The sequence below is a fragment of the Perca fluviatilis genome, chromosome 3, assembly GCF_010015445.1.
Source record: "Perca fluviatilis chromosome 3, GENO_Pfluv_1.0, whole genome shotgun sequence".
NCBI lineage: Eukaryota > Metazoa > Chordata > Actinopteri > Perciformes > Percidae > Perca > Perca fluviatilis.
In genome coordinates, this window is record NC_053114.1 from 33,149,839 (window position 1) to 33,438,196 (window position 288,358).

General features: G+C 39.8%; 14 protein-coding genes and 3 non-coding genes across 27 annotated transcripts in view; 7 read left to right on the plus strand and 10 right to left on the minus strand.

Moving 5' to 3' along the window:
- The first annotated feature begins 50,784 nt into the window (after positions 1 to 50,784).
- On the plus strand, positions 50,785 to 59,323 carry LOC120556192 (proline-serine-threonine phosphatase-interacting protein 1-like). 3 transcript variants are annotated; one of them, XM_039795626.1, is made up of 15 exons: positions 50,808 to 51,123; positions 51,795 to 51,895; positions 52,261 to 52,335; positions 53,264 to 53,298; positions 53,419 to 53,525; positions 53,962 to 54,024; positions 54,189 to 54,281; positions 54,652 to 54,727; positions 54,931 to 55,010; positions 55,553 to 55,651; positions 56,304 to 56,400; positions 56,618 to 56,711; positions 57,249 to 57,337; positions 57,678 to 57,793; positions 58,016 to 59,323. In XM_039795626.1, exons 1-15 carry the CDS (start codon positions 51,091 to 51,093, stop codon positions 58,145 to 58,147), a joined length of 1,290 nt encoding a protein of 429 aa, XP_039651560.1. In that variant the 5' UTR covers positions 50,808 to 51,090; the 3' UTR covers positions 58,148 to 59,323. The 3 variants fall into 3 exon arrangements, with proteins under 3 accessions (XP_039651562.1, XP_039651560.1, XP_039651561.1); XM_039795627.1 differs by having other exon boundaries at positions 50,809 to 51,123; positions 54,682 to 54,727; XM_039795628.1 differs by lacking the exon at positions 58,016 to 59,323 and having other exon boundaries at positions 50,785 to 51,123; positions 57,249 to 57,341; positions 57,678 to 57,766.
- On the minus strand, positions 59,306 to 64,861 carry tspan3b (tetraspanin 3b). 2 transcript variants are annotated; one of them, XM_039795629.1, is made up of 7 exons: positions 64,668 to 64,859; positions 62,844 to 63,035; positions 62,536 to 62,610; positions 62,001 to 62,102; positions 61,624 to 61,776; positions 61,415 to 61,498; positions 59,306 to 60,471 (listed from the first exon to the last, which is right to left on the minus strand). In XM_039795629.1, exons 1-7 carry the CDS (start codon positions 64,728 to 64,730, stop codon positions 60,379 to 60,381), a joined length of 762 nt encoding a protein of 253 aa, XP_039651563.1. In that variant the 5' UTR covers positions 64,731 to 64,859; the 3' UTR covers positions 59,306 to 60,378. The 2 variants fall into 2 exon arrangements, with proteins under 2 accessions (XP_039651563.1, XP_039651564.1); XM_039795630.1 differs by lacking the exon at positions 59,306 to 60,471 and adding an exon at positions 60,478 to 60,835 and having other exon boundaries at positions 64,668 to 64,861.
- A 4,294-nt stretch (positions 64,862 to 69,155) lies between these two features.
- nmbb (neuromedin Bb) lies at positions 69,156 to 70,018 on the minus strand. Its single transcript, XM_039795499.1, has 3 exons — positions 69,806 to 70,018; positions 69,392 to 69,573; positions 69,156 to 69,289 (listed from the first exon to the last, which is right to left on the minus strand). Exons 1-3 carry the CDS (start codon positions 69,969 to 69,971, stop codon positions 69,236 to 69,238), a joined length of 402 nt encoding a protein of 133 aa, XP_039651433.1. The 5' UTR covers positions 69,972 to 70,018; the 3' UTR covers positions 69,156 to 69,235.
- A 2,453-nt stretch (positions 70,019 to 72,471) lies between these two features.
- On the minus strand, positions 72,472 to 81,145 carry sec11a (SEC11 homolog A, signal peptidase complex subunit). Its single transcript, XM_039795878.1, has 6 exons — positions 80,957 to 81,145; positions 80,347 to 80,456; positions 77,123 to 77,272; positions 76,522 to 76,641; positions 73,243 to 73,300; positions 72,472 to 73,131 (listed from the first exon to the last, which is right to left on the minus strand). The coding sequence occupies exons 1-6, from the start codon at positions 81,005 to 81,007 to the stop codon at positions 73,081 to 73,083; spliced, it is 540 nt and encodes a 179-aa protein (XP_039651812.1). The 5' UTR covers positions 81,008 to 81,145; the 3' UTR covers positions 72,472 to 73,080.
- Positions 81,146 to 87,455: 6,310 nt separating this feature from the next.
- alpk3b (alpha-kinase 3b) lies at positions 87,456 to 100,768 on the minus strand. The gene is made up of 15 exons (XM_039795953.1): positions 100,708 to 100,768; positions 100,076 to 100,189; positions 99,620 to 99,827; positions 97,248 to 97,369; positions 96,850 to 96,967; positions 95,236 to 96,481; positions 91,432 to 93,502; positions 90,688 to 90,835; positions 90,459 to 90,586; positions 90,307 to 90,342; positions 89,937 to 90,211; positions 89,629 to 89,717; positions 89,302 to 89,519; positions 88,736 to 88,784; positions 87,456 to 88,619 (listed from the first exon to the last, which is right to left on the minus strand). The coding sequence occupies exons 3-15, from the start codon at positions 99,745 to 99,747 to the stop codon at positions 88,292 to 88,294; spliced, it is 4,956 nt and encodes a 1,651-aa protein (XP_039651887.1). The 5' UTR covers positions 99,748 to 99,827; positions 100,076 to 100,189; positions 100,708 to 100,768; the 3' UTR covers positions 87,456 to 88,291.
- A 4,022-nt stretch (positions 100,769 to 104,790) lies between these two features.
- Positions 104,791 to 113,095, minus strand: cry5 (cryptochrome circadian regulator 5). 2 transcript variants are annotated; one of them, XM_039795559.1, is made up of 11 exons: positions 112,992 to 113,095; positions 110,409 to 110,634; positions 110,115 to 110,309; positions 109,822 to 109,940; positions 109,474 to 109,634; positions 108,677 to 108,817; positions 107,542 to 107,709; positions 107,251 to 107,391; positions 106,153 to 106,304; positions 105,835 to 106,064; positions 104,791 to 105,304 (listed from the first exon to the last, which is right to left on the minus strand). In XM_039795559.1, the coding sequence occupies exons 2-11, from the start codon at positions 110,621 to 110,623 to the stop codon at positions 105,243 to 105,245; spliced, it is 1,584 nt and encodes a 527-aa protein (XP_039651493.1). In that variant the 5' UTR covers positions 110,624 to 110,634; positions 112,992 to 113,095; the 3' UTR covers positions 104,791 to 105,242. The 2 variants fall into 2 exon arrangements, with proteins under 2 accessions (XP_039651493.1, XP_039651492.1); XM_039795558.1 differs by lacking the exon at positions 112,992 to 113,095 and adding an exon at positions 112,615 to 112,743.
- Positions 113,068 to 113,139, plus strand: trnah-gug. Its single transcript has one exon. It is a non-coding gene; the product is annotated as a tRNA-His (tRNA).
- Positions 113,140 to 113,254: 115 nt separating this feature from the next.
- trnah-gug lies at positions 113,255 to 113,326 on the plus strand. Its single transcript has one exon. It is a non-coding gene; the product is annotated as a tRNA-His (tRNA).
- Positions 113,327 to 113,441: 115 nt separating this feature from the next.
- On the plus strand, positions 113,442 to 113,513 carry trnah-gug. The gene has a single exon. It is a non-coding gene; the product is annotated as a tRNA-His (tRNA).
- Positions 113,514 to 114,240: 727 nt separating this feature from the next.
- Positions 114,241 to 193,687, plus strand: LOC120556148 (FERM domain-containing protein 5-like). 2 transcript variants are annotated; one of them, XM_039795555.1, is made up of 15 exons: positions 114,241 to 115,844; positions 174,833 to 174,937; positions 175,162 to 175,170; positions 179,527 to 179,569; positions 179,744 to 179,822; positions 182,684 to 182,781; positions 185,308 to 185,431; positions 187,285 to 187,372; positions 187,599 to 187,687; positions 188,347 to 188,410; positions 188,791 to 188,882; positions 188,992 to 189,066; positions 189,262 to 189,330; positions 190,002 to 190,108; positions 192,689 to 193,687. In XM_039795555.1, exons 1-15 carry the CDS (start codon positions 115,743 to 115,745, stop codon positions 193,273 to 193,275), a joined length of 1,731 nt encoding a protein of 576 aa, XP_039651489.1. In that variant the 5' UTR covers positions 114,241 to 115,742; the 3' UTR covers positions 193,276 to 193,687. The 2 variants fall into 2 exon arrangements, with proteins under 2 accessions (XP_039651489.1, XP_039651490.1); XM_039795556.1 differs by lacking the exon at positions 175,162 to 175,170 and having other exon boundaries at positions 114,242 to 115,844.
- A 2,916-nt stretch (positions 193,688 to 196,603) lies between these two features.
- wdr76 (WD repeat domain 76) lies at positions 196,604 to 203,610 on the minus strand. The gene is made up of 14 exons (XM_039795560.1): positions 203,400 to 203,610; positions 202,454 to 202,552; positions 201,956 to 202,066; positions 201,677 to 201,769; positions 201,323 to 201,381; positions 200,813 to 200,915; positions 200,334 to 200,374; positions 200,012 to 200,165; positions 199,470 to 199,628; positions 199,220 to 199,335; positions 197,721 to 197,822; positions 197,465 to 197,617; positions 197,318 to 197,371; positions 196,604 to 197,198 (listed from the first exon to the last, which is right to left on the minus strand). The coding sequence occupies exons 1-14, from the start codon at positions 203,436 to 203,438 to the stop codon at positions 196,943 to 196,945; spliced, it is 1,539 nt and encodes a 512-aa protein (XP_039651494.1). The 5' UTR covers positions 203,439 to 203,610; the 3' UTR covers positions 196,604 to 196,942.
- A 412-nt stretch (positions 203,611 to 204,022) lies between these two features.
- Positions 204,023 to 210,468, minus strand: LOC120556152 (pro-cathepsin H-like). The gene is made up of 12 exons (XM_039795564.1): positions 210,356 to 210,468; positions 209,652 to 209,683; positions 209,404 to 209,509; positions 209,190 to 209,260; positions 208,990 to 209,094; positions 207,641 to 207,727; positions 207,323 to 207,378; positions 207,102 to 207,183; positions 206,946 to 207,014; positions 206,492 to 206,598; positions 204,931 to 205,059; positions 204,023 to 204,839 (listed from the first exon to the last, which is right to left on the minus strand). Exons 1-12 carry the CDS (start codon positions 210,429 to 210,431, stop codon positions 204,764 to 204,766), a joined length of 996 nt encoding a protein of 331 aa, XP_039651498.1. The 5' UTR covers positions 210,432 to 210,468; the 3' UTR covers positions 204,023 to 204,763.
- Positions 210,469 to 212,973: 2,505 nt separating this feature from the next.
- LOC120556151 (ras-specific guanine nucleotide-releasing factor 1-like) lies at positions 212,974 to 240,473 on the minus strand. Of its 3 annotated transcripts, XM_039795561.1 has the most exons (27): positions 239,720 to 240,473; positions 233,531 to 233,637; positions 231,803 to 231,950; positions 230,867 to 230,959; positions 229,018 to 229,271; positions 228,809 to 228,888; positions 228,149 to 228,342; positions 227,103 to 227,212; positions 226,767 to 226,885; positions 225,895 to 226,055; positions 225,415 to 225,478; positions 224,311 to 224,453; positions 223,975 to 224,057; positions 223,224 to 223,472; positions 220,499 to 220,872; positions 219,875 to 219,991; positions 217,631 to 217,801; positions 216,879 to 216,985; positions 216,638 to 216,750; positions 216,000 to 216,060; positions 215,780 to 215,886; positions 215,548 to 215,632; positions 215,172 to 215,369; positions 214,161 to 214,240; positions 213,925 to 214,042; positions 213,767 to 213,835; positions 212,974 to 213,325 (listed from the first exon to the last, which is right to left on the minus strand). In XM_039795561.1, exons 1-27 carry the CDS (start codon positions 239,993 to 239,995, stop codon positions 213,233 to 213,235), a joined length of 3,774 nt encoding a protein of 1,257 aa, XP_039651495.1. In that variant the 5' UTR covers positions 239,996 to 240,473; the 3' UTR covers positions 212,974 to 213,232. The 3 variants fall into 3 exon arrangements, with proteins under 3 accessions (XP_039651495.1, XP_039651497.1, XP_039651496.1); XM_039795563.1 differs by lacking the exons at positions 233,531 to 233,637; positions 239,720 to 240,473 and adding an exon at positions 232,123 to 232,177 and having other exon boundaries at positions 212,976 to 213,325; XM_039795562.1 differs by lacking the exons at positions 233,531 to 233,637; positions 239,720 to 240,473 and adding an exon at positions 232,069 to 232,118 and having other exon boundaries at positions 212,977 to 213,325.
- A 22,353-nt stretch (positions 240,474 to 262,826) lies between these two features.
- On the minus strand, positions 262,827 to 269,065 carry si:ch211-107o10.3 (uncharacterized protein LOC407663 homolog). Its single transcript, XM_039795565.1, has 7 exons — positions 268,792 to 269,065; positions 268,076 to 268,216; positions 267,708 to 267,899; positions 265,540 to 265,701; positions 265,264 to 265,380; positions 264,052 to 264,256; positions 262,827 to 263,782 (listed from the first exon to the last, which is right to left on the minus strand). The coding sequence occupies exons 1-7, from the start codon at positions 268,865 to 268,867 to the stop codon at positions 263,686 to 263,688; spliced, it is 990 nt and encodes a 329-aa protein (XP_039651499.1). The 5' UTR covers positions 268,868 to 269,065; the 3' UTR covers positions 262,827 to 263,685.
- Positions 269,066 to 271,137: 2,072 nt separating this feature from the next.
- On the plus strand, positions 271,138 to 274,601 carry tmed3 (transmembrane p24 trafficking protein 3). Its single transcript, XM_039795646.1, has 3 exons — positions 271,138 to 271,539; positions 271,991 to 272,236; positions 273,518 to 274,601. The coding sequence occupies exons 1-3, from the start codon at positions 271,396 to 271,398 to the stop codon at positions 273,749 to 273,751; spliced, it is 624 nt and encodes a 207-aa protein (XP_039651580.1). The 5' UTR covers positions 271,138 to 271,395; the 3' UTR covers positions 273,752 to 274,601.
- A 2,234-nt stretch (positions 274,602 to 276,835) lies between these two features.
- On the plus strand, positions 276,836 to 283,364 carry LOC120556203 (isocitrate dehydrogenase [NADP], mitochondrial-like). Its single transcript, XM_039795645.1, has 11 exons — positions 276,836 to 277,066; positions 278,372 to 278,463; positions 278,927 to 279,092; positions 279,405 to 279,565; positions 279,664 to 279,807; positions 280,539 to 280,675; positions 280,881 to 281,032; positions 281,218 to 281,330; positions 282,448 to 282,545; positions 282,644 to 282,736; positions 282,852 to 283,364. The coding sequence occupies exons 1-11, from the start codon at positions 276,946 to 276,948 to the stop codon at positions 282,934 to 282,936; spliced, it is 1,362 nt and encodes a 453-aa protein (XP_039651579.1). The 5' UTR covers positions 276,836 to 276,945; the 3' UTR covers positions 282,937 to 283,364.
- Positions 283,365 to 286,972: 3,608 nt separating this feature from the next.
- Positions 286,973 to 288,358, minus strand: part of znf710b (zinc finger protein 710b) — a 34,525-nt gene continuing 33,139 nt past the window's right edge. For all 4 annotated transcript variants that reach the window (XM_039795198.1, XM_039795199.1, XM_039795196.1 and 1 more), the window contains exon 5: positions 286,973 to 288,358. This exon is cut by the window's right edge and continues 404 nt beyond it. The gene's annotated coding sequence lies outside the window, so the exon portion shown is untranslated.

Here is a 288,358-nt window from a genome sequence, read left to right on the forward strand (position 1 = left end):
GCACCAGCAGATAAACCGTTCAGTGAGATCCCTCTAACACCGAGCTAAAGAGGCTCTGTAGGCAAAAGGAAGATAAACTGGATCCAACAGATTCCAGGAGATTCTCTTAGTCGGTATGACTCATTTCCTTTATTGACAGATGGCAAAAAACAGATGGTTGAAGTTGGGGAAACAAAAAAAAACATTTCTGGGGTGACTCCTGCGACTAATCACAACACAGTTATCCACATAAAAGCGTATTACACATGTAGCCTCGCATTAACTGATGATTGTCAGAGATGATTACAATGTTCCTTGCATTTATTCTCATATCCTAAATGATCCTGCTGGTGCATAGTTATTTCAGGAAACTGCTTAAAAGTAACATACTTTAATGATGAATGGTCAGGATTTCAGTTTGATGCAAGCTGAAAATTCCTAAATTGTGCAATCTGAGATCTTAAATAAGAGTCAGCATTACCATAACAGATTATGTATACAATAGAAGTACAAGGAATTTTACTTTTGACGTGTACATTCTTTTCACACGATCAATAGGATAGATTTAGAGATATGTGGTAGTTTAAGGGTAAGAAAAAATGTCTAAAGAGGAGACCCCCTATTTTTTAAAGCAGGGATTTACATACAGCCACTGTGAAAGCAAATATCCACCCTCTGCAAAGCATTGTGGCAATTTTTCTCATTGTTGTTCTGTAGCTGACCGTGGATCTTGACCTCTCAAGCTAAACAGAAATCTTTCCCAAAAGGCTTTAAAATAGTATCATACAGAACGTGCATTCTACAACTGCTGTATAAACACATAGACATTTGACATTTTGTTAATTGCATAATTTTACAAGAAAACAGCGAACATAACTCCAACCAAGCCACAAAAGTAAACTGTATAGGCAGCTGCAAACAAATCATGAATTTTAAGCAGAGGACATCAATGCTTCTTCATAGTGTAAATCTGTGTTTGAATGGTCTGAAGATAAAAGGAATGGCACTAGACATGTTTCCAGAAGAGGAGAACACAGAGATTTCACTAACACTTCTTCAGATGTCCCATAGTGGTTGGGATGTTATCCCCCTAGTTCTAAACAGACGAGGGGTAATCAAAAACAAAGGAGCGCTAAAAACAACCAAAACATCTGTAGTGCAGCTAAGCCAAGGCCGAGGAGATATCAAGCACACCCAGATTCAGCCAAACAGATGGTGTGTCTCCACCATCACCCTCACACACACATATCCTGCTCAGACACACACACACAGACACACACACACACTTGCACCCACACATGAGATGCCTAGCCTATGAGTGTCCTGCTGCAGACTGGGAGGATGTGTCTTAGAGTGTGTGTTTGAAAAATCAAGATGAAATAAGATGGTTCAAACATTAAGTCCACATGATGTGCAATGTAACATGAACACACACCAAAGCTGTATATGAACATATATGCGCCAATAACACACATCCTTGCCCTTGCAATCTCATCCACCCTTTTTTATGTTTATTTTTGGGGCATTTTTAGGCCTTTATTGACAGGACAGCTGAGGAAATGAAAGGGGAGAGAGATAGGGAATGACATGCTGCAAAGGGATGCAGGTCAGAGTTGAACCTGGGCCTGCCACATCAAGGAGTAAACCTCTCTATATGGGGTGCCTGCTCTACCTACTGAGCTATCCGGGCACCCTCTTCCACCCATTTACAGTAAAGTGTCTTCAAGTCACTGTATTCACTATGGAATGGAGGGAAGGAAGGGCAGGGTGTTAATTACTGTAACTTGTACCAGACAAACAGACAGGATTGATTGCACACAGCAGGAGAGATATGCATTACGTAAAGACAGAAGGGGGTGTTTCCTGAATTTCTTCTTCTCTATCTCTGTCTTTTACTGGGACGTGCTTCAGTGTGAAGCAGACCTGTTCAGACAGCGAGGGCTGACTCCTGTTTAGACTGGGCAGGCGCCAGTCGTCCCCTCACTCCGCCTCAGCAGCGACAGGTGAGAGCCTTCAGCTGACTATCATCACACTCACCACTGACAACCCAGCGACACACCACAGCCAATCCATCACTCCTGTCACACAGAAAACTTGCATTTCTTACATAGTGTTAAAGAATTAAAGAATTAATTTAATCTCACTTGTTTTCTAACTTTTTGTTTTGTTTGTGTGAATTACAAGTGATTATACAAAGGATCAAGGGTTATGAAACCAGGACCACACAACTATTTAAAAAAAAAAAAGGAAAACAATGATTTAACTTTGTGAAGATTACTAATGTTTAAAAGAAACTCTGGTTTATAGGAACAGGAGTACTTAACAAGGTTTCAGCTCATGTCTCAGAACTTCTCTAAGACTTACTTAGGATACTGTGATATAGGATGTATTCAGTCTCATTCCACACCTGACGCTTATATATAATATATAATATGTTGACACAAAAAACATGCAAATGTGTTTTTAAGTCAGATGCCAAAGTTTCAAACAAAGCAGACTGCAATGCAACAGTATGGCAAAAGTTTCTGCCGTAATCGAATGTGACGTATCATAACAAATGTACTGATTTTCATCCAAATCGGGGCAAAAATGTATGAACCGCTCCTTTGTGTCATATGTAGGAATAAACTATTTATATCGTTGCATGTTTTATTATTATTATTATTATTATTATTATTATTATTATTATTATTATTATATACTGTATATTATTTTATTATTGTACAAAATGCCAACCAAAATTCATCAGACAATATTAAAATTATTTGTGAGCTATGTGTTTTATGTGTGCCAGCATATGTGCCAGATTTTAGCTTGGAGTGAAACCCTCGTTTGCATTAAGTTAGTACAGTTTTGCCTTATTTGCCTAAGTTTTGAGCAACATTTTTGTTCCAGGAGGCAAAAACCGAATCAGTAGGGATTTAAAATATCATGCCTTGGTTTTCAATATTATTGTAACTATTCCAGCTTCTCAAACCTGCCTGAAATTGGTAACCAAAGTTTCGGGCATGCCCAACCTGAACTGTTTGCCCCCTCATGAAGGTGAATATTACACCGTTTCTCCACGACAGCTTTACAATCCTCAAGGTCAAACGAGGACCAATTGCGAAGCAATATATTACATCTAGACTGGTCCCGGTTAAATGGGCTGACGGTTATAAATATTAGTAATCAGCCGGGATAAAGATGGGGAAAAAACAATGCTTCAAAGCTGAACTTATAATCAATTAATCAAAACTGTCCCTACATCCACCCCTCTGTGGGATTAATGTAGACAGCCCTTGTCGTAAAACGAAATCACTAAGGAATTCAGTTTTAGCGCTGCTTACCAGGAACAGACAGAGGACATATGTCTGTTTAAAAGGCATTGTGAGTGCATGCATTCAGTGCATTAAGTGTATGACCCAGTCATGCTATGAGGAATGTTAAATTTGTATGGTTTGTTTTCATGTGGAAATGAATGTGCAGGGGTATTGAATGAGCCTGCATTTAAAATGTAACTCAGCCACTATCGTGACTCCAGATGACAAAAGAGGCTATATATTATCGTCGATGATGATAAAACACCATGTTCCATGTAACGTCATTTGTTTTAACAATAGAGATGTATTGTAGACACAAGCTGAAAGTCAAGAGCGGAGACTCTTACTAGCCGGTTCTAAAGTTAGTGATAAAAATAAAGCATGAGACAAAAGGTCCCACTACGGGAACAGTGAGTGGTAACAAGAGGCATGTGGACACAGTCATAGGTTACATGGCATGCTCCATTTAAAAGGCTAATCCAGCCTCACCTATTCAGCAGCCCGGTCTCCCCAAGTCCCAGCTGTGTACTCTTCATACACACACACACACACACACACACACACACACACACACACACACACACACACACACACACACACACACACACACACACACACACACACACACACAGAACATGCTATATGCATACACATACACACAGAAACACTGAAATGTCCACTGTGACCCACCTCTCTTCTTCCATTCCCTGTTTACAGCCTCTAAAAGCCTTTTTCATTTAACAGTGGGCCTGGGGCTGTGAGTGACAGGGAACAGAATGGACCTTATGTTGTCACTTTCGCAGCACTGTGGCCTAGAGGGAGGCCTGGCACAGCAGTCTGCTCCTGGTGGCAGAGTGGGTGGTGGGAGGGGAGGACTGTGGAAGAGAGGAGGGGGCAGTCCACCACAGACCTGCAAGGGCACACACATAAATCGGCTACACTTTCAAATTTACTTAGAAAGTACTGTAGCCTGAAGGGAGATCTGGCACGGTTTCCTGTCCTTTTGTATTCAGGATGAATTGAAGTGAACAGAGCTGATTGACATTTGACCAGAAATAACGAGACGTTAATGGGAAACCAATGGTAGCCAACCTTAGTGCAATATTTTCCAGAGGTTGTTTGATTGATTCTTGGGTTCAGTAAGAAATAATGCTGTACAGTAACAACCTTTAGACCGTTGAAGAGTCTGAAAAGCAGAATACAGCAACATCATGCTGAAGTTACTTCTGAGCTCAGAGCTTGACCTAGAGTGGCTTTGAATGCCCAGCAGCAAGTCAGTTTCACATAAAAAGAAGACTTTCATAAACTATTTGCTACATTGACCCAATTGGGGTTAGTCCCAAATTCCATTTGTGAAATATTTACTTACTCTAAACATTGACGAATTTAAAATCTAAACCCAAACCTCTGCTTCACAATGTCTCAAAAGAGACAAAGAACACATGATTACTTTTGGCATTTTGCTTTGAAAGAGAGATGACACTTTTCGAAGGTCCTCCAAAGCGGGGGTATTGCAGTTATACAATATCCTTTGTAACCACTACTGTAGGTTACTGGACACCCCAAGACTTGTCAGTAATGCATCATGGTCATTTGATAAAGTTACTGTCCAAATAAATAAAGTCAAAATAAATTATTATAAAATAATAGTCAGTTTTCAGGATCGATAAAAGATGATCCTGAAAGATGAAAAGATGAAGATGAAAAAGATGTTTCGAATAGATACTTGTCCATTGTCTGGCCCCCATCTTTGACTGCCTTCACCTATTAACAAATATTAATCACTCATCCAGGGTTTGGTTACTGACTTCTTTTACTTTGGTTCTGTGCAACCAGCCAACATGGGCCCAACATTGGCTCAACATTCAGGTATGCGGCGAGAAAGGAGACATGTGACGTTGACAGATGGCTAGGTGTTGACAGTGAGTGGCAGGTAGACTACCTGTTCCACAGTTCACTTGGCGATTCATTAAGCATTTTGGACAGGCTCCTTTAGAAAGGCCTCGCTGTAGTGGAACCTGATCCCCGGCCTGAGGGATACTGTAATGTTTTTACAAGAATCGCCCCAAACTATGAGTGAGCGCAGGCCAGGGGAGAGAGGGAAGAACATGGACAGGGGGGGTGGATAGGAAGCTCGACATCCCTCTCTCCTTATTTCTTTTCTTCTCTCATGACAAATGGCTCATCCCACAACTCCCTTTCCATTCAAATCAGGTTCTCAACTTTTTTACATCTACCTTTCGTCCCCATGTTGTGACAGGCATCCAAATTGATTATGCTGTGCCCCAGGATCTGACACTACAGCGTGTTGCCTTCTATTTGTTGATTACTATTGATTTTCTTTGATACTTCATTTAAAAATCAATAGCCAGAGCAGGAGAAAAATAGGCACAGTTTACACATACTTTAACATACTATTGTGCAACAGAGAAAGGCCGCAGTTTTGGCAGTAGCCGTGACGGCAGCAGCCAATTACGAGGAAAGCTCTTAACAGGTGAAAGAGAGAGGCCCCAGATCGATTCTAAGCCTTCTTCTCCAATCACAGAAAGTGGCCATAAATTAAAGCGCATCTGTTTTGTTTTGAAGACAGCCATGAAGCATGGCTGCAACTTTTTTCTTTTTCTTTTTTTTCTTGGTATCCTTTATTCTTTATACAGCCCCCACTTTTGAAAGAACTGCTCCATCCTCCATCATTACATGACAGACAGAAAGGACAAGTGTCAAATAACAGGCAAACAGTGTGCCTACAGCATGATATATCAGTGGAATTTGACCTGTCTCACTACATTTGAATTTACAATGGAAGTGTGAAGTAATTTACAGTAAGTTATGTTATTCTACTCCTCAGATCAGCCACTCTAGTTGTATTGCTCCAGAGTCATTATGTATGAGGCTTATGTGATTTTCCATAAAATGAGAGTAGCAAGTTGCCCATAAGTCTTTACTGAAATTCACTGACATATTTTAGGATTGTTATTTTCATTAGTAGTAATAGTAAGATGTGTAGCTATATGTGCCATTTCAATTTTATTAAACAAAATAGAGGGGCAATAAAGCTGAAAGGGAGTGACGGATTGCAAGCAACAAAACTGAAATGCATTCAATTGTTGGACGCAGTTAAGGTTCACCTGACTTCTGCCTTCTGCAGTGATACACAAACTTGATCTATGCTAAGAGGCGGATGTCAATTATTCACTTTTCTCTCTGAGATGAAATATGACAGCTTCTTTATATCAGACATACTGGATCCTAACAGAAAAAACAAAAGAAAAAACAAACACATTGATTTGAAAAGTGCATTTATTCTGTACTATACAATACAGAAGAACAGAAGAACTGTTCCAAAAGATAATGCAATGCAAACATTTTGTTTAATTGAATAATATGTAGATTAAGTCCAGAGAAACAAACATCTTTTCTTTGCCTAAATCAACTAGTGTGTATGTTAATAGGACAGCAATTAAACTCTTGGCTGTTTCTTTTTGTTTTTTTTATTTAAAAAAATAAAACAAAACAGTTACTTAGTCTTTAACCCACTGAGGTCTAAGGGCATTTTTACACATCTTCTTAAATTCACCTTTATAGAGTATTTGCATTAAACCAATCCCCATATGTTTAACATCAAAATGTTCATAGCAAAGTCAGCTTTCCATATAGTGAGACCCAAATCTCTCCCAGAGCAATGTTCTTTCTAAAGCAATGTGTAAAGAGATATGTTGGCACTACAGCTGAAACGTTTGAAATTCCTCAAATCTCTTTTGAAAACAAACCTTAACTTATGATGTGTTGCACGAATTGTTTTGGTGCTTGTAATGAGTTTACCAAAGTCTTTAGGGTGACAATGTTGTGTAATGTATAATAAAAATAGTACATGAATGTAAAATCGCTTTTTGAGCAGGAGTTTTGTCAAACCCTGTTTGGACGTGCCGGTGCGTCTTACGTCATCAGTGTCCAAAGTTTAATAAGCAATCTGATCGTTTAATATTCACAACTATGAATCTTTTGTATGTATCTTTATTTGATAACTGACTAAAGCAATCATTTGGTAATCAATATTATAATCAGTCAAGTTGACTAATAAACAGTGTTTGGCTTTAAAATGTAATCAGTTACTCAAGTTATTCATCAGCAAAAGTGATTAGTTACATTACTCATTACTCTACTTTTGTTACTCTGTCAAAACGAGGTGTCTTTACTTTAAATGACAACAACAACAACAGCTGCCCGTCACATATATCTTATTGTATTTACTGTAACAGATGTATAAATAAAACAATGACACATGATTTAACATGCACCCAGTTTACGTTTCAATGGTATTCACTGACCATGAACAAATAGCTGTTGTATCTTCAGTGGCTGCACACACTCAACAGCATATACTATATACTGTGTCCTCACAGTAAATGCGGTGTTCACACTCCCTTGAACTCTGAACAAAATCCAGTCTATATCTGAATGTAGGCTTACCAGCGGTTAAAGTTAGAAACCAGCTTGCTAAGAATGCACAACATGTAACTCTGGAGATGGTGGAGGTACTCTCTATCTCTTTCAGTTTATAGCAGTGAATAGCTGTCATTTATTCTCAGTTGCACTAATCTTTTTCTCTCATTTCTCTCTCCTTCTCACCTATTCTCGCCCCCGTCCCACACACACACACACACACACACACACACACACACACCCAGGTCACCCCTTGCCCAAACTCAAGCATGCAGAACAGAGCAGGCCGGTCTTCTCTAGCAGACCAGAACGCTCTGTTCTCAGAGTTCTCACCTTTCACCTGGGGTGAACGTGAGGCGGCATCACTCGGGCCCCCCCGAGCCCTGCGGAAACCAGAACACAACACCAACCTGAGGAGTATGGCTGTATGGGGAGTCAGTGGCACGCTGAAAGACACAAGCTTGTAGAAAGAAACCAGGAAGGAAGAGCAAGTGACTGACATAATAAAAGAGACACAGAGATGACATGGAGACATCAGAAGCTGCTTTGAGTGTAAGGTTGTTGAGTTTAGGCCTCTTTTTCAGGCGGCAGGTGTCAATGTCATTGTGTGACATACAGATCCCTCTAGGTGTGGGGACAACCTGTCTATAAGGACCTACTATGTAAATGTGTGTGTGTGTGTGTGTGTGTGTTTGTGTGTGTGTGTGTGTGTGTGGGGGGGGACTGACTACATAATTTGTAGTCAGTCTGCAAAATCTCTTTTATTCCTAACCCTAACCTTTTGTACTTTGATCAAAATCTGCTTTGATATAGAAAGTAAATAAGTGAGTCGTCCCTGATATATATGTTCTTAAATGTGTTATAAGGGCCATTGCTGTCCAGTCATTGGAGGAGCAGAACCAAACATCACCTGTGATTTCTTATCAGAATCAGAAAACAATTAATTTCCAAGTAACACTTACAAGGAACTTGCCTTGGTTGTTGGTACATACATAAACATATTAAACATTATTATGAAATAAACAATCAATAAATACAGAAACAAATATGTCCATATAACTGTTTAACATTTAGAAAAAAGAGGCTGTGTGGATTAGTGCAGAATGTGCAAAAATACTGAGAAAATACTCAGCTCATCATAGTAACTTCTGAGACTCTAGTGAAATTCATTACATTATTAGATTGACATAATGAGTTTGTAAAATGTGTGTGTGCTGGCCCTGTATAGTGGTGTGAGCCATGTGTGTGTGTTCCAGCGGTAGCGACCTTGTCCCTGCCCCCTCCAGCAGGAGTGACAGATGCTCAGTAATCTGTGTGAAAGGCGATCCACCACTTAATGGGATTGTTTCTGTTACACCTTAAAGAAGAGGCAGCCAGCAGACCAGAGCTGAACAGTCATCCTTCATAACTGCTGTCCTGGGACCTCAGGTGGACACAGCGGGTGAAGAAACGCCACACGAGTGTCGGAGGGTTTCACACCTCTGAATCATAAAACAGTGCAGAGCTCCCCTCCCTGCAGAGTGCATTGTCTTAAAACAGATGGCTGACATATTGACAAGGAGCAGAGAGATGATATGGTTGAAAAGTGTGAAAACCCAACATATGGAAGCCTGATTGCCACAGTTAATGGATATGTTTTTGAGGTGCTGTCAACAGGTGTCTGTTAAGGATCCAAAATGTAAAAAAGTCAGTCTACCTAGAATCATTTATTTACAGCCAACTGAACACATTTGGTTCCTTGCCACACTAGTGTCTCCAAATTTCATTACAAATAAAAAGATATTAAAAAGTGTGTAAAAAAACTACTTTTTCTTTTGGTTGTTTGGTTGTTGACATACTGTACATAACCTCATTAAAGGATTTGGCAACATTTTGAGAAATGTGTTAACTAGATTTATTGCCGAGATTTAGATGAGTGGTATTCATCTTCTTATCTAACTCTGGACAAGAAAGCATACACTGTAGATATAAATAAGCTTATTTTCCAAAACGTTTAACTATTTCTTCAAAAGCTGTCCTCTCATCACCAAGCCACACAGCCTGGGACAGAGAGGGAGGCATGAGAGAGACAAGCCCACACAAAAAGACAGGGGAAGGCAAAGATACAGAAGAGACAGCTAGAAAAGGATGACATCATCTTTATCTCTCCCTGCTTACAGTAATATGAAAAGGAGTTTCCTTCCTTCCTTCCTTCCACCTATGGCAGCAGTAAAACTGTCTGTGTCATAACGCCCAGCATGCCAAAATGATGTGTTTGACCATCTCCTGCCTATTATCCAGGACAATAGTCCCCCTGGATGGATTTCCTCCCAGTGTGAAATGAAAGATTCTCCTTCTTTTTTGCCGAGTGCCCACTCGGCTCAGCGCTCCTCTTCAAAAGACCGTGACTATGTGTCACCTGTGTAGAATGTAAAGACACGTTGGATAGAGTTTCACAGCAGGCCTCTATTCATGCTTATGATTGCTTTGTTTGGCGGACAGATTTCAGTGTCCATAGGGGATGGGAAGGTGGGACCTCTGCTTTATAAATGAGCCGTTGCTTTGTCAACACAGGAGTGGGGTTATCTCAAGCAGCAGCTGAAAGATTGATGGAGTGAGATGTTTATCAGTGATACCACAGTATGGAGATCGAGCCACAGAGATACTGTACCTATGGAAGAAGAAATAAATTAAAAAATAGAGCAGATTAGGGCAATCACTTTCACAAGAAATCTAATTATGAAGAATGAAAACTAACACTAATTCGAACTAGAGCAGCAACAATTAGCAAACGAATAGATTAGTCGATCGGCGAAAAATGTATCTGCAACTATTTTGATTACCAAATTATTGTCTTTATACATTTTCCTTTTGATTGTTTCAGCTTCTAGAAATGTGAGGATGTGATGCTTTTCTTTGTCATACATGTGGTAAACTGAATGACTGGCTTAAAGTGTTGGTCAGATTATAGCAAGACATTTAAAGATGTCAGTTTGGACCTGTTCTGGGTTGGGTTGAAGGTGTGGGGGAGATTTGGGGGGAATTGACATACAGTTTCAATTCTGCTTTGTTCACCATTGTCTGTAGAATGTATGTCATTTATTTTGAAATTTAAATAAAAATAGTTGGGGAAAAAAAGAAAACATGTCAGCTTGGATTTTGGTAAATTATAACTGGTAGTTTTCACTATTTCCTTATATTTTATAGACAAAACGATTAACCGAATAATAAATCGTTAGTTGCACAACCCTGGCTCATTGAAATATACGTTGCAGGAATGGCGTTGTTCTGTTTATTGATGGTGCCTCTGCCACTTTAAAGCTCTTCAACAGCTCACTCTTAATCCTGATTCGAATTAGTTTGAGAAAATAAATTGTCTCTTTTCTTCTTGTTAGTTTCCTATCTGTTCCAAATTGGTCACAGACCAACAAAGACATAATATACAGTGAGCCACTGAGGCCACCTTCTCCATTCTTTACACCAGAAGAATGACAATAAAAGTAGCATATCTGAATACAGTGGCAGAACACACTTTAGCAGAATACTCCTGATACTTGTGAGTAATTATTAATTATTAACATTAATATTTGAAATCATATCTATATTTTGTCTTTACGGTGACAGACCGAGAGACAGATGCACAGTTGAATGAGTGAAGACCTAAGGGTCACAACGGATGGGGAGTAGGGCCACAGATCAGGGGTCCCGTTCCTTCTCCAGCCTTTTCAATTAAGCCCAAGCATACTGGTAACAATTTATGAACATGACCTTCCAACTCTCCAGCTCCCGCACTCAGCCCTGGGAGCCAACCTCTCCCACCCCCCAACTACATCAAACTAACCCCCAGTACCCCCCTGACCCTCTGACCCACAACGCATACCCCATCTTGACAAGACAAACGTAATGTCACACATGCAAAAGTATACGTGTATTATGTATGTACTCAAACAGGCGCAATTGCGCACATACACTCACACACAAGATCGGGTCCCCTGTGTTCACATTGAGGGGTCAGTGGTTATTCTTCAGCACTGGCTCAAAGGTGAGTAATAAAAAAATCTAATACAGTAAATGCACGGGGTCACCATGCATATCAATATATAATACAGAAAGGGGGACAGATGACAAGCCATAAGCCGATGGAAAGCGATTGAATTCTCTGTTTCTCCCTATCTCGCTATCTCTGGATGCATCAATCTGAAGCTGTTGATAATTGAATTAAGAAGGAGACGTGATTAACAAGTTCTTCAAAAAAGCTGGAATTGCCTGCAATCTGACGCCTGGAGACCTTGATGGGCTTCTTTGGAGGCGAAAACTATTTGTGACATCTCCACAGTTCAGCCAGCTGTCTTCATTTTAATTAAAAATCTTTCACGGGTGTAAGAGTTATGGAAGGTACAGCGAGGGCTTCTGGCAGGAGCCTGAATGAAATACCACATAACAAATTGTGTGCGCGAACAGAGTAAGCAACAGCTACATCAATCGGATGTGACGGAGGATGCGATTTCCCAAAAAGGGGGCATACCAAGGCAGCCAATGCAACTTTATTGAAACTATGAAACTTTATATGATATTATGGGGCCTGCTGTAATTAACCTGAGCTCACCGCATTACCCATAACTTTATTGCAGAGCTGTTTGACTTTGTAAGGACTATTATATATGTGTGTTTAATATCTTGTCAAACATCTATTAGATATATTACATCAAATAGAAACAGAACTTTGTTGCTGCCACTAAAAGGTTGTGAACGGTTTTATTATACTGCACTATATATATATATATATATATATATATATATATATATATCTTTTGTCTTTACATAGCTTTATATCTAAAAGCATTTCATTTCTCGTCTCTTTTTTCATCCTGCCATTTGAGAATGTGAGCTTCTATATATTGGTTTTGTACATAGAGAAGATATAAAGGTTGAAATTTCAATTACATTTTTTCCTTTTGGAAGCTTATTTTCTCCGTATTCACATATACCTGTAGGGGTCAGTATACAGGCAATTTATCTGATTAAGTTTGAGCCCTAAAGCTCTTGTTTTGGTCGGCTTCACAGGCCAAACAAGGGGCAATCCCTTTACTGTAATGCTGTGTGAGCTGACACTGTATAATGACGATTGTGTGTGCGTCCAAACATTTTCTGAACAACTGTACATTAACAAAAAACTTTGAATAAACAAAAAATGTTATAGCAATCTTCTGTTGTATCCAAAGAGAAATTTAAAAATGTATCTGGAGAATTCTTTTTTAAAATGGTAAAAATATAATTCTGTATTTGGGACTTATGCCTGGGTGCTCCTTTCTTTGTATTATATTTAAAGAAAAGCAGACACCAGACCAAGACAGATGAGCTCTGCTTACAAGCGTAATCATATGAATAACATTAACACTGGGCACAGTGAGCGTCAGACACATGAGGTTGTTCATCACAAAATTAATTGTCAAATTAGTTCTGATCTCATTGCTTATTATGTCATGTCTGTGTGTGCCAATGAATATAAAAAAAGACGATATGCTACATCTACAATATACGGGCCGTGGCGGTAATTCGAGGCACCTGTGTTTAATGACTATGTATGTGGGGGCCATATTTGCAAATCATTTTAAATACCAATGAATGAGACATAACGGACTGCCCTCGCAATAAGTCTGCTAACAATTACACCTTATCTTACCTCAGATAACATCACCTCCTTCAACAAGTAAGAGAGAGGAAAAACATATCTCAGAATATGTCTGCTCTGCATGAGAATACAGTATAAGAAAGTGATTTTTTATAGTGGGTTATTACCAGCTTTTTATTATGCAAAATAATTTTTACCATCCACAACCGAACTGTTGCAGTTTGTCATCTTTATTCAAGTTCACTCTCCCAAGACCTCCATCACACTCCCTGCTGCTCCTTAATAGACTGAGGTCCTCTCAGTGACACCATAACTCACTCACCCGTCTCTGCTGAGGCTATTGTTCTCTTTTGTTCTCTTTACCAAGAGTCTCCGCCTCACCGCTGTGGCGACGAGGAGTCAAACAATCTGCCATGTATGAGTTTAAGTTTTTTATTTAAGAGTCTTGATTCGCCTTCACTTTGACTCTGTGTCAGCTCAGGCTACCAACTCTAATGCACTTCCACATTTCTGCCTTCACACCAACAAGCAGACATCAGACAAAAGATGCACAAAAGATCAAACACAGGCCTCGGTCATTATAGGGTCCAGTGCAGTGCATGTCATTTATGTGACCCTGGCAGGGCAGTGGAAGGGGAAGTAATGAATTAGAGTGGAGCTTGGAAGGCATTAGAGATTAGGCAGAGGAAAGGGCTCCAGTGAGGAACGACTGGAAGGTCAAGGGTTAGGCATATACCACCAACAGTTGTCAGACAACCTCAGCATGTTTATCAAGCAGAGATCTGCTTATAGTGGAATAGAAAAGGGAAGGAATAGACTGGTTTCTAATGCAGAGTCAAAAGGTGGTCCGAGTATAAATTAAGTTTTTCCTCAAAAGATGCAAGTAATTTGCTTCAAGGTGGCATGCACAGCATGTTGCCAGGGGAAAATGTCTCGGTGAGTTAGCGGACACACAAAAGAAAATCATATAATATTAAGAGAGATTTAATGCTAGACTGGGTAAACCCAACCTGATCAACCAGCGATTTGATTTTGCCCTGCAGCTCAGGCTGGAAACCTGTACTTTTATTTATCCTGCTTCCATTACAAATTTGCGGGAACCAATCACAAACTGGCTTATCCACCTGGCGCGCTATTGGCGGGTTTAACACGATGACGATAGAGAAGCGACCAAGCAGCTTTTTGTTTACATTCAACAAGCCGGCCACCGAAGCGCAGCAACCCGTTGATGCTGCTGTCGCTGCTACGTCACCCGGATCGTTGGTCTGATTGGTTGAAGGACTATCCAATTGCGTACAGTCATTTGAACTATGCCCATTGATCACGCCTCTTGTGCAGAGAAAATACAGAGCAGACTCCCCAGACTAATGTTCAATCTTAAAAGATTGAGCTTGGTCTGGTGATAGCCAGACTAATTTAATGCCAGATGATGCAGATTTCGAAATAAATAGCTTGTCAAATTCCAAGTCACCCCGCTGAATAAAAGGTGACTCATGAATACTTGAAGTAAAACAACACAGACACAGAGTTTTGGAAATTAATTTCTCCTTTTTATAAGGGAAGAAATTACTGTCAGATAAAGTACATATGTCAAAAAGATGACAATAGAAAAAAGTCTGTCTTTGTTTTTACATAGCTCCTGCCAAGTAGAATTTTTGGGGGTAAGTAAATACAGATATAAATTACATTTTTTAAGTTAACATTTTGCACTAGGATTACAGTAACCAAATATACTACATTAAGTAACTTTGTAGTGCACCTAGTGACAGGCATTTTTTTCTCATGTGAAAATCCAGCTGTAACTAGCTCCTCCTTTCAAACTAAATAAATGCGAGATTCATTGCTTTGTGCATCTGATCCTTCCCCTTTTGCATGTAAAGAAGCACTCTCAGGATCCTGACGAGGTATAAATTGTGCAATACTCTGTGAGAAAGACCTCATTCTCCCTCCCTGCCTGCCCCCATAGGTGCGATAAGTAAAGCATCCCCGTAAATCTGGGATCATCAAAGAAGTTCTGCTTTCAGGCATCGTGACAACAGACTCTGATCTGAGAGACAGAGGGGTCAGGAGCGTGGGCCGTCCTGACTCACACAGCGGCCGTCAATAATAAGCAAACCGACCGTCCAGCACTGGGTTCTTCTGACACATCATCTTGTTATTCTTACAGTGAAACATTACACAGAGTACAGCCATCTGACAAAGTCGTAAATGAATGAACGGCCTCAGACGTGGGAATCTGAGTAACCTCCTGCTGCTATGACGATAACTGATGACATGTGTTTACTGTTAATCACTAGATATATCATTTTCTGACAGTTGTTTAGTGTTTTTTAAATAAAAAATCAAGTCCTGTGACTGTGAGATCACATACTGTGTGGTATACCTTGGTGTCTGTAATGACTGTGGAATGGAAACTTGAGCTCCTCTTGTTTTTCCCTCCACACACAACAAACCTTTAAAGGGGATATCGATGACACATGGAAACAGTTTTTTAAATAGTATTTTACTGTATAAATGCACTTAATAAGTTTGGAGCAGCTACAGGTTTCCTTGATGACATTTGAAGAACTGTACATTGGCAATGTCACATTTCTTCTGTTATCCAAATTATTATTTTTTTAAGGACATTTCTGAGGTATAAGAAAAGCAAGCGAGTCAGATGTTGGCTTTTCATTACATTTATAATTTAGCCTCCATGACAAATAACTTGTGACAAACGAAACAAAAATCAAAGTTTTCTAAACAGAGGAAGAAAGGCAGAAAAGATAACACCATGTATCACTGACCAATCTGATTATAATGCTAATTGACAATGGGTCTGAGCCAAGTCGGGCTTTGTGACTAAAACAACGAAAAAATATGAACACAGCCAGTGTAGATCTACCACAAGATGATACGACTTCTTGCTTGTACAAATAATAAAACGCTGGACATTTCTATTGATTGATTTTAAGATCAGCCTGTCTCAGTCCATGACAATTTTTGGAAAAACTGGTCCAAATTGTGGCCTGCATTGCGCGAGAGAAGCATGAATGGTGTCACTTCTCTCCAAAGCCCGGCTGTGCAGCAATGGCTAATGTCAATTAAACAGAGTGGCTTAGTGACTGTGACCTAAAGATGATCGCTGGTGTCAGCTGCTGGCCAAGGTCATGCCACAGTGTTAACACGATTTGATCCTCTGAGCTATCCCTTGCACTTTCCTCAAGGCCCCCTGTTTATTCTTTTTTTGTCCCGTCTCTCATAACAATATTTCACTGTCAGGTTTTTGTTGCTCTTGGTTTTTACTATATACTTTCTCTCTCCTCCTTGCCCTTTACATCCCTCTTTGTCTCCCCCTCTCCCGCCTCCGTCTACAGGATTGTTTTAATCAACAAGATGCCGGAAGATGACATTCATTGTCTCACCCGTTCCACTTTGTTCCGTTGCAGATAAATGTTCTGCATGTTCTGATTTGTGGCTTGCTGTCTCTCCTCTATAAGCACGGACATAAAAAGTTAATTTATCACCCCGGCCACTTCATGTTCAATGAATGTAGTTAAATACTCATTTAAATATGTTCTCTGGTATAACAAGAGTACAGGGACCAACCCCAATGTCAGTGTGTGTGCCAAAGAACAATGTTAACGTAACATCTCGCACTAATGTTTGATGGAAGATTAAATACAAGAAAATCTTTCAAGCGCCAAAAAAATGTGGCTAAATGCTTCTCTCGAGAAGGATTTAAAATCATAGTACACACCACTGTTTTATTATATGTGCTTGTGCGCTATTTGAACTACAAAGTTATGCTACAAAGCATTACAAAAGCATGTGAATACCTATCAACGGCAATTATTTTGAACAGAAATGAATATGTTTAACCTTATCAGTAAGGCTGTCAGTGTTTCAGTAAATCACAATAGACAGCACTGCACCTGCAGTCACTGATCCACCAGCACAAACCCATTGATTTTCATCAGTCGTACAAACAGCCATACATCCATCTCTGGTAAGTGATGCTTAGATCATCACTCAGGCTCAGTAAAAATGATTACTCAGCTCAATGAAGACATTTATGAGAAAATACAAACACATTTCCTAATAAAGCAGTGGTCTGACAAACAGGCAGGCATACATATGTGGAACCCCTTACAGACACACACACAAAAACACACACACACACACACACACACACACACACACACACACACACACACACACACACACACACACACACACACACACACACACACACTTTCATTACAAACAAACACATTCATTGTTGCAGCACTTTCACATACTGCATGTGCTCATACACACAAACACACTTTGCATTATAAACACAAACCAGTAAACAGAGAGGCAGTTAGACAAATGGACACATATGTCTACAAGCCCTTAAGGTTGAGTGACATGCACACACACACACACACACACACACACACACACACACACACACACACACACACACACACACACACACACACACACACACACACATATTCAGTATTATAAAGGCTCTTTGCCTCACAAATATACAGTATATACTAAAGCTTATAATAGAGTAATATACACACAGGAACATCAAACACACACATACGCCGTCTTTTGTTGGTCAGAGGGGGAAAGCAGCATCAGTATTATCTTCATCATCATCAGTAGCAGCAGCATTAGACGCATCGCCAGGCTGTGCAGGTGTCACTCAATCACTCACACACACACACACACACACACACACTTTCATTACAAACAAATATATTCAGTCACTTTCACATACTGCATGTGGCACATGCTCATACACACAAACACACTTTGCATTACAAACATAAACCAGTAAACAGAGAGGCAGTTAGTCAAATGGACACCTATGTCTACAAGCCCTTAAAGCTGAGTGACATGCAACACACACACACACACACACACACACACACACACACACACACACACACACACACACACACACACACACACACACACACACACACACACACACACATTGTATTAAGTATTATAAAGGCTCTTTGTCTCACAAAAATACAGTATATACTAAAACATTTTTTTTGATTGTTTAACCACATTAGGCACAACTGGAGCCCCATGTGTAACTACAGTCTGCATTATATATATATATATATATATATATATATATATATATATATATATATATATATATATATATATATATATATATATATATATATATAATATATAATATATATATATATTCTTTCAGTTGAAATTGCAATCAGCAGTGTTTGAAATGCCCCAGACTGAAATCCCTTCTGTTTTGAATGTGTGGTTAACAGTTTTGACAGCAGTGTGTTAGCATTTGAACAGTGCTGTGAATCCACAGTGTTGTGTAGGTTGTGGCCATAGACAGTAAACTAAATGGACAATGTGACGCCGTACATTTCCACGGAGACGAGTGAAGTCTGTTAGAAGCACTTTTCCTGTGAAGGCTGAGCGTTACTGCGCAGCCTCCAACTGAGCTTGAAGATGTAAATGTGACGTGAGCAACCTGTCTGAAAGTTGTAAGTCTACTGCAGAGAAACGGAGAGCATAGGTATATGTAAGGAGATAACATAGGCACAGGCTAATTATTGCTAACTATAATGCTAGTTAACATTAGTAATTAAACTTAAACAGCTAATGTAAGTCGAAACTGCCTGCGAGCTTCTCCTGTACTTTACGTTAATTCCTCTACTATGCGACAGTAAGTCACTTGGTTATGACACAATCGTTAGCCTATTTTTACAAAAATGTCTGCTACGGAGCCATAACTTGAGATAACAGGTAATGGAGCCTTTTATACATTGTCTTGTTTCTTTAGGAATAAACAATAGACAAATAGAGTCTTTACAGTTTTTTTCGATTGCTAAACGACAGTGGGCACAACTGGAGTCACACGTGCAAAACGCTAACTACAGTCTGCACAGCAGCAGTTCATGTGGACCAAACTCTAGTTCGTTTTTCATTGCTTGAAGACAGTTTTCAAAACTCTACACACTTATCCCATGCCTTTACCACAACGTGCACAACACTGTAGATTTACAGCACTTTGTTCAAATGCTAACACCCTGCTGTCAAAACTGTTAACCACACATTCAAAACAGAATAGATTTCATTCTGGTGCCTATCAAACACTGCTGATTTCAATTTTAGCTGAAAGCCTAAGCAGGTGTCTTGTTTTAGACTAGTTAGTGAACATATATGGTATTTATACAGAGAAAGCTCAGAAAGCCTTTTTTTGTATACAAACATCAAATAAGAATGAAACAAACACTGTACCGTTTGAGAGATACAAGTAAAAGAGCAGAGATACCAATATGTCCAGGTAAGATGTCTAAGGTTATGTACACAGCTATAAAAAAAGTGAAAAACACTATATCTTTACAATAGTAAAACTGCATTCTTACTGTTTTTCAGAAAGTAATGGAGGTGAAAGCAATAGAAACACCACATTCATTTTTATTTAGAGATGATGCAGACATCCAATGTGATGAAGAAAACTTGCCACATGATGCTGGAGAGAGGCAGGATTAGTCACACTATTCTTTGGTACTGTTACGTATGTACCTTTAGTTTTTTTTCCCCAGTAATTCCATAAATTACTAGAGACAAAATACTTTAATGAAGAAAACTGCTGATTTTCATTCCTTCTTGTTTACCTTATGTAAAAATCGGTAGGCTATACAATCTATATTTTTTTCCTTAAATAAACTGTTGAGTAGTGTCAAGTCACTCAAATTGTTCAAACTGTAAAGATGAAAAAGTTTGTAATTTCTGTATTGGTGTTTGACGCTAGTGTTTTTACCCTCAGTGTGTTCTGAGTGACAGTGTGTGTTATCTCAGTGAGGATTGTTCATAGTGTTTGGCTGCACTGAGCCTGTTTTCAGACGTGTGTTAAGAGTTGTGTTGCTTTGAATGAGTTTTGCAGGTGATGTGAACTGTTTAGCTCAGGTGACTCCTGGTAGTGCAGACTGTAGTTTGAGTTTTGCACATGTGACTCCAGTTGTTCCCACTGTCGTTTAGCAATCGGAAAAAACTGTAAACGCTTCAGATGTAAAGTTATTCGCTGTCAAAGTGGGGCCAAAATGAATGGCAGTCAATGGGATGCTAACGGCGGGTGATGGCTTGATAGCATCAAAATGGCTCCATAGGAGGTACGCTTTGTGGACGCTCGCTTACCCCCTTGGTTGTGGTTAAAGCCATGGGGTGTAGAGTTTTGAAAACTGTGTTCAAGCAATGAAGAATGTGCTAGAGTTTGGTTCACATGAACTGCTGCTGTACAGACCGTAGTCAGAGTTTTACACATGTAGCTCCAGTTGTCCCCATTGTCATCTAGCAATCGAAAAAAAACTTTAATACAATAATACACACAGGAACATCAAACACACACATATGCCGTCCTTTGTTGGTCAGAGGGGGGAAAGCAGCATCAGTATTATCTTCATCATCATCAGTAGCAGCAGCATTAGATGCATCACCAGGCTGTGCAGGTCTCACTCAGATGATGTGATTATCTGCTCCACTGGCTACTGTCTCTTGGCTGGTTGGCTGGCTGGAACACATTAGCGACCAGGATGTTTCTGCCTGGCAGAGCCACCACCCCTAGCCGTGTGTGTGTGTGTGTGTGTGTGTGTGTGTGTGTGTGTGTGTGTGTGTGTGTGTGTGTGTCTATAAATGGTTGCACTGGCTGGCTAAAACGCATTAACAACCTGGATTTTTCTGCCTGGCCGGGCCAGTGCTCAAGAGCGCTACATTTCTGCTGTGTGGAGGGAGAATATGTTACATAGCAGAGTGGAGTTTTGGATGTTAGGGTTGTCTGGGTAAGAAGATGACTTTAGGTCACAATTACATTTGGGCATGTCATGATGGGTTATGATGTAGTGAAAGAAAGAAATCAACTGAAGGTCCTCACGTGTCAGTACTATAAACACGCATGTTTATGCGTATGCATGTATACAATGCCTATGAGATGGCCCCCTGTGGACAAAGCAACTGCACCAATATTCTTTCAGTCAGTGAGGCAGTGAAATGATACAGAGATCAGTCAGACGTAATGGGCTGAGGCCTGCCGGAGCTCCCTGCTGGCCCAGCAGAGGCTCGCTCCCACATGCAGCAGCACTGTACAAACAGCCTTCAACACACCTGCATGCTTCACTGAAGCCACCATACGTGTGAATATCTCAGCCAAAGCTCACTAAACATGAATACCCTACTGAAATGATGATGAAGGCTGCATGGCCTAAGAGTCTAAGATTAGTGGTTCATGATGCAACCACTGATAGGCATGTCTGGAAAATCTTTGTGCTAAATTTGAAGTCGTGCACTTTTATTAATGTATCTGACAGTTGTTTCATTGGTCAGAAACCAATTAAAATAGTTATTGTAATGAGTTTGTATTGTAAATGTTTTGGATGCAATGGGAATATCTAATTTTTTATTGTGCATTTCATTACATATGTAAATAAAAGTCCTTTGTTAGTTGTATTTTAATGCCAATTGCCCAGTTTAACAAATGAAATACACTTGTGCAGTATTGCTTCTGATGTTTCTATAGTATTACATTAACTTTGTCAGGGATTACTTGACAGATTGTTTGCAATGTCAGACATTATAAATGAAGCACTTGTTTTCAGATATATTCAACAGAGCCTTGTTGGGCGTCCCCCGGCTACAGCCCCGAATGTTTTATGAATAACCCCGGATCTCTCGATCTCTCGATCTCTCGATCTCTCGATCTCTCGATCTCTTATTTAATTTTTAAATTTTTTTACAAAAACAAGTATAATATAAATTTTTAAAAAGCCCCAGAATGTCACATGCAAATTAAGAAAACAATAATTTTCCAAGGCACTCGCAGTTCTTAAATTTATTTTTTTGTAGAACTCATGGTAGAACTGTAACTTTGTCCAGTTTATTTTTCCGAGGAAAGCTGTGAAAGAGGAGGAATCCAGGAATCTACTTTCGGAGGAATCCTAGCCAAATCAGTCAAATACATTGATGCATTGATCAACACACTACTAATTATTTAGTTTGACGTTCCTTTGACGTGACGTTTCCAGTCTATGGTTCAGACTCAAACAAACGGAGCTCTGAAGCAGACCTGTGCGTCGCTTAGTGTCCACTCTTCTTGAAAATTGATTTAGTGTGCATGTGGGTAAGGGGCTTGGAAAGGATAGCAAGAAAGAGATTGAACGTGAGAGGGAAAGACAAAACAGCAAGAGAAAGCAAGTGGTGGGGATAAAGGATGAAAAGGAAGGCGTTAAAAGGTCGATATTGGTTGCTGCATATGTGAACCCAGCAGCCACGTTAGCCAACTCACTGTGAATGAGCGCTTTGTTAGCGTCTGCAGGCAATTTTATGCCAGTCAATGGGTTCTGGATGGCCGTCACTTAACCATTTTCACGCCTCTTACTGTGGCCGTTGCTCAGCTGCTGCTGATGCCAACACAGTCGTCACCTTTCTCTCTCCTCCCATCAACTGCTTCCACTCTACAGACCCCTAGACTGTTAAATGTATGGCATGGTCTCTCGCGGAGGCCTTGCACTGCCACGGGTCTGTCAACAGATTGCCAAGAAACCCGTTGCCTAAGGTGCAAAGTCCACACTCGTCTTTTTTTCTATTTAAGTTCCTTCACACAGCTCCTTGACTTTGCTAAATCGCCTCCAGCCTTTGGTATCCACAGCATAACCGCATGTAAGAGCATACACAGCATACACAGACCAACACACAAACGACACAATAGAGCCCTCTATTCCTGTCCTTCCAGTACATCTTCTTGCAGATACCAAACCACCCTGTACTCTGGGATCTAGAACGTGTCTGACAGCAGATGGTATAAATTATTTGCTGGAGTTTCATCCAACGCTTCTTGACATCTTTTTTTTTCAGCTTGAAATATTTATGGGGCCAGTGCAAGTCAGCACAGACGGGCACCTCTCTGTGCTGCTGTTGTGTATTTGTGAGGAAATGAAGGCAGACCACAAACACGAGGGAGTGGATCTCTCTGCTAGAGGAGTCCTGACTGCTCTCTCATGTGTTATCAGCACTGACGTGTCGGCTATGGTTATGTTAGGTGTCAGATAGGTTTAGATCAGGCCATGACGAGAAGCCCTCCACGCACACAAATGGTAAGAGATAGGCCGTGTCATTGTGCTGCAGTCTGCCAAGGCCCATATCATCTCTGCTGCAGGATGAAACCTTGTATCTCCGTTTCGTATCTCCAAAAGCGTGGTTTCAAAGAGATTAGAGCATTTTGACTTTCTTGCAAACTGCTTTGAATTTTAGTTTAGTTTTGAATTATGGCATTAGCTCTGTTGGAAACTGTATTTTATACAGTAGCCTATATTACTGCGGCAAAAAAATTATATTACACGCTGAAATTACAGCTATTAGTATTATTCAATGACACATTATCTCATGACATTTTGATATCACTTATATTAACTGTAAGTGATATCTGGGGATTCTTCTTTAATTATTATTATATAATAATATAAATTATTATATATTCTTATTCATATATTATTAATTCTTCATTAATGCTTCGAGGGTGGACAAGGCTTGAGTTATAGAACATATTGTGAATTGGAGAGCACATTTAATTGTAATCTAGTTCAAAGGTATTCATTAATCATTTAAAATGAACTGCCAAGTTAAAACCATGCTTCGCTATCATACCCATGTTTACACTAGTATTTGGATTTGACCATAATGTGTGTATATACTGTATATCCTCTCACTCCTCTGCTCAGATCTGTATATCCTCTCACTCCTCTGCTCAGATCTGTATATCCTCTCACTCCTCTGCTCAGATACTTGTCTTTCTGGCTACGGCCCTTGCAGCTCTTCACTCGGGCAATACATTTTCTGGCATTGTATCAATTTACAGGCCACTAATTTACCATTGTTACAGCTCATTAGCCTGAAATGTATCATTAACCTCAAACTAAAGATGCAGTAAAGAGCAATAAATACAGATAAGTGAGGAGAATTTGCAGTGAATAACTTGATTGTTGAAATTGCTCATTTGTTTCCCTGTCAAGAAACAGTGAGATAATACTGACTGGTAAAGCTTGATATCTATTTATAACAAGCTAATAATAAGGTTTTAAGTGCGTTTTTGTTTCATCAGCAACCTTTTAAACAATATTTGAGACAAGCATGTATATGTTAAAGGTGTTATGGAGGCTAGCTGTCTGAGCAGCGTGTGTTTAGTTTTGAAACACTTATCCTCCTGTTGACAGATGAGACTAGAGTTTTTCCATGACAACCCCAGACTCAGGCCACCTAACAATAGCTCCGCCAGGCCCATGTCTGCTAACGGGCTACAGCAGGACTTAATGAGGACAGGGAGAGACAGGGTTCCTTCAGCACCATGACTGTTGTCGCTATACAGGGAAAATCTACACTGAAATGGAATATTTTGTTTTGGTTTTCAGTAGTTGAACCTCCAGTTGTATACATGCACGGACCTCTAAAAAAAACTGTCCCTCTGTTTGCAGGACAAATGTGCGGTTAGTAGTGTGACAGTTTTTGACACCTGCTGAAATTCACTGTATGATTTTACAGCGCTATGTATATTCAGCACATGCTCACTTCCAACTCGTCACATACAGATGCTTGGCCAGGACTCCTTGGCGTCACGTTTTGAACTCTCTGGGTATCCCTTCGTCGTAGCCCGGTGCATCTCATTCAGACGCTAAAGGGTGCCTTGTGTGTCAGTATCAGACACTGAGGGCCACTGACCAAGCTGCCGTATTTGACAAGTTGGAAGTGTGAATGGGTTGGAATATCAATTGGAGATTTTTGCTAATTGTTATAAGTGGATTTTGTTTGGGTGGCAGTTTGAAGACCTACATTGGTGGGCTGCCCCCGTTGCCCTCTTTCCCGCTCAAACCCGCCAGCCTTGGTTTTTTATCCTTCCTAAAAAGGCCAACCTTTGTCCCACCTGGGAGCCAGACCCCTTATCAAGTGTTTCTTCTTAAAAACCATTTTTCTCATTACCAATGGGAGCCAGATCATACATCTCAATGTTGCTTGTTTTGTTTTAACCCTGTAGATTCTCCTCTGTCTGCCACAATGCTGCTTGTGTTACACCAGAGCATTTAGTTAAAAAAAGCAGTGGGTGTTCTCAACTCACTCATCCCAGAGGTGTAACAACCATTTATACTGATTCAGTTTTAAATGTATACATTGATATTACTTTCAACTGCATAGATAATAAAAAAAGAGCTAGAAGAAAACATACAAAAAAATTATTGACAATGTTAAAACTTATGATTCCGATTAATGTGACAGTGTAATGTTGTAGCTGATGTGATGTGATGTGAACCCACCCCAGTTGGATTACTAGCAAATAATTATCAAACTGTATCGTAACCCGTGTAACCTTTCAATTAAACGATTATATTAATGCTCCCACCCCTATATCACATGAGTCATTGTGTATGTGTTTGTAAAAGCTTTTAAATTAAATAATATTACCTTATTATACCGATAAAAGTCAGTTAAATTTCATACTCCTGGATGCCAGACCTTCCCACCAGAATTTAAATGCAGCATAAGAGTTGTGGCAAAATAAGGGTTGAAAAAGTTCCTATTTTTGGCTTTCTTGCCAAAGTAATCTCTACTGGCCAGGGTGAGCTTTAAAATTCTGTGGATATACTGCAGGATATTTGCCAAGAACATCTTTACTTAATAGAGTTCGTAATTGATATTTGTATTGTGTAATTTAGAAAAGTTGTCTTAAATAGACAGCAAATGAGCTGTTTTTTTTAAAACAGTGATGGGTCACAAAATGTTAGTATCTAGGATTATAAGGATGTCGAGCTCATGGATTAGAACTACACAGATTAAACATAAGCAATAACCGAATATGTAATTATGTTTGGGGCATTCAGTTATACTACATTTAATGACACGTGACTAACTTTAATGTTTATAGTATGTCAATGCAATCTTACCTAATTACTTACTGTATATATTTGCACTGACTTTGCTAGATTCGTCTTTGATATTTTCACTGAATAGCAGTTAATCTTAAATTAGTCTTTTACATTTCAATTCAACTGTCTCTTCCCTCATCCTTACTCTAATTACTGAGCAGGCGACCTCAATTTCCTGCCCTGAATGTTAGTGAAGATTCCCTATATTTCAAGTATTACACATAGAAACATGGTCATTGGAATTTTACCTGAGTGAACAAGGCAAAAAAGGCGGTTTATCACTAACATTACACAGTAGTTGCCATTGGGCTGCGTAGCCTTTGTTGTGAGTAAGAGAAAGATGGAGAGTGTAGTGGAGAGAATGACAGATGACAACAGTGAGAGAAAAAGAAAAAAGAGATAAGGATGGAGACAGAGGGAGGGTGAGAGCGAGAGTTGTAGAGAGCAGGCAGGTTGGAGTTGGAGTGGGCTGGCCGGGCCCCAGCAGAGCCATCGATCCAGGCTGGCGTTACATCAGAGACAGGAAACCTGAGCTGCATGCTTCATCACCTTCCCCACGGAGTCCTCCCTCTCTCCTCTCTTCTAAATCGTTCCCCACAACTATCTTCTCTCCTCAGCTCTCCTGCACAGTAGTATTCTCCTCTCCTCTGATCCAGGGCTTGCCAGCCTCTCCTACAAGGTTTTCTTCAATTTATCATTCTATGGCCGAGGCTGGCTGGCGCTAAGTGCACACAGCCGTCCATTCACAACCACTCATTCGTTATACCCGCTGTGCATGTGTGTGTGTGTGCACTTGTGGCTTTCAGTGTGTGAACATGTGTGCACATCAGTGTGTATATTATGCACTACCTGTCTTGGCTGTCCGTTTAAGCTATTGTTTTGAATGGGGGTGGGGGTGTGGGGGGGCATTATGGAGGCCAGTGCCATGCGACTTGGGGATAACAAGGTTAGGTTATCGAATTTGTTTAGGCGTCACAGTCTCCTGTGGGAGTCGGCTCAACCCCCACACACCACTACCTCAACCCTCATCTCTCACCCCGCTCAGGCTAAAATATCTCAGCAGGCCAGTGTTAGGGGTCTGCAGTGTAGCAGCTTGGGTGTTTGCTTATATATGTTTCATGACACTATAAGACTCCATTTACTATACAGTTTAAGAGATGTTATCATTTACGCTCTGTAATTAGCCACAGCAAACAGTTATGGACTAAAGCAGTCTGTGCCACTACAGAGTGTCTTAAGTTTCACTTCTGAGTCCATGAGTCTAGCAATAGTGACTGTTTTGAAGGTAATTTTAAAATCAGGTCTAAACATGACACTGTTAAAGTGCTTGGTAGTTCTTCCTGTTTTCCAGTGGCAGTAGCTCTTTATTTTCTGCTCTTTTAACAGTGGAGTTTGGATACAGCACTGCATCATTAAACAACATTAAATTAAACATTCAATTATGAGTGAAAATCCAGAAGAACTCATGTGAAGGAAATGGAAAGTCACTGTCTATAAGATTCGCAGTCCAAAAAATAATTTCAGTGAGTTTTATTGAAACGAATGCTTTAGAACTATTTTATCAATGAAATCAACCTTGTCAATTTTCAATAGCAAATACATTTTGAAGGAAACACAATGCTGCCCAAATGACCAGATTATCAATATAATGAGGACATGTTGTTATTTAACATCTGTCACAACATGTTCCTGATGATACTGAGCATACCTGTAAAATGTTCGCTCAATGGCGTTTTTAGCCCCCAACATCTCCTTCCAGGCAGCGCTGCAACTGTTGACTTCAAGGCACCTAACCCTAACCTTAACCCTAACTCTAACCTTTAACCCCCCCTGCATGCCTTCTTTTCCTTTCCTTGTTTTTATTTATTTTTTCTATTTTTATGACCTTTGTATTAATTTTAATTGTTAAAATATGTCTATATATGTCTTTTAGTATGCTTTTTAGATTATATTATTCCTTCCTCTTTTCCGGGGTTTAATTTTTACCTGCAGAGGGGGTTCTACCTAAGATTTTAAATGATTATTTTTCCCATTGTTTTAAATAAATATTTCAAGCCTTTGTTTTACCTTTTGTACATTTTTTTTCCTGCCTTATTTATATTTGAATAATTTTATTGTACTTTTATCTTCCTTGCTAAATATTTATTATGATTATACAACGGGAATTACTTACTTTGTTTATTAACAGTGTGATGTTATTCAATGATGTATTTTTAACTTTGCATGTTTATGGCACTTTTTACTTATGAAGCACTTTCTTTTAAAAACACTTACTTTTACTAATATTAAATGGTGTATGTTTATATATTCTTTTAAAACTCAAGGGTAAGTAATTCTGACAGTATTTTAGATCTTTTAAATGTGTTTAATTTAATTAAATCACTATCCTTTTACGTATTTATTTTGAAGCTGATTAATATAGATTCTTTTTAAATATTGGGACAGAATTTATTTTAGTATTATGATACCGGGCTACTTATTTAAATAATTCTATATATATATTTGATTTATTTTATAAATGCCTACGGGAGAGATGCCAGGGCTTGTGTGGAGGTAACCTTTTATTTAATTTGCTGCTGTCTGTCCTGTCCGGTGGTCCTTTTAACTGACTTTTAATTTCTGGTACTCTTTTAAACCATTTTTACTTAACCGAACATGTTTTTTTTTAAAGAGTTTCTTTAAGTGTTTTTATTTACACAATATATATCCCCTTGTGCCGGTGCCCCTCGTAACGCCTATCCCAGGCGTTACGTTTTAACCCAAAAACCTAACCATAACCATAACCATAACCATAACCATAACCATAACCATAACCATTGCCTAATCCTAGTGCCTTCCAGGCAGCGCTGCCTGGAAGGAGATGTTGGGGGCTTAAAACACCGATGAACTAAATGTTCACAGATGTGTTGAACCTGTTTTCCCTAAAATATGCGCTCCTAGTGACTTAAAGCTATAGTGTGTAGATTCTGTCGCCCCCATGAGGCATTCTAAGTAATGACAACAACAGTGTCGGCGCATCCACATGACGCAAGCCTTCAGTGATCATGCCACCCCCATCCCTCCTCCCCGCAGTTGCTAATAGCGTTTAACCGTCAAATCAAGGAGGACATAGAGGATAAAAAAAACAAAAAAAAAACATGATGGTCTCTTCAGAAGAGGTAATTATTTTGTAATTTGTATGTCCTCTTTGTCTCCAATGCTGAAGGCTGATGTTGTCCTTTCTCAGCGGTGACGTAAAACACATCACTCGAGCTTCGTCGCGTGAACGTCGCCGGACTACACCATTTTGTAAACATCCACTGAGAAATACAGAGAGAGTTTTGTCGAGCTGATAGCCTTAATTAGCTTTGTATCTACTAATGTAGCAATGGCTTGAATGTAGAGGACGTTCATTAATATAAAATAGTTGCACACTATAGCTTTAAGCATTATTCACCTTTTATGGCAATGTTTAGGCATCACAGCATTCCTGCGATTTGTATACGCCAGATGGTTTGCTAACACAGAAGCATCTAAGGAGCCATCATTGGAAAGTGTTTGGGAAAAGGCAGGCAATTTCAAAAACACCTGCCAGGTGATTGGATGAACCATCTGTCTATCACTTCTAAAAAAAAATCATTGTTTTGAAGAACAATCGCGGCTGTCACACACACCTAAACCACGCCCGTAGCTGCAAGTAGCTCCTCACAGGACGCTCATTGGTGCGAGAACATCGCGAGAATCCAACTACCGTGCAAGGTGATCTAGCGCCACCAGCAGATTTGTTTTTTCACTTATCCTGTGAAATGTCTGAACATCTGCTGGATGCATTGGCTCACAATTTGTTACAGATATACTATGTTACGATCTATGTTACTGGCATTGACTACGTTTACATGCAGCCAATAACCCGTTCAAAAACCGGAATATTAGCAATAACCCGGTCGCGCACAGCCATGTAAACACCGGCAAAAACCCGAATATGCTCATATTCCGGTTTTTAAAAACCCAAAAATGATCCCTGGGTTACCCCTTTTCTAACACGAAATTTTGGTCATGTAAACGCGTATCGGCCTATCCCCATCAAAAGGAACATTGATTTGTGTTCTGCGCATGTTCTATTTGCAAGGAATCTTGGTCTTTTGAGTAGAGGAACTTTTTGTATGTGCCAGAAAACCTGCGCGCAGTATACCAGAAGTAAACAAGAAGTAGAGGTAAACATGGCGAGACGCAGCACAGCACCACACTTTTGGAGCGAGGAGGAAACCAATTTCTTCATTAGTGTGGTGAAAACCATGAATATAATGTCTTTTGTTGACGGCAGAAAGTACCGACATAGTGAGATTTATAAGAAGGTGACCGAAAAGTTACGCAAAGCAGGGTTTGTCCGTACATCCAGACGCTAACCGTGCGTCGCCGTTTACATCGGGATATTGCCAATTGATTACAAATGCCATGTATACAGGAGTAACTCTCTCTGCTCACGCATGTAAACGGGTTATTCCGAATGTTTCAGAAACCTGAATAGTGACCTTAACCCGACCATAACCCGAAAATTGACAGCTTGTAAACGTAGTCACTGATAATCCCCTTGACTTTTCCTTCAGTGCCATAATGTGCTTGACATTTAGATTTTTTATTAAAATATCTAAACATTTGAATGGATTGTTGTTAAATCTGGTAGACAAATGTATGGTCCCAAGAAGGTGAATTGTAAGAAATTTGACCTCCTGACTTTTGATCTAGCGCCCATCATGTGTTCAAAATTTCATTTTGTCCAGTATGTTGGTTTATGACTAAATACCTACAAAACTCATGACATTCCTATCAGCCTCAGCTATACTTTGTGTTTCTGGCTAATTTGCAAACATTTGCATGCTAACATACTAAATTATAATGGTAATCATGGTAAACATCATCATCATTGTAAGTTAAAGTACAGCCTCACATAGCATGGCAGTAGACTCTTAGTATTGGTAATCTTTTTCAATCTCAGCCCTGATATACTGTAAATGTGTTGCATTAGTCTACAATGGAGCTAAATATAAGTTCTTCATTTAAATGTCCTGGGAAACCCCTACCCAGATTTGTTCTTGAGTCCCATACCATCTTTTAGACCACACATTCTGCACAACACACACTGTGTGATACTCTCAGCTTTCACTGGGAGACATGAGCCTAATGAACAACCCAAACAGGACAAACACACTTTTTCTCCTTTCTCATTCCATATTGATTTATTCTGTTGATATCATACTCCCTCTCTCTCTCTCTCTCTCTCTCTCTCTCTCTCTCTCTCTCTCTCTCACATGCAAACACACGCATGCACACACACACACACACACACACACCCACACACACTGCTTTATACTGTCCCTACTGACACATCAACCCCCATCAAGTCTATCTAAAAGTTTAACAGCATTAACTGAGACCAATCCTCCCTGCCTTCTTTTTCATATCCTCATCCCGTCCTGTTCGTCTGTCCAGATCAATGCTGATGGAATTCCCATGAGACTGGTGGAAGAAAAAAATATAACTTTTTCAATGAATAATACCTTCTCTAATACCTGCTCTGCAGATTGACGTCAGTGTGTCTGTGTTTGTCTGGGGGAGGGGGCATTAACCAAAGCCTCATTGTTTTTGTGTCATAATGGCAATTGCATTTTGATATTATAACCATGTAGTCTTGATTAGGTGTTATTTTTTCACTCAGGCCTGTTGCACTAAAATCTGCATAAATGCTTAATCAAGAATTGGAGGTAAACCAGAGTGAAGCAGCTACAATACAATACAGAGTGAGAATGTAATGGATTCATGGAGGCAGACTTCTGAGGGCAGTTGAGAGCAGAGCCTCAATGAAATCTTACCCAATAAGCCAGTTTGGCTGTTATCATGGCTAATTCGACTATTTTGAAAGGGCATTAGCCTGTCCTTTTTACATGCATGACTAGTTGGTGCATTTGGCCCCTCGAATGAATTTTTCAACATCAAAGGTAGATTCTGGAGCTCGCTAAAGAAAGAAAAAAATGCAGACACTAACAGAAAATGAAAGCCCAGGCTTTAGTGTCTGGGTAAACAGATTTCTGGGATATAAATAATGTAACAACCAGAATAGAAGAGATCCGTAAGTAGCTCTGAGAAGAAGAGGATACGGCTACATCTCCTGCTGATGGCAAGTAGTAGAAAATAAATTCTGTCCTGTTACATGGGCCATGGCACAAAGGGTCTCTTCTTTGCTACATCATCATTATTATTATCATCATAAATCATGAATGGCATGCAATTATTTTAAACGATAAGGTCCTGCATGGATAATATATATTTCTGTTATTGTCAACAAATTCAATTGAAAGACCAAAACCAGCAGTGTCCATCTCACAATACTTGCTATTAATTAATACTACGAGGTCCCCTGCATGTTGCCTTTCAAAACAAGTTATGAATATATACTTTCATTAAGAGGTTCCATCATTTTCCAAAACAGCTAGACACTGTAGTTTATAGCAAACTTTACCTTAACAGAAGAGAATAGTGCATTTGTTGAGGACTACATTCAGCCCCGAATTTGGTGCTCTAATTTGTGTTTATGGCATTAGCACTGTGTCACCCAGAGCAACAGTAGCCATATTTCCATAAACATATTTTTATGCGCATTGTGAAGCATTGCATTAGAAAGCTTTATGGAAAATGGCAATTCATTAAATCCTTAATTGTTGTACCCTCGCTTGTGTTGTTTTTTGTCTTTTTCGAAAAAGAGTTGATACGCGAAATGGGAAATGGGAACGCCTTAGCCGAAGTTCTGATTTAGCGTCGCTGTCTTCATGCATTAGAATCATTGCAATAATGTGTCTTTGTCTCCAGACAGCATTAAACATGGCCAATACTAGGTGAAATACTGTAAATATTAAAACTTTCTGAAGACCTCACTCTATTTTTCTCGTAGACGCATGGGTTGGATGGCCAAGGGAACTTGTTTTGTTACCAGTTCACAAACTCTTCTTCTTCTATTCTGTTTACTACTATCATATTACTGGCGGACATGCTTATAGCATAGCCTATAGCCTATATTTCATATACCGCCAACTTCTAACGAAAGTACGCTTTGCATAGCCCAGATTGTTCACTCCAAACCAATTGATGGAAATGCACCACATTTTTTTTTAATTTCTTTCTATTTATTTGATTGAAAACTGAATGGAAACACATGGCTCATTAATGTGTTTTTAATTGTTTTTGGACAACAATGGAACTCTATGGCACATCGAAATACGATGATTCAGGCTTTAGATACACAGACAGTACTTGTTAGTAGGATCAATTCTTTGCTGGTTTCGTTCTTTTCATGCGGGTTGTTGTAACTTAGAAAAATCTAATCCTTTAAAGAACACACATGCAGTTGGCATCTAACGACCCTAAAAGGCAGCGGTGTCATCTCTATCCAACTAAGAATCTACTTGGTAGGTCTTGCTTCGCCCCACACACAGCCACAGAGTGAGTAAATGGTCATCATGATCAATATCTATTTCCTGTGGTGTCAGGTTTCAGAATAATGTCCCTATTGAACCAATGTTTCAGCAGACTCCCACCACAGTTTTTCTCTCCCAGCCGTCCACCGTTTCCGTTGCTGAAGGAGAGAAAATCCCTACAAATCAGATTAAATGAATGATTTTCAGGCAAGCCATTGATCATCCATCTTGCTTCACTGGCCTAACTGGGAGATCCTAACAGCACAGAATGGGCATCTGAGAAGGGAATGTGCCTCTAATCTGGTTTGCAATTCCTGTTTATCCTGCACAGATCAGCAGTGTTAACTTAATAGGTGGAAACTCTTGATCTCACTGCTACTTTAAACTCGAGAAAATCCATCCTAAAACTAAATTCATATGTTGTGCTGAGGATAGAAGCTTTTGATTTATGAACACAACTCTCTAGAAACCAGTAACTGTAACCTGTGATCTCATTAAAACCAGCATACCACCTTGACATTTCTGTGGACACTAATTTAATTAAATTTACTGTAGGTCAGGTCACCGTTTTGCATTGCTGAGCACTGTAACTCAAAAAGAGGTTCATGATCTGGCTGATTTTGGCTACCTTGTTTCTAACTGTAGGAAAGGGTTAAGTTCACAACTCATGATTGACACCTGAGATCAAAGAAACAAAAGACATATATTTTGTTCAAAGGTGGATTTTCCCTTTGAAGGAAAGTTAAGAAGGAGATTTCAGTAGAAAGATTTCCTGAGAGGCAGCACTAGTAAAGTGTGATTTATGGTTCTGCTGAGGCTCCACACAGAGCTTTCGCCATAGCCTACGTAAGTGGTCTGAAGTTTATACTTGTGCGTTGGTGTGAGCGTCGAGCCAGTATGCGTGTGTGTGTGTGGGGAGTGTGTGGTAGAGCGAGGGAGAAGTGAGAGTGACTTTGGTGACAACTAGCTTTGGAGCGAATAGCGACTCTAGAGTCATAGTGGGAGAAACAAAGTGTCTCCTCTGTGCTTTCTGACCACGGTGGGAAATCCATAGCAGGAAAAGTTAACCCTCTCCTTGATTTCATGTTGTTTATGGAGAATGAGAACCAGGAAATGAGTAGGGGGAAATGCAACGTTGCCAAGACACAACGTGCGTATATGCTATATGCTGCAACATGTTGTTACATTTTTCGAGAGGTGCACGTCAGACTACGGCGTAGCTCCGGCGTAGGTACGTACATAGCCAAGAACAATGATAATAATACTAATAATAATGTATACTTTATTAATCCCGCAAGGGGAAATTACAATGTATAAATCACGCTTAACTGTGATGGTGAGTGGACCTCCCCGTTACTACCTCCACCCACTTGGAATCTTTGTAATAGTAAAATCCAGCTCATGTAAAATGCATTTCTACATCAGTAAACTGAGTTATTACCCATGGGAAACAAATAGGCTAGAAGCATTGCAAAGCGCTGGTTAACCAATCAATGTACAGTCTGTGCTAAAAGCACAAATCGGGGAAGGGGTACCTACTTATAAGCCTGCCCTTTTATGTCTTAATCAATTTATGGGTGTACTGGTCATTCTGTTTAAGCCAATAAACTGGTGGATTACCTTGAAATACTGTTTAGCCCATTGACAGCTATGTTTAAGATGCAAGTTATAGAGGCGTGTGTGTGTGTGTGTGTGTGTGTGTGTGTGTGTGTGTGTGTGTGTGTGTGTGTGTGTGTGTGTGTGTGTGTGTGTGTGTGTGTGTGTGTTTGTTTGTCAGATCGGTCAGATCAGTTAGGTCAAACTGAGGATATTTAGCTGGAAAGCAGGGTCAGCCCTTTAAATGCAAAAGTCTATCCTTGACATAGAAGGCATTCAAATCAGGAATCCGGTTTATGTGTACATATATTCATAAATGTGTGTGTGCTTTCATTATTTCGGTTCTTTTTTTAAATGTACCTTTTTTGCTCTTTCTACAAACAATCTAACACAGAAATGAACATGAACTCAGTTTTTATCTTAAATTTGACTCACATCATTACTATGGAACTATATGGTAAATCTGACGTCTTTTTAGTCTTTCACATATTGCAGCTCTAAAGCAGCCTCCTCATATTCAAACACTTGCTGCAAAGCAGGGCCAGCCCTATAAACTCAAACGTCTGTCTGATGGCCAAAATACAATTCTAAGACCCAGGTTGTAACAAACTTGAAGTAGCCTTTGGCCTCCACAGCACAACTTAGCTACTGATACTCAGATGGCACCGTTTTACTGCGTAAGCAACGAATGGCCTGAGACATTCTGCATTGGAGTTGGCTGTCATTTGTATGCAAATGCACTTCCTCATGACATGCACCCACTATTTCACTCACAGGTCCTGTGCCTCTGTCTAATTCTCCTTCGGTTTCAGTTTCTCACACTTTCCCTCTGCCCTCCTGTCCTCCCACTCCTCTCTCTTTCTCTCTCTCGTGCTCAGGCAGACAGGAAGTGTCAGGTCAGGATAGGTTATTTCAGGCCTAATTGGGAGATTGATGTTCCTCCAGAAACCTGGCACCTTGACATGTCTTTCATCCTTCCTCATGCACTTCCTCCCAAACGGCAAGAGCCAGACATGTTGACGGCTCGCTGAAACACAGACAACTGTCCTTTTTAGGACTTCTCTCAGCCAATCACAGGCAGGGATGAGACTGGAGTGATAAACAGAATCATTGGAGTGAAACGGGCAGGCAGGATGTGAAGAAATAACTGCTTGTGCTAACCACCTTTATCTCCCACGATTCCACAGCACTGGACTTACCTATTACTGAGGCTATAGAAATGCTGAAAGGAAGACAGTATCCTTGAATGGGCTGGAAGAATAGGGACATCAGTCCAAGCTAATGGGGCTATTTGTGGGGAATGTCTGGAGGGGAATAGTGGGAGCAGTGGCATCTACCGTGTCCCCTATCACCAAGCCACGTCGGAGGGGGCGTAACCTGAACCGCACATCCACCACTTCTACAACGCAAGCAACAAGCAGCTTGGGCAGACAAGAGCCAGTGGGGCATGTCCTGACCAGTGTTCTGTGTTTAAATAAGATGTGAATCCGAGGGGTCTGAACCACTTTTAGAGGGTTAGTTTACCCAATTTACAAAAAAACACATTTTCTCACTTAAGGGGTCAGTATGTTTCTACTGAATTTCTTGCCAGATGATCGAACAGCGTCTAAAGTTTATACACACCCATATCACCCCACTGATGTTAGAATTACGTACGGCTGTCCTCGATTAAAGAAATTCTTAGTCAACTAACAGTCATATGATTATGTTGAGTAATCGATTAGTTGATTTGACAGAACTGTAAAACTGAGTTTCTCCACAAAGAGTCATGGAAAAGCACCACTTTAAATCCTGTGTCTACCAGAGATGTACTCATACAGTAAGTTTCTTGGAAATAAGTTCTTCAGCATGAAAAAATGACTAATCGACTAGAAGAAATCTTAGTCCACTAAGACCCAAATGACGATTAGTCGTCTAAGAGGGTGCAGCGCTAAAATTACGTCTGACAATTTTCTGAACTGACAATCTGACGATTACACCCAAATAATGCAATGATTAGCCTGGTGCGCAGATGTGATAAAGTAAGACGATTTCTTAAGCTTCTTTCTCGCTCTCAGTTTTAAATTTTTTCACAACCATTTTTGTCCCGTTTAGTTAGTAACAAGTGCAACACCATGAATGCCTTTCAGTGCCCGGGCATGGTGCGCTAAACCATGCCTGGTCCCGCTTGAAAGAGCCAGTGTGATAGCTAAAGTGTGTTCCCTAAACGTGCCTGGGTCTGGTTCTTACCGTACAGATGAACAGGAATTGTAGTCTGCAAGTCCCGCAATGTAATGACGTAAGAGTGCCCTGGCCCTGATTGTTTTATTGCAATGGGAGTGCAGGCCAGCAGGGGAGGGGGGACAATCACGCTCAGGCGCGGTTATAGGCAACTGGGCTAAGTGTGAGTACGCCCTAAGTACTACTGCATCTCGCCACTCTTTCTGATGGCATCATTCGTGTCCTACCTACAAGGGTGGCCTTTCAGAACACTTACATATAAACACTTTTGCCCTTGGACATATTTGGACAACACAGTCTACTTTGTTTGGGCACAACTACTGTGAACAAAAGTCCATCTGAGGGGCTCCCATCTAGAAGACCAGCACCAGTGGCCACAGCTAGATGCCCATCCATGCGAGATGGGCAGCTGAAATTACCAATTAGTTTACTAATTGGCTGCAGCGGATTCGATTGGTTTGTAATTAATTCTAGTTACTGGCCCGTAGAGCAGGACGGATGGCGCCATGCCTTTGTCCTACTGACACACTATCCCACAGAGCTGTGCCTCGGGGGGGAAGCAGCGGACATCAATACAGGGCCCTCCAGCTACTGAGTCCTCCACCTCCTCCTACACACACACACACTCACACAGAAAACACAGACACAGCCTGCTCAGGCTCACACACACACTTAGACACACAATATCTTACCCACACTCACACTCTGATACACAAACGCACACAGACGGACCCCCCTTGCAGCGCTCGGCTGATTCCAGAGAAGGCGAAACCTCAACCGCCTGAGAAGGTGCTGACGACAAACAAAGACAACAGAAATGTTGTGCTTCGAGTTCCTGACCCTTAGCGTGTGTGTGTGTGTGTGTGTGTGTGTGTGTGTGTGTGTGTGTGTGTGTGTGTGTGTGTGTGTGTGTGTGCGTGCGTGTGTGTGGGAGGGTGTGTATGTGTGAAAAAGAAAAAGACAGCAATTCGAATCCGGTGTGGTCTGACAGTTGGAGTGGAGAGGGAACTTTACACCTTTAATTTAGACTTTCCTGCATTTTTTTCTTCTGTTTTTGTTATTCATGATTCACTGTGAACGTACATTTTTGCGTGTTCAAGCAGGTGTGTGTGACTCTGTGTGTAGTAGTGAGTGTGAGAGAATGGTGTAGCAGCAGTGGCCCAGTGCGGAGGTCACATGGCTCATTGATACCTCCCACACTGAAGGTCAAGGCTTCTGCACCCAGCAGCAGAGGAGGCGAGGTTGATACAGATCGATGATCCAGATAAAAATACACTGCACCTCAGCTAGTCTCCTTTATAAACACACAGACACAAGTTCACAAACATATTCACACACCCTCAACAACAGGACTTAAATGCCACTACAAATGATCCTGGCCTCCTTTTAATGAAAGCGATATCAAAGCGAGAGTCCGCCACAGTGACTGCTGGCTTTTAGGACAACAACACATTAATGGAAGACCATTAAAAGATCATAACAGTTAAATGATGAGGTCTCTATTGTTGCTCTGGCCTAAACCTCCTGCAATCCAACAACCGTTTGCACTCAATATGAAGCGGGACAGGTTGGGAGGTAAAGTTACTTCTTCTGATAATGGCAGTACACTGATATCTACAGAGCATTCTGGTCAAAAAATCCCTTGGGGCACAGAGAGAAAGTGCAGCGGGTGAGTGGACATCGGTGGGCTGCAGAGAGAGAGAAAATCAGACAAGAGTGCAGCTCATGAAAGACGACAATGTGTGATTTATGTGAGCGGCGAGAGGAGTGGTAATTGGGAGTAAAGCTCCGCAATGCTTTTAGTTAATGACAAGTCGACTAGTGAAAGATGTCTGCGCCACCACCGCTCCTGATTACGGATGCTGGTTAACAGTGGGAAGAGGGCCGTGCCAGTGAACACTCATCAGATGAAGAGCCATGCTGAGAAAGGATGGGGGCCGTGGCAGATACAGAGAGGAAGACAACCTAGTATGTGATTTCCTACTTAGGCAATGTTCCTTAATGGTCATCTGGCTGTGGCCAGTACATTAAAGGAGGCTGCCAAAAATTGTTTGACAATGTTGGCAGGTGAAAGTGTTTTAAATCAGAACAAACAAAAACACGTTTGAATGACAGCAATAGTTCTGCTCTCTGCTTTTGATCTGTTCAGCACAGTTCTCAACGACACTGCACAAAACTGTTGAAATTTCAATAATAATGTCCCATAAAACTGCTATACATAGAGGTACTAAAAAACAGACACAAGCATATCTGAGCTTATGCTGACATTGTTGCTGAGTTACGACTGTAAAACTGTAAAATCGGCTCACAATCTGTTATTTTGTATCATTAAGTTAATGATGTTATTGTAATAGAAATTGTGTGTGTCAAAAGCAAAAGAAATCAACTCAGTGTCACCATTTAAATTATTTTGAGTTATTCACAATAGCGGATGAACCAGCTCATGCTTTGTAACCTGTATTGCTGTAGCTTTTATCGACAGACCAGCAGAGTAGACCACCATATCAGTTTAGAATTGGGATCACTCATGGATTCTCTGTGGACATTACAGTAATGTTTGTCCAAACAAATGTGTGCATGCATGGTGCTTGTCCAATCAGTGGGCATGTTTTTATGTAAATTAAGTCCAGACTACCCTTTGGTTCAGCATCTGTATTCAAATTTGTATTTTAAAAAATCCTGCAAAAGTGTAATTACAATAACAAAACCACAATCAATAGTTCCAGTGTGTCATGACAAGAACTAAGCACAGTCAACGTTAACTACATCGCATCAAACAGTCGACTTGTTGTTGAATGAGATGTCCCCATTCCACCACGACTGTATCGAAACTGCTCAAGCATACAGAGAAAGAGGAGGGGTGCTCGGAGCATGCCTGTGGCAAACCTCCGTCAGATATTGTTTGTGTTTAGCGCTGGGTCCCATGAAGAATTGATGAAGCCCTCTGGATTGGTGCTATCATCAGGACAGGGAAGAATCAGAGCATGGCAAAAACCACACTTTGCGTCCCCTGTGCAAAGCTCCCGCCATTTATGAGAGCCATCCATTAGCTCCAGCCACGGGGCCCAACTCCTGCATGCATCCACGGTCACTGCGGTGAGAGGGGAGTGAGTGTGTGTGTGTGTGTGTGTGTGTGTGTGTGTGTGTGTGTGTGTGTATGTGCATGACAGGAGGAAAGTAAAAGAAATTGGCAAAACAAATAAAAAAGACAAACAAGAAGAAGAAAAAAAGAGGAGGAGATGAGTGGGACAACAAGATTAAGTATCATAAATTACAGTATATTTTACATCTGTGAAGACCATGGATGTATTAAGAGGGTGAAGACTCAGTCAGTCAAGCAGTAAGGTGATTGGTTGAAAATATTTTGCTGCATATTATTAAAAGTATGCGCTGTGGCAAACGTATACACTCACACGCAGTAGAGCCATTAGTACTGCTGGCTTGTTTGACGCCTAAGGCACATCCCAAATGCTCAATGGTGTGTGTGTGTGTGTGTGTGTGTGTGTGTGTGTGTGTGTGTGTGTGTGTGTGTGTGTGTGTGTGTGTGTGTGTGTGTGTGAGTGTGTGTGCTTGTAAATAGTGAGGAAGACAACAATTGAAGAAGAATGAGAAGAAAGAAAAATTAAGGCAGAAAGAGAAGGTAGAGAAGTAATAATCAAGATAGAAAAAATGTACAGAGATACAAAGCATGAAGAAAACACAAAGGGCACAGCCGTAGTCAAAGACAAACCCTGTACACACACAGACACACACACACACACACACACACACACACACACACACAGCTGATCTTCTTACACAGCCTTGGCTGTCTGTAGGCTAACCACAATCCTGCTCCCTGCAGTGCTGACCACAAAGCAGTCAACAGAGGCACACCGGGCCTTATCCTGCATGACACGCTGGTCGATAATCATGCACACCACCGCATAGCACAACACCACTGTAACTGCAATACCTGGGCCTGCCTGCCTGCATAAACAAACACGCCTGGATGGAGCCACGCTCACACTAACAGTAATTTATTGTCCAGAAATGAACTTATTCAATTAAATTATAAGGAATTATTAATCCTGTTGACTATCTGATTCCTTCTTACTTTTCTAAGAGAGATTACAGTAAAGCAGTTTGACGACAGACTGAGTTTGTGGATGAATAAAAGACAAGGCAGGACTAGAACCAGTTTGATAATCTCCCATACACTGACTTTAACATTGTAGTGAGCTGTGTGAGCTGTGAATAATTTGTTGGAATTTGAAGTGTATTTCAATTACTTACAGTAGTGCAACAGAAAATCAACAGTATAGATATTTAGATAACAATACATATATGATAATATTTGTTCCTTCCTCCTCATTAGCCTTTCCTTTGCGTTGATGAATTGTTGCAGATGTTGGACATGGAGTCTAAGCAATATACTGCTGCCTCATACAACCCCCTCTTTTAGAAAATCTGAAAAATCATTTTAAGTAAAGATATGGATAGTCATAATCAATATAGTCATTCTTTAGTTGATTTTGACTATGAGTGACTCTCTTTAATTTGCTATATCACGACAAAACATACATTAGTAAGTATACTATCACTGACACACATACACAAAGCATTCATTATTCATTAAATCTGCAGTGATATATTTTGCAAGTTTAACAAGCCGGATAAAGGAAGGCAATAAGCCTGTGACAGAGGTAAAGGAAAGAACAGCTAAATTACTCTGGGGCAACTCTAATACTGTAAAATGCAGCCTGTGCTGTCCTCAGTTTTACCATGGCAATAAAATGTCTGACGGATCACCAACAACCAACCTTGCACTGCACACAGCAACAGAACATCAAAGACAACCTGTCACATAAAACTGCTGATGCAACCCTTATAGAAGTCCTGTATCTGTACGCACCACCAAATTACTGTTGCACCATCAGCCCATTCTAGGCATGTAGTTTGTGAACTGAACTTCAACTTAGCTCTCTTTTTTCAGACATCAGCTGATGCAAGAAATAATCAAGTTAAAAAATGACCGAAACTATTGCCAGTTGTGACCGTTGCTCACATCTGCTAAAGGGTACTCTTTGAGACATTCTCTCATTGTTATGTACAGAAAACTGACTGAAATGCATGACACAAAGCCTAGTCTATATCCACGATGTTTCACTTCCAGGCATTCTGCCAGATTTTACTCTTTTCGGCTGGATGTCCGTTACCTTCCGCTTTCTTTGTGTTGGAATTTTAAACTCTGGTCGATTTATGAGGACTATGGTTAGCTGCTCCTCAGATCGCTGCAGGGTAAATCCAGACAGCTAGCTAGACTATCTGTCGAATCTGAGTTTTCTGTTGCTAAAACAACCTTTGAACATACATGTTCCACCAAAACAAGTTCCTTCCTGAGCCTATTTTGCAGAGGCACCGTGGCTCTGTCCGGTGCTTAGCGCCGCCCAAGACGATTGTGATTTGTTTAAAGAAATGCCAATCAACCAGAGTGCGTTTTTCTCCCATCCCGGAATGATGTGTGGACCAACCAGACCATCCCCCGCAGCGCTGTGGAGGAAGGTCTGGCAAAGCAAGACTACACAAAGCCAGAGCTTAGGAGGTCTCATAGTATTTATTTAAATAGTAATTAATATAGGATCGTAGAGTATTTAATGTCTAGGTGTATAGAAAAATGTTTGAAAGTTTGAAAGATGGTATGAAAGAATATCTACTGTTCATCATGCAGTGTGTGATTCTCATTTTTTTTAAATAGCATTTATATGTGGATTTTAAATTAGTATTCTACCTAATTGCATGTACAGCATTGACTGGCTTTGAATCGTATACAGTATGAATGTAATTTTATGTATATGAATGCAATTCATGTTCATCATGTAATGTGTTACGTATGATATGTCAGGTGTGGACACCAGGAAGATTAGCTGATTGTCACATCATCAGCTAATGGAGATCCTTTAAATAAACAAAAAATAAACAAAACAAATGTCCTAATGTGGTTCACAGACAACTTCCCCAAGGCTTTTGGTTAATTTTGCATAACGCTGTTGAAACCAGTAAAGAGTCAATCTTCCAGGTGCAACTGAAACAGTGATGCAGAGCTTTGCTGAGATCTGATTTAGATAATCAGTCAGATAAAGGTTAGAAAAAGTACTGTGTCCTTTTTTGTGTTTTTTTTCCACAGCTTTTTGACAACTCTGTCTGTGAGCAGTTTTGACTCTGGGTTATCAGGCTGCCCTGTATGTGGTGGACGAGCAGCGAAGCAGCCGGTGATCATTTTCTCAGAAGGCCTTACCATTCACTGTGAGACTGAACAGAAAACAAAAGGAATGTAGATGGACAAACTCATAAGGCACAACTACAAACAGCAAATTTAGAAACTCAACAGCCCCACCTGCTGTTTCATATGTGCATTGTCCTCGGGGTTCAAGTTTATTATCCATGCCACCCTCAAAGTATGCATGAAGAGTACAGCAGAGGGTGGCTTTAGAAAAAAGCGATAATAAAAATTGACAAAGTATTATGCAAAGTGTTCAAAGCAGGGAAGAACAAAAAAACAAGTTTATTCAAGTATATGGGCCACTCCACCATTTGAAAAGCGATGAAGTCAAGCTTAATCATCACGAGAAGTACTGTTCAACCTATGAATGCAGATTTATATTTTTTCTGTTTTTTTTTTCTGGCTCTGGAGGGAGCTTTCCAAAGTTTGAAAATACAACCCTGATGATGTCATCAGAGTTATCTCTGCTTGGGCTTGTGACTATTGTGGTATTTGAAAGAAATTAGCATTTAGAGGGCATGGAGGATCAAATGAAAGACAACATCAAGTTGCATTAAAGGAAATGTAGGATCCAGTGTTTTGCGTTGATTTTGAGCATTCTGTATTAAGTCTGTCTCTTGTTATTCCCTTAATTTAATGGAAGTTCAATACTAAATTGCTGGAGTACCCATTAATACTCAATCAAGTCGTGAAAATGAAGACTTGGCACAGATTTATGGATCCCATTGTCCTCAGGCACATTATTCAAAGTCCAGGAGCCTCTTGCTGCATGTTGGAGTAACCAGTTAAAATCTAAGCCAACAATCTTAGGCAAATAGTCACATCAGGTTGAAACATTCTAGATATAGATTGGTGGCAGACTGTTTTAAATGTGTAAGTAAAACCAGTAAAATTTAACATCAGTTCTGAACAATTGAGCAGGCAAAATCTCAACGTTTGTGTTATAGACCAAGAAAGTGGATCACATCACTCCAGTTCTGAAGTCTTTACACTGGCTTCCAGTGCCTCAAAGAATTTCAAAATATTTTTGCTGGTTTATAAATCACTAAACGGTTTAGGTACAAAATACATGTCTGATCTGCTACTACACTATGAACCACCCAGACCTCTCAGGTCTTCTGGGACAGGTCTGCTTGCTGTCCCCAGAGTCAGAACTAAACAGGTGGAAGCAGCGGTCAGTTTTTATGCTCCACATATCTGGAACAAACTCCCAGAAAACTGCACGTCTCGCAACTCTCAGTTCTTTTAAATCAAGGCTGAAGACCTTTCTTTTTTATGTTGCCTTTCTTTAAATACTTGTTCATGTCTTATACTGAAGTTGCATTGTTGAAAATGTATGAAAATCTATATAAGCATATAAAGATAAATTAAAAAGTAAGACCGGTGGGACCGGCCTGTTCTGGGAACGGCAAGGATTGCGGGTGGATTATGTGTATAGAGCAACGGCTTATACATTGTCCCATACTAGCACAATAAAATCTCTTATTTTATCTGCTTTTATATTTTTAACTGTTTTTAACTGCTCTTAAATGTTTAATTTCTTTTACTGCACTGTCACTTTTATTCTTGTATTTTAATTGTTTTTATGTAAAGCACTTTGAATTGCCCTGTTGCTGAAATGTGCTATACAAATAAAGCTGCCTTGCCTTGCCTTATAATCAAAAATACTTTAGCTGTATTTCAAATAAGTTGGAGCTGTCACTAACTTTTAAAATACAGAATGTCAGTAGAATAAACAAGTGTGGTAAAATTATCATGACTTATATTTTCAGTTCCTCTGTCAATTTTGAACAAATAATTAAACTTGAATTGATTATTATTTCTGGTGTGGTTTCAGTCAGACAATGGTAGTAATGTAAAACCTGAATCACTATTTAGTTTATTTGAAAAATCCTGAATCATCTCGTAGGGCAAGTTAAAACTTGAACATGTATGAACGAGATGGTGGCTGACACCTAAAGGTGGAACGAATACACAATCTGAATTAAAGAAAACAAACCTGATACCTGTTATCAGCGTATCAAATCACAGGCCACTTTCCACTATAGCGCTTTGAACCTAATACACAAACACACAAAGGTTAGTATGTGCAAGCACACACACATACACACACACACACAGACACACACACAATCCATTATCTTCCACTGAGCAAATGGAAACTAAACCTGCACACACCTTCATGCATGCCCACACGCATAGACACACAAAAAATCCATTTGTACTCTTTGAAGAGAAACTACAAAGCCAATAAGGGCACTGGTCCAGACGTAGCGGCCGCATGTGCTGGCCTGCATCTGGGCAGACTTTGACTCCCCTTGTGGCCTGGATCGGAGGAGTGAAGCCAAGCAGAATCGCTGTCCTCTGTCAGATGGATGAAACCACTTAGCAAATTAGCAGTCTTCCCTTTTTGGCTTTTTGACACACAATGCAAGCGCATACTGCAAAAGCACACATGCAGGTATATGCACACATCTGCACACATGCAACCAGCATAAGGCCAGGTCATGAGAGTCATGAGAAACATGTAGAAGCTTGAGAGAAGATGAGTGAGAGGAAAAGGGGGAGTGAGAAAGAAGAGAAGAGTATGAGGGAGGTGAGAGGAGGATGATGACACGGGGAGAGGGAAGTATTGAGGTGAAAAACTGAGAGGAGAGGAAGATGGTCAGGAGGTGTAAGGACGGAGAGCAAGGAAAAAGGGGAGGGTGTGGAGGCAGGTGAGGAGGACAGGGTGCGTCCCTGTGGAGAGAATGGCCGCTGGGCAAATGAGTGTAACACCAAAAGCCAGTCTGTTGAAGGGACCGTTAAGGGGAAGGAGAGAGGAGCAGGACGAAGGGGGAATTGCCTGCGGCACGCATCCCTTTTACAGGGGTCACCACCAGTACACATCAACTCAAATGTACAGACACACTTACATGGGCCTTCACACACAATCCTTTTTCCACATATCTTTTTTACTAACATAAGTGCACCTACATGCTACTATGGACATTTCAAGATCATCAAATAAACAGAAACATGGCCATGATCGTATTATGTGACATCAGTGCTGATTAAATATTTATACAAAGGACACACAAACATGCATACTAGAAGTGTGTGTGTGTGTGTGTGTGTGTGTGTGTGTGTGTGTGTGTGTGTGTGTGTGTGTGTGTGTGTGTCTGTGTGTGTGTGTGTGTGTGTGTGTGTGTGTGTGTGTGTGTGTGTGTGTGTGTGTGTGTGTGTGTGTGTGTGTGTGTGTGTGTGTGTCAATACGGCCTTCATCCCAGTGTCCAGAGAATCACATCAGGGAATAACGGACACATGAGGATCAAATTGATTAACATCGGAGTTCTTAGCAGTAATGCTGAGGATTAAGACAGCTAATAAATGTTTCATTCAAAGCCAGATGTAGATCAAACATGAGAAATGCCCCATGCTTGTTCTCTTGGGTTAGCGTGATTCTGCTCTTTCCTCTCCTCCTCCTCCTTCTTCTCCTTCTCCTTCTCCTCTTCCTCCCTCAGCTGTTGGTTTTCAGCTGTATTATGACAGCCACTACAGATCGTCTCACTAGCAACTACAGGCCCTGCCCTTGTGCCTACACATCATTAGCTCTCCATCTGTCAGCTTCCTAACAGGTTCCCACTAATGTGGCCAAGGACTCACTTCATTGCATTCCTATCCAACAGGCAGCAGCAGTAAGCTAAGGACCCAGCTCCATCCTGTTCAGTTCAGAGCCTCTCTTTTCTTTGACTTTTACTTCTCACTCCCTGATCCTGCATTCTCTTCTTACTTCATCACTCTCCTCTTGCATCCTCTTTGCCCATCCTCTCCGTCCTCATCCACGTTTAACCTTTCCACTCCACTCCACTCCTCTCATCCCCCCCATTTGTTCTTCTCCTCATAATTGTTCCTTAAAGTATCTGGCGAGATTTAGGGCTAGTGCCAATGGTCAACAGGGGATTAGCAAGTATGGAGGTTGGAATATGTGTGAAAAACAGTTAAGTCAGACACTCTGCAGGCCAGAGGCTCTCTCTCTCTCTCTCTCTCTCTCTCTCTCTCTCTCTCTCTCTCTCTCTCTCTCTCTCTCTCTCTCTCTCTCACACACACACACACACACACATGCAGATAATCCACACATGCAAAAACCCAAGCAACTGGACACAAGCTGCTTCTGGCATCATTTTTATCATTTAGCACACACACATGGTCCAGACCCCCACTACTGAGAGGAATAGGCAAACAATATAAATGGAAATGCTGTATGTTTTGCAGCTAAAGTGATCTACAGGCTTAAAATAAATAAAAAATAAGAAAGCACAGAAAGATGTAGTGGCTAATGGCAGCGCCGGTGACACTGGTCCTGGCAAATGGGCTCTGTGGCTGTGTGTGTAACTCTATCTGTGGAGGGGGAATACAGCAGTGGTTGGGTAATGGAAAGGTCATTTAGCCAATCCCCCAGGTAGGGGGGCTGGTCTGACACGGCTCGTTTGTCACAGTTCAATAACTGCCACTCTTGGGAGTGTGAGGGAGAGAGAGAAAACGAGGGAGACGTGTGTGTGTGTGTGTGTGTGTGTGTGTGTGTGTGTGTGTGTGTGTGTGTGTGTGTGTGTGTGTGTGTGTGTGTGTGTGTGTGTGTGTGTGTGTGTGTGTGTGTGTGTGTGTGTGCTGAAACCCTGGTGTGTGAACGTGTGCTCAAACCCTGGCAGCACAGCTGATTCCCAGAGCTTGTCCCTCCATTAGAGGCCTCAAACCGGGTCACAGAGAAGACCAAGCACCACGGACTCAGTCATCTCGACTTGCAAACTTGTAAGCCTTGGCCTGGGAGGATTATCTTGACTCTAACTGGTAAATGTTCGGTTTTCCAAGTGGGAAAACTGAATTGTAACACCCTTTTGAACCCAAAAATGGCTACTCCAGAAGGATGGCTAGCTGTTATGGCTTTTGATCAAGTAACAAATTGAGAAATATATATATAGCCTTGCATTTTTACCCAGTCAAATAGGTAGCAGACTACACATAGGTTGAAAGAATAGGCTATATATGGTTAAATGTATTTTCTGTAAATATTTAGAAGTTTAAACCACGAACGTATATGTTAGTTACGGCGAGTCCACACAGCATTCTGGAATAGGAGATTTATTGGCATTTCTTTAAACCAATCAAAATCGTCATGGGCGGCGCTAAGCGCTGCACAGAGCCCCGGTGCCGCTAGAAAAAAGCCTCGGGAAGGAACATGTTTTGGAGGAACTTGTACGTTCAAAAGTTGTTTTAGTCGTGCAACAGAAAACTCAGATTTGACAGTCTAGCTAGGCTGCCTGGATTTACCCTGCAGAGATCTGAGGAGCAGTTAACCATTAGCCTTCATAAATCCACCGGAGTTTAAAATTCTAACACAAAGGAAGCGTAAGGTAACGGTAATCTGGTCCAAAAAAAGGACATACGGCTGAAAATCCGGTGGCAACAGATCAATCCCGGAAGTGGAAGGTTGTGGATATAGACTATGGTTAAGGTAGCTAATACCGCTACTGAAGTAAAATGTATAATTGAATACATTAAATAGGTGCCTATCACACAAAAATCTGACATAGCCTATAAGATACCAAGGCAAATTACTTGTAAGTAAAAACTTACTTGGCATTAAATCTTATTCTGATACTCTTTATACAGATTAAGACTTGCTCCTTTAGGACTTCTTTGATTATGTTTCCCTTTATGGACTAAAAAAACCATCAGAACTAAATAAACCATTAAAAACCCCATTGGATTGTCTGAAAAAAATGATTGTCACCAAGTTTATGTTTTGGAAATAAATGTTTTTCAAAGGACAGCTATATAAACAAATATACTGTATCATATAATAATATATCAAATAAATTGAAGATTCACCCAAAATAAGATCCTTCTGTCCAATCAATCAATAAATCAAACCAGGCTGTCTGGCTGGTGCAATATAAGCAGAATTGCAGCTGAAAGAGCTTGATAATTAAAAAATGCACATGAATATAAAAATAAAAACTGTAAAAGACTACGCACCATTATTCTCAGCTGGCTGTATTGATTTGTACGGTGCATTTAACGTGTCGTTAGGTGTGTGACAGAATGATCCCCCAGCTTTGTGAAAGAGCCAAAGATTTTCACACATGTCACTGAGCGACTGGTGAGAGACACCACAGTTTGTCCTTCTCCTCACTTTGAAAATCAATAATAAGCTTCTATGTGCTCATTCACGTGTCGCATGTCTTCCCGGAGAGATGCCCGAGGCACAGATTTGTATTAATCTTAACAGGATTGGGAGATTTTGGCTTTTATGTCCGGCCGACCCCCCCCTGGAGACTTAAGAACTACTGACTCTGTATGGGTTTGATCCCATGTAATACTTAAATACTAGGGTTGTTTGATATTTCTTTAGAATGGTCTGTGTCTCCCCCTTGTGGTCATCACAGGGATGCATAAAACAAGAGTGGGATGAAAATGTTTTGAGCTTTTGGAGATATTTTGAAGGAAAAGAACAAAGCATGATTATCCAGATTTATTATCAGACATATTTGGAACAATATCATTCAATTTGCCTTATGCAACCAACATTGAGGTGCAGTAAGAATAAGAGGATAAAAAAAAAGAAGGAACAAGAGAAACAATCCAACCAAATAGTAAACACTGCATTTACATTATTATACATACTTTACTGATTGAATTCAAATATATTCATATTATCTTAACATATTGGCAAATCGTTATAATAATTCGAAAATTATAACAATGGTGTCATATTTATTATATAACACTGCATCTCTAGGTGCTTGCAAATGGTAAGTCAGTCTCGGCATTTCTCACATCAGCTGTGGCTGAAACCACACTGTATGACTGTGTGAGTTTGTCACCGTAAATGGTCAAACCAATAAAATGTTTACCTGCAGCTAACAGATAATAAACACACAGAGACACACAGACTACATTATCTAAGCAGACACCTATATGATCTGCTGATGTGTTTGACAAACCCTTACAAAACCTTTAAACTAGACTTTCAATCTTATTCAACAAATGATAGTGAAAGAGCTGCTGCCTAACACATGGGCTGAGCTGTCTGTGGTCAGTGACATCATGGGACAGAAGCTCTTCCTCATTCAAAATGACTCACGGATGTTTGGGCCATTCACGGTTTTAAACACAGTTTACTCAGCCACGACCTGCAACACATTTTTATTAAAATTGTTGGTGAGACATTAACTTTAGAGAGAAGTCCAGTAAAAGAAGTTCCCACTGAGGAAAGCAAGCAAACAACTGAGTTCAGTTCAAGGAAGTAACAACTGAAATGACACCTTTGATGTTTAAAGATGCTTTCTGGGTAAGTCTATTTCTGTGCTCTAATGCTTGTCCTTGTTGATAATTGAAAGATCATTGGCATATTCACAGTCATACAATAATTTATCTTAAATCTTAAGGTTATTCATGTGTAATTCACATGATAAGTAAACTACAATGTAATGTATTCAGTATGCAGATAATCGAAAGTATCTGCAAAACAACACTTAGATTGTCATGAATTGTAAGAGAGATTCCTGTCACTGGTGTATACAGAATGTACCAGTCATCTGCAGTCCTAAAGTAGCAAACATTTAGATTGAAGATGTACAATTTGACATTTTATTAAATAAAAATGTATTTGTTGAATTCTTAACCAAGACAGTACTGCGGAGTTGTACAGTTCATAAATCTGACAAACTCTGTGCTACAAGTCGCAGATTGACAGTTCGACACATTATGATAGCTCAATCACTGAGGATTGAGCTATCATAATGTGTCGAACTGTCAATCTGCACTCCTAATAAGGGGTGGTTTCATGAAGTACTGAGTATGTTGCCATGTCACATAGAACTAATTTTTGCTGAAGTGTCAGTTCTGCATTTTGACCACATAGTGAGTCCAGGATTGACTAAAGACATGTTACAACAGTTGTTGAGCAATGCAGTATATTACAGTATTTCTCTAAGCTTTTTCTATTTCTTCTCAATACAGGGGTCTGATTTCACTTGTCATGCCGGGTATGATGCTGTGATCCAAAGGTTGCGAGATGGAAGGCAAATGTGCAAAGATGTGGAGGAGCTTTTAAAGATGAGGTAGCATCGATCTGCATTTCAGTAGCTGAAACCAAAACATTAGGATTTGGGAAATTCCTCATTTTTGTGATTGTTGTGTGATCAACACCATGACCCCATAAGATGAATAAAAATCTAAAGTAAATATAGCTTTTTCCAGCAATGGCCAGTTCACCACAAAATGACAAAATAACTGTATTATACTTGATTACTCTGCAAAGAATTACAAGGGGCAAAGGTGCTAATGATGGAATCTGCACATTAAGACCAAATACAGTGATGCATAATGTGTTCCTTTTGTTAGGACAGTAATTTATAACAGTTCAGTTTTACAACTAAATAAACAAAAATCCTGGGCTGCAGTGTAATTCGTCTGTTCTGCACAGGGCACTGGCAGAGGAGAAGTATGGAAAGGAGCTGGTGACTATTGCTCGCAAAGCTGGAGGACACCCAGAGATCAGGTAAATACATAGACTGGCATTCACAGTCCGACGGCTGTGAGGTCAATATTATGTACTGTACGGCATGCACATACTGTATACTTGGTATATTGGAAGAGGGTCACATATTTATTGTGTTGAAGGACAATGTGATGAGTTTTAAATACTGTTGCTGACTGCAACACACAATCTAAAACATCAGTCAGGTGGTGCCTATGACTCATAAGCCTATTCTTTTTAGAGGAAACACATAAAAAAGAACAACAGGCCGTGTGTGTGTGTGTGTGTGTGTGTGTGTTTTTTGTGTGTGTGTGTGTGTGTGTGTGTGTGTGTGTGTGTGTGTTGTGTGTGTGTGTGAGTGTACCACCTAACGCAGCAACCCCTCTCTCAGTATACAATAGGTCATTATCTGGTTTTATCAGTTTCCTGTTCTCTGTCATGTCAGCTGCCTGACTACACTCTAAAATGGCAATAATACAAAATAAACAAAATGGCTCTACCATAAGGAAATACCTTTGTGAAATGTAAACAAAAAACACATTTTTAGAGCTATATGCATCATTTAATAATAACAAAGATAAAATAAAAAGTCTGAATGGAATCTCATTGCTGTCTTAGCATGTCATGGGTCAAATAATGAGCCACAATTTAACCTCTTTCAGAAAATGCCAGTAAGGTGACATTGACCGTAGGCCTACTTTTTTCTGCTCTGGTGTAGCTGCTTAGTCAGTCAGACCGTTATGTTTAACCAGGCTTCTGTGTGTTCTTGGAAAGGAATAGGAAGGAACACATTAGTCAACAAAAAGAAGATGCTGAGCGAGAGCCTTGGATCCATTTTAAAATGTTGGGTGATGACTGTTGATGGTTAGAAGCAGAGATCACCCGCCTCTTTGTACACTCCACATAAAGCACTGAATTATCTGATTCTTAATGTGCATTGTTTTTCCAGCACCTTGAAGGCATCCTTTGAACTATTAAAAACACGTAAGTTCATCCAGTAATGGACAAATCCAACCAAAGTACTAAATACTGCTGCTACGGTTGTTATTTGTGTATGAAGTGTAGAATTAATTCGTTTTGCTATATTGCTGGTTTTGGCTGCAGAAATCGAGACCATCGGTAACTTTCACATCCAACTCTCTGATATATTGAAAGAGGAGGTGAAAAAGATTGAGACATTCAGAGAGCGGCAGAAAGAACAGAGGAAGAAGGTAATGGGCTTTTGTGTTGCTTAACAACTGACTTATTGCACACAATAGAGATATAGAGGTAATGTTTCATTGCCCTGACAACCATAATGTGAGGTTTTGATGGCTTGAGACATATAGAGATTATTCTTCTCTACCTGTTGCAGATTGTATGCAACCCTCATTTAAATTTACAAAGCTAAGTAATGGCAAAGTAATGAATGGACCACAAAAATCCTTACAATGATTCCAAAACCACATTCCAGTCATAAATAAAGATTACGCCTACTAGAAGCTGAACAAGTTACCTCAGCATTTCCATTTAGATCAAGTTAGAATTCTGGCTCTTTTGCTTTAAGTTTCTACAGCATGTTATTAGGAAGTGTGGGCATCATCGGTAGATAAAAACATTACGTGCAAGCTTGAAATAAGTGTATTCTACTTCTGTTTCCCTTTGTAGTTTCAAAGCATCATGGAGAAGGTTCAGAAGAAAAAGGTTTCTTTGTACAAGAGGACCCTGGAGGTAGGAAAACAGCCACAGCTGATATCCTTTAAATTAGTACATTTTGCATTTAATCCATATATCAAACTGTTTGATGCATATGGCCATCATTTGGCATAAACAGCAAACATTACACTTCCTGTCCTTTGAGGAACTAAGTGGTTTGTGGTTTCTGTCTCTCCCAGTCTAAAAAGACCTACGAGCTGAGATGCAGGGAGGCGGACGACGCCGAACAGGGGAGTGAGAAGACAAATGTTACATCCAAAAACTCAGAAAAGGTACAAAATCTAAATGAGCTACCTCACTATGAAAGTAATGTCAGACCAGGGATTAAAATACAAACTTCCATTTAGACATTTGGCTCTGCACCCCAAACAGAGTGCAAGTGTGTGACATGTCTGTCATATCCTTAAAGCACATTCAATCTTACGCAAATCCCCAAATGACCCCTGATTACATTAAAACTTTTGTTTAAACTTTTGTATATTGAGCAAAGGTACCAAAGTAACCTTTCCAACATACTGTACATTACATACATTTTTGGGCCTTATGATGATGATGATGATGATGATGATGATGATGATGATGATGATTTTTTGATGTGATGAAAACAGTTTGTGATGAGAGCTTGTAACAATGGTCACGCAGGTCTCTTCCTGTGTAAAATGTGTTCCACAGGTACGCCTTAGGGCCAAGCACTGCAGACAGGCTGCCAATGAATCAGGTATGACCTAGAATCATGTTTCATCTCTATAATTGATACATTTATATTTGACTGAATTAATGAAATCTCCCAATACAGCCACCACTGATTATTTAGAGAATACTTGCACTGTACATTAGTTATTTATTTATTAATTACATTTGTGTTCGCTTCGTTTCATTTCTAACTATAACCACCTATAATTAAACTCTTATCTCTCATAGAGAAGCTGTACTTAACCAACATTGATCAGCTAGAAAGTGTTCGCCAGGACTGGGAAAAAACTCACCAAAGCACCTGTGAGGTATACTGTGGACTATATTCCCTACTGTATATATAAAAATAATAACTTTTATTTATAGAGCGCCTTTCGTGAAACCCAAGGACGCTTTACAGAATTACTGTGGCTAAGTTAAAGGAGGTTGTAGGCTGTGTGAAACATATGATGTTTGTAAATGTGTTGTATATGACATGCACTGCTGTCTAATATAGTCGTAACCCAGAACAAGAGCTTCTAACCATACAGACTAGACCTCACACCACATCCCCTTTATTTGTAAGTATGATGCCTCTCACTGCAACTTCATACTGCTGACCAGTGAGGAAATACACTTCTTATCTTGAGCTGAATCAGCTAAAAATGAAACTAGAAACCAACAGTCACACAGTAACATACCATACAAATCAAGTTCGGTTATAAGCTTTTTTTAAGGTACAATACAATTGGCACGTCAGCCATTCCTAAAAGATGATACTGCTGGTGTGCAGTAATGTAGCATGACAAGATGTAAGGTGAGGGACACAATGTGAAAGAAAAGAAACAAGTAATGTGTACATGTTTCTCAGGTGTTCCAGCAGCTGGAGGGAGATCGCATCAGCATGCTAAGGTGTGCTCTCTGGGACCACTGCAATCATTTCTCCATGCAGTGTGTCAAAGATGATGAGGTGAGCTCACTTTTGTATTGATTTACTTGTATACAAACCTTACTTAACCTTTTGGGTTCAGCTTGGGTAGTTGTCTTACTTTAAATGCTTGGATTTAATTCAGGTGCAGGTTTAAAACATATGTACAAAGGCAATTTTAGTGGCAATTTATCATGAGAAATGTACAGTGTTGAAATGTAGATAGGACACTATTACAAGAGCTTACATTTTCAAACTTAAATCAATCAGTTACATATCTACTGTATGTATTACCCATGCAGTGGAATGGCTCTAAGGCTAAACTAAAATGGTCAGCATTGTAAACATTAGCCTGCTAAATGTCAGGATGTTAGCTTTGTCATTGTGAGCATGTTAGTATGCAGATGTTAGCATGTAGATTAGTAGGCCTATAGCCTCAACACTAGTCTAGTGTGGCTGTAGATATGTATGTAGATATGACTCTTTCTTGAAAGCTAACACAAACAGCACATGTTGTCACCCATTTGGTGCAATAGCACCTTTTATAGGCCTATATGCTAAGTTTCTTCCTCATTTATTTTTAGCATGGCTAACTTGAAATGAAAGTCTCTAAACACAGGAATGTTGAGTTATAGACTATGGGAACAGTGTACTATTCTGATTTCAAAGGAATTGCTTCTTGTTTTAAAATCAGTCTATCGAGGAGGTGAGGAAGCTACTGGAAAAGTGTGACATCACCACGGACAACAACTATTTCATAGGGATGAAAAGCACAGGATCAAGGCCTCCAGGTAAGAGGCTACTTAACATTTAGACTTTTGTCCTTTCCCCTTCAGAGAAAACGACAAAACTTGAATAGAGAAGTGAGAAAAGTAGCCATGACAAAAGAACTGGATTTAGAGTGCTACTCACCTTTTATTAACCTCTCTCGTTCAATGGACACACACAGGCAGAAAACAACACTTGACCTCGCTTCTCAAATGAGCAGCTTGTCTTTTCCTCCCACAGAGCCCATATTGTTTGAGAGCTACTACAACAGGGAGACGTTCAGGGACAGCAATGGCCAAGCACATTTCGCAGGAGGAGAAGACATGATGATGAGGTCTGACACAATTTACATCGAAGGAGGAATTACAGTAAATAGGAGACAGCATTGTTACTGTGCAACCTGCCAGAGTTAAGGGTATAAGACATGAATACTGCCAGATTGTTGTTGTGGTCAAGGGCGTTACTTGGGGTTCAACATTGTGGGGGGGGTTTGAGTTCTCCACTTTTGAGCAAAATTTAAATTTTGATAGTCAAACACATAATTTTCTGCATTCTGGTAAAAAACAATAATCCAGCAACAATTTGTGCATATTCTGCATCAAGTTATGGTGCAAATGTGTTTATTTATGTAAAGGAAATATAATTGTTATTTTTGGGGGGTGGGTTGCACTGTCCAGTTTTGATATGCCTATTGTGGCAGTAACAAAATGCTGTCTCCTCCTGGTTTATCTGTCTTGAATACCTTTTTTTCTGTTTTGACCACTACAACAAAAGAATCTACACTCTTGAAAGAATCATGTGCAGCTGTTATATGTTGATCAGAACATTTCTGTGTATATTTTAAATACCTCCCTTGACTCGAATCACTCAGGTGCTCTGATCCCCTGCTCCAAAGTTCTGTGAACATCAGTGACGAAAGTCTTCAAAACTCACAATCAGCACTGACACCTTTTGGCGAGTGTAGGTATTGCATTCACTTATAAGATCTCTGTTAAACCATGGTAATGTGGGAAGTAATGAACATTTCAGCCTACTTGTGCTCCTATCATAGATCTTTTCTATTGGAATATTGATTTAAAATTGTGCTTGCATAATCTTAAGTTTGAAACATAAAATTTAAAAAGAAGGTGCTCCAGATTGATCCAGTTGAATCATTTTTTATACAATTCAAATAAAGGGGAATTAAACTGTATAAACTAAAGAAAGGTACACAAAATTAAAATGAAACATTGTTTTACAATGTATTGTATACATAAAGTTTTATTTCTCAAAGAAGTTAACGTTTTGCAATTGTCTTCAGTTGAGACTCCAGACAGAGGATATGCACCCCTACCAGGCCTCCAGCATGCAGCATCATTGGCCACAGTTTCAGCTGATGAAGACATCTTCACTGTACTTTATGAATACGCTGCACAGGTGATCACTATGCTTTCTTTAGTATTTTTTTTTTTACAATGCTAAGACGTAGCTAGACATGAAACCAAGTTTGTCAATAGCAGAGCACCATTACTCTGATTGTACAGTATGTTAATAAGATAATGTAGGTATATTCAGGTAATAGATTTCAGTGAGAATGGCTTGTCAGTGCCACCATTTCGTAACTAACATTTGTCATCTTTGTTCATAATGACTGATCAGGAAGCGGATGAATTGTCTGTGAGTCGAGGGGACATGGTCCGAGTGTTGGAACAAGGAGAAGACGGCTGGTGGACAGCGGAGAGGAACGGGCTGACTGGACTGGTGCCAGGAAACTATCTGGGCAAAATCTAAACACTCATCCACAAACAAGAAAATACAGACAACACATACACATAGTCACACCACTTCACTCACACAACACACACGTGTTTAAGGCTTCAGGTGAATGCTCTTTACAGCGCCAACTGATGGCCAAACTATTCTCGTAACTTAATTTCTGAATCTAAATTGAAAATCTAGGATCCTTTAGTAGCAGTAGGTTATTTGAGGTTATCTTCATCAGGAACCTCTTGCTTATTTATACAGTAAAGCTTTCTCGAAAGATTTCTGAACTGATGAGTGGGACTATTATTGATTAATTAGTCATACAAAGATATTATATCGTAACCCTGCTACCTCATGTGTTGTACAGATGGGTCACTCGCTCCTTATGCTCTCTAATACTGTACAGTACAGTCACATGGGACTGAAGAAGGATAAACCATCTGGTGTTGAAAATGTGGATGGACTGTTTTAAAATGAGAATTGCTCGGTCAGTTTTCAACGTGAGTTTGATGAACAAACAAAAACAAGTTTTAGTTGCTAATAGTAGAACTAGTATTGTGCTAGTGTAAGCCAGGCTTTACTTAACAATAATACCATTGCTTTTTTTTATCAACAAGCTGTGATTATCAGACTCCAGACAAAGAAATTACTGATTTTTATTTGTATAGTATTGTGACTTCAGCACCCTACCCTCGATGTGATAAATCATAAGTTACCATTAAATTAAATGCATATGTAGTTAGCAGTGGCGTTTTTAGGTGAAAAAATGGTGGGCTAGCCTACTTTGGACAAGTGCAAAACCTGAAAATTACACAATTATTATAATGTAGTCTGGCTACTCATCACATAGCATTCCGGGATGGGAGAAAAATGTGCTCTGGTTTATTGACATTTCTTTAAATCAATCACAATCGTCTTGGGCGGTGCTAAGCGCCGGACGCAATAATGGTGCCTTTGCAAAATAGCCTTTAGTGGAGCATGTGCTTGTTCAAAAGTTGTTTTAGTTATGCAACATAATGCACATTTTACATTTCTCACAGTTAAACACATTAATTTTTAAATCTGTGGTTTGATGGTGCATCAATTGATTTGTTTATACATATATTCATATTTTTCATGTGATGAATTATCAAGTCATTACAGTTTAAAAAGCATGTGGAAAAAAATGACAATTAAACAGTCAAGTTGAAATGTATGAGTTTATTTGTCACCTGCCTGTTCTCCAGTCTTTTTTTGTTGTCATGTTTTTTTCAGCAGCACTAGCTAAATATCTAAGGGTAAACTTAACACCTCAAAAATATTAAAAAGGTGCACAATTTCACAAAAATGTATAAAACAAGGTGTCATAATTGTTTATAGCAGGTTTATAACTAACAAACTAAACCAATGGAATTATCTGACTGTAACAAACTGAATCTACACATACACAGGTCTTCAGGTAACACTGATAATACTCCTACTAATAGCACTGGAGACTAAACGGTTCATTCACAATGTATATATTGGCACTCACTAATGAAGCCTGATTCAGAGAACATCCACACCAAAACAGAATGCACATTATTCACAACCTTAATAATTGTGAATATGAAGAACTCTTTCTACCAACCATGGCTTTGAGCGACAAAACGCAGAGCTCCTCCACAAACAAAATCTAACGACTCAGACAACACTAAATTTATTCTGTCTGGTAAAAAGTTTTTTCCATTTTCACAAAATCTGGTCAAACAAACTTAGGAATAATGTACATGTTCTTTTTAGCATAGCATTTTCATTTACAACCATGAAATATCGCCAGAGCTCCAGCTGTAGTGCAAACTAGCACACAAGGAAATACATTCCATACACTCCCACACTGTGAAATTATACATATATTTGCTCCAAATTACTTCTCATCCTCCTCACTGGGGATGAGCCAAAATTTTATCAAGCCACAATTGAACGGAAAAAAAAAATCTGCATCAACATCAATAATGTCAGTAAGCCATATACAACTTTGGCTTCTGTAAATATTTCAGAATTTGTAAGGAGAATAAAAAGAACATTTAAAGTAACAGTAATAAAGCATGTCAATAAATAACTGGTTACCCCTTGAAGCCCCCACCCACCCAAACCACATCATGTGTTCACTACTTTATCATGAATTGTGCAAGGTGTGCTTGAGCTTATTTAACTACAGCTGAAATCTACTGTGGACATGTCTGGTGACGCTCCTTTTGAGTTTTGACGTTTAGTGTTTCGTTGGTTGGCTGCATCCTTCATGCATAGCTGTTGGTTGTGACCAGCAGCTCGTACGCTGGGTCATGACTCCTCCTGCACAGCACCACGCAGGCACAGAGCATGCCCAACATCTGCAGGCAGACAGCAAGGGAACGAAAGAAAAAGCTGTTATTTGAATCCTTATGCCCATCAGCAAACTTGGCAGGAAAATAACATGAGTGTAATCAGAAAGCAAGAACAAATTATCAGTTTTTTTTTAAATTCTGATCAAGCACCCTGAACTTGTGGATGAATTCCTTTTTACCAGTATGCTAGTATGGGAAATCACATGGTGTAGGCAAATCATGTTAAACCAATATAGCATATTTTCACACATTCAGGGTGCATGCTGTGTTATAATGACTATGTTTGAGTGTAATAATAAGTGATTGGTCATGCTGTCTTAGTTGCTGCTTTGGGAGCAGGGGTTTCCTGGTCTGCAGCAAACATGCTGAGCTGTTAAACACAGTAAAAATCATTTGACACAATTAGGTCAGAGCACTGACAGAGATGACTACAGCTTTAATTATGCTCCCAACAAACATGCATTTGACAGTCAAAGAATAAGATGTTGTATGTATGTTTTTTTTTTTGCAGTGAGGCAGCTGTTTGTAGTGAATAAATTAACCTCAGGGTGAACTAATTAAAGTAGCTGTACTCCTTTCTTAGATTTAGGATTACTGTCACAATCCTTGATTTGGATCAGAATCACAGTTTTTTGCTTTCAACAAAATCTGTTTGAGCAACATCCACAGCATCAGCGGCCAAACAATTGGATAGGTTTATCTTATTAACCAATTATTATTATTATTATCTAACCAATTATTTCACAGTAAAAACTAATAACTAATCATTGTTGTATTTATTTTAACGTTCACCTTTGTATTCACTTCCAAATAAGTGGCTTAGATGCTATTGCTAGGATATAAATTTGTTTAAAACCTGTCTGGTTGCTCACACTGATAGCCTCCACTAAAAATATATATATATTTTGTTTTCCCCTTGTTATTTCAGGTGACTCCTTGTCCTCCTTACCTGTATAGATGCAAAGGTGAGTGCAGCCCATATGACATACATCATGATCTCCTTTAACTTCTTCACAACAAGAGCTTCACAACCCTACGACAGAAAATGAACGACATTATAACAACATGTTCTTACAAAACAAATGCAAAGGCAATAGTGTCAGACAACCTTTTTTATAACTTCTGTTATAGCCCTACACTTGAGCTTCCTGTTTGTACCTCTTGGTAGAGATCTGCTGGTCGAGTGAGAGTGCCGCTACAGTTACTGATGCCGGGCTGACAGCAGCTGACTGGGACGCTGTTGTTCTTAGATTCTTTGAACCAGCGTGTGTTCCTCCAGTCAGAGTAGTTGTGAATGCCACAGCAGTGAAGCTAACAGAATAATAGAAAGAGAATAGAGTGGGATAAAGAGCCTGGAGTTAAGAGTACAATTTGAAATTTGTTTCACGATCTGAAATAAGCGTACATCAAAACTATTTACACACTAAAAGGCATACAAATGTTATTGCAAAGTTATTACAACCCAATGGCTGCTCAAATTAAAATTGTAGCTGACAAAATAAAAATGATTTGACACAGCAGACTTTTCTTCTTACCTGCCTCTGCACATAGTCAATAGCACGGCTGGGAGCATCGGTGTTGGTGCCGTTGTATTCGTTGTAAACCTTCTGGATGGAGTGATTCACCTCTTTTTCTACCTAAAAAGAAAAACACAGCAGCTGTTACTGTCCCTGCTAAGTGACTGCAATTTGTATGTGTTATCTCCAAGGGACAGCTTTTCACATTATTATAAAACAAATTTACAATGTAGGCCCTTAGCTAACACTGAAACAGGAAATGATACATTAATTCATTAATTAATGATTTAATCCTAGCAAAGGAAGTCTTGAAACAAAAACAGGATTCAACAATATTATGTTTTGCTAAAATGTCAACTCCAAATGCTATGAACTCTATCCATCTTATCTTTTACCTGGAACAAATATGTAAAAGTAGTCACACAAAATATGCTACCACACATAGTGGCACAAGTTCAAATTTAAGAACATCAGACCAACTGCTGCAAACTTAGACCCACTTTCATTTAACTTTACTTGTGAAACTCATGAAGTCCAATGAGACAGTGTTTACCTTTGCCCTGTATATGTAGCCAAGCACCACCACCACACACTCTGTTACAAATACCAACATGAGAATGGCAGCAAACTGAAATGACAACAAAGACACAATGTTTAGAGGCTCATTAGTAAGGTGAATTAGAAAAGAAAATGATTATTTGGCTTCTTATATTGCTTTCAGTGCCATTAAATTCATATTTTTCTTATGTTGTTTTGTGTCTTCCTATGCTGCCTATAGTACGTAACAGAAACGTTGCATGTGTGTTCTTCCTCGGCATTCAGTTGATTTTAAGGGTGCAAGTCAAAGTAGTCCACACTCACAGTTGCCAGACCACAGGAGCTTTCACGTATTGTTGCACAGCAGCCAATCAAGCCGATAATGAAGAGAAGAGTCCCAACTGCTATTATTATGATAGCAGGAATCAATGTGTACACATCTTCAAAGAAGTGGTCATAGTCGTCATATGTGATAAACACATAAGCTCCAATGTAACATAAAATTCCAGCTGCAGCCTGCAGAGAGAAACGGAGAAACAGAAGTCAGAGAGACAGCGACAGTGAGAGAATGTCCTTTGGAATTGTCAGAATTTTATATTATTATTATATCATGTTATTCTTCTATGGGTCTCACATAACAATGACTTTATGGTCATTGTTGATTTTGTTTAGATATGCCAAATTGTAATTATATAAGTATATGGTCAGACTGTTGAGCTAAAGCTATGCTAGTTGGTGGCAATTGACCCCATACATGTCCATAGCAACAAAAATGACAAGGGGGGATACAGTTAGAAAAAATGTTTTATGATAATAAAAAGGGGTGGTTAACTTTATAGGCTGTGTACTTGTGTTATTACATTATCTGGGTCACATGACAGTGATTATAAAGACGTATCCTGGAATTCATTAAAAACTTTAATTTGTTTGAAAAGTAATAAATAAATAAATATTTTTAAATTTGACCAAAAGAGACGATTACATTGTTAATTGCAATTATTTCTGAGACAATTAATTGTACAGCAAAATTTTGAACTTTTTTTCTTTAATCACACTATGCAGTACAGTAATTCAGTTGGGTGAATTATTATGGTGTATGTTGTTCACTGCTCGAATCTTATTTAAGACACTGGTACTTATCAAGCAGTGAATGGCTCAGGCCCATCCTATATTCAGGACATGGTCAAACTATACACCCCCAGCCCGTCCACTATGCTCTGCTACAGCCAACAGGCTCGCTACTCCCTCACTACGAAGGCCCAAAACAAAATCCTGACCGTTTATCCTGGCTCCACGATGGTCCCATTGACATCAGGACAGCAGAAACTCCAGACTGATATTAGATATTACTGTTCATACTGTCATGGTGTATAGTGTAGGATTTTAAAAAGCATTTTTTGTCTTTTTCCTCCTCACATTTATTTGAATTGTAAACTTACTACAGCCTGCGTTTTTAACTATGGTCATGTCAATAAACCCCTTTTTAATGTAAGGCAGAGACAGAAGTGTGGCAGGAGATAAGGCAAGAGATTGTGAACTTTAGAATAGAATATATATGAAATATAATAAAACGTGCACACACACACATTATTTCATACATAAAAAAATATGTATTTAGCTCCATCTGAGGAATAGCAAAGACAGATAGGCAACACATTTGAGAGACTGGTGAAATGTGAACTGGGCACTTATTATCTCCACATTGTTTAGCCATCCTGCGGATGACACGGTCTTTTTTAAGATTAAGCTTTTAGAGCTTTGTTGTTTATCATTTCCGTTTTCAATATTTACGTATATCTTAATCCAACTCTGTTGGTCACATGATACAATCAATGGTTCAGATGACACTGCAGGTTAACTCAGCAGCCGTTACAGGACCTGGCAGCTGCTGCATACGTCATAGCTACAACTTGTGGGAGGCAGCGACACATTGTAGCTAGCTACCGTCACATTATTGTTTCTCCAACTAGTGCTTCTCACAGTGAATGCTAAAGAGATACTGTTTCGTGGATATCCTGGCTCAAAAAGCAGCTAGTCTATCGCCAAAGTGTATCGCATCTCTGGCGCAGTTTGCTAGCTTGCTAATGCTTCCCATCCCTGGCCTCACTGGGATGCTGCACATTGTTCAAACATCCATCGTTTTCTTACCCAAAATATGAGATTGAGAAAAACCAAGACGGTTTTGGATGACGTAATTCCACACTGTCCCATGGTAACTTGAGTTCTAAAATGACAACTGTGACTATAAAAAATATATTTTGATGCACCTGCACCTTTGCTGTTATAATAATAAAATGGCTTCGGTGGTCCTGCCACACTGTGCAGACTCTTCTGCGCTCGACCAATGAAATCGCCGCAAAGACAAAAAAAAACAACAAGTCACGTGCTCCGATGACATCACCATTCACAACAAACTGTGATGGAGGATATTTAAACATTTAGCCCTGCAACAATCTAACAAATTATGCATTGTATGTTATGTAAACAGTGAAGCTTGTGAATTTCATATTAATTGGTATGTAACTTGTTGGAAGTTTGTGTTTTAATTGATAACAATGAACACCTTGTTAATAGGATAATAATATGATGACTGTGTAATAAATTACACAGTCATCATATTATTATCAATGTACCAATTCAGTGGGATGTGAGGTGTCATAAGCAATAAGAGATATTTGAAGAAGATGAATTACTTCAATATTATTATTGATCAAAAGCAACAAAGATTAATGTGCTTAACTACATCCAGTGCCGTCATCATCATTCAGTGTCATTGGTCCAAGTCTGCCTGTCTAGCAGTTGAAAAGATTAACTTTATCGGTTGGTGCTGATTTCTCAATGGCAGGACATTCATTTAGGCCTACAATAACTCAGCTACAGCTTGTACTGATGCTGGTTCAGTAGTTTGTTTTAGAAATGGCACCCCTCTTTTGAACACATACTGTAAACCTATTAAAAAAAACACGGAAAGGCAGCATCAGCACAGAGATGTGTTCATGTATGGTATTTTCTGCCTGAGGGTGGCAGTGTGGCATTGCTAGTTTTACACTGGTGTAAACTGTGTGAGAGGAAGATGTATCAAAATAAGCAGTTGGTAAAAAGACCCTACAACCATATGATAATCCTTATGCTGAATACATAAATGTTTCAGTTGTTCTGTCCTGAATTAAATAATAAAATATGCAACACAGTCCCATGGCAAAAAAATAATAATAGTAAGAGACGTGTGATACGCCCCTGCATTCTGTACTTAAATCTATAAGACCTGTGAAAGTCCTGAGCGCAAGCAGGCCGAGGCGGCCCATGCAAAGGTCTATCCTATAAATTCTTAATGGCGGGCCCGAGCGCAAGATAGATTACTCAGTTGAAAATGATCACCTTTGGGGCACTCAATCAATAATGATGGACTGGTGCCCAAAGCCTTGTTCTTATTGAGTTAAAGCTTACAATGTTTGTCTCTGTCAGCTTTTGGTGTTAGAACTGAACACTTACAAATACAAGTAGAAGCTAAGGCTACTACTGTTGACACAACATTCTTCCGCATTGTGAATTATGCATCAAGTTTTCCTGTTGGCTATAAATTGAGTCATTATTTAAATAGAACAATAAAAAACAAAGAAACAAGCTGATATGCAGGAAGGCAAAGACAGGGTATACAAAGTTATTTGCATAGACAGTCAGTGAACAGTGTAACAGTTTGTACATAGATTCACAGACTTTCGGACCATACACTATGAACAGTGGCTGTTAAGTTGATGTGATAAATCACAGAGTGATGTCTCACTGTTTATGTTTGTTCAAATTAAAATGCCCTCGCATGACATATCAAACACATTTACAAGCAAAGCTTTAATTAGTGAAAGACAAATCTGTCCAAGAAACACCCTCATAAAAACAAGCTGTAAATCATGTTGCAGTTTTTTTTTTTAAACATGATCAAAAAAAGAATTTACTGATCACTTACTGAAAATGGTCACAGCAGCAGTGTTGGCCATGATTTGGATGATATTGCAGTTATTAAAAAAATAAGCCAAATGGCCAATATTTGTCTCTCTGTTAAAAGAAAATGAAAATATCAGTAATACAATTCCCATTTAACCTTTTCAAGATGAGGAAATATATAATCTGTTTAATGTCTGGTGGCTGCATAATGCTTTCACTGAGCATCAGTATTTGATGTGACTGATTCCCCGTGCTGAATATAACCTAGTATTTAGTTATTGTCCTCTGATTGTTAAATGCTGATTGGAATTCTTTAGCCATATTTCCCCCACTAGCTTTTATACATAGCATTGCTATGCTATACACTTATTTCCAAGTTTACTGAGTCTTTAAGCTACATGGACTTTCCCTTTGAAAATATTTTTCAAACAGAGAAACAGTAAGTTTCTTGGCTAACCATTGATACAGATGTATTTATAGGGAATAAAGTATAATGATTCACTTCAACCAACAAGAGAACTGAATGATAAAATCATATCTGTGCAGGAATAACGTTTTCTTTACCTGAAATTTAATATTTAAAATGGTCTTTTATCTTTGGCAAGCATCAACTCCCCTGTGAATTTAGAGACACGTAGTTGTTTATTTGTGTAGGTCGATAGAAAGAGGGATTACTGGATAAATCTGAGCATATAAAAGAATGAAGCATTTATTTCCAAAGTAATCACAGAGCACAGAGAGATGCTAAACTGAATCTCTCATTCCCCAAGGACTGAGGAAGCATACATCGAGGGAGATCTGTGACACACTCAGATTGTCTAGAGACATCGCCTTCTTAAAGTGTTACCCATCTACAACATGTTTGGATCTGCAATTTTAAATTAAATTTACTCATTCACCACCACCCCCCACCACACACACACACACACACACACACACACACACAAAACACACACACACACACAAATTAATAATTATTATATCAATCAACACATTGAGCTGGGCTGTGCAACAGTTGTCTGACATTTCCAGCTAGCTAATAAAAGAATATTTGCATTAGAAGATGAAATTTATCTCAGTATTTAAATAGACTCACACATATTGTGTATATCAGTAAAGATAATACGCTATGGCTGACTCATTACCAGAAAATACAATGTTCTGAATCGCAGCTCATAAAAAGTGTTTTCACTGCAAAGAACATTTTGCAAATCTCCTTATCAAAGCTTGAATGTTTGAATGCTTTTAAGGAAAATGGATTTCCTGTAACTTACTGAGCAGGCTTATTTTATTAAAGTGTACCCACTTTTCTAGCCTACTAAACTACTTGTGTCCAATTTTCTGCACCTGAAAGTTATAGAATTTCAAGGCTGTTGTTTGGCCAAATAATGGTACCTTAAAATGTGTATTTATGGTGAAAGGAATACAAAAATAATTTCTTGGACAAATTATTAGGAAGACCTCTTCTTCTTTTTTTAAGATTATTTTTTAGGGTTAGAAAGACCTCTTAGTATAACACAATTCAACAGCACTACAGGCTGTCGCCTCCAAACTGACCATAAATAAACAGTTGCAACATTTGAACCTTCATGAAGGTAGGATTTATTGCTGGACTGTTGTAGCAGACTGCATTAGTTTTTAGGTGGACCTAATGAACTGTGTTTGTTCGTTATTCTGAGTCACTACTTGGGCCAAAATTGTGGAGTTAACCAGAAATCTACACTACACAACTCTCATCTCTCACACCTATGGATTATATAGTCCATGTTTTCTCCCACCACTCTGAATACAGAGCATATTATTCACCTTGAAAGTGACGTAAAACAGACATGGTATTGTGGGAGAGATGTTGAAATAGCCTGCTGTCTGGATTAGCCCAAGGCAAAGAATGGGTCATATCCCCTCACCACTATTGATTGAGAAAACAGATCATCCCTTTATGCAAGGACAGGAAAAGTATAAAATATAATATTGATTTAATTTCAAATATTCAGAAAACTAGAAAGTGTGATTTATATAAGCTGCCTACATTTGGATTTATATAAGTGTTATTTTTAGGAAAATGCCTTTACCACAAAAGGGAGAAAATCTTACTCATGCTGAACAATCAGTTTTGAGTGTTGGGCCTATAAATAAAGGCTGCGAGGTCACATGTATCAGACCCCTGTGGGGAAAACAGAAGCGGGCAAACTTTGTAGAGCCAAGACCAACATAAAGCTATAACTACAAAAACTTTTCTCTGTTCATTTTAAGACCTGAGCTATGTGTAGGCCCTACTTTAGTTTTTGAGGCCTCAATGAATCATACTTTTTTCACTCAAGGGGCGTTTAGACACTGGCATTTTCAACATCTTTTCTATATTCTCCATTGTCTGCACTCAGAAACAAAGAGAGGAAGCCCAGTTGTGTAGCCATAGGCCTAATGAAGTAAGTCTGTGTATAGCTTAGGCTACTTACAGAATTTCAGTAAATCAAAACGTGACCCATCAATATGTCATAATTTATATGCCGCAGATCAGTCACAGCAGTGCAAATAATCATTTTATTTAATATAAATAACTTTAAACTACAAGACAATGTGAAATAGTATCACCAAAATAAATAGAAAAAAAAACCTTTACGTGTATTGCAAATGGCACATCAGCAGTATGACAGTTACAGTAAATTACAATCATGATGAGCAGGAGACTGTAGACTGCGACTAATGTATTTATTTGAACCCATGAGCCCAGATGACCCCGCATCCGTGTCCATGCGTGCCAGACATCCTCTGTATCACTTTCTGCGTTGGATGTAGCTTTCTAAAATCTTCATCAACATGTCCCCCTCCTGAAACAGAGAGACCATAACATCAGATTAAATGTCAGAATTTCAGTCATGTTTGTGCGCAAAAACAAAACAAAAACACGTTTGGACTTAAGTGATGCTCACCTGAGTTTTCGTGCGGCTCTCCAGTGTATCCACCTGCGCTTGTAACGCCACCTTCAGGAACTCTTGGAAAAGCTCCACGAGAGCGCTCTGCCCCGCAGTGTCTTCCAGTGCATCAGCGCCATGCCCCTCAGCTGAAGGCAGCAGAGGGGTATCCATCACACTCTTCTTCCCCATGAAATGTCCTGCCAAATCAAAGACAATGCTCGTTAGTAGACTTCAGTTATGTGAGACCTGGAGAGAAAATACCTTTTAGGGACATGACAAAATCAACATCCTTAGAGGCAGAAAATGTGATCATGTAAAAAGAAATTTAATATAGCCTATGAGGGAAATATATGACAGATTCTTTAGGTTTCATCCAATGCAAACATGACCGATTTGTCCATAGCTGTTCAATCAAAAGATGGTTCTTACCTGTAGCCCAAAGATTGCCTCTTGGATTCACTTTAATTTTTGCAACTTTATTCCTAAGCTCAGTCAGGTCGAAACTGACTGCGGCGGTAAAAGACATGAAAGAAAATAAGACAAGATAAGCAAATAAGCCACACTGGCAAACATTATTCAGCGTAAACCCTTTCATCTCAACGCGGAGCGGCGAACTGTCCTCCAGGGTGCAAATGTCCAAGTGTCTCCTGTTGGTCGTGGATTGCTCAGACGCATCCTGCTTTTATAGGCTCTCCTGTGCGGGGCGGGCTCTGTTTATGTTGCGTGTACAGCCATCATCATAAATCGAAATCGGCGAACTGTCCTCCAGGGTGCAAATGTCCAAGTGTCTCCTGTTGGTCGTGGATTGCTCAGACGCATCCTGCTTTTATAGGCTCTCCTGTGCGGGGCGGGCTCTGTTTATGTTGCGTGTACAGCCATCATCATAAATCGAAATGTACTCAGGGGAGTTATTGTCAGGGTTTCGTTGGGCCGCGCCTCTGGCTGTGCGTATTTTACGCACCACCCGACTTATCTTTAACTCACCGCAGATGCGAATGTTTGTTGAGAAACAGCGATCAATTATCATCAATTACACGAGCAGCAACATACCAGTGGGCAAATGTTCTATGTGTAGACTAATTGATTCATTAAGGTTTGATTTTTACATTCTCCTGAAGGCTGGACGTTTTTTTGGGGGGGCTGGGGATGGCTGCACAAACAGTAGGCTATATTTAGATTTAGGAAATCCCCTCAAATAAATGCATCATGTTCTTACAATTCATATTAAACCTATCAAATATTCTATGCCACAACATACAGTATATCACAACCATTAATACGAGCTTCATACATACTAAAATCATTTCTTGGAGGTTGGGCACTGTTTATTGTTTGGTTGTGGCCAGATCCACAAAATGGCAGAGGTGATGACAGCTCATGCTTCCTTCTTGAGCAACACATAGTAATTTCCTGCACAGGTCCCTTGAACCCCCTCCAGGTCTCAGGGCCAGGTCCTTAACAATGAGCAACGTGACATTTGGCCAGTTGCAGCATGATGCTGTGATCACCATCAGTCCTCTGAGGACAGGAGAACCTGCTGGTTCTCACTGCTAATTTAGAGCTGATAAGACAGACGGGCTCGTTGTCACTTCAGGGTGCTAAAGTTGCAAGTTTAGTGGAAGGGCTGCAGTTTGCGTCTTGCTCTTTTCATAACCTTTGGCATTCTCTCTCTCTCTCTCACACACACATACACACACACTTGTGATTTTAGACATTCTGCATAGCTGAATGTCAGTCTAATTACTGTCTGGCCATCACGGCATCACTCTCACCAAGTTCAGATTGGATGAACCGAGATAGCCGGGGTTTTATGACTGCATTTCCTTAAAAGATGTATATATATATATATATATATATATATATATATATATATATATATATATATATATATATATATATATATATACACATACATCAAATCTCAGGCTTAAAACAATTGATTCATAGGTCAAGGGGCACACTTTATTTCTAGGGCTACTTGGTGTTGCTTTGTTTACTCAGGGCCACACCACAAATGGAAAGTTGACAGTGTAACTACACATATTCATCTAATTGTGACCACTGAAGCATGTTTTTGTGACTGAAGATAGCAGTGATAAAAAAGTCCCACCTAACAGGCAATGCAATCAAGGTCTTTGATGTCAAGTGAAGATGGCATCCAAATGCAATCTCAGTCCAAGTTCAAATACCCCAATAGTTTTAAGTGGATCCATATTATGATTATATGTTGATCCATGAGATTACATGACTTTGTTGGAAAGCCTCAGTCGAATTGACCTTGACTGCAGGTACACTTTACGTTTGCTCTCAGTATTTAAACAAAGAGAATAGAAACACTCAAAGCATGTCTGCACTAATGAAAAGCTCAGCCCACTTAAAAAGAGGCAGCATCTACAGTACAGGCCAAAAGTTTGGACACACCTTCTCATTCAATGCGTTTCCTCTTTATTTTCATGACTATTTACATTGTAGATTCTCACTGAAGGCATCAAAACTATGAATGAACACATATGGAATTATGTACTTAACAAAAAAGTGTGAAATAACTGAAAACATGTCATATATTTTAGATTCTTCAAAGTAGCCACCCTTTGCTTTTTTATTAATAAGGGGAAAAATTCCACTAATTAACCCTGACAAGGTACACCTGTGAAGTGAAAACCATTTCAGGTGACTACCTCATGAAGCTCATTGAGAGAACACCAAGGGTTTGCAGAGTTATCAAAAAAAGCAAAGGGTGGCTACTTTGAGGAATCTAAAATATAAGACATGTTTCCAGTTATTTCACACTTTTTTGTTAAGTACATATTTCCATATGTGTTCATTCATTCGCATAGGTCTGCAAATTCACCTGAATTTGACAGGGGTTGTTACTGGTTTTGTAGAATATTTGGATTTATGAATGAAAAAACTATGATATATATCCTCTTCATCTTATTTTAAGGAACCTTTTATTTTTTTTTACTGAATTTCTATAAAAGAATACATTTATCAAAATGATATAGGATTAGTAACAATTGTCCTAGAAAACTGTATTTCTAAAGGATTTCCAGAAGAGATATTGCTTTTTACTCTCTAAAACAAGAAGACATAACTTTTTTTATGTGAATTTATTGGATTCTGTAGTAGTAAAAGCAGACGTAGAGACAATAAACAGTCAACTTGCGATATGTCTTTTCGACATTTCCTGATCACGATTGCTCCATCACCCAAGAAAAATGTTTTTAATTCCACCACTGCAGGGTCGACATCCTCTGTAGTAGCTGTTTATGTAAAGCACGGGCCAAAACAAAATGAGACAGAGTTAAAATAATCCATAGTGAATGGTTACCAGATTTCATATTTAATATCATTCATGTTCAGTTGTCATAAAATACTTCACATATCTTTTTCAAAGACAATGATTCAACAAGAAAGAAACAAGATTTAATTTTATCTTGATGAATGGTGTTTCACATTCTGAGAAATACAAATAAAGATCGAGTTTCAAAGTAAATCTAGCCTAGTTCCCACACAAAAATATTTTTAAAGCTTGGATTTTTCAAATGTAAAACACCCTATCCACATTTCTACAAAATGTTCAAACAAATGGTACAAAAAAGCCAGTTGGGTTTGACAAAGTCTAACTTAATTCTGTTTTGAAAGGCATGACTGAGGTTTCCTGGACGTAGTTTAACCTTCTTGAGTCCTGAAGTTTGGGTAACTCACTCCCGATGGACCAGCACAAAGAGACCCAGCAAGAAGAGAACAGCGTACTGCAGAATGAAAACACCAACAAATGTAACAAATTAGATGGTCATGCAACATTTTTAAGCTGTAAAAAAATCGTGTTACTGGGACTGGTGTGATGGGGTCTACCAACTTACTTTGAACTTGGGGTAGTCATTCATGAGAATGGTGACAATTCCAATGTATGGCACGAACCTGGGGGTGATAAAAATGTTTACGGTCAAGAAATGTAATTGATGCATAATATATGTCTGCTTGTAACTGATAACATTTCCTACAGTACACAAATGGTCTACAACTTAAGTCACTGAATGAAAAGGGCAGAAATAAATGGGGCCAAAGTCTCCCCTGCGACTCTCGTCCACGGTCTGGAAGCTGAAGCAGGAACGGTTAATCCCTGTTGCATATTCATTTTTGAAAATAAAATCAGGCCTCCTTCTACATTCACTAACTGTCTTTCGGCCTACGCAACAGAGAACAAGCTATTTAAAATAAATCTATGTGCAGCAGAGCAAGAGGTGAAACATTGTTTCAGCAAACTATTTGAAGATTAATTCACACTGCTTTGCCATTGACCGCATCATTTTTAAGAGCAGCCACTGAAATAAACAACATGGATTCAGATCTAATTGCAAAGCCAAACAAAACAGCACAGCTGTATGGCAAAAAACAACAACGGAAAAGATAATTGTTAATCGCAATTATTCGTATGACAATTATTGGTCAACTTAAGTTTCATGATAGTGACAGCCCTGTTCTGGGATGAACATATGCTCAAACATTAGGGGTGGGAATCACCAGAGGCCTCACGATATGATATCATCACGATACTTATGTCACGATACAATATTATTGCGATTTTAAACATATTGCAATATTCTGCAATATATTGCAATTTATTACCTTTTTTCCAACTTCAAATTTTTCCCAGTTTCAAATGATGTCCCCAAAGGAAAATTTTGTCAACATTTTTTTTATCTAAAAAGATACATTTCTCTGTTTGTTCATCTCACTTCAATTGTATTGCTGCAAAATGGGGATTGTCAAGCAGACAGACTGACCAACACATATATCATAAAAGATCGATACTTGGCGTCTGTGTATCGATACAGTATTGCCACGAAAAATATCGCTATACTATGCTGTATCGATTTTTTCCCCCACCCCTATCAAACATACACCTAAGTGTTGCAAGGGATGTATGTTATGTCGCCTATCACTCTGTCGCTGATGGTTACTGTGTGCGGAGGTGCAATTCATGTTTCCTGCGCACCTGCGTGTTATCAGTCTTGTGGGCATGATGCGATATCCAAAAATATCGCATCATGCAGAGCGCATCTTGTAAAGGTAAAGGTTTTTTTTGTCCGTACAATAAACAACCAGAATGCAGTTATTCAGTCATGCTCTGTGATTGGACATAGCACTTCAGAAAGACCTCCCTATGTTAGCCCTCTCAGTGGCTGATAGATAGATAGATAGATAGATAGATAGATAGATAGATAGATAGATAGATAGATAGATAGATAGATAGATAGATAGATAGATAGATAGATAGATAGATAGATACACACACTTCTGGAAAAGCACTGATGAAGAGAAAGAATTGCCTAAGTCCTACCTTGTTCAATATCAATTAACTAGCAAAGATAATAGAACAACCCTAATCCTCAAATTTTAAACAGAACAGATGGGAAATTGCTGCTTTTTGCATATGACCTTCTTCTGAGTTAGTCACCAACCAAAGACAAACAGGACTATCATACGCAATTCCATTAGATTGTACAAGTGTTGCTTGCATTGGGTCCTTGGCAACACAAGTTTTATCTCACCAATAAAGAATTGGGTTTCATACATACTCTCTGCTAGACTAGTCATTGGTTGCAATTCTCCTGAAACATATCTGCAGGGTTTCTGCAGGTTTCACCAAGTCAAATTTAAGGCCTTTTTAAGACCATTATGAATGAATTTAAGACCTACTAGTGCAGTGCCCATGCAAACTCTGTTTTTGTGTGTGTTTTTAGTAATTAGTGCTGGAGTAGGTAGCTACTACTTTCGGAGGGGGAAGGGCAATTAGAGTAATGGGCGAAGATTCAGGGGGAGGTTGGCTGAAGTAGGTAGCTACTACTTTAGGAGGGGGGAGGGTAATTAGAGTGGCAAGAAGCTATTTATGGTTCTTTCAATCATAGATTTCTCATTTCTTATCTAAACGTCGTCAAACTTGGCACTGCACACTAGGGTTGTGCATCGTCGATAGTGGCTGACTTTTTTTTCCCCCTTACGTGCAACCTATTTGTGAAAAAGACCATCGCTTTGAGCAGACTGGATTGGCTGTAGTGATACACTCTCTCTCCCTGTCAGTAGTAGCTCGCTCTACCTGGACTACTAACGTATCAGCATGCGGTAAGGTCATGCTCTGCGCCTCGGCTTGGACAGAGCGTCCTCGAGAGAGAAAAGGCGTTAAATGCTATCACACTTTCCTTTCTCCCCTCATTGGACTAAAGCCTGTTTAATGGTTCTGCTCTCCATGCAGAGCTTTCGCCGTAGCCTACGTAAGTGGCCTGGTGTTTATACTTGTGCGCTGGTGTGTGCGTCGAACGGGCGTGTGTGTGTGGGGGGAGTGGGTGATAGAGTGAGGGAGAAGTGAGAGAGTGACAGCAATTAGCTTTGGAGCGAGTACCGACTCTAGAGTCATAGTGAGAGAAACAAAGTGTCTTCCCTGTGCTTTCTGACCATGGTGGGAAATCTTTAGCGGGAAAAGTTAACCCTCTCCTTGATTTCACGTTGGTTACGGAGAATGAGAACCAGGAAATGAGTCGGGGAAAAGCTACCAAGCGGCGAAGCGGCGATCGCGTCGCTGCGACGTGTAGTTACATTTTTTGAGAGGTGCATGTCAGGCTACGGCGTAGGGTCCGGCGTAGACGCAGAGGGGTCTGCAGGGGGTACGCCGTTGATTCGACGCAGAAGCATAAAACGGCCTTAAGTTTGTGGACACTGCTGTGCATCAATAAGTAAGTCCGATGTCCTGTGGGCACGGGACAATGTTATGTAGGATTTATGAACGTACGTTAGCAACAGTAGGCTAATTCACGAGGGTGCTATTTTATGTGTGAGCTAATATTGCACATCTGTTCACGTGCGCTGCCAGAGTTATGTTTCTGTTTATTGAATGCGTAATGCAAATATAACCGAGAATGTAATTTAATCTCAGTAATGACGGTATATTAGGTTATTTGTGTCGCTCTGTTAAAGGCAAACGTTCCATTGTACTGTTATTACACAGATCATGAAGATCTGTTTGAGTATAGACTTTACGGCACCGTAGTTAAGTAAAAGTGGGTCAAGTTGTAATTTACTGCATATTATGTTATTAAGATATCTGTATTATTATGTTTTTTTTTCCCAAACAATGTACTTACCCCCTAGCTCGTCCCACCACATCTTTTTTCTCCAGCCAGTGTTGGCCCTGCTTGTACAGTCCTCTGTCATCCACTGCATTGTTGTCCCCTTTGGTCAAGAACTTAATGTCTCCATTTTCCCTGTGGAAAAAGTATCAACGTGATTTTTCAGTACATCCGTGTCTGGATGAGTATACGCGATGAGTGTGAAACATCACAGAGGCCTTTGTGAGCACTTTTAGATTGCTTTCCAATACAGTTCAATACTATCAATGGCACACTCCCACTATATGTTAAAGAAGTTCACTAAATCTAGATTGAAAACCCACCTCTACTCTTTATACTATAGCCAACCATACCACACCATCCTTTCTGCGTCCTTCACAAACAAAACGTTCACTTATTTGTTTATTATTACTGCTTTAACGCTGTTCAATTGTTTTGTTGCTGTCGGTTAGTTCTGTGTTCATTTAATTGTAAAGTGCACTGAGACCATGTCTAATGGTGATTTTACACTTTATATAAATTTGATTCTCAGGTTTGATACACTTGCATCAGACTCAGTGATACTGAGAGTACAACTTAATCATGGACAACACAAATAAAATATGTGTATTTATACTTTTCATGGATCTTTAGTACTCTGTGTACTATTGGGATCTCTCTGCCTTCTATCCTGAAGACAACAATCTCTCCGACTCGGATGGGATCCTCTACGCGGTTGGTCAGAAAAAGCAGGTCTCCTCTGTGGAAAGCTGGCTCCATACTCCCACTGAAATGAATGGTAGATACACATTAACAAAGTTAGTTAATACCATTTGGATCATTTAAACAGAACATTTTCACTCTTAATAAATGGCAATGGCCCAATGGCAATCTCTGTTTAACAGCCGTCCTCCACAACTTGTGGCAGCGAGTCATGTCTTTTAAGAGTTGAAAAGCAACTAAATGTTATGCGGTGTGGAACTGTTTTAAATTGGAAAACAACAAACAAACCCCAAAAAAGCCACAAGGAGGTATTAACAATGACTTTCAACATGACTGCTCAACATTACATGACTCGCGATTAGGACCACAAAGCCATCGGCATCAGGACATCCATGGACATACCTACCTATCAGTGGTCAAATTTGGACTGCATTGCTTGCAATACTTAAAACTAAAAAGTAATACATGACAAAAAACATATTTCAGTCAAAAAATGACTTCACTGAAAGAACATCTGGCAGAATAAACATGAATTACAGGGAGTTACGAGCCATAACATTCTTTAAACAGCAGTCTATCACTTTACTCACAGTATGATCAACAGGTCAACAGTTGATGCTTGCATACACCGTTACTGTTCACAACCGATTACTGTAGACCAGCAACAGGCATGCATGAGAGGACTAATTGTCATAGTTAACAAAGCAATTTTTATTAAGTAAATTATGTACAGACACTTTCTCAGAATCAGAAAGCGATTCTGTAAATGTGTTGCAGAAGGATCCTATTTCCATGCACTTGTTCATTAATATTGCTGTATTAAGCATATTGTTGGGGAAAATATGAATTGTTTTTAATATTAGTTCTGTTTTCAAAGATTTGGATTTAATTCATTTTCAGTTGATAAGGTGGTCATTATGGTATTCCGTAGCCTCGTGAGACCGTCCTGATCTCGCGAGCTCAAGTTTTCCACTCGCAGATCAGTCTGGCATCTTGAGATAGAGAAAATTTGGAGCTGTTCGCCAAATGACCGACCAATCAGCGTTGGTTTTGAGGCAGGTTTAGGTGTGATGCAACGAGAAGCGTCTATCACCAACATAAGTGGTGATAGACAGATGGTTTAGCCAATCAGCTAACCAGTATTTTCAGACAGAGGTAGCCCTAATTCTGTTAGCCGCTCACTAATGCTTTTTTTCTCTTGGATCCTTCTTTTGGAATATGGACCCGGAAACTGAAATGGTGCCTTTTATTCGTAAATTCAAGTTACACAAACGGCAAATATCCTTTACAGACATGTTGCTTGATTGATGAGCTAACGAGCTATGCTTTGCCTGCAGCAGCAGCAGCAGCAGGGGTAGCCTGGCTAGTGGTTGTATTTGCATACTGATTGGTTGATTTGGCTCGTCTATCACCAACATCTGGCGGAGTCAGGTTAGGTATTCTGTGTTCTTGGTAATGAAGTCCCAGTTTTCTTACAGTGTATGGACTAAAATGTCTTGCTATGTAAAACTCCAAAAGGTGATGTTTGGGGGATCTTCAGATTTTTCTGGAGAAATTAAACAAAATCTAGTTATTTTCTTGTACAACAGAGACGCAATTCTTCAAGATCGTTGCCGACTTTAACTTAGTCTAATTCAGTCTGAGGATGTGGGTGATGCTCACCCCCATGACCGCTTAAATCATAAATATGCAGTTCATAGAAAGAGATGTGATAGAAGTAAAATTTAAAACTGCCAGCTTTTCACTAAACTAGTAAGAATGAGAAAAAAAACATGTCATTCTGTGACTAAGCAAAGTCTATACCAAAGCCCTCAATCTCTTAAGCTGTTTTTTCACAAAAGAACTCCGGACTATGTCCAAGGAATTAGGTCCCGACATAGGAGTTTCCCTTTCACACACGTAGCACACCACAGGAGATTGTCCATGTAAAATGACTTTACTGGAAATATTCTGTGTGCTTTAGACGAGGGGTGGCGCTGGGTAGTGTGCAACAGACAGGACATGGCACGGATTACACTGCGCCAGGTAGCCGTTCATAATTTAGTCATAATCAACAGAGTCTCTGCCGATCCCTGAATCTGTCTGACGATTTCGGCAACAGTCGTTAAGGACAGAAGTTCATTGTCTCTCCAGTTAGACATTTTCCTTGCCATCTTCATGTAAACCACCCTCCTATTTCACCCTCAGATGTTTGTTTTCTTCCGTTTTTGCGAGAGCAGCATGAAACGTCACCAACACGCCCACATGCTTGCTGTGAATTTTCACATTTTTGGCACAAACGGAGATTACACGGATTTTGTACTAGGGAGCTGGCGGGGTAAGAGCTCCTGATGTCTGATCCAACTGATTCGGACATTTGCATTCTCACGTAGAGCTCCGTAGGGTGATTTCTAGATAATGTCAGGTTTGCAGTGCATGTGTGAAAGGGGCTTTAGTGTCTCACAAAAATACCTTACAGCTGTCTGAGGGAAAATGTAATATTAGTAACATTTGTATCCAGTCATCACACACACACACACACACAACACAATAAGCATATACAGTACATCTAGTATACAAAATGGTTTCAACAGTATAAACAAAGTAATTAAGAGTGAGGCACAGGCAGAAGCAAGAAGCAGAAGTTTATGACTATCCTATATACTTATCAATGTAGGCTACCCTCCATATCCCAATCAATAATGAAAAAAATAAAATAAAAATCACACTGACTGATGAGGCACAAATGTGGCTTCCCTATAATAAATAATTAGCAGTCTTTTGATACCGTTTTGTTTCTGTAGTTCTGGCATTTTTGATCTTTGCTATCTTATTTTATCGTCTTTAATATTTCTAGTATATTTCTTGTATTTTCTGTTTTTGTGTGAGTGAGTATGTGTGTATGTCCTTGTAACTTGCTGCTGTAACAGAGGAATTTCCCAATTCAGGATTAATAATGTCCATCTATCTATCTACTTGTTGATTATTCTGTGCACAGGTTTATGTTTATTCCCATGCAAAACCCACCACCCTGGGATTCTTTAATACTCAGGGGAAGTTAGTTAAATTCTCACAACACCAACTCTCATCAGCAGAGGCTAGAAATGCCAAATTAAGGCAACACAGAAATTTAAATCCCAACACATGTGACTAATTTACCTGAGAACAACAACAATTGGACTCTCACTGCCAGTGACAACCATCAGTCCCTTCCAGATCATCAGCGCAGAGGAAACAATCATACCAAAGTTTAGCACCTGGTAATACAACTGTAAACAAAAACAAAAAAAGGAATATTAAAATTTCAACAACCACTCAAAACATACGTGTACTTGTATACGTTAACTATAAATAACGCCATTTCAGGTATAAACTAACCCAAGACCAACTTAGTAGTGTAAAGCTTGAATATGTTCACCATATGTTTGATATGACATGGAATTCAGTGGTGATTCACTGGTCTGACGTTACACTTTTAGCTAACAGTGCCATGGCAATTGTGGTCAAACGAGAGGAAATAGCTAGCTTCACTGAAGTCAGGATTATTGTTTAAACAAGTCTCCCATGTGTATTTTATGATGCAGTATGAATGGGACATTTTAATAGATACGTGTGCAAAAAACTGTTCACTTTCTAGGTGGCTAACAAGTGACAGAAATGCTACTGCGTTTAAAAGAAAAGCGGTCGACGGCTAGTTAACGTTAGCTCGTCTCTCACCGTACAAAGAGGTGGTCGTAACATCAGAGTAAACTAATGTTCGGGTACATACCTGCCGCTTATTCATGCGACGAACATCGTCCAGAAAGTCTAAAGATAACATTGTTGCAAATACTACTGAGTAGAAAAAGCACCTAAATCACATTAAAACGTTTAAAGTAGCGGACATATGGATGTACAGTCAAGCACTGTAACTTGCATCCGAATCTTCCGGGTGCGCGCAACCGGAAGTCCCGCCCGCGTGTGAGCGCTGTGTTGAGGTGTCAGTTCAGGATACGAGAGAGAGCAGAAGTGGTTTTCAAAACGACAAAACTAAAGTAAAACGTACGTTGCTGCGACTCTGTGTTTGTTCAGTAGGGTTTTACATTAGTTTAAGGGCAGCCAAGAGGCGTTGCTACGTGTAATAAGGACATTAATGGGATAGATGAGTTGGATGTGTAGATAAATCTAGGCTAACGTTATATCCCGAGGCAAATTGCTGTACAGCAGTTGCAATACGAAGTGAGAAGAGTGCAACTGTAAACGTCTAAGAAAACAATAATGTGCAAATCCAAAATATGTACAATATGTTTACGTCCAGTGCAGAACAAACAGCAACCCTGCCTACAGCAGTCAGAGTGTAGCCTACAGATCGAACTGAACCGAACAAAAGATGGATAGCTCACGTCTTTGGGTTTGTGTTTTATTTATGAGTTTTTTTTATTTTTATATGTAGCCTATGCATGATTGTATGTAGCCGATCTGTTAAACTTGTATGATTATAAATCATAAATAAATTAGGTATAAATGTATGGGTGCATAGCTAAATGTAGGCCAATAGTTTTATATTTTGAGGATGTAGGCCTAATCATATATAGCCTATTTGTATTAATGTAAATTCGGCTTCTATTCAGTTGTTAACTGTGAGCATGACTGCTAATAAACTCGAACTCATTCATATACAATGCCAAAATCAGGTTAAAAGGTGAATTAAAAACATATAAATATGTTAATGTTATGGATCAGTCTAGGTGCGTAGCCTACAGTATCCTAAGTGTAAGAGTAATTCAGAATGTTTATACGCCCATGAATGCCTCTAATGTTTTCTGCTTTCAGATTAGGCTACTTGAGCCATTTTTGAGTGCAGATTAAAAAATAAATATGTCAAGCTTGGGCGAAAACATTCATAATACAATAGTCTTTCTTTCTCACTGTGAATCAAATGAAGTAAGGCTTAGTGATATAATTATTATGACTCAGTCGGTATCATAAACCAAACAACCACCAATAAAAACAATCACTCTGAATGAATAATTTATGACATATTAATGGACGCCTTTAAAGTTGGGTAAACTATATTCTGCAAATAAAACCATGCATAAAGTGAGTGTAGGTGAGTTTACTTTCCACTACAACCTTTATCAACAGCTGGACTGTCAAAATTGTAACCACAACAAATGAACACAGTGAGAAGCTTTCACCACCACTAATTATTAACTGCTTTCTTATATCATGGACCACATCTAATTTCCTATAGGAAGTATGTTTGACTGAGTAAGTGATAACATAATTAGTGACCACACACCTGAAACCCACCTGCCATTTTTGTTTGTTGACTCAGCCTGTGTATTATTAGTGAAACATATGTTACACTTGTTTGAGCCATCGTTAAAATGTCAGGTTTTATGTTGGCATTTATATGACTAATACTTAATTGTTTTTTCCCTCAGTGTTTAAGTCATTCAATTTCATTTCAAAACATGTTCTGAGACTGTGTTCACTGTGTGTTATTCTGAATTATGTTTTGTTTTTCCCTGATGCAATGTGTTTCAGCAACACTTTTCCTAGGGACACGTGTTTGCAGGGACACACATGTACAGATACTAATCAATAATGACAGCGCCCATGTTATAACATTGGAAATTTATGTTACAATAAATTGTAACCCCAAGGAAAGATTTAAAATAAAAAGCTCTATCTTTAGAGATCTTTATCTTAAGTTTTCCATTTCTCTACTGAAGAAAAACATTAATACTGTATGTTTATAATTGTTGGTGGGTAAAACAAGTGTATTCATAAAGGAGTATCCTGAAAGTATTACATTAATTTTTGTCCCCTGAGTAAGATTTATAAAATACAGATGATCCACTCTGTCAAACCAACCAAAAAAGGACATATTAAACCTCAAATCATTTACAGTTGTGTGTTATCATCAGATTAAAAAATTGAACATTTTACACGTAATTTTGTAACAAAACTTTCTTCTGTGCAATCTGTGCTGCATGCATGAAAGTGCACTTATGGAACAATGGCAGCTGTCAAGTTCCCACACGCTGCAGAGTTCAGTTGCTCATTAATGTTTGTGCTTCTCTTGGGCAGTTTCTAACGTAAAAGTACTCTTTGGATTCAACAATTTTGTTTTTTCTTATATATTCCTAAAAGAGCATTATGTAATGGAAATTTGTCTAAAGTCATACTTCCATATATGCTTAATCTAAAAGCAGAGTGTGAATGCTATATGCCAAACTGAATTTCACAGTTGTTTTCTGATGGCTTTGCTCCCTCAGATTGTTGTGAACTGTTGTGTCTTGGTGATACATTTGCCATGCTTCATACAGAGGAAGCTGTAGTTGCTGTATATCCATTATAATTTTCACTGCAACCCTCTGAGCAGAGGAGGACAGAAGTTGTGAAGTGGTTCCAATTATTCTCCTAATGAAATTAAAGGCTCATGTTTTGATTGAGTTTTTTTAACTACATACCACCAAGAGCACTGAGCGATATTGAAAACCATTAAAGTTGTTTAGAGGTTGTCCACAATGCATCTTAGATAGGAATACCCCTGATAAATCTGGATTGATTTGTTGTAGATATTGCAGATGTCACAAGAAGTGTCTGTGGTGAGCTTTATGCAAAACATAATTGAGCAGATTTAGCAGCATATTGATGACTGTTTCAGACTCATCTAGTATGCACATCTCCTCTTTCTATGCAGTTTTTGAAAGGAGGATTTATGAACCCTATTGAACAGCACTACGTGCATACACTACAGCATTTAGGCAAAACTGATTTTATTCAGATTAAGCCTTTATGTTCCCCATGAAAAGAAATAACCTGAGATATGCATCAGAATGTAATTATTTTGTAGTCAGCAATAGCTTGCTGTGATATGGTAGATTAATTTAGCACTGACAGTCAACTTAGCAATGGCACCGAGACCAATGGCAGCCTGGGACTTTTGGCGTACTGGAGATAAAAGTTTTTTCAAATGCCAACTAGTCTGTGGCATTTAGGGACGTGTGATAATTTTCATATAATCTGCCAAAATGGTCACAACTACCCTGGCCTGCCAATGGTAATTGAGGTCAGTCAGGCACAACAATGAGAGGTCAGAATAACAGGCAGCCTTGTGAGAGTTTGGGTCTTAGATACCACACTTGTCACTGTTTCTGTTTTTCCTCGTTTTTTTTTCTCCATTCGATTGAATGAGATCTTATCGACTGTGCATCCTCATTGTGCCTCTGATATTGTACAAATAATGTCTGGCTGAATGTAGAGATGTTATTTTATAATATTACCGTACGAGGTGGTCAAAATGAAATAAGGTCTTTGCATATTTTTACATGTTGCCACATAATGAGCCTGAATGTGAGACTGAAAGTGTTTAATGTGCTAAAGACCGAGTGTGAGGTCTTCACATTATCTCAACAATATGTCCTATTAAATGCAATGGCAATGACTTAGGCCTATACACACACACAATTTCTACAGTTAAGGACTTACAATTCTTTAATTTGCTACGTCTTATCATGGGTATTAATGCTGAGATTACTGTGAGTGATTCAGTGCTCTTTATAGCGTTCGGCCAGAGCTACTCAGTGCAGCAGGAAGAGCTGTGCCAATGCATCTTTTTTCTGTAATTTCCAAGCTTCGCTCATAATTTTTTCTGTAACTCCTTGCAGGAATCTAATTTGGATTAAAATATGTGTCATTGTCTGACATTATTTCTCTGAGACAAATGTAATTTTTCTAATAGACAAGATACTGACTATGTAAAGAGATCTGATCTTACAAAGTGAACATGGCGCATGATATGATTTGAGTTGAAAAATAGTATTGATTTTACATATTTTGCCACTCAGTGATGTGGCTATAACCCTTGACCTACCTTTATAATATTAATACTTTTATTTCTGTGTATATTTTGTGATGAGTATGTCACTTTTTGGAATAAAATAAAACTATACCTCTACTTGTTCTTCATTGCCATTTGAAAACTGCTACTCAGTGACTAAATATTTGGCCCATCAAACCCTCCAATGTGAAATCTGTAAAAGCAGTCATATTTAGCATTGACAGATGTGACTGTGGGAAATGTATTTAACCTCTTTCCTGATTCACCTCAATATCGCCATAGAAAGTTTAGTCAACTAAAATCAGACATCATTTAAAAAATGTAAGTAAAGTTGTTTTACTTGTCTTGTTTTCATCAATGGTGCGGTGATTGAACTAACAGTAGGTGGCAGGAGTGTGTTGTCTCGTGATAGGTCCAATCTTCTCCATGTTGTAATCACACCTCAGTTACGTTACATCCAGTCTGTTGATCTACGATACCTTCCGTGTGGCTGGTCCACAAATCCAGCCACGTCTTCTAAATAGAGTCATGAATGGAGAGCACCAGCTTCAGCGCCCTGTGGACGTGGTGGAAATCAATGACTAAATGAGACACGTGGGCCAGATGTCATGCAGTTTTGTTCTATTGACATTTAAATACAGGTTTGTTGTCATTGTTACAGATGATTGTTTTTCTTCGCCCCAGACATTGAACACACCGGAAAGTCTGTGAATGCCATTATCTATAATTCATGATGATGCTGTAGTAGCCTATTGCAAGTGTTATGACCTGCTTTTCAAGTCAATATCAGGCACAGGCCTACTGTGCATTTTGTTACAAATTGTTATGTACGGGTCACAGATTATAACAAAGTAGAGTGTAAGAAATATAGACTATATAACAGAAGCATCAGCTACCCCACAAAAAAGCCTGTCACATCTTCCTTCTGTAAGCAGCATCTGACCCTGACAACATCAGAAGTTACACTAAGTGAACTTTTTTTTTTTTTTTTTTTTAACTCTTAGGCATACATAGCTTCTGGCACTGCACACACTTGTGCGTGAGGGGCCACCGCTTACATAAACGATGACTCACTATTGAATCACAAATGATTATCATGATGAAGTTAGCCTTTCACCCTGTAAACACACACTGGTTGCGAGCAACACTTCATTCTCTAATATCTCTGAAGGAATCTGATTTACACCCAGGGGGTGGTATCGCTGTTAAGCATGCAATGGCTTAAAGAAGGATCTTTTTTTTCTTACACTACCCACAATGTCTCTTCTCATGTTAGATATTCATAAGATCCTACAGCATAACGTGATGAATCCTGTAGTGTATTTATTCCAAGTGTATATATATTATATGAACACAAATTATTCTGGATCTATGGGTGAACATGCCATGCCTTTTTTTTAGCCATGGAAGCAGTCAGACTACAAATATCTCTGAAATATCTCAACAACTATGAGATGGATTGCCATGAAATCTTGTACAGACATCCATTGTTCACATAGGATTAATCCTACTGACTTTGGTGACCTCCTGACTGTATTTGTTGGTTTTAGTGAAATGTCTCAATAACTATTGGATGGATTGTAAACACCTTGATGTCCTCCTCAGGATGATTCATAATAACTTTGGTGATCCCTCTATTTTTGAATCCAGTGCCATCATTAAACTTAATACCTGCGAAAGACATCCCCCCTCAGTTTCAGCTGTGCTTTGTATTTAGTGCTGATTAACAAATTTTAGCATGCTGAAACGCTAAACTAAAATTGAGATCTGTTAAACCAAAATTACATGCTAAATATTAGCATGTTAACATTTAAGATCGAAGCATTGTTGCACCTATATAGTCACAGAGCAGCTCATATGGCTGTGGACCCTTACTCTTGTTTTAATCTTTGTTGATCCCCGTTGACGTATTTGTGCACTTTTGTGTGTTCCAAGACGGCTGTGTTTGTGTTGCTCCACGTAGTTGTTACTGGACAGATAGGATACTGTAGGATATTAATTTGCTGTCTACGGCAAAGTAGATTAGCTTTACATCTTTTGTAAAATTTTGATATAGCTGAAAAAATATTGATAAAGTGTTGCTAAATATATACATATATATATATATATATGTATATATATATATATATATATATTTATAAAATAGTCTATAGGAATCAGCCCAAATATGGCAATCATTTTCCTAGAAATGCTATAAATAACGGGTTTATGTCAGTATAATGACGACTTGGACGTAGTCCTCTCAGATAATAGGAGTCACTGAGATAACACCGGGTTACTTATCTTTCTACATGATAGTGAGTGACTGCTGATGTCAGATAGACGGAGTGGAATGGCTTTCATTACAGTGATTCAGCCCACTCCACGATATGCTAATTTCTATTAAGAATGACACTCAAAATTGAAATAGCATGCACTTTCACAGTGTCTCCAAATGTACAAGCCAAAATCATATCTTTTATTTTACAGCCAGTTGCATTCAAAGGTGCAGTTTCTAAAAATGCAGTGCAATGTAGAACAGCAAGTAAACAGTTACAGTATAAAAGCACAGCACCTTTTGCCACTTTACAACAGTTTCATGTGAAGCTATTTGGCTTGATACAATTCTGAAAAAATATAGGTTGTTTTCTCCCAGCCTTAAAAATGTGCAGTAGTGTGTATCTGTTATGGTTTAATTGACATAATAACTGCTCTACATTCTCAAAAGGGTGACTACAACAGATACATGATTGTGCTTTTCCATTTACAAGGACACTAAGACTACATATAATACCACTTCAGTTCAATTTTTTTTATCTTGCACATTCATTTAGTACAAATACGCTGACCTGAGATTGGGATTCACAATCTGTGACCTACAACGGTACAGGGATTGATAGAATACAAACCCAGGAAAGTTATTACTTGCTACTGCGCTGTAGTTTCAACCCTAAGATTGGTTGAATGAAGGCTACAATATAAAAACACCACAACACGTGAGGGCATCAATCCACAATAAGTGAAAATAGCAAGGAATGGTGGCTGTTAAAATTAAATAGTTAAGTCATATTATTATTATTATTATTATTATTAATCTCTTTCCTGGTATCTGAATGGTTGTATGCCCCTCTCATAGAAGTATATCAGCCTTCTTTCTGTCTCTTCCTCCTGGGCTGTTTTGCTGATACATACCCAACAGAGAACCATTTCTGGTTTAGGACTTCATCACGTAGAAAATCAATGGCATTTGATCAGAATACTGCTCCAATGAATAAATGTGAGATCTTTCATGTCTTATTGAGTGATAATTTTGTGATTAACATCTTTGGGAGCATCAGCAGCTTTTTGTGTTGTGGGGGTCTTTCTGCCCTCTGGCTCAGTCTTCCTGGGCAGTCGGGGGCTGCCAGCAGCTTTCCGGCCAATCTGAGGGCTGGAGGAGCCAGCAGCCATTTTGCGTTGAAGTAACGGGCTCTTGGAGCCCTTGGGCTTCATTGGCGTCAATAAAGAGTCTATGACCTTTAGTGACCTCAGGCTGAGCAGACCACAGAAATAGTTACACTGGTGCTGGGAGACAAATTGCTCAAAAACTTTGGGATTCCCTTCAACAGACAGCAATTGATGCCTGCAGCAACACACAACACACAACAAATCTTACAGTCGTGACGAGTATAAATGCAAATTACCTGTAAAATGAGTTTTTCACAGCATCATTTACAGAAACAACACAAATATACTAACCCTGTCGATTTGACTGAAATCCCGACATTGGTGATCTTGGTGCCAACACCTGCAAAACAACCCCACGCAATTACTTTATTTTCTGTTGTTCAGGTAACATTATTCAAATGTGACAGACATGCAATTTGAACTGTCACCACATTAAATCTGGTACTTAAATTATAAGAGGGAGAAAAAAATTTAAAACTGCATAAAATTCTTATTTTATTGTAAATTCTGCATAACAAATTGTGTGTAATGGACCTGAAGGTGTTTAAAATACACATTAAGGGTTGAGAAGGTTAGCAAAGTTTTAAGTACCTCAGCACACTTCTCCCTATTGCAAGCAATATTTTAGCACATTTGCTATGGTAAGGTGTGTAATCTGTCAACCAATTTTAAGCTTCACACGCTCACTGATTTTAACACAAACTTTGTAAATGTGAATGTTTGTCATGTTGTAGGATAAACTAGGAGGTTAAAATAGGAGGTGACCAAAACATCATCATATTCTTAAATATTTTAGCCACAAATTTAGGGAAAACATAACTTTCACATTGCCCTGTTGCATTCGAGCATCAGCCTACCTTCTAGCCGAGTGAGTAGCAGATTGCCATTGGTCCACTGAAAGATCCAGTGCTGCAGTGCACAGCACTTCTGCTCCGCCTCAGAGCCAGACCTCATGTCTATTCTGCCTGTCTCATCCAGGACAGAGTATTTCTGATAGACTCCTGTCAGATCAGCCTCTACTGATGCATAAGGGACTGTATTTGCTGGTCGGTACATCAGGTAGACTGGAATCACCCTGTGTGACATAGATTGGCATGCTGTTAATGACTTTTATGTTCCATGTACTGTAAATAATACTCAAGAGGATGTTAGCATTTGATAAGGAGTTAACTGATTGTACTTACTCAAGAGAGGGGCCAAAGTTTTCAATCACTCTTGCCTCTGCTGAGAAGATTTTGCAGTATTCACGAGCCAAGTTCTGAATTTTACACTCCTGTATGCAGAACATTGGAGAAAAGCCAGTAAAGATAAGCTCAACTTAAATCAGTACATTTATTTAATCTTCTTTTGATTAATGCCTCAGTAATCCTATGTGGGTGGCAAGAATGACACAAGACTGATTCACTTTAATGCTGGATTTGTTAGTTCATTTAATGACATTTAAATTTAAGAAGATGCAAATAAATTACAAAATCAAACTTTTCTTATGTACCTGCTTGATAATGTCGAGGTTCCTGTCTATAAGACAGCTTTCTGCTTTGCCTCCATAGGCAATGGGGTTGCGCACTTTAATGATACATGTGTTTCCAGACTCGAACACAGGCTCCAGACCATAGATGACTTTTGCCCTCCAGACTTTATGAGAACAGCCATCACCAATATGAGATTCCTGCATCATTATACGGCCAAATAATTTGTTACCCCAGACACCAGAATCAGCCACACCCTTGTTGAATATCATGGGTGTCATTTCGATTTCCTCTCCAACTGCGTACAGAAGAACGTAAGAATGGCAGTCAGAAAAGCATTTGGGCTCTGACACTGGAAAAACTGTGATCTTAACATGTAAAATCTCATCTTACCACCAAGGTCCTCACGTAGGGACATTCCAGCCAAAACTGCAACACAGTGAGAGAGAAGACAGAATGAGACTTGTCGCGACCCAGTAATGCAAGGAAAGAATTCAAGGAAAAACGTTTATTTTATGCCAAATGTAAGATAAAAGAGTACATACTATCTGCACTAAGAAGACAATCTGTGGAGTCGGTTCCATATTCATTTGTGATTGTGCATCCGTAAACACCAGAGTCTTTGCATGATGCCTGAACAATGGCAAGATTGACCTGAGTTTCATCCCCTGCACTGAGAAACAAACAAATTACCACAGATATATTTCTTGCTAAGACTATGTTCAAATTCTTGTGAAACTGCAGATTTACTTTCGAGTCACTCTGGAAACTTACTTTTTTATAATCTGAGCAATCCTCTCTTCATTTCTGTACCATTTGATTGTAGAGTCACTAAGAACGTTGAAGAACTGGCACCACAGTTTCAAGTGTCCTGAAGCGTCTGCGAAGGTTTCGCCCCTGATCTTACGAATAACTTGAGGAGCTGGTGGGAAAAGAGACCCGACACGGACAACATGGTAAGGAAACTTCCCTATCTTCTAACTATCAAGCAACCTGATGTATCCAGTCTGATATATACTGCATGTGCTATATATATGCTACATAGCAAAGGTTTATTTGCTTTAAAGCTATAGTGCGTATATACTGTATTTTATATTAATGAACATCTGTTACATTCAAGCCATTGCCAATGTGTTGATACAAAACTCTCTCTGTATTTCTCAGTATGTCTATGTATGATTTTTGCACGCAGTTTTACGTCACCGCCAAGAAAGGACAACAGCAGCGTTCAGCTTTGAAGATGAAGAGGACGTACAAATTAAAAAATCTCTTCACCTGGAGGCCGGGTGGGGGTGGTGCGCGATCACCAAAGACTTGCGTCATGTGGATGCACCAACAGTGTTGTTGTCATTACTTACAATTCCTCATGGGGATGACAGAAACTACGCACTATAGCTCTAAAGTATATAATAAACCGATAACTATATTCACTGTAACCCCATGCCTGTGTCAAAATGTCATACTGATTAATATACGCATAATACCACATAAACATGCACTAATGTTGACATATTTTACCTTTGAATGGGTCATGCTTGTCCTTCTCTGCAGGTTTCACCTCAGTTATGGGGCTGTGGAGCTCCTCAGCAGGCGGCCGGCTTGGTGCTTGAGTCTCAGATGTCGTCTTCCTCCTGCTTAAGAGCGGAGAACGCCTTTCTCCAGGGGACGTTTGCTCCCCACGCCTCTGAAGCAGAGGTGACCGTCGTGACAGGCTTGGAGACGTAGAGAAGGTCACAGGACTTGCAAAAAGCTTGCTGTTCTCTGTAGGAACTTCCTTTTTCTGAATTTGGTTATCAACTGGTGATGTGGCCTCTGAGGCCTCCTCAGGTTTGGCCTTAGGTACTAGTATTTTGCGTCTGGCCCCAGATGCCAGCTCTTGTGGAGTAGCCGAAGGAATGGGAGAAACACTCTCTCTTTTCTTTAACAATGGACTAGCCTCAGGAGTTGGATTGCTGAAGGAGTCAGTCCTTGGAAAATCCTCAACCATAGAACTGTCCTCTTCCTCTTGTGTATCTGTGCCAAGTACACTTTTAGTGGGAATCCTTTTTGCACTCTGCAAAGAACAGTTCTTTGTGTCATATTCTTCTATTTTGTATTGATCTAGTGTTGTGGAATTCATTTCAGGAATCCCCTTTACAGTTTTGCTGTTTAGTTGTGTTTCTGAGGTTAACATGTCCTTGCTTTGAACAGGGTCACCTTTGGCATGCTCCAAAACTGTAATATTTACCTTTTGACTGCTGGCCTTTATCACTGCAAGTGGAGTCCCAGGTTCTGGACTGACAGTTCCACATGTAAGTCTTTTGGTAAGTTCGTCCTCAGAAGTCGAAGGGGGAAAATTGTGTTTGACATTTTCACTCCCAGAAAGCAATACAACAGGGCAATCTTTCAGAGGAACCATAGTAGATGCTCCAGTTTCCTGTCCAATGTTTAAAAAACCTTCATTATATCTTTTGTCACTGTCCTGAAGTCCTGCAGTCTCTATAGTGGTGCAAGTGTCTACGACAGAGATGGGTGGGATTACAAGAGGTTTTTGTAAAGCCTGAACAGGCGGTGAAGTTGCACCTTGAGACTGAATTTGTTCCTGATCCGTTTTATATAGTTGATTATAAACCTCCATGAGGGTTTCCTTTATGTTCCTAGGAGGAGTAATACTTGTCTCAGTTTTCTTGTCAGACTTCTTCACTTCCAGTTTGCTGCCATCCTCTTTTAACTCATCACATGTTTTTGTCACAGCTGTAGTTAGATCTTGTACAAAGCCAGCATTGACCGCTATGGCGGTCACAGAATTTTCTAGTGTAGAGTCAAGAGCCTTTAATTGTGATCTCAAAAGTTCAGCTACAGATATGACTTTTGTTACAGGTTTGTGAATTTCCTGGAAGTCTTTAATCTGGAGTTCGGATATGTTTGTGTTTTTTTGAGTTTTTGTTAGGAGTGGGATAGCAGGCTCATATCGAGATGACTTCAGATTATTTAATGCTGAACTAGTTCCCTCCGCCATTTTTAATATATGCTCATTCTTCTCAGTTTCTTTATTACATACATCCACAATGATAGCATTAGTGTCTTTATCTGCTGCACCTTTGGTGATTTCTGTTTCAGTGTGTTCTATTATATGCAGAGCAGCACTTTCAGTCTCCATCTCAACTTTCTTCTCATTTGGGGCCACAATGTCAGACTGCACTAGTAACTCACCTACCTCGTTACCCTCTACCTTCTCACTAACTTGTATTTCTGTCCCTTCAAAGGTTTTTATAGCTGTATCAACTTGGCTTTGCTGGGCGCTGGAAGAAACGTTACACCCTTGGGTGTTCTCACCACCACCGGGGCTTTGGAGGGTTGACTTCTGTAGGTCTGTAAAAAGGACTGTATGGCTTTCATTTGATCCCCTGGAATGATCCCATGTGTCCTGTGTCATTTTGTCCATTGCTACTTGTAGACCACTGTGCAATGAAGGGGTCTGGATGTCATCTGTCGTGGTCTCTCTCTCTGATAGAGTCTTTTGTGGTGGTTGCACGTCCATCTGGTTGGGTGGAAGCTCAATGCTGACAGGTGCATCATTCCTGCTCATCGTTGTATGGGCCTGTGTAACCTTGGGGCAAAATACAAGCAGAGGTTTCCATGCTGTAAATACTTATTCACTTATCCCTGGCTTTTCAGAACACAGATAAACACATGTAATTTTATAAACAGCAACAGCGTAACCAGCAACAAACAGCGAATAGAATGGAAAGACCCTGGAGCAAAAAGAAATGTGTGAACCAGAGAAACGATATAGTTAGTGATGAACAAGAAATCTTTACTTCACCTATTATGCAATGTTCACATGGCTCTCAGTGACAGAGGTTCAACAGCTTGGATCCCTGTCATATTAGTGTTTGCATTCATGTTAGTAAGCCTGTATACAAACTAGGATATTTCTTAAATCATTTCCTTTTACATTTTGAATATGAAAACAGTTCTAAAATCCATATTGACATATCCATTCATCTTGACCTAGAATCCAAATCCAGCACATTAACTAACAGTGAGGCTTAACTTTTTGCCGTGACACTGAAAAATTGTACTGTAGTGATATATTTGATATATTATATAGTGAAACGTGAGCACACTGCTCTCTCTTTCATACATCTGTGCCATACAAGCATGTTTGTTGAGCTTTAAATACCCACAAAGATTGTAATTGAGGTTAAATTAGCAGGAGAGGTTCCCTGTGTGATAAGTCATTCCATCATGGATGAGATAAGCTATGATAGCTCAAGGGTTATTCTCGTTTCCGCCCCTGTGTTCCTTCAAAAAGCAAAACTTCAAACTACTTAGAACATAGTCTGCAGTGTTGTTATAAAATACATAAATAAATGTGCATTTTTGCTAATTTCTGCATGTTTTCCTTCCCTCCATTCTATCTAACTCTGACACTGTGAAGCCTTTTCACAAGTAAGGTGGCTATTTTACATTTAAGTGTGTCCAGAAAGGAATGCGAATCATTTTAAGAGGTGCTTCAGCTGTGCAGTGTTTTGTCTCAGCTCTCAGTGCCGTCAGCACTCAGCCATGCTGCTGGAGTCAGGGCAATTGCATAAGCAGTGGACAATAAACATTCACATTTCAAATAGCAAAACAAGTGCTGATTTAAGGAATTTGCCAAATGACCCTACATATGATGATGATGATGATATAGGCCTCCTGTATTTATATATGGTCTAAGGCTACAGCCAACAGCTGTAGCCCTAAGTAGCTTAGCCTAGCACTTGAAACAGGAGGAAACAGTTAGCTCACCACTGTCCAAAAATCTATTTACCAAAACCTCTGAAGCTCACAAATTAACATGTTATATTTCATTTGTTTAAAGCTGTGGTAGGCAGTGTAATTTTGACATTGTTGGTCAAAAGCTTCATGATAACCTTTCAGCATATTTTAATTTAAGTAGTCTGAGGGAAAACAAAACTTCTGCACCTCCCCTTGGCTCAACAGTGGTATAGAGCTTCTCATCTAGCAAGCGAACAATCTATTTCCCAAAATGTCGAACTTTAGAGAAAATCTGCTTAGTTCACATACTAGTATTTTCAGATTGCCAAATTTGAAAAAATATAACGTTACGTTTATATCCTAAGAAATAATGCAATTCTCCCTTTGAACTAACAAATTAAATGTACTGCATTAATCTACCTGTTGCATGATCTGTCAACATGTGCGTCATTTAATTCTTGTCACACAGTGGGGCATACTTGTAAAAGCTATAAATAGCTCCAGGATGCTTGTGTTACTGATGAGGCCTGTGTTGGCAGCAAAAGGACTCATGAACTAATGCAAGGGCTTGCTGCTCACCTCATTCAGCACGGCAGACACAGACACATTATTTTGGCGGGGGCTTGTTTCCTTCGCAGACAGCTGATCTCCAGGCTGTTTATGTGGACACTGAGGTAAAGCATTCCTGTTTTCACACGGTGCGTTCACCGGCTCTCCTTGTGGTAAACATCCACCCGTGGAAGTCTTTGACTTCTCGCCAACATCCATGACTGTAACATGTTCTGTTTTAGAAATGTTCCCTTTAACTATGCTTAGGGGTTGTTGAGGTTCTGCTGCAGCACCTGACTGTCCTTCTGTTGAGGATAAGTGAGGACTTTGGTTCTGCATTGCCACATTTTGTTCTGTATCTTTGCTTCCAGCTTCCTTCTCATGCTTTGCAGCTTTTTTACCTTCAGTTTCTGACACAGTCTTATGACTTGTAGATGTAAGAGCAGCTGGGGGTACTGAAGCAGTGAGCTGTTCTTTCTGTGAAGGCACAGCTACCTCAACACATATGTTTTCATTCTTTAAAGGCCTTTTAGCTAACAATACTTCCTCTGTTTCTGCTTTCTGACGTTGTTCTGTCATGTTTCTGCAGTCTGAATCCACAGCTGATGAACTATCAGTGTTCTCTACTTCCATAAACTCTTCTGAATTCCCCTCAGACTGTACTGACTCTGTGCAGGCTATAGCTACAGAGGTTAAGGTCTCATTTATTGCCCTCCTCTCCTCAGATGCCTGCTCTCCTGGTGTACTGTTGGAAATTTTAATCTTCTTTTTGACAAAGGGAGTTTTGGGTTGGTGAACAGTAAAAATTTTCTGGGCAGAGTCATAAATATATGTCCCGCTCTTGTTGCCATTTTCACTGATGGTTTGTCCATTAGTTACAGCAGACACAGCTCCATTAGCGATGGGGACAGGCTTTTCCTCCACCTCTTCCACAGTTGCCTCCTGTAACCGGGCCACAGTCTCTACCACTACAGCCTGATGGCTCTGTTCATTGCCCTCATCCTCCATGGAGCTTGGTGTGCTGAGAAAGGCCTCCATTGTGGAACGGCGTTTCCTCTGCGTGCGGTCTGGACTGATGGTTCGTATCGGCTCCTGGTTTTCTTTACCTTCCGCTTCCCTGCGTCTGCTCTCTGCCTTTTGTTTGAGCTTGGCAAAGTAGCGCTGGTGGATCTTGAACTCGTTCATTTCACCCACCTCCAGGACCCCAGAGCAGGACACAATACCTTTACTGTTGCTGGCTGAGGCCTGGTATATAGCTGCATCCTCCACAGTGCAACTGCAAAGAGAACCCAATTTAAGTTGCCTTAATTAAAATTATATTGAGCAAGATCCCTGACAAAAACAAAAGTAAACATTGCTGACAAGGTAAAACTGCTGTGTTAGCTAAATTGTGCTCAGGGGATAAGCTGTTTATTATTAGGTTTACTTAATTTGGGCAAGAATGTCAAGGCACCCTCTTAGTATTTTGGACTACTTCATAGCAGAAAGATGGAGATAATACACTATGGGTTTGTTGCCTCCATCAGATTGCCCTTCGATGTGTAGTCATTCAAATTTCTTAAAGTTTTAACAGGCTAATACTGTTTCAATCTTGGTAGAACAAGTGCAGTCAGATATCATTTCAGTGTTTCCAAACATACATACTTGTAAATGTGCAGGGAATAGTTTTGTCCATTGCGAAATATTTCATATTTAGGCAGTCCACAGTATCTGTCTAACTGCATATCATCCTTATACCAAGTAACTTGAGGAGTAGGGTATCCTGAAAAAGAAAAAAAAAACTAAGACAAAAATCTGGATATCTTTTAAACACACTTCAAAACAACCAAAGTTGACCAAAGTGCTGTACAGAAGAATACAGTCATTAAATAGAGAATGAACTTGTCTTGTGGACTTTCTGAATATTTTTCAGATGCTAAATATGCATGAAACCAGGTGTATATCAGAGGTAAAACATTATTTTTGTGTCCCTGTAATACATTTCCATTAGTTTATAAACTGGTGTATGGTCTTGCAAAGTGTTACAGAGAAGCCGTGATTACCTGTAACCACACAAAAGAACTTCACATTGCAATTCTCAGACACAGCTTTTGACTTGAGGGTAGTTTCAAAGGAGGGCTGTGTTTCCTCAGTTAACTGGGCCATCACGCTGCAGAGTGTGCTCCTGTGCAAGACAATGGAGCTGATCAGTCAAGTTATTTTTGTAATTTTAGCATTATTCCATACATACTGGATTATTGTTTTGTGTAGATGAGTTTCCAGACTCAAGAGCAAAGATAATTTGCAGGAATTATGTATAAGGTTGTCTGAATTAAAAATGGCAGCCTTTAACAGCTGAAGTTTGTGTAAAAAAAATACCAGATGTGATTTTTGTCTTAAGAACTTGCCTCCATTCCCTCTAGATGACATCCTTCACATTAAAGCGCTGATGATGGAAGGTAATGCAGCTCAGAGACAATTTCTGATTAAAACCGATAATTTCTGTAACAACCACCGTAGAAAGACGTGACTTTAATGACTGTGACGTTACCCATAGTTTCATAGTTTTCAAAAGGATGTAAACAAACGTTTTGAGTCAGGTCGCCACCCATCTTGGCTGTTGTTGGAATAAGACAATCCAAAATTGGGAGAATTGTGGTTGGGGCCTGGTTGGAGCCACAGTAGCATGTAATGATTGAACACTGAAGGAAAAGAAAACCTATTTCTCTAAGCATGTGCTGATTTGGTCATGAAAGGCAAGTCTGAATTTAGGCTAAGATTGGTCCTTATTGAGTGTTATCTGGTTCTTACAAGAGGCAATAAAAACAGGCGAATGTTAAACATATTTTTTTTTTTACAGACCACAAACAAAATTCTTGAACCTGCACTTTCATGTTTCTTTGTAGCTTTGCTTATTTAAATACTAATGCTAACTATACATGCTAATGTACTTGCACTTACTACTTGTTGTCTGGAGTTTGAACCTTCACAGTTGAAAGCACTTAATTGTAAGTCGCTTTGGATAAAAGCGTCAGCTAAATGACATGTAATGTAAATGTAATGTAAACAAAAGAAAGCATTTCTTGTGATCTTTGACTTCTGAAGTTCAGTATAAATAGCTATTTAGCGTGTCCTTAGAGAGGTCGAATTAGTCCATATGACATTAATTATAAAAATGAAACATCATCATCACCATAAATATAATGGTTCAAGAATATTAACCCATCATTGCATGTAGAAATGTGGAAGAAACATCAACACACATATGTTAATACTAATTCATGTTGGCTTTCATGCATATTATAAGAGCATAATCGTGCCGCTTGTATACATGACGTGCAGTTGATCCATGTCTGGTGTTAACATCCATTTCAGTGTTGGGTCAGTGCACAGTTACTGTTACACTTCACTGCATGTTACTCATGATTAAGCAAACAAAGAAAGACAGTCATACTAAATACAGTCACACTTAAATTATGTATTGTACACAGTATATGGCTTGCAGCATGCACTATACTGCTGTTGATCTTGTTGGAGATTCAATGTTTACAATAAAACTATTTAGTTCTAGCTTAAATATATTTTTAAGCTACAACTGTTTCAGTGTTGCAGGAAATTGTGTCTTACATTTCCTGTTCATTATTTCAGTTTTTTGTGGGTGCTCATAGTGTTTGTTAGCCTGACATGGTCATACTCAGATTCTAGTCAGAATGGGAACTTCCCGACCTCGAATGTTGTGGGCGGGGCTAAGTTCGGCTGGCATCCAGGCTAAGTGTTTGTCCTAATTCCTGCTGGAAACAACATCTGATCCATTCCCACAAAATTATCCTTACATATCATTTTGCAGTGACATCACACATTGTTGTGGAGTAAATCATACTAGCAAAAGTCTTGTTAAAGGCCAACAAAGGATGACAAATAATCAAATGTCTAGTTTTCTTTATTTTTCCAGAAGCCAATAAAGCAGCATATTCTGAAAGAAAAAAGGGAAAATCAGGGAGCTGATTACTTTGGTAATGTTAATGTAAAGGCTGCCCTGTGCCACTGGCTAGAAATATATATATATATATTATTATGATTATTATTATTATTATCTCAAAACACTCTTTGTAGCCTCTTCCTATGAACTAAGGTATCATTAAAGAGTGGAACCTATATGGTCAACACTGCCTGTTCCATGAACAAATCTTTCCATGCAGTTAGTGTATTGCTTGATGTGAAATGGGGCCCATGGTGTGTAACTGAGATGCTATTCTTAATCAACAGTTTATTTAAACTCTGGTGACCATGGCAACAAACAAAATAATAGTATGCCACATGGGTCTGTCCCAGGTTTGGAAAATTATGAAGTCCTGATGTTGGAATAACATGGTCTCTATAGGGTTTTTTAACAGATACTTTAGCACAGCACACCAGGTTAGTGTTGAATCCGTACCTGTTCTCTGGCCTCACGTTAGAGAGGTAGCTGCAACCACTAGGCCGGCTACTCCCGCTGATATTATCCCCATCGCTGGATCTTCCATTGCTAGAAGAGGAGCGTGTCATCGTCCTCCGTGAACCCATTTTTCACCCAAAAAAGGAATACTCAGAAGGGAAAAAAGTTCTTCAGAGGACAAAAGTTTGTGTTGTCACTTTTCTTTTGGCTTTCCAGAGAAATTATTGAGATATGAAAGAGAACAAGGAGTTAAAACATGAAAACACAACAGGAAGTTATATTACATAAAGTTCTATTGAAATGTATACTTTCAAAAAAGTGTTTTTCTATAGTTTGAGATTAAAAACACAAACATCAGTAAGAGATGCTCTGTAAAAAATGCCCTATTTGGCTAGTTGCCCTATTCAGTATTTACATAAACAACATTCAGAAGTCTATTTTATAAAGTTAACTCACCATTCACAAGTTTCTCTCCCTCCTTTGACAGATACCCCACGGCACTGACCTAAGGCACTGCAATTTCCAATCAAACATGAGCATGCGTAGGCTGCTGGACTATTTATAGTTGGCCTGCAAATAGGCACAAGAGCACATCACACTTTCCAAAACTTGTCTATGGACCATTTATTTTACAAAACACAATATGCCAGCACTAAAAAATTAGAAGCTATTTAGTAAAAGATCTAACAAGAAAAATCCTTCTGAAGAAGAAAAATCCACAATAAGTCCAAATAGGAAGAGAGGATTTAAAAAAACAGGGTGACGTTTTTTTTCTCCATTTTGTTTCCAATTGATTACATGTGCTCAAAGAAGAGAGGGACCACTTGTGGTCAGTAGTTGGCTGCTCTTCTCCTCAAACTTTTTAGCTCTGTGTACAGTGAGAATCATATGAGCCTGTCAATCAGGAGAATGACGCATTCACTTTTAAGTCCATTTATATGAGCAGTACATTCTCTCAGTCTTTCAGTCACACAAGGTTACTTTCCAAACATGAACGTGTGGAGTTACAATAACTCCCCCTATTTGTTCTTTAGAATTATATGGACTTTTAAAAAAAATATGATGAAATATAAGATGGTAAAACCTACCAGGCTCTCTAGCATGCATTGTCCTGTGAGCGACAATTGCATTGGATCCCCAGAGGAGAAGCAATAGGAATAGAACAGCCTTATATAGGCAGATCCCACTGACTGCCAAAGAGCTATGGGTTCTTATCTTCACACAAGCATGCACACACACACGTACACACAGTCGTTCTCTCATACACACAAATGAGTGATTAGCAGTTGAATTTGAAATGCTCTGTACTTTACGGGATGCGTTGGTTTGGTTTAACATGATTCATATACAAATGTGTGTTCTGTTGGAAAATAGGTACCCTGTTGACATTTTTGTTTCTGATCAAACAAATCTCAGTTAAGTAAAAATGTTACTAACGAGTAAGGGGAGAACTAAAAACTATCAAAACAAATCTTTAAGGATTTATTTTCACCATGTACTTGTTTTTTGCTGGGTAAACAAGCTACAAACAACTTTTCTTCGAACTGATTGGAACTGGCACCAGTACTATGATTTACAGCTTCCTCAGAGTGTTCTCCCTAAATCAAGATCAAAGATATGAATCCAAATGTTCTCTCGTTACCACATACACTCGTCATATTACGCATGCCGATCAGCTATTTAAATTTTTTTTGTTCCATCCATCCATCATAGTCCACCGTAACTCCCACATTTTCCACTTTTCTTGCCAGGGACGTGACCCACTGACACAACTTAAAAACCAAGATTTACTGAAGAATGTATTTCAAAATAAGAAAAACTATTAAAAGACAAATTAATTATTATACAAACTAATTTCACAATGAAGGACCTAAACCTAAACCTAAACCTAAACCCCCAACATGGACACACAGTACGGCCTTTCAGAATGGATTGATTCCATGACTGATTCCCATAAACAAACCCTACACACACTCACACACACTCACTCACACACACACACACACACACACACACACACACACACACACAAACATACACCCTGCAGTGATAGACATGTATGGCTGCCAGTCCTCTGTGTAGGGGCTGGAAAACACAGTTGCCTCAGCATGGTCTGGATATTCTGGACGAGGTGTGTACAGAGAGATCAAAGAACATAGGGTGTGGAAACACTACAGAGGCTGGGAGAGTGTCGTGTGAGTCTATCATACAGTGAATCCCCCATAAACATGTTACCCAACTGCTGATGGCTGAAGGGGGACCTTCTACTGTAATGCTGATGAAGATACAGAAAAATGTGCAAACGCGTTGTTGGGCAGAAATCTCGTTCAAAAAAATAGAAGAAAAAAGATTCTTTAGCCTTTGCTTCTTTGATATCCAAAGGAAACTTTTCCATTCAGTTTTATTTCCATGTATTTTGGCAATCCATGTCACATTATGCCTCCTTTCCTAAAAAAGATCATTACATCAATGTTTTAACAATTCCTCTCCAAATCGGAATTCAGTTGGGGTCGGTGGGGGCAAGATTTTAACATTGCATGTCCATTACATCATGGTTTGCTATGTATAGCGCTTTCTCAAAATCCTGTCGTGGCTTCTTAGTCTGGCAGATTTATAGAGGGGCTACAGATGATGCTCTCTGAGATCACTACATCTGGCTTTGTTGATAGCATTATCTGTCTTTTGCAAACATGATTGTGCACTGTCAGAAATAGAAGGAACTCACTGCGGGGCAAATGTAAATTGTTATAATCAGTTGTTAGAACCAGAGTGGTCTAGATGACTGTTGTTGTTGAGGATGTGTGCAGAGGTGTGTGTGTGTGTGCGCAGGGGCGTAGGATAATATTCTGGGCCCTGTAGAAAGGCATTCTCTATGGGCCCCTCCCCACATCCACAGCTATTCATTCTAGCATCTTTTTGGGCCCTGGGTACTCAGTCCCCTTTTTCCCCCCAGTCCGACGCCCCTGTGTGTGTGTGTGTGTGTGCGTGTGTGTGCGCGCGTGTGATAGGGATAGACCAAAAGGTATGAAGCATGAAACAGGTTGGCCAACTCTCAGCTCTTCAGTTTCACTGTGGCATTTATTCACCAGCTCCATAGACATCCAATAAATAGTGACCTTTCAGCATGTGCACATGAACCTTTCACTCACAACTTCCTCTTGTCCCTTACACTTTCTCTGATAATAATGTCATAAATACGACTAAAAGAGAAAATTACGAACTTTTAGTGTAACCTTGCCATCGGAGAACACCTGCATCCAGCCTCCAGCAAACCATTATGCCCTTGACTCACACACAATGTCAGCAAAAATGAATGTCAATTAAGTTTAATGTTTCTGTGCAATTAAGTTTAATGTTTCTGTGCAATTAAACATTTTTGTTATGAACAGGTGCTGTCTGTAATTTCTCATCAAGTAAAGTAGCCTCACAACAGGTACACGTGATGATTGACGTAGCAAGAGTCTCTATCATTTGCCAGCTAACATTGAAACATAAAATTAGAATAGGTAACACGGGCATGTCCACTTATGTTGTGGTATTCTTCAGAAAATGTTTGATAAGGTGATTAACCCAGCTCCTAAATGAGTGAGTGTCAATATTAAGAGTTTCCTCTTTGGGTCTGTTGGCTAATAAAGTGGTTGGGTGCATTCATATTATTTTGTAATGTCAGATAATAAAAAGCATTTCTTACAAATTATGCTCCAAATGAACTTTGAATAGTGCTTTCCCTATTATCATGGCCAGTGGCTTGTAAAATGTAAAGGCTGGATCTTTTTGATAGCTATTCTTCTAACTATTTTTATTAATTTTTGTAGAAAGCGGGAATTAATTGTTTGATGTTGCTGCTCGTGGAGCAAATAAACTCCTGAGGTAAATCACTACTATTTAAGCTACATGAAACACCAGCTGCATGGGAACAGGCTGTTCTAATCCAACTGGGATATTACAGCACACAGATCCAAGATGGTGTGAGTTGTGAGGTGTCAACACGGACAGACAGAGAGTGGGGCAAACCAGTGGACACAGGGATGGAGGCAGCTATAAATGGGATTTTGATCACAGATGAATGAATCTTTCTGGGGCTGGGGCCAACTTTACATGTTTATAGGACCTCAATTGCGGAATACATACTGACTTTAAGATCACGTCTCAGAACAAACATAACATTTCCAATAAATCTGTAATTAACTAAGTGATTAAAGTTCAGGCAGTTCTGTATGGCTTTGGTGTGAGAATGTATTGCCAAGAGTGCCCCCAAAAACCCACACGCCTTGCATGCACAGTTGGACAGCAGATTGTTTTGATGTTTGACAGGTCTCTGTGGAAACTGAGCTTGGCTTTGTACAGCCGTCTGGCTCGCTATTGAGGTTGTGACATCATCTTCTGGATATTCATACCAGTGTCAGCTCCAAGGAAGAAGAAACAGGAGAAGACTTGCACTACAAGGACAGCTGTGTGCCCCACACACTCATCATAACTGCTCACACACTACCAATCCCATGCACAGACTGTCAACATACAGTATGCTGCCTATATTGACTAATGAACCTTAGTTAACAGGGGCTGATGGCCATGATGATGAATAGGATAAGTTAGCCTGTTTTTAATTCAACATTTTAGGAATGAAGAAAAAATAATTTTCAATTGAATCACTGCACCCTGAAGATAAAATGGAAATTTATGTGAGATATGTATATAAAGTAAAAATGTGTGTATATATATATATATATATATATATATATATATATATATATATATATACACACACACACAAACAATATTTAAAAATAATATCACTTATTTCATTACACTCTTAAAGGCTTGTAACATCATTTTTTGTCATTTTCTGTGCACATTATAAACTGCTGCTCAGCGCTGACCAAAGCTGCTAAGTGTGTACACAATCGTCATAAACATTCTAAAACTCAGATTAAAGCCTATTAAACTTGACCAATCAGAAAATGATGTAACTGCATGACAAAGTGATAGTTTTTTCTGCAGGTGGAATTACAGTGTCCTCTAGTGGTAATAGTGAGAGCTCCAAAAATACCACCAGCTGGGATTGAATTTGGCCATTTTCTGCTCTAAGATGCAAAAATATACATTTGTATGTTTCACTATAAAGCAGGAAAAACTACTGAAAACAGAAATCAAGCCCCGACAATATTTCGTTGATAAAATAGGCATTTGTAATAATCGGATTCGATAACACTGGAGCAGACATATAATGTAAATAGTAAAAAAAATAGTAAGGCAAGATATCATTTTAGTTACAGAAAACAATAAAAAGGTCAACTTGAAGCAGACACAACCTCGTCTCAATACAAACTGCAGCCTTGAACATGATGAGACCATCAATCCTGATACATTTTAACTTAATCACCAGGCAAGAAACATTCAAGTATAACCTGTAACAATCACTTTAAGCATTGAAATAAATACAATATGCAAAATAAAAACAGAATTCAAAATATAAAATGGTAATGAAGTGTGTAATAAAAAAAGTAGACATTGTAGACTGCCGGCACACATAAATGAGACAAACCGTATATATTCAGGGATTTCTGATGAACAGTCATAGATCACACAATAACCCTATTGCTTTGCATTCATCTGTGTACTATTACTTTTTTCTATCTTTCTTCTTCATCATGTCAATGACAGATGGAGCCTTGCGCTTTACACCTAGGAGGAGATAAAGAGAAGAGTTAAAGAAGCATGTTTCTCTGTAAACATGACTAACATCCAGAGCGGATGAACTTCTCATACAGGTTTATGTTAGAGATGGCCCGATACCATTTTTTGCTTCCCGATACCGATACCTGAACTTGCGTATCGGCCGATACAGAGTACCTATCCGATGCCAGCGTGTCATGTATTTTATTATGTTTTAACAGCTGTATACTACTATCCCTGTATGTGGATAGTAGTATGTGATATTATTTCTATCTTTGTTGTCGGTCTGGCTCAGGTTTAACTCTTTGTGAAACATGAACAAACACAAACAATGAATGCCACAGAACTTTCTTTTATTATCCAGTTTGACAGTGAGTTATAACATAAACAAACTACTTTAACGTAGATTTTCTTAAGGATTTTATTACGTGGTATCAGATCGGTGCATAAACTCCAGTACTTCCCGATACCAGCATTTTAGGCAGTATTGATACCAGTATCGGTATCGGAACATCTCTAGTTTACATCTCTTGCAATACCTTGTTTTTTGCTGGGTGATTTGTTGGGTGATTCAGCAAGGTCTGCTCTCTTGGCATAAGCTAACTTCATCCTCTGGATGTTCTTTTTGCTGATCACTTCATGCTGAACTATGGGATGTGGGTAGTCTTGCCCCACAATGCATCCTGCTGCCTGCTGGATACTGCGTGGAGCTTTCCAAGGCTCATAGATGTACTGGGCCGGGAACTTCTTCAGAAGAGGAAGGTACTTTCTATAAAAAGTAGAGTGGAGGCAGGATTATTTCAAATAGCACATGTATCATTTGTGATAACTTGAGCTTATCAGATTGATGATCTTACTTGATGTAATCTCCATTTTTGTCTGTCTTCTTGCCAAATGCGACAGGGGAGTAGACTCTGAAGAACTGGTGGAAGAAGGCACTCGCTGAGAGCCACTGCCAGTTTCCAGCATTCAGAGCCCAGTCGCCATCCAATAAAAGCTCCTCAAACACCTCCAGGGGGAGTGAACAAAATGTTAAGAGTACTCCATGGATTTAGCATTGCACTCCAATAGCATTGTATGACTCAAAAAATTAATTGATGCAGCAGAACCAGAGATACTTTTCCTTGTCAAAACCTGGCGCCTACGTTACCCCCAATGCAACTTGATTGCAGAGATTCGGGTGTGTTATGTTAGTTGTGGCTCTTGTAGCCTCAAGCAGATATAAGGAGTGGGCTGCAGAGGTATGGTAAGATCACTTCTTTCTAACTCCACATCCGCAGATGTTTTTTATTTTCAAACTTCTAGTCTTCAGCCCCAACTGACCCTACTCAAGGCCTATACAAAAAAAATTTCACACATGCTGTACTCACTGTAAACAGACTTTGATTTTGTAAAATTGGTGGAGTTCCCCTTTAAAATATGGTGAAAAAGGGGCGGCCTCTATCTCACCCAGTAAGAGCGTTCGCCCCATGTAGGCTGAGTTCTGCAGCGACGCATGGTTTGAATCCAACCTGCTGCCCGTTGCTGCATGTCATCCCCCCATCTCTCTCCCCCTTTATTATCTATCCACTTTAAAATAAAGGGAAAAGACCCAAAAAAATTATCTTAAAAAAATAAATAAAATATGGTGAAAAAAACCTTTGATAGTGATAAAATCCTGTAGATGTGATACGCATTCTGATTATACCCACCATACTTTGATGAGTTCAAGTGTTAGTCATTTATACCAATACTTTGTAGTGTGTTGCAGTGCCGTACAGATATCAAATCTAAAAAAGGTACCCATTTAAGGTTAGTCTGGTTGACTTTTGCTAAACCATTTCATCAAGACTTAAACATTGTGAGGTGTTATTTTGCAGCTGTCTCCCACATACTGTAAACTCCACATGGAAATATGTGCCGTGGGGCTAGGTGGTTTAACTTAATCTACAATAGAGGCAAGCTCATTTGCACACCTTCTGCCCTTCTTCCCAGCTGATCCACATATCTCCTCTGGTGAGAAAACAAGCAACAGCATGTCTGGCCAGGTGGTGGATCCAGCCCTCCTGTCTCAACTGAGTCATGACGGCATCGATGAAGGGGAAACCAGTCCGAGCCTTAAAAGGGAATACACAACATCCAGGATGACAGGAAATCCAGGAAATTACCAATGCTACTGAATTATCATGACAACCATTCTTCCAACAGCATACTTTCCCATCTTTTCAATCACTTCCATTTAAAATAATTTCAAAAGGACTCAGTACCTCTCTCCACGAAGCCAGATAATCGGGGTTTGTGTCCCAATCCACCTGGGTACACACAGGGTTGCCTTCCATCTTGTCAAAGTTAGGGATACCCACACTAGCGGTGTAGAAGAACTCTCTCCACAGTAGCTGGCCATGCAGGGAAACTGGAGGATCTGAGTGCTTCTTCTGCAAATGTCACACATACACAGCAGTCAGACCAAGTTAAGTTTTAACAGAATGTTAAAGTTGGGACCATACAACAAGATGTAACAAATTTCCTGCCCTTTTTATATAGCTTAAAAGGTGCTCTAAGCGATGTTGGGTGATGTCACTTCTTGTTGACGTTCGAAGTACTGTCAAACAAAACGGAAGCTAGCTCGCCCCTCCCTCCTCCTCATCCCATGCCCTCGCTTCCGCGCACTAACCCCCCAACCCCTACCCCCACATCCTTCTTTTCAGTTATTGGCTGGAACACTTTTTATGTTTCGTGGTGAAGGTTGCCGCAGTTTGTTTTTGTTGCCATTTGTAGAGCCTGGGCCTGAGTTTTTCCTTGTATTTTTTGAAATATGTTAGGTCCATATGTGTTTGTGTTATGTGGTGAATGTGAAAATGAACTGCTACCTCCTCTGTCAGCTCTAGCCATTGAAAAGAAATAAGCGGAGAAATCAGACCAATTACAAAAGCTGGTCAGTCTGACATCATGTTGCCTGAGGTCATTACTATTCATGAGCTTGTCCAGTTGCGCTGGGAAAAGGATGCTGACAGCCAGGCTCTCATTGGCTAGCTGTTAGCCAATCAGATTCAAACAGGTTAGCTTGTTGAATATTAATGACAACTGGCAGAAATCGAGCTGAGTTTTCCTGCAGGCTTTCTATACCAAACTAGAATGGCTTGAAACAAGGCAACCAAGGCATTTTTTCCACAAAAAATTTTACACAGTCCATGGTAGAACTTCAGACATTACCACAAAGTAATGAAATACATGTGGCAGGGCACCTTTAAATCAACATCTTGGTTATTTTTGTTTCTGTTGAAATGTATTAAACATTGAGGGAAGTTAAGTTATAATACCATTATAGACCATCAGTTGTGCAGCCTTATTCTTGGCGTAGCACACTACCTACAAAAGCTGTACTGCAATGGTGACACTCACCCCCTGATAGACATCGGTCAGCCTCCACCAGAAGGTGCGTGCAGACAGACAGCCAAAAGTGACGTATGGACTGAGGACAGTGGTGCTGGGGCTCAAAGAGTTCGGAGAAGTCTGCGGCTTCTCAAAGCCACACACCCATCCCTGAAGTAATGGAAATAAGAGGGAGCATAGGTCAAAGACGGGACATGTACATTTTCTGTGCCAGGGTATTTATTTTTTTGTTAAATATATATTTTGTTAAATTATATCAAATTAGTCTATTTTACTCTTATGTTGATAAAGTAGTATATTAACAGTGAACCAGTATGCACTATTGTAGAGTTCCAAAGTGTAGAAAGTGTTTTCAACAACATATAAAAGCATTTTAATTTTTTTGTTTCAATAAAATGTTGAAACGTTGGATACACCTTTGTCCCAACATTTCATCAGATGTTATTCAGTAGCAAAGACAGGTACATTTTTTAAACAAAAACATCTAAATGATGAAAACACACATACATTTATGAATATAAATATAAAAAACTCTGGATCAATCACATGCCTTTGCATGACATTGCCTCCAACAGCCTGTCTTTGCTTTGCAAAGTGTCAACTATATTTAACATCACTACTTTAATAATAAAGTATTCTTTATTGTCAGTTTGGATGCTGGTTTAAAAAAAGTTCTCTTTTCAATTTGATTTTCTTAGAAGACGTCTAAATATAAATATGTGTCTCAGAAGTGAGTTTCAGTGGTGTAGACTATCATTTCTCTCTACAGTGTAGAGAGAAATAATGTGTGTGCGAAAGTGAAATACCGTTCTTTGCATATGTTCATCTAGTCTCCTCAGAGCCTCCTGTTCTCCTCCTGGGAACTGCTCCTGTCCAAGAGCTGCCGTGTCCTGGCCGAGCTCCTCAAGCGTAGGGATTCCATATTTCTTCATTTCTTCACTGTTTTCTGAACAAGGCGTCTTCACATCTGTGACAGGACATATGTATATGTATGTATATATAGATATATTTCAATGAATCACTTGCTTCAAGTTTTACACTTGTATGTTAGCTTTTCATAAACGTTTAATGTTGAAATCAATTGGTTTTAGTTTTTAATTTCCGTAAAGACATTATGATAAATCACTGGCACGATCTAGTGTTGTTCGTAGTACCTTTTGTATCTTCCATGATTGGAGCTGGGATGGGTCTCTTAGGGGGACCAAGAGTCTTCACTATTGCCCGCATTCGATTATAAGTAAGGGGAGCCTTCCCATTGTTTTCCTCAATTATCCTATGAAGACATGAAAGACAATAACAAAATCACCATCCAGACAGTATGATGCAGCAGTCTTAAACAACCCTGAAATAAAACCGTTCAGAAGTAACAATTGGATTGGATTTAAGTGAAGGAAGAAAACAATGTGCGAATGCCCCAATAGGTGTACATGTTAAGCATGAGTAATACCTGTCTATATCATAAAGAGTGTGTGAGATCTTGTAGATGACTTCGACTCCATGTTCTTTGGCCAGTGTGGTCACTGTTTTGTCCCTGCTCAGGCTGTAGGGCTCTGTGTCATACTCATAGGTCAACTTTGTTACTTTCCACTTGTCGAACAGCTTGGGGAACACTTCCTCGGGCTTCCCTCTCACAACAAACAGCCTGAAGGAGTCAAACACACCACAATATGACACTACGCATTTGTGTTTTTCTAACTTTATTGATATTCAATATTCCTGAATGTTATCCTTATGATTCTACCTGGAGTTGAGTTTCCTGAGGCTGCAGTCCAGATCTATGAGGGCTCCGACGAGGAACCTCCAGCGGTTGATACCCACACAGGTGTTGTTATGGAGGTAAGGGTCCAGAATGAACACAGGGTACAGTTCCTTACAGTCCCTCAAAGCAGCCATCAGTGCTGGATTGTCGTGCAATCTGAGTCCCTTGCGGAACCAGTGAATACATGTATGAGCCATGCCTTGTGAACCTGTGGACACATCAATTGCAGACATTTCTCTAGACTAGGGCTGGGTGATATGGAGAAAATCAGATATCACAATGTTCTTGACCAAATTCCTCGATATCGATATTGCGGCGATATTCGAGGGTTGACAATTGACCCTTTGCTAAGCCACGCCCTCCTTAGTTACTGTTGCTACGCCTGACAAGCTTTCGTGCCTGGCACGTCTATTACAGTATGTATGCACCGGTGTCAGACATTCCCAAGGAGATAATTAGTATTTTTTGGCGAACAGGTGAAATATCTGAGAGAGCAAGACAAAAAAGGACTGCAGCATGCATTCGAGGGATATATCCACAACATAATATGCAACCCATTAGCGAATAATGTCATCAAAATTGAATGTGTTTGTAGCTTGAAGCTAGCGCCGACCGCTGATTAGCTTACAACGCTAGTATTCGGGGCACAGGGAAAGTAAAAACAAATTGCTATTTATACCACTAAAAAGGCTCAAATATCACCACACGTCAACGGGAGTATAATGAGGGTCCCTAGATGTTAACCGAAGCATTGAGAAAATTGTAAGTGTACAGACAGTTTATTAAAAAGATAGATTAGAAAGACCGTAGCTCCCAAGACGGCGGCCGCCTGTATACGACAACGCGACTGTCTTTATAATCTCTCTTTCTTCAATCTATTTCTCAATGCTTCTGTTAACATTTAGGGACCCTCGTTATGCTACCGTTGAAGTGTGGTGTTATGTTGAGCCTTTTTAGTGGTATAAATAGCGATTCCCTATGCCCCGAATACTAGCTAGCGTTGTAAGCTAATCAGCGGTCCGCACTAGCTTGTTTCAAGCTACTAACACATTCGATTAGCATGAAAACATGTACCAAAGAGCGATCGAGTGGGTACACATCTGTTATTATCCTCTAGGTTCGTTTTGCACCGGAATTGTCCTTTATTTTGCGTTCAAATATATGCATTATGAACAAAGAACGTCATTATTTCCAAGCAATGCTGTGCTGAGTTAGCTAGCTAGCTAACATTAGCGTGTTCTAGCCTTGGAGCAAACGTAGCTAGCTAAGTGTTTTTGTTAATCTTGTCGACATTTAGTTGTGAATGGGGCCTCCCACACTGCTTGATACACACCCGGCATTTCTCCCCTTGGGTTTCGGGAAGGGAACAAATTCCACCACTGTCCAAGCTTTCGAGTGAGGGAAACACTTCGGCGTGTTTCCCTCACTCGAAAGCTTGACAGACCTCCTGCGCCTAGTTACGGTTGCTAAGACACGATTGGCCTGTGGCGGTTTTCGGCGTGGCTTAGCGATGGGTCAATTGGTGCTTTAACAAAATATCCTCATACTAAGATTTTAGATAAATAATCATCAGTAATGTGGACATAATGTCTAAGTGGGGAAAAAGGCAAATAATAGAACAGCTAGAACAATCTGGTAAGTTCAGAAAAGTAAATCACTTTACTGTAATGCAGCCTTTAAAACCAGGAAAAGACCACACATGTCTTATCACGATATTACCATATCCAAAATCTAAGACGATATAGTCTCATATCACGATATCGATATAATATCGATATATTGCCCAGCCCTACTCTAGACTCTTTCTTTATTCCACTATGAGCCATAAAGGAGGTATATGGGCAGAATTACACAGGCATTATATGCAAAAGTTGAACTGGGTGGAAGATAGTAGATTCAGTGAAGTCTAAAACACAAAGTGTATTATAACCTGCACGTTCAAACAAACAAACAAACAAACAAACAATATGAGCTTAAGTCCTTTAGGTTTTACAGAATTGCTTGAAATAGATACATTTGGAAGTTCTGGGCATCGACTAAAATTCATGCACCTAATTCTTAGACCCCCAAGACGACACAGTTGCAAAAACAATGCATTTGTCAACAATATAAGAAAATGCCGCACCGTCAATGAGTTACATGCACAAGTTAAGCACAAATGATACACAGCTGTGTAGCGAAGCGTTACCTTAATAGTGCCTTAAAACCATAAACAGTTAGAATACCACTTGGTCGATGATGTTTGGTAACCAGTGGCACGTTGACTTGTGTTACAAAACGGGAAGCTGAATCACAACGTCACTAGCAAAATCAGCCAACCAGAGAAGAGCTAGTGAAGCACGTGTAGCCCCAGCAGTTTATCAGTTTATACACCAGATGTCACTATTGTGCAATCAATACTAGCTGTGCTGCAAGTTACCTCAGTTAAAAATTATCAAAAAAAAAAAAGAAAAGGTGGTCGTGGGCAGATTCTTGAATGGAAATGTGCAGGCTCTGTGTCCTCCACGTTGACTATCCATGAGGGAGGAGCAACAAGCAGTAAGCTACAAGGAGAATAATACTCACCACAACACGCTGAGATCTTGTGCTATTCAACATATGGCGTTGTCGCAATGAGAAACCTACCAGCCCATCGTAGCTCGCCGTGATCGTATAGTGGTTAGTACTCTGCGTTGTGGCCGCAGCAACCCCGGTTCGAATCCGGGTCACGGCATTGCGGGTCAATGTCACGGCAGATGGGCTGTATTTTGATAAGATTATTGCAGTGTGTTGCTGTCACTGATAAATTCGCTTATTAACCACTAACACTCGCCAGCTCGTCGTAGCTCGCCGTGATCGTATAGTGGTTAGTACTCTGCGTTGTGGCCGCAGCAACCCCGGTTCGAATCCGGGTCACGGCATTGCGGGTCAATGTCACGGCAGATGGGCTGTATTTTGATAAGATTATTACTTTGTGTTGCTATCACTGATGGATCCGCTTATTAACCCTAAACTTTCGCCAGCTCGTCGTAGCTCGCCGTGATCGTATAGTGGTTAGTACTCTGCGTTGTGGCCGCAGCAACCCCGGTTCGAATCCGGGTCACGGCATTGCGGGTTAATGTCACGGCAGACGGGCTGTATTTTGATAAGATTATTGCTCTGTGTTGCTATTACTGATAAACCCGCTTATTAACACTAACATTCGTCTTTTTCCTACATGGGACGATTTTGAACATGAAAGACATGTGGTCTTAGTGGTGGAATGTAAGTAACGTTGCTGTAGCCCAGTAGGTCTACAAATTCGATGTACTTGAGTAGGCTAGTAGTATTTCCATTTTATGCAGATTTAGGCATACTAGCCTACACCACAGGCAAATATGTACTCTTAAGTTACTTGTCAGATTTCATTTTTTCACACCCCTCAAACTATCTCCAAATGTGTTGATTTTGAACGTTCGTTGTAGTCTGTCATCTGAAGGATTAGGATGGGTTTATGGGTTGAGCAAATTCTCAACAACAAAAAAAGACAGAAAAATAAAACAAAGTTGTAATCGGAGTTGTTTAGGGATGCATTGCTGTAAACTACTTAACAGCATATACAATTATTAAAAATGAGGACAACCTTAAACATCTACAGCAGTAAAATGCAACAATGCACCTGCAAATATTAATCCGAAAACGTCATAGTAAAACTCTGAAAGGACATAAGTCTACTACAAAATGAGTTTTACTTTCGATACTTTGAGTAGCACCTACTTTTACTTGAATAATATATAAAAATAAGGTTTTGAATGCAGAAGCCTACTTTTACTTGTAGTGGAGTAGGCCTATTTGCCCGGTGTTGTAGGCCTAGCCTATATGGGCTACTTTAGGCCAAGTAGGCCTAAAGGATCTACAGTAAATACTTCTACATTATTTAGCCTTCCTTAATGTTTGTCCCCCCCCCACACACACACACACACACACTTTATTGTACTAACCGTAATACACCACCAGATGGAAACCCAATCAAGGAAACCGGAAAACGATAGGCTACGTAATAGGTTGGCTCAAACTCATTCAACAGACCCGTCTGTGCAGTAGGCTAGTATTAGGATAGTAAAAGTAGCCTTCTCCTGACAGAAATTGCTCTCAGGAAAAGCGGATAACCGTCAAGATAGGCTATAGCCAGGCTAGGGGGCATTTGTTTGCATGGAACTGTAACCTTTGAGCAAATTGAACCCCCATTGGTTTAAAAGAGCTCAATCAATGCCTTCTGCTGGTAGGTCTCCGGTTAAAATTCGTGAATGTAGCCTAAGTAGAATGCTAACTTTTATAACATAGACCTAATTTAGTTTACATTTTTTACATTCCACAATTTTGCAAGCCCAAATTGGCACTTCTATCAAACTGACACTGGTTACATGAGGCATCAAGGCTACAGTGTAGGCCTAATCAGATAGAAACAATGTTTCTCTCTTGTTTTCCATGGCTGTAACGCAGAGCCGTGCTGACTACATGACAAGGACAGGTAATCAACCTGTGGAGAAAACAATGTTAAAGTGTGTTGCTGCCTTCACGTCCTGTCGGAAATATCACGATGAAACAAAAACCGCGAGCCAACAATGTGTAGGCCTAGCCCAGGCTAGGCAGGCGTGGTATGCAATGTGTTCTAATTGTAGGCTAGGCTACATGTGTTTAAAAAGCCTCGGTGCCTCGTGATTAAATGTTGAATGTCAGCTATCAGTTCGCTCATCAACTTCTAAAAGCTGAGTTATTATCACAGACTGTATACAACTGCGTTATTCTTCATACACATGTGGCTGTAGTCACGACGAACCTCAGACTATCGGAATTTCTGCACCAGTCGTTAACTCTGTGAAGGCAGCATCTCAGTCATTGCTTCCGTTGGCTGACAAACTCGCCACTCACCGTCCTCAGCCCGCCCAGAAGCATTCAGAGCGGCATGGCAACGGCGACGAGACAGGGGGAGAAGGTGTGGCGAGGGGTGACAGTCTAACCGGACCAGAGAGAGTGCAGCAGCAGTAGCACTATTTCCACTCTTGGCTGACTCAAGAAACGCACCGTGTGGGACCTCGGCCAGTCAGCAGTCACACACACACACACACACACACACACACACACACACACACACACACACACACACACACACACGCACACACACGCACACACTGATAAAACGATGCACCACCGCCGCCGCTCCGCACAGTCGCTGCCGCTGACCAGGTGTTGGACTAAACAACAGGGACGTCATTAACGTGACATAAGATAGGCTACAACTTGTATGTATGTGCTGTGCGCCCATCTCCCTGGTCCCGTACACAGACGACCGTGAAGATGCTGAGTCGACTGATGAGCAGCAGCATCAGGAGTCTGGACAGGGAATGCAATTGCACTGTGAGGCTGCTGGACGACTCGGAGTACACCTGCACGATTCAGGTTAGTGGGGGGGCCAACATTTCCTGTCTCTCAAATCACCTTGTTTTGGGGGACGTGCTATTGACACGTAATGAGGCAGCTGGTCAGGTAAAATGACTTTCCCATAACACATCTCTCTCCTCTCATTCTGCTGCAAAGGATGTGTCATCCTACCTTAACTCCATGCAGTGTCACAAAAATATATTTGAATGTTGCTATATGTGTTTATGGCCAGACGTCTGTCATCAATGGACTGCAGATGCTTTCGTCAGAGACCCTACTTGTGTGGACATCATGATGTGCATTGCGTAGCAGAATCAAGGATTATTAATTAGCACTATTTCGAATTTCCAACAGAAGACTAAATAAAATCTCTTTTTAAGCGTTTGTCATTACAGCATGCCTCTCGCATGCATGGATTTCAATGCATTATGAAACAAAGCTGCATAATCTGATTTTGAATGATTTTAGTGGAGGGCTCAGAGAGGATTTCTGGATCCTCTGGGTGCGTGAGACAGGCGGAGACATTATAGGTTTTTGTTCTATAACCAGAGGATCTTTGGTGTTTTTTGGATTCTAATTAGTCTAAATAGAGGGTGGGCATCTTACCTTGTCTCAAAGTAGGCTCGGTGTCATACCCCTATTTGTCAATTTGCCCTTCAGACTGACCCTGGGTTTTTGACCATGGGGTATCATTTTGCTATGCTTTTTGGACCCCAGGAAGAATATCTGCTGTTTTGATGTACTGTAATGGGATTCATTATCTGAAAACCTCTTATCCCTTTGGTGTTCGCATTTTATGAAGACTCAATCCACCTGCAGCAAAACCCAACCAATTTAAACTTTCTTAGGACTATAAAGGGTGAAAGCATGGGTGATAAATATAAGGGGCGGCAAAGGCGTTTCCTCTGCCCAATCTATTTTAGTTTCTTATCAACAATTTCGGTAGAATCTCTTCCGTTACTTAAACCAGCTGAAATAGTGCTGTAGGAGGAAACACAATAACCAGTTTAGCTCCTACTACATGATGCAGTAAAGCTGCATGTGGGAAATGTTTAGCTCTAAATCAAAGTAGCTTTTAAAGTGGTATGAGTGCATGCCTTTGCTCTAATGCTGAGAGCTCCACTGAGTTTTTACTACCCTGAATCTCACTTTGTGGTTATTTGTTTCAGCTCTGACGGTTATCCATCGAGTCCATCATTATTTTTTTATGTGTTTTTGATACAGTGGCAGAGAAGCATTGATTCTATTTTATAATGACTTCTGAGGCTGTAATCTGTAGCACTGTTGTACAGGAAGAACTAAGGTAGAAGTTCTGGTTACTTGGTGTAGATTAGTGTATTTTGTTCCTTTTGGCAGGTTTATTGATAGGTTGCCCATGTAATCTGGTTATTGATTAATTCTGCAGACTGTATTAGACAATCAGGCATGCAGGCAGTCAGTCAGTCAGTCAGTCCCTTATGCATTAAGTCCCTTGCAGACTTGTTTCGAAGCATTTCTCTTTATTTCTTGTACTTCTTGAGTTGTCTCCAAAATCAATGGTATTGACATGAATGAAGGTGAGACATGACTGGGGTCAGTAAACACGCTGTGTGTTTATAAGTGAGAGAGCAGAGGAGTAAGAGCAAGTGACTAATGTCTATTACTTCCTTTGTAAATCAAGTGCGTGTGTGCATCCCTGCAATGGCTTTAGTGCGGCTACATCATTGAGATGTCTGTGGCCGTTTGAGTTACTGGAGCTGCGTTTGAAGCTGTTACTCAAAGGGATTCCATTGCTGCTGAATCAGAGATGACAGCGCACAAAGACCATCACTACCTGTTCACTTCTCGGATCTGACGGCAAAACAAGCCTTTCAACATCCAACAACGTGAAGTGGCACTGCTCGGGGGACAAATGAAATGGGGATTTTACGCCAGTCCTCGTTTTGTGTTTCATGATTGTGTTAAATGAGATTTCATACATGTGTCATGTTTTTAATTTAATGTGTGTGGGACTAACTATGCAGTCAAATGGTCGTGGTAGTGAGTTTTTGTCCCTGAGGTTAACTTTCTATCAATTCCATTTTGACAAATGGAAATGCTTTGTTGTTGATGCAACTTTACAACTTAACTTTTAGTTGTAATGTTTTATAAGCAAAACACTAAGTATATTTCTGCCTTCTGACTGCAGGGGAAGGCAGTTTGTGTAGTGTTTTTTCTGATGCGTTGTGTTTACCAAAGTACAGCCCGCACTTGTTCCCCATTGACTTTTGAGCAGCTCCTTCACCCATGATTCAAAGTGTTTGGCTGTCAAGATATGCTGATCCCACCCTTTTTACAAGTGAAAACACACAGCAGGGACCGAATTCTTAATTTCCAGTGGAGCTTCTATTGAGAGGGATTAGCTCTTTATTGGCATATTTCATTATTTCCACCATGGGAAATAATGAAATACAGTATGCCATTATTTCACACTATGGGGCTTTTGATGAAGCACAACTGTTCTAAATGAAAACATAAATAGGATCATCGGCTTAATCAATTGGCTATTGTTTACAGCAGTGTCACCATTTATTTGCTGGCATTAGAATATGTGAACATGACATTTGGGGAGTTATATAATTATGTTTTACACAAAGCGTCTGCAAAGCTAAATAAAACTGGTGAACATTTAATTTTTCATCTCCATAAAGGACATCACAGTGACCTTACTGGAGCATGACAACATTGTGGGCTCACTGAAAATGGGAGCCGAAGCCTGCTGTCCTTGTCCTGCACACCTTGGAGATGTGGCCCAGAATAAAGTCCCCTCCTGGGGCTCAACAATGGTCACACTCTCCATTTAGCTCAATTAGCCTACAAACTGCTGCTGTTATACTGAAATCTCATCATAGTGCAAGATGGTTGATATGACCTTCAGAAATGGAAAATAAAAAGTACTGTAGGGGCAGCGCGGAGTGGAATATGAAGCCAGCCAGGCAAAGATAAGGAGAACAAATCCTGTTTTTTAAAATGGACACTGGGGCCCAGACCACCTGCTTTGCCCGTCAGTTTGCAGTTGCCTGCCAGCCTCATCAGATTTACCTCACCTATACTTTGTGCCTGCTCCCCCTCTCCTACTGATGACATTGTTGCTGATTACATCATGACCCTGGAAGCAAGGGAATACTTGTGTTTATTGATTTATCCTGCTCTTTTAACACCATTCATTCCTCCAGGATATTCACAGGCTTCTAACAGTCACAATACACTCTGTTAAAGCCTCAATCCAGGATTAATTGGTGGGTGGAAAAGGTGGAAGAAGAAGCATCTGGAAGCCCTAGACAGGCACAGGATCAGGAGTGGTAGTTTAGCCACATGATGTTGGTGGTGAACATAAGCAAAAAGGTGTACCAGAAGCTATTTTTGAAGTTAGAAGATACCAGCCCCAGTGCAATGGAGGGTGCTGTCTCACTATACAGGGTCTGGCAATAATAGAGCTTTGACATGGGAAACACTGGCCACTTCCTCCAAGTAAAAGTGTGAATCTTCCAGCTAAATGTGGTTGGAGAAAGACCTGTTTTCTGCCATAGCACTTGACTGAGAAGTGTCAGCAGGGTACGCATCGGTTTAGAGATTCGTACAGCCTTAGAGATTTTGCTCTAGCATTCATACCAAGGTTTCTATCCCTTTATCTGGTGTAGGGCTGCACAGTTAATCTCAATTTTATGGAAATTGCAATATAGACTAGTGCAATATCCAAAACGCAGGGGGGCTCAATATTTGTTAAAGGCAAAATATATGTCAAAGCATTCTGAAGTATCTAAAGTATTCTGGTCCTGCAGAGATCTCCTAGCCTACAAATCGTGTCCTACAGACTGAAGAAAAACATCTTTGTATGGTACAGATTACAGTATAATCATTTCATTTTTTAAATTTTAATATTTTTCAATGAAAATAAGAATAATGACACAAAATGTGGATGATACAAAAATGATAATTCCCTCCAATATCCTCAATCCTATCGCAATATCATTTAAAATAATTGCAATTAGATATTTTCCTCATATCGTGCAGCCCTAATCTGGTGTATTTGGCCATTGTGGGCAGTGTTGCAAATTAATCATGAATGTATTTATATAATCGTGAATGGATTTCATCCAAAGTGTTGTACATTTTGCCTCTCATTCAACCATTCACAGACACACTCACACACTGATGGCGGTAGACTACCATGCAAGGCACTGGCCTAACCAGAGGGAGCAGTATGGGGTTCGTGCTCAAGGACACTTTGACATGTGGACATAAGGAACCAGATATCGGCTCTACCTGCTGAGCCACGGCCGCCCGTTCATACACACCGATGGCGCAGCATCGGGGGGTAATTTGGGGTTCAGTCTCTTGCCCAAGACACTTCGACTTCAACTAGACTGCATGGCTTGAACCATCGACCGCTCTACCACCTAAGCCACAAGTGTTGTCTGTGTAGCCTAAGCCTGATATATCTTTTCTCAGAACTCCATTTTTGTCCAAAAACATTTAGCAACACTTTAAACAGCCACAGCGTTGCACAGGGTGACATGTTCCTTAATTATGATGAACAAGGGCACTGTAGAGCCAATCCCATATAACCCTTCCTGGTGTCAAAACTATACAATATATATATAGGAAGGGAAAGAGAGTGCAAGTGTCTCCATGACAGATTAGTCATGGAGGAGAATGAGAGTTTTACAGAATTGTGTGATTATTAGCATATAGTTCGGAGAGTTTACTGCATTTGTGTCCTAATGCTTTAAATTACTGTCCATCTTGTTATTGTTGTCCTGGAAATAATTTACAGTGTGTCTTTCGTTATGATTCAGCAATAGATCTTTTAACATATAGTCACTGTATTTAAAGAAATGCACAAATACAGGGATTATTTAGATCTATGTTTGAATTATTATGGAGTGTGGTTAAGCAGCTATGGTCTACCACTGTTAATCAGCAGCAGCTCATTAGATAACACAGAAGAGCAGGATAATCACCCCTTTGCCCCACATTCCGTATAGTTACTTTTAATGAGTTAATTATAGGAACATGCATGTTATGTGATTTAAATACATCCATGTCATGGACTCTAAAATATAGATCACACACTTAATCTAACATTTTTAATTGAGTAAACATAATGTTGAACAAGGTTTACTATCAGAGTAAAAATTCGATGCAGATACTGTGGCCCATTTGCTCTAAATTAATATTCCTACCAAGAACCAAAAGATGTACTGTATCTCAGAGATGGAAAGCAAGAAAATCATTGATCCAGAGAGACGTACCTCATCACTGTGAGTGAGTGGTTCAGTCACCTGGCACCAACTTAGATCCTTTAGAGTCCACCAATGAAATTAGGGCCGTTCTTTTGAAGCCAAATGCAGAATTTGGAAGGAGCTCCTCTCGTTTTGCGTTGTGAATGCATTATTGAAATAAGTTGCTCTTGTCTCCCAAGTGGTCTCTCTGCACTCATATTGTTTTCTTCTCAGTGTGCACTGCTAAAATTGGAATAGAGGTTGTAACATTTTGTTTTCATGCATGCGAGGGTCTGCTTATGTGAGTATGTTGCCTTCACCTCCTAACTAAAATAGTAATGGCTTGCATCTTACCCCTAAGTCATACAATAGAGAGCAGAAGTCACGCCCTTCTACTTCCGGCCAATGGGACCTATCTTTCGAAAAAATATGAACACGAGTCAATGGTTAGATAATAATTATTTTTCATCCCGTTTGAATTGAGCCATGGTCAAGCCATTGTCAATTTAAAAGATAATTTTTCAACCGAAGAAAGTCTCAGTTTATTGTACTGTTGAAGTATAAGACGTGAAAATACATAATTAGAAAGACTACACACTTCAAAGTCGCATGGATGACGTCTCGCTGAAGCTACGATGTCTGTGTGTATCGTACCGGGGATGTAACGTTACTCAAATGAGCAGAGGATCTTACTTGTTCTTTTGCTTATCTGCTGAAAACACTTCACTGGATAAAACACATCAAGTAAGATAACGTTACATGTGTTGCTGAACAGAGCTAAGCTAGCTAGCTAGCGAGCAAGTTGAGCATCAAGCTAGGTGACGTAAATTGTGTATGACGAGAGATGTAGTTCACTGAGTGGTTTCACACAAAACTAAGTGGTCAAATGAATAACTGAGACTTTCTTCGGCTGAAAAATGTTCTTTTAAATTGACAAACCTCATATTTGTAATCCATGGCTCAATTCAAACGGGATCAAAAAATATTTTTTCTCCCCGTTCACTACTGTTCATATTTTTTCCGAATTAAGGTCCCATAAGGTCCACCGGAAGGGGCGTGACTTAGGCTCTCTATAGGTTTTACCCATAGACTGTATAATATTAATTGACAACGCATCCGGTTCGGCAAAGTGCTGCAAATGCGGAAGTGCCTTAAACTCTGCATTCTATCTGAATTCCAGCAGTGGGCGACACGTGCGATTGCAAAAGGAGGTTGGTTTCTGTAGAAGTCTATGAGAAAGTTTATAGTCTAAATCGCTAGTTTTAAGTCTTCTGCAACACAGAATGATGTTAATTTTTTTAATTACGGTCTCGGCGATAAAGCGGGGGGTGTTTAAGGGCGGGGCTATAATGTGATTGCCAGTGAAAGTGTATAACGTAACGTAGAGTGTAAGGGCTCCTCCCTCACTCCTCCCTCTCGTCTAAAATCGTCACATCCGCAACCAGGATGGCTGCGCCCGTAACGGCAAACTCGACGACAGATACCAGATCTCCACAAACCAATAGGTGACGTCACATATGCGCTGTCCATTAATATTATACAGTCTATGGTTTCATCCAACTGTGAATCGAGGACTCTCTGTGTGGGCTTATGTGTGTGTGTCTTTCAAACGATCCCACATGTGCAAAAGACGTCACACGCAGCATGCTTTTGTACGAACATCTGTACAGCAGCGGGGGCGGGGTGGTGCTGCCAATGTAACGACAAATCTAGCGAGAGAGAGAGATGCCAGTGTTGCCTGGCAAGCTTGAGGTCACCCACAGTCATCTCTCTCTGTCACTTCTGACTGAGGTGCAGCAGCGAGCTTACGTGCGCGTCATAATAATAAATAATAATAACTATTATTTACTACTATTTATATAGCGCCTTTCATGAAACCCAAGGACACGTTACAGAATTACAGGGGAAAGACCGCTAAGGGAGGTTGTAGGCCGTGGTGAACAGGTGGTGTTTGAGGAGTTTTTTAAACATGTACAGGGATGTAAAACCCCAAATGTCAACCTCGTAGTGGCCCTAGAGGAAAACTCAGGGGATCGCCAAAGTCATTAGGGTTCATCCTCTGGGAACCATGAATGTCTACAAAATGTTGTGGCAATCGATCCAATGGTTGCTGAGATATTTAAAGGGCTATTTCACCGCTGGAAAGATGACTATGTATTAAATTGGGTCATTTATGTAGTAGAAATGTGAAGTTTTTTTAGAAGTTGGTGCCTTCTAGCCCGAGAAAAGCCAGAAAATTTATTTTTGGCTCATGTGGATGAAAGACAACAACTCCCAGAATGCACTTGCTCCGCTTTGCTACAAGTCCACTCCCAAGCCATGCCTAGTATTTACAGACATAATAGACAGTGAGACAGTCAAGTCAACTCAAATGTGTTTTATTGTCATTTCAACCATATACACGGAACAAGTTTTCACCGTGGCTCAAGTGGTACACATTTAAAATATATAAAAATGACATTATATAAAGACGACATACGAAATAGGCTACATTTAATGCACATACATTATAGGCTCCGTAAAGTTCAGCTAACACATTCGTAGTATTAGCGGTTGTCACAGTCACAAACTCCACCAGCGGTTAGCAGTAGTTGGATAAAAGCACCCCATTTCTGCACCAGTCCGTGTCCGTGTTAACACAGCCCACCTCCACGAGTCTTACCTGACAGAGCAACATCTGCTCGGAGGGCCTGGTAGCTGGCTAGTCTGGTACACTGTTTTTCAGCCATGTTTCCACAAAAAGAAAAACACTGCAGTCTCTCTCATTGAAGTTGGATGTAGTCCAGTTTGTTGTCTAATGAGTGGACACTTGCAAGCAGGATGGATGGGACAGGTGGCCGGCTAGCGTTAGCTTTCCGCCTAGCTCATACTCCTGCCCGCATTCCGCTTTTCACCGCTTTGGATGTCCCCTTACCAGGCTAGCGGCATAGAGCCAGACCACAGGCTGAGGTGCTGGTCTCCGTAGCAGGCGAAGCTCGCATAGTGTGTCGAGTATTCCGTCTGTAATAAAGTTTCCTGCATATTCTCCGATCTGTACCAATGTATCCCGGTGGTACACACGTGCGGTAGTTTGAATGCACATAATTGTTGGAAAAGTTTGCTGCTGAAAAGAGACAGCTGTAGCTTTGTTCCAAGATGGCTGACACTCGACTCACTTCAAGCTTCGGGTAAAGATGACAGTCCAACACCCTATGGGCGGGTTGAAAACATGCGGAACTAGCTGGCTGTAGTCCACAGACTCTGGGCAAAAATGCCTCCGATGACGCTAAATGACGATTTTTGCGTCAGGCTTTTTTCCAGACCCACAATACAGAGAAATCTAGTCTCAGGGGGACATGAGGGAGGGAAGCACGGTCATTCGAAAATACTACCGGTTTTCTACTGATAAAAAGCTTAATTAAGTGTAAGTATCCCTTTTAAGTCTGGACCACAGTGACCTGACATTGCCATCCATAGTGCCAGGTTTCATATCTTTGTATACAAGATACTTTTGGGTTTGTAATTGTTGGTCAGATAAGACATTTAGAGTCATCTGGTAACTTCTGATGGGCATTTGTCAATATTCATGGCATTTTGTTGACTACAGTAAATGTGTCATCAGTCATACACAGATATAATCAATAGGTCACTCAATATGACAGCTTTGGGAACCAACCTGTGATTTGGGCTGTGCATTTTGCACACGTGTTTGAATCTTGGATACACGCTTGTACATGCAGCAATGCTCTCATTTCACTTAGAAACTGCTGTCAAAATGTCTTTGATCAGAGCTCTCAGCACTCAATCTGCTCAGCAGCTGATAACAGAAATCTGCTTGGATTGGGAAGCTCCCAGATGTAGGCTAAAGGAGCTAAATGGGAAATATTATAAGGTGTTTTGTCTGTATTTTTATGCATGTAAATAATAAGTTCGTTATTGAGTCAGTTCATAGGCCCTCTCTCTCACACCACAGCTGAAGATGCCACACGTAGCACCTTGAACTGTAAGTGCTAAAAAAAAAAAAAAGTGTGTGCATGCTCAATCGGCCTTCCTTCAAAAAGCTTTATCATACAGTATTCTTATTGGACAAACAAATCTAAATTTCACGTGACATTCAGCCTGTGACTCACAAGCATGGGATCTTTCCGCCCATAATAATTCACAGACTGGGAATGCTGGTCATTTTTTTTCTAAACCTTCATATGCTTAATATAGAATAAAAGTAGGATGTGCTTTAGACAGAGCTCCTGCTTATCAGCCCTGTGCCCCCCCACTGAAATCTGCGAGAGACTTGTATTCCTGATTTGAAGGCACCCGGCTAAATAACATGTTAATCCATAATGTGGAGAAACGGTGAGATAAACCCTCAAGGCTTTGGTGTGCTCTCAGATTAAGACATTCGGCTGTTAGCCATGACACTAATATCTATGACTTGAGTGGTGTCAGGGCCTCAACTTCGCTCACCACACTGGCTGATTGTTTTATTTAGCACATGCACTACAACTACTGTGCAGATTGATTGATATGAGATTTAAAGGTCCTATGACCTGCTGCTTTTTGGATGCTTTTATATAGACCTTAGTGGTCCCCTAATACTGTATCTGAAGTATTTCCCGAAATTCAGCCTTGGTGCAGAATTACAGCCACTAGAGCCAGTCCCAAAATGAGCTTTCCTTACTATGTGCCATTTCTGTGTCTGTAGCTATTGAGGAGGAGAGGGGGGAGAGGGGGGCTTGACCAACTGTCATGCTTCGCTCGTTTGCAAGCCATCTCTCTTTCTCATGGGCGGGCCAAATTCTCTGGGCGGGCAAAGCAGAGAAAGGGGAGGTAACCTTTCCCCTTATGACATCATAAAGGGAAGATTCCAGATTGGCCCATCTGAGCTTTCATTTTTTAAAAAACAAAAAACAAACAACCCCAATTTCCCCCCCCCCCGCCCCAACGCAAAAAACTAGGGGAACTCATATTAATGTTAAAAAAAATGTCATGCCATGGGACCATTAAACAAACTGAATAAATCCAAACCCAAATACGTTGCTCTCATGTAATAGGTTCATAGAAAACCAAGACATTACAGTGTATTGGCTACTTCGTGGTAAAGAGCAATCAGTGAGGATTACTTTCAGTACTTTCAGTACCATACCAATTCCTATTAATGTTAAATTATTGCAGCTTTATCAATCAGTGGCTTGTAACTACTACTACGACTATTCCATAGCTAATTACACAAGGAATTGTCTTTGTCTGTACTGATAGACAGCTTTGCAACTTGAAGCTTTCATTTAAATTGAAATGAAAAATGAAATGTATTACCTAATTTCCATAGGAATATTAATTTACTGTGCAAAAGCAAATAATTTTAACAGTTGATACACCTGGAACAAGTAGTTTTTTGTATGTTTCATACTTAAAAGATACATTTTGGTAGAGGTCGACCGATACCGATAGCTAGGTTGGGCCGTATTTGCCGATAACCGATTAATCGACCGATAGTATTTAGAATTGATACCCACAGCAATGCTACACAAGCATGTGTGTTGTCTAAAACAGTTCTCCTACATATTTGGAGTCATCCAGTGCAAAAATAAACATAATGAGCATTATAATTCATATAAAGGACAAACTATTTACATTTCTTCAAAAAAGGCCCAAATGTTTGCCAAATCTCAAAACAGTGACGCCATTCTTCTCTGTAGAACGGTTTAGAACGGTAACAGACGATCTCTGACCTGGAGGGATCTATCTTTCCTACTATATACTCTCTGTTCTCGCTTGGATGCCCATATAAGGCGTAATGTGTGACGGACCTGCCTTCCCATTGGTTGAAAACATAAACAAAGGCATCATGGGAGATTCACTTGTCGGTAGCACGGAGTTGTGACCGAAAACGTGATGAATTATAGACATCAGGTGGATAAATCTTGGATGTAACAGTTTGGATTTAATGCTCAACAACCCCGAAAAAAGGCACAAGTTCCAGGCTGGATAGAAAATCACCTGTAAAGGCTAGAAAGACACCAAAGACACCAAAGACACCAAAGACACCCCCGTGACGGCTAATTTGTTACCTTTTAGCTGCAGCAATCAGTAAGCCTCTACGTTTAACTGTTATTAAAGGTCCAATATGTAATATTTGTACTGTAATAAATCCAAAAATGACACCAATGCCTCATCAGATATTAAGGAAACATGTTAAACTGAAATACTATCTTTTCTGACAACAATGCTAATATTTTAGCTAGTATTTTTTCTTTTTGAAATTTACATTCCGTGACGGAATTTATGTTTATGTTTTGATCTGTGTGTTGTTATCAACGGCCCAGTTTGACAGCCAGGCCGGGTTGCCAGATATACCTGTAAAAACGTAAACCCAGCACGCTACAGCTGTAAGGGTAGTACAGCCATGAAATCAGCACACAAACGAACAGGATCAACGGAGATAGATTATACCCGACCTAAAAAAAAGAAAACAGCATGTTTCTAACAGTTGCGTGACCAGAGACGTAACAACCCCCTGGTAAATATTGGAGATGTATTTGAAAGATGGAGACAGCTTAGATCCCAAAAGGACGCAGAGTTGGCTTATTTTCTCCTGAACAGGTAAACATTAGCTTCAGGCTAATTTATCACAGCTACTAGGGATGGGCATTTTTTTTGTCATTTCAACATTTGTGTACTCATATTGAATTATATAGCTAGAGTACCCGAGTTGGTTACTCGCAAAAACAATTGAGACAGCCAGTAAAGTGATCCCGACTGGTCCTGGCTAACGCCGCCATGCTAACCCTGCTAACTGCTAGCTAACGTTACCGGAGAACCAGGAAAGCAGCCCATGGCTGTTTACAGCGTCGTAGCCTCGTCAGCGGCTGGAGCCGATAAGGCGTTATTTTAAACCAGCGCAGAGGGGGGGTAACCGGAAAAAGGGGACTGTGAGTTTGCAGTTTGTTTAGCGAATATTGTTGCGTAATTCTAAGCCAATGAAGTGTGTTCAGTGCGGATGGTGTTGGTATTTTAAGCTGTTGTTTGTAATTCTAAATTGTACCTGACTGTGGGGGGGCGTGGAGAGGACAGTGAGGTTGTTGTGTTTTTTAGCGGTTCATACTGTAATTTTAAGCGAAAAAGTGTGTCCGTTATGTTGGTTGCGGTTTGGGGGTGTGCGCACGGGCTTTTATGACTGTCAATATAGCCAGCATCTACCGTTAGCTACTCCGCTGTGCTGTAGAGTAATGTCTGGCTATGTGAGAAAAGCGTCTAGCAACATTGTTGTGAATGCTGCGGTCTCAGCCTGGCAACCTCCGTGAACTTCGAGTCTGGGCAGGAGGGGGCGGGGGAGACGACTCTCCATTATTTTGAATTGGTAGTGCAGTAACTATTTTAACCGCTAGCTGCCAGTATTACACACAATATTACATATTGCACCTTTAAATTATCTAAATATGAATTAGAGGTGCCGTTTGGGATCGTGGACGATCCATTTGGGTCGGACTTGAGTTTATTTTTGTCAGTGTATTAACCGCTTGAGGTAAGTTAGCCTACTACTAATGTTTAGCGTCATCTCAGCCTCGAAAGCAAACAAACATATTGTGCTGTTCTTTCTCTACTAATGCAGCATCTATTCAACAAATTAATAACTATTATGATATAACAAAATGTACTCTATACATACCTTTTTGCTGTCGATGCTTTAAACGCGCATCTGATGTCAGCCTTCTCCGCACAGCATGTGCTCTCCGTGCAGCGCGCAGTAATGTGTCGAAAATAAACAACACGAGGCATCAGTGATAGTTTTTATTTCGCCTCTAGAGGCCGCTATTGTAATGCATGATGCCAGCAGACCCTTCTCAGCTCTTGCGTACTGTGTAATGAATGACAGCGCGCACTTCTCAGCCACTCCAGCAACGGACGCAACCAGAAAAAACTATCAGTATGGATTTTTGCCGATAACGATAGTTCCACCAATCAACTATTGGTGCCAATTAATCGGCAAAACCGATGAATCGGTCGACCTCTACATTTTGGATACATTTAGGAATAAATAACCCTTGTTCTGTCAACAGCTTTCATTCAGAAATCATGCCAGCGAGAACGCCTGTAATTGTCTATTCAAGGGTGAGGTTGCTGGGTTGTTGGTTTTGCAGATGTGTGTGTGACAAGAGTGAATATTTAATGTCGGTTATCTTAGATGCACATGTTTCTGGTTGGCCCCTCAATTCCACAAAATCCTCCCTTTATTCCTTTTTTTTATTTCTCCTCTTCTCTGTCTTTGTCTCTCTCCTCTCAGTCAGTAGCACTGCAGCTGAACGGATTAATGAGCTTGCCCTGACTGAACCTGACACCGGTAGACAACATAGCAAAGACATGCTATACATGACACAGCAATAAGAATGCTGAAAGCATTTCACCAAAGGCTATAGGCATCACAGCCATTGTTAGCCACTTAAAAGGCTCAAGTATTCAACTTAGTCAATACTCTGCAAACATAGTGGTGTCTTGGTTTTTAGCCACCACCACAGCAAGAATTAGGTGGATTCACATTTCCTCTAGCGCAACCATGTGGTTTAGATTTGTATTTTTGAGTGAAATGTCTCAATAACTATTGAATAGATTGGTATAAAACTTGATAGACATTTATGTCTCCTTCAATACATTTAAAATAACTTTGTTTGTGAATCTTTTTTATTCCACACTACATTACCCACAATGCAAAATGACTGCTGAAAGGTGCATTTGAGATTTTGGTGTCTTATGCTAGAGGTCTGGTTAGCTCACTTCTTTTTAACTCCACACCCCCACATTTTACTCACATATGTTTCTCATATATTGCAGTCTGTGTGGCCAGAGATATCTCTCACTTCTTTTTAGCATTGCTTTATCCAGACCAACCTTATTTTTTATCTCTCAAACCAAAGTTTGCATGGCAAGCAAATAAATAACAAGTTGCCTATTGTGCAAGATATTCATACTCTTTTTTTTCGCAGTGATGAATTACGTCTCGGTGGTGTTTTGGAGTTGCCTTTGATGCTTTCAGAAATAACAATAAGAAAAGTAGTTACTGCTCGGAGGCACTAAAGACGAGTCCGTCTGCAGCCCGCTGACACACAAGGGTGCTCAAGTCCAACAAATAAGGATATGAAGACGTGATTGCAGAAGAGTAAGTCAGGAGCATATTGAATCAAGCTGAGCTTCATCAGTATAATTGAAATAGCGAACATTGTTGCAGATTTCTCTGCACTGTGAGTGAATCCCTTGTATGGCTGGTTTTCATTTTGTAGCTGAAACATAATTATGTGATTTTCCTGTCATAGTTGGGAGGCATTGTGGTTTAATGTGGGGAACTGAGCAGCAGCCAGACGGTAACCAGCCAAACTAAATCACCCCACTGCATGTATGGGAGCAGTTACATCTCTGGGATTATGTAGTATGACCACCATGGGACTTGGGGAGCTCAAAAGGAAAAAAGGTCCAGAAATGGATGTGTTGTGTTAGTTTTATAATTCTGTCTGTCTTTCTAACATCTTTTCACACATCTCTCCATTAGTACATTCTGTCACTACTCCATCCACAACATTTGGCCCAGCTACAGTAAGGTTTCAGAGATATACCATGTCTTCAAAGGGCTACAGTGAGGCTCTTAAGATTAGCAGAATGAATGTGTATTAGGCTCACTCTTAACTGGTTGATTTCAGACCAGCAGAGAAATCCCTGTCACCCCAGCACAGGCTTTCCGGCAGGGAAATCTTTAAGGCTTTACAGAAATAAGAGAGCGCTTTATTGTTCTCACCAGAGTCTTCTCTCTGCTCCTCTTCCTTTCTCTCTTCTTTTATGTCAAACTTGAAAGGGGAGACAAGATTTATTTGGGAAAGGCGGGAAGCTTGCTGTGGAGTTGAGGATGTCACTGGAGAGAAAGAGTTCAGGCACAGCGGTGATTCTGTGTAGAATGATGTCAGCTGCACTGAACTTGGAAATCATTAAGTTGAGACTTATTTACTCAGACATGGGCCTTATGTGTTATTCATGATTCAGTTCCTTCTAGCTCTAACACTTGATATTTAATCACCATACTAATGATGTATTCAGCGAGGTACTCTTGTTAGCGCACGTATGTCTTTTCTTTACTTGTGTGTTTGCATGTGCGCTGTCTAACGGTATTTATGTGCATCAGTGATAAATGTGCATATCTGATTTGTAGGTAATTCATGCATGAATAAAAGATGGCTCAAAAAAATGTTGCTGGTGGTGTCTTCTAGGGTGTCTGTTGGGTGCTTTGTTAAGAAAAGGCAAAAAGCTTTAATTACACACGGATGCTGATGTCCTGTAGGGCTGCTTGCTGGCTCGGCACATTGCAGACAACCATATCCTTCTATCGTGTGTGTGTGTGTGTGTGTGTGTGTGTGTGTGTGTGTGTGTGTGTGTGTGTGTGTGTGTGTGTGTGTGTGTGTGTGTGTGTGTGTGTGTGTGTGTGTGTCTGTGTGTCTGTGTGTCTGTGTGTGTGTGCACGCGCAGGGGCTTTGGGAAGGAAGGTTTACATTGGACAAGAGGAAATGGAGATATTACGCCATAAAGAGGGATGTAATGACTACAGGATACTCGTGAGGGAAACACACTGCGTCTGCTAATTACCCTGAAGCAGCGTGGCAAAATGCAAATGCACTAATACGTAGAGATGAAATGATTCTATAGGATATAGATAGTCAAGATTCTATCATTTTTATAGCCTCTGCAATGCTGTGATTTTATATGTTTTTGTGATGTGAGCAGCATAAACACAGAACAGTGGTGTCTGACTGATACACCAATGTGTTTGTAATGTGGCCTTTTATGTATTCTTGAAGTTAGTGTATATGCATTTCAATCAGGAGAGACTTTGTTGCAGATATGCAAAGGTTTATTTGTACATGTGCATAATATGAAATGTACAGAGTCTTTGGAGATTAGACTTCATTGTTATAAAAATAGGAAGGAGTCGACAGGAGCGGTCTGTCGGAGGAAGACCCAGGGTGCCGTGGGTGATGATGACTGGAGGTGGAAGGGGAAGAGGAGGGTTGCACTCTTTGCCTGAAATGACAACTGACAGCAGCAGAGAGAGAAACCGATTTAAAGCAGGGATGTAATGCTGTGATTGGTTAAATTCATGGCTGATTCTGATTGGTTTAACTGAAAAGTGAACGCCTTGAAACAGCTGATCAGTATTAGGAAGAGAGAGAGGTAATGAAGTCCTGAAAGAATTTAGGCTGAGCTTCATGTGTAGTTCATAAAGTAGGCTGACCATATATTAATGTAGGGCCTCTGACTGTGTGGTCAGTCTAGGCCATGTGTTCTGAGCTCTGTGGTGCGTTTGTTGATGTTATAGTTGTCTTGTTTGTCCTCTCCGGGGAGTGTGCAGCTGTCTGTGCTGTAATGTGGGATGAAGCTGCGCTCTTCCTGCTGGAGTCGCAGAGCCAAGGTCATGTCAAACTATCATTTGGTTTAGAAATTCAACATAGCAGGTGTGAAAGACATTGTCTATTGTTCAGTCACTCTGCCCTGAGAGTCCCTTTGACAGTGCAACGAATGATCGAGAGATTCAAGGTAAGACATACAAAGGGTGTAAATCAGCAGATTAATGCACTTCCCGATCACACAAACTGCACAATCCTCAATTGTAGCTCTGTTCCTCTTATTTCTGTTTTAAAAAAATTTCAATTTGAAAATGGTTTTATTACAGATAAAGTTCTGTAGATAATAATGTAATAGGAAAATTGTTTCTCATATGCCCAAAATGTTACTCTTTTAGCTTTTTACTGCTGCTAAATTAAAACCCCACAGTTTATCGTATTAAATCACAACAGTTACAGTAAAAACAAACAGTGAGAATTGGTGATAACCCCCCGCCCCCTTACCCTCTTCCTCCACTCACATAAATCACTGCCACACTACTGTGTAGTAGTCAGCAAGTCTCACACACACAAACACACACACACACACACACACACACACACACACACACACACACACACACACACACACACACACACACACAGTTTCTGTTTCTAAAATTATATTCAGCAGTTGTTCTTTTTATGTTTTCATTCCAGCCAAAATGCTGATATGTATTTGGACTTATTCCAATGTATGACTTGACATGGACCAATTTCCTTTTTAATTTTCTTTAAGGTTACTTTAAAAGACAAAAACATGATACGAAGTGGAGATGGCACTGTGTTTCACATACCATAGAGACAAAAATCCCAGCCGCTCCCTAATCCCCATCTATGATAAGGTAACGTCGCCCACACTTCTGGTCTTACTTTTATATAACAGTTAGAGGCCATATTCACTTCCCATAATTTCACAATGTCTCTGCACATTACAATAAAAGCCTTATGCTGGTGAAACACCTTAATGCTTTTATTGTGAAGCAGCTACAGCAAGTGCAGTCGTCATAGATGCTAAATAATTTATTTGGTTAAAACCTGTCAAACTAAACTACATCAAGATTTTTAGAATTTTTTTGTTGCCAGGTCAAAGGGTCAGCGAAAGCCAAATCGTGCTGTAGAGCAAAGTGATTAATTGATTAACTCTGGCTCACATGGGCGGCTCTGGCTCAGGAGGTAGAGCGGTGGTCTACCAATCGGAAGTTTCAATGGTTCGATACAAGTTGAAGTGTCCTTGGGCAAGAAACTGAACCCCAAATTGCTCCTGATGGCTGTGCCATGAATGTTTGAATGTTGCGTGAATGTTTATCTGATGAGCAAGTGGCACCTTGTGTCTGAATAGGGTGAATGGTGCCTGTAGTGTAGAGCGTTTTGAGTGGTCGCTAAGCCTAGGAAAGTGCTATATAAATGCAGTCCTTTTACAGGCAGATGCTCCTATTTTAAAGTGCTTTGACTGGCGGGGAAAAACACATCATGTTGGCGGGGAAAAACCCATTTTGTTGTTTTCATTGCCACAAAATGAAAACTCTGTCTGTTTCTGGCTTTCAAAATTTTGAATGATGTGACAGACCCAGATTTCCCTTAGCTCCAAACGCTAGCGTGACAACAACCTTTTAATTTTACCTCATCTGCCAGGACACATTAGCTTTTTTTTGATAGCTGAGGCGTAGCTGAAAATCTGTGAATGTCACTGGTGAAGTCTTCTCCTGGAAAAATATAGAAATAGAAGTTAAAAAAAACCTGTGCAGCCCTTCAGACGGCCGGGATCAGATTTTCATTTAAGAGTTCATAGGGTAAAGGAGCTAAACTCTGGCTGCAGTTTCTTTGCACTGATATAAATTATATCAAGGCTTATCAATTTTTCACAGGGCTTCGGAAGAGAGACGCTGTTGATATTCAGCTTTTGTTAAATCTCTGTGGTTGGTCCCATGTGTTTTATAAAAGAACAACTGCATTTCCCAAGTGCACTAGATATTTCTGCAGTAAATTCACTTTATGTTCATGAGACGGTCTCAACTTCTTTGTGATACAATATGCTGTATATGCTGCTTTATATATTTAAAGTTTTTGCATCCTGCCTCTATATCTTCAGAAACTCGATGAACATAATAGAACTTCTGAAACTGGGCTAGATGTGGCACAGTCTGTACACCAGTGTGCTCTGCCAAATACGAATTTTGTTTACAGTAGGAATATCGAGTTAAAGGAAGAAGCTTGACAGTTTCTTGCTTTGTTGTCGAGATTTGTCGAGATTTAGTGAGAAGATTGATACTACTCTGTACGTTTGTATGTGTCTCTGTATGTTTAATATGGCTGCAGCCAGGAGACGGTTAGCTTAGCTTAGTAGAAAAGACGGCTACATTGCCTTTATCCAACAAAATTTGCCTACCACCAGCACATATTATTAATACATTATATCTAGTTTGTGTGAAGCCAGGCTGTCACTTTATGCCTGATTTTAGCCCTGAATTGGCTGCCCCAGCTAATTTTCGAATCTGGACTCATTTCTGCAATGTCGCTTGTCAATCACGGTGCCTGATTAATCACCTGAACTGTTTCTGGCAGGTCATACATTTTATTTAGTTGTCTTGCAGTTTGAGCACTCCCACGGTCCGATTCCTCACATGACAAAGGATCTGTTGTAAACTGTAGTGAGCTTGTTTTAATATTAAGTAGTATTTTGCATGTTGTGGCTTAAACTGTAGTCTTGAAACTGCTATATAAAACTGAACTTTGCTTCAGAACAGTCAGACCATAATTGTCAGCATCTTCCAGACTTCTATGGATCCATAATATTCTTTTCCACTTTCCGTTCATAATGGAATTCAGCAATAAGTATTGCTGCCTTTCTCTTTTTTTGTCAGTGTTGAGGATGTGGTCATCTTGTTTGAATAAACTTTATTCATTCAAACTTAATTTGAACTGTCAATTGACAAAGCTGACTGGGGGTTCTGTGCTCATGGTTAGTCAATTAATCCGTACAACATGAGCATAAAAGTCACAGTTCTGGCTCTGCAGAGAGGCCGAATAAAACGTGTAGTTAATGTACAAGATTGATAAAAATACACAATGTGCCCACATTAATCTGTACAAAAACCAAAGTATCAAAAAATGACAAGTTGTGGTTTTAAGGGTTATCAGGAAGATAACTAATTAGTTATCTTTAGAGGTTTTAGTAGATAAATTTTGTTACCTTTTGACAGAGCCAGGTTAGCTTTTTCTTTGTGTTTCCAGCCTTTTTGCTAAGCTAAGCTCACCAGCTCTTGGCTCTAGCTTCATATTTACCACACAGACATGAGAGTGGTATCAATCAATCAATCAATCTAATGACCTCTCTGTATCTCATCTAACTCTCTGCAAAAACACACAATAGAATAATCTTGCAATCATAGTTGGAGAGATGTGAGGTCTCTTGGGAGCAAATGGAAAGTATAGCTTACCACATCATTCAATGCTTCAGCTGCTCTGCCTGTTAAAGTTTGTCTGGAATATCAGAATAGGTCTAGATCTCATTTTTGTTCAGTATTTATTTTTAATTGCTTGACTGACAGTAGTTATTATGACAATATGATAAATCAAAGATAGATGAAGGAATTTCCAAAGCGACAACCCATTACCACCAACACAAAGAATGCATAGTAGGCACTGATGGTGAATCAGAGTAGATCCTGTTTTACCATATTTTTCTAAAGCTCTACGTGAAACAGGAGGGATACGGCCAATAACTATCATTAACAAGGGTAAACTCATCCACCTCCCTCCCCTTCACATCACTCAGACCAGTCTGGATCCCCCTCATCGTACGCGACTGCACACTCTTTTTAGCTCGGCTCCTCAGTCCACAAGTCTGCTGCCGTCTATTTTTAAACTCTTGCTATAGCGGAGCAACTGTATGTGCGTGGAATATTAAGCACTCCTCCTCTAACTGTCGCTTGCTCATCCCCTCTCTCACTGTGGGTAACTGTAGTCTTCTTTCAAAATAAAATGGTCTGTGTTCGTGCATCAAGGAGGAGCAAGACCACCTCTTTCCAATTGAGCCCCGGCCTCTTCAAAGCAATGAAAAAAGCAAGGACAAAAAAACAGAAATATATACATTCCTCATATGCAACAAATTGTGTAATCCTTTTCAGTGGTAAATCCAAGGCAGGGTCAGGTTGTCTGCCCTTATTTAAGAGGTACATAACGAATATAGTTGCAAAGTGTGAGAGGCCTCTGGAATCATCACAAACTGAAAGTTACATATAGCCACTTTAAATATTGAATGCTTAATTAAAGTGCACATCCTAAAATACCTTCACTTCTCCCTCTCAAGTCATAGCACATCTTTTATGATTTTGTAACTGTCAACTTATTGTTGAAGGAGAAAAATACTCACAAGAAAATATTAACTCCAGTAAATTATAGCTGGAGATGTTGGCTCTTCTGGTGAGGAATTAAATGAAATAACCAAAAGGCTCCTAAAAGGGCAGCTGACGGGATGTTTCCAGGTTGTGTGAATGTGAATGAATATGTGTAAGCATTACTAGTAAACGTGCAGTCTTCTGTATAATATGTGTAGTTTTTATACTATAATTTTTTTTTTTTTTTTTAATTACTCCTCAAATCATTCTTTGTCATTGGAACACATGCTACTTATTTCTAATATAAACAGGCATCTAATTAGACTCCTGAGCTTGGTTTCTGGGCCTCAGACATCAAGGCAAGGGCACCAATTCATTTATTTGTTCTGAAACAATCCCAAGGCTTTAACTGATGATGAGATGCAGGCTACTGAGAGCCCTTTTTTTCTCCCCCTTTCTTTGTTTGTTGTTGCTTTCTTTCTTGTACGGTCTCGGACAATTGTTCAGTCCTTTATTTCTCGGTTTCTCTCCAGAACCTCATATGGATCTCAAATCATCAAAAGAATGAAGAGGTTCTCTGCCTCAGTTAGGGATGAATAATGACTCAGAGGAGCATATTATAGACAGGTTGCTGCTGGGAGTTCACTGTGAAAACTTTTACATTTACTCTACGTGACTAATTTGATGAAAGACAGCAGAGAGTCATTTGAAATGCAGGTTTTTCTATTTCCCCCAGCCACTCTCCCCTAACGGAATTCCAAACATCTGTTTAATTGTAAGATTTACTTACTGACTGCTTTGGCTGAGGATTTGGGCAATCCCAACACAGCTGTTTTGACAACATGGCGAAAGCTGACAAGGTCATGGTGATTTAGCTTGAAGGGCTAAATCTTACATGAAAATCTTTCTTCTTCTTGTCCCTTTCTCGTGAAGCACAATGCCTGTTTTTTTAATGTGTTGGCCCTTCCTATATGTAAGAATATCATAACATTTCATGCTTCTATTATTGTTTTAAAAAATCTGCAACATAACACGCTACAGTTAACTTTATACTGCACACATTAGCCTAATGAGAAGTAAGTGAAGCCAGATGTCCCTGCACTTGTGGGTGTGTGTCATCTTGTCACAGCAGTACTACGTCCCAGCCAGCCAGCCAGCCCAGTGACTTTCCACCGCCCTTGGATTTTTGGAGATGCTGGGGAACCACAGGTCTCCATGGCAACAAGATTATTACATCACTACTCTCCAGCTGCTGTCGTCAAGCTGGTGTTTGGCCAAGCTCTGCCGCAGCCCAACAGTGACTCCGCACACTACACACACACGCACACACACACACACACACACACACAGCTGCGCATGCCAAAACTCTTCCATCTAGAAGAGCATTACTGTTGAAACGTATAAAGATTTTGATAGGAGCTAGTTGTTTTCATTTAGGATTTCTTGTGTAAAATCAAAACTTAACTTTTGTTCTTTTTATGTAAAGATGTGTGTTTAAAGGCAGAGTGCCACCTCTCTCAAGCATTCTGTATTTGTGTGTTTAAAGCGCCCATATTATGCTCATTTTCAGGTTCATAACTGTATTTTAAGGTTTTACCAGAATAGGTTTACATGGTTTAATTTTCAAAAAACACCATATTGTTGTTGTACTGCACAGCTCTCTCTCACTGCTGTAGATCCTCTTTTCACCTGGTTTCTGTTTTAGCTACTGAGTGAGACCTCTTTTCATCTTCTTCTTCTGTACTATCTTTGATTGCACTCGCACATGCGCACTAGCTCAGATGTAGAGCATGTCAGCTAGCTAACTCTAGAGACAGTAAAAGAAAGCCTGTTTCTCCAACTTTGGTCAGTTACAAGTCAGGATTACCTGGGAGACTTCTAAATGAGGGCGCACATGTAAGTAGTTCTTTTGTAGATTATGGTGAACTTGTGTGTGTTGTAGCAGTGCTTTGCTATTGAGAACGACGTAGCATGCTAGCGTTAGCGTTAGCCGGCTACAGCTAGCATTAGCCGGCTAACGCTACGAGCTAACGGTTGTGGTTAGCCAGCTCATTTCGGACTGTGACGTCACAGTCCGAGGCCGATTTTGAACAGCTCACTAGGAGACTGAAAGCAGGACACATTCAGAAACTGTATCTCACTCAAAACAGCATGGATGGATTCTTTTCAAAGTTTGTATGTGTGTGGAAGCACCAGATATACAAAAGAACACCCCAAATCCCAGAAAAAGTGTTTTTTTCATAATATGGGCACTTTAAGATTTTAGAAAAGATTCATGCATTTTTAACCGTATTAATCCGAACTACAATGCAAAACATTTGATGGTTCCGGGTCCTTGCTGCTTACCTTTGTCTTGCATTTAATAAACCGAACATATCTGGATTTTGGACTTTTGGGCTCTAAGAAATTCCATTCTGCACAATTTTCTGACGTTTTATTGATTGATCTATTGAAGAAAAAAAGGATTATTTATTGTAGCCCTACTTGAAACCATGTAGTAAAGAAGTCCAAAAAGGAAGTTTAAATTATTATTTTTTTTTTAAGTTTTAAGGTAACTATGAGTACCTGTTTAGCTGTCTTCTCCACATGTAGCCTCCTTTACCCCAGTTTGGTTTTCGCCTTGGGGAAGGTTAGTTCTTAAAAGGTTTGGCACTGTTTAAATGGGGTTAACAGTCTCTGTTAGCCCAATTTTCAGTGGGCTGGGTCCCTGTGGATGTCTGTGATAGATGGCCACATACAGTATAAGCAACTTACCTACGGCCGGCTATGATGTGCACATGCAGAGGATGAGCTTGTGATTGATAGAAAAAGGTCTAACAGCATCAGATCTGTCACTTGCGTCGCTGCAACACAACTGGCTCCCTTTTCTTAACATCTGTCTCTGCCAGCGAGGTTGTTTCAAGAAGGTTGAGAAATCCACTGTGTCCCTCAGCTACATCATTCATCAAGTTGCCATTACTGCCGCAGACAGGAAAGTGTATCCCAGAAGGCCTTGTGTACTTCCTGCTTCGGCAAAGGTCAGAGTGACCGTGCCGCCTGACTGAACTCTCTCAGCTCAGCCACTGAACATTTTGGTGTGCACAGCGTGCTGTAGGCCCTGGGGTCTCACTGAGAGGAGAGAGTGGAGGACAGATGTAAAAAGAGGGGTGTGAGACTCACCTGGCTGGCTGTGGATGTGGCACAGTCTACCTAACATGACTGTAATTTTACTGGATATAAAGAAGCAGAATCATATTTACAATAAGTTGAACTAGTCATATATATTGTAGAATAATAATATCCTTTAATTTCATTCATGGATGTTACACATGATCCTCTTGCCTTTGCTCATCCAATTCTCACATTATTCAGGAATATTTTAGAGCAAATCTAAAATAAGAATTATGATGTCAGCGCATCTGCAGAACAGTCATGGGTGGTAGGAATTAAAAATTCATAAATTGTCAGAAGGTGGAGGATAATGCAGCAGAATGAGAGGTGAGGAGAGAAATATTGGGGACAAGAGAGGAAAGGCAAGAAAGGATGAAACAATTACACCTTTTTGTGTAGAAAATTGGCGGGTATGTTCATTGTTGAGCGGGATTTCTAGCCCTTTACTCCAGAGTTTTTCCTGGCTTTAAAGAAGAGATCATGGCTCAACTCTCAGGATTCATCAGTAGGGTTACAGTCATGTAGGCCAAATAAACTTCTGCTTGGCGCTGATCCTATACATAAATAGCTATACACATGGTTATGATTGTAAATGGTTGACATTGTTAATACAAAACTTCTAAACTTCTAGCAGTTGTAAATGTGTATGTATAGCTTTGACATTTAGCCATAACACATCACCAGTTTTCATATGAGTGGCCTTAGTTTAACCCTGAAAAATTTGCAAAAAGTTCACACTTCCCCTTAGCTCAAAGGGACATAACAGTGGTCTTAACTATGTAATAAGGTGGCTACTATTCAGTTAATGAAATGTCGCCCATTTCACATGAATTAACAAAGACATTCATCTTAAATTGGATAAATGAGCAGTAATGTCAGAATCCATAAATGAACACATCCCCAAAGTTAAAATTCTTAAATTAATATGTATTGTGTTGATTAATATTTACACTGGAGTGCCTATTTTTGTGCCGGCCCAGAAAGATCATAGAACTACTGTAAAACCAATTCAAATAGAGGGCAAAGGAAGTAGAGAAAGTATTTAGATCAGTCTTATGCACATAATTATAAATATTTGCTGTGTAATTTCAACTGGCACGCATCGCATTTGACTAAGAAACATCATTTGACTGAATAATATCTTTAATAGAGGAGTGTAATTAGATGGAAATGTCAGTAAGTTTCAGAGAGATAAAGGCTTACTGGAGGCAGCTAAATGTCATGTTCTTCTTTGACACCTAAAAACATCTTTCCTGTTCACTTGAGTAACACGACTGGCTCTCCATTCTGAATGGGTAACATCGCAGTGAATACAAAGCACTTCAAATTGTAATCATTCATCCAGACTTTGTATGTTTTAGGTTCAGTTAGCATTTCCCATTAAGCTCCCTGGGAAACAGGATCTGATGTCTGCAGGTGATGTGGCTACTACCTAATGTGTTTGCGTTCCGGAAAAAAAATCATCTCTATTTGATTTCCTGACAAAAGTTATCGTACTAAAGCCCATGACTTGTACATCATTTGCATTTTCCCTGAACTCTCCTCTGTGATGTATAGGTATGGCTCAGCTGTTGTTACTAATTAATTAGTCAGTGAGTCCTGACTTTGCAGAAATGCTTGACCCCGGGTTTGCTGCAGTCCTACCTGGATACTTGGATGGACCGTTAATTTGCTCTTGTGGGGATAAACCACCATGAAAGTGCTTATCATGAGTTCTGGATCATCATGTTGGAGAAGACTGGTTGTTCTGTAAGTGATTAATCAGCGACAATATTCTCATCCAAGGAGCGTTATTTCCTTTGTCTCCCGACTTTTACAGTTTCAGTTTGATTAACTCATAAATAGGGATGTCAACTTACCAAAAATCTAGTATTCAGTACCAATACCAACAAAAGTACACAATACTCGATACTAAAGTCGATACCATGGTGTGCGTAAAAAAAAAGGAAGAAAATAATAATACTCTACATTACATTAAAAAAACATTAATAGCTTTATTTAAATATTGGGGGGGGGGGGGGGCAGCATCATGTCACTCTCCTTTCAGTGTTTTCTTTTAGTTTCAACTTTCTGTTATATGGTGTGGAGTAGAGGGGGCAAGGAGAGCGTGATTTATAAAAACGAAAACGTCAGTCTTCAAGCCTGGCATCACCACACAGCCAGCGTACGGTACCGTCTTTCATGAGTTCACCCAGGACTCCCAGACAGCAAGCATGTTTACAGTAGTTACGTCTGTTTCTCTCTGCCGTTGTTGTTTTTCACAAAGAACCAGACTGGTTAAAGTTAACTGATCCATTAAAACAAGCACTATCAGAGCAAATGTTAGGTTGTAGTAGACAACGGCAGAGAGAAATAGATTCACTTGTATATACTTCAGGTCTGGAAGGATTGCATCCCCCGGTACCTGGAAAAATGAGGACTGGCACGTTTTCAGAATTGGTTGTCAAGACATATCCTTAAAAACCAAACAACCCATTGGTAGCACTACAAGAAAAGTCAGGGGATCACCAAAGTCATTAGGATTCATCCTACCAAATGTTCTGCCAATCCATCTTGTAGGTGTTGAGATATTTCTCTGAATAAGGTACGACTTTGACCTGCGGGTGTCGTTAGATAAAAAGTCAGAGGACATTTCAGTCTGGACCAAAGTGGTGGACCGACTGACAGACTCCTTGACAGTGTTGTTTATTTTGGAGACTAGAATGAATCCACTTTCCCACCAAGAGCAATGGCTTTATGCATTACAAAGGCACACGTTAATATGTTACCTTTGCATAAAGAAAATCTGTATGTTGGTCATGTTACCTCTCCCCTCCACAGCCAGCCAGGCTAAAGACATTAGAATGCATCTAAAAGTCCAAGGATCAATACTTGCTCTGATCTTTACAGAAAACAGAGAATACTAATGATACAGATTCCTCAAAACAAATTTTTCTCTCAATTAATCTATGCTATTTTCAACATACCTGCTCCCAGTCTGTTGGGATATTTCACTCCACACATCATTTGACATTTGTTCAATATTACAGCAGTGGAGCAATGATGACTGTTTAGCCAGTCTGACTATTACTAGCAGTGCAGCTCTGCCTTAAAAATCTTACAGGATATTTGAGTACAGCTCAATCCTGCATACATTAACTCTTCTCCTTCAGATAAAACATTACTACTTGTACAGGCATTGATGCTATGGACATCTGGCTTTAACAAGGCTTCTATATGTGTCAGTCATCCTCCCTAATGCAGTGCATGCAGAGAAATGAAGCTTGTTGTGTTAGAGGCTTGGCACCACGTGATACTATAAACCTCACCAGTCAGCTGCCATTTAAGGCTCCCTTCCTCTCCTCCTTAGTGCACAGTGAGACTGACGCTGACAACTGAAGTGTTGGAGGTACTGGAGCTTTTAATTGAAAGGCTTGTACTGGAAGTATCTTTGTCCCAAATGAAGTGTCGTCTCAATGGTATTTTCGCTCTTCCTCCTAAGCCGTGTGCATGAACTCAGCTGCAACTCTCTTCTCTTCGTTCTCAGAGTACAACGCTGACACAGAGGGATGGGAATCAGTTTAGTCTTCCAGGTTTTTTATTAAACATGCGGCAGGATAGAAAAGTTATAACTGTAGATTACTTTTCATGTTTCCCTAAGAGATCAAGACAGCAATGAAAACAAGGGAGCCTATTTTGGCTCTTTCTTTATTACTTCCTCTTCTCTTTTGATATGCCATATTATGGCATATCAAAAGAAAACACTGTTGAGACACTTATGCTTGTTTCATGTTTCTTGTGGTCAGCATGGTGCTGAACGTCTGGTCGTTCATACCGATTGCGGTCAAAGTGTCTCCAAGAACGGCTCCACCAACTTCTGAGGGAAACAGTTGGCTCTTTAGCTACTCACTGCTCCACTATGCTCACATGCTAATTGCTAACGTTGTCTGTGTACTGTGTGGTGCTGGGCAGCTAGTGTACAGTGGGGTCTCAGAGCTTTGTTTGTGCCTGCTGTGGCCTGGAAACAACACTTATGATACTGTACCAGCAAAAGTAACAGTAAAGTTGTCGGCTGGAAAACCAATACAATGTGCTAAAAGAGCACAAAGCTCTGTGGAGCTGAGGGAAACTGTAGAGTGTGGTGATATATGATCTGTTGGTTTATCACTACAAGTGACCCCCTTCACATACAAGTATTTGATTTATTGTTAATTATAAAGGCATTGATTATAGTAGCTTTAAAGAAATACCACAGAGATGCCGCCGGCACTAAGTTGATGTGTATTTGTAATTAGTTGATATAAAATATGGTAAGTACAGCACTGAAAGGTATCCATAGCAACAAGTGTCATCAGGTACCAGTGTACCCTGGAAAAGAGCTGGTTGTGTATTCAAAAGTTGGGGTCTTATGACCAATGAGTACCATTTTAGTTAGTAACTTAGTTAGGCATCAACTTAACTGAACTGCATACTTAAATATAAAATAATTTACTCTTTTGTTCATTTTTAAGATTATTTTTTGGGGCATTTTTCAGCCTAGGACAGCAGAAGACATGAAAGAGGAGAGAGAGAGAGGGGGAATGACATGCAGCAAAGGGCCGCAGGTCGGAGTCCAACCCTGGCCCGCTGCGTCGTGGAGTAAACCTCTACATATGGGCGACCGCTCTACCAACTGAGCTATCCGGGCACCCTCTTTTGTTCATTTTTAAGGGTCCACATGACAAAAAGGTTGTTAACCATTGCAATAAAGCACATTGTTTGTGTGTGGTAATGGTCAAAGCCACATTGCCTTTTCAACCACATTTAAGACCATTTGTAATACAGATGCAAATCCTATCGAACCATCCCTCTGTCTCTCGAATCCCCTTCAAACTGTATGTTTCCTCCGCTTTTTTATCCTTCTCATTTTACCTCCTGCTGCAGTAAAGACAAATACTCAGGGAAATGGACTGTTTACTCCTCGGTTGTGTTGGGCGTTATGTTGGCTGAGGTTGCCTGTGTGTTCTGTTTGCCCATGTTAGCGCTGCTTACAATGCCCTACACGAGGAAGGTGGCAAGGCTGCTGGGTTAAGCCGGGCATGTGCCCTCAGAGGAGGTTTAACTCACACAGGCAGTGCCCTGTGAAATGAGCCAGCTTGGCCCTGTGTGAGATTGTGTCTTTAAATGCTGCCCCAGATGAAATATCCAGCTCCATCTGACCTGCAGCTCATGTCAAGACTGAGCAGTCTTGTGAAATGTCAGTCATGCAATGTCAACGTTAGGAGTTAAGCTACAACAGCAGGAAGACGAGAAACAACATAAATCGTCAAACAGACAGAAAACCTCCTTAGAAGTATGCGGCTGCTGCTTTGTGAAAGCATCACCTCCTTGTCCCCACCTGCCCCCACCTGTCTGTCTTGTCGGACATTGCAAACATAAACTAACTGAATCATGGCTCAAGCTGTTTTTCCTTTCCGCCATAACCATTATGTGTGAGGGGTGTGTTGTTGAGCTGCGGGCTGTGTGACAGGAATAAGAACGACTCCTGGTAGTCCTCTCAGGGACTCAGTGAATCTCTGCAGCTCTGCAGCTAATTGTCTCCGCCACTGTGTGTCAGCATCTTGAATGCTGCAGCAACGTTGCTCCTGTCACAGGCTGACATTTTCTCCTGATATTATTTGAAAAGGTGCTGCCTCACCTGTGACGATTTCAAAAGCAGGTGATATAAAAAAATTACTTCTTAAGAACTTAAACGTTTACTTTTTTGTGAGCTGATACCAGTAACCTCCCAATAACTTATTGAAACTGTCAGGAATCAGAAGGCTTACTCATTATCTTCCTATAATCCCAGGACTGTTTCATAAGTGTACTGGTGTCCATGTCAGATCTCTTGTCAGTCTAGTCCGTCAGGTCAGTCTTTTGAAGTGATTGCATAGAATGAAGTTGCAGGGCATTTGCCCCTGTCAGCCACCATATGTATGTGATCTTATATGCTTTGTCTAATGAGACCCAATTAGGGGTGTAAAAAAAAAATCTGTACACTTGAGTATCGCAATTTTTTTTTATAGATATATATATATATATATATATATATATATTTTATTTATTTATTTTTTTTTTTTTTTTTTTTTGTTTACGTGCAAAAATATTCATGTAAGACAGTGGTTCACGTTTATGTTGTGTTTAAATCCGCTACCACTAGATGTCTATGCTGAGACACACCACTAGTGTCCTTGCCTAACAGTGCCTAGTAGTTCCTGACTTTTTGCTAGAAGCTAACATTGTAGCTATGGCTGAACTTTGGCCTATTTTAGCATATACAAATTTGCTCACTAAGAACCTGTGAACCACAATCCCAAACTGGCAGTTTGATTTTCTGTATACTGAATTGTTTACCTAAAGTAAACTTCTTTGACTTTTATACACATCATGTCTTTTTTTAAATATTAGTTTTTCTAAAATTCTACATAAAAAAAAAATCCCAATATATCACCTTACGCACAGTATCGAAATATATTGCAATATCTTGAATCGTGACCCATGTATCGTGATGCGTATCGTATTGCCAAATTCTTGCCAATACACAGCCCAATGGTACAGCTTTTCACCAGTGTGCGCTCTTCTCATCTAGATGTAGTCATTTCACACATATGTCCAAAATCACTATTCCATTCAAAACTTTTTCCACGTTTCGCAAGTAAATGGCTTCTCACCTGTGTGCGCTGTTATATGTTTGTTTAATACCGATGTGTGACTGAATCTTTTTCCACAAACATTTCCAAATATGGTTTCTCACCTGTGTGCTTTCTCATGTGGAATCTTAAGCCCTACTCCAGTTGAAACCTTTCCCACCTTTTTCACAAGTGTACAAGTAAATATGGCTTCTCACCTGTGTGGATTCTCAGGTGCTCTGTCAGGTTACTGTTGTGTTTGAAATCTTTCCCACGTTTTGCAAGAATACAGCTTTTCACCTGTGTGTATTCTTGTATAAGTCTTCAATACTAATCAAGAATCAATCAAGAATAATGCTTATGACCTTTGTGGGTGCTCATGTGAGTCTTCAGTACTGATGTCTGCCTGAACAAAAACGAATGTCCACAAACGAATATGGCTTCTCACCTATGTGGGTTCTTATATGGTCCTTTTTAATACTGATATCGGAATGAATCTTTTCCCACAGACGTTGCAAGAATATGGCCTCTCACCTGTGTGGATTCTCATGTGTGCATACATCTGTGACTTTCCCACAAGTGTCACATTGGAAAAACGTTGTACCTGTGTGAGTATTACAGTGAATGTTTAACAAGTTAGCAGGAGTCAATATAAAGGAATCAGTCTCCTGCTTCAGTACAAGTTGTTCTCCCTCCTGACTGGTGTAGAGTTCCTCCTGTTCCTCTTTAATCTGTGGAGGCTCTGATCCTCTTAGTCCAGACTGGAGTTCCTCTCCTGAATACAGAGCTGCTGGTCTGCGACAACCTCCTCCTCCTTACGGACATGTTGCTGTGGGAGCTCTGGAGTGACAAAGAACAAAATAAATAACGCTAGGATACTACTGGGATGGTAATGTTAAAAAAGAAAATGCAGACATGCAAGCAAATTAGTACGTCACAATATTAAAACAACTTGGATCCTATATAAATCAAATTCCTCTGTTTTTGTTTTTAAAACTAATTCAGTTTTACACATCTATCCTGTGTAACATTATTTCAGGTTTCCATACGATATCCAACAGTCTGCACTGACGATTGATCTCTTCCTTGTACTCAACGATAATATTTCTTCAGCAGCAGCTAGTCGCTCATTGACAAACTATCTAAAACACTCGAAAGAAGACATTGTTGCCCGATTATAAGTGAAACATACGCAACAGGTGGGAGTGAGCTAAAGTTTCTTTAAGCTGTCAATGCGACATCTGTCTTGCTTCATTTCACATGGAGATTAGGTTATCCTCTCTGTACTTATGTATTTTCGAATGATTTGGCAGACAATCATTTAAAATAAAAACATATTAGCAGGGGGGGGGGGGCACTTGGAAAGTGCTCATATTATGCTTTTGGCTTTTTCCCTTCCCCTTATTGTGTAATATATATATATATATATATATATATATATATATATATATATATATATATATATATATATATATATATATATATATATATATATATATATATATATATATATATTTTTGTGCATGCTATAGGTTTACAAAGTGAAAAAGCCCAAAGTCCACCCCAAAGGGACTTACCATCTTCCAGAGAAAACACTATTCACTAGAGGTTGACCGATAGTGGATTTTACCGATACCGATAGCTAGGTTGGGCCGTATTTGCCGATAACCGATTAATCGACCGATAGTATATAGAATTGATACACCCACAGCAATGCTACACAAGCATGTGTGTTGTCTAAAACAGTTCTCCTACATATTTGGAGTCATCCAGTGCAAAAATAAAAATAATGAGCATTATAATTCATATAAAGGACAAACTATTTACATTTCTTCAAAAAAGGCCCAAATGTATGCCAAATCTCAAAACAGTGACGCCATTCTTCTCTGTAGAACGGTTTAGAACGGTAACAGACGATCTCTGACCTGGAGGGATCTATCTTTCCCACTATATACTCTCTGTTCTTGCTTGGATGCCCATATAAGGCGTAATTTGTGACAGACCTGCCTTCCCATTGGTTGAAAACATAAACATTGGCATCATGGGAGATTCCCTTGTCGGTAGCACGAAGTTAGCGGCAGAAATGACCAAAAACGTGATGAATTATGGACATCAGGTGGATAAATCTTGGATGTAACAGTTTGGATTTAATGCTCAACAACCCCGAAAAAAGGCACAAGTTCCAGGCTGGATAGAAAATCACCTGTAAAGGCTAGAAAGACACCAAAGACACCCCCGTGACGGCTAATTCGTTAGCTTTTGGCTGCAGCAATCAGTAAGTCTCTACGTTTAACTGTTATTAAATTATCTAAATATGAATCAGAGGTACCTTGTAACAAATGGCAGCGCGCGCTTCTCAGCCGCTCCAGCAACAGACGCAACCAGAAAAAATTGGTATGAATTTTTGCCGATAAAGATAGTTCCACCAATCAACTATCGGTGCCGATTAAATCGGTCGACCTCTACTATTCACAAACGTGCGTCACTTTGTGCGTCACTTTGTAACACACATTATAATGCTCGCCTAGCTGCTATCATGGCACTCTCTCATGCTCTGCAACTGACAAACTAGCAGTTTCCATATACCTAGTACAATTTTTTTTTTAAAAAAAAAACTATGCATTGTGATCCCCCCTTTTTTAAAAAAAAAACACAAAAAAAAACCATGGTGTTTTCTGAAAATTAAACCACATAAACCTATTCTAGTGCAACCTCTAAATAATCTCTAACCTCTGAAAATTTGCATAATATGAGCACTTTAACACAGGTAGCCTAAGTAAAAGCAACAAAACATTGTTAACAGACCCATGGATTTAAAATGGTAGTAAATGCGTGTCATATTAAAGAAAAAGGTTATTTTAAATATGAAACGTGAAAGTACTCATGCACAATGGCCCGTGTCAGTGTTACAGACGCCATGGTGTTTGAATAGCATCATTGTAGGAGAATGGGGCGTATGGCACCCTGAGGGATGCAATCAATGTAGCCATGATCAATGATCTGGTGCTTCCTGTTTTATGGTGAGTTATTGTATTAGTCTGTGTCTTGTTTTGTCTGTAATTTCTTGTTGAGTTTTGAGTTTTGCATTTTAAGGTATGTATCTATTGAGTTTGTGTTCTGTACTGTCAAACATTTATGGATGTGTTGAGTTTTATGTATTTTAAAGGCCTATCTAGGGATGGGCATTCCAAATCAGCTTAGGCTATAAATGCTGTGGTGTGCCACATAGGTCTATGCTACATACTTCCCCGATACAAATAAACACAATGAAATGAAACATCAGTAGCCTCACTGTGCTGCATATTAATAAATCCATTATAAACTATATAACGTGGGGGGCTGGGGGGCAGATTTACAGAGCAGATATGTATGTTGTAGCAATTAAAAACTTGCCATAACACTCAACATTTATCTGCAGATGTTTTCAGTCTAAAGCGGAAATACAGTCACATTACTTGGTGTGACTGACAGGCTTAACGTGCTGCTTTTTCTTAATTTGTCAGTGCATTGCAGTGAGTTAGCGGAGCGCTACAGAATAAATCTGTGTTAATTTCTGCATTTTATTGACTCGGCAAAACCCATTTTCTGGCTTCCATTACATCCCTCTTGGTATTTGCAGACACTGTTATTGTGTACACTGCCAGCAAACACTATCTTTGAAGTTGTCATTAACATGGCCTCCAGCGATGTGTTTCCCAGCCTACTGTCTATGACAAAATACAGGAGGCTGCATCAATTTAATGAATTTAGTCAGGCAGTAACACACCACTAAATATAAGCTTTACCAAATTAAAAGTTGTAGGAATAATTAAAAAACTAAAACACTGAATGGAACTGTAAACTGCATTGTTATAAAATCAGCATTCCTGCACATGTTTACCTTCTAATATGTATTGTACATTGTCCATAGGCAATATGTCTCATAAATATGAGACAGACTTTGTATATGTCTTAATGTTAACATCAGCTTTACTGTTCTGCTGCATGTCTTGTGATCATTTTAATTAATTTAGGATTTGGCCTAATTATTTGTCTCTGAGCGTCATGTCTCAAATTAGTAGCTGATCAAATCCCCTCCCCATGTGTCTGTGGGAGACATTTAGCAACACAGCTTGAAGCGTTGATGCAGTTTTTCATGCATTTTTTAAGTTACTTTGCAGGATTCTTCCCACATTAATGGATTTCATTTCTTTTTTAAATGTCATTTTTGGATTTCAGCGCATACTTTTTTTGATCTAGATGGAATTATAGAAAATAGCATAGCATTTTCTCTAAGATTTAACTAATTGTGGGCTCACAGATCTGCAAACTTCATTACATTACTTTTTTTAATTTTCCACCTGCAAGGCAGACATGGTGAGTGTTCCTCAAAAGCTCCTTCACTAATGTAATCCAGCAGGCTGAATATATTGACATGATGTGACTGGACTGTCTTGTAGTTGAGGTGGTTTGCAGTAACTCTTGTCATCAGAGATGTTTGATTCTGATGCGGGAGATGTAATGTGACAGAGCTGGAGGATGACTAGAGCGGCAAAGAAAGGCAATAAAAGATTCAAAAAACTCATCTCAGGGCACTGGTGAAAATCTAGGAAATAAATGTGCTTTGCAGTCAATTAAAGTCAGTGAATGTTGATATTGTACTTAAAAAATGTTGCTGTGTCTGCTAACACGCTACAGGCTTTAATGTGACAGGTTCCATATAACTCTGCACTGGAGGATGTAATTGTACCGTGAGATGTTGGATAAAAGACAGCTGGCCGTGTCCCTGTCAGGGGATTTGGTTTAGTAGGAAAATTATGATTTTGCATCAAACCGTCTAAAGTAAATAAAATTCCTTTTTTTTCCAGTGATCAGTTAAAACGTGAGGCAGTTCCATCCTCCAGTATACACTTACCCTGCTGTCTGTGTTTATGCCCTGGCTGGCCTGCCATTACCTTGAATCAGAGACACAACTTCTTCTCTCACTGTCACTTGTGGGCTCTTCTTCCTTTCGTGCATTATCATTTCCCACTGTTAAATGTTTCAGAAACCATAGGAAACCATAGGAAACATGGTTAGTGTGTTGTAGAGCCCAACTGATATATCGGTGGGCCGATATTATCGGCCGATATTAGGCATTTTCCAAACTATCGGTATTGGCATTTATAATGGCCAATAAAAAAAAAAATCCATTCATTCATTCATTCATTCATCAGAATCATTTATAATGACAAATGATTCTGATAATTGAATATTAAAAAAATAAAATAGAAATGGACGAAACCCCCTTCAACCATGTTCTGAGTGTTAGCGTTGCATAGCTTGTCCACCATAGGGCGCTCTACATCGTCCCTGTTGGCAACACTCTTTAATTTTTTTTTTTGCTATTGTCTTTTTGTCTCATATCTTAAGTTACGCATTTCTGGATTTTTTTTTTTATATATCGGCCGATATATTGGAATATCTGATTTTTAAATCATCAGATATTTTTATCGGTATCGGCCTTAAAAATCCTTTATCGGTCGGGCTCTAGTGTGTTGTTCAAATAGACAATGATGGGAAGAAATCTGATACTTTACAAGAAGAAAGTAAATGTTTCATCTTAAAATAGAGCATTTGAACTCCAATAGCCTAGTGGAAGAGGTTATACTTTCAGAGTTCTGCCCTTCAGCAGACTGAGCAGACTTTAGAGACTAGAGGTTGAAGTTCTGGATAACAGCTCAGCGGAAGGAAAGAGCACCTTTGATATTTCTTTTCTTATCCTGCAGGGACCTGCTTTGACACGGGAGCTTTCTTGTTCAAGACCTCTTTTGTCTCTACCAAGTTTCCCGAAAATCTCTTCCGCCTCAGTACGGGAATTGTCAGCTGTCATTTCATTTCTGCTGTTAAGATTGAAACAGCCAGATCTGAGCTGATATTAGAATGTAAAGGCCCTTCTTTGCTCATCTGCTTTCAGCTGCTCAGTACTACTGTATATACATCTCATCTAGATCATGTCTTGAAAGGAACAAGTTGCCAAAGCCCACTTTCTATTTATCCAGTCATGCAATTGGTTGAGCCATATTTGTCATAAGCTACTGCGGCTGGACTTCAAGGATTAATCGTCACACACATTCCTCTTAAACAAACTTTGCTGTGCATGTAATCTTAAAAGGAGCATGACATAAAATAACAAATTGTGTATAATATAGGCTATAGGAGCAGAGGTTTCTGATTTACTGCTATTGTTATTCTCTACAGTGGACCCCCGACTTTCTTATTTTAGCACCTCCATGAGATTCAGAATTTCATATTGAACAAACCTTCCAAGCTGTGTTTTCACATGTGTGCATATTCATTGTTAAATGTCCTTAGTGGGTGGTTAATCACTGTTCATGTGCTGAAGTTATTTGGCTGAGATGAATACAGCAGAGGGCTGTGCATGCCTGCAGGTCAAAACAATTGGAAATACAGTAGTGTAGTATTATGTATTGAGCAGGGTTATTTTCTAAACAAAGCATTAGTTTTAGTTTTTTCAAACAAAGAGTTTAAATATAGGAATGAGAGCATGTACATACTAATGTAAATTGTTCTGGAAAAACACAGAAGGGGGGGGTGTCTAACTGTGTGTCAATCACTGCTCATGCACACGCATTCATTCTCCCTTGTGGGGGGAGGGGCTTAGGAGAATGTTTTGGGCTTTAGCAGAAAGGGGGGAGGGACTGAGAAGTTGTCGATGTTCAAATTTTTTGGCTAAATCCTGAATCTTCCCAATCCTACCTACAGCACCTTTAAACAATGCAAAAAAGATGGATTATAAACTGTTCAGAATCCAGTGCTCCAGATATAAGGTTTGTTTGAAACTGTTGTCCTTTTTGTCATTTTGGCTGCGTTCCTGCAAATCCCATGGTCCCTGAGCATGTGTATGCGGAGGTCAGATCCTCTGTGAGATGCATAAATACTTTTGAGGCGTACCCACACACACATTAAAAAACACTTTCATCTTAGCCACTAACGTGATTCACACACGTCGTTTTGTAGTAAGAAGGGTTCAAGACATAATGCACCATTCTCGGCCCTTTCTGTCATCACATCCACCCACAGCAATGACCTTTAACTGTAGGGAGACGGCTCAGCCTAAGTTCAGCTGGTGTGAAGTTTCTTCGGTTAAAACGGCCTGACAAAGTGGTATCCTCTTTTTTGTGTAAGCTTATTGTGCTCTATTTTAGGTATTTGATCCTGGATGTTAAGATTAGCTGTGATTAACTGAGGTGATTGTATCTTCCCTTACTGTAAAATAAGTACTGTAATTTTTTCTCAAGATTGCCTGCTTGCCTCAGTGGTATGTCCAGTTCCCTTTATCAACAGATCGGTATAAGAGGGAAGCTGTTTTACTGCTGCTCTGGCTCAGTTTTCTATTCACAAAACCATTCTGGCAGCATCCTGACTGTTGTGACTGCACCCTGACGATCACATTGTCCCCAAAGGAAATAAACCAATTCATCCAATGCACAAGTGTGCTCATGGTGCATTCTGGGGAGTATGAGGAAAGATAATGAAAAACCTTTTGTGTGGAGGATACATTGCCTCTACATCGTCTGAGAGCATGTCTGTCTGCATGTGCACACCATCTGGTACTTTGATGAAATAAGATAATGATAAACCGTGTGTGTGTGTGTGTGTGTGTGTGTGTGTGTGTGTGTGTGTGTGTGTGTGTGTGTGTGTGTGTGTGTGTGTGTGTGTGTGTGTGTGTGTGTGTGTGTGTGTGTGTGTGTGTGTGTGTGTGTGTGTTTGAGCATGGTTTTAAGATAGCTCAGCCTAAGTGCCTGGTGTGTGTGAGCTCTGAAACACAACAGCGTCCTTCCGAATCCTTGTCTGGATGCAAGCGCAGCAGATGCAGGGCGCCTCCTTCTATCATGGAGCGTTATCAGTAACACGTTTGACCTGCTGTCTGCTCGGTCAGGACAACAGTATCGGCTGTTAGCACTTTTTTACGGAACGAACCGCTGTCTGCCTTTTGTTACAGGCCTGCCCTAAGGCAGCGCCTATAGCGCACTGCCAAGGTCTTTCTATAGATAAATATGTGTGTTTTTACAAAGCTGTGTCTTTGTGGTCACGTTAAATCATTTTGTAGCAAATTATTTCCTTCTTCTGTTCAAATGGGGTATTACTGAGTTGTTCTCTCACTGATTAAACCACAACCTCACCCAGTAAATCTTATCGCTCACCTTTTCACAGTGAGCCAAATGGTTGCTCAGCCAAGTAGTAACATCTATGTATAAGCAATGCTCCTTGAGTTATTCTCTTACATGGACGTCATTATAGGGCCTAGGAAGCTGAGTAGTTGTTTGGTAAAGTGACCTCTGGACATTTACCTCAGTTAGCCTCTCAATGCTTAAACCACTTATTTCTGCCACATTGCGTTATTGAACAAAAAATTGACACCATCACCACAATAGACTAGAGTTCATAATGCTATAGAGTTGAAAAGTAAGGGGAGAATTCTTATGAATGCTTCCATATTCTACTTGATTTATTTGCCTATATTCGCTTATACAATCATACCACAATGAGGAAGTCACAAGGTGCATCCGTCCATTGCATTCGTGCTGCTTTTATGCTCAACTGCATAAAAGTGTTAGCCTGACAAGCCAGACCCACATCAAGATGTTGGGTCTGGGAACTCACCATTGGCAGGGCTCAATCCGAGGGGCGGGATAAACGGTTGTCTTTCAAATTCCCTCTGCACGCAGTAGGATAGCGCTACAACCAACCAGAGTAACGCTAGTTGATAGATTAAACTTTTGCCGTATCCGGTCGGCAAAACTCCCAACACATCTTCCTTTTTTAAGAACTTCCAGAGTCACAGCCAAAGCCCATTCGAAAGACCGCTGTTCGCCAGTAGCGGCAGCCATTGTCTTTTTTGCAAGTAGCAGGGAATTCTGCCGTCATTATGTTAAGCCCGCCCACCGAATCTATACACGATCTGATTGGCCCGGCTAGAGTTTGGCTTTTCCAGCTCGCAAGCCAACGGAGAATTGCTAGACCCCCTGGCTGCAAATTACATTTGCTGCCGATAGAGTGCATCTAGATTTCTAGGCTATAAAAGTGTTTGATTCATCGAGATTTACGTTTTTTTCCCACCATTGCATATCAGTGTCACAGAAGGTATGCACTACAAGATGCAAAGCAACACAAGAACACAGACAACCTCAACACTTAAAGAACACCGCTCCACATCTATCATCATTATAATACATCTATATAAGTATTTCCTAACCCAGCGTTAGTTCAATAACCTTAGTCTATTATTATTGATTAAATGGCTGTTTTATACATATTGTGAGCAGCACTGCCCTACAAAGGTTTTTAGTTGTCTCATTTATACATTTCTTAAAATCTACACCGCAGCTAATAGTTTGGCTTTAGTCGTGATTGTTTTTTAATTGGTCCTTTTTAGTTGTAGTTTCTTGGTTTGGGATTTCCAGGAGAGCTGCATGTCATTTGCTGAGAACAAAGCTGTTAAACTCTACAGTGAAACATTTCTCACTGGTCCTTCTGGTCTGGGTCAATTTTGTGTAGACGCGATTAGGTTAAAATTAAGTTTTCTGCATTGTAATGTTTTCTGCAGTATATTTTTTCCACCTGCCTTGTTTTCGTCCCGTGTGCTTCTTGATCAGTGTGCCCTGTTAAAGCGCTGTCAAATTCATGCCCAAAACATTTTTAATTATGGTATAGTAATAGTAAAGTACCAGTATCGTCCGGACTGGATGGATTGCCCTGAAATTTGGTTCAGGCAGTCATGTCCCCCTCTGGATGAATTTTAATAACTTTGATGATCCTCTGACTTTTCATCTAGCTCCATCGTCAGGTCAAAAATTGCAATTTGTCCAATACTTTGACCAAATACAGCACATGGGAGAAGATAGCCTATAATAACAATATAACCATCCTCTCTTAGCATAGCAGTTATATTGTAGATATTTGTTATTGTGTGTCTTTTACATATTTTGTATGGGAATATGTCTAGTCTATATTTATGTTCTGGATTGTTGCAGCAATTTGCCTTATTGTTTATTTCCATTTAATATGTTATGCACCAAACACCAAGGAAAATTTCTTGGAAGTAAAAACGTACGTGGCAATAAATCTTATTCTGATTTTATTTATTAGTCACTATTTGTCAGAAAAGTGTAAGGAACAGGACAAGCAGAGTAAACCAGCCGCCCCTGTGTCACAGCAAAATACTCCATCTGGGCAGACCATAAGCACTCACATGGAAACGGCATTGTGATGGCAATTCTTGTTTAAATAAACACTTTCAGGCAACACTTGTTTTTCTGTAGGTTTATTCAGTCATCTGCAGATGGACTCAACACAACACACATACAGGTACATCAAGTGCATGTATGCTCAAATGAGTGAGGATAGGTAGCTGTAAGAACCTGTTGTTTATTCCAACTTTAGGGTCAAGCATTATCATATCACAGAGAAACGTTGTCCCTGAAGTCTGAATAGTGCAGAGAAGAGAGATGCTTTGTGTGTTACGCATATTCAGTGTCATACCTAAGTCACTCTAATTCCACGGGTTACATGAATTATAAGAAATCCTTAAACATAATTGTCTTGAAATGCCATTACAGCATGTATATCACCATCATTGATGACTGTTCTAATGATAAACACATTATGTAAACACAGGTATGATAAAATAGCTACAACAAATGATCCAACCTTGTGCCAAAAACTGTGGCTGCAAAGTTCACATCAGTTTGTTGTGAACACTTCTCATCTGATATTTGTCATAATTACAGAGGCTCCTAGAAGAACCAGTTTACCGTCATTATGCATGCAAGACGATATTATACTGTCAACATTATTGAACTGAAGATGAGTGATTGGTTATTTTTGTTTACCTGATTTTTATTTGCGTTTGAGCCCTTAGCGGGCTCCGCTATAATGATCTTTCTATTGGAGGCTGTCTAAAAGACGTTTACTGACACCAGATGGTGCAGGTTTAAAGGAGTATGTTTTGCAGTGATGCTTAAACTGCATCCAAGGGAACACTGTTGATAGTAGGGCCGTGTATTGGCAAGAATCTGGCGATACGATACGTATCACGATTCAATATATTCCAATATATTTCGATACTGTGCGTAAGGCAATATATTGGGATTTTTTTAAGTATAATTTTAGAAAAACTAATATTTAAAAAAAGACATGATGTGCATAAAAGTCAAAGAAGTTTACTTTAGGTAAACAATTCAGTACACAGAAAATCAAACTGCCAGTTTGGGATTGTGGTTCACAGGTTCTTAGTGAGCAAATTTCTATATGCTAAAGTAGGCCAAAGTTCAGCCATAACTACATTGTTAGCTTCTAGCACAAAGTCAGGCATTGGTAGGCACTGTTAGGCAAGGACACTAGTGGTGCGTCTCAGCATAGCCATCTAGTGGTAGGGGGTTTAAACACAACATAAATGTTAACCACTGTCTTACATGAATATTTTTGCATGTAAAAAAAAAAAAAAAAAACGTTTTACGTTTTTGAAAATCTATACAGTATGGCAATATTGTGATACTCAAGTGTATCGATTTTTTCTTACACCCCTAATTGATAGAATGACAAAACATGGTATGCAATCAATCCAGTTTGGTCAAATGTGTATATGCTTGTCTTGGATCTATAGCCAACAGCAATTGCTGGATTAGGTTTGTGATTGCAAATGTATGTCAAACTAAGCTCCAAGACTAAAGTAAGGTCTCATGCAGAAAATCTCAGACTAATAAATGAAAGCGTGGAGAACATTACATTTCTATTTGCAGAAAGTCTCCTGTGATCAGGAGCAATGTTCCAGATTTTTGGCACCGTTTAATGGATCCAATTTAGAGTGTCCCCTCATTTCTTACAAGGTTCAGTTCAGAATGACAGTAATAGTTTAATGTGAGAAAAATCACACGTTGGTAATATCTTGAGGCCAGAGTCGACTCCATCGCTTTTTGGAACTGATAATGACATCACTGTTGAGCTGTGATATACATGAAGTTGATACCTTTTAACTATATTTACAAACTAAAATTTGAATATTTACCTAGATATCCAGAAAACTCAATTTTTCATGATATACCTTTATTTATTTATTTATTTATTTTTATTATTATTTTTAAATATAGCTAACAACCCTGTGTATATTTCTTGCAGTTTTTCTTGTATTTTTACATTTTATTCTTTGGTTGCTATATGCTTAAATAGTATGAAACAATACATTTCACCAATGTTATTTACTGAAAAAGAACAAACTTCTTAGCTGGACCCTGGTGTTACCTGAAAGTTTCCAGTTTATGTGTGTTATCTCTGCTGGAGGAGATTGTGTGATATATTGTAGTATAGCCGTATGTGCCTATTGTATTGATTCTATAAGTTCTGTCCTTGGAGTATGTGTTCATGTCATACCAGTCATGTTGTACTGATCAACAATAGCAGGAAGTTTAGGCGGAAAAATCATCACACTCGAATACAGCTGACAGTGTATCTGTGACAGAAACCAGTACATGGAATGTGCTGTGTCTAGGCTTTATATTTCCCCACCGTAATCTTCATCACCTGTCATGTGTGCAGTTTAGAAATCTAAAACCACCAAGAAACTCTTCTGAAGTTCTTTCTCTGATGTTCACCAAGTATTATAGAACAAAGCAGTGTTCAGTTGGCATACATTCAAAAATATTATTTATCTAAGTCGAACTGTCTTTGAATATTCCTTAAATACTCCCGTGTTCAAAACATATCAGTTGAAAAACATTTTTCCCCCTAAAGACATTTTTTACTTGCTGTGTATGCTTTTTTAAATAACTAAGATAAGCCTACAGAGAAAATGTGCATTGCTGCAGAGTTTGTTTAAATGCCAAACACGGCACCAGCTCTTACCTTTCTCTACAGAGAGCAAGCATTCAGCTGCACTCCCACTTGACTTTGAAACATTTTCCTGGTCTGAATTTTCTTTTCTTTTTTATCGCTTGCCAGTTTGTTTTATATGGCTGCGGTCCATTGACGTAGAAGTGAACGACACATGCTCTCTTCTGATTGTTTGTTTGTAGCTGCTTGCTCAAAATTTGTACACATCATAAACGTTTGCTATTATACCTTGATAGTAAGCCCTGGGTTTATTGGCATGTTGTCAGAGGTTTTTGATGGCATTGCTCATGTAACCGTTACATAAAAGCAATGCCAATACAGTCATTGCAACTTTACATCTGTTCACATTATGACGTTGATGTGAGTGCAGGGAGAATAAACATGATTAAGACTTTGACAATGTTTGTTGCTGCCTAATGGCCTACTTTGCCACTTGAATATGACTGGCAATTGTTTGTGTTAAAAGTAGAGGTACTCATGTTTTGTTTGCATCCACCACAAATCACCCAAAGCAAGCAAGATCTGGTGAGTTGAAAATAAAATGATTGTTATAAATGTATAAAATAGAATCCAGATCAAACATGGCCAGAGTTATACCTACAACTTTAAGACTCTGGAAGGACTTATTGTAAGTGCACTGTTCAGTCCCTCGTGCTGGAGGGATAGGAAGGACAGAGAGAAGAGGCGCTCAGGGGTTTGGCTTCCTTTTACGTCATTCACATCTAGGGCCGCAGCTATCGATTATTTTAGTAATCGAGTATTCTACCGATTATTCCATTGATTAATCGAGTAATCGTATAAGAAATACTTTTGTTTTATTGAAGAGCAATAATATACAATAGTTTGGTTTAATTTTCGGAAAAAGCAACATTTGTATTGCCTACATTGCTTACAATATCATCTCTCAAAAAAACTAAACATATTAAGTGCATTTAAGTGCCATATCACATTGCTTTTAAAGAAAACGTTTTCTGAAATGCAATAACAACCTCAAACTAAGGCATACATTAAACATACATAAACATTACCTTAAGTTGTGCAACTTAACTTTCAGAACTACAAGTTTCAACCTGAGACTGGTCTGTATATAGGCCTATATGTAAATATTAGTTATACTCAACATATTTTCATTTATATATTTGATTACAATGCTAGACAGCTCTGTTACACTTACGTTAGTAGATCGTTGATCAGCTGTTTCTCCGTGAAGAGAGAGAGTGAGAGAAAATGGTGCGCAACAATCACCTGTTTTTCCGATGGGATAGTCAACAAGTCGGCTCTTTAGATCAAATTGTGGTCACCACTACGTATTTTCTTGTCTTTGTTTTTGGTAGTTGTGTTTGGTGTAGTTTCATCGTCCATACAACTCTGTGATTTACTTTTGTCGGGTCCGCTTCGGACTCAATGTTTTCTGTTGAGATGCTAAAGCATTGACGTTGTGCTATTATTGTGGTAAGCTAGTTTGGTTTTGCAGTAGACATACTATACAGAGTTTTCGTTTTAATTACGTTTGAACTGATTACAAACTTTGGACACTTTCTGTCGTTTTCTCCAGCCTGTCTCTTCTCTTAGCCCCTTACGCTCTTTCTTTCATTTTGTAATCAGTCTTCATGGCATGTGTCGCCAACCAGTGTTGACCAATGAAAGTAGCTCCAAAAGTCGCTAAAAGTAGCTAGATGACGTCATACGCTCATTTGCATATTTGTGACATTATTACGCAATCATTTGCATAAAGCTTAGTGGTTGTGTCAGCAAGGTAGATAGAAAGAAATAGAAATCTTTAGCCAAATAATCACAAATTCAATACAGGAATTTATTTTACTTCATAATTATTACTTAGGTAGCCTATCTTTGAAGTAAAAAAAGAAATTCTACAAAGGAAGGGAAAAAGATCAATAAAGAATTCTCAAAGAAGGCTGGCTTGCCCAGGGCCAGGACAGCTCAGTGACGTCTTTCTCCCATCACGTCCCGCTGTCTCTCCTACCTACACCGGCCTCCGCACACCCTGTCCCCCCTCCCCTTCTACCTGCCTGCGTAGTGCTGCTGTGCATGAGGAGACAGCAGAGAGGGGAGGGGCTGCTCCTCAGTCACAGAACAGAAGAGATAGGCGACTGTTTTGGTGGCCACAGGAGAGAAATACCTTGCGTGCTCGCTGGACAATACTTGCGTCTTTTCTACAGAAAGTCGCCAGATTTGTCGCTAGTCGCTTTTGTGAAAAAAAAAAAGGGGGTCTGAAAATTTGCTAAATCTAGAGACAAAGTCGCTAAGTTGGCAACACCGTCACCAACAGCGTCAGCCCGGTGTGCAACAGTAATAGTCCTCTGTGCGGAAACACCGTGAGTGATACAACATTGCAACCTTTTCCTGGAGAAACACCTGAGAGACTTCTCAGCTGGGGCAACAAGACCCTTTGTGTGACTGTTGTCTCTCTTTTGTACTGTTGCTTTCTCTTCTACAGTAGGCCTATTGTATAAATTACTTGAAAGCAATACTTGAGTAAAAGTACAAGTATCTTAACTGAAAATGACTTTACACTATTGGCGTTTTTCCATTACATGGTACCTGCTCGACTCGCCTCGACTCGACGCACTGTGCGTCCGTTTTCCATTGCAGATTTTAGTACCGCCTCAGCGTGGCTGGTCGTCAGCAGCGCCGCAGTAAACTGTCGTGACCTAACACATAGAATGTCGAAGATGTGTTGTTTGTTGCTGCAGCCAGAAGACACATTTTGTTTCAAATGAAGTTGGAGGCAGCAAAAAAAAAACACAGCTGGCTAAACTATTTAAAAATGGCGAGTTTGTTCAGGACACCCCCCTTTGTCGCTTTCACGTCACCTTTTGGTATCGCCGCAGCTCGCTTGGAACCTCGACTGAGGTGGTACTAAAAAAAGTACCTGTTGGCAGGTACCAGGTACTTTTTTTCGTAATGGAAAACCAAAAAAGGCGAGTGGAGTCGAGGTGAGTCGAGCAGGTACCATGTAATGGAAAAGCGCCATATCAGTCATTATGTTTCCTCCTCTTCTTCTTTAGTTTTGGCCTATGTTTTTTTTGTCGCTTGGCAACAAACTGGAATGGAGCGTGCATTATCTTGGCAATTTAGGAGCAATGATTCGCCAAACCTGCTTTTTTTCCAGTGTACTGATTTTATTTTGTAGTAACGAGTAACTAAGATGCTTAGGGGAAATATAGTGGAGTAAAAGTATACATTTTATTTAGAAACCGTAGTGGAGTAACAGTAAAAGTTTCCAGAAATATAAATAACAAAGTAAAGTACAGATACGTAAAAATTCTAAAAAGTACAGTAGTGAAGTATTTGTACTTTGTTACATTACAACACTGCTCTTCTACTATATTATTTGTTCACCTTTCCTTTATCATTTGTCTCAATTGTATAATTGCTTTCTCTTCTGTCCAATGCCCCTCCTCTTTTTTCTCCAAAAACCTTCCTTACCAGTTACAGCGTTAAAGCAGTGGTGAGCACTCAGAGTACGGTTGTCTCTATAACTCTTATGGGTTTCCTTCTCAGGGCCATTTCTTCACCATGCTATCTCTATAATGGAGCCCCCGGGAGCCTGAGCCAGTAACTAAACGAGAAAGGATTTACACAACTGAGCACTGATGGTGAACGCAGTCCCAGCATCGCTGAGACCAAGGGCAATAAGATGGCAGCCTGCTGACAGTGAACATCTTCTTAAGAAGATCGCTGTCTTTCCGTCTTGCACCTAAGGGGGTTTTAGGGGCATGTGAGTGAACATAAAAAGGCTCTGTAGAGATGTACGCTAAATATATAGTAGCGTAAAGTCATACCTGAAAGCATGTTGTTGTCTCTCGGGGTGGTATTGCATTGTAAATTAAAGATGCAGTAGGTAAGTCTTATAAAACTAACTTTCTGTCATATTTGCTGAAACTGACCCTATGTTCCAGTAGAACTACATTAATGTAATATAAAAAAAATCCAGCTCCTCTGGCACCACCTACAGCCTGTAGTGCGATTGGCAAAATTCCACCGCTCCCGGTTGATTTTCTCCAATCACGGCCACAGGGGGGGTCTATCTGCCTGTCAATCACTGCTCAGGCATGTACACACATATAATAGCATTCTTTTTTAGGTTTCCCTAAACTCGGGTGAATATTGGAGTGGCTTTTCAGAGGTGGCGTGAGCTCTGGGAGTTTAAAGATCTGAAGAACGATGCAGATGTAGCCACATTTCTTCTCAACAGGTAACATAATTACCATGAATGATTTATCTTTCACTTGGTTATTAGTAGTCAAAAGTCCACAAAGCTACGTTGGTGAGGATAATAGTAACGTTTGCACAGTGGTCGGTCTGATATGATGCTGAAATGGCTAACGCTAGCCTGCTAGTTAGCGTCGTTTTACGGTTGGTGAGCTTCAGCAGAAAGGGGGGAGGGACTGAGAAGTTGTCGATGTTCAAATTTGTTGGCAAAGTCCTGGATCTTCACAATCTTACCTACAGCAGCTTTAAGAAGCTCTTTAGTTTGAAAACTTATTAACATGTTTTAAGTTCTACAACCTTAACAATCTCAATGGTAATGTTAGAAAACAGTAACGTTTAAAGTTATAGTTCAACCTGTTGATAAACCCAAATATTCACTTTTTCACAAAGAATTAGATGAAGGATATATATCACTTTCATGGCTTTGATCTGAGTATGGTGCTAAAGCCAGAAGCAGCTTAGCCTAGCTTAGCATGAAGACTAAAGCAGGGGGAAACTAGCCTGGCTATGTCCAAATTTCTGTCTACCAACACTTATAAAGCCCTGTGATTAACACATTGTCTGTCCAATCTGAGTTTTTTCTCGCACAACAATGTAGAACACATGTTCTACCAAAACAAGTTCCTTCCCGAGGCTATTTTGCAGCGGCACCAGGGCCCCATGTGGCGCCTAGCGCCAGCCAACACAATTGTGATTGGTTTAAAGAAATGCCAATAAATGAGAGCACGTGTTTCTCCCATTCCAGATTGCTGTGTGGACTTGCCAGACCCTCCTATGCAGAGCTGTAGACGAAGGTCTGGCAATGCGAGACTATGCTAAGCTAAACTGAACTAATCGCCTCCTGTTTCCATAGCGCACAGACATAAGAGTGACATCAGTCTTTTCATCTAACTATCAGCAATAAAGTGAGTAAAAGCATATAATTTCACCACCGGATCAATAAAGTCTCCTTTTTATCCACTTTAATACATCATAGATTATTTATAATATTTTGTATAATTAAAACGTACAATAGTGAAGTAGGAGAAAATGAAAATACTCAATTAGAATTACCTTACAGTTGTATTGAAGTACGGCATAGTTACTTTCCACGGCTGATAAAATGCAATGGTATTTACGTGTAGCAAGCCTAAACATTAGTCTACACAGCAGCTCAGACACACTGCTGTCCGCGCTGACGTACCGTCACCTGTTGGGACACAGATGTTGTCCGTACCGTCTCTGGTTCTGGCTCTGACCACGGCAACAGGGACTGGACAGCTCGCTTCAACGCAACGTAATAACTCCTGAAAATAATGTCCATCTCGCAAATGTATCTGTCTCTGCAGTCATCTCTGACCATCGAACACAGCAACAGGAAATAATACTCACGGCTTTTCTTTTTTTTCTGTGAAGAAATGTTTGTTGTTGTTGGTGAATTCTTAAAAAAAAAAACACCACTAAATGTTTCGTTGAAATGCTTTGTAACTCGCATTACTGAGATTGTAACGGGTATAATATTACCGAAATTTTATTAGTTATATTACTGCGTTATAGCAAAAAGGAATACATTACTGTAATTGCGTTACTTTTGTAACGCGTTACTCCCAACACTGGAATCTAAAGTATAAAGACAATGTTTATTAAAATGTTTATGCAAGTTCTGCTCAAGAAGAGTCAAGAAAGTACTTTTCACTTTCACTTGAAAGAAAAAGAAAATGTTAAAGCAATTACAGTGTGAAAGCCAAGGTAAATAAAACAGACATTCTTACAGCATTATTCCACACACAGTTGTTGGCAGAGTTATGTTGAGGTTAAATCAGGGGACGAGTAATATAGCCTTGAATAATTAAAATAAGTGCCCAATGCTGTGCAGCAATAATTAATCACTAGCATAAAGCCAAATGTAAAGTAATGACTGTGCAGCAAAATAAAGATCCAATCTTTTACAGTTTTTTGGAATTACTTAGAGATGAGTGATTCTAATATATAGGCAGTAGTATGAGTCATCCTAATAGTTTTTGAAAAAACTAAAATTAACTGATGAATGTGATTGGTAGAAATACCAAGTTCTCACTGAATTAGCCTAAAATCTAAAAGAAAAAGGCACCACCTTAATAAAGAGAATTGGCCTGCATATTCTGCTAATTTGTTCATTCATTTCAACTCTACCAATACAACCTTCTTTACCCTACAGTGCACATTACATTCATGGTACCACTGTTACATCACCAAGTTGTTGGTACCTTCTGTTCATTACTTTAAAGTGCTCATATTATGCTTTTTTTCTTTTTATTGTGTTATATATTTTGTTGTGCATGTAATAGGTTTACAAAGTGAAAAAGCCCAAAGTCCCCCCCCAAAGGGACTTACCATCTCCAACAGAAAACCCTGTTCACAAACTGCTCCAAACAGCTCTATTATAGTCCAGCCTTTACTTCCGTGACAAACGTGCGTCAATTTGTAACACACGTTATAATGCTCGCCTAGCTGCTAGCGTGGCACGCCCTCATACTCTGCTTCTGACTAGCTAGCAGTGCTTACCTAGCTACTGCACATGTGCAACTCCCAACAAAGATGGAACAGAAGTGTGATGCCTCACTCTGTAGCTAAAACGAAAGCCCAACACACAGGGTGAAAAAAGGAGCTGCAGCAATGTGTAGTACAACAAAAATGTAGTGTTTTTTCAAAATGAAACCACATAAACCCTTTCTGGTACAACCTCTAAATACAGTTATGAACCTGAAAATGAGCATAATATGGGCACTTTAAGGTCAAAATGGCTACACAACACACCTGATTAACTACTCGACCTATCTGCAGATGGCATTTTAATATAATTGATTAAACGCTTTCGTTAGATTGTCAGGGAAGGCATGTAGAGTGTACATCTTCTAATACAGCTGCTGACTGACAGGAGCATCAACTACGGTTTTTCACTTCCATGCCTGCTCTCCAGAGTATGGAAAGTACACATTACCATATCATAAGATTATAGTAAGCCATTTACAGGCTTTGCTGCTCGCAGCCTTGGAGGCAGCAACTTTAAGAACAGTGAAAATCAGCATAAAGATCATGCAGTGAAGCACTGAAATATGCTAACTATCAACACTGCAGTTGAGCCACAAAGAAGAGGGCATTGTTTAAGACCACCATAAACCATTCATCGACTTAAAACCTGCTACCCAGGAGCTTAGAGCTGTATGGAGATACAAAACCACTGTGCAGCACCAGTTTTAACAGGCACTACCATAGAACCCTTTCAGGACCATTCACTTAGCTGTTGCAATTTCCATTCTGTAGTTCAAAATGACACCATCTTTTATTGATGTGGTGTTTCCCAAGCTGATATGGAACCCCTCTCAATAATTAATCTGATGCAAGGCTTAAAGGTCCAGGCCAAGAGAGTGGCATGCTGCTGCTCCTCTAAGGACCACAGTGATCATTTGGCCAAAGTCTCGGTTATTTCCATCTATCCATTTATCACTTTTATTATAGGTGTGATTAAAACCCTGCGTGTGCTTCCATAAAGGACTTACGGGCCTTTGCTTGTTTAATACATTCCTCTTCCACTGACAGGCCTGCACTAATCTCATTTCCCCATGAGTCACTGTGGCTAATATAACGGCTTCCCACTGCACACACCCCCATACTATTACTACTCTTATCACTAACATATCACATTTCTCATAAGAAACATATTACATGGGCGCTTGGGAAGCTCACCTGGTAGAGCGTGCGCCCATGTGCAGAGGCTTAGTCCTTGACACAGCGGTCGGGGGCTCGGTTCCGACCTGTGGCCCTTTGCTTGCTTTCATGTCTGAATGTGTCCTGTCTAATAAAGGCCTAAAATGCCACTAAACAATCTTTTAAAAAAAGAAGAAAAAGAAAAATAGTATTACATACATGAATACGGTGCAGCATGTGCAGGTGCACACATTTTTGCTGGTTACTCGTACCGCTACAACTACCAAAAGCCTAACGACTGCTGTTACTAGCAGTTACCTTTTAATATTACTACTGCTACTGGCACAATTTCAGTGTCTGCTTTTTAACTTTCTTCAATTTGCCAGGGCTAGTTATTAAAATCAATTTTCTACTGCTTAACTGAGTCCAGGTTGCTGTGGCAGACACCCATGTCCTCAGACACGCGCTTCAACTCCTCCTGTGGGATTCCGATTCCGATTTACCCAAAATGCCTTCAAAGGGATCCATCCAGGAGCAGAGGTATGCTGATGCCCAAACCATCTTAACTGGCTCCTTCCAGTGTCAAGGTGCAGCAATGCTACACCAAGCTCCTTTTTCTAAAGGGTGTGCTCAAGAGACCCTACAAAGGAAGGTAATTTTGGCTGCTTGCATCAACAATTGTATTATTTTAGTCACTAAAGCTCATGCCAGTTGGTAAGAGTTGGAATGTCTGCTCATTTCGCTTCATTTGTCTCATACTTCATCTTACCCTTGCTCATGAGCAGGACCTTGAGATACAATTTTTACCATTATCTGGGGGACTATCATGGCCTCTTGACTCACTCTCTGTTTTCTTCTCACTCTGCTGAAAACCACTCCTTGTCAGAGTACAACACCCACTGACGATGCACTTGACTTATTTGATGCCAATGACGTGGACACAACGTTTTCTCTGGTTACAAGCCTCAAATGGCTCGTAGCAGTTGCCCCGCAACCCTATTTTCCCACAGCTACTTCTCAAGGGAAACTGTCATAATTATTTACATCCACAAAGCATGTGTAGACTGGATGAGCAAACTCTTATAAACTATCCAAGGTCCTTGGAGGTAAGAGTAAAGAGCTGATCCACAAAGAATGGAATGTGCATTCTCCCTCCTGAATTTAAGGGTTTGATGATCTGTGACAGTCTCCTCTCCCCCACAAGCCCCATCAGTCTGGTCAAAGCCCTGCCTCCTCATCCTGAGTCATAGGAGCATCTTTGAGGCCAACTCAAAGTTCGTCTTGGTAATCTCCTCAAACGTCTCCCACATCTGAGTCTCAAAAGCTGCATATTTTGTTGTCAAGTTACCAACAACTTAAAATCAATATCCATTAGGTGTTTAGATTATTTTGTCTAGCTCATAAAGGGGAGCACCACTTACGTTAATAATTCCAATATGTTATTTCCATCGCCTAGACAAGTTTTTGTTTTTGTGAACATTAGCATTTCTTTCTCTAACTAGCACTCTAGTTTTTGGATTTGAGGAAGAGTTGTTTATCTTTTCAAATATGTTTGGACTGTCTTAGACTACAGGAATAACGTGAATGAATTTGGAAAATGGGCGTAGTTCCCCTTTACTTTCAGTTGTATCCAGAAGTGCAACATGGTCTTCTCAGCCAAACAGCCCACTTACTGTACGTGGTACTGTAGCTTGAACAATGTTTATTTGGATCTCATACACACCTGGACGTGCATACATATATAGCACATAGAGAGCAGGGCCTTCAGGCTATTTGTCCTGATCAGTGGAATCAAAAACCAGACTTTAATGACTTCCCCATGAACTAGATGGAAGCTGACAAGACAATCATGGCCCCAGCTCCTTTATTTTTGTCAAAGGTCCCAGCATACACTGTGCAATGACATCACTTACTCATCACGTTTAAGTTTTAGTTTTAAGTTTTAGTTTTACATTTATATCACATTTCAAGATGTGTATTGATGAATTGTACTTAAGTGCTGTTTGCTAACTATGATAATTAGTTAGCAGGACTGGTTAATGTGGCAGAAATGTCTATCATGATTTTATTGGTTGATATATACCACAATTTAAATAATTTAATTGATCGAAAAAGGCCTTTAGCTCTTGAGTGATAATGACAGATCAACCTCAGTAGTATTTTATTTTGTGTTAGAAATTTGACCACATTAGGAAAGTGTGATTTGAGCAGCTGAGGAAGCTGTACTCAGGGTGAGTTTGGAAAGCAGGTGATGATTGGGGTTTAATTACTTGTTGGTTTGATTGACTGGATGGAAACACCATTCATCAAAACTATACTGTAAATATGTTGTGGGGCAAGTTTAACAGATATAACCCTAATTAATCTTACATGAGGGGCATCAACTGTCACCGCTACAGCGATTGTCAGTACAGGAAAACGGGCTGACATTAAGCTCATTAATAGTTCCACAATGTGCATAATTTTACTCAGCTGGCACTTTTTAAAGCTTTTCCTGCCTTTTTAAAAAGTTTATAACGAAAATGTAACATTTGCTCACCTGCAGTACTGTGTAATGGATTGGATTCATGGCTACAGTTCACAGATTTGCACAATGTGGTGCATCATAAAAAAATTGTTTCTACGGTCAGTGTAAAGTCCTTGTTTTAGATATAAAACAACAATCATTCCCACTGAAAAGCCTATTGTATAAGTTCTAACTGTATAGCCATTTATCTTAATGGCAGGTTATTTTATTTCCTGATTCCCTGATATTTCGGCAGTAAAAAGGTTTTAATCTTAGGATAGCATGGATTTAATCATTTCCCCCGCAGCAAAATAACAACCTAAGTGAGAGAAAACTGTGAGAAGCAATTCCCCCCACTGAAATTACATGACCACAAACCACATAAAAAATCTACAGTTTATCTACTCAAAAACAATTTTTAAAAAAGTGCTTCAACTGGCAACATATAGCATTCCCTCTCTGCAGCCACCAGTGTATTGCAGCTTGGCTTTGGGTTTAAATCTCATAAGGATGTTGAAGAACACTTAACTTCGGATCAATAATGTTTCTGCCTCAGAGCCTGCCTTTGTGTCCCAGTGGAGCCTCATTCAGCTCACAGAAGTTCAGTGTGTCTCATCAGTATGCAACACAACACCACATATACAGTACATTAGAAGTGTTTGGTCAGCTGCCTATGGGCAAGAGAGACTCTGCTGCTTTATTCTATCGCTGTTTAGTCCAGCCAGGCAATGAGCACGGAGCAAAGTAAGACTGCGCTTTGATCTCATCGTTATAAACCGCATCAGAGTGCAGAGTCAGGTAAATTACCAGGAACATTAGGATTACCTGCACTCATTGTAATGCACAATAGAAGACTCCAGATCGTACCATTTAAAATCTGTTGTAACAGCTGATAAATCCATCGTAGAAAGTGTGTGCTTACACTGTTTTTGTGAGTGAGGACATTTTTGTCAAGGAGTTCTGAATTCTTTATTAATTTCCTTTTCGTTTATTTGCTGAAGTGACTGAGATGAGTCTCCCTGCCTGTGTTGTTGTTTCATAACTACTAACTTGGACGTGGGTCATCAGTAACCTCTTAAACACACACGCACACACATGCACATAGAAATGTAGACAGATATACCACACACACACACACACACACGCACACACATATAAATACACTGGTGCACAGTTCACACAGAAGGAAAAGGCAGTTTCAACATGATTAATTGGGAAGGCTTTTTTTGGGCACTGCTGTAGTTTACACTACAGTGCACAGCAGATGGAGGGAGTGGGAGGTAAAGGCTATGAAAATGTTGTGGATCTAGAGGTTTCACAGGTGTACCAAAGACATTTATAATAGAGCAAGAAGAATTGAGGCTTCTTGTGTGCATGTGTGAGACCGTGCGTTGTTGTGTGTGTTTCTATTTTTGCTGCTGTGCCAGTCAGCAGGCTTGTCCTGGTGAGTCAGGGTGTATGTGTTGACAGTGACATACAGACACACTGACAGAGGAGATGGAGGGTCAGCCCGGTGCATCCTGGGAAAGGTCTGGAAAGTGCATGGCTTGACCCAAGTGGACCTGATAGGTTTAGGTTGGGTTGTGCTTTGGTGTGCATTAAACATTGGTGGGTGACAAAAGTGGGTGCGTTAACTCATACGCATACCTCCTTGATGCCTCGGTGGTGTGCTTTGATGTAATATAATCTCTCCAATATTGCTCTTCAGATCCTTTGGCAGGTTTATCGTTACAGACACATGTTCTCTTTTAATCTACAAAGATTTAGTTTTAATTTTAGTTACACCTTGTATTTTAGTTTAATATTTTATTCAATATGTGTCTTCTTTAGTTTCAATAAAGTGCTGACACAGGCAGATACAGAATACGTAGTCTATATCCACGACGTTTCATTTATGGAATTGTTCCGGTTCCGCTGGAGGTTCCGCCGGATGTCTTTCATTTTCGGCCGGATGTCCGTCATCTTCCGCTTTCTATGTGTTGGCGTTCTAAACTCTGAATGATTTATGAGGACTATGGTTAACTGCTCCTCAGATCTCTGCAGGGTAAATCCAGACAGCTAGTTAGACTATCTGTCCAATCTGAGTTTTCTGTTGCACGACAAAAACTACTTTTGAACATACACATATTCCACCAAAACAAGTTCCTTCCCGAGGCTATTTTGCAGAGGTACCATTGCTCCGTCCGGCGCTTAGCATTGAATTGACAGAAAGACTTGTACACACTAGTTGAAAATATTTCAACCTGATGGAAAACTTCATAAAATTAGAGATTAGAGAAAAAAGGAGAGAAATTATGGGATTATTCTACTTCAAACCACTGAGAAGTTCAACTTGATCTATAGTTGTTTATGCACACTGAGACAACCAGTCCGGTTGTTAGAGGAAAGTTAGTCTATATCCTTCGCGTTCCACTTACGGGACTGTTCCGGTGCTGCAGGAAATTCCTCTTTCTTGGTGTTGGAATTTTAAATTCGGTAGATTTATGAGGACTATTGTTGACTGCTCCTCAGATCTCTGCATGGTAAATTGAGACAGCTAGCTAGACTATCTGTCCAATCAGAGTTTTCTCTCGCATGACTATTTTGCAGCGGCTCTCTGTGCGGAGTTTAGCACCGCCCATTGACGATGGTTTAAAGAAATGTCAATAAACCAGAGCACGTTTTCCTCCCATCCCCGAATGCTATGTGGAGTAGCCAGATTATTTAGTATATAATTCAGATAATTAGTAAATTTTTCATTAAGCAACCATTCACAACATGGCTCTTTGGTCATGACAATAAGTGCAGTTTGACGTTGACAGTAGTAGGTCTGCATGATATGAGAAAAATATGCGATAATGTTGAATATCGCAATAACGATATTACTTGCGATAAATATACAGATATAAAGTGTACTCAGTTCTGCATTTCTGCTGCCTTCAGTATCCTGCTAAAATACAAGAGATTGCTTGTTGAATTTAAAACAAATGAAAGGAAATTATTATTTTATTGAACAAATTGAACATTGAATTGAGTGTGAAAGGCACCACTAAAAAAGAATGACAGTTACCTTTTAAAGTGCAGTTTTCTACTGATTTTTTCTTTCAACTAACACAAACAAATCTCTGAGTGTCTTTCGCGATATGTCACAGCCTTTCGTGATGTGTTTTATTGCGCCAGTTGATATCGCGATGACGATAAATAAACAATATATTGTGCAACCCTATAGACAGTAGTAGGTTTAACCCAGTCCAAAGAGGAACATTAGTATTATTTAAGTAATATGTTAAACCAATCTGATGTTGAGTGAAACAGAAGTGTGAACAGGCTTCATAATAAAGATTCTCACATTGTCATATATACTGTAATTTGTCTCGACAGGGATTGTATTTAAAAATGTTTCATACATGGATCCTTCATTTATTCTCATGTCCTCTCTTTTTGATTGCTGTGCTGTGGCATGCTGTATTAATACAGATTAATCAGTGTCAACTGGCCTGGCTTGTTTTCTCTCTCTCCCTCCTCTTTTTTTCTCCCTCTCTTGATTTGGTTTTGTCTTTCTCTTCTCTTTTTCCCCTTCCGTTCTCATATATCTGCCTTTGACTTTCTCTGACTATGCAGTTTTGAGTCACTTATGGGAATGCAGTGTCTCTTCTGAAGGGCATTTTAGAATATTTGTCCTTTGCCACTATAGTAAGAAAACCTATAGCCTATATGTAGAGTGAACACAGTTGGAGAAATCGGTTCAATTCAACCCACAGTCTGCATGGTGTCGAAAACAGTTACTTTAGTTTCCACACATGTATGTATGCTTAGATTGTAAGCGGTATGTGTAAAATGGTTGGGGATGTCAGTGGGGAAAACATTAGATGTCTGTATGTCAATTTAATGTATGCTGAACTATTCCATAAAACTATTTCAGTTGATTTGGAGAAGGCTGACACGGAGCTAAACTAGCTAACTTCAAGGTGCCCTTAACATACCAATCTCTACCTTGCTTTTAATGAGATGACGCAGATGATATTTGCAGGAATGTCATTATCAAGTGACCTATTTCTTTAATATGTTGCACCCTCCTCCCCTCAATCATCTGAACTGCATGTGTTGGAGCCTGTTTGAATCACTTTTCAGAGTTCCGAGTTGAATTTTACTGGCTATGCATTTGTAACCAAAGCTCCAGTCGCTGGCTCATGTTGTTTATGCATTCAGTGGCAGCCTTGTTTGCTGTACCTTATTGTTGCAGTTCAAGCTAAATAAAGACATTATTAAATTGTGTTTTTAATGAGTCTGTTGGGGCCGACGCAGCAAGGGCCCTGCTTACACTGCCCTGCTTACACTGCCAGCATAGCAGGTCTGTTTCCTCACTCACATCAGATCAAGACTATATAGTACATTTGAATTAGGTTAGTTATTTTGAACAATTTATTTCATCAACCTTGTTAAAAATATAAACCTTGTATTTCTAGGTTCTTGAATTATACAAAAGATATAAAAAGTATTCATATCTTTGGATGGGTCAGGTTTTAGCAATGCATTGCATGACAAGGGATTCCTCTCCTTTTCAGCCTGCCTTTGCGCACACCTTGTCTCACTGCTTTTCCAGTTCTTTTTCTGCAGCAGAAACCTCTTAAAGCTTTCGCAGGTGGCTGCTGCCTCGATATAAATATTTGATAGTCCTCATATATCTCCCTTGAGGGTAGTAAATATTAAAACACTTTCTGGTGGCTGTTTTGACTTCTCAGAGGCTCCAAAAAACTTCCTAATGAGAAGGAAAAATAAATCATTTTTGATGTGACACTATCGATATGTTTTAAAAATGTCTTCTAGATTGATGTGTGAACGTGTTGTTGTTTGCTGCCCTACCTGGCAGAGTGTAGACTTTGGTCTCGACTCTGCTGTTTTTCTATTTCTTTCTCTTCCCTTCTCTCGTCAATGTCCCTCAAAAACAGGTTCATTATATGAATTTCTCTCAACTTATATTATTTCTCTTTCAGCGGGATGCCAAGGGACAATACCTGTTTGACCTCATCTGCCACCATCTCAACCTGCTGGAGAAAGACTACTTTGGCATTAGATATGTTGACCCAGATAAGCAGAGGGTAAGTATTCATTTGGAATAACAAACCCAACTACATTTCAGTTGGATTTAATTCAGTTGACTATGCGACACTGTGACTCATGATTTGGTTTTGTCTCCTTCTCTCTGTCATCCCCATCTTTCTTCCTTCCTTTCTTTCTTTCATTTCCGTTCTCTCTATCTTCCTTTCTTGTCATTTGTTTCTGTGTCATTCTTTCATCTGAAATATCTGGAACGATTTTAAAGCTACAGTTGGTAAATTTCATAAAAAAAGAAGCTTTTTGTCGTATTTGTTGAAACTGTCACTCCATCCTGACAGTACAACTTGAATCAGATCATTTGTGGAAAATTCATGTTCCTCTGCCTCCTCCTGGTGCTCCTAACAGAATAACGAAGGAGAAAAAAAATCTGTTTCTTAAAACATTTGATGCAAGAAATGGGCAATGCAGTAACAGAATCTTGATTCCTATTTCATCACCACTGCCTATAGCAGGGCTATTCAATTACAAATTCAGTTGGGCCAGATTTTCAAACCGAGAAAGGTTAGTTGGGCCAGTCATTTCAGCGGCAAAGCAGCTCGTAATGACAAATTTTAAAACCAACACAAACAAATTTATTGAAAAACATGTAAGGTTTATTCATTGTTTCTCTTTTAACTTTGGTCAGTTTGCACAGCAAAAGGTGCATAGAAAACAATAAAAGAGCTAACTGAACAGAATCTGAGGTAGCTCCTACTTTTTCCACTTACAAAAGAAAAGAAACTGACCTAGGCACCTCTTGCCTACATATCTGACCTATCTGATCACAAAGTGCATAAAACAAAATAGTGCACAGTAGGCAATTCGCAATAACATTAAGTTTCCTTTTGAAATAAAATAAACATCTTGCTCATATTTGACCCATGCAGGAACATCTCAAAGTGCATAAAAATAAAAAGTGCACAGTATTCACAACTATAACTAACTACACAAGGTGTACTACTGCACATTGAGGGAAAATATTTTAAATCACCACCATGTGTGATTATGCATGCCTTTGTTACACATCCCACATTATATTGATGTAGGTAGGCTACATTTACCCTGCTGACTTAGTGGGAGAAGTGACATTTTTTGTTTTGAACTAGAGCAGTGACTTTAGGCTCGTAAGTTGTCAATGCAATCCGAAGGCATTGATGGAGAGTACGGTCAGTCAGGGAGCAACGAGAGTTGCTTTTTATGGAGTTCATGTGTGAAAAACTTGACTCACATGTGTACGTTGATCCAAACATACTGAGCATGACGATCGCTACTTTCTTAATGTTAGGGAACTGATGTATGTTGACATCAGTCCAAAACATTGCAGGCCCGTTAGTGCAAAGCTCCTGTGCCATGGTTACAGATGACTGCATGTCAACAAGTTTGAGTGTAAATTTCCCCTCGTCAATGGAAGGGACCACTTCCTTTGCTCTGGCGGATAAGTCCCCTTCTATTGCAACAGTGAACGGGTCTCTGGCAAAAACGGCCACTTCTGTGGGAAGAACAAGTCCATCCAATCGACCAGCAAAGTTCTTTTTCAGGCTCGCAATGAAATCTGTCATCACATCCGTGATTTGTGCGGTGGATGAGATGCATTTGCGGTGTCCGGAAAATGCAGCATTCGGCCTGTGCTCAAATCAGTTGCGAAAAGGTCCAGTTTAACTTGGAATGCGCGCATCTGTCCCACAAGGTCGATGACAGTTTTGTCTCTTCCTTGTAGTCCCAAATTGAGATAATTCAGGTGTTTGAATGTGTTCGTAAGAAAGCCAGGCATCAGCCATGAAGTTGTCGTCCAGTATGCGACTCAACTGCCTTTTTGCTTGCTGCTGCTGCGGAGGAGGAAAGTTATGATCTCCTCTCTGACACCACAGAAACGCTCAAGTGCTTTGCCTTTGGACGACAGACCCCCACGTCATTATGCAAAAGCAGGTCTTGGTGCTCAGCAGACATTTCTGACAGCAACATGCGGAATAAGCGGTGTTGGAGGCTTGATGTGGAGCGAATAAAATTAATTGTAGCCATCACGCTGTCCATTGTCGTTTTGAGCGTCCCGCTTAGTTTTGCGCACAACACCGCCTGATGCACAATGCAGTGTAAGGAGATCAACTGAGGTGCTACAGCGGACCAACGTGCTGCCAAACCATTCACTTTCCCTGTCATGGATGGAGCCCCATCTGTCACAAGCATGCACACACGCTTCATATCCAGACCATTGTCTTTAAAAAAAGCAGAAATTTTCCCAAAGACTATATCGCCAGTTGTGTGTCCTTCTAACGGCAGTAGGGTGAGCAGCTCCTCCGGAAGCATTTGCCGTCAAAAACGGACATATATGCACAACTGAGCAGTATCAGTTTTGTCTGTGGACTCATCTACTGCTATAGACATGGTGTCAGCTTTCCTCAGGTCTCCTAACATTGTTTCATACACATCTGCAGCAAGAATTTCAACTCTCCGACTGTTGGAAGTATCTGACAGGGGTACGTTTTTTATAGCAGATGCCACGCTCGTTTTAATTTTATCGTCATTTACCACCTCATCCACGATGGCCAGCATACAGTCCTTCACGGTTTCAGAGTCTGTGAATGGCCTTTTCTTTTTTGCCAATATCCAGGAAACACGAAGGGATGCTGCGGTAGCTCTCTCTTGGGCTGTAAATGACCGTACCATGGTAACACTGCTCCGGTTGTAAGATGCAATCAAACTCTGCACTTTTGCAGCCCTCTCTTGAGATCCCTCGGGAAAATTGGTGCGGAAAGTCTGGTGTTTCTCAACGTGGTGCCGCCGCAGATTGTAATCTTTAAGTACTGCAACGCACTCATTACAAATTAAACACATCGGTTTGGCATTTGGATGTGGCGGAAAAATAAACAAGTATTTGTCAGTCCAGGCAGGGTTAAACTGACGGTTTTCATTGTCAATTTTCCGTTTCAGTGTTGAGAAAGACATATTGATAGTAATGTAGGCTACTACCGGCACAGCACGCTCTGCATTGTTTACATGTTGGTAGTTTTGGCGGGACGCAAAATTACCAATCCCACTATGGCCACGCTAAGACCCGCCCTACGAAGCAGCTCGATTGGTTGGGGTTAGGCTTTTCTCCTCCAGTGGTTAAGGTTAGGGTTAGGGGATTGGTCAGGGGATAGGACACATCTGGCCAATAGTAGTGTGTGAATGCTATTGAAGGGCGGGTCTTGGCGTGGCCATAGTGGGGGAAAAAATATCTATTTTCCCTTTTATACTGTCTATTGCGGGACCACGGGCTGGGCCACTCTGAGGTTGCTTCCGGGCCGCATGTGGCCCGCGGGCCGCCAAATGAATAGCCCTGGCCTATAGTTTGATAGTTTGACTGCAGTTCAGGAACAGTCATTGACACTGCGTTAGAGACTCTTTGGGTGCGGTGGAAACTTGCAAATGCCATTAGGAGCACTAGGAGGAGGCAGTTAATCTGTCTCATGTACTACTGTCAGGATATAGTGACACTTTCAGAAAATATGATGAAAACGTACCTTCTCAACCAAGTCATCGGCCCCCTTGAATTAAAAACTAGTTCACACAAACTCCATAATTTGCTTTTTTGAATTAGCTAATAATTTGTGCGCCTAGGTTTACAGAGTGAATTGCTTATCTGGTAAAAAAAAAAAATAATAATAATTTAATGTTGTCAAAGGTAATACAGCGTTGTGTTTTACAGGCTAGACTCATTTTTGCAGATGATAACACTCTTTAAGTGTTCAATGTTAACAATCTTGAAAGGCCTGAGGAATCCCTGTGAAGCTCATGATGAAAGGATAGGAAGCCATCTGTGGCCACATTGGCCCAGTCAGTCTTCACCATCTCTACACTGTCTTTGAGTCTGTAGATCACCAGGTAGAGTCTCACAGGCAGCTAGGGATACTACTGTTAAATGTTAGATATGAATGCCAGGCCGTACTGGTCAAATTAGTCTTTTTTTTATCCTCTACATAAATATTCAGGACACGTAGGTAGACCTGCAGGTCAATTATGCAAGCTGGAAAAATTCCAACCCCTTTCAATTAATATGAATATCAATCACAGGAATTAACACAGTCCTCTGTGAATTTGAAGGACTTGGAGTATTTGCTAATCATTGCACTTTTTAACTGGATTACAAATGCTTTCAAGACTTGAAAATGTTATCCACTTTGCAGATTCTCTCTGCATTTTAGCTGAGAGACATTTTAAGACAATGTGTTCCTAAAAAATTTATAATTAAAGCTCACGCCATCATTGTGTATAACATCTACTGCATTGTGAGCGCAGTGCGCCATTATTGTCAGCATGTCATCATCTCACTGATTAGAGCCAGTTTGGCCCGTGATGTTTAGCACTCTGACAGAGAACAGCAGTCTCCTGATTATCTTGCAAACAGCTTTCCTTCATCTCCTCTCTGCATGGAGACTGTAGTGGAGGGGGTCTAAATAAACAGAAGGCAAGGAGATGGAAGTAATTCTGCTGTTCCTTCCAGCTATAGATTACAAGTCATCATGCTCAGCTCCTGAGCAATCAGGCTTCAGACTGACAGTTTAGCAGCTAAAGATTCAGTGGTCTTTACCTCTCTTTCTCTCCCTTTCAGCATTGGTTGGAGTTTACAAAGTCAATTGCCAAACAAATTAAATGTAAGTATTTAATTTAACATGCCTGATTAGTTGGTTAAATAAGAAACCTTCAAGAAAATAAATGTGCTAAATATATATCGTGCAAAACAGATGAAGAAAAAAAGATCACACCAATCACGGAAACCACATCAGAAACATGACAATAGGTTTTAAATGTTTGTCTTTGTTCCCCAGCCCAGCCTCCATTCACCATGTGTTTGCGTGTCAAGTTTTACCCGCCAGACCCCGCAGCCCTAAAAGAGGAAATCACCAGGTAAGATTTTAAAATAGCATGGTGGGCTGCAGGTGGCGTTGAGGGATGTATGGAAGTAAAAATGTTGTCTGACAATCTTTGCCTCTCATGACTCTCCTTCTCTCCCACTAATGAAGTTTCAAAGGTGAGAGTTGTTAATGCCTCTTCAGTGATTTGTTTTGCATTTCCAGTTAAATCAAACCAGTCAATACAAGAAAATTGTACAAATGGCAGGTTGAGCAATGTTTTAAAAGAGTACTCTATCGATTTAGCATTACTCTCATGTAACATTTGTTTTATTTTTTAAGTGGATCAGAATCAATGCACAAGCACCAGATATATCATCTTTTTTATTCCATGGATTCTTCTTCCTTGTCAAAACTTGGCACCTACATTACCCACAATTCAACTCGACTACAGACAGTTTGGTCATCAGGTGTGTTACGCTAGTAGCGGCTAATGTAGCCTCGAGCTGCTAGCCTCAAGCAGAGATAAGGAGCAACAGTCTGGTAAGTTCACTTCTTTCTAACTCCACACCCACACTTTTTTGATATTCAGCCCCATCCAGTGTGACTCAAGTGACATAACTTGAGTCAATTTTCTCAGACTTAATTTGCAAGTTCTAGAAGGCTCTCGTATACTCATGTGTGTCACAAGTATTGCATGTGTTTTTATTAATGAAATGTATATAACAGAGGCGGAAATGATCTCATGTTGCAAATCATAGCTTGCATGATGCCATGTTTTCTAAGGGGCACAGTTTTCTGAATCAAATGTGTTATAGCCTCAAACTATTTTTCACAAACCTTTCCACAGACAAGAAGAACATCCTGAGAAGTCTATAATGACGACGTTTCATTTACGGGATTGTTCCGGTGCGCCGGAGGTCCGCCGGATGTCCGTCACCTTCTGCTTTCTTTGTGTTGGCATTCCAAACTCTGGTCGCTTCGTGAAACATCCTCCGAGCTATAACCGACAATCAAATTATATTGATCTTTTTTTGAGTAAAATTCTCATTGCACACTCAACAGCAATTTTAATTCCAGAGCTCCCCTACCTACGTGCACGTTCCACCAAAACAAGTTCCTTTCCGAGGCTATTAATGTGGAAAAAGTGTCTATTTAAAAACAGAAATTCAACACAAGTGGCCTATTAATCTTCTTCTTACACGCAACTATGGACAATTACATCATAAAACTTTTTTGGGAGTCATAACCAAAAATGCTGACAAACCTAAGTAGCATTAAACGTCCGACTCCACAGCACTTAGAGACTGATTTCATTGAACCAAAGGGAATGTCTCTATCTTCTGCCTTTCTATTAATTTCCTTGTCTCATAAAATCATATCAAAAGTATTCTTATCATTGTATGCCTCTGCAGCCAGCTTTCAGATAATTGAAAAATGGATAAGAGCACTGCAGCTTGGATAGAGGTTTTACCGAATAATTGCTTTTGTCTGAACGGAGAATCCTTTCAGTACATACTGCTTAGGTCTGTAACCATCCTTACTTTACCGAGTGAAAATTACCATCTTAGGTCATCTGAACTACAATATTTAAAATGTTAATGTATTGTAAATGCAATAAGTGATGCAGGTCCAAAAGAAAAAAACACAATATCCAGAGCTAAACAGTGAGTCTGTGTGCAGCAGGATTTGAGTATTCCCTTTTTTTTTATACAGTGGGCTGCAGGGTCATGACGCTCCTCTCCACTGTGTATGGCATCCTTGACAGCTGAACAAACTGCTGTAAGGAGTGAGGAGTGAGCCAGGGAGCTACAGAGCACACAGATCCCTGTAAATCACATCCCTCGACTGGTTGCCACGCAGTGAAATCTCTTATTTGCAATCCAGCTCTTCGTGATTGAGCTGGAGCGCCGGCAAGGGATAGCTCCTCCATATTGCGCCATCTGTTCTGACTGGAAGCTCTCGCAGACCTACAAATGCATAGTAGATATGCATAGGCATGAAAGGCAGCAACATTTTGCATAGCTTTTCGTGTTGCTTTCAGTTTTTAATTTGCTGTATATATTTCAAAACAAGGTGGTGGTGATGTAAAAAGGCTCAATAATACACCCCATCTGTACTCTGACATTTTTCATTGCAATGCTTAGTGCCGCTTTACTACAGTATGTATTGCTTTGCTGCTTGGAGAGAAGCCAAAATCACAGGCGTTTGAAATTAATGCTGAGCAGGAAAAATTGACATATGAGTAATCTTTGGATGTTGTGGACGAGACCAGCAGATTGAGTTGCTCCCAGTGGACTTCAGTGCAAACCAACAATCATTCTTTTAGATAATTTTCAATTCTCAAAATGATTATGCTTTAGCTCAAGTTCTGCCTCGTGGTAGGCTACATGGCTCGTGTCGAATGTTACTAAAGACCACTTTGGATTTTGAATCATACATTTATTTGGGTTAATTGTTGTACCACAATAAATTGGTTGTGAAAGGGCCCTAGCATAATGGGAACTGTTGTTCGCTACATTTTATTTTATAGTTCACTGTGTAGAGCTCAAGGTACTGTAGCTTATCTGAAAAAAACTACAGACTTAGCATTTAACACAGACTTGTGAACACAGTCAATATATCCTTTTCTTTGTTTCTAAGAACAGCATCTTAAACTATTACAGATTGGTTGCAGGTTTAGTCTCAGGTACAAAAAGTCACAGTAGTCAGCCTAAGGTCTTAATTTAATTTACTTACTTTAATATAGTATTCTCAAGATTTCTTATCCTAACAATGTCTTTGACTCACCTGCAGCCTCAAGGGACACCTTACCTTAAAATTGTAAACATCCACCGCGTGTGTTTACAAGAAAAGGAATGCCGATATTGATCTCAATAATGACCCAAATCAGTTTCTCTGTGTTCCGCTCCACAGATATCTCGTCTTCCTGCAGGTTAAGAGGGATCTCTACCATGGTCGCCTTCTGTGCAAGACATCAGATGCTGCTCTGTTGGCTGCCTACATATTACAAGGTACAACAAAATAAGGAGTCGTCATTTAAGCATTAGAAAAGCTGCAAAGCTTTCAACTGGACTACCGGACCTTTATTTTAAATCAAACTGTCGAACAAGCACAAATTTCCTCACGAGAGACAAACATTGCAATCTGGAACAGAAAGACAATCAGTGGCATGGTGTCCTCTGACTGGTGCATTTGAGACAATTACATGCTATTCTACATATTGTTTTGATGGGAAAATTACATGATTGAATTTCAGAGTTGATTACCCTCAGCTTTCCACAGTTGTGGTCCTCATGTCGGAATCGCACCCCAAACTACAACTGTAAATGAACAACATACAATACCACACTTTTTTTTTTAGATCAATTTTGTATATAATACCACACTTGAAATATATAATTAATGTTTCTGACCTACTGTAGATTATTTTCATATAACCCTGCTTGTTACACGTGCCAGCTGTGTGTGTGTGTGTGTGTGTGTGTGTGTGTGTGTGTGTGTGTGTGTGTGTGTGTGTGTGTGTGTGTGTGTGTGTGTGTGTGTGTGTGTGCATGTATGTGTACGTGTGTGTACATTCTGCCATACATGTACTTAACTGTGTGGGTGTGTGCAAATGTGCAAGCAGAGCATGTTCAGAGGTCAAAGGCTCATACTACTTATTTTCATTTGATGGGGACCTTGAAAATCTGAATTTGTTGTTTTTACCTTGAATTGAAAATTCTCATTTTAGTAAGCACCATAAAAAGCAATTTAGACACAATTATTACTCAATGAAAAGAAGAATTCAATGAAAAAGTTCAACTACAACTACTATGTTTCCCTTTTTAAAAAAATTTATAGTTTTGTTAAAAAAAATAAAAGGAAAGTTGATCGTCTTGGAAGATGCCAGGTTTTATTTGACGGGCTCCTTGTCAGGCTCATCAACATGCAGAGAGGTGAGATGCATTAAGGAACAGTTTCTCACACACCGTGCCAACCAGCTATCCATCCAGCCTTTTATCAGCCAATTCCTGAATCTAAATGTCTGGTTGTCTCCGTGTAGCCCTGAACACCTCACGACATTGGCTTATATTGGCTTGCTTGCTATACCTTTCTATGCAGGAGTTTATCCATATATTCATCTATTTATTTACACGATAATTTGTAAAAACTTTGGCACTGGCTAACTGTAGTTTTTTTTACAGTTAGTATAGTATCAAATCGACTTTATTCAGCACTTTACACACAACAAAGTTGATCCAAAGCGCTTTACAGAGCACACACACAGGGAAACAAAAACAAAAGGAGGAAACAAACACAATAGAAAATAAGAAAAACAAAGTGATAATAAATAGTAATGATATTTATTATTATTATAATAATAATAGTATAGGCACAGGACACACAGAAGCCATAGTAACAACATAGACCAGGAGAATTACCTGCTCTGGTTAAGTTAGACACAGTTGAAAGCTAATGAGTAGAGGTGTGTTTTTAAAATGACTCTTTAAGATCTCAATAGTGGGGGACAAGCTGAGAGAGAGAATTCTACCATTTTGGGGCAAAAATGTAGAAAGCCTAGTATTATCTGCTTTAGCTTATTTTGGCTTCCACTGGTTCAGTCTTTTTCACTTTACCTTTCCAAATAAGTGTCTGTCTGAGCCTTTCCTTTCTGTAAAGCATTTCTTCCCCAGGTGTCTCTGGCTTATAAAAGCACTCTTCGGGACTGCCAACATGCCAGAAAATGTGAAGCCATAATGTCTGTGACACACATAAACTGGAATGTTTTGGGCTGTCTAAAATGCAGTTTTCAACAGTAGTGGCTGCCAGAGCAGTACAGAGCTCCCCAGAGAGCAGACAAGTAGCCAAACTCCCGAGTAGTTCCTCCACCATCTGTAAACCCATGTCAGTGGTTTGTAAACTAGGCTGCTGAAGCTGGCTACGGCCATGCAGAGAACACGGCAGTTTTTTTTGATGTTATAGACATTCCACCTGGAAAAAGTACTGCCTGGACTCAAGGTTAACAATTAGCGAAGAGTTCTTTTTATTATAAAATAGTTTTTGTGTGTGCCCTTTTTGTGCACAGTTGTATCCAAATCCTTTGACGTCTTGGTCTTTGCATTGTGTACAAATATGTGTTGTGAGCTTTATGTTGAGGCATTATCTTGAACCATGCACCACAGTAACTCTGTTATGATCAGGACAACCACATACTGTACAAAGACTAAAGTGGCTAAATGTCCTTGGTACAGTAAATGATTACAAAGATAACATTTGATGCATTTCATTCTAATACTTTTTCATATAAAAAAATATGACCTTCATGATTGCAGTGTATCTATGAATCATCTGCCCACCATCACCATTTGCTCATTGCAGAAAGCAGTTCAACACTTGTTAGGTATGCATCACATTTTATGTTCACTTATTGCTGCATGTTGTACTCACAGCCAGTGTCCGCTACAGCATGAGGTTTGGAACGACAATTACATTTGAAATTACATTAGTGGATTAAAAAGTCATCTTCAAACATGGAAGTTTCTTTCCCCATTTTCCAGCTGAAATTGGTGACCACGACCCCGGTAAACACCCAGAGGGCTACAGCTCCAAGTTCCAGTTCTTCCCCAAGCACTCAGAGAAGTTGGAGCGGCGGATTGCTGACATCCACAAGACTGAGCTAATGTAAGGCGACACCTGTCTACCTGTGTACTCCTTTACTTCAGTAGCAGCCACTGATCAGTGCATCACAAAAGCACACCAAACTGTTGCTGGTGCTATAAACTGAACTCTTATAGTGTGTCTTAAATTCATAGGAAACTAAAATACAGGACTGCTGTGATGGTTTTAGGTCACCGTGTGGCAACTGTCCTTCAAGATATTGTAGACAGATTTTATTCTCACAACCAACGCTAAACAACCAGTTTATTCAGTCCAAACAAAAGATGACCTCTCACATTCAGAACACATCTGTAAGTAAATAATCTGATACATTTTTCAGCTATTGGTTGGAAATTTCATAGCCACTTAATCTGCTGAGTGTTAACTTCATTCATATGGTTTGTGTGTGGTTTCGTTTTGGTCCTGTGTTGCTTTACAGGAGTTGCCTTCACACAGACTCTGTAGAACCGTGCACAACCAGGCACTGAAATGTTTATGTAGAGGTTCAGTACAGACTCTGACTCATGCTGCACATGAGAGGACCTGTCTGCAGCATCCTCCAGACTACAGTATTTGGCCAGCAGGGTGCTCCCTACAATTCGTCAGTGTTGGGGGGCCCTGCCACAGGCAAACATTGTCCAAAATGCAAGTGCTCGGGCAACCATTAATAGTTCTGGTGAATTTGTTCCTCTTGGTGGTGCTGATAGTTCAAAGAGTCTGGGAACAGTTCACACTATTTAGCTTCCAATGATTGGATTTCAGAAGTAGTCCAGAGAAAAGACCGCTTCACCCATTCACACATTCTTCTGTTTTATAATTAAAAACTTCAAAAATGTTTCATGATACCTTTTTAAAGTTTGTGCTCTCTTTGAGCACTTCGGGAGAGCTTGGGCTACTGCATGTTCCATCCTGTGGCAGTAAAAGGTCTGTTGTAATGACTGTGGTGTTGGATGTTATTCTTAATCCGGCACACTGCGGGTGATGACCATTGTGGTGGACAGGTCTGAAGTGGGGATGTCACAGTCCCCACTCATTCTTCTACATGACCATCCCCCCCGGTCCATGTTTTTGCACTTTCAAAGAGGTGTTGGTGTGCAACTGCGACTGGATCATCTGCAAAAGCAGCTTTACTTGGTTGCTAACCCCTAAGATTGGTGGTATTGGCAACGGCTGACCACCTTTTTGGATTTTGTGTCATCAGGATGGTAGTTATTTTATGCTCCCATAGGTGCAGCAGTCAGTGTATGTTTTGTGCCTGGGAACTGATACGTGTCTAGAAGACAGTCAGGTTCAGTTAACGTTGACTTAAAGTGGAAAGGTGCCAGACAGCGCGGGCCAAGGCCACTGCAGGTACACACGGTAACCCTAGCACCGAGAGCATCCGGCTACTCTTCCAGTTGATGACTTCATGGTTGATGGGCTAGGGTATTTTGTGTTTGATTTATTTGTTGATACTTAAAGTGAATCAAGCCCGTTTGTTAGAAGAACCTTTACATTTTTCTCTGATCTTCTCTTTATCTCTGTCTTTAACACACACACACACGCACACATACACAGTAGCTACAACCCAGTAGAATACAGACACTAGTTAAAGATGTGATCCTACACTGCCCTCTATTGCCCATTTCCATTGTGATGAAAAAACATGGAAGGGTTTTCCCTTAAATGTTTTTTCATCACAATGCTGGCAGAATTCAAAACTATAGAGAAGAGGGGTAAATTGGGAAAAAATGTGCTCCTACTTCAGTACATTTGCTCCTGTGTTTGTCATCTTATTTATCAAAAAATAAGCAACTTTTGAATCAAATAATGAGAAAATAGAATACAAGTCACACACATTAACCTTTAATCCCCTGACTGACTTTCCTTTCTCCCAGAGGTCAGAGTCCTGAAACGTCAGAGCTCAACTTCCTCCACAAGGCTCAGATGCTGGAGACGTATGGAGTGGACCCTCATCCATGCAAGGTGGTCTTTATTAAACAAATGTTTTATATCATTATGAGCTTGTGCTTTCTATGAGTCTATGCTTAATGTTTTTTGAGTAAATGTGAGGTGACCTATAAAGTCAAGCATAAAATGAATGTGTTACACTCTACTGTCTTTAAAGTGTCCTTTTATCAATGTAGGAAATTTACAAGAAAATATAATCTCATTCTACAATAACAAAAACATGGGTATATGTGCCTGTCAGGATGTGTCTGGCAACCCAGCTTTTCTGGCCTTTACTCCTTTTGGATTCACTGTGCTGCAAGGAAACAGGAGGATCCATTTACTGAAATGGTGAGTTCAGATACAGTAAATGGTTCAAATTGAACATGATGCTAGATAATAACCACAAAAAAACTTCTATGAACATACATTCTTCCTTAATTAATAGCTTGTACAAAGGGCCAGCAAACTCCAAACAAGCTTTTTAACGTTAAAGTCCATATTTTTAAGTTTTTAATGTTGATACTGTGAGTGATCTAGTACAACTTTGCTACACTCTTCTTCTAAATAATGTCAGGTATGAAAGTAATTCCAAATATCTATGTGCAAGGAGTAAACAAGGAGTCCAAAAGAAACAAAAAGTAACCAATGATCCATACAAGATTATATTAGTAACCTTCACAAGACAGCTGAGTGAACTAGCTGAGAAGCTAAGGCGTTTTTACAGAGTCAACGTTGTTTGGTATTATGTTGTTGTAGAAATAATATGTTTTTTCCATCTCTTGCAGTTTATTGTTGTCATTTTCTGTGACTGGAATCAATGTGTTGAGACTTTTCAACACCGAAATGAAACCCTTTCAACCTTATTATCACAATTAATATTTTACCACTTTACCTCTACTTTTCTCTCCTCTTTTTTGTTCTGATATTTGTTCCTATTTCCTACTTTGCCTTCTTCTGTTTCCATTTGGCATAATTTTCCTGTCTGTCTGTCTGTATCTCAAACTCAGGGAGGAGGTGACCAAACTCAAGTTTGAAGCAAAGACATTCCATATATATGCAAATCAGAGGGAGGTATGTGTATGCATTATTAAAACCTTCCCTTTTCTAGCCTGCAGAGCTCAGTAAGTTAAAGGAGTGTGGCCTTGTTTTATTCATGGGGAGCCAATGTAATCTATTCATAATAGTGAAGTAAAGGGGAAATTATTGGACAAAAATGTGTTTGCCATGGGGTTTAACAGCAAAAGAGCAAAGAATAGCCACTGTCTGAGAGTTAGTTAGTATACTGTGTGCTTTGACTGGTCGTAATGCCATGTAGCCAAGAGACAGGAAAGACTATGCAGACATTTTCTCTTCACATGATGAGAAAATGTCACCACAAGGCGTTGGTGGAAGTAGGATTTATATATAATGTATGTATGAGTTACTGTACTGGATTTACTGTACGGTTACAGGATAGGAAGATCATACTGACATACTTTGCACCTACACCTGAGGCCTGTAAGCATCTGTGGAAGTGCGGAGTGGAGAATCAAGCCTTCTACAAGTGAGTCACAAGACCTGAAACGCAAAACTGTACAACGGACGTAATGATAATTAGGGCATTGATCATTATCATGGTGTAAATTATGTTTTCTCTTTCTATTTCATCACAGATTGGAAAAGTCAAGTCAAGTCCGCACTGTGTCCAGTAGTAATCTCTTCTTCAAGGGTAGTCGCTTTAGATACAGGTATTGAATTGCTCACAAAGTATTTGTAATACTTTATAGAAGAACAAGTTATGAATAGCAAGTTCATAATATAACAGCCTTGGCTAAAAATGTTATACATAATATGTCCTGCGGTGTTGCAGGGCTTGTTATAGTGCTCATGTTTTGTATAGATATAACAAACATAACAGATTTTCTTTTTTTATGTTTTCTCAGTGGAAAGGTTGCAAAAGAGGTCATGGAACAAAGTGCCAAAATTAAGAGAGACCCCCCTGAGATACACAGGTCAGAATCCTTAACAAATAGAAAATATAGGGGTGTAAGAAAAAATCGATACACTTGAGTATCGCAGTATTTTATTTTGCAATACTGTATCGATTTTCAAAAATGCAATATCGATTTTTTTTAGGATTTATTTTTATTGTTTACCTGCGAACATATTCAGACAGTGGTTCACGTTTATGTTGTGTTTAAACCCCCTGCCGCTAGATGGCTATGCTGAGACACACCACTAGTGTCCATGTCTAACAGTGCCTAGCAGTTCCTGACTTTGTGCTAGAAGCTAACAATGTAGCTATGGCTGAACTTTGGCCTACTTTAGCATATAAAAATTTGCTCACTAAGAACCTGTGAACCACAATCCCAAACTGGCAGTTTGATTTTCTGTGTACTGAATTGTTTACCTAAAGTAAACTTCTTTGACGTTTATGCACATCATGTCTTTTTTTAAATATTAGTTTTTCTAAAATTGTACTTCCAATCCCAATATATCGCCGTACACAGAGTATCGAAATATATTGCAATATATTGAATCGTGACACATGTATCGTGATATGTATCGTATCGCCAGATTCTTGCCAATACACAGCCCTACTAAAATAGCCCTAGCTGAACAATGATGTATGCATTTGATGTATATGACATGTGTGCATAAGGATGTTTTTTTTTTCCTCTAGAGCTGGCATGGTGCCAAGTAGGAGCTGTCCATCCATCACCCACGGCCCTCGTTTGACCAGTGTGCCCAGGACCCGACGGAGAGCTGTGCACATCTCCATCATGGAGGGTAAAACACACATTTACTGTAAACCTATAGAGAAATTCGGTACAAAATACCCCACTGTGGCTGACGGGAGGTCCTCATGCTTTCTGACATCTGGACTGGGCGAGTGAGCAAGAGATCACCTCTCTGTGTGAAGCAGATGTTGGTCAGTAAGCCTGCACATCTCTTAGTCCATCGGTTGCCAACCTTTTTTCGCAGATGTACCCACTCAGCCCTGTCAGATGAACTTAAATACTCCTTTATCCAAGACCAGCCATCCTATAACGAATGTGTTCATTTAACTGTATTATAGAGTGATTTCTATACAGGGAAGATGCTCAATCTCCCTTTGATGTCAATGTGTGCACGTGCCTACTGTAGTCTAACTATTGTATATCCAATACTTCTCACTTTGTAACTAGTTTTCATGCACTCCCAATCGACTTAATCAACATGTGGATTTTTTTTAATTAATAATTTCTCTGTTTTTTTTATTTTTCCCAAATTAGTTGAGTTACTCCACAATCTTTACACATACAACTTGGCAGCTGCATAAGTGTACCCATCGAGTACAATACGGTTGACTGGATCAGCTATGGATTACACACCCAAGGCAAAACATTTCTGGGGTCCTTTTTAAGGCTCTCACACAATATGTTAATACACACACACATATATCCCGTTTAGACAAAGTAGCCTCCCCATGTGATCAATCCCCCACTTGTGTCAGTCAGTCACCCTCGCCCTTTGTTCACACACACACACACACACACACACACACACACACACACACACACACACACACACACACACACACACACACACACACACACCTTGAGCTAGGGCCTCAGGCATTATTTTAACATGACAAAGTCATCCTGTCAGTTTATAAAGGGCACTTACCATCCCATCTTTCCTCCAACTGGCTATTAACCTTTTGCCAATGCTGCCACTGTGAGTCAGTGGATGTGCCTAACTACAACTAAATAAACTTATAGCATAGTCTGTTTTCAACAAAAGAGACCCCCTCTTGTCATTGACAGAGACCAGGATCTGACATTGCACCCCACTGTTGCAACACTGAAACAAACCCCCTGTGTTTTGTCCTGTTGCTCTCTCTGTGCTGGCATTTCCACTGGTAATAATATCTTAGCCTAAAAATAGCGCCTGCTGTCAAGGGCCGGGCCATGCCATGTGTGTCACGGCCGACAGCAGGGAGGGACGAGGTGAACTGTGACACAAGTGAGCCACATTCCAGGGCCTTGTCTTTCACTCTCTGTCGGTCTTTCGATTTATCTACCGCTGTCAGCCTGCCTGCCAGCATGTGGGAGGTCGCTGTGGAGAAGGGAGGGCTGCATAGCTAGCCAGTCGCGGTCAGAGACAAAGACAGACAGCAGGGAGATAGAGAGAGAGGAGAGGCAGCTTCAAGAACAGACAAGAGATAAAGCGGAAAAAAGGAGAGAAGCAAAAAGGTCTTTGAACACAGTAAGGGTTGCTTTTTGCTCTCCTTGAACCATGGTGAAGTGTCTGATCCGGATCAAGACCAAGGTGAACGTTCACTTGCGCATGATTAACCATTGCTATCGAGATGTGAATGTGCGCGTGCTGTCTCTGGGACCCAGGCTCTTGGGCAAGGTTCTGGGGGTCCTACCGCTCTTCCCCGCCCTTCCTGGGGGTTCTTCCACCTCAGGCTCTGGTCCTGGGTCGGGACAGAGCTCCAGGACCCCTTCCAGGCTAGCTGTCCAATCCCACCTCCATGGCTGCAACCCACCTGCAAACTGTGCAGGTAAAAACCGGGGCTGGTTTCATCATGCAGTTATGGAGTGCTGCCTTTTTGTAGCGGTTCTTCTTGTGGGTTCAAGTTGGGACGACTTTCTCTCGAAAGAACATTGTTCGAACAATGAGACAATTATTTCAGGGTGATGCTGTAGGTTTCTCTGATGCCAAAACCCAAATGAATACCGCATGAAATTATGAAATTATCCAATAATATGTTGCTGTAGTCGATTGCGGTGGATAAAAAAAAAGAAGTCATTATCTAGCTTCCAGAGAACATGGATATCTGAGTAACCGTTGTTCTTATGATTCATGTTCACAATAAGGTTAGCGTTGCCACTTGTAACAATTTAATTTCGATATAGATCACATGACCGGAGGACAGGATCAGTCTCTTGAGCATAGGCCATGACTCATGACATGCCAACCATTAAAAACAAATAATGCTCCCCTTCTGGCCATGTCACAATAATGAATGTTGGCACAGTGTTCAACGGAGCGTAGTGTGCTTAAAGATTCCCAGCAAACCAGGCTAAAACTCAAAGACACTCGACTCTCTGCTTTAGGACTAATTAAACTCCATCTGAACATCATTTTCCCTTAAACCTCTTTTTAAATCGCTTAAAGAACAGGGACAGGTTCTATATAGTCAGACATTTGCATCAATGACTTGTAGGCAGAATACATTTCTCATGAGTTTTATGAGGTCTGAGGTATAAGAAAGTCATGTCAGAGTCTCTTTAAATGTGAATGTGTCTTGCAACAATACCTCCAAGTTATTAAACATGTCACCCTTATGAACTGGCTTCCTCTGCTGTGGCTTTTCAGGTCTGGAGTCCCTTCGAGACAGCGCCCACTCCACACCTGTGCGATCCGTCTCCCATGGCGATTCCTTCATGTCTTCTCGGGGCCACATGATGGACGGCAGCGAGGCAAGCACGTCAGCAGTCATCTCAGACGAGGCCTACAGCCCCTCCGACAGCGTGCTGCCCACACCTGTGGCCGAACACGGGATGGAGATGCCTTTGCCTCGTCACCTTAACGGTGCCGCCTGCAGCAACGATGAGAAGGAGTCCGAGGCAGGCACGTCGAAGGATGGCCACGCAGCGGAGTTTTCTTCCGGCAGGAGGGCACTGCGTATTGTCAGGGGCAGGTCATCGCCACCGAGCGACGTGGAGGAGCTGAACAAGTTCATCCTGAGCGTGTTGCGTCTGTTCCTGGTTACCATTGGACTGCTGTTCGCCCTGCTGCTGCTCCTCATCATGCTGACAGAGTCAGACCTGGACATTGCCTTCCTGAGAGACATCCGCAAGACACCTGAATTCCAGCAGTTCCACTTTGAATACTTCTGCCCTCTGCGGCGCTGGTTTGCCTGTAAGTTACGGTGGATGGGAGGTTTCCTCATCAGCAACTGATGCAGAGACTGAATGACACAACACAGGCTTCTACTGATGAATATGGGACACATACTTTACAAGAGAGAGGGTGGGAGGAGGAGTGATGGCATCCCTATTCCTAATATCAACTCTGCTTTTCCCAAGAACGAGTTCCTGTCCCAAGCCACGGACTGTCCCCTGAAGAGCCTCGTTTATTATGTTTGACCATCACTGCGAGCAAAGGAAATCACATTTTACTTTGGAAATTCAGGTCATTTCAAGACATTTTATTTTTACACAAAGCCACAGCATCAGGGTTAAATTCAAACACTGAAAGGGACAAGCAAGTCTGACAGACTTCACTTAGTTTACCACAGATGATAGTTGCCTTTATTTTTGTATTAATTGATATGTTGCAACATTATTGAAAGACAGAATGACCTGATGTGTTGGGGGGTGTTGTGAAACCTGAGAGTTTGAGTTGAAGTTTTGAACGAAGATGAGAGCCAGTCTAGCTCATCTACATTTCATATTTCAAAGCCAACATCAGCATTCATGATCAAATGTTATTATGGTCACGGCGATGGGATTTAAAACTGCTGTTTTGAGATGTACTAGTATCTGTATCTGGGGGTTGGAGGAAGTGCGAAATGGAAAACTAAGCAGCACTTACCGAATGTAGATCAGTCCTCCGGAGTCAAATAATATTTCCAAATATTATAATTGGTTTTCTAAAATGTTTAGCCATATATGGAATTTGCCATGTAGAGCGATACGCAAGTGTTCAAACAGTGACGGAAAGATAGTTGGGTCTAGAACCTCAATTATAAGAATAGAAACATTGAGCACACTTTTAGATGATTGAAAACTTCTTGACTTCCCTGAATTGTCGTGATGTGGTATACAACCTAACATGTGGGCTATGTAATTTAACCAAATGCTGAGAATCAGCTTCAGCAGCTATTTGACACAGGAGTGATGTGGGTGCTGCTCTGTCAGATGGCTTGAATTATCATTTTATCACAAGTGTGACTTAGTTTGTGGTCAGACGTCCAGTGTGCTTACGTTCCCATTTTTGTCCAGCCATTAGAACACCAATAAAGTTTTGTCAAATTACTATAAATTACAGATAATTGTAAGGATATAAGTAGGTAATGGAGGTGGTAGGTTTACTTATTTTATAAAATAGCAGCCAAATAATTAATATATCTACAATCAACTTCTGTGTGTAAGGAACAGTTGTCACTTTGCAGTAGTTACTTTTATGATAGTCGAAAAGGTGATGGTACTATGTGAGCTAGCTAGCGCTGTAGTGATAGTAAAGTGGTTAGTTCTTTGAGTTCCACTCTGTAGAACGAGTTTCTCGATGTGCAATAATGTTAATATAAAAAACAAGATCCTATCCGTTACCTTTTGTAAAGTACAACAATTTGTGCTATTTTCCCCACAGTAAACAGTTAAGAGGGCTTGTTTTTGATTCATGTTGAGTTAAAAGGTCATAAGTTTAGCCCTGCTGTGTTCAAATGTATGCATTTATCTGTAAAGGCCTAATATCATGTTTGCATTTTTGTACAAACTGATGTCTCATTAACAGATTTCCTCACTGCGACTTTTAATGGACTTAAAGCATTATTATTTTTTTACAGTGGATGTATAGTGTTCAGCTTACAAGAGAAACTGAGATAAGTCATGTTTACGCTCTACTGCAATCTTCATCATCACACCTACCAAAGAATCCTCTGTTGTCTGATATTTCTGTCAGTTTGCGTCAACAGATGGAAACTAATAGTCTGCTCTCCTTCTCCAGCCTTAGCACGCATGTTATTTCACAGGTTAGCCTGCATTGCATCTTTACAGCCCAGAGCGATCAACAGCATCTTTTAAACTACATAGTTTGTTAACTATTGGACCTCTCAACAAACCTACAAGTGGTGGACTAGGGTATATGTTGGTGTAATTATAGACTGATCAGCAGGCATTTATCATACCTAAAATAAATTGGATGCAATATTTATGCAACAAAAGGAATGGTTAGGACATTGATTAACTGAGGGGTTTAGGAGGCTCCTATAGGCAATTTGGAAAGTTACTGTATTCATATTAAAATCCACAGGTTCAAAGTTTGATTCATTTGAGAGACCCTGTAGTACCAGGCTTCAAATTTAGATTTTATTTTTGTACGGTATTGACATTTTTTAACTTCAGAAATTGGTGAAATAACCAGAAGTATTACTGATTCTGCATTTTCTTTTAGTTCAAAGTTGGAGGAGTTAGACAAAAATATTTAACGACCCATTTATTCTTCATAAAAAACCCAACTAATTTTGTGGTTGGTTTTTTAAGACTTAATTACTTATGTGTCTGCTAACTCGGATGTACTTTTTAACTTCCTATCATTTGAACTTTAAAGTCTTTAAAGACTTTAAAGTTTGTTTATTTGTATGAACCTAACAACATAATTTGAGCAATAAATATAACTATGTAATGAATTTCAATATCCATAAACTAGCAAATTAATGTCTGTCTGCTAGGCGTTCAAGATGTCTTTTGAATGGTAAAGGTAAACGTCCTGTAGATGTGTGAAGGGAATGGTGCTCACCGTTTCCGATTACCCACAGTGGTAGGTAAAGTTCTCCTCCAAATCCTGTTTGATTGTTGCTTAATCCTAGAATGCTTCCTTGACTCATTTTTAGAGAAACAAAGTACATGCAAGTTGTCTTGTGAACGTACGTGTTGATGAACTGAATACCCGACAGACGCATTTTCACTTAACTCTGAACAGATTTTACCAAAATGAAAGTGGAGCAGTTTGTATCTAACCAATTTAAAGAACAGCAGAAGTAGCGTATTCCACTACTTGAATATTTCTTTTTGCAATGCAGTTAAATATATTTTTTGTATTGCTAAAATCGGTTTCAAATAACTTGAACGGATGACAGTTCCATTAAGAGGCAACTCTCGTATTGATTTTACTTAATCATGTAAACAGGAATGAGGTCTCTGATGTGGTCTTACTGTAAGCATCCTTCCTGTACCATGGCATTGCACATGGAAATGTCTGTAAGCATGTGTTCTGCATTTATTACCTCCAAACAAGACTGCTTATTTCCAATCACTGACTTAAGACTAGTGTAATTTATTTATGAATAAACAAATATGACCTATTATTGACATCTGCCAGCTACATGTTTAATCTTGAATTCAGAGAAGGAAAACCCAAATCAGCACCTTTTGAATGTTTTTAGCACGTCCCTGCTTGAAAATAAATCACCGCACAAATTATTCTTTTGTCAGAATGCTGCCATCTAAAGGGGACAATGATACTACCACTGCCGAGATTAATAGCATGCACACTCAAAAAGTTGGCTATCAAAACCTTAAAAAAAGTTTTATTTGCTTCAGCAGCCACTAAAAAAAACATTGATTAATCAATTTGACAACAGGGAACATATTTTAGAAATGTATAAGTTATTACATAAGACATAGAGTCAAACTAATTGCAAATCTGAGAACAGAAAAGCAAGCAGCAGAGATAAAGTCAAGAGTGATTCATCTGCTACCTACATTGTATGTACAATAATTTCCAGCTGGCCATCTACACTGTACAAGTTGTAAACTTTGACTGTAACAAAACTATTTCCTTTCTTGTTCTTCCTACCCAACTGAAGGCAATCAGGGGTCTTGGTCACATACTTTAGCCTCCATCTCAGTCTGAAAAGACATGCAGTTGTCCTGACGCATTGCCGCCCAGCAATGCATTCCTTGTGGGGTGAAAAGCAGTCACGGACAGCACTGAGGTAACGTTATCACGATCTACGAAGGAGTGCAGGAGTTTGCCACTTTCATGAAACACCAACACAATGTGACGCTTTGACGTGCTCCCCACCACAAAACAGTCTTCCTGTTTGGGGTCCCACACGGCTGATACTCTGGTCCTGTAGCTGGCCGTTTGCAATTTGTGTCTGAAAATGAAGAGCGATAAGACAGGTCGCGAGTACGTTCAGGTAACACGCGTTCTCAAAGAAAAGAAAAGACACAAAAGAACATGAAAGCACGTCAGGGAAACTATAAGTTTTTGTACCTGATGGATGTCAGCAAGGGAGCTTTCTTAGTCATTGCAGATGTGTCATATATCCTGTCAAAAGAGTTATGGGTATACATTGAGCTGGTATTGAAAAGTAAACTACAATAAGTACAACAATTATTCAAAGTGCTGAATTGGCTTCACCTTATGTAGCCATCCATACAGGAGGTGAGCACTCGGTTGCCTGTACGAGGGGAGAAATAAGCACCGTGTATGCTTAAAGAGTGACCATGCAGCTGGGAGACAGTCTTGCTTTTCTTCTCCTTCAGGTATCTGCTGTCATAAATATTCACTATCCTGCAGACAAGATCCAAACATTCACTTACTACATTCAAAAAGACAAACTGACAAGGATACAGAAATGTGGATCAAATAAAAAAAATCAATACTCAAACCATACCCGTTTTCTGCAACAGCAAAGTACTGCTTCTGTAAAGGGTGGACGCTAACACAAAGCAGAGACCGCTTGAATTTCAATGAGTGGATGGACTCGTGGGAGTTTCTGCAGAGAAATGAAATACCAGTGTTGCATGTTTATGAAATGTTTAACATTAAATGAAATTGTTCACCCTTACGGTTATTGTTAAGCGTGATCTATACTTCTGCGTTAAATCTACGCCGTAGCTACGTACATGGAGACACCAACCTACGCCGGACCCTATGCTGTAGCCGTACGCGCATCTCTCAAAAACTGTAACAACGCATCGTGGCGACGCACGTCGGGGCTTGGTAGCATTGCTTTTCCCCTTACTTATTTCTTGGTTCTCCTTCTCCATAAACAACATGAAATCAAGGAGAGGCAGTGACACACACACACACACACACACACACACACACACACACACACACACACACACACACACACACACACACACACACACACACACACACACACACACACACACACACACACACACACACACACACACACACACACACACACACACACACACACACCATCACACACACACACACACACACACACACACACACACACAATCAAGGAGAGAAGACGGCTGGCGAAATTCACAAGTTAACGAAAGGTTGGTATCTATATCGTAAACACCTTTACACAATCACAGACCCAACTGTTAGCAAACAAGCGATTGCGCCTGCTTTAGAAAGTTAACTAGTCGCAAGTTTGCGGTAAAAATGCACTTGGGTTGTCGAGGTCAAAACACTATATGTAGCAGCTGTGAATCAAATAAAACGTATTATAAATAATGTTATGCCATTTTTTACTCTGACACTGAATGTTTGCTGCTTCAATCCAGATGAGTATCGAAAAGTATTTTCCGCGACTGAAAAAGGCCCGTGTTGAGGATGAGGCTGAACTGGAGGCATCAGTCTGACACAGAGCTCAACAGTCCGACCAGTGGAATTAGTTAGGTTATTAATTTGTTTACAATATTTTCAGGCTTCAACCAGTGAAAGACAGGGTCAGGGAGAGAAAGAGAGAGATTCGTTAGGCATTAAAGTTGGAGAGAAGGACAGCATCCAACAGCATGATCTCCCCACCGCGTGATATGGGGCGAACCCCCCCGCCACAAATTGCTTTCTAATCTGTGGGAAACACTGAGAGGGTTAACTTTTCCTGCTACAGATTTCCGACCGTGGTCAGAAAGCACATGGGAGACACTTTGTTTCTCTCACTATGACTCTAGAGTCCCTATTCGCTCCGACAGCTAATCGCCATCCCTCTCTCACTTCTCCCTCGCTCTACCACACACTCCCCAAACACACACGCCGGCTCGACGCACAAGTATAAACATCAGGCCACTTACGTAGGCTACGGCGAAAGCTCTTCGTGGAGCTTCCGCAAAACCATAAATGACGCTTTAAACACCATGAAAAGAGACAAAAAACTACTATTCATTATCATCAACAATAATTCTTTACCCTGGGGTGCGCCTATCGACGATGGCAACTTTTCCATTGAAGTACCCAACCACTAGTGACGTACAGTCATGTGACATGAAGTCAAATGTCTTGAGTGGCTCTTCACTGTCATACACCTAGGACCATGAACAAACAGATTAACGTCAACTCGTGAAGGGGGCACGGATATGTTTTAAGCTCTTAAAAACTTTTGCGTGCAGGCAATATACCTCACAACCTTAAAAACATGATTTTTAGAAAGTATTCTCACGTCATCAAAGACCGCCTTCTCTACATCCATGCAGCGTACAGTTCCGTCATGACTGAGGCTCAGCAGGTGGGTGGGATGAGCCCTGGAGAACGCTATGCAGGCCACTACACGAGTATGGGGCTCAAAGCGTAGCACACTATCATTACCCCAATCACTACCCTGAATATACACATGCAAGAAAAAAAAAAAACAGTGTTTCTTAATGTAGATTTCATCTGATATGAAAGAGTTTTGATTTTTAAAGGGCAATTTAAGTGTGTCCACTGACTGACCTTTTGCTTCCATGAATGCCCAGAGCAAGAGGAACGTTAACATGTAGTACGCTAAAGAGTCCTAGGAACCAGTTCTTAAACACCACTGAAATTAGCCTCAATTTCACAGTTGGTGCATTATTTGATGTACCTTGGTCGTAGGTTACTTATGTGTTGACAGTTAACAGTATCTTCTCAGCTAATGTAGCACATAAAGACCTGTTGTTTTGAGCCCACATCCAGTCATCACATACACATTTTTTTAAATCATTAAGAACAGAGAAAACGGACCAACTGCCAGAGTCCAACGGTCCCAAATGTGTTTCCTGTGGCCATTAACAGACTGCTGGTGCAGGGGTGGAAGGCAGCACAGACGAGGAGTTTATTCACAACTATGGCCTCTCTGTCCTCAGTTGTCTTCATGTTCTTAAGGGCTGAGCGGTACCTGCGTAAAGACACCAGTGTAGATTTTTGGCCACCTGTATGAAGATTTTCAACAGTTTGGAAACATTTTACTATGAATGCAATGGCCAAAGGAAACTAATATGCCCTATAGAGGGTGGAGCAGTAACTTCTTTAGAAGTTAGGCAAAAGGATGAAATGTAAATCTTACTCTTTCAGACTAAGCTCCATCTTTATATCTTCTGTTGAAACCTATGAAAAGAAAATCAATTTAAATATTCAATATAGCTGCAATCGGTCAACAGAAGAAAGCAGCTAAATTGTCAAAATCAAAGCCGCAAGCAGCATTGAGCGGGTTTTGGGCTTCACAAATGATCTTGCTCAATAATAGTATAAATGTGTGATAAAAGTCTTACCATGGGGGGCAGGATAAATTAAGAAAAAACAAACAAATAGGATGTATATAGGTGTATAGGATAGCTTGGCCTCATCTTCCATGTTGACTGGTTTCATGAGCAGAGGGCCAGGAGGCCTCTTGTGTGACTTTAAAGAAAGCAAAAATAACTAAATAACATAACAGGCAGGAAATAAAGAAAAGAGCAGCGAGAAAAAAATATGCAAGAGACAGACTAATGGAGTGGCATGAAGTGAGGCATGAAATTCATTATTAGGTTAGTTGAATGTAGCTACCAATCCACAGATCTGCGTCTCTCTGGGTTTAGGAGGAAGTGTCAGGCTTTGGAGACGAAGGGATTTGCGAACTGGCACCCCTTTTTCTACAGCAGCCTGTAACCTGCCACCATAAAAAGGGAGTATTACTGTGACATCAACAAGACACTGGTCTGTCTGACTTTTTGAAAGCCTATACTTAGAGCTAAAGTGATGAGGAAACGTGTTTGTCTGGCCAACAGTACAAAAGAAAAAGAAAAACAGGTAATCAATTTCCAGTGGTATGAATTTCAGAAAAGTTGGAAAAGGTGTAACAGGATATATATATATTTTTTATCAATTAACTAATCAATTAAAAAGGGGGTACTTAGACATCCTACACTTAAAAAAAGCATGTGAAGTCCCAAACACATTTAAAATAATAAACCGCAGCATGATGCCATATATACATACACCACTTATCAATTTGTTTAGAAATTACTGATACGCTCAATTAAGAGCTTAGCAGTAAAACTTTTAGGACGACTGTACCTCATGAGACGCCTCTTTGATAGCTTTGGCCGTGTTACCTGCTTCAACTCCTCAGTCGCCTTTTGACAAGGAAAACAATTAATACCCATACTACCTGTTTCGAGATAGCAGGAGGAATAAATCAAAATAGCTAAATATTCTTCTACTGTGGTTGATCGTATGGTAAGTCCCTAGTTGATGTAGATATTCTCAGTTTAATTACATGCAATTCAAATTATACATGTATTGAAAACCACTATTGTAATAAATTAAGAGAGATCCACAATGTCAGTTAATATCGTCGGCCCCAAAAGCCAAGTCTCCTTGACACTCATGTGTCCCATGTGGCTGGGACGACTCCACCCGTCTATCTACCTGGAATAAGTTGATAGAAGACAGAAACGCTTGGTTCTGTTTGATGTTCTCCAGACGCTCAAGTTCATATGATGAAAGACCTGCATGTCCACCCTGTGTTATACAAAGATACAGCACTAACATTTTGGAGAAACATTTACATTAGAACCCATGTAGCAGTTGAGAATACTAGAGTCCATTTGACAAACTCTTGTGTACATAGTGCAAAAAAATCCACAGACGTGTAGTGAATAAAAGCTAAATGTTCATTATACAATGTGCAGGGCTGGTTATACTTACAGATGTGCACTCCACAGCACTATTTTTAACATCCTCCTCTTTAATATCCTTTCTGCTATTCTGGTGTTTTTTATCATTGTGCGTTGTTGGCCGCGTTGTTGTTGTTGTTCTCTATCAATAAAATATGGGCATATTATAAGATACAAAATAAAAATACCTCTTACACAATGGGGAAAGAAGTATTCAGATCCTCTACTAAGGTAAATTTACTAATACCACACTGTACAAAAATACTTACAAGTTAAAGTCCTGCATTATACATATTAGTAAAGTAACTAGTAACTAAGCTGTAAGATTGATGGAGTGGAGTAAAAAGTACAATAATTCCTTCTGAAATGTTGTGGAGTAAAAGTAGAAGGGACATAAAAAGAAAAGACTTAGTAAACTACAAGTAGCCTACCTTAAAATTGTACTCAAGTACAGTACTTGAGTAATTGTACTTAGATACAACCCACCACTGTTCTTATGTAATATTCATTGTTCCTTTGTGTTTCTGACCTTTTTCTTTATGTCTGTAGCTATTTCAGCGGAGTACTGGAAGCGTGTAGGTGTCAGGACGCTTCGTGATGATCGTCGAACCGTCGCCTCGAGATCCACCTAACAGAGTAATTTCATACAAGTTGTGCATTAACAATAATTACCTGGAAATGATGCGCCATACAACTTTTCCACGGAAGCACACGTTATAGCGAAACTCACACACTTAACGTCACGTCTAAAACATGCTTGCTGGTGTGTAACTTACTAAGTAAAGTTAGCTAGCTAACTAACTAACTTTAAATTGTCTTAACTTAGTTTAGCTCCCAAATTTATGTAGGTTATGCTGCGTTCCGGACACAATTTTTAGCCCGTAAGTTACGACTTCAAGTCACGACCCACGACTTGGTAGAGTTCCAGACAAAGTAACGACAAACTCTTCAAGCTAGCTAGCTTTAAGAGTTTGACGTTACTTTGTGTTGACGTTAGCTAGCGCTAGCTGACACTAGTGATTATTAGTCGGCTTCATTTAATAAACATAACCTGTATTAGTACACAGTCGTATGTGTATTGTTTGGATTACAATGTGCTGAATTACTTTATGTTGCCTATTTATGTACATTTATTTATATTTCTCACGGTCAACCACAATGTCAATCCCTGTTGATGCTGTACAGACGCGCGTTTGTACAGCATCAACAGGGATTGACATTGTTGTTTAGCTAGATGTGTGTTACGTCAAAACTGTAACACACAGTATAACGATCTGGTACGAGGGTTAGAGTTTGCTAGTAGGGTTCACGAGTAGTACCTAGTTACGGGTTTGACTGCCGTTCCAGGGCACTTTCACGAGTAGAAGGTTGTGAAAACACGAGTTACGGGTTGCCTGGAACGCAGCATAGCTATCTAAAACAGCTATAATGTTAAGTTAAACCAAATTAAAAACGTCAACAACTCACAACTGTACCTGCACAACAGCTTCGCTATTTGTTCGACTTGTTGCCATTTTTAGTGCACTTTTAAGATACTCATGAGTCGTGATACTCGTCTACGGAGAGAACTGCTAAAAGGACAACACTTCACAGCTGGTAACTGTGACGTAAAAGGCGAGGAGGAAATTCACTCGCGCCAAGTTTTGTAACTAGCCCTGCTGTGTTGTGAAACAGAATCCTAGCAGGTCATTGATTAGCTAGGTGTTTACCCATCATCACATTTAAGGGGAGGTTCTCTCCTGCCAACAGCCAATAAACAGCCATTATATTTGGTTGCCATCTCGATCTCATCTCGTGTCCTTCTTCCGCTGACAAAGAATCACTGATAATGTCGCCACCTTTTGGCAGATGTGGGCAATAGCAGAAAGGAAGACGAAATACCGTCACTAATAACTGTAATTCTGGTTAACTTATGCATGAAAAACATGCCCAAGTAACGTTTGAACATTTAACAATTGACTGACACGCACTGTTAACGTTTTGTTCCATGCTGATTTAAAAGAGAAAACAGACAATCTTCTTAGCAAACAAACACACCTGTGCACACAGAGGAAGTCCGTCAGCAATAAAGGCAATAATATAATGAAAGACCCATAAGCGTGATGGAAACATTGTTTATTAACAAAACATGTTCAAATGAAAACAAACTTTACTTAGCAAATGACTTGACATCAGAGTTTACTCCTCATTGGGCTTTTTGTGCATGACTAAAGTTTCATAATCGGAGCAGAGGAGATACAGAACTGTGGATGTTATGAAGCCATAAAGAGACCACTCACTGACAAATTAAGTAAATGACCCATGCATGATCTGCCATAACATGATCTCATTGGTCTGAAGAGATGTCTATTTCTCAGTATAGCACTATGCATGTTACATCATGTTACCACTGGTAAGGTGGCTGCTTCTCGTGTGTTTTTCCAATGCTGTTACTTAAAAGGTAGTGCATGGTACAAGCCTCTGTACAGGGGTAGGCAACATATGATTTAATACATTTTCTTTGTGTGGTCATTAACAGCAGTAATTGTCTCAACAACCACATTATGAAACAAAAGAACAATAGGTAACAACTTCCACTAAAACAAGCCAGCCATAGTTACATCAATACAAAAACAAATGCACCACACAGTAATGTTGAGAGTGTGACACACAAAGATTACATTTTTTTAACAGTTTAAAATTTCAGATAGTATTGTACATATTGCTGAGAAATCAAACCTCTACATAAAACACTTCAGGGAACATGGAAGGGCCAACTTCCCATCGAGTTCACTACATTGTCACTGGGTGACATTTTACTGAGTTTTATCAGTCGTCCACTTTGTTGCCATGTTACTCCTCAAACTAAAAGTAGAGGGTAGGAAGAGCATGCAGCCAGTCCACACATGTTTTTCCCTCGCTCGATCAAAAAATATCTGATGGAATAAAAAAAAGAAATGTGTCCATGATCACTGGAAGCTGTAACAAGTCATCACACTAAAACACATGCACACGGACTATATTTACCCATCCATTCCCCAGGCTGTGCCCCAAGAGTTCTTCACAATCCAATATGGCATGCCGCTCTCCTCAGCGCCGTAACCCACAGCCAGGACTGCATGATTCACCATGTCTGCTGTGTTCTTACACTGAGTGCTAAACAGACAACACTGATGCTTTTAGATCAATAGAGTACATTTTTTTGTAGATTGACTGGGCTGCTGTCCTCTGTAGAAGAAAATGAATTACCTAAACAGTTAGTCTCATTTTGTCCTGATACCCTCTTTCCTGTTCACTGATTATGTTCTTATTTTCTCTATTCAACCAACTTTAAGTGTCTCCTGTGTTAATTAACTCTGTCTGCAATTTATAAGGACAATGGTTAACTGCTCCTCAGATCTCTGCAGGGCAAATCCAGACAGCTAGCTAGACTATCTGTTGAATCTGAATTTTCTGTTGCACGACAAAAACAACCTTTGAACGTACACATTCTACCAAAACAAGTTCCTTTCCGAGGCTATTTTCTAGCGGCACCGTGGCTCCGCTCTGCGCTTAGCACCGCCCAAGACGATTGTGATTGGTTTAAAGAAATGCCAATAAACTAAAGCACGTTTTTCTCCCATCCCGCAATGCTGTGTGGACTAGCCAGACCCTCCTCCTCCGCCCCCTGAAGGAAAGTCTGGCAATGCGAGACTCGGTCTATGCAAATCTACTCAGATAGTTTTGTGAGTGAATATCTTCTCATCTTTTGGTATTCTGTTGCTTTACTGTAACCTTGTATAAAACCCTGACCAGAAAACTCATTCTGGCCAGAGAGAATACAGCTTCTTTCTCCACTGTCCGGTGAATAAAACTAATCTGAACCAGCCACTGGTTTGGACCTGAGTGAACTTTTTCTTCCACATCTCCTTCAATATCATATTACAACCTGCCTATGCAAAGATGTGTTTTTAGGAATTTATTTAGATATATTCATGCCTGTTCAAGACAATGAAACAGAGAAACACAAGCTAACACCAGCACATTTATGATAGAGAGGACAGAAAGTTCAGTAAAGTGAATTACAAGCACTCATAACTGTAAGCACCATAACAAATGAGCCATGAGCCATCAGACCATCACAGTGGCCAATGTATGAATAGCTCCATGTTATGGGCAGACATGTTCCAAGGCCAGCAAGCTGTGTGATGAAAGGCTTGGCAGCAGAGTACTTTTATTCTGGTCAATACACTGGTCTAACACCAATGTAAATAGCAAAAAGCAAAGTGGTACCACAACACTAAATCCAACAAAAGCCTAAAACAAGTGTTGTGCTCTAATGTAATGCAAGCAGATTTCTGTCACAACCTGCCAACAGCCATTAACTATGATTTTGCAGATTTCACTTGTTAGTGAGCCTCATTAGTTCCTTAATCCTCTTTCCTATTCAATAACTTATGTGCTGGTGGATTACTAGACAAACATTCCACTATTGTATTATAAATATTTCCAAAGTGCAAAATGGACAGAAACAACATGGCCACACACTCCTCTGAATATTTCTAACCTAACCTACATGAGTGCTTGTTGACTTAGGTCCTTCGCTCACCTTGTGTAAACACCTTCTTTGTAGTGCTTAAAATCAGCCGTGACTTGAAAGGCGAAAGACACAGGGTTGAGCCGGGCCACAGCATCAACCATGGCCTTTTCATCATACTGTGGATGGACAAATGTACAGAGATTTGAATACATAAAGGAAAAGCAAATATTTTTAGGAGATAAAAGTTATTATAGTATGAGTCAAATGTTGGCAATCCAGTGTAACAGACTGTTACTGTAAGTATTCACAACAGTGACACATTCACACAATGTCCCACAATGATAAGAAACTAATTTGTCTATACCAAAATAGCTGCTTTTGTCTTTTCCTCTTATCGAGTTACCAACAAAGACATTGTTAACTGTACCCAATTTGTGACATTGTGGCCCAGCAGTCATTTCTTTAAGGACACAATTTCTTACAGAATGTAACTTCACATGTATACATGTGCATGTTCACTCACACTTGTTATGTTGACAACATCCAGGACAAAAGCAGCTGCAAGTGTAGGGTCAAAATGGCAACTGTCATCCTAAGACAGGAAGGAAAAAAAATCATACATTGAGAATATATTTTAAATATTGCAAAAAACAAAAACACTGGGAAAAAAAAGTCATACATGGCCTTTATAGGGATAGTCCTCCTCTGTCATAAGACCCTTGTTGTATTTGATGTACTCAAATGCCTGGCTGGGGAGGCCACTGAAACAAACCAAACAGTATTTAATAGGTTGAAGCCTTAAACGCAAGTATTCTTGTTATTATTGTAACTTATAATGTCTCATATATTATAGCTATAACTACAAAAACTAACAACTAATGACAAATCAGTGTTACTTACCCCATGCATCCATAATTGTTGAAGTCTCTGGCACAGTCTATCAGCTGCTGCTCAGACTGATACAAAAAGCAAATTGCTTAAAGCTTTTATACAGAGCAATAATACTGTTAATACTACATTTAAAAAAAACTGACAAACCACTAAGATCATACTGTAAAACAGAGATTTCCACTGCAACCACATCTTTTAAATTATCCTAATAAGAAAGCACACCCCTACAAATCTCTCAGCACAGATATAACCTGAAGTGCCACACGTGAGATCTATTAAATGAATGAGTTGAGTATTACTAAATAATAATAGTCAGACAGATCTCACCAGAGGTATTAGCTTCCCGGTAACGATAGCATTCACAGACTCCAAACAACCAGTAGTAGAGAAGGTCCAACAGCTTCCACAGTGACCCTAAAGACGCAAACACAATATAACTCAAACAACTGGTAATTCACTTATCTGTCAAAGAAGCGTTATTATGGAAGCCACGCAACTTTGAGGCAAGGCCCGCCCTTCAATAGCATTCACACACTACTATTGGTCACACGTCCATGCTTACGCAAGGTAACGTAACCCAATTGGTTCAGGTCCTATCCCCTGACCAATTGGCTATCCTAACCTTAACCACTCGAGGTCAATGCCTAACCCCAACCAATTGAGCTGCTTGGTAGGGTGGGACTTGCATAGAAGTTACATGGGATCCATAATAACGCCTGAAAGAAGCACTCCCCTCATTTTTTATGATTGTCTTATAATGTCTTCTGTATTTCTGGCAGAGTCATAGAAAAGTACCTGTTTTCTATGCTGTCTTTGTCACATTATTATTAAATTAGTCAAGCCACATAAATGAATAATGTAACTATATGTCTGATTGATGTATTGTACTTGTAAATGCAACATTAGTTGCTGTTTTCAGTGCTCATATTTACATCAAAGTAGTTTAAAGTGGAAATAATGAGTGTTCTTGTCCTGTGCAATACAGCCATGGCTGATGATGAAGTCTTTCTGGCAAAAACACTGTCACAAGCCTCCGAGGATCTAAGAGTTTTGAAGTGCTTTACTCCAGGTACCTTCCGGTGAAGCTGCTCTGCTGCGACACGGGCCGTGCTGCTGCTACATTTTTACGTTACTCAAGTTGTATTTGTTTATACTGCTCTTTAGTACTTTAGCTTAGAGTTCTACTGTTCCTAACAACTATTTGTTCGTCTGCAAACAACCGCGGGAGCAAACTGTACTTATGGCGACTCTTGCACAAGTTTTTCTCCTGTCGCTGATTGCTCTGGCATGCCCCCCAGCATGCCAAACACTTGGGGACAATGTAGCCTTCCAGCTATGAATCTCCTACACCAGAGAGGCACTGCTGTTACTCAGGCCACCCCACTCTGCTGGATTTACCTCCACCATAGACCTGCCCGAAGCAGTGAAACCTCCACCTGAACAGCAAAGGCACAAGCGGAGAAGAGGCAGGCGAGGAGGGGTAGGCAGCACACACAATAGAATACACTTTATTGCCCCGTATGTGCTGAAACTCTCAGTTCTATTTCCCACCATAAATTAGCAGGAAAGTTAATGCATATCCTTGGATTAACGTACTTTACCAAATTCTTGTCATCCTGGTTCTCCCTCTAGATTGTGGTTGTATTTTGTGGCAGTTTAGCACCTGAATTGGATACCTGGTCTTTCACGGGAGTCACAACGTTGTCCTTCATCCTCCAGTCTACAAACTCGGGATAAGAACCAGCCCTGTTGACATGACCCCCTGTAGTAGCTGAGCAGTTCTAAAAGAGACCAGAATCAAAAGATTGCAATCAAAAACGTATTTATGTATGAAAGCACCAGCTGCACAAAGTGTATTGTATTATGTGTATCATACCTGAGGCTCTGTCAAGAGGAATAATTTCCTGAATTCCTCAAATGTCATGTCTGAGAACTGATTCAGTCCCACTAGATTTAAAAATGAACAATGTTGTAAGGACATGCATGCCTTTCATAACCTTATGAAATATTTCATTTTTAAAAGAGAGCTGACTGCACCCACTGTGGTGATAATCTATACATAATGTGTTATGAGAAAGATTATACTGTACTTGTGAATGAATGATTCCCAGCATTATGATGATCAATTTCCCTCCTATTCTCAGTGAATATGTGGAGCCGGTGGTAATACTCCTCAATGTCATAAACCTTGTTGTGCTGCATGTGAAAAAGAGAAGTGTAACAGCTTATAGCTACACAGGAAATAATTAAGGTTTTTAAAAGCTTGTTAATGAAGCATTCAAAATAAAACATATAAGTGACTGTGAAGTATACAGTAACTTTGTTATTATGATCATACCTGTGACATCCACTGTTTGAATCCATATTCCTCTGATAAGACACAGAATAAAGCCGTTGAAGTTAATAAAGCAGCCTAATAATTAACACTTCAAACTATTAATTCCACCCCGCACCCATTTATGAGGGCAATGTAACTTAGTACAATCACTCACAAATTGAAGGTAGGCCTACATGTTCTGGATGTCATGCTTCTACCTGTGCAGTACTACACACAGAGGGGATTTGTAATTTTTAATCCACTGCATTGATCTGACAGCTGTAGTGACTATAGTTTACATATTAATATTTTGCATAGAAAACATTGATGGTCTTGTAAAATATAATGCATTGATATAGATAAAACTACCAAATAGTATATTAAATAGTTGAAATTAGCTCCACATCGAACAACTATAAAATAATAAACTTATGCATCAGTAATAATCCCATAATAACGGGGGTCCATTTTCTCCATATGAGTACTTTTACTTTTATATTGCAGTTGCTACTTTTAAGGAGCTGAGTTCTTTCAGAATTGTAAATGACAGAAACAAAATCAAAGTCTAAGCCATTAATGTTTCTGCCAATTATTTGGAGGTGCATACGGTGTCAATGCCTATGAGTTAGCTTCAACGAAATATTAGTGTGAGCGACAGCGTTTAACATTTTGCAACAAACAAAAAAATAAAAGAATCAAAAAAAACTTGATGACAGTTTCCTTACCTTTGGACAAATCTAACGGCGTTAAATGAACTAAACTAAACACGGTGCTGATGAACCAAACTATACCGAGCGCCATACTCGCCCCGGACTCCAACAAGCTGTGAGAGAGTCACATGATTCGGCTTCTTTTTATATCCCCCCCCCCCCCTCCTTTTTAAAGACCACCCCAGTTTGCATTGTAAAACAAACGTGCCAGCCGTGGAGACACTTCTCCCCCTGAGAAAGAATAGATTTATTAACAAGAGGTAATCAGGAAAGAATACACTTTTATACAAAACTGGAAATACTACTCAAGCTGTTGAAATAGACTGAAAGAGAATTCTCATACCACTGGGTATTGCTCACTGCAAACATTTGATGTGCCTGTTAAGAGGGTAAAGATTCATGTGCAAGGGTGGGGTTTAAATACAGTTCACATACTGTTCTAGATATAGATTTAATTTGAACACGTGAAAGTGGTACATGCGTGCCACTTAAGCTTTAGGTTTTTTTTAATACAAAGCCTGTAAAAAATACCTATAAATATTTTAAGAATAAGCACAATATTACTACTGTATAGTTCCTGCTAACACATTGGAATAGACAGGATACAGAATGTGTTACACTTATAAGTTGTTTTCAACATTTGCTTTAAAGTATTATACACAGAATTTATTACAGAGTTGAACAATCATAAGGATAACACATTTCGAGGGATATGTTTTTAACACATTGCACGTTAGGAAATGCATCAGACTGCCTGTACACAATATTGTACACAGCAAATATTTCTGCTTCATTGGCAAATCGTAGAACAAAATAGTTTACATACTTCTGTGGTATATAATCCATTTCATGATTAAGGCAAAACCATAATGCACTGGCCAAAGAGGATTAACCATACAAACTATGCTCTTACTGTCTGAGTAAAGCTGGGAATTTAACTTCATGAAGTGGCTCAATATTGGTTACATCTGCTACATACACTGCCCGTCGCTTATACTGTACATCATGTTGCCCACCAGGGGAATAAGGTGATAAGAAGCAAAGCATAAAAACCCATCTCTCCAAACTGAAAACATGTTTCCCAGTTCAATCAGAAATGAGCAGGTAATGTTGTTTCAGTTTGACTCCCAACGCTTCCAAGTGTCTTTCTCATTCAGTGGCTACATAAAACATCAGAGTACATGATTCAACTTTAGCCACCACAGTAGATCCACTTTTTACCCCATTTATTTCTCTGAAAGGAAAGTTTTAAAAAGTGTCCAAATTTCAAAACCTTAACGTTTTTGGTAATCACATCCCATTACACAATACATTCAATAATTAGCAGTATTTACTTTTAGTGGCAGAGTCTGTCATTTCTGCGCTGCATTCGAATCAGCCAGGACTGAAATCTTAAATCTTAATACACAACTTTGAATTAACGATCATGCAGCTAGTAGATTAGCAGATATTTGTTTTACTTTTAACTTTGAAGAGCTACACTTGAGGACAAATAGGCTAAAGAAATGGCTGCTACACTAATCAGGCAGAATGTTTGTATGGGGACAACTGAGCTTATGTTCAGTTTTCTCTTTGACTTTGACATCTGAGCAGGAAAATGGGAGTTGATCATCATGTGTCAAATGTGACCCCCATTTTTCATGAATGAGAGCTTTTTATGTACTGCACATTCCCAATAGAATAAATAGCTTGTCTGTATGCGCTCTCATCTGTGTATTATGTTTGAAAATAACTATCATAAAATGGTATTTAAGACGATAAATAACATATAAATACTCTGTAACTATATAAATAAAACCTCTCTGGGCTTCTACTCAGTCTCTAATAACGATTATACAGAACGAGTCCATTGGGGACCACATACTAGAAGGGCACAGCCTACTGTGTCTATTACAAATAATAGTATGTACATTATGATATATTGTTTCTGTACACTCCACTGCAACTGCGGTGATGCAGCCACACTGGCTGCATCACCGCCTGGTATGGCAGTTGCACCGCCCTCTACAGAGCTCTACAGAGGATGGTGAAACTGCTCAGCTCATCACCAGGACGGAGCTGCCATCCATGGAGGACCTCTACACCCAGCGGTGCAGAAAGAAAGCCAAAAGGATTGTCAGGGACCCCAACTACCCCAGGGGTTGCCGTCCTGCAGGTGGTACCGCAGCATGCGCTGGTGCACCACCAGGCTCAGGGACAGCTTCATCCCACAGGCCATAAGACTGCTGAACTCTTGAGCTCATCAGTATCGTTAGCTATATATACTTTTTACTTATTGTTTTACACCTGTTTACATCTCTGTATATATATATATATATATATATATATATATATATATATATATATATATATATATATATATATATTCATTATTTCTCATTATGCATACATATTTACTAGATCATGGTTTAGTTTATTCATGTTGCAATTACTGTCTACTACAAATTTATATTATTTTATTTTATATACGTTATATTTTATCCCTATGATGTATGCAGTATTTTATGTCTTAGATTGCCAATTTGTACTTGGGTGATTTTCTTTTTATATATATTTATATATATTTTTTTTTTTTGGGGGGCTTTTCCCTTTTTATTAGATAGTGACAGTGTATAGACAGGAAAGGTGGGAGAGAGATGGGGGATGACACGCAGCAAAGGGCCTTAGGTCGGATTCGAACCCGGGCCGCTAGAGGTCACCCCTCTTTTTATATATATTTAATGAGCATTGTTGGACGGAGCCTGAGATCCAAGATTTTCATTGCCAACAACTGCTTCTCTGGAAATAATGCAATAAATAACTTGAAACTTGATCAATATGAGGTTTGATAGAGAGAGAGAGAGAGAGAGAGAGAGAGAGAGAGAGAGAGAGAGAGAGAGAGAGAGATCCTCTTCATGATGAAGTTTTGGGCTCGATTCTTAGAGATGCGTCGTAAAGGCTCTCCTCATCCAGGGCTGAACTGCTGTCCAGCAAGTACTTTGCAACCTATAGCAATAGTGAACATAGACAAAACTCAAAATGAGTGTCCCAAGATGCCATATATATCTGAAACAAACTGAAATGTAAGCTGTATACTCAAAAAGAAACAACTCCCATTAAGCAAATATACAATTAATGTTGTCTTTATCATTGTCAGATCGTCACAGGCAATCACGGACTAGCAATCAAAGATACACATTATTCCCAGTAGTTTGTGGATCATACATTTAAACATTGCCTCCTACATGCCACCACTTTATTCTTGTTAAATAGAAAAATATACAATAAATCTGTTTATTTTTACAATTTAATTGGAAAATGTTGAGTATTGTTAAGTCAAATACCTTTTATGGAACAATACAGACATATCAATAGGAAGACTAAAATGATTTTGCTAAAATAGTAAAGTAAAGTAATACAACAATACCGACAAAAAGATAACCTCACCTTTGGTTGATAATCAATCTTGTAAGCCGTTTGCTGAAATTGCCGTATTTCTCTTATAATGTGAGATATCTGAAGACAAATGAAATTAAAACACTATAAGACAGAAGCAATGTAAAAGTGCATGTTATTGTGTGTACTTCAGTACACTGGTGTCCTACCATTCTCATCTTGGAGAAGTTGACCAGGTTATCCTCGGTGTAGTTGGGTGTTCCCTCCTCGATGAAGGCCAGGTCAGTCAGGTACATTCCCAGGTAGGGAACACAGGGAGGGTCACAGCTGAGGACGAGACACATGACAGATATAGAGTTATAGTACGCAAACGTAAAGAGGAATATATAAAACTTCTCCACCACAATGTGTGAGCACAGGAAAGTGAAACGCTCTAAATACTTACTTCTTCAGAGCTTCTCTCAGGTTTTTGAATCGCCCCTCTGATGACACCAGCTTCTGTAACTTGTCGATCACAGTCTTTGTCTAGAAGATGGAAAAGCAAAACTGTTATTACCAGCAGGCAAAAATGTAATGGAAATCTTCTCAATCTTTATTAAAGTTTTATGAACTGAGGACAATTCTATTCAAAATTACAAATATGAGGCTCTCTAAGAGGAAGTTGTCTTCCCTTCATTTTGTTTCATTTACAAAATTCCCTGTTTAAATTTTTTAAAGTTATTTGAAAAAAATTTAAGTTATTTGAAAAAAAAATTAAAGTTTGAATTACTCACTATGGCTAGAGGAAAAAAGCTAAAGTATAGTTTGCCATTTGGGGAATTGAGTAGATCGATACTATTTTCACTATTTTTACTAGGTTCCGGCGTAGACGCAGAGGGGTCTGCTGGGGTCTGCGGGGCTACGCCGTCGATTTTACGCACGACTATAAAATGGCCTTTACTGTCACTAACACCCACCCCCTACCCCAACCATCTTGTTGGTGATTGGCTGGAGTGGTTTGTTGTATTTTGGTGCCTATCCTGTGCCTCTAGTGTTTGTTTGACGTTTACGACCCCTGTGTTGTCTCCCGAGATCGGGCATTTTCACAGTATATTCAGGGGGCACGATTTGAGACAAAAATGAAGTCGTGCTGAAACCACGCAGGAATTCCTAGTGCACCTTTAAAAACGACAAGTTGGAATTTTATGGGGAGTTGTGTGCTGGAGCGATATCTGGGAGTCTCCGCTGGTTGCTTGGCAACCTCACAGTGGCAACAAAACTCCAAGAAGTTACTGCCAGAAAGCATTATACTGTATTTGGTAGTGTACAAACATTAGAGTGGTATCAAACTCCTCAAACTATTCCCTTAGGGCCAGCTGAACTTGATTGTGATTACTTGAACAATTAAGCTACAACCTGAAAGTGTTGCACCCAGTTAACTTCACCGTTGGAAGAAAATGTCAGAAATGTCTGATACCTGCTTGGAGACTTTAAGCCAGGTCTTCTTGAGGCGGAAGACGGAGCTGCGGTTGAGAGAGGATGTGATTTCCAGCATGGCGTTGTAGTTGTGGAGGCAGCGACAGATGTCAGCCACTGCCACCCATTTCTCAATCACCCCCACTCGCAGGTTGACATCGTCCCACTGCAGGATCTCTGTGGCGATTCTGTTGCTGATCTGACAAAAAAAGAGAAAAATACGTAGATAGATAGATACATTCTATATCTATCTATCTATCTATCTATCTATCTATCTATCTATCTATCTATCTATCTATCTATCTATCTATCTATCTATCTATCTATCTATAATACACATTTATCTTTTTAATCACAATACCAGACTAAACACATACATCGTTGAAATGCTTGGTTGTTTTCATAATGTAGGGAGTTCTCTCATTCTTGTCATTCTTCATCCAGCCTTGACCAAAGAACTCCCTGCAGAAAAAAATATTTTTTTCAAATAATCAACGATGGAAAAACACACCAAAATGCACTTAGATCATTTTTATCGTATAGACCAAGTGCCTGTGTTTGTGCGTTTTGTGTGTGCATGCGCGTACACATGTATGTGTGTGTACTCACTCGTATGGGATGACTTTGAAGACCAGGTGGTCGAGCAGTGTTAGTTGCTCAGCTATCTCCAGGGCAGAGTGGCTCTCAAACGGCTCAGTCTTAGAGTCCTCCATGGCCTGACACAAAGACACATGCAGTGAAAATCATTATCACAACTAAAGCAAAAATCATTTCAAGAAGTAAGAGGGTTTATTTTATACTGAAAGGGCTTTTGTAAGCTTTCTCTCACCATCTGCGTAATCTCTTCCAGCGTGACCTGGTTGTCCCCAGGGTCCTCCTGAGTGAGAGTCCTACATGCAAAAAGAGAAAGGTGTCATTATTTGACAGTTTTGTCCACAATTGTCATTACCTGAGTAGACATAAATAGATTTGACCTGTCCAAAAGTGCCCAACTTGGGTATTGATTACTCCTTATGTTCAGTTTTGGTTACAGGCACTTTTGGCTTCAGCTCCTCTGGTTGATAATGTTTGGTATCAATAGGGCATGCTGACAGGTTGGTTGGATCGCACACCATACTGGCGTTTCACTCTAGTTTTGCCATGCTGTACCATTGTAAAAGCCTGTTCTGTCTCTCCCGGAGGAAGAGAAAACACTAAATGGATATTCAGAAACTGCTACACAGAAGAAAAGAGGAAAGATTTCTATAGTTTATGTAGGTCCACTGTCAGTGTCCATGTACATTCTGTGTAGGTCCACCAGGGACAGATTTAGGCCAGGAACTGTGATCTACCGTATCTCCACTTGCGGTTTTTATTACCATGACTTCAGTTGGCATCAGAAATACTCTTTTCTCTACAGGAAACTGACAAACAGATGTGTCACATATGACTGTATGTGTGATGAAGCGTTGATAACAGAAACCCAACCTGATGATGTTGGCAGCTGCCTTTCTTTCCTGTGTCAGGAGCTCTGGGTCATGCATCACCTCCTCCAGGAAGCCAATTACCCGCATCTTCAGCTCTGTGTTCAACTCAAAGTCCTGAGGACATACACAGAAACAACAGCAGAGTTTGGTTGAAAGTGTTGTTTTTCTTCTGCAAATGCATACAAAAGATATATTGAAACAAAGAAGAAAAAGAAAACGATAGAAGGGAAGGTGAACTTTACCTGCGAGTGTTTGGAGACCCAGTGACGCAGCACATTCAGAACTCTGTTTGTGGCAGCTCTCCTGATAACAAACTCTTTGTCCCCATTCCTCTGGTCTGTAGGAAAACCTGGAACAAAGTGACAGCCAACTAAGTTCCCACACCACAAAGCAATCAGCTGTGTGATGTCACCATTTCCTTTACCTGCATACTGGTTATTTCCTTTACATTTTGTTATTTTGCTTCCAGATATAGAAGAAAACTGTTTATCTGACTATTTAAATAACAGTTTTAATAACAAATGATGTATGTATGTAAATATAAATGCCGTTGCCAGAGTCATATTTGTATCCCATTCCCCCAGACTTTACTCTTGCTGTGCAATGTTTCTAGCTATAACAGTACAAGTACAAAAACTAACAGCATTAGGGATGTGGTGTGGATAACGCCAACATATTACAGTAACCTGACATAAAGGAAACTTGAGGCACTGAAAAAACAAGTAGTTTACAGTTGATCACTTTTCATTAGTTTTGCCACATGCAGCCTAGTTAAATCAATGAAATAAAGGAGGCCACCTTGTGGTAATGAGGCATACAACTGCTTTATGCTTTATGTCACTATTGCAAAATAATCCAACCAGAAATACAAAGTCATAATCAAGGAGTTTTTTTGTAGTGATTAAACTAGATTTGAGCTACTGTTCATTCCATAATAGTCCTCAACAAGCCTCTGTATTGGTCAACAGAAGTAGCATCCCCTCATGTGACTGACCTGTGCTGGCGAGCGACATACGACGGTACTTTTCCTTGGTTGGCGTGCCTTCATTGGCACCAGCAGTGGCAATGGCGAAGGCCGAGGCGGCAGAAAGGGCACTGCGGTTATTGTCCAGCTCCCGGCAAGATGACACCACCATGCCGTTGTTGAAGGAAAACAGGGAAAACTCTACAGGAAGGGAAACAAAACACCAATATTACAACCCTTACAGCATAGATTTTCAACAGGGGGTCCAGGACCCTTAGGGGGTCCTCAGAGTTACTGCAGGGGGGCACCAAGTTATTGTTTAATCATTTAAAAAAGATTTTTTTTCCAAAAATAAAATATGTCTGAAAATATACCAAAACATGAGTCCAACATATTATTAGCAATAATAAATGTTCCTATTTACAGTATGATTTTTTTTTTAATTTACACAACATTGCCTATAGGTAAGATAGCCTGAAGGATTCACTGTGCATATGTTTGTGAATGTTTAACATTAAAACATGATGTATGATTATGTCAATAATTATTCTTTTAATAGCTTAGTATTGTATACACCATAACAGGTATGTATAGTGGTTTTAGGCCACCCTGCACGTTATTGTAGGCCCAGGTTAATATGCAACTCAATTTTATACAATGTGTTAGGGGGTCCCTACTACGTCTCACTTTCAGCTACGGGGTCCTTGGCCTAAAAAACGTTAAAGACCCCTGCCTTACAGTAAACATTTCCGAGCCTCTGACAGGATATCGCTGAAATGGAAAATTAAGGGAGGCTCTTCAGTTAGGTGATTAAAGGTGATTTGATTCCTTATGTGAAGTGCTGTGGATAAATACTGTACAGTATGTGTATATTTAAACAACTTTGTTGACCAGTGGAGGGCAACAGAGAGCTAAAACAGACCCAGCACAGTGTGTCCTGCAGCTCGTGGCAGTGACGGTGTACACTCCACTGTGTCTGCCTCTGCCTCCCTCCTTCACTCCCTCCCTTCCTCTCTGCCTTCCTCTGTTCAGCCGGGGGCGGTTTGGAAGAACATGCACATCGTTGCTAAGGTACAAGGTTTCCTTCCACCTACTCACACAAGGCACTGGCTTCCCTTGTATCCAGCACCGTGGGAAGAGAACACACTGGGGATGAATTGTGCCTGACTACCTACGGGGTGGATGCCCCCTCTCTGTGCGGTACGGGGAGGGCCAGGAGGATGTGGGTGGTTTTTATCAAGACCTTATTTGGCTATAGTTATGTTTGTCATTTTCAAAAAAAAAAAAAGTTTGCTACAGTCCACTGCAGCAGGGTTTATTTAACTCTATGAGAGAATTACTCTTCTAATCTCAACCTCTTTACACCTGTCACGCACAATCTGACTCTGCTGGATGGTCAAAATGGATCTGAAACTCACAACCTTATGCTTAGCTTAACACAAAGATTGTGTAGCAAAATCTGATCACTTATTAACAACATGTTGTGGATTTACTGGGGGTTATGGTTAATTTGTAATCTTTTAAGGTGCTGGTACAGTAGGTGGATGTTTGTTGATTGTGGACAGAGCCAGGCTAGCAATTTCCCCTTGCTTCCAGTCTTTATGCTAAGCAAAGCTAAACAGCAGGTAGCTTCTTATTTACATATATTTGCTGACATGAGACTGGTATCTTCTCATCTAACTCTCTGCAAGAAAGTGAATAAGTTGAACTATGGATTTAAGCTTGATACCTCTGTGTAGTCACTACTACACCGCCACTGCTGGCTCTTGAACAGTAACCTGTATAAAAAGCCAACTGGTGTTACTTCTGCTTCAGGTCTTTTCAGTGCAGTTCCACTGGACAATTGCTCTTTTTAAATTTAATTTCAGTTTAACTGCTCATTTTATATAATGTGGTTTTTAAATCCTCAGCAATCTGCCAGTTGGAATGATTTATTGAAGTGCTCATAGATAATAATAAAATCAGGCCTGTTAAATGTGTTTCGTGTTACTAATTGTTCTTGATATTGACATGATCTGTTATTATTGATTTGATTTTTTCATATTCTAATTTGCCAAGAACCTCCACTGCAAGCACTCTATGTCACTAGCACAGAGCGCTAAGTTACTGTAGTTTGCCAGCTCTTACATTCTTGCCAACTACTTTGTTTTTTAACTGGTGGGATGGGATTCAAAAGTAGATCACAAGATGTTCTAAAAGTGTCTCAGACATAGAGCCGCTTAAACAGAACACTAGGTCACAACACAATGGCGGAGAGACAAAGTCATACTGCACCAGAGTTTTTGGACTTGACGTTCTTGGGTGTTGATGGTGATTTGGGAGGAGACATTTCTGCTTCTGCTTCGTCACTCTGACTTGGCTCCCCATCGCATTCCTCTCTGACACACAGATCTGGACAAAAAAGGTTTTTCACTTTCAAGAGAAAAAAGGCAGCAAAGAAGAAGAAGAATAAATGTATGGGGATAACTGTTGGGTTGGGCTTGGGGGTAGCTAGGAATGGTGAGACTGGGGCAGACAAAAAATGAGCTAAATTCTAAATTCTTTCAGTTTCAGTTTCAGTTTCAGTTTCATTTCATACCATTGTTATTAAAACATTTAAATTGGATTTTAAGTATAAAAAAAACCATAAGAACACATGTACTGCTGTTCTTTTGCTGTTCAAACTCAAAGGATACTGTTTAAATAAGCTGATTATATTTTCTTTTAGACCTCTTACATATGCAAAACATACATCTGTACCACTTTTTAAACTTAATGGGATAGACGGTAAAAGTTGCTCTAGTATGAATAGAGGATACATAAAAGACACGAGCATCACAGTGGGCTTGTAAAAATCCTACCACACTACAAGTGAACCTCATTAAAACTGAGCAAAATCCCTTGGACAGTGATTCTGACCTTGCTTGTTGAGGACAGACTCCTCAGCTTTGCCTTCCGCTTTGGTCTCTCCCTCATCGGGGATTTTGCTGGCCACGGTGCTAGACACATAGAGCTTGTTGATGTCGAGGGTGGTCTTACTGAAGGGTGACATGGTGGAGTGCATGCTTGCATAGCCATTGGGAGAACAGCTGAGTGCAGCCAGGTCCAGGGCTTTGCCCCCTGTGATGATGGGGATGTTGAGCGAAAGCTTGCGACGGCGGTTGGGCGAGGATGTCTTGGTGATGGAGAGAGGAGGAGGGGAAGAGAACTTGCGGCTGACACGCGGCGACGTGGGTGGCTCGCCGTAGAGGAGTTTGTTGCTCTGGCTGCTGGCAAAGAAAAGCTCCAAAGAACTGCAGGAAAAAAGAGAATGAAAGAGAGGAGAAGAAGACAGAAGGATAGACATTAAGAAGAGCATTTCTCACACCTAAAAAAAACACTTTGGGGATTTTGAGTAGTTGTTTCCGGTGACCTGAATAGAAAAGAGAGGATAGGAGAGAAATAGTGATAATGGGAGTGCATGGTGCACTTGGTATCTGTACACAGAAGCAGAGAGGGACCACATTAACCATAGGGCTCTTCGGGAGCTCCTGCCTCTTTTATTTAAGCTACATTGTTTAAGACAGCATCCTCCTTGCACTGAGAGCCACCCCCTCTGAAGGCCTATAAATAGCATGTCAAGTGACAGTGTGGGAGGCACGGGTGCTGCCAACAGCAACCAGCCCAGGGGAGGCCCACAGAGACATGGGGAGAGAGAAACAGAGAGAAAAGGGGAGTCAGAGAGAGAGAGTGAGAGAGAGGAAAAGTGTGAGAAAGAGACAGAGGTGCAGTGCAAAAAAAAGCAGGGGCAACAGTGAGACTGAGAGGGAGGGGGCGAGAGAGGAGCAACATAGTGGATATGGATTCCACCATAGGGCTACTGACTGAGAGTGGGCGAATGGGAAGCCTCCAGCCCTGTATGGTGTTAGCTGCTGCCATGTTGTGTCTCCTCTCCTAAATTTGCAAAACAGCAAAAGAAAGGAGATGAGAATGGTAAAGATGGGAATGGGGAGGCTGGGAGTATAGAGGAAAGGAGGATAAGGGGGAGTCGAAAAGAAAATGAGAAAGTCAAAGCTCGAAAAGCAAAGTGGAGAGTCAAAAAACAACACAAGTAAAGTGTGAAAGAGGAAAAATGAGAAGAGATAATTAAGCAGGAAAAGAGAGAGGAGTAAGACAAAAAGAGGGAAGGAGAGAGGAGGAGAGGAGAGCAGGGTCTGGGTGCAAAACACCACCATCAATTTTTAATACCGTACAGCTGCTGCAGATGATGGGAGAAAGTGAGAGAGAGAGGGAGTGAGAAGTCGAGGAGGGAGGTAGGCAGGGAGGGAGAGAGAAGTTGAGGAGAGAGGGAGAGGGTGGGGTCCTGCAGCAGAGTGAAGGGTTGCCATGGTGACAGCGCAGCGGAGAGAGGAATGGTCAGACTGGTGGAAAGAAAAAGAAAAGTGAGAGAATGGAAAAGGGTAAAAGAGAGGAATGAGAAAAAAGAGGAGGGGTTAGGTAGAGGTGGGTGGATGCAGGACTCAATTAACTGTGATGGTGGACAGAAGACAGAGGAGTGGATGTGTTGGTGTGACCTCTCACTGCCTCTCCTCTAGTCCCTTCTCACCTGGACAGGGTATGATAGCATGATGGGCTGCTTACAGACAGCCCATGTGAGAGCAAACACAAATCCAGACACCGGGGGAAGTCCCACCTTTTCACTGTACCATTACAGCACTGTTGCTGCACCCTCAGGACAAAATGATGTGGAAATGTAAAACTTTGTTCCTTTTTCAGGTGTCACTAGCTACATAGTCTCGCTTTGCCGGATTCTCCTCCAAAGCGTGCTAGAGGAGAGTCTGGCTACTCCACATAGCATTTGTGGATGGGAGGAAAATGTGCTCTGGTTTATTGGCATTTCTTTAAACCAATCACAAATCACAAACGTCTTTGGCGGTGCTAAGCACCGGAGAAAAGCCGTGGTGCCGCTGCAAAAAAGGCTTGGAAGGAACTTGTTTTGGTGGAACGTGTGTACGTTTAAAAGTTGTTTTAGTAATGCAACAGAAAACTCAGATTGGACAGATAGTCTAGCTAGCTGTCTGGATTTACCTCGCAGATATCTGAGAAAAGGTTAACCATAGTCCTCACAAATTGACCAGAGTTTAAAATGCCAAGACAAAGGAAGCCCAAGGCAACGGATATCCGACCTAAATGAGTGATTTTCCGGCGGAAACGGAGCAATCCCTGAAGTGGAACGTCAAGGATATACGACTACTAGCTACATGGATTGGACTAATGAGATCTAGCAGTGTCTTTGTAGCAGTGTTTGCAACTGGTACATCAAAGTTAAAGTTTTTTTTTTTTTTTTTTTATGAACTAGAGCTTACGACGTTCCCACGATCCATAGACATGGAATCAAAACTAAGCATACCGACTATAATGTAAATATGATGTGAAGAAATGTCATCTTGGCATAATAAATGACCAAACAAATAAGACAATGTGTACACACAGAGTAAGCAAAACAAGACATAAAATGTTGGATTCACAACAGAAAGGTGACATCTTTAAACTTTCTCTATTAACCTGCAACTAAAATATGGCAGTGGGGACAATTTCATACCAGTGAGCTCATAAAATCCCTAATTAAACCTCTTGGAATTGCCTCACTCAGGGGATCACTCACCGTGCAGGGATGGCACTGATGGGCTTCTTGTAGATGGTAATGAGCTTGTCCAGCACTACGTCAGCGCTAGTGAAGACGCGGTAGGAGTGGAGGAAGGTGTTCAGGAAGTCGATGGAGAGGAAGCGCAAGTCGGTCAGCCTCTCCAACAAACGCTCCACGCTGGCATAGCGGATCTGCAGCACCTTGCAGGAGTTCATCATCTTGCTGAAGCGGATATCGACATCATCGCAGTACAAGCTGGTGTCCGATCTGCGTTCGGGTTTAACTGAGGTTAGAAATGCAACTCACAGGGATTTAGCTCCCAGTACTTATGCAGCCCACCTCCAGTTAGTACACATTTTTAGTCACATGTGGGTCATTGGGGAGAGCATTAACATTGCTATGGGTTGGGTATATCCCCACTGGGGAAAAAAAACACTTTAAAACCTATGAAATTATCAGTGTGTGTGTGTGTGTGTGTGTGTGTGTGTGTGTGTGTGTGTGTGTGTGAGACCTTGAAAGTGAGGAGATCTTTTAAAATTATACACATGTCTGGTTTTCACTTTGAATGGCTGTTTAAAGGCTAAGGGTTACATTAGGTTAAGGCATGCAGTGATGGTTAGGGTCAGCGCATAGGAATTATGTTATGTCATTGACATGTACAAATGTGTGAATTTGGGCATTTTAATGTATTTGTCATGTATTTATGTAATGCTAATCTCTGTTTGGGCATGTATAATGTATGCATTTCTGCGCGGTAGCAGACTCTCACTTAATCATCTGTGGCACGGAGACTTTACTGTTTTCCTCAAAAGCGTTCATCATCAGACCATTGCAGCGGATGTTGTCTATGCACTGTAAGGCAAGCAGACAGAGAAAAGGGTCTCTGTGAGTATAACAAAGCAAGGGGGTGAGTGAGTTCACAAAAATGTGGACGATACAAGTTTCAACTCCTAATAGCCATAAGAGTTGTTCTATTCTAATCTTGGTAATACCTTTGCAGCGTACAGTCTTAGCTCTAATTTTAGTTGGAGTTCATCTAATGATGCTTAAGTCAAATCAGCATTTCACACTCCTGCTGTCTTATCACACAGGTAAGGACACGTACCTGGCTGATGTCACTTGTCCACGCTGTCTTCTCCTGTCGGGATGAAGCCACCAGGATGATGGTGTAGGGCTGGACGTCTTTCGGCTCTACCATCACTTTAAAATCCAGATGCTCTGTGTCCTGCCCACTCCTCTCCCCTTTGGCTGCAGGGCACAAATTCAACAACCTTCATTTTAGTATGACAGGAAAAAATATATATATACTGAGAGCAAACACCATAAGAAGAAAGAGGAACTTAAAAAACAACAGAAATGACAAAATAAGAAAAATAAATTACACTTTAGCTAAGTTCAGTAATTGTTTTCTTTTTTATGTTGACTTATACAGTACATTCGGAATTATTTAACATCAAATGTCTGAAAGAGCCTGAAAATTAATAAAAACACCATCCTATGAGAATCTATCTATGAGTATCAAAAACCTGCCTTTACATTGAATGAAAGCATTCTCCTTCTGAAGATTAAATCCTTGAAATCATTTAAAGGCCGCAGCAGATATGTGTTTTCCATCTGCAGCCTCTAATTTAGAAAGAGTGGCATGGAAGCACAACACTATTAATCACAATGATCCATTGTGGTTTCTTGATTGAATCCTGTGAAACCAGTCAACAATTATGAATGTGATTGTTTTGGTTGAATTTGATGGTGGTGAATCAAGAAATATTCTACAGCTACAGCTCTCTCTGGATAGTCATGTAAACAGGATTATTATGGAGAATTGTCAGTCTTTGCACCCAAAGGGCTCAAAAAAAACTTCACTCATCAGAAAAGGAATGTAACATGTTATTTATCTGCAGTTTATTAAACTGAATTATTGTAAATGCTCACTTTTTGCTATCCCCCACACAACAGTTTCTATGGGAATGAAAGGTAGAAATGATGCAAGGGCTCGGTCTCAGGGTAACATTAGGGAAATGCTCTGCACAAAATGGTACAATTACAATTTTGATCCCTGACTGTTATACGGTTTGTCTTTGGTAAATTTGCAATTATTCAGAGAATTGAGCTATATTAACAGAAATACTCCATAGCTTTATGTTTCAACTACTACATACAGTACATACTTAATAAAAAAACATATTAAGAAACATTTAAAGTAGCTTACACTCATCATCTGTCCCTTCTGGCTCCTCCATCAGTGTGCAGTCAATGAGAGAGACCACTCCATTCTGTAACAGGGTTAAAAGGTCACATACAGTTTGTAGACTGTGGAGGCGTCTGTATGCTTTTAAGGAAATCTTAACAAATGCTGCTGAAAAAGGTGTTGACTTTGCTAATGTCTCCACCAGGGCCATCTAAAATCTGGGTCAATGTTATGATTTGATTAGATATTAAAATACTTTTTGGAGAAAAGAAGATAAATTAGATGATTATTATCTTATGTATATATCATATTATACTTGATAATTATATATATATATATATATATATATATATATATATATATATATATATATATATATATAAATAAGTTCTATCAGTTTAGAAAAGGTTTGATTAATTTTACAGGACAATTTAAGAAAAGTTTACCTCAATTTATTGTATTTTTTTGTATCAGGTCCTCTTAATTACAATCCTACTGTACCTTAGTGATGTGAAGTTTTCCACCGGAGCCTCGGGTACAAATGATGAGATGTTTGGAGAAGAGGAAACACTGTCTCTCTCCTTCCTTCTTCAGAGACAGAGAGCCCAGTCGGCCTCTCGTGATCTTTCCTTTCTCGCTCATCGGGATCTGGATCAGGGAACCTGTGGAGTGTCAGCATCACCCATGCACGCACAGGCACGCACGCACGCACACACACACACACACACACACACACACACACACACACACACACACACACACACACACACATTAAATTTGACTTCAACCTTGATCTCATAATTAGTGTTTAACCTGCGAAAGCCATTTATTGGAATAATTTAATGATGTGTGCATCAGTAATAATTTTTTTCACGTCTGCAGAGATAGAGGAAGGTGTCGAACATCTTGGTGAGAGTACATGTGACGCATCAGAACAGACAAGGCTGCAGAAGAGATGTGTGAGTATGGTTATTTAATGTATGTAGAAGAATAATTATTTAATTGTAATACATTCATACTTTTGTCAGTGTGACAACTATGTCCACTGCAGCACTACAGCACTGTGGAGTAAGGTCTGGCAATGGGAGACTACAGCGGTATCAACAGTGATGTGTTAACTTACTGACATACATACAAAAAGTGCTTTTGATATGAGGTCCTCTGGAAAGCTGTGTGCAGTCACATAGGCTAAGCTAGCTGCTGGATGGTCAGTAAATCCCTCCAAAATGTCAGGCTTGTTAAACCACAACATCTGGTTTTCTATTTCTACCAAATGTTAAATACAAAAAATGTGAGGTGTGGGTTTGTTTAAAAGTACCTTTGACAGAGCTGGGCTGAGTAACACAAGTAAAGTCACGAAAGTGCTTACTTACCTTGCCTAACAAATGTCTGACTGGTGTCCAGCAGAACTTCACAACCCTCCACAATCATCCGCTCAATAGCTAGGTTCTTCCTGATGTTCTCCGTCTCACTCACCTCATCGTGCATGATTCTGAAAGGACAGAATGAATTCAGGTACTTCACAGTTAAAGCTGTATGTTCAATTCCTTGACAAAAGAGTATCCCTCCACAAAATCACTACATTAATCTGATCGACATCTCTGTATTAATTTACACACACTGAGTTCCTTTGAGTTGTAACATATAATGTAGCACAATGTACAATATATTTTCAATTGCTTTGATTGATTGGCTGAAAGTAGATTTACCTGGAAAGTTCCTCCAGTTTTGACTTAGCGTAGTCTAAACTGTTTCTCTCTACATGCTCATGGGGGGTGTGAGCCAGCAACTCATGCAGCGTCAGGATGTAACGAGGGATCTGAGAGAGAAAAGAGAAAGATGTTTGACACACTTATTGAAATTGGTATCTTTAACATTTTAGTGTTAACATGTACACAAAAGATGTCAAGCTTTTTAGAAAGCAGCGTCAAGCATCTTGACTCTAATGGCATTGGACTGGAAATGTGAAGCCTGAAAGACAGAAAGCTTATCTCGTTTACCAGAGAGCTAGACACTTTTGTTCACTTTCACCATAAAACACTATATTTCCTTTATTACCACAACATACTCTTTTATATCTTACCTTCAAACATGACTCTCAGCAGCATTGTTCTGCTGATAATGTAGCTTTAAAATACCCAAATTGTTATGTAAAAGTGCTACAACTGTTTGCATGTCATCTCATTACTGAAGATTTCTATGGGGACATAACACAGTGGTCCAATTCTTATAATTATTAACTTCTTTATAACAGCCAAAAGTTGGAAAGATAATTCATTGATGCACTTTGGCGTTTAATGTTACACCTGTTGCCCTGACGAGGGAGCCACAATTAAACATCAACAGTTTATACTTAAATGCCATCTTTCAGAAATCACTGGTCCAGTTTAGACCAAGCCAGAATAACTGTTATAGAATTCAAAGTCAGAAATGTGAAAATGTGAAAAGCCACAGTTGTTGCATCAGATGTGTAGGAAGGCTCTGGATTGATTTATAATACTAACATAAATCTTGCTGTTTACCTACAGCTAATCCAAGGTTGGTTAATTCAGGTACAATACTGCCTATGATAAATATATTTACCACATGGTTGTTGGAGCACTAAGCTGTGGAGCTGTATTATTCTTTCAAAAGGAAGTAAGGTATATGTGTATGCACATAAAACTGTGTACTTTATAAGCTTAATAAGTGCCACAGAATAATTTATGAAACGGTGTGAGGACTGAGTAATAATACTGCAGCCCTGAACTCTAACCTGAAACATGGGGTAAGTGAGAAAGGTCTCCAGTGTCCTCTCCTCACAGTCGGGCTTGGCCTCATACTGCTTCAGCAGCTTGTCGAAGTCTCGGTTCTGTTTGCAGTGGGCCAGGATCTGCAGGCTGTACTGGTGGTTCCTCACAAACTCCTGGTAGATGTTCAGCATGGGCAGCAAGATGTCAAACAGGTCCGCTGTAAAGAGATATCTTCATGAATATATGCAACATGTTTTGTTGACTTCATTCATGAAGTACATTTCCTAAATCATAAAAGATTGTATCTAACAAAGATAGAGACACAAACAGCAAATGAGGAAGAGCTAAAAACATAGGCTACTTTATTTTAATCATTCTCCATGAAAAAGAGTCAGTTGCTCTATATTTGTAAAACTTTCGGCAAACACCTACATTCAAAAAGTGAAGTGAATTTTGAGAACATTGTTCTCAAGAAAAAGACTTTCTGTTCAGTTTTTTTTAAATATGATTTTTGCCTGCCGTGAGTGCCACAAGCCAATTCTCCATTATACTGGTGTATATAAGTATACACCATATATATATTTAGTTATATGGTTGCAGAAGTCTCACAGGTAGATATCTCAAAAAGTCTGCAATATCTTTGTTTTTTATGTGCGATTTTATGTTGAACTGTGTGCCCTTACCCAGCACCAGTGTCGGCCAGCTGGCTATCCGGGCCTTCAGGCCCTGGTAGAAGATCTGATGGAGGAACATGATGGTCTCACTGATAAAACAAATAAGCAAAATGGTGGTCATCAGCTATTGCTCTATTGTTCTCCCTCTCTTGTTCACAACTGTTGCTCCCACTACGCCAAGTCACACCACAATCACTACCAGTCTCACCACCAGCCACCTGTTAAGGAAGATGCTGCTGACATCATCGTGAGTAATGGGCGGCTTCTTGGAGCTGGCGGCCATGCGGAGCGGTCGCAGGAAGTTGTTGACCAAGATGTGGAGTTGCTGGACGTATTCAGCCTCGGCCTCCAGCATGCTAAACACCACCTGGTTCCTCTTCCTCATGCTTTCAGCGTGGGGTGAACGGATGTAGTCCTGGATAATGGTTTTCCACTTCCTGCGGCAAATCCAACCTCTTAGGAAACTCTGGACCTGTGATAAAAAAAGGTTAGCACACAAAAGTTAAGGTACCTTTTGTATGTGTGTGTGTGCTTATACACACAGAAATAAGTATTTAGTCCTCCAACTTATTCTGCACCTTTGGTAAACATTTGGAGATACTTACTTTTAGGACAGCCATGATATGTTAATATACTGTACAGTATTACATTTAAAATAAGTGATCTGGGAAAGTGGATTCCAATAGAGTCACATAACATTTTAGTATTTCATTTAGTTTATTTATGTATTTAGTTCATTAACTGTTTAAGACAATTAGCATTTTACATTAAGCATCATTAGATAGCAATACCCTGTCACTGTACATAGTCCTTCCTGGTAGTAAATGTAAAGATTTAGTGAAGAGGAAGGCACACCTTAAGTCAAGTCAGACTCAGATCCATATCTTGAAGACAATATCTGTCACTGCTATGAATACAAGCTAAAGCTGGTTCTGGTTTAGGTGTGTTAGCGGCAAAATAATTCCTGGTGTTTGTACTTTAACATGCATTCATTGATTTTTTTGGTCACTTGGGGGCAGCACAACAAGCTGTAAACACTACAGTGACACAATGACTACCTTATACAGCTGCAACGGAGAACGTGCTTGCAAACAGTTGCCTGTTTACACATCCTGCAGACATTCATTTACGAGTTGTGTTTCTGCTGACCTGAAAAATTCATTCTCCTTTACACTCTGTTCTCACCAACTCCTGAAAACAGTATCTCCTTCTTTAGTTGGTAAATGTTCCACCAGATAGTTGCTAACTTTATCTATCTATCTATCTATCTATCTATCTATCTATCTATCTATCTATCTATCTATCTATCTATCTATCTATCTATCTATCTATCTATCTATCTATCTATCTATCTATCTATTTGTTATTGGGTGTGTGAATACAGGCAATCTACAATCTACAAATTCAGACAGGTGCTTCGGAGAGTAACACCATTTGCCTGAAGATTGTCTTGTACTGAAACTTAATAGTACTGCCTACTATTAAATTTTAAATAATGTTTGCAAGTTAGATAGTGTGCGGGAGTTTTCTTTGCAAATGTGTGAGTACAGCTACCTGCTGCAGCTGGAAATAATGGTTGTTGAGCATTGAGAGTGAACCAATACAGAAAAGGTGTGGCCCGGCAAAAACTAAAACACTGAGCTCAAAGATACTAAAACGCTCTGCAGAGCAAAAGGGTAACTTCAGAATCAGGTGATAATAATATGTAGGTTTGTTACCGTAGCGTTAAAGTAACTACTTTACAAACTCTCCAACCCTATTAAGGAGCAGGCAGCTGCTTAAGTAGAGCTGAAGACAGAACATGCTAGTGGTTGTAGTGGATGAGGAGCTCCCTGCTGTAAATGTGAGTGTGAGCTTCCCTGAATAAATTAAGGTTAAAAATAAAACCTGCAGGTGCCCAGAGATGATGTAGTTGTTTCATAAACCACATGTATCCCTGCTGGAACAGGTCAAACTTTCCCTTCCTCCTTCCTACTTGGTCTTCATCTTTGCTTTTTTTCTTGATAAAGAATGAAGAGTCGGCTTTCTCCTTTAAAACTGCACAGCACCAAAGCAGTCAGATCTCACCTTTTTGATCTTCTTAATCTCGGTGTCATCTTCACTGGGAGGTACCTCTGGATTTGACTGGATCTTTTCATTGTCCTTGAGCAGTCCAGCGATCTGAAATCCAACACAAATCAAACATTGCATTGACTGAGTGGGCAGAGACGAGTACCTCACACTGTATGCATCTATAATCCTACTCGTAATCTTGGTTCATATCATATTCTCTCACCGCGCTTTGTGTTTTTATTATGATTATGAATGCTTTATTCAGAGTATTTTCTTTACTTGGTTTTTGTTCAACTTTGTTACCGTCCGTTCACTGGTTTCAAAGAATTCATGTATGAACACACTGTACCAGCTACATCAAAGTTATTTTATTCAACCCTGTTTCATTTACTCTCCATTAGACTGACACAGTATGTGAATAGGAATAGACCAGAGAAAAACAGCTTTTAAATACAGTAATAAAGGACTGAAATTGAACAAAACAACCCAAAAGCCATTACTACTAGGCCTACATGTTTTAGCCATGAAAAGTGAGACAGTTCATTATCATTCTGTGGTGCCGGCTGCGGTATCAGGTACAATAGAAGTTGATTCATGCATATTGAAAACATTCAATTCAATTGGAGATAGCCATTAGCACATTAAAGAGAGGTGCATTTGATCTAGTTTAGACTGAATAATCAGGATACAAAACACTCCACAGTATTGCAGAGCCTCTAACAAGGACATCCCGGGGGTGCTGCAAGCTGTGATGCTCGCCATGAACTCACAAAATTGTGGTTTGGAATCTGGGTCTTGACCTTTGTCCATTGCCCTTTCTGTCTTTATACTCTGTGCCTGACTACTTTCACTTCCATCGTTACTCTCTCTGTCTCTCCACTGTGTGCATACAGTAACACAAAATACACACACTCACAGGTATTACTAGCATGAAATTACAAGACAGGTTACCTCTGATTTTAGCCGCTCTATCTCGATTTCCCCATCCTCTATCTGTTGTCGAAGTTGCTTGGCAACCGTTTTCTCCGTCTCCACTATTTGGAGTAGATGAAGATACTTCTGCATGAGGGTCTCATGCTCTGTAGCCAGGTTCCTGTAACTGTACAGACACACACAGAGACATTGTAAGGACCTCATTAACGTATGTTTCATGGGCTCTCCATTGACGTATCAAAGCAAAAGCAGACTTCTAAACAGCATATGTATGAACCACAGACCTTACGTCCGCACCGAGCACAGGCACTTACACAACCAATTCTTCAAATACTTACGGGCTTAGCAAACCATGTGCAAAAGCTGCTTCTGCATGAGCAATAATGCTGAGCATTACCCAGTTGAACAAAAGGGTTTTAGTTTAATTTGATCGCAAAACAGCTCGTTAAAGTGGAATGTGCTGAAATAAATAAGTGGTAAAAAAGAAACTTAAAGCATTAGAATAGGACGTCAGAAAAGCACCTTTATAAAAGCACTATAATGATTTGCAAATACAGATCTTCATTGCCCTGCTGTGTATTACATGCTGACATTTACAGTGATTGTCACTTGGCTTTCATGATCCTTATTTGTCTCTGAATCTTAAGGGGGCATTTACAAACTTCTGGAACTCTATTCTCAGATTTGTGATCCTACAGGGATTTGAGTGAGAATCTGAAGCCTGGCAGAATATATAGGAAAGGACATCGTGGTTGTTTACATTCGGTTGTAGTCCTTAACATCCTAGTCATCTTAATGAGACTTTTGAAGCTAACACCCCACGCTAGCATGGGGTGGCAACACAAAAGGAAATATGTTGACCAATTTCCAATACTGGAGCCTAAATGCAGCTTATTGATGTTGACTAATTAGCATGCAACAATTAAAGTTCATATGTAAAACAACTGTAATTTACATGATTCATTGATTAAGAAGGAATTGAAATAATACGTACAGTGTTTATAAGTTGATGTAGTTACAGAATATTTACAAAATGTCTGTGGATAATTTAAAATGCATAAAATCTCATTTATATTACACATAAACTAGCTAATTAGCTAGCTGACATTGACACTGACATTAGCAGTGCAGGTTTCCACGGTGAATGTTTGTTTGTAAGTTAGATAAGAAGGAAACTGCAGCAGGAAAACTAATGTGGCTGTTGTTCTGTGGCTCTTGTGTTGTGTAGATGCTGTCTGACACAGTGTCACTGGTTTATGCACGATTTGATTGGCTGTATCGAAATAAACTCCCCATCTATGTAGACGAATAGCAGATATTCTGTCGAATTAAAACTAGGAGGAGCCATTATGAAACCAAAAAAACATAAAATACACATGTTTCTCTATTGGTTTCTGATTTTAATATATCCAGGGCAGATATGTATACCGTAACAGATAAAACCATTTTGATGCTGTTAAGGGAAAACATTGTATCTCCAGTTTTGATGATATTTCAATAAATTTAAAAAATGACACGCTAATCTATGGGTTGGTACAGTTTTTCAACTCGATAAGCTCTAAAAACCCTTTCAATTTCCTACATAACAGGATACACACATACACACACACACACACACACACACACACACACACACACACACACACACACACACACACACACACACATTCTCAATAAAATCTTCATCCTCAGAACATCCTCGGCTAAATGTGTGTATGTAGGTGAGAGGTCATGTGTGAGAAGTACCTGGCCTGTATGATGGCAGCCACCCACTCATCACAGTCCTTGACGTCCTCCGTGCGCAGCTCCAAAGCCTTTTGGTTGTCATGATTGAACGTGACCGTAAAGTAGTACTGAAAATCGGCATGATAGAAAGAGTCAAAGATTTGCTCAGCATATAACGAGACAATCAGAATACATATTGAAGGGTTTTACATCTTTCACTAAAACCCTTCAATATGTACAGTACAATGTTTCTTTGATGATCTGCGGAAAAACCTATGGAAGGGAAAACCTTGCACGATTCGTCATCGCTGACTGCCTTTTTCTTAAACCTGCATTTTGTTGATATTAAAGTTGTATGTATAAACACATGCGTCCCCGTGTGTGAATGAGTAGGAGAGGGACCCGAAGAGAAAAGTCTTGAGAGATTCATTATACAGCCTCTGTGCATTCTGCCTGTAACCTGGCAACTCACCTCTGAATTGGTGGAAGCCTCTCAACTGACGCCGTGTTTTGTTTTGCGTTGTCCCACTGGCTGCACTTTAGTGACAAACACCTCTGCGTCCTCACCCGTTTTTATTCCCTCACCAATTATCTCCGGTGAGCCTTAAAGGTTCAGTTATGGCAATTATGGCAAATGCATGTGGAATTGTTTTCTAATAGGCTTATCAGATAATATCCTCAAATCAACAAAGTGGTGGTCATTGCAATAATAGTACAGCCTTTTTGTGGTAGAAACACATTGAATTATATAACACTGTGCATTGTAAATAGAACCACACAAATCCAATATATTGGATTTTTCATCCCTCCCAAATGCCAAGAGCAAATCATTTGTGAAGGGGAGTAATGTTCCTTATTTCCTGATGAGCAGCAGAATGGTCCTTTGTCAATAATGTGCTTCCCATCTCCTGCTTTCTGTGAACTGGTATGTCAAGCCTTTTAGGCAGCTGTATTTAGCTCCAAGTCACCACATTTTTTGCCACAGAGACATTATCTCCCACTAAGTGAGACATCGTAGCCCGTAGTATATTGTTGTTTAAAATCTATGAAAAAAAGTTATTGAATTTCACCTGGAAGAGAGAAAAGATTAAACACATTTACTTATGTAATCATTATGATAATAGTGGTTTCCAATTTTATCTCTAAAAAAACGTTCCGATCCTTTTTGCCAATTATTGTTCCAAAGAGTGTTCTTTTCTTTTAAACTTTTTTGCTATTATACATATGTATATCAAGTGGCAACTTCCGGGCCTGAAATGTAAAGCCAATGCAGAAGTGCCTCAACCCTGCATTCTATCTAATTTCCAGCAGGGGGCGACTACACTAGCTCAAACAAAAGAAATGGAACCTAATTCTCACTTGATTTACTACCTCAGTAAAAAACAATTCTAATCCCTAGTCTAGTCCCATATTTTTTAGAAAATAAAACTTTGGAACATTTTGGTCCCCTAAAAATGTCTTGTTCAGTGTTTTGCTGGCACCTTGCCAACCAAAGCTAGCAAGCTAGTGCTAACATTAGCTGGTAACTTAATGGAAGGTTTGCCGATTTTCAAAGCAGATGAACAGCAACAGTGCCCGCCCGCAGTTCCCCGTTTACCTGCCGGCAAAACTCAGTCGTATTGTTGAGAATTACTGTGATTACTTTACAGTGGCCATAGTCATGCTGTTTTATAAAACAATTTGCTGTATAACTTACACTTAAAGATTATACTATACATTCATGAAAAGGTTCAAAGAAATCTATATAAAATCACCCAAAACAATAGACAAGTATATAAGTGGAACAAATAAAACTGTTAAAGCAAAACCATATCAAGCATTTCCACTTCACTCCTCCTCTACCCCTCATCACCTCACATTTCTCATATGCCCATATTTGCTGTACTTGCTAAGTGAAGCACAATGCCGAGGCATGTTGTTGCACATTTCGTTGGCCCCTTCAAATGCACTTTTTCAGATGCAAATAGGGGTTGCCATAGTAACTGTGGGCTTAAACGTAGCTCGCCTTCTAAATGGGGAATAAGAACATTTAAAAAGTAGAACACTCCAAAGAATACAATGAGAATGGAGAGACAGACGGAGAGGGAGGGAGAGAAAGATCTTTTGCCTTCTTGAGGAATGAGGGCTATAAAAAGCACTGTAGCCCTGCAAGGTGGCAGTTGGTTTGGCATCTATTCGCTGCATTGTCCCTCTCCCTGTCACAGACAGATAAGATCCAGTAGTTGCCCTGCCATTCCTCCTGCAGCTCTGACACACACACACACACACACACACATAGGATACATGCACACACACCACTGACACACTCAACAGGAATCTGTTGTAATCTGCATATGTAACAGGTTTATGTCAGAAATCTCAGACCTCTGCAGTCTGTTCATTGACTCGAGGGTCATTATTTGTTTTTCCAGAGTGGGAAAAGTGAAAAGGAAATCTGCATGCCCCTCAGACACCTGGAGCATTAATTACTCTTTCTGTCCTCATTTCACCTTTTATAGATCGACATCAGCGTATGCAGGAGGACACAGTGAGGCAAATACAGACTTCAAGCCATGCACAGAGTCCTGCAAGATGTCCAGATGTGTGGAGACATACAGACATGTACACTGGCATGATTGACTGCACACTCTTACACATGAAAAGCACGTATTTGTGCAAAATACACATCCAAATTTTATACATGCGTGCACAAAACTTAAAACCCCCACACAAAAAACACATACTGAGAGAATTTATTTCTGACACATATTATGTAAAGGGACACGTGCTGAACAGAAGACTGTGATATGCTAATTGAAGGCTTTCAAATTCATTTAATTCACTGTTGAAATAAATTCACTGGAGCAGCCTGCACAAACAGCTGTCATCATAGATGTCACTGAGTCCATTTTTTATCCCTAGTATAGAGCTCTTGTCCTAACACGGTTTAAGTTAATAGGCTTGACGGTGAGCAGTTTTTAAGTTTAATAGTTTATGCTATGAGAGTGACCAAGAAGTTCTCATAACTAAATTACAAAGTTGGTCGTTTAGTGCCTTCCAAAACAATCCATATGACAGTATGGTCTTCTAAATTTTAGGCTATACTTGGTAAAAAAGACAAATGTCTTGGTAGTTAAATTCCACATGGCTGCAAAATATTGCTTGTTAGGAAAATGACAAACAACCAGTGGGTTTTTTTTTTCCTGCTGAGGACTGTAATCCCAAAAACCTAAATTTGACTCTGTTACAGAAAAAAAAGATGTCTAGGGTAAAATAAACTTGTTCTGAATCGTCAGGCTTCTGCTGGCACATCTGTATGGCGCCCTCTTGGTGACACTGATACTAATCCTGACAGCTCTGCCAACAAAGAGCAGAGAGCAAGTGTTTGAAGAACATGACGTGACAGCAGAGTTCAGTACCATGGACAGCGACACCAGGTACAGCTAATGAAAACAGACATACAAAACCTGCAGGAGCCACCGCACAATAGTCACTTATAATGAATTTATGCTGCGTCTATCCTTTATTTGTCATTCATACAGTCTTCAGACATATAACTATTATAACTCATGATTGGGTTCCTAACCAGACAACCTACAGTAAGATGGTAAATTGACATTACTAAGAAGCACAATAATTCCAACAGATTCAAGATTGTGTAAAGGTAAAGGTTTAGTCTGACAGTATAGCATCCAAATTCTGTTCATGCAAATATCATTATACAATGTTTAAAATACAGATATTTTAGCTATTATTAAATGAGAACTGCCAACGTATGGTGCATGTTCAATCAACATAGGTAAGGATAGATATGAAATGTTTGATATGATTTTGGTCATGTCCAGGTAGAAGTTGAAGATGTATTGTAGCACTCAGTACATTGACATGTTCTTCTACAGAATCAAAGTTCTAGTTGTCTAAAATTGGACAGATTTTAAGGAGTACCTTAATCTTGCACTGAAAGTTAATTTAAACAGGTTTTGGAAAATAAACCTGCTCTGAACACCTATGAAACAGAATAATGTCGGCACCCATATTAGTCTGTTTGTCTTTCCAAATCTACGATGGCCTAGGGGTTAAGGGGTATGTTCCTGGTCATGAACTACAATGCCCCCAGTTCCTGGGTGGCCAGGGTCCTCTGTTGCATCCATAAAAGGACAAAAAAGATTATCAAAGAAAGACAAAACACTCCAATGCCATGAAACAAACATGGTGTGTGACAACTCATTCTCACACTGAACTCATAAAATAGGGACGCTTGGGCAATGGCTGTCAGCGTCATATACAACGCAAAAAGCGTCCTTCAGCATGTGTGTAGAATGCACCAGGGAGAGCAGCAGCTACACTGTGCTTGAAGATGATGTAGCATTAAGACCGACAATGGTAGCGAGGAGTATGAAAGCCCGAAAATCCGCATAGGGAGGTTGGTTGGGGAGGTGGATGGGTCAAACAACACAGGACTTTCACCCAGGAGACTGGGGTTGGTGTCCTGCGTGTCACGTTTCCTAAACCTAACTGTTGCTTTCTTCTTTTACTAAACCAAACTGTCCCGTTCTTCTTTTCCTTAACCCAACTGTCCCGTTCTTCTTTTCCTTAACCCAACTGTCCCGTTTTTGTCCCGCCTGTCATGGAAACGTACCTTTTTATAAGCCCACCCATGACCTTTTCCTTAAGGTAACTGCATTGAAAGTGACACCAATAGTCCCGACCAAGCACGTTTAGATAAAGCGTGTTTAGATACGATGCTAAAGGAGACTTTTAGCGTCAATAACAACGCCAAAGGCACCTGACCAAGCGTCCGTATTTTACGCGATGGGAGTGAAAATGTGTCGCGTGTGATAGTTTACAAAATTAAACTTTGTTGCTTTTTATTGGTTGTGTCAGTTTTGTTTTACAGGCATGGTATATAGTGTGAATATAAAGTGTAACCTGTCTGTGAGCCCTAAAGTCCAGGTTTTCCTACTGTGAAAACACATACATACACTGCCAAATTACACATGTTAATGGCTTTGGTGGAAAACACTGCCTTATGAAAGAAGGTTATGAGGACTGAAAATATAAAATGACTAATCACTTTGACTTTTGACTTCAATTCTTTATGGGCTCTGCTGCAGAAAAAGACTGCAGCTGGCAGAGCAGATTTCAGAAGGTGACTGCAGTCATAGCTCACAGCAGCTTGACCACTTTTCTGCCTCTTAAATGCTTTTATGCCAGGTTTATTCCTTCGAGCAGCAGCCTTACTAACCCCTCAAAACTGTTTCTCTCCATGCTTTTACTGAGATTATTTCTGACCCTGTCACACTGGCATTAAAAAAACAAACAAAAAAAACTGAGGAAACTGTGTAGCCCTCACACATGTTAATCCATGGCACTAAATGCCACATGAATTAAAACAAATGGGGGATGTACTGAGAAACAAAAGCATACATTGGACATCATTTGTGTTTCATTGATGGCTGTCGTTAACAAGCCCATGATAATGAGAGAACTATCAAATGAACCAAGCCGCTATGAACCGGGGAGAGCAGTTGCCAAGGTAGGATGCTATTAATATCAAGACAAGGAATTAAATCAATACGTCAAAACGACAGGGAAGGGGCAGCTCTCCTCCGCAAGATGGCAACCTGCAAAGTTTGGAGGCTGTTTTAAGTTTACTCCCTACATATGAGCTGCAATCCCTGAACATTTGAGATGTCTAAAAATACATTCTCTTATATAAAAAAAAATAAAAATGTGCTGCAACAAATATTAGGATGATACAAGGAAATAGACAAAAGTAAACTAGTTCCCGTGTTTGCAAGGTTTCACAGACAATTGCATTTATCCTGTCAACTTTAAACCACAGTATTTTTTTTTTTATTATTGACGAGTTACCTTTGAGGCATGCTGTGAGGCTATTTAAGGGCCGAATCAAGACAATCAATCAGTTAATGACGCCATTGCGTAACACCGAACGTCAAGTGAACATCTCTGGGACATTGTTTGCGTAATAAATAGGCTAGATGTTGGGATAAAAACAGCAACTGTGTCGTTTGCGATTTTGCTGCGCTTACAGAATAGCCCCTCTTGTAATTGTTGCTTTCACTGACAGCCACATTGATGAAAGCAAGTTTCTCCCATCAGGAGAAACACAACAGGCAGCATTGATGAGTGCGTCCGTTCAGTGAGACGGATTTACATTAACAGTGTCAGTCTGTCTTATGGGAGCTCCCCGTGCGATCGATATCTTACCTGCTTCTCTAAGCATTCCTTCGCTGAGAGAGATGGTTTCGGTGACGGTGCCCTGTCACAAACACATCCCTCCAACAGGTACAGTCCGGAGGGGCGTGAGCTGGAGTCGTTCTCAAAATAAAATAGCATATTCTGCAACAAAGCGAACCACTTTGAATGCCATTTTGTGTTGTCTGAGCTTTTCTTACTCAGGCAACCTCGCCTCGTCCCATCCTTCTTCGCCAAAAGAGCCAGATAGGTGATGTGGCCATCATTGAGTCTCAAACCTTTCTGCATTTTGGCTGTGAATCCGAGAGGATCTGCGGGGATGCCTGCGGACTCTTACATGTTCTTCTTCTCAGCACCTCCGAAACACAGTCAGACTTGGTGGGCAGCAGCCCACTCCCGTGTGCCCATCCACAGTTGCCACACTAATGCCTGCAACGGCGAAAGAAATACAAAAGAAGAAGAAAAGGATGCACATACAGTATAGTCAAAGTTACGCATTCAAATGCAGTAATTCCACGCTGTGAGCATACTACAACAACCCCCGACGCCGTCTCAGAGAAGCCTTCTTCGTGAGCCCGAATCGCTCATCATCAGGACTGAGGTGTCCCCGTGCATAGCCTACACACGCGCACACACAGCATCCTGTTCTGTTCTCACAGAGGGAGGAAGCGCAGTCACGTGAGCCGTCCCCGGAGCAGCAGATTTCAGCACCTTGGACAGAAACTCCGGGAGCCAGAGACGCAGCTTCTTCATGTGGAGAATCCCAAAGCAGATACACGTAAGGCAGGCCCTGTAGACCAACAACAGCAACACACACACACACACACACACACACACACACACACACACACACACACACACACACACACACACACACACACACACACACACACACACACACACACACACATCTGAGAGGAGTTTTTTCTTGAACCACATATGTGGAAAGAGTCTTATTTTGGGATGAGGAATCAAGATAAACTTATTCAATAATAATGCCAATTGTGTCAAGGGCTTACTGTAATGTATATTATGTATAGCTTTTGAATGTTCTTACTTAAGTTATTATTTAGTGTTTTTATTCATTCATAAAAGTTCTTTACCTGTTTTCTACTTCTTTAGAATGTTTCTTGCACTTCAATCAATCAATAATCAATAATCATATCACTAAGGAGCAGGAATTTACTTTATTTAATTCGTATTACTTTTTCACACAGTGGGGTTAATAAATAAGACAAATAAAAGAGACGTTTCCAATATAGTTAATACATTTACCAAATGTGGGGGCGACCTATAGCTCACCCAGTAGAGTGTTCCCCATCTTTGTCGTTTTACTCAAATAGATTTCGAATAAAGAGCATTTACTTATAATAGTCTATGTTTACATTGTTGAATTTGAAAATATTCAGATGTTGTTTCAGCACTGCTGAGTAGTGAGTAGTTTCACTTGTTCTAGCTTGGGGCTAAAGTTTTTGACTTTCAGTAATCCTTAGTTTTATTAACTTTATATATAATATACGCTGCATCAATACATATTATGTAACTGGCCCCCTAACAGCTACAATACAATACATCCCTAATGACCCATTAAAACTGAATAAGTGTCTGAGGGTTTGTCGTCTTAACACAGCATATTTTCTTCTTTGTGGTAGAGTACAAAGCAGAAAAAAATCTTTCCACAGTGCCACAAATATCTCTCTCTCTCTCTCTCTCTCTCTCTCTCTCTTTTTCTCTCTCTCTCTCTGTCCCTCACCTTTTAAGTAAAGAGGATGAAAGTGTTACAAGAGCACACTTCCTCTTGCTCTGCCCATATTTACACTTCCGGTCTAATTAAGCATGGGTGGTGAAGCAATTCTCCACTCATGCTTCAGGGAGACAGGTAGCCACTGATGGTGAGCAGTAAGGCAACAGCCATATCAGATTGGTCAGTTTATCATAAGTTGTACAGTGTGTGCTAATATTTTTTTAAATAATCTCAGCTCTTGGCAGGGTTCCGTATTTACTCCCACAGGTGAAATTCCCTCAAGTCACATTTACTAGTACTAGTACACACTGATTTCTAGGCATCACTAAACATTCACTCCCTTGACCCAGTGAGAATAGACCTGGATTCATTCCAGCAATGATATAATTTGAAATAATCTATGGCCACTAAACCTTTGTCCTTGTCTCTTTCTGCCCTGCCCTGCCTCTTTTATAGAACACAGAGCGCACAGAGTCCACTGCTAGTACATTTACATATCTAAGAGGGCTAGAGAGATACTCATTAGGGTTGGCCCATAATTAATCCTGGATTACCATATTGGGGCGAGGACACACACAATGGTGTATTTCATCACAGGGTGTTTCACAGTGGGATCACAGTGCTTCGTCTATGTGGGATCATTAAAAGGATCCAGGGAGGTAAGAGGGCATAATTGAGTGAGATTCAACTGCTCTTGTTGCTCACTTCAACCAGGTTTTTGATCTTTTTATTAAAAAGAAGAGAGAACAATCCACCATTTTTACATAAGCATATCTCATTTCTTTTTCCCCTTTTTTGGTGCGAGGTACATTAAAGAGTGGCAGCGAAGTGAAGGGGGAGAGATGCAACAGTGTGGAATGAGCTGCAATTCAACCCCATGCAGCCATTAGCAGACTGAGCCACCAGGACGCCCCAGGCTCAGCTCAGTTGCTGGGCTCCTTCCATCCCATAATCAGCCCCTCAAACAGGAGTGGTAATGAGGTGGTGATTCTCCTCTCTGAGTGGCACTGATAGTAAAGATTATTTTTATGGCTTCCTCATATAGATGGTATAAAATGGAAAGTGACGCAGAAGATTGGAGAGACAGAGCGGTGATGACATTTGACAAAGGTCATGAAGGGGATTCAAACCCATGAAACTGTGACCAATCAGAAAGCAGCTTCCAGAGCTGCCCACAGCTTGAGGTGTTTTTAGACATATTGTGCAACAGGATTTTCAGGCATTCTTTCTGGGTTGCTGAGTGTGTCAATAATCGTTTATTCATAAACAAAGCTGGGATGAAAGGGGGGTTAATGCAAGGGCATTAACTTGGGTTCAGAAAAACCCTCTGACCAGTTGGTAATCTCACAGCTTTTACATATTATAGCCTTATGAAATTATTTCACGGTGTGTTGGAAAAACAGTTGCAATGCAAATTCAGCAAACACAGAGAAAAGATATTCGGAATAGTATTTTTGGCTGACATATAAATCCAATAGTCACTGTTGTTTTGGCTCCGTTTTGGTCTCCACCAACTATCTGACTAGATGGTAGCCTTTCTTAACCAGCTAGACTGTATTCTTTCTATGTGTTGTGTACCTCACAGCTTTTAACTGATCCTGTATATCTGTTTCCCATTTGATTTCATGTGAATTTTACAGCTTTGCAAAGTTGATTGTGTAACAGATGTTCACATACTACTGCTTTAGTTTCCTGAATTAATTATGATAATAGAATCAGAAATACTGACATTTTTCATTTACTGTCCTTGGTAACTGACAGTAATCAATATGTCAATACAAGATTCCAGGTCTGCAGAAAAGTGTCTGTGCTTGCTGCTTTGTGATTGATAATACCGATTACAATGTCTAGCTAAAAAATGTGCCCTAAATATGGATCTTTAAATGTTAATTCAGGGCAGATTTTTTAATGTGAACTGACCTATCAATACGGAAGTAACTGGATACCTGAAGCAGGAGGTGGGAAATTGCTTTTTGTCAGTGTCTCCTAATATGACTTGCAAGTCAGTTTGGAGACTGAAGACCACGAATCCTCTCACGCCTTGCATCCATTCAACCACATTTACTGTCTGAAGTCACATCCTATTAGGGACACAGTCAGTCTTCACCGGAACATTGAAGTAATGCAAAGACTTGCTGGATTAGGGTAGCAGCCTTGACTCAACTAACGTTTGTCAGTGAAACTGCAACAAAAAAAAAGACCCCGGTGCACTGCAGTGTCCTGCTATGTCCTGCTGCATCCTGCTACGTCCTGCTGTGCTCTGCTACATCCTGTAATGCCCTGCAGTGCCCTACAGCTATGCTCTGCTGTGCCATGCTACATCTTGTAACGCCCTGCAGTGCCCTGCTACGCCATGAACTACTACGACTACTATTTCTAGTCACTGTCCCATTATCTTTATTGTGACTATTATTGCCACTGTTCATCACACCCCCAACCGGCACTGTCAGACACCGCCTACCAAGAGCCTGGGTCTGTCAGAGTTTTTCCTCGCCACAGTCGCACTAAATGCATGCTCTTGGGGGAATTACTGGAATTGTTGGGTCTTTGTAAATTTGTAAATTATAGAGTGTGGTCTAGACCTACTCTATCTGTAAAGTGTCTTGAGATAACTCTTGTTATGATTTGATACTATAAATAAAATTGAATTTAATTGAATTTCACAACAGACAGAAACATAATGTTGTGGGAAAATGAAAGTTTTTATAAAGGTTATAATGGTTTATAAAGGTTAAGAAAAATATAAGCATTGAGCTTAGACTTTGTGTTCTCATAGGGAACATCACAATTCAGATCCTTTCACATAAAATACAAAAATGAAAATGACACAGTAAAAAAGAAAGCATAAAAATCATGTTTGTTTGTTAAGCTTACATTTCTAAATGTGATCAGAAAATTTGTCTTTAAAGCCTCCCTGATCAGTAAGTGAAGGTGCAACTGGGAAATCATAATAGAAATATTTACCAAATGACAAACTGCCTTTATAATAAGTATGCATAAGTATAACACAAATCAAAAATTTGCTTTTTATATTCCTGCCCGGCTGTTTGTATCAGTGACTGTGTCTACTGCTCATTCTCTCTGATGGCAGATTGGCCAGTGTGGGCAGCGCTCAGACTCAGGGATTTGGCCGCACCTCCACGCACTTTGCTGTGTGCCAGGTACTGCATGCAGGGTCACCACCTGGCTGCAGCATTCTCAGGCCAAGCAGCATCAGAACTAACCAAAAGCCTGAGCTTTAGACAGGGAAGAACACTACCACAGATCTCACCCACATATTACCTATACGGTCCCAACAAATACAAAACCAAACAGGAGGACTAGAGTTGTTGAAAGATGACTCAGACTCTGGAATCGCAACATTACAGAACAGGAATCTATCCCATCCTTGTTCTTATGTAAGTGTTAGTGTCTGTGCTGTGTATTCTGAGGTTAAGCAATTTGATATTTTGCAACAGACAGAAGTGATTTTCTTTTTAGCAATGAGATATAAAAAAAAAATCTTAAACAGAACAAAGAAGAACAATGTTTTTCCCTTTGTTTATACAATGAGTCATCATTTCAGATGTTATACTACATGAGAGAGCTCACAGCAATGGGACAAAGATGTGCAACAAAACAAGAGAACATTTTTGTTTTCATTGAGAGTGTTCTGGTGATGTTGTCTGAGCCAGGCCTTATTTGATTGAAATTTTGAGTAAACTGTGCTTTCCCACCAGCAGGGAGCTCTCAGAATGGATTGTAATAACTTTGGTGATCCCTTAACTTTTCATCCACCTCCATCATTAGGTCAAAATTCTAATGTGTCTAATGCTTTGGTTTATAACCAATCTGAATTTGAAAATATTTTGGATTTAAATTCAAAAATTTAGTTTTGAGATCTGAGAAACTAGCCATAACTAGAAAAAGTCAAAGCAAAATAACAGTGAAGGCAAATCACTTTTTATTTGAATGATATCCATGGTAACGTTTTAATCTCCAACTGCAACCAGCCCTAAATTGCAGCTGAACATGTTCCCATATGCCCCAATAACTGTTTGCCTGTACACTCCCCCTGTATCCCACCCTCAACCACCCCCTTCACCCAAACCTCCACTGTGTGACCCTACCTTTCTGTCTAACAACGTCAAACGGCTGGCCCACAGATATATGCTAATGTCTTGCAAATGCAATATAGCAGATCTGGAGGTGAGGCGTATTAATGAAAGGCAATGCAGCTGTCCATGACAAGCAGGCCATCGCATTTTAAAATGTTACTGAAGGTCAGCGGACAGCACATCACTGGAGACACTGCTGAGGCTTTAGGCAACATCTGCTGTGACACGTAGCTGCACGGACACACGAGTGGGGTTGCACTTCCAGACACCGTCCACCATCTCTCACACACACACACACACACACACACACACACACACACACACACACACACACACACACACACACACACACACACACACACACACACACACACACACACACAGTCCTGGCTGTGGGATGAAGGAGGCTGACTCATGAAGGCATGTGTTCATTATTATAATAAAGTCAGTGTGGAAGCATCTTTAGCTGGTCATATTATGGATCAGATGAAATATCTGACTAAGTGGTATATTTTTTCTGACTCTCACTGCTTCTTTAATGTGAAGTCTGGTTTGCACTTATCAGTTCACCAGTTGACAAAAGACTTGACTGGAATCTGTGCTTCTTCCACATACATGCTCAGTGTCCACGGTGTGTGAAACACAAAGTCAGAGCTCAGGGTCAACTGCAGGTCAGAATGGAGCATTGCAGCACGACAGCATGCGAGGAACCAACAGTTCAGCAGTCAAAATGTCATTGAATCGCTAAACCTCCTTCTGCTCCTGGGGTCACGTATGATGGAACTCTTTCCCAGTCACATCTGCTTGAAATTTGTAACATTTGCTCAAAACTCCTAAAGGTGTAATATGTATACCACACCAGAGACTGTGGCTAAATGTGGAGCTTTAAAGTGGCTATAATCAATATTCTTATATCAACAATGCATCACATGATTACTTTTATGTGAAAGGAGTCGATTGCAGTGATAAAGTCACAGTAAGTATCACCTGACTCCACAGTTCTTCAGGGCTATCTTTCAGCTTATTGTTATGGTTTTCACTGGACCCTAACTTTAATGTTTTCGGTTCACTCTCACTGCTCTCACGGTGTCGTTTTTGGCTGCGAAAAGGCTCTAAATAAATACTACCTGCTTAGCACCAAACAGCAGACAGTTGAAGTTAGCAAGTAGCTGGTGAACATAGTGGAACAACTATCAGCTAAAGAGACAGATATTTCCCTCAGGAGTCGGCAGTTACTAAAAACAGAGCTAAAAGGAAAGAAGGCCCCTGAGCGTCACATGGGACACCCTAATGGTAGATACTTCCATGGTCTTGGGACATATATACCCATATAAATGGAATGAGAGTAGAACACACAAGCAGGGGAGTAGTGTGAAGCATGGAGAGGTCTGTTGCCTTGCTGCTGGAGGGGAGTCCATGATTGCTGCAATGATGAGCCTCAACAAGAGACAAAAGGAAAACACATGCTTAGTGTGGACTGTAAGCCAAAACATAGTTCTCAAACTAGTGAGTGTGACACACTTTACTGATGTGGTTTGTCACCATAACGACTAACAACTATCGGCATTTTCTCTATAACTCTTCAAATGACCATTTCAATGTCCGTTCTGCTCTCATTCTATTTCTACGGCCATATCGCAGCCTGTAAATTCTGCATTTGTCAGTGAGAAGTTTTTATTATTATGTCACAACATTTATCTGGGATCTGCATGCAAAGCCGTAGCCTAAAAGCACAGATGATTGCACATTTACAGTAAATACACACTCAGGTGCAAGCAGGCACATGCCCACAGTAACACACAGCTACAAATACTCAAAATACACATATTCCAGCACAAAGTGCCATTTAGCCTCTCTTCTGTCTTCTTTTCTGTGTTCCTTTTATGGACGCTGTTTGGTGGAGAGGCCCAAAATTCGATCATGCATTTTTTTCTTTACTGAAGCCCTCCATATTTAGAGAGTCTATTTGTGGCAGTGTCTCTCCACGGTTGCCTTTGCCATGCCCTGAGGAGAGAGAGAGAGAGAGAGAGAGAGAGAGAGAGAGAGAGGGGGGAAGAGAGAGAGGGAATGGGGGGGGGGAGACCTAATAAACCTCCCATTGTATGCCTCGCTTAGTTTCCAAACTGCAGCAGAATTGGCACTCACCGACTGCAGTGCACAAAAGTGCATGGACACACTGATAAACTGGAATAGGCACGGTGCTGAGGGTCGACATAACTGGAGGAATAGATAGTCTGACCTGTGCAGTTTGTTAAAATCTCTCCTTCTTGCTTTGTCATAGCCTTGGGTTGAACACTCAGCTCTGTTTGTGACTTGAAGAGTTTTAGCCTTTAAGCGATATTCAGCATTTGTGTTAGACTTGTTGTCTGTTATAGAATGTATTTTCCACCTTGAGTCCAGAAGGAAGAAGTGAACTTATCAAAATTCTCAATATATTTTATCTTTTATTTTGGTAATCATCTATAAAATCATCCTTGACAGACACAGTATTCATTTTTATGGTCTCTGACAAAAACATTACCATAAACATAAATGCTCATCTCCTGTTCCCCTATATAAATAATATTATGCTTATAGTTACAATCGTTTTTTTTTTTTTCAAACAATACATGAGGTAAGTAATTTGGGTCTATAATTAGATTATTTCTGGGGGCATGCAAAATTAATCTTTCATATCACTCTCCTCCTTCAGGGTCATTTTTTTCTTTTGTGAGAATAAATTTAACATGCTATATAGAGCACTGCATGTATAATAATCCATGTTGTTTATTATGCTGAGGAAGAACATAATTCACTGGCAGAGAATAACCTTTTAACGTTAACTCCTTTTGACGGGACGTATTGTCTTAGCTGAGATACATCCATGTCAAACTAGGTAAAACATGAATAAAGACACCTAGTCGCAGACAAAACCTGCATATAATATCACGGATCAGCATCTCCCAGCATCTAGTCCCAGCATATCAACAAGTAGGCCTACTGTGAATGGGGGAAGAATACAAAAGGTTAAGGAATAAAGGGCTAGCAACTTTATGTTTTAGAGGGGCTGAATACATTACAGTGTATATTAGGGCTGTGTATTGGCAAGAATCTGGCGATACGATACGCATCACGATACATGGGTCACGATTCAATATATTGCAATATATTTCGATACTGTGCGTAAGGCGATATATTGGGATTTACTTGGGGTTTAAAAACAACATAAACGTGAACCACTGTCTTACATTAATATTTTTGCAGATAAACTAAAAAAAAAGCAATTTTAATTTAAAAAAAAAGAAATTAAAAATCGATATTGCATTTTTGAAAATCAATGCAGTATTGCAAAATAAAATATCGCGATACTCAAGTGAATCGATTTTTTCTTACACCCCTAGTGAATATGGTAAAGTAATAGTTTTAAACAAAGAAATTGTTTTTTTGTATGTACAGGGTGGACAGAAGTAGCAGTAGACTAATTACAATGCTAAGTAAATGAAGTAAACAATGTATAATATTAAGTAAATGCTAAGTGTAAATAGTTTGAAGTGAGGACTGGGGATCAGAGAGAAGATGTTGTCACCCACAAAACCTATTCTGAGGACAGACTGTATACACACAAGAAGCAGAACTCAAGCACACTATTCACACAAAGAGAAGAAGAGAAATGAGATGCTGAGAGAGGATGGAGCAGAAAACACATGATTCATGGACAGTTATGGAGGGGAAAAAAGGTGAATGGAATTTTCATTGTGATGCTGCTTGAAGAAATAAACAAAAGTGAACTGTCCTTCCAGATACAGTATCCCCATTACTTGCTGGGTTAACAACATAATACACTGCCAACAGTCTTCATAGGGACTACTGGTTCTTTCAACAGCAATGGTTGAATTGTTTCTTGGCTGACAAATTGATATTGTGCAACATTTTTATTTTACAATGCTGCAAGCCCCACAAACAAAATTTCATGAGCACACAGGGTGGAGGCTGACATCTCAGACTCTAAATATTGGGAAATTAAACCAAACCTTGTGAAGCTGTAGGTGCCAAAAGTAGGACCACTGAGAAACCAAAATGTAATTTGGGTAAGGAAAAGTTACAATAGATGTATTGTTTACATGTTAATATAAAATGTGATCTGTGAATAGGATGTAGTTGTGAAATATGGCCATGTTCAGTTATTTAACAAAGCTAAATAATGTCCTTTAAACACACATTTTTTATTTACTTATGACAACATAAATGCACGGTATTTTATTTAGTTTGATTTTCTTTGAGGCAGACATTTAAAATGGTCCACAGCGATGGGCAACCATTTCATTGTAAGTCACTGACTCTAATGATCGCTCTGTGTAGTCATATAACTGCCAGAATATGCAATCATTTTACATAGAAGGTTCACATTACAGCACAGACATTGTTTTTGATGTTTGAATATTTAAAAAAATTATAATGCCTTAATACACAGGACCAAACAAAGATCCAAATCAGAAATGCTCTAAACGTCTTCTCTGGGGGTCTGCAGAATATTAGTGTTGTTAACAATATTTTGCCCAAACTTCAGTTTTGTTTCCGAGGACTGTCTGTACCCCATTTTATCAATGTTACCTGATGACTTTAAAGCGGTTCAAAGTCACATTTTGGTCATTTGGGATACATAATTGTACATTTAAAGGTGCAAATGGCAAGTGTACAAAATGTACAAAATGTACTCGCAAAAAAACAAAACAAACGTCTCTTAAAATTTGGGGACATGGGGGACGTATTGGACAAAGACCATGGTCCAGATTCAAACACACAACATGTTGAGTGTCTCACCAGCTGGGCAACCAGTCTGTCCCTTCTTGTTGACTCTTGTAGACTGTGGAGGAAAGCCAGGCTTTGAGAACTGAAACATAGCTGGTTGATTTCTCAGTCCCAATTTTTTTAAGGCAGACAGGCAGTGTCCATTCTGTCCTTAAGACATTGACTATCAAAGTAAATGCAGTGCTTGCCATCTAGTGTTCAGAGGCCGACAGTGACAGTGGAGACGCGTTAGCTCTCAGTTCGCTGGCCTTGCCATTTCAACTGCCAGGTCCTGATGTGTGCTGGCAGCCCTCCATGATCACATTTCACCCTTCAGTGAACAGCAGGGGTGTAGCATAGCACAACAACAGCAGCAGCTCTGGAAGCACCACAGTGTTGCTTCTCATCTGCTCAGGTCCCAGAGAGGGTTGATCAGTTACAGATTCACTTTCTTCATGCTTAAAACTGGAGCTTGTACTGTGATGTTTATACATAATTTAAAAAAACAATGCTAATTCATTGAGTTACCTGAGAAATAACCTGCTATTGTGCTACCTATATTACTTTTATTATTATTATCATTATAGAATAAGATTTGTTTGTTTTTTTACAGTGCGCATACAGTATTTTTGCCTAAAGTGTCGCACTGGCTCACACTCACCTGTGGGTAAATCATGTTATCGAGTTATGAGTCACATAAGTGCACCAACAAACCACTGTACTACATCTTCCAAAAAGGAACACACACACACACACACACACACACACACAGCTGTAGTTTGTTGTCAAGGACACATTATTTCAAACCCCACATGATCTGTGTCCAAGGGAACTGAGTGCTGTTTGGCCCGTCAAAATGGACAGAGGATTGTCTGAAAATGATAAGAATCTCAAAGAACCATATACTGGGTAAACATGTGCAGTCAGCTACAGTACAGAATTACAACATTTCAGCTGAGAACATAGTGCAACTCCACTGGTTCAAGTACCTTAAAAAGGAACATTATTATTCAATGTAGACAGAACTGCATGCTACATTTTGTGTGATTGTTATATCTAAACATAGACCTCCATACCACATGGCTGCCTGTTTCAGGTGGTGATAAGATGCTTTTCCATCACATAGTAATCACAATATCTGATATTACCACAATTTATATCGATGTTGAGATCAGAACCAACTGCATTGAACCACACAGAGAATGTGTAAGTGTGTTTGTGTACTCTGTGGGTGTGGGTTTGGATGTGTATGTGTTTCTGTGTGTTTTTATATAAACCTTAAGCAAATATGTAAAAATCCCTATTGAAAGTATTACAGTTTGTTGAGAGACCTGACAAAAGTTTAAACAACCAATTTTTTTTTGAAAGCAGTATTTAACAGTAGGATATTACCTATTTCAACTCTGATACATTTAAAGACATTTTCAGCCTTTATTTTTACAGGACAGCTGAAGACATTAAAGGGGAGAGAGCGGGGGAATGGCATGCAGCAAAGGGCTGGAGGTCAGAGTAGAACCCGGGCCCCCTGTGTCAAGGAGCAAGCCTCTATATATGGGCGCCTGCTCTACCAACTGAGCTATCCGGGAGCCCAATTCTGATAAATTTAACCTAATCCGCCTATCATAAGGCACAGGAATGGCTAGAATGAATGAATGAATTTTATTGGTCCTAACCAAAGGGTAGGGTCAGAAGCTTCAGCTTATATAAAGCCCCCCCCCCCCTTGTCACATTTTTTTAAAACAAATTAAAACATGCCTACATCTACCTACATACATACATACATACCTACAAACATACATACATACACACCTACATATACCCATTAAGGGTCAGTGCTTATATACATTACCATTTCCACCTTAAGGTAAATAATATCATAGTTAATGATGACAACCATAATGGTAATAATGTTTATCATCATCAACATGACTATCCACCTTCGCACACAATAATATTACTCAATTTCTATACTTATCTAGTATCATGTCTTTGAACCCTTTTTTAAATTTAAAAATATTCCCAATATGTTTTAATTCCCTTGGCAATGCGTTCCATAACTTCACGCCACAGACAGAAATGCACCTGCTTTTCATTACCGTGTTACAGGTAGGTTGTTTCCAATTAAGGTCGCCTCTAAGGGCGTAACCCCCTTCTCTTTCTCTAAACATGGTTTGAATGTTGGGAGGAAGTAGATTATTTCAGGCTTTATACAGAACTAACAGAGTATTTAGGTTCACCAGGTCCATGAATTTCAGTGTGTTTGACTTAAGAAATAAAGAATTAGTATGATAATTGAAGCCGACATTATTCACAATTCATATAGCTCTTTTCTGAACTGCGCACACTGTCTGTAGAGTAGTTTTACAGGCATTGCCCCAAATCTCAACACAGTACGTTAAATATGGTAGTATCAGCGTGCTGTAGAGAGTGTTCATAGATCTATAATTTAGGAAGTGTCTGACTTTACTCAGCTTCTGGAAATTTTTAATCTTACATGGTTTACTTGAGATTTCCAACTGATTTTATGGTCAATTATTACCCCTAGAAAGGTATGTTCATAAACTCTCTCTAACGCTTCTGTTTCTATCCATAAGCTTACATGAGTTGTTAAATGTGTTTTGCCATTTCCAAAAATCATAAACTTAGTTTTTTCAAATTTAAAGATAACTTGTTTACATCAAACCACAGTTTCAATTTACCTAGTTCTACTGTCACTTTGTCCATTAGCTTTTGTAAACAGTCGTCTGTACAGAAAATGTTAGTATTGCAAAAATGACATACTTAAATATATTGGACACGTTACAAATATCATTTATATACATAATGAATAATTTTGGTCCAATTATCGAACCTGGACATGGCATTTCCCACTTGTACATACTGTCTCCTATTTTTGATGTAACTCTTCAGCCATTCCAGACCTACACCTCTGATTCCAAACCTTTCAATTTTTTCCAACATAATATCATGGTCTATGGTATCAAATGCTTTCCTGAGGTCTATGAACACTCCCACTGATTTTTATTTTCCACAGATCAAACATCAGTGTTGGTAATGCATGTGTTTAGGATTGTCTAAAGTCCAACACTGTCCTGTGTTGACACATTCTCAGCCTCTTGTGCTAATCTCAATCTGTCAGAACAGAACAACCCATCATCCAAATAATTGAATTTTTCGAGGCTTTAACACTGGCCAATAGATGCTTCCATAAAATGTCCTGGCCTTTTTTTTTTTTTTTTACCAATAGTCACTTTTCACCTTTTTAAAATTTGATTTAAAAGCCATTTACTGTAATCTGATGTGTCCGTTTGGATTTTGGCCACTAGAAGGCATTGCACCCTTGGAGATGGATAAAGTGATATGATGTCTTTTTACTCGCTCTCTCTTTATAATAATGACCTCACTTTAAAAACTTTTCATGTGGTTCTTATTACCAACATTGTTGAGAGTTCATCCCACATACAAATTACATGCATGCCCCAAAATAAACTCAATGATACAAGATTATAGTAATTTTATCATTTTGTCTTTTTTTTCATATGAACCTACAATTCATGACAAAACTAAATATATATGTATATATATATATATATATATATAGTTTAGTTTTATATATATAGACACTTAAATACAACCACAAAGCGAGTAATGTTACATGGCAGTGTGTGCTGTGCCCTATGTAGTTTTGCTTTAAACCTATAGACACAATCAGACTCTTTTTTGAGAGAAAAGTTATCTGCTTCTTGTATTAAAAATAGGCTCCTCAAGTAGAAATACAGAAACACACTCATGTGGCTCTTGAGACTAATTTTACAACTGTAAAATCAAGTTCAGTCAATGTCATGTGTTTCTTACCTGTTAGTTTGCTGGAAAAGTCTCACAACAGAGGCCACTGTTGTACTCTTAGACCAGCTGTTGTCATTCATAGACCATTAATAGTTCCAGCAGCCCTAGCTCCATTTTTAAGGCAAACCTTGTTTCCTTCTTCTTCCAAATCAATAAAAGATTTTTGGGGTTCGGCCGAATACCAAATCCACTGGTTAAGATTCTGTTGATTCCGAAACCGAATACTGAATCCTACTCCCATCTTCAGTTCATTAACACAGTAAACACATTAATGAAGTAAACATCGTCCACAGCCTCTAAAATAGTTAAAGCTAACGAGTAGCAGCCGGCTGTTCGGTCATTTGCCGAGAGAATGGCTGACAGCCCGGGAGAGGCACTGTCTGGTTAACGCAAGTTTTTAGCTGTGACTGTCCTTCAAGCCGTACCTGAAGTTGCTGCATTTTGGCTGTTGTCTGTAGATTCCTTCATGCACAACTCGTATTCTTTCGGGTGTTTCCTACGCAAATGCTTTAACAGCGGTGATGTTGTGTACTGTTTAGGGTCCTTGCCACCACGAGACAAATCGGCATTGCAAATTGAACATGTAGCTGGACTTGAATCGCCTTCTTTTGACTGAAAGTACTGCCAAACAACACTTTTTCTGCTCGCGAGTTCCATTTCCACTTTGTCACAGCCTACTGCATTGAACGGTCCACCTACGTAAGCACCTTCCCGTAATCAACGGCGGCGTTTTATGTCGACCAGCGTAGCGCGCGTAGTGCAAGCATAGGGTTCGGGGGAAAAAAAATCTAAGGTTCGGCAGAAACCGAACCCCGTCAAAAAGGCCATTATTTGGCCGAATCCAAAGCTGAATCCTGGATTCGGTGCATGCCTAACAAAAACAGTGTTGAATACTTGGAGGTCACTTAACCTCTTTCACTCATTTTACCACAGAACGACATGTAGCTCATAAGGGTTTATTGAAAAACTAACTGGTCTGCTCAGTGACCTCAGCTCATTTGTGGGTGACTGATGTGCATGTATTGATTGTCTAATAAGAGAGTGTGTGCGTGCATATGTGTGTGTGCGTGTTGTTTTTGTGTATTTTGTCAAGCTTAATGGTTGCATTTTACGTTAAAGTGTTGGATTTGTAGAAGGAAACTTGGCTTATGAACTGTGCCACATACAGTAGTAGCTGCAAGCATCCTGTCATAATATGACGGTGATGTAGAAACTCAAAAGCTCATTGGAGAGTGCCATTATGTCAGGGAGGCTAACATTAGCATAGCACTAGCAAAAGTATCACCCCTGAAGCATCTACCTACATTGTTCACAGGCAATGGAATATAAAGGATGAGATTGAAGGCCAGTGACAATCAAAATTCTAATCTTTACAATGAACAATAACTGAATAAACTGGATGAAAATCTGGATGAGGGAAGTGAAATTCTTTCCCTCCGTTCAACAACTGATGTTGATGTATCAGCTGGTGAATGTGTGTGTGTGTGTGTGTGTGTGTGTAGTACAACTCTTTTCTCTTCCGCTGCAATCACCAAAGCTTTTTTTAGTGTCTCATTACATCATATCTCATGGTATGTCACTTTATCATATTGTGCCATATTGTATTCTAACCCTTTGTCATAGAAGGGCTGTTTGTTAAAACATGGCAAAACTGCACACATTTTGACATGTCAAAGCAGGAAAAGAACAGGTGTGACTTGTGCATGTTGGTTTACTGTCACTGGTTGGCATGAAACCATTAATAATTGTATTAGCTACACCTGTACATTTGCTGCTATGACAAGTCAAAATGTCTGCCTTTAAAAACAGGTCAGCAAAACAAAGTTTGCAGGAAGTAAGGTCATGATAATGTGAAACGCAGAGGCAGAGATGTTGGTTGTCATCTAAGTTTTTTCTTTCAATAAAACTAATTTTATAAGTTCTCATTTTAGCTGCCATAAGAATGGCAATTTTCCAAAAATATGATTCTACTGTTTCACAGCTCGATTTAAACATCAATAGCCTTTTTTCCCCTCAGACATTTTGACTCATCATGTTAGGGAAAAGCACAGGAGTTACTGGTAACGTAAGCCATCACATCTGAGCTCAATTAACACTCCATTCTCCTGGTCCAAACACTAAACATCAACAATTATGCAGCAATTAGAATCTCAGGAGGAATAAATAGTTAGTTTTTTCTGGCCTGGGGGTAGAAGGTGTACGACTGGAGTCCTTACAATTGGGAACATCTTTCTGCAATGCTGGAGGAAGCATGTGGGGACATTCCACTGGAGTCTATCCAGGGGAGGATTTGACACCCCCCGCCACGCCTGCCTGGCTAGGGCTAACATCGCGTGTGATGTGTGGATGACATTTTATGGCCTCATAGAGCCAGAACCTTGAAGCTAAGGAAACCAATGTGATGTGAATGAATATTATAGATACAAGTAATAATAATAATAATAATTGTTTTAGTATTGTTTACAGTACTGGAGTATTTTGCTTTTGATTGGCGCATTCTCTGATTTACTACATGTTTTCACCCAACATCAGTTTGGTGTACTGAAGTCATGACAGTTGAGTTTTTTAAACTGAACATATTAATGTGTAACAGGTCAAATATGGTGTGTGTTTCTGGAGGACTTGCCACTTGAAACAATGTTTCATTTAGACAAAGTGTGTTTGACTTGTTATGTGAGGTGTGTACATATTAGCTAGTGATTTTTTTCTTTGTCATTTTTAAAAAGGGGTCCATAAAGTTTGGAAATTCATCTTACCCGTAAAACAGTTATTATATCATTATTACTATTTTGATTGGTAATGACCTGCTATGGCCATTCAGAATATAACAGATTAAACATTATTTTTGGCTTTGTATTTGAATGCATGCTTGCAAATCTATGTCCATGTGTGAGCACGTGGAAGCAGAGTGGTGGGAGCCGCAGAGCAGAGGGGGCAGGAATGTGTCCTCTCTAATCCCAGTGAGGGACAGAAGATGTTTTAGCAGATCTCCTCTGGTCCACATGAGCGGCCTCGGCATCTGATGTTCACGCAAACTCCGGAACTAGATAAAGAGAGGCCGAGGCCTGTTTGGTTAGCACCAGACTTTCACACTGACGAGAGGAACTCAACTAAATAATCGACAACAATGCCAGCAGAGACGGCTACAGCCCTTCCTCTCCGGATGGTATGCTAAGACATCACAAAATATAAAGTGCAGAATGTCAAACCATGCGGAAGAGGGCTGCGCATTAAAGCTGCGTCAGCGGCACTTATTGGAGGAAACTATAGGTAAAGAGTAAAGGTTTCTAACATGGTAGTAAGGCCATACTTAAACAATGTATCAAAATCTAATTTGTCCATTTTTGAAACTCCGTTTGAAACTAAATTGATCTTTTTCTTTGACTAATCTTGAAATATGAGATGATTACGCTCCACACACTAATGTTCCAGGACAAAGCAGTTGTCTTTTTTAATTACACTATCCCTTCATGGCATTTTAAAGCAAACACAACTTTCTAAAGCCTAATATGTGTCATTTTGAATAGCATTGTATCAAGTGCACCTATACAAATTATAATTTAAACAACTGTACTATAGTGTACACATCATTGTATATTATTCATTATTTCAAAATAGATGAAAGATTTACAATAGCCAACATTTAAAATCTATCTTTAGTTCCCATAATGCACCGGTGTCTGTATAAAGGAGAACATGTCTTTTGACTGCTATGCTTTTAAATGTGTCTGTTTAAATAAAGTGGTCAGAATATTTGAATTTGCATCTTTGAACAGGAGCGTGAGAGTCGTGACTCCTGACTTGAGGAGCTGATGGGAACCGTGCGGCGAAGAGTCCGGAGCAGTGCAGCGTGTGCTAAGCCAGGAGGACAGCTGACTCAGCAACTCCCCTGTTGTCTGTGTGCTCACTCGACAAAGTCTTTATCCCCGGTGACAGAATACAGCCTCAGGTCCCGAACACCCCCTCACAACCATCTGAAAATCCTCCTCCCAGCCCGGGTCCTGAAATTCTTATAGACACCCCTGATCCTGATCTGATCCCTATCTGCCCTCTCTTTCTCTCCACACAAACACAAGCTGAATCAGGGAGGAGGCCGGGGTTTCAAACTACCATATCGTGCCATATCATCAGGTCTTATTTTTGTACTGTACTATAGGTCTGTGTAGTAATGTGTGTGAAAATATTTTCTGGCCTTATCAAAACGAAATTTGTAGAAAAGTGGTAAAGTGGTATTCTTCTTGTTGCCACAAACTGAGCTCTCAAATTTGATAAAGGTGGCACAACACATTTTTCATGTCTTTTTTAAAAGTTGTATAGGTTATGCATGGACAAGTACGTATATGTTCCTTTTGCTTACCAAACAGTCATTCACAGACAAAGAAATGTACATGTTCTCCTACATAGTGACATTACTTATGATTTGGTTCAATTAGACCCCAGAGGGCTAACTCCACGTTAGACCTGTAATTAACAAACTGTTATAAAACTCTATCAACACACAGAATAACACTAAACAACAGAAACAGAGCATAAAACAGACCTAATGTGATTGAGATTTTGGAAAATTAAGAAAAATGAATGGTGTATCATGGTGTTAAAACAATGTTTAGTATGTCTTTTGAGCTGTGAAAGAGGCCCCAGGGTCTCAAAGCCTCAATCAGAAGATATGGGTTAAAAGAAAAATATAGTGTGGTCAAAATAAAAGAATTTAGATGGAGTCCAACACAACAGCACCCTGAACTAGGACCTTAAAAATTAGAGCAGAGTTTCATTAGCACATCTCTCATACAGTCTTAACTGAAAATGAAAGATGTTAAGCTTTACATATAACAATTATTGCAAAACCATTGAAGTGGATTGCATTATATTACCGTACAGGTGTTTGTGTTAGTGCGTTTACCCTTGAAATGAAGTTGATTACCTCCTTTTAGTTTATCTCGTGTTGAATTAAAGCACATTTCATGCTGTGATAGCTTCCAATTTCCTAAGTACCATTTCAGTAACGGAAATTTGAATGCTGCACCTCTGCTGTTATCTCTTTTCCTTTTCAAATTTAGTCAACTTTACCTTATTACCACAAAACCATGCTGTGGTTCATAGTGTCACATGAACGTAATAAAGAAAATGATGAAAGCCAACATAAGACATGTCAGTATATTTATATATTTAAAAATAAGGTCAGTGATACAGAAGATATTATTTTCCTAAGTCTGCACACAGCCTATGTAAGTATTTCACATTTTGGATGCGTTCTTACTAAACTCCTGCATCACTTCGATTGAACGACAATTATCAGAAGTAAATATTGTGATATCGTTCTTATCGTTATTATTGGTTGTAGTAGCAGCTGCAGTATCATTTTTAATAGTTTGATGCTACCATCCATATATTAAAGCATGTTGTTATATACAAGTTATTGTTATTGTCAGAGTGAGGACAGGTTCCAGGCCTGTTTCTGAGTTGAAGAATGTTTTTGAAATAAAACAATCAGGATCTGACGCGAGCTGCAGATAAACTATAGGTAAGTGACTGGCGACACAGAGGAGCTAAGTCACTGAGGCTGCTCTGATTCAGCTCAACACATGCACAGACTCGTCCAAAGGTAATCACGGCATAGCAAGCTCTGCTTTAGTCCCATCAATGCTGCAAACCTGCATTCCCACACCAGCCCGAGGCACACACCGTTTACTTCTGTACTCTGAGAGAGAGAAATTCTGAGAGGGAGAGAAAGAGGGATCCAATGCAAGGTGAAAGAGGTGAGAGATGAAGACAGAGAAAGGGCTCAAATAGAGAAAGAGAGAGAAGGCTGCATACCAGAGGGGGCAGACAATATACCCCTCCACTTCAGACACATTCTGGTTAAGGCTTTAAGATCTACAGAGGGAGAAAACAGACGCAGATGATCTGATGTTCTCTGCTGGGGGGGAAAGGCACATGCCACTGCCTGCACCTGTACGCTAACTGACTCCACATAGGTGTATAATGAAATAAAATACATCCATGGTAGTCTGTGGTCCCTGGAATAGTCTGCAATATGAAAAAAACATAGTGCTGCCTTTATTTATTATATTGTGCTCACATACAGGTTGCTTATATTGACTCCCATGTGTTTTCCTTTGAGGCACAAAGGGAGCCTTTACTGTCCTATACATTGACTACATCATTGGCGACATACATGTTGTTCATGAGCAAGGTAAAAGTAATACCAATGTTTTAAATAGGACATCATAACTTTAAAGGAAGTGGTATACTTTAAAAAAGAATTGAAGATACACACAGCATGGGTAGAAAATTGCTTATTTGTGCAATTGAAACGGGAGCTATTTCCTTCTCCCTTTGCATGGGCCCCATGAAGACGAAAGGGGAGAGCTAGTGGTCAACAGAGGTCTTTCTAGGAGCAGCTGAATACCAGAGGAGCTGACAGGTATGTACATATTGGAATGTGCTTCTCAGCCACACCTGTGGGGAAAACACGGCCAAGCCTGGTCTCTCTCATCCCACTGGCTGACTCCCCGTGATTGACAACTGGAAGAACTATTTGGCTCGAGTCCACAAGAGCCAGGGGGCAGGTATGGTGAGTTCTGAATGTCAACCAATAGCAGCAGAGAAATCCCTCCGAGCCAGGCGGGGCTGCAGTGAAATAAAACTCATCAATGGGGTGTGTCTCAAAAGTTTGTCAGCAGTCAAACAGTGCTGCAGGAACCCACTCCGACTGGTTCAAGCTTAACTAGGTCCTCGCTGCGTGAGGACCGGAGCGCTTTTCAGCTGGCAGAGATGGTAGAAAAAGACAGAGGGCGACTTTTTTTCCACGACAGGTTTACCTCTTCTACAGCTGAATGATGTAAGTCAAACAACTGATCTCATCTGCTCCGACCGCGAGAACTCCTCTCTTTGGACCAGGACTTCGAAGGGATGGCAGTTTCAGGCTGTCCATGGATGGGCACTTGTTAAACCTCTCTGGACTCTCACTTTTGTCCCTAAACAATAGGTCCTCCATCACAGTGTGATACAGATTTAACAGGTGCTGTTGTTCTGTGGTCGCTCACATCTCCTTATCACTTTTCCAGCCCAGCTATAGATTCTGTATCCGTTGGACGGAGAACTGATAAGGGCATGTGCATGACATTACCTACAGATACTGCAGAGACAACATCTGAGTCAGAGAGCCTTGGGGTAATTCAGTCATTCAAATTCATAATATGCAATCATGTTGAAGGCTTGTATGATTTTTTGTGCTTCAGTTGTTTGCTTTTGCTAGTAATTCATTTTCAGAGGGCTGACTAGAACTGTAATTTACTGCTTTTTGAAGATGTAAGAGTTGTTAAGAAAATAAGAGCTTTGTGTCATTTTAAAAACTGAACTTTGTAAGTGGTGAATAGGAACTTAAGTAAGGGGTTTATGCAAGTTCATATGTATTAACACTAACATTTAGGTTATATTGTAACCTATCTTATGATTTGTATACAATTAAATGATCTTAAGTCTTGTTTAGATGATTTAGTGCTAGTACTTTACATTCAAGGACTAAAAGATAGGAAAGTTTTGTCTTTACACTTCTGTCGTTTAAAATGAGAAACAGCTGAATTTGAACTGAGACATAGATTCCCCTTTCATGCAGCTCTGAGCGCACCTGGTTTTAGTCATATTTTCCAGAAAAATAACAGAAAGCAACAATATTTGTCAAGTGCGGCTTCAGGCAAGATAATGTATTTCTCTTTTTAAAAAAGGCTGATGCGTAGGCAAGACCGGTGTTTGACAAAATCAGTACGATTCAGTTATTGTGCAGACACACAGTGTACACTTCAGGGGGGGGAGTATGTAGCACGTAGTTCAATTTAGTGTTCTAAAAAATCCCCTGATATTAAAACAAGCAAGCTCAAAGTGAACTCGGACACCCTGACATGATACAGCATGACTGACATAATCCATTAAAACTTAACTGAACACTGAGAATGATGCAACTGACAAACTGGAATTCAAACATTAGGTGAGTAATTTGTGATGCATGCCAACATACTGACATGGTTTTCACACCTAAAAACAAGCAGCCCAGGCATTTCTATTTTCAATTACAGCTCATTGAGTGGATAGTTGAAAACGTAAGAATCCATCTCATACTTAACATTCTGTACAACAATAAGCGTGTTGATACAAAAAGATGGATCAACATCAAACTGAGATATAACGACGATTGAAAGCTGGAAAACAGGAGTATCAACCTCATGACTTTATTTTAAAAAGTGGTACGTACAGTATGAGCATGATCGCCTGAGCTATTTCAACTAATTCTCTTTTTTCGATAATCCATATTTTCACCTAGCTTAATTTAAAAGAGCTCTGGGGAAACTCCTTTAAATAACCAAGGTTACTTTAAGGAGCTCAGACTGGCAACCCCATATCTTAAACATAAACTGCTCTCAAACACAATAAGGGGCCGCATTCACCCTTTGGAACACATCACCATCCTTAAATGTGCTGATAACCTGCTCACAAAAGCCTGGATTCTCTATTCGTTTCTGTAAGTCACGATGTGACTAAAAAATAATATGTTTCAATTGTTGTGGACACTATTTCCTCATTCACAGCCATTTGTCTTCCATGAATAAAAAGTATATCTAAGAGTTTAAGTTATTGCACACGTTATTTAATAACCGCCAGAAAAAAAAACATTTTTAATCAGAAATTTATTGCCAAAAACATTTCATTGGTGATTCCCTTTTGTATACTTTGTTCATTTTTGGTAAGTTTGGTTAACAAAAGGCACACAGTCCAATTCTCACCTTAAAGAATGAAAGCAACACATTGTGATACAACAAAGAGCATACACACACACACACACACACACACACACACACACACACACACAACACACACACACACACACACACACACACACACACACACACACACACACACACACACACACACACACACACACACACACACCTGTTGGAGGATCCTCTCTCCTCTGAAGTGCAATAATCTTTTCACAGAATTGATTATACAGACTGTACAATCATTTTACTGTATGTTGGCAATTGTTGTTAGATGCCATGAATAAAGCAGAAGTTTGAGGCCTTAAAAGTCTCTTCGAATTTGCAGCACAAATCATATGATGACAAAATGCCAGATAATTTGGCCCATAAGCATTTTAGAATTCGCAATTGCTCATTGGAATGCAAACAATCACATGGTCAATTAAAAAGCAAGTATTGCCTCATTTTGATAGGGATATAGCAGCACACCATAGCTATACAATTAAGCAGAAATCATAATGCAGCATCTGGATAACATAAAGATGAAGCAATATACCTAAGATTAATATTCAATCAACTAACTGGGGTCTAAGATTAAATAGTGCAAAATGTTATACTCATCATCTAGGTCTAAAAGATCTGAACAGGTAAAATCATCATATAATGCAATGCCTATACCCATTAGATGATAAACCTAATTTGCCCTTATTGATTCACATGAGAAAACAGGGCAGCTGACTCCAGCAGTTAGAGTAGGTGATTTAGTGTTTAAGCTAGACCAACCATGGAAGCACTGAAGTCCCACAGCTTCTTGGCCGTAGCATCATCAAGGGCTTGCGGTGCCGGCGTTTTGGAGGCACAGTCACTGTATGAGGAAGTAAAATAGCGGGAGAAGATCACTCAGAGTTCGATACAATCTTTTTATAATCTCATCTGCTGTAGCACAATTGCTAATGGATCAGCAGAAGCTTGTGAAATAAACTATTTACTATGCCATAAATCATCTGTTTCATTGTCATGCTCTGCCATTGTATGATGGAAAAACCCTGCAAAGTGGACTGAATTCCAGACAACTGTAAATATTAACTCAGTTAAGGAAGTTTATCTTCACAGTTTTATTGCAGGTGTACTTGCCTGTAGTAGAGGCCACTGACGTTTGCCTGGCTCTCATCCACAGCGCAGTAGATGCTGGTCTGAGCTCCTTCCCAGGGACTTTTGATCAGCATGAAAAATGGCGTGGCTATGATCCTCTGCCACAGAGCTAAAGTAGGGAACAAGTGGCGGCCTAATTCCGTGCGAATGACCCCAGGGTGAAGACTGTACACTGTCACACCAGTGTCTAATGAGAGGGATCCATCAAATCAAATGTTAGTTACAATGCATGAAACATCATAACACTATTAAAGTGCTCATATTGTGCTCATTTTCAGGTTCATAATTGTATTTAGAGGTTGTACCAGAATAGGTTTATGTGGTTTAATTTTTAGAAAAACACCATATATTTGTTGTACTGCACATTGCTGCAGCTCCTCTTTTCACCCTGTGTGTTGAGCTCTCTGTTTTAGCTACAGAGTGAGGCATCACACTTCTGTTCCATCTTTGTTGGGAGTCGCACATACGCAGTAAGTACTGCTAGCTAGTCAGGTGCAGAGTATGAGGGCGTGCCACGCTAGCAGCTAGGTGAGCATTATGTGTGTTACAAAGTGACGCACGTTCGTCACGGAAGTAAAGGCTGGACTTCAATAGAGCTGTTTGGAGCAGTTTGTGAACAGAGTTTGTTGTGCTCTCTGTTTTAGCTATCACACTTCTGTACCATCTTTGTTGGGAGTTGCACACACGCAGTACCTAGGTAAGGACTACTACCCAGTCAGAAGCAGAGTATGAGGGCATGCCACGCTATCAGCTAGGCGAGCATTATAACACCTTACAAAGTGACGCACGTTCGTCATATAAGTAAAGGCTGGACTACATTAGAGCTGTTTGGAGCAGTTTGTGAACAGAGTTTTCTGTTGGAGATGGTAAGTCCCTTTGGGGTGGACTTTGGGCTTTTTCACTTTGTAAACCTATAACATGCACAAAAAGATATATAACACAATAAAGGAAAGGGGAAAAGCCAAAAAGCATAATATGAGCACTTTAGCATATGTAAGAAACAGACCCGATACAAGGTAACTAGGGCAAAAACAAAAGAATACTAAAAAGAGATTTGTACTATGTAAGACTTCATGTTAATTTAAGCAAATAAAAACCAGGACAACGTGAGGTAATTATTCCCCATCAACTTTAACCTTACAGTGTATCTGAACAACGTTGTATTAATGGAACGCAGCGTGCACTGAACACTACCTTGCAGTCTTGAAGCCAGTTCTCTGCAGAAGAGCACATTGGCCAGCTTGCTTTGGCGATAGCTCACCTCACGTTGATAGTTTTTATCAAGGTTGATGTCATCAAAGTGTATACGGCCTGCAAGAAATAATCCAGTGAAGAAAATCACATGAGTTTTATCGGTCATTAACATCCAAAGTTTAGTATCGGTTTAAGTGAAGTAAAATGTCAGCGATAAAAGTTTAACTATGAAGTAGGTAGCTTTGATGGACTAAAATGACAAAACATTGTCTTTACCTTTCTCGTGTGCCAGGCTGGAGACGATGACAATGCGACTTGGAGTTGACTTCTTCAGCAGGTCAAGAAGACAGTTGGTGAGGAGAAAATGTCCCAGGTGGTTGACACCAAACTGCATTTCAAAGCCATCCTCAGTCTTCCACTTAGGACACATCATGATACCTTAAAATCAAAAAATACACTTATAAGAGATTCGGAAGGTATGATTATCCATGATCATAACCTTGCATTCAAAGATTTTTATACCAATTTATATTGAGCTGAATGCACAGTACAAGATCATAGCTTGGACAATTTCTAGAAGGACTACCCACTTCCTGTAATGAGTACAACTCAGAAAGATGAGTTGGAGGGGCGCCTGGGTAGCTCCCCTGCTACATGGGCCCCTGGTGTGCCCCATGTACAGAGGCTCAGTCCTCGCCGCAGCGGCTGCAGGTTCAATTCCAACCTGAGGCCCTTTGCTGCATGTCATTCCCCCTCTCTCTTCCCTTTCATGTCTAAGCTGTCCTATCAAATAAAGGCATAACATGCAAAAAAACTAATCTTTAAGGAAAGATTAGTTGGAGTTCCCCATCTATTTAATAAAGCGGGACGCCTCTGTGTGTGATTGTATGTATGTCTGTGCATCTGTCTTTGAAATATCTCATGAACCGTTCATCCAACCTACTTCACACTTGGTTTCCTGGGTACCCAATAAACTTGGGATTTGGATTTTGGAGCAATGTGGACAGCATTGGATATTGAATATTGAAAATATTGAATATTAAAAATAAAAATAAAAATAAATGGCCGAACAATAAAATGCTGGTGCAGCACGTACCAGACTCTTGACATGCCCTGGACAGCAGCAGGGGTGGGCTGTGATTCACTTTTTGCAGCTTCTAACATAACATGATTGCTGGATATACCAAGCAAACTTTTCTTCACGTTCCTGGAGCACGAGCGCATAGCTGAAAGGAACATCTCAACTGTAGTGTTGAATAAGGTTGGAAAAAAGGCGTTACATTACGCTGGCTTTTCCGTGTACATGCACCACTTTTTAAACAGAGGCAGAACATAACCTAGTTATCTATCTTGGCTGTCGCTCAGTGGTAGAGTGTTCGCCTGCCAATCGGAAGGTTGGTGGTTCAATCCCTGGCTCTGCAGTCCCATGTTGAAGTGTCCTTGGGCAAGACACTGAACCCTGAGTTGCCCCAGAGTGTAAACGTGTGTGAATGAGCAGGTGGCACCTTGTACAGCAGCCTCGGCCACAGTGTATCAATGTGTGTGAATGGTTCCTGTACTATGTAAAAGCGCTTTAAGTAGTCGTTAAGACTAGAGAAGCGCTATATAAATACAGTCCATTTCATTGTGATATTTTGTGATTAAATTCTGAATCTGCCACTTTCTCTGTTAGGTAAATGTAGTAGTACAATGTCGTCCTCTGATGTAGACGTAGCCTACACTGTAAGTCAGTCGTAGGCTATACAGTGGAGTTGCATATTAAGTGGTTTGGGGTCCTTCTGTAGGTAATTTTGGGGTACAATTTGGTTTTGGAGAATTCTACAAGCAGCAATACCACAGGCCAAGCAATCGGCCCGTTCCAAACAGGCTCATTTTGAACGGGCACTGCACTAGTTATATCAAAACAAAACATTGTAATTTCCCCTTGCGGGATTAATAAAGTATACATTATTATTATTATTATTATTATTATTATTATTATAAGAGAAAGAGTCTACAATAAAAGCCCTCTCATTGGGTAAGTTTCCCAACTGATTTTATAAATGCTTTCTGTGTGTATTGTCTCCATTGTTGGTTAAGTTGTTCAAAATCAAAAAATAACTTAACATAAAACTTACTAAAAAATAACCTCTTGGTCCACCATCAATTGACCCCAAACTGAGGTCACTTTTTGGCCTATAAATGTTGAGAGAGGATAATTCTAATAAATACAGCAAGTGCAGTTTCAGCCACAAAGTTCAGCTGCCTATATGAGACAGATTTTTGATTTTGATTGTTTAGCTGTGATGTGATATTTGAAAGCGCTCCTCTACAGACAAGTTCTCAATGTGCCTATATGTCATAACATCTGTTTTCTCCTATATATGTATGATGTTTGTGATTATTTCCTTAATGTTCCTGTAGTGAAAAATGTTTACTGCTGCTGACTAACCACTGCCAAATACCTGCATTATTGATGAGGATGTCCAAACGTTCTTCATTCTCCAGGACATCTTTGGCCAGGTCCCTAACAGACTGCAGTGAGGCGAGATCCAGTTTCTTTACCACCACGTTACCGTTTCCACTTTGTTGCCGGATATCATCAGCTGCAATGCGGGCTCTGGTCATATCTCTGCAGGCTAGGATCACTCTGGCTCCTTGACAAAAATAAGAAACAGCGTCAATCTATATAATATTTAAACTGAACTAGTACTGAATTAGTAGTCAAGGTAGCAGTCAATTGAGGTCAATCCAAAGCCAAATAATAAATAACAAAGGGATGCACAAAAACAACAAAAATGAACAGAAAACTAATAGAAAGTGAGGCCCTCACCTCGCTGGGCCATATCCAGGGCCGTCTCCTTCCCAATGCCAGTGTTGGCTCCTGTGATCAGGACTGTTTTCCCATCCAGCCTGACCTTGCTCCGACACACTCCACCAGCCATCCATCTGCGCAAGGCCAGTACGCCTGCCCCTGAGAAAAAAACATCGCCATTGATTGACTGATATCAAATGCAGTGCAATATGTCTCGTTGTGGTTATATTTTTTATTTGCCCGTTTTCTCTATTTATTTCTTGATACTGTTGTGTTATTTCTTGGTCCTTGTTAATGTGACATGAAAAGCTGTTGGTAAACAATTTATTTTACAGGAGAATAAAATACTGAATTGAACCCTTTTTTGGGGATTTCAAATATGGCTTGAGATCCAAACAGATATGCGTATTTACACATTTACTACACTAAAATGATCTTTATACTTGTGGAATAATTCACTATGCTGATTTGAGTAGCCTAGAGGTTCCATTGACAATCTTTTATTCACAAACTGAGGGTTAGGGTTTGAGGAGCAGCAGCCACGATGAATACCTCTGTCATGATGGATCAAATGTGATATAGGCTACTTCTCTGACATGCGGAATTCTGCCTGAATTATGGGTTACAGAGTATTATAGTAAGGGTTCACTTCCTTTGCACTGACATTTAAGAAAACGCAGAAAGGTACAAAACATATAGCACACAATATCCCTATGATACAATAATTAATTTACCTGCAACAAAAGCAACAGTGAGACCGGTCGCATGACTCTCTACAAAGTTCTTGATTGACTCTGCGTAGTTTTGCATATTTTAGCCTGTTAACCAACTCAAATCACTTCAGTGGTAAGATTATTACAAAATGTAAGTAAAAACTCTGCCGGTTTCAAATAATACTGCGCAGTTCATTGGACGAAAGGTCAAACGCTGTCAAAGCCGAGGTGTTCCCATAGACAGTAAGAAGGGTGTTCGGTTCCTCCTCTCTCTAAAGACGATACCCTGTGCGGAAGTGGGGGCGTGATGTGCACCGACTGGGATTTTCAGAATAAGACTCTTGTTTAATGCGTACCCTCTGTTGTCATGGCAGCTCTTGTATGACATAACTTGCTGCCGTTGGTTGTCTTCTGTTTATAATGGAAATTTAATTATCTGTTGTGATAATGACGGGTTTGATTATCTTTTACAGGGCCAAGGAGAGCAGAGCCGCCTATCTGTGTATCTTATCTTAACCTTTCTCATACACGCCCTACGAAACACACCCATGTGTACATGGGTACATCCCGCAACGCCCTGCTGTGATGTTCCTATGCACAGAGTAGTCAGGATCCGGTATAGGAGACTGCACTACTCAGTGTGACACAATGTGCCCTGCTATGACATGAACTTCGACGATGACCTTCGAAGTCACTGTTCCATTATCTTAATGTGACTATTATTGGCACTGTTCATCACACCCCCAACCGGCCCGTCAGACACCGCCTACCAAGAGTCTGGGTCTGCCGAGGTTTCTTCCTAAAAGGGAGTTTTTCCTTGCCACTGTCGCAATAGCCACTGCTAATGCTTGCTCTTGAGGGAATTACTGTAATTGTTGGGGTTTTGGAATAGAGTGTGGTCTAGACCTACTCTATCTGTAAAGTGTCTCGAGATAACTCTTGTTATGATTTAATACTATAAATAAAATTGAATTGAATTGAATTGAATTGAATGTGTACATGCAGCTCGCTGACTCATAGGCCTACTGTGTTAATTAGTTTATGAGCTGCCATACCCTCAATGCCACACCAGCAGTGTTTTTACTTCTACAGTGAACTGGATTAAGGACAATTTTTTTCATTTTAATAAAGAATCATTTTGAATTATTGTTCTTAATTTGGTAGTAATTGTAGTGAAAAGTAACTGAGTAGGCTACATATAAGACTTTACCTTAATCAATTTTGATGTACTTTACTTAGCCTACTAATTCAATTTTGTGCTACTTTATACATATAGGCCTACTCCACTACTGATGCCAATATTGTACTTTTTACTTCATTATTATTATTTTGCTATTCATAATACTTTTCAAGACTACATGCAAAACATGTGCAAACAAACCGACATGTTTAGCATTCAAAATAACCTCCACCTATCTGGACCAGGTGCAACATTAAATGCTGCTTACATGCACTAAAAACAGGAGCAATACTAAAACAATAAAAAAACATTGTGTTGCTTACTTTAATGGATTTGGAATGCAGGACTTTTGTGATATTTTCTGAATACTTATTCCACCCATAGACTGTATAACAGTCTATGCTTCCACCACAGCAAAACACAAAAACACAAAACGGGGTTTATTCCTGAAACGTGTGTTATTAAGCAAAAAAAAAAAAAAAGAATACGTGGACTTGTGCTGCATTCATGCCACCTCGGAATAACAGGCACCGCCCCCTGATTACGTTGTTTTTCCGACTGGCAGCGTTCACATGGTCGGGATGCGTGTTCTTCTTCTTCTGTTATATTGGCGTTTGGCATAACAACTTTTTGCATGACTGTCACCAACGGTTGACCGTAGCCGAGAGCATCAGGTGTGTGCAAACATGGAGGCCACAATAACAAAAGATTTGCTGCTGTTTTCTTAAGCGGGCATCCAAACAGCACATGGACAGGTGTTTGTTTGTGTTATCTGCAGTACAAAGAACGGGAAAAAACACGGATAATGTGTTGTTTTTTTATACATAGGCCTATTTATGAATAATTTGAAACATATTATGTCTGTGTATGTTTCTTGGCAGAGGCATTTGTCCACAATAAACAGTTTATTGTCATAAAAATATGTTCAGTGAACCAAAGTCACCTCCATCAAACGTCAGTTGTCAACAACGCGTCACCAACTGGGGAACTCGGTTATCAAAATCCAGCCCGAGTTTCCCACCTCTGATTCCCACAGGACGTTACGTGAATGGTGACGTTTTCACTCGGAAAAACGTTTTTCCGATGTCCATGAACGCACGGTAAATTACTTTAAAATATTGGGCATTTATTTTGAAACCTAAACGTCATGAGTGTTGGTGCCACACCGTTAATGCTCTCATTGGCTTAGATCGCAGCAGTGTAAATGGATCGCAGTAATTTGTCGCCTCGTGGCTTGAAGTGGTTTAAAATAGGTTGTTTCACATTTAGATATTATAGTGTGTCTAGTTTGACCTTAATTGACGTTTGATAACAGTTGGCTAATTTTCTAGCAAAAAATAAACAAACCTGCACCGGAAGTACTTCGTGCTTGTGCCACGTCAAAGCTACAAAACTATTACCGTTCATGCTACACTCTGCAGCTTTTAGCAGTTTCTCCTCTCATCATGTTGTTCTTGGGACTGGGCTGTCTGCTGCTACATGTGTTTGTGGTGTTTGGAACTGAGCTCACGTTTGAGCTCCCTGACAACGATAAGCAATGTTTCTACGAGGAACTAGAGAAAGACGTGAAGTTTGAAATAGACTTCCAAGTAAGTTACTCTGAAAGCTTCGTCACTCCCACAAGTGTGTGTTTACCAGATGCTGCCAAAGTTATTCTTGGCTAGTCATTTATTTGAGTGGTGCCTGTCTATAGTTCTTGGAAAGAGAAGAAAATGCATAATTTTAGTTCTTTCCATGATTTCAAAATGCATCTGTTTTTAGTGATGTGCTTATTTGGTTACTCAAATTGATATCCTCATAATACCCCTACCTGTAATTTAATACCAGTCTTTACGTTACATTTAGTTAAAATTGTTATGGTAAAGGTTTGTTGTCTTACCCAAAGTAACCCACCTAACTGGTTTGCTGCACAACCAGTGTGAGCCAGTTCCACATTGCACAATGCATATGTTCCAACTAAACAACTATATGTTACTATTTTGGCATACACATATTCTGTCATCCACACATGTCTTTAATGTGTGTTTCCCCTTCTTTTAGGTCATTGCAGGAGGAAACTATGATGTAGACTGCTTTGTCACTGATCCTCTAAACAATGTCTTGTATAATGAGAAGAAGAAGCAGTATGACAGCTTCTCTCACACCACAGCTATGGCAGGAGTCTACAAGGTCTGCTTTAGCAATGGGTTCTCCACTTTTACACATAAAACGGTGTACCTGGACTTCCGCCACGGAGATGAGGAACCTCTCATTCAGACCATGACTGGAAGTACAGCACTGACTCAAGTAAGTCTGACAAACTTGGTTTTCAACTACTTTTGAGGAACAAGGTTCTCAAAATCTGTCTGCTGGAGTCTCCTAACCCTTTAAAAGGCCACATTATGGCTGTCACTTAGCTGCTCCAGACACTTTAAAGGCTTCACACAATCACTTACATTTTGCCTTTTTGAAGGAGAATTCCGGCCAATTTTTACATTAATCTTGATCGCTATAAATATGCGTGTACTTTCAATTGAAAAAAACCGACCCGAATTGGTGAATATTTTCGGTACATGATAAGACATGTACTAGCTCTGGCTTCACCTAGTGGACATTATATAAACTGTTCCCCATCTGAACTAAACAAACAATAGTAACAGTAAAGGTTTTTCTGCACTTGCTATCACCACAAAAGCTGATTAGTTGGCCTAACTTACTAAACACAACACTTTTGGCGAACAATGTTTTTGCTACAGTGTCTCTTTACTCTGAAACTTATCTTGCCCTAACTTAAAGGAGAATTCCGGCCAATTTTTACGTTAATCTTGATCGCTATAAATATGCGTGTACTTTTCGATTGAAAAAAACACGACCCATGCAATGCAACAGTGCAGCAACACGGAGTAGCTGCACTTACGTGTACAAGCTTCCACTGAGCTAAAACGGAAGTTGTTGGGGCAGATTTTAGAGTTCCTTTGTGCTTCTTAACAGACACAAAATGCTTTTAAAATGTCTGTGCAACATGAACAGGGCCCTTACGTGACAACAAGATGCGTTTTCAACTCAGACATTGTTTTAATTCACCTACCCGGGCTCGATCCTACTGGTAGCTAGCTGTTATATTAACCATGGCTGAATCTTATTTGCAAGGCTTTAAATATACTCTCCTTATCCCACAATACCTGAAACATCCAGTTGGGTTAACACCCCCTTTTTGGCAGGGTCAGCCTTTTTCAATTTTACACAAACAAGAGTTAGAAATGTCAAACATTGCAGTTTCCATGTTTGACATCATTACAGCTTATCAGAACTAAGAAGAAAAATCTCAGATTCCCCATATCAGCCTACATTTGTAGTCTCCTAGTTAAAGATAGTGTTTACAATCCCATGCTTTATACAGAATATTTAATGTAGATGTTCCATTTTGGCCACTTCAAGTCCTGAGACTTGCTGGAAAAATGTGGGAAGTTAAAGTGAATCTGTTCAGGAGCAGTTTAGATATTATAATTCAATGTTTGCAAATGTACGTTTTGCCCCAGGTCATTCCTGTGCTCTTGATTCATTTGTTTTTGATCTTTCTGCTGTCAGTTGGAGTCATCTTGCGTCTCCATTCATGAGATCCTGAAGGTGGTGGCTGATTCGCAGACATGGTACAGGCTAAGAGAGGCGCACGACCGCACAAAAGCCGAGCATCTCCTCGAGCGGGTGACCTTCTGGTCCATCGGAGAAACCGTCCTGCTGTTTGTTATCGGCATCGGTCAGGTCATGTTGCTCAGGAGCTTCTTCAGTGAGAAGAAAGGCTCTGTGGCAGCCGCCACATAAAACTCTTAGTCTTTATGTGCCCTCGGAAAGAGAGGCCAATGTGAGCACATAAGTGCTTCATGAGATTAGCATACTTTTTTTTTTTTGTTTTTTAGTGTTTTCAGCAAAACCTTTTTTCCTAAAAGGATAGTTTGGGAAATCTTTTTATTTTTTTCCTGCGTACCAAGTGTCAAGACAATCTTGTGAATGCCCTTTTCATGTCTGTTGTTTTTTTGTTAACAAGCTGTACTGAACACTTACACTTATGTTGAATATGAGATTGACACCTTTCAACCTTGCACAGATTATTTATTATATTTTTATTGTGCAACATAAAGCAGGTTAGTACTATCTATCTGTTAATGACCTGGATTGCTTTACAGTAGGACCATCATGGATTTACATCTGGGTACCCAGTAATTACATAAGACGTTGTGGCACACTAGTTGTTTCTGAATGTCAGTTGTACTTGTTTTATAATATGTATTATGTTTGTGATTACCTTAATTTATGTGCAAAAAATGCTGTTATGAGGTGTAAGAGCTCTGTCTCCCTCATGGCTTTGTGTGTCTCATACAAAGTGCCTTAAGACATCTTTATTTAAAGGTTTAAAGGTTTTGGCCTACTGTTTTTAATTTGTTACGTACCATCTTTTTTTTTTTTTACTGACTGATTGGATTCTCGGTTTTCATTTTTATTTTTTACATTTAGGTGTGATTGCAAGTCCATGTTATCTCATAAAGAGATATATTTAATGGACCCAATTATTATCGCGTTTCCCAAAGTTATGCTTACAGTCCTATTTGTTTATCTGTCTCCCTATTATCTTTAAAACCTCTCAACCGATTTCAATAAAATTGCCAAACAGCCAGATTTGCATTGTGACTCTTTTTGTATGTTCTGCCAATTCAGATCTAGGTTCACATAAAAATGTATTTTTAATTTTTAAAGTTTTCCTAAAAAAACATGTTTCATTATTAAAAATAAGAAACTCAAAAAATGGTGCAGCCTTGTTGGATATCAGCTCTGTTAGTGTTCTAAGATAGACCACATATTACAGATGATGAAAGCTATTTCTGGCCAACTCAGGCCCTCATGGCATGTTTTACTATTTCACATTAAGAATACAAATGATATAGATTGGGTTAAAATGACATTGCCTGTGATTGTGTGCATAACCAATCGGTGTCTGTCTCAATAAACCAACAGTGTTTTAACCACCAATAAAATCCATTTTTATTTCTATGATTTTAACCCTAATGGATTTACATCAGGTTTCTCAATAGGATAAAGGATATTTGTATTATAAGGGTATTTGTACACTGTGCTACTGCTACTTCTACCCAAGTAAAAGATCTGAGTACTTCTTCCACCATTAACAGAGTGGAAATAAGAGACTGCCACCTGGACAGACTGCTGTGGGAAAAGGAAAGAGAAAGAAGGTAAGTAAACTAAACTTATACACACATATATATATCTATATATAGATATATATTAATGATTTGCCGTTTGTTTGCCCTAATGTCAAAACACTAATGTATGCGACACACCGTGCATGCCAAGACAAAACATCTGGCTGTTACCAAACTCACCACAGCCATGGATGAGATCACCGATTGGCTAAATCGTTCCTGCTTTCAACTTAATGTAAATAAAACTGTAGTAATGTTTTTTCACAAAAAGACAATGTAACGTGTCAAATATAACCATCTTAGGTCAAAACATTAGAATTGTGCCACAATTTAAGTATCTGGGCATTCTTATTGATTCTAATCTTTCTTATAAAGCACATATTAAGATAGTGTATGTATTAGAAAAATAAATGTATTAGAAATGCACTAACGTTTAATACTGCCAAATTATTTATGGATACCATGATTATGTCACATATTAACATATTGTCTGACAAGCTGGGGACAAACTAACAGCTCATCACTAAAGCCACTAGCTACTCTTTACAAGAAAACACTCAACGTTTTGGACCAGAAGCCTAACCGTTCACGTCACTGTATTATCCTAAATAACCGTAAACTGCTGAGCTGGGAAAATCTAATCAAATACAGAAACATCTGTCTGGTCTACAAAATTCTGCACAACACCACTCCTCCTCCTCCTCCTCCTCCTCCTCCTCCTCCTCCTCCACCAGAAGCACCATACGAGGTGCCCTTCTAATTCAGGAAAAGCACATTTGGTCAATTATCATTTTCTGTTACGGCAATACAAAACTGGAATTCACTGTCCACTGCTATCAAAGATACACATAAATATTCCACCTTTACAACACACGTTAAAACATGGTTGTCCGATAACTGCACACATTAATCTGTCAGATGTGATGTTTTTAAAGATAATTTTTGGGTTATTTTAGGCCTTTATTTTTATAGGACAGATGAAGACATGAAAGGGGAGTGAGAGGGGGAATGACATGCAGCAAAGGGCTGCAGGTCGGAGTGGAAACCGCAGCAACTGCGTCAAGGAGTTAACCTCTAATATATGGGCACGTGCTCTACCAGGTGAGCTACCCAGGCACCCAAGATGTGATGTGTGTTTGATGTGACATAGTCATTGTTGCTGCCGTTCCATCTCTGCTGCTTGCCTCCATGTTTTTCCAATGTGGCCTCTGTGACTATTCTCCTTTCTCATGACTCCATTGTATTGTCTTTACTGCATGGACTGCTTTAATGCCTTTGCCGTCATCTGTGCTTACTTGTTTGTGCTTGTTTGTTTGTGTGCCACTTCTTTATATCTCTTAATCCTTTTTGCTTAGGCCTGCTGTCATTATAGATGTAATGTAATTTATTTTAATTTGTTAACCATTGTATTTTAGGATGCTATTGTCAGCTGGCCGGGGACTACAGCTGGAAATTAGCCGTAGAGGCTAAAGCAGCTCCTTTTACTGTATAGTTAATTAAGGGGGGCTGTCCAAGAAATTATAAACTAAACTAAACTAAACTAAACTAAACTAAACTAAACTTGAACTTCAACCACACTGAACTGAACATTGGCTACTCAACAAGCATACTTCATTGTGATTGGCCCGGAGCCGGTTTTGCTGGCCAATCATAGGAAAGCATGCTCTGTCCACGCTGAAGGTGTTCACTGACGCCTACAGTACGTCCTGCGTCACCAGTTTACCGGGCTCTACCTGTCTGTAGCTCATTCATAAGAAAAAAGGGTATAGTGTTGTCAGTGAGGTGAATAGGTTCCTAGTAAACATGGCGGGTTACCTAAAAGCTCTGACGGCCATGTCGAGAAGTACAGCTGCTGTTCTGACGCAAAACCCCGCAGTGCTCTCACCGGCCGCCGTCTGCCATCATAGGCTGCAACAGAGGAACTGTAAGTCAGCCGTCGGCTAAAACCACATCAATATGAATCAAAATGTATAAGCCTAGAGTAGTGCGCATTTTCAGCGAAGTTCACAACATTAGTGTGGCCACCTGTGTAACATACAGTATGGACAGGGTGAGTGTTTAATGAAAGAGTAGGCTATTAGGCGTCAGTGTTGAAACCATTTTGCTGATTGGCAACTAGCCACCACTAGGTCATCTATAAAAGATCCTGAACAGAGTAAATACAGTCCACAGTCCAAAACTGTATTCATTTAGCACTATTATCGAAAGCCTAGAAAAGAAAGTTAAAACAATATAATAGAAAGGAAGGAAGCTACAACAAGCTGTATCATGGTGAATACTGAAAAAGAAATTGAAGAATGGAAGATAAATTAGTTTAGTCTATAATAAGTCTATAATAGCAGTTGATGCCAGCCTATCTCGGCATGTGAGGCCACGTGTGTGTCAGGTACAAAAAGGGCTGGACAGGTAATTACTGCCATCAACGCGCTCATATAATCCCAAGGCCACTGTGCCTGGCAGAGTTTCACAGTAAGAATGAACCCTGCGTGAGCAAAGGAGGGATATAAAACCAAATGCTGGTGTGTTGTGTCATCAGTTTGTTCTCTGTACTACATTAAACGGAGTTATTTTAGAGATATTATCGATTTGTATTTGTATTTGTATATTATCGATATGAGCTTTCCTACAGGGATGTGAGTTTAACCCTTGTGTTGCCCTTCGGGTCCCAGTGACCCGAAGGGCAACACAAGGGTTATGTACTTCCGTTTACTTTGTTGAGAATTGCTCTCTAAACAAGGGTTAATACAGCACCTTAGTTCTTGTTTGTACAGCATTTTGGTCAGCTTAAACTGTGTTTAAATGTGTTCTAGAAATACACTTTACTTACTTTACAAGAAACAGGGTTTAGAGAGCAATTCTCAACAAAGTAAACGGAAGTACATAATCCTTGTGTTGTCCTTCGGGTCACTGGGACCCAAAGGACAACACAAGGGTTAAAGACTCCTTCCCAAATTGCAGCGGCAGTCGCACACAAAGCCAGAATGAATTCAAGAAACAAGAAGCGTAAATACAAGGCTGTGAATTCCGTCTGAAGCAATGAAAACATGCAAATAATGACTGCGTGAAAATGACCCTCCGGCTGAATGAATGTTAAGTGACTGCAGCAGCCTCGACTGTGTGCAAAAATCTTTTTGTTTCTCCTGAACATTTTTCAGTATCATCCCCCTGCAGCTGTAAACAACGCTGTAAAACATGAGAGCTAATGTAGGCCTAACTGTTCACTTTTCAGATGCCACAAAGCGCATCAAGGTGGACAAGCCAGTGGTGGAGATGGACGGAGATGAGATGACTCGAATCATATGGGAGTTCATCAAAGAGAGGGTACATGAACAGAGTCGTAAAGTGATTTAGACTTTCACTGTATAAGGAAACTGTAGATCACCTTATGAGCAAATTTGAGGATGTTTGTAATCAGCATAAAAATGGGTTATAGTCACCAGAAACACTGTGTGTGTGTGTGTGTGTGTGTGTGTGTGTGTGTGTGTGTGTGTGTGTGTGTGTGTGTGTGTGTGTGTGTGTGTGTGTGTGTGTGTGTGTGTGTGTGTGTGTGTGTGTGTGTGTGTGTCAGAGCTGCAGGAGGAATGGCAGGGAAAGTACTGGATCGTATCTGTCTGTGACAGGGAGAGGGACAATGCAGCAAATAGATTGTGTGTGTGTGTGTGTGTGTGTGTGTGTGTGTGTGTGTGTGTGTGTGTGTGTGTGTGTGTGTGTGTGTGTGTGTGTTTTCTGTGCAGTGTTGTCCTCATACAAATAACACATCCACATCTTGTACATGTCATGTCAGCTCATCCTGCCCAATGTTGATGTTGAGCTGAAGTACTTTGACCTGGGTCTGCCTTACCGTGACCAGACAGACGACCAGGTCACCATCGACTCTGCTCTCGCGACTAATAAATACAATGTGGCTGTCAAGTGTGCCACCATCACCCCCGATGAGGCCCGAGTTGAGGGTAAGTTTGACAAGGCCTAATTATACGCTAACTGTGCTATCTGTACTATTCTAGCTTTGTGTAGAATTTATACAGCAAATCAGACAATTTCTAGCATTGTAAAATGTTGAGAAATACAAAATATTTCATTTTTCAACCTTTAGATGCATTAGTAATAAAATCAGCTGTATGTGCGTGAGTATTTTCATAAGAATACATGTAATGGTACTTTTCTTTTTGGATCTTTTTGAGTGAGTTTCTTAACTTTTCTTGAGCCTTACTTTGAGTCTTCAAATGGCAAAAGCTTACAGCACATATACTTTTCTTTTTCAGAGTTTAAGCTAAAGAAGATGTGGAAGAGTCCTAATGGAACCATCAGGAACATCTTGGGTGGCACCGTTTTCCGTGAGCCAATCCTTTGTAAAAACATCCCTCGTCTTGTTCCCGGTTGGACAAAAGCCATGACAATCGGCAGACATGCTTTTGGCGATCAGGTAAGAAATGCGAAATGTGTGTTTTGCTCTTAACAAAGATGCATCCAAACTGATGGAGGAGCAATCTGACAGCTCAGGCTTGATGTTTGATCTCACAGTACAAGGCCACAGACTTTGTTATTGACCAGCCTGGCAAGTTCAAGATTGTGTTTGCCCCAGCCGATGGAAGCAAGCAGAAGGAGTGGGAGGTGTATGACTTTAAGGCAGGGGGCTGTGGGTTGGGAATGTACAACACTGACGAGGTAAGAAACAGTTTGTTTTTACATTTATTTACATGAAATTAGATACAAATACATCAATGCAATATTTATAGCCAGTTAAGCTAATTTGTTTGTGATTTTGAAATTTGGAGCGTGTTCTCTACTTTTTGATGTAATGTTCTGTGGTGTGATTGCTTCTGTTTAAAGCTATAGTGTGTAGTTTCTGTCTCACCCATGAGGAATTCTAAGTAATGACAACAAAACTGTTGTCTCCTCCACGCAGTTGTTAGTAGCCAAGGAATACACAGAGGATTTAAAAAAAACATGATGGATTCTTCAGAAGAGGTCATTATCTTCACTCGAGCTTCTGCACGGGAAAGTCACCGGACGCTAGAGCTAGGCAATATATCGTTATTATATCGATATCGTGATATGAGACTAGATATATTTTGGATATCGTAATATCGTAATATGGCATAAAAGCGTGAAAGCACCAATAGTCAAAACTACAATATCGTTGCGGTATCAATATTGATGTATTTGGTCAAAAATATCGTGATATTTGATTTTCTCCATATCGCCCAGCCCTACCGGACGCCACAATCTTCTGAACATAGAAATAAAGAGAGAGTTGTGTGGAGCTGATAGTCTTAATTAGCTTTGTAGCAACTCATTTGGAAGTGGCTTGAATGTAACGGACGTTTATTAATATCAACAAGTTACGCACTATAGCTTTAATATCTGAACCATATTAATTTAATTTCTTTGCACAGTCCATCAGTGGATTTGCTCACAGCTGCTTTCAGTATGCCATCCGGAAAAGGTGGCCTCTGTACATGAGCACCAAGAACACCATCCTCAAGGCCTACGACGGGCGCTTCAAAGACATTTTCCAGGACATCTTCGAGAGGTAAGATACTGAACAGATGATGATTCAGACTTGATGTACTGGATTGTTTTATTACATTGCTCAAGGAATAGACTTGAATAGACTCTTGAGCAGACTGTCATGTGGTGAAACCACATGAACAATGAACGTACAATGTACAATGAATGTACAATGGTCAGGCCACTGTTAAGGAGATGTGAACATTTCATTATTTTGTCTTTTTCAGGATGTACAAACCAGAGTTTGACAAGCTGAAGATCTGGTATGAGCACCGTCTCATTGACGACATGGTGGCCCAGGTCCTGAAGTCTTCTGGAGGATTTGTCTGGGCCTGCAAGAATTACGATGGAGATGTGCAGTCAGACATTCTGGCTCAGGGTTAGTGCACTTCAATTTGATAACGTAATAAAGTTGTTGGATTGCCCTGCTTGCTCAGCAAAGGCCACACGGTCACAATGGCATATTATTTACATCTGAGCTACTTGCCATGTTTTGTGTGTGGGCTTATTTTTGTGAATTTGGATTTCCGTGTGATGCGAGGTTTGTCTGTGCGTTGTGTCCAGGTTTTGGTTCTCTAGGTCTCATGACGTCAGTGCTAGTGTGCCCTGACGGAAAGACTATCGAGGCCGAGGCTGCCCATGGCACCGTCACCAGGCACTACCGTGAACACCAGAGGGTAAGAGCCACCAGGCCACACTGCTGGCTGAGACTTGGTGTAGTTAAACTTGTGATTCTCCACTTACATTACACATTCTCTAAATAACCTTTATTCAACTGAGTGTTAAAGGTGCTGTAGGTAGGATTGCGAAGATCCAGGACTTAACCAAAAAATTTGAACATCGACAACTTCTCAGTCCCTCCCCCCTTTCTGCTAAAGCCCAAACGGTCTCCTAAGCCTCTCCCCCAACAAAGGGAGAGCTGTGCACGATAGAGCGCTTGTGAAGAGGGGGGAAGAGGAGGAAACCTATCTGCAGCTTGTGCGCGGGGAAGGAGGAGGGGAGGACGCTATGAAATGCATGTGCCTGAGGCCCTGAGCAGTGATTGACACGCGGTTAGACACCCCCTCTGGCCCTGATTGGTGCATCTGAACAGTGAGCGGTGGATTTTTGCAAATCACACTACAGGCTGTAGGTGGTGCCAGAGGAGCCAGATTTTTTTTTTTTAAATGACCTGCTTCATGTAGTTCTACTGGAACCTAGGGTCAGTTTCAGCAAATATGACAGAAAGTTAGTTTTATAAGTCTTACCTACTGCATCTTTAACAGTCATTGTGATTTCACTCAGTTTAAGCTTATTGTAAAAAGGAGCATCATTAAATGTTAAATTGTTTGTTTGTAAAAATAATTGTTGAATTTTAGAACCAAATTATACTAAATTGCAGTTCACAAGTTTCAGCCTAGAAATGATTAAATACAGCATTTGTCATTTCTAGATCACTTTTGTTAGGTGTTTTTTTTTTTATTATTATTACCACAGGCAACCGGCTAAATGTATTCAACATTATGTCATTATGTGATATATTCAGCAGAGGTTGAAAGCAGAAATTTTTTTGTCAGTGATCCATGTCATTAATAGTTAATCCCAAATTATGCTGCAAGTCCTTCAGAATCAAACAGACTAGACTCTCCATTTTACACATTTGTTACTCAGGAAATGTATTCCATAAATCCATGGTAAAAGAGGCAGAGATACTAATGTCTCCATCCAAAGTAGCATCAATGGACCTGAATTGCAAAGCAACCACAAGACATGTGGAAGTTTCTGTAACTAACCTTAACTGTCCTTGCTTTGTAGGGAAAACCAACCAGTACCAACCCGATAGCGAGCATCTTTGCTTGGACCAAAGGACTGGAGCACAGAGGCAAACTGGACGGAAATCCTGATTTGATGAAGTCTGTTATCTGATGGTTCAATGTCATTTACTCATGTGGCATATGTTTACGTAATCTTGCAGCGTAATGATTTGTCACTCTGCATTGTCGCTCTCCAGGTTTTCCCAGACGTTAGAAAAAGTCTGTGTGGCAACAGTGGAAAATGGGGTGATGACCAAGGACCTTGCAGGCTGCATCCATGGCTTGGCCAAGTGAGTTTACATTTTTAGATCCCTCAGTCATGGTCTATTTTTTGGAAACTTTTTTTTCCTGATGTTTTAACATGAGGACATATTTTATAATTTATTACAAAATGTGATCTCGCAGCTGCAAGTTGAATGAACATTATGTCAACACATCGGACTTCCTGGATGCTATCAAGACCAACTTGGACAAAGCTCTGGGCAAATGAAGAGCAATCAGAAGAGACACTTGCCAACGTAGAGAGACGAACCCCTCTTTTTTACCCTCATTTGTATGAATCTTTGTATCCAATTTTGAAGGAACCAAGTTTGCTATTTTTGGTGCCATGTTTTTTATTTGTACAGCTTACTGACACATAACTGTGCTCATGTTCCTCCTCTACCTTTTCTGTTGCGGTCCAGTTTTGTATTGCACAATTACGTGATTGTACTGTATACATTAATATTAATGCTTTTAACTTACAATGGCCATTTGAAGACATTTCAGTCTTTCAGATTTAATTAGATCACATCTTCAGGTAACACTATGTACAAACAAGGACCATAACATGGCATGTTTTGCACTATAAGTATAAATATTAAAAAGAAATAGTGATAGTCACTTAATAAAATGCAGTGTATGAAGATGCCTTCTTCTGCTTGGTTGTCATTTTGTTCTTATCTTCAGCAGCAACACTAACCCTAATGAATGCCTAAGGGATCCTAATTGTTTTATTGACACACAAGAATTGAGCCAATATAGCCAAATATTGCTTTTTGACATGATTTCAGACTACAACAAATACATCAAAGTAAGGCATTTATCAGTTTCTGACTTTGGGGAAGTGGGAACAAGAGTCAAATTCCCCAAAACTACTGTATCTCTGAACTATCTCTTTAACCCAAACCAACACTTTTATAGGCTATTCTATATGATCTTCTAATAACTGATGTAATACTTTTTCACTTCCATTCACTGAGCATCCCCTGAAACTGTTGGGAGCCCACCTCCCACTTTGAAAACCTCTTAGTTAGGCAAATAGAGGTGTTTTAATTTAATGTTAGGTGACAGAGGAGCATTTTTGTTTCAGTTTATCAAACTGTCAAGAAAAAGAAGAATGTTTTAAGTGTTTGAGTTGTCAGAATAGCACTGGGAAGTATTGATGTGATCAGTGTTGAACGTGGCAGCTTTTACTATTGAGCCCTCTGGAGGAGCTTCAAGAATGATTCAATGAGACAATGGTTAGGGAATGCAAAGTAGTGCTTAACTGAAGCCTCAGTGACATAACCTCATGATTCTAATGTTGAACCTGTGTTGAATCCATAATTCCTCCAGAGGGCGCTATAGAGGTTCCCTCGCCTACTGGCAAATCTGCATGTTGAAGTCAGAAATGGTAAATGCCATTCACGTGCAATTTCATTTCACATTTTCATTTCATGCACTTGCAAATATGAGCCTCTGTCTAGCAGTGCATTCATGCAGGGCTGTAGTAGGTGTCATATGCAGCCTCCATTGAGTGGTGTTTGCACCAGCAGGGGGCCAGACCCGATGAGAGTTTTGGCAAAAGCTCTTTGCTGTGGTGACAACTACACTATATTACCAGCAGGTGTCGACATGGTCACAGCCAGCCAGACATGTACTACACTGTACTGTGTATAAAAGCTTCACTGTACAACTCTGAAAGATGCACCGTTTTAAGTTTACGCTGTTCTTGTTTAAAATAGCTCCTGGGCAAAATTGCACCAACGGATCATTAATCATTATTGATAGTGGCTCCAGTCTGCTTGTAACACAGAATAACTGAGGCTTGCTGCAGGAAGACAATTCAGATTGTGTCAGAGTAAATTGCCAATCCCAAATTGCCTACATTTACTTTCTAGCAATGTTTCTGTTCACCTACTGAAGAACACTTGGGTTTTATTATGTTATCCCAGATAACAACCTATAAGACCAAAGTAGACAAAAGCAAAATGTGCCTTTGGGAAGTACAGTATATGTGAATATGATGTCATGAGGCCGGGCTGGTAATCTAATTAAAGGCAACTGGAGTATGCAAACATACAAACACTGACAGAACAATGGTTGGTATGATATTGTGTTATTCTTGCTGTTCATTTTCATTCTACAGCATTTGGTACTCAAAAAAACTTGACAGAGGTTAACTTTATAACTGAACCACTGCCCAGGGAATATACTTGTCTCTCTCTCCCAGTCACTAAAAAGGCAAAGAAAATGAACAAGGTGCCTCTATCAAAGAATTACCAGAAATTTGCATTTAGATTACCTTTCCCCCCACTTTTTTTTAATTTCCTCCTGGAGGAACATTCCTGTGAAACTGTTAAGTGCTAAAAGACCTCCCACTTAATATGATCTGCAGCCATAAAAGAGTCAAATCTTGGAGAAAATTGTTCAATCGCGTCCTGGGAAAGGATTTCCTATGGAAGTTTAATCCGTGCACAATGCAAAGCATCCGTGAAACAGTATAGAACCAACCAATGAGTGCACATTTTACAGTGGGAGTGTTTGCACTGGAGTAAATGAGGCTTCAGAAAGACCACAGAAATAACCCAAAAGTTACAACTCAGTTCCCACAACAGGCAACGTGTCCTAAAGCAAGACACCAACCTCCTGCCAGCTGACTGCATAACATACATTTGTGATTAAGGGATTACCATTTAATAAGGGAAGTTACCATGCAGCATGGTGGCCCAATGGTTAGCACTGCAAGAAGGTTCTGGGTTCGAATCCAGGTCGTTACAGGGCCTTTCTGTGTGGAGTTTGCATGTTCTCCCCATGTTTGCGTGGGTTTCCTCTGGGTGCTCCGGTTTCCCCCACCATCAAAAACATGTACTAGGTTGATCAAGGCACTGGCTCAGATCTGGAGTTGGTCCCTGGGCGCTGTGATTGGCTGCCCACTGCTCCCTTGAGGGATGGGTTAAATGCAGAGAATGAATTTCGCTACATGTATGTGTATGTGACAATAAAGTACCTTTACACATCATAAATAAGTCAGACACATGGGTCTGCCTTATTTATTTGTATTTATTAAATGTCCCAACAGTTGTTTTTTTTGCACTTTTGTCTCATTTAACATTAGTATGCTAACATGCTCACAATGACAATGCTAACATGTTGCCGTTTAGCATAATGTTTACCATGTTCACCAACTTAGTTTAGCACATTGGCCGGCTAACATATGCTAATTAGCGCAGACAACAGCTGAGGCCGATGTGGTAATATCCTTCGTTTAATAAGTTAGAGTAATCGTACACAGATCCACTAAACCTCAGTTGGACTGGTGCTGGATACACAAATCAATATAATTGCAAGAGGAGTACCCACATACTGGAATCAACGCTCCCTTTAATTGTATTAGCGACGTTTGAACCAACTACAGCTCTCAAATATCCACAGGATGGAAATGAGGGATCATACTCATGATTGTGATTAGATGATGATGTCACTGGCCATTTTGCTACATCGTTAATGTCCCTCATTCATTGTAGCTTTTGTATGGTCATTCTGGAAGTTTTGACAATGATATGGTATCTAAAACAACAAATACAATCACACTTGAAGGGGAACACATTCTCACCTACTTTGAATGTAAACATAGCAACTTGTGTAATATTGTAAATCTCTTTTTATTATTAGGTAAGTTCCATATTCACATTTTCCAAATCAACCCCATGTTTTAAACTATTCCAAATTGAAACTGACATGTACTTTGAGTCTCTTAAATTGGTAACAAATAAGGTATTTTAATAACCGATATCTACTCAAAATTATTTAACACCTGCTGTCACTATCTTTAATGAAGCTTGCAAATCTGTCACTTCTTTATTTTATTATTGTATTGATTTCTGTTTAAACTAATACTTCTGACTATACGTATGATACTTTATGAACTGAGATGACTGATTGTAAATTGAATTCTAAATTTAAAAAGAAATTTTAAAATAATGTCCCTCATTTTCTTCTTGTGCGTTTCTGCCTAAAAAGGAAAACCTGTAGTTAGTCAAAACAGCATTAATAAAATTAAATGGAGGTGTGTTTCCAGTGTGCGGATACTCCTTGTATATGTGATATATTGTATATCATTTGCTTTGAAGTGTTCAATCATAAACCAAAGTGTTGGACAAATTGCAAATCTTTCCAGATTTCATTCTGAAAGGGACATGAATGTGTGAACCAAATTTCATGACAATCCATCCAATAGTTGTTAAAACAACTGCAATAGTGACAAATTAAAACATGAGTCTCCACCATTTAAACTAGAGAACCTTTATTAAATAAGTCATGGTCAATTTCCATGAGGTCTCAGTTTGATATTCCTCATCTCAAAGAAGAACTAGCAGACGGTTCCTCTGGTTTAGTGTGCATATCAAGGCTGACCTGCATGGCAGGACAGGGGGAGCTGACTGTCTTCCCCAAAACAGAATTATGAATAACAGGACTAGTGTCAGTCCACTTTCAATTCAATCATACAAAATGTAACCTGGGCCACCAAATAATTTTCTCTTCTTTTAAATCTAGACTGGATGTGATAGCCACTCTCAGTGTTTTTCCCCCCATTGAGAGGGGAAATATCTTTCTGAATTAAGTGAATTGAAAGTGAAGTGAAAACAGCCCTGGATTTAAGATTGCTGAAACTACAAACAAACAAAAAACCCAAACTGCTGATTCTCCATCCAAACTGCTCATTCTTCAATTCACATTTAAACTGACAACTGTGAAATATCCATTTCAAGGAAACTGCAGTTTACAAAAAAGAAACTACTGAGAAAGCATATCTGTTTGTGTTTATTAATATTGCCGTTATGGGGGTTTGGAAGATTATAAGATCTTATTTCCCCCAGCTCTTCTCCTTGAGGCAAATGAGTTCACTCTTGCTGGAGACAGCCTTCACAGAAAAATGACAGGTCTCAATAAAAAAAAAAGAAAAAAAAGTGCTTTGTATTGTTCACTCTGTAATTCAAAAACTTTGAGCAGTATATTCACTACACGGGATAGAATATTAATGTAAAGCTAAACCATGTGAGACAAAAACGGTGTGTAAACACACTGCATGTTGCAGGATCATTTGTACAGTGGCAGGGATTTACATGTCGGTAACATTGTTTTCTGCTTATCAGCCGACATGAGACAGTAGCAACTTTGGTAGCAAGTGCCCTGGCAAGAAAAAGGCTACAATGTCCTGTGCAGAAAGCACACACGCATTGAAAGAGCGGCCTGTTTAAAAGGAGGGCTGGGCAGGAATGGGTAACTACAATTAGGAACTGTTTAGTAAGAGCATTCAAACCTATGAATATGTTGTGACTATGTATCAAAAGTTCAATATACAGTGAGTAAATAGCTGACATGGTGGAAGCTTAGTTGCAAATGTATCTAGCTGGCACTTTCAGTCAAAAATATAAGGGCATACATTGGTTGTGGATGACAAAAAACATGGCAAAAATGGTAAACAAATTTCTATCACATCAAATGTAACTGATGGCTCTGCAACTTTTCTTTTCTTTTTTTCTTCTTCAAATAACTGATACATACACACAACATACAGATTTGACTGTCTGCCAGTGAGAGTCTTTGAGACGGTAAGCGCAGTAATCCCAAAAAGAATGAGCTTCAGACCAGCGTCGGCAGTTTCAGTG

Coding starts and splice junctions, on each gene's coding strand:
- LOC120556192 (XM_039795626.1), top strand. CDS start 51,091: ATGACACCTTTGATGTTTAAAGATGCTTTCTGG. Junction 53,299..53,418: donor CTTTGAACTATTAAAAACAC/GTAAGTTCATCC, acceptor TTTTGGCTGCAG/AAATCGAGACCATCGGTAAC. Junction 56,401..56,617: donor CACAGGATCAAGGCCTCCAG/GTAAGAGGCTAC, acceptor TTCCTCCCACAG/AGCCCATATTGTTTGAGAGC.
- tspan3b (XM_039795629.1), bottom strand. CDS start 64,730: ATGGGACAGTGTGGAATTACGTCATCCAAAACCGTCTTGGTTTTTCTC. Junction 61,777..62,000: donor TTGACTATGTGCAGAGGCAG/GTAAGAAGAAAA, acceptor TTATTCTGTTAG/CTTCACTGCTGTGGCATTCA. Junction 61,499..61,623: donor CAGCAGATCTCTACCAAGAG/GTACAAACAGGA, acceptor TTTCTGTCGTAG/GGTTGTGAAGCTCTTGTTGT.
- nmbb (XM_039795499.1), bottom strand. CDS start 69,971: ATGAAAGGGTTTACGCTGAATAATGTTTGCCAGTGTGGCTTATTTGCT. Junction 69,574..69,805: donor AGGCAATCTTTGGGCTACAG/GTAAGAACCATC, acceptor TTGATTTGGCAG/GACATTTCATGGGGAAGAAG. Junction 69,290..69,391: donor AGAGCCGCACGAAAACTCAG/GTGAGCATCACT, acceptor TCTCTGTTTCAG/GAGGGGGACATGTTGATGAA.
- sec11a (XM_039795878.1), bottom strand. CDS start 81,007: ATGTTATCTTTAGACTTTCTGGACGATGTTCGTCGCATGAATAAGCGG. Junction 76,642..77,122: donor GTACTAAAGATCCATGAAAA/GTATAAATACAC, acceptor CTTTTTCCACAG/GGAAAATGGAGACATTAAGT. Junction 73,132..73,242: donor ATGACTACCCCAAGTTCAAA/GTAAGTTGGTAG, acceptor TTCATTCTGCAG/TACGCTGTTCTCTTCTTGCT.
- alpk3b (XM_039795953.1), bottom strand. CDS start 99,747: ATGGGTTCACGGAGGACGATGACACGCTCCTCTTCTAGCAATGGAAGA. Junction 90,212..90,306: donor CCTACGTGAGGACCTTGGTG/GTAAGATGAGAT, acceptor TTCTGTACGCAG/TTGGAGAGGAAATCGAAATG. Junction 88,785..89,301: donor GCTACTCACTCGGCTAGAAG/GTAGGCTGATGC, acceptor GTTGTTTTGCAG/GTGTTGGCACCAAGATCACC.
- cry5 (XM_039795559.1), bottom strand. CDS start 110,623: ATGGCTCATACATGTATTCACTGGTTCCGCAAGGGACTCAGATTGCAC. Junction 109,635..109,821: donor AATCATGGAAGATACAAAAG/GTACTACGAACA, acceptor GTCCTGTCACAG/ATGTGAAGACGCCTTGTTCA. Junction 106,065..106,152: donor AAAAATGGAGATTACATCAA/GTAAGATCATCA, acceptor TACTTTTTATAG/AAAGTACCTTCCTCTTCTGA.
- LOC120556148 (XM_039795555.1), top strand. CDS start 115,743: ATGCTGAGTCGACTGATGAGCAGCAGCATCAGGAGTCTGGACAGGGAA. Junction 188,883..188,991: donor GAGAATCAAGCCTTCTACAA/GTGAGTCACAAG, acceptor ATTTCATCACAG/ATTGGAAAAGTCAAGTCAAG. Junction 189,331..190,001: donor GACCCCCCTGAGATACACAG/GTCAGAATCCTT, acceptor TTTTTCCTCTAG/AGCTGGCATGGTGCCAAGTA.
- wdr76 (XM_039795560.1), bottom strand. CDS start 203,438: ATGGCAACAAGTCGAACAAATAGCGAAGCTGTTGTGCAG. Junction 197,823..199,219: donor GTCGATAGGCGCACCCCAGG/GTAAAGAATTAT, acceptor ATTTCTCTGCAG/AAACTCCCACGAGTCCATCC. Junction 197,618..197,720: donor TTTGCTGTTGCAGAAAACGG/GTATGGTTTGAG, acceptor TCTTGTCTGCAG/GATAGTGAATATTTATGACA.
- LOC120556152 (XM_039795564.1), bottom strand. CDS start 210,431: ATGGCGCTCGGTATAGTTTGGTTCATCAGCACCGTGTTTAGTTTAGTT. Junction 206,599..206,945: donor ATGTTGTCAACATAACAAGT/GTGAGTGAACAT, acceptor GTCCATCCACAG/TATGATGAAAAGGCCATGGT. Junction 205,060..206,491: donor AAAGAAGGTGTTTACACAAG/GTGAGCGAAGGA, acceptor TTGTCTGTTTAG/CACTCAGTGTAAGAACACAG.
- LOC120556151 (XM_039795561.1), bottom strand. CDS start 239,995: ATGCAGAAAGGTTTGAGACTCAATGATGGCCACATCACCTATCTGGCT. Junction 214,043..214,160: donor CTGAGAGAAGCTCTGAAGAA/GTAAGTATTTAG, acceptor TCTCGTCCTCAG/CTGTGACCCTCCCTGTGTTC. Junction 213,326..213,766: donor AGATTGATTATCAACCAAAG/GTGAGGTTATCT, acceptor CTATTGCTATAG/GTTGCAAAGTACTTGCTGGA.
- si:ch211-107o10.3 (XM_039795565.1), bottom strand. CDS start 268,867: ATGCAAAACTACGCAGAGTCAATCAAGAACTTTGTAGAGAGTCATGCG. Junction 267,900..268,075: donor CCTGGATATGGCCCAGCGAG/GTGAGGGCCTCA, acceptor ATTTTTGTCAAG/GAGCCAGAGTGATCCTAGCC. Junction 263,783..264,051: donor GTCAGTGGCCTCTACTACAG/GCAAGTACACCT, acceptor TTCCTCATACAG/TGACTGTGCCTCCAAAACGC.
- tmed3 (XM_039795646.1), top strand. CDS start 271,396: ATGTTGTTCTTGGGACTGGGCTGTCTGCTGCTACATGTGTTTGTGGTG. Junction 271,540..271,990: donor AGTTTGAAATAGACTTCCAA/GTAAGTTACTCT, acceptor CCCTTCTTTTAG/GTCATTGCAGGAGGAAACTA. Junction 272,237..273,517: donor GAAGTACAGCACTGACTCAA/GTAAGTCTGACA, acceptor TTCTGCTGTCAG/TTGGAGTCATCTTGCGTCTC.
- LOC120556203 (XM_039795645.1), top strand. CDS start 276,946: ATGGCGGGTTACCTAAAAGCTCTGACGGCCATGTCGAGAAGTACAGCT. Junction 281,331..282,447: donor ACTACCGTGAACACCAGAGG/GTAAGAGCCACC, acceptor CTTGCTTTGTAG/GGAAAACCAACCAGTACCAA. Junction 282,737..282,851: donor TGCATCCATGGCTTGGCCAA/GTGAGTTTACAT, acceptor GTGATCTCGCAG/CTGCAAGTTGAATGAACATT.